Genomic DNA, 267,342 nt, shown 5'->3' with positions numbered 1-267,342 from the left:
GACTGGAAAGTACCATACCCCCTCAATACAGTTTCTCTGTACTCCACCAGATCACCTCTGCACAGTAAACTTTTAGATACTTGGAAAATGAGACGTTTTGTCCCTTTGAACCACTCTGAGAGAAGATCAGAAGCTAATCTAGACTATTCTAAAATGTGTATTCATTTGCCCTCTGCAACTAGCATCAGGCACATGAAGTCATTTAGCTGAGAGAGGTATTCGCTTAGTATTAGAATGGTTCAGGAATGTATTGTGGTTGAAATAAGTCATAAATTCCTTGTGATTGAATATATTCAAGACTGATGTACTATGGATTCCTCAGTGGACTGCACTGATGATAACAATGATTTTGAATGTAGAAACTATAACTTTCTGCAGCTATGCAGCTGCCTTTACAAATATTTCCATTTATTTTCCTCATCTAAGATTTACATAAAGTATCCAAAAATCCAAATAGAATCCTTGAGTAGGTATTCCACTACTGAAGTTCTTTGACTAAATCTGTATATTGGATAGTCTTCTCTGAAGATAGCAACCTTCAAATGTCTGTATAGTACTTAAAGTGCCCTTAATTTAGTAGCTGGACTGAATTATCATGAATATCAAAAGGTTTCCAGAAATACAGTCATTAAATATTTTTTCTTTTCCCAGCCTTAAAAAGCAACTCCTGGATTTATTAGCATAAGTTTTCTCTTTAATTGGGTGTTAATGATGGTGCTTTTTCAAAAAATTTCATGGCCAGTACCTTGGGGCAAATAAACATGTAAATAGCTCTAGTAAGCTTAAGGGCTGAAATCTCAGGTTAACAGATCATTATAGAGAGGATATATATTTACTACTATAAGTATTCCCTTAAAATTATCATTGGTGTTTTATATTTCAAAATGACTCATAACATGACCAAAGACCTTAATATATGCCCAACCATTAAAGAAAAAGTTATTTTCTTACAGCTGAAGTCAACCTTTAAGTAACTATTTATTGAATTTCAGTGATGCTCATTGTTTTTTTTCTTTACAGTGAACTCAAAACTGTTGAGTCAAAAGACTCATCCAGCAGCAGCCTCTCAAACAACTGGAATGTGAAGAAACAGGATCTCAGAGGAACATTTTTAATACACATTTTGTTTTTCCATATGTTTAATTAAAGACCATTTGCTCACTATAGTCATAACTGATGTTTACTGGTATCTTGAGCCCTATAACTTACATTGCATGCCACTTTGTACCCAAAGATTCCAGGGAGGTGATCAAGCTCCTGTCCTTCTTCGTGACTTAAATGCATCAAGGCTAAGGCTCTTCCTTTTACCTTTTCCTTCTGGGAAAGAAGGAGGGTATGGAGGAGTGAGGAGTGAGGGCTGTCACTGAGGACATTTAGTGTGCAAGGTTTGTCAGTGATGGAGCACCATAAACACTGGTCCTACCCTCCCTCAGTCTAATAGTAACACAAGCCATTATTCTTTAGGAAACCCATAACAGCCTGCTGTCACTGTCCTCCAGTGTGCAAAAACACTGTCTTACACCAGAGACTATCTCTGTTCTTGTTCTCAGAACATAATGACTTCTGCTTTGAGATTATGGGAGAAGAACAAATCAAAATGTTATTAATGTGTTTTATGCACTGACCTTAACAGCAGTGACTTTAGTTGGGAAAACATTACTTTTTAGTACACACTCTTTACAAAAAAAATGCTTCATTCCGTGTAGCAGATGAAAACCTTCCTCCAGTCAAACAAGGAAAAAAGAAGCAGCAAGTGAGCTACAATTCAGCTCAAGTCCAAATTTTCTAGGTCAAATTTCTCTTTATAAGAGATTTTTAAATACAAAATAACTGCCACTCTTGTGAACTTGAAACTCCCCATTCTGCAGGAACTCTGACATTTTGATCTAGACAATAAAGTGATTACCCTATGAAACATGAACAGGGGAAAAAGTAAATTAGAAAAAGTTAATACTGATCAAGTTCATCTTCAAATTTTGTATCTGTTTAGGGCATTTTATTGTCTGCTTAAAATACATTTTCCTCAGTAAATGAAAAACTAAGGATGATTTTACTTTTATTTGTCATCAAAAACTTCACTGAAAGGAATAAGTTCAAAGGAAACATCTAAGAGAGGTGACTGTTGTCTCTCAACACATCGTGAGGTGTTCAGCACTAGGGGAGTACTCAGCATAAACATGGACTTAAATTAAGGCAGCCTTCAACAGAAGAAAACAAGAGTGACACTTTCTCTGCACTGTGGAGTCTTGGCATTTCCAAGGTTGCTGGGGAACATTTCCAGTAGTATTGAATTACAAATAAAGTGTGCAAATTTATACTCACTCCAATGCAACTTTTTTCTTTTTATTTACTCCATAAGCCATGTAAGTATAAAATATAATTCTTGCAGGTCACCCTCCTAACATTATCATGCAACTACTAACAGTGTTACCTCCCAGTGGTGGAAATTTTCTCATTATAAAGATTTTCTACAGAAAAAAAAAAGAAATCACAACTTCTAATGATTTTAATAAGTAAATTCATGTTGTGGGTTTTTTCAGTGTTTAAACAAAGCAATATATCATTGTGACTGAAAAAAACCCCATACTTCAAACCAATTGCCCTCTATCTTTGAATGAGGTGCAATGACAACATCTTGCCAGACTGAGACCTGAACCTTTTTCTTTACAAGCAAAATGTTTGCTCACTAGCATCTTTGTTCTTTTAGCTATAGGAATGCATCATCTTCTTTAGCAATACCCTCTGGTCAGCTGGCTTTCTGCACTAGGCATTCCACTCCAGACAGATGTGGGGAATATTAATCATGCCAGTGTTTTACCTCCTGCTGCCCTGACCTTCACTGGGGAAAGTGAAGATATCAGACACAGAATATCTGAAAGAGCAGATTAATTTGGGATGACTCCTCTTCATTTTGGGCCAGATCCTAAGCCAGAATCAATCCAAAGACTGCTGAAGCCAACAGAATTGTATTATTGAAACCAGCTGAATATCTTTTGCCATAGCAGACTCTGCACTCTCAGGAGAAATTTTCATTTCAGTTGATTCTAAGATGTTTGAAATATTAAAAATACTAAAGTAAATATATCTATATTATTTAGATTCTTTTTGAGTCAAACTAAAACTGTTATGATTGCCACCTTACAAGTTTGTCTTTAAATAATAATTAATTTGATTCTTGCAGGATATTTCTCAGATAATTTTGTAAGCTACCTTCTTCCTATAATTGCTGGATTTTTTCATCACTTTACTAGTAAATATTGTGAATGTGTGAAAATATCCAGTCTTGACTTCTTATTTTCAATGAAGGTTCTAACTACATCAAAAAGCACAAAAATATTTCTCTAATACTTAACAACATAAAAAACTTACACAGTAAATTAAAAAGAAAACAGGAAAAAAAAACCCTACAAGAATCCCCCATAAACCCCCTGAATATTGAAAACAAACTAATAATGCTCTTGGATGTTGTTCATCATATTTCAGCTTTTGAGACTGGCAATGCAGCTGTTAGTCCCAGTTCACAAATGAGGAAACTGAAGCAGGATTTTGGATTGATCAGGGTGAGCTGTTTTTGAAAATGAGCCAAGTATTAGGGTTCAGAGGCAGGAGGGACCACTAAAGTTCCCAAAAGCCACAGGTAAAAGCTCAAATTATATTCATCTATCTTTTAGACTGTATCATCATATAATGAGCTAATGCCTCAGAGAAAACTAATCAGCTCTTGTCCTTTCAGGGTGATTGTAGTGACAGGCTCTGTTTTGAAAAGCCAGAGACCCTACCTCCAAACCAGAATGCAGTTCTCCAGGCCATGTAACCCGGTGGAAAATCTCAGTAACAGTTGATTAGCCAAATCTGTGTGAAAGTAATATAATTTATGGCAGTGTAAATAATATAACAAATCCTCACAGATTATTTAACTAAAGATGATACTGGAAGTTGACAAGAAGCCTTTCTGACAGGAGGAAAAAAAAATTAATTGGAAAGTGTATTAATGACCTCTATTTTTGACAAGGAATAAACCTGCATGAGACCTATCTTGTCAATAATTCATTACTTCCTCCAAAAGCAGCCACGGCTGGGGCAGGAGCAGAACAAGCTGCCCCACTAATGAGCCTGAGCTCCTGTTTGAAGGAATAGCAGTGCCAGAGACAGGAGGTCGATAAAGCTCTGACATACAGGAGTGTTGCATGACTGACCAACTGTAGTCACTTCTTAAGACTGAGGAGCACCTGCCCTCTGGGGCGAACTCATGCATTGACATGAGATACCACCCGCCATCCCACAGTCTCCAGTGTGCCGGGAGCTCATGGCCCAGGATCAGCACCCACACTGCTTGGGAGGAAAAGGAATGACAGCTTCCATCCTCCCTGTCTGACGAGATCTCGTCACCGGATTCTGACTCAGCCATGGTCCCGAAAGCGAGCTGCTTTGCATATAGTGAACAGATCACATTTACACTGCCCAGGTTTTGCAGATTGTGAGAAGCCAGAATCCTCAGCCTGAGTAAGGCAACTCTTCCTGCAGGGATGGTTCATCTCTACAGGATGAGGAAAATTGCAGAAAAGTTTGGAAACCAGAAGCACCACAAACCCTCAAGGTCCACATGATGCCATGGCTGACACCATGGTGGGCTAGCAGCTCCTTGGCAAAAGTGCCATCACAGTGGCACAAGCACAGGTTCCCAGTGGGCTCAGCTCCTGCCCCAACTCCAGGTTGCAGCAGGGGGACACACACAGGCAGTGTGTCCCTTTCTTTACAGGCACACCATTTCACACCATTTCACACTATTTCAGTGACTGTTCAACACCCATCCAGCAAATGAGTCAGGCACCAGACAGGCTTTTGGATGCAGCTTATAACAATGATGATTTCACCATTTTTTATTGGTTTGACTTTCGGAAAACCAAGGCAATAAGATTCAAAAGGAAAAAATGTCTTCTACTAAATTTTTTTCCTCCTTCCTTGTCTAGAGAAACCTCACACAGCTTAACAGGGGCAACCAAAGTCCTGTATGGAAGAACTGCCAAGGGCACTTTGTTTTACTTTGATGGCAGTGCACAGTTGGGTGCAGTTGGATGCTCATACTACGCCCCTGCTCCAAAGTGACAAAGAACAAATGCTTTCCATGCTGTTGTTCTACAAACCTCAGTTTACAATACAATGAGTTTTTTGACAGTAATTAATTTTAGAAAACACTTTTTTAATAAAAATATTTTTTTATAATAGTTTTCCTGTGATAACCTACAAATTGAAACAGCCAATTATGAAATTCAAGCCCTCTGAAGTGATTTCTCTTTTAATTTGTTTTTAAAGCATCATTTATCTTGCACATCTTAGTGTATGCAATAAATAAAAGGATAATATTGATCATTGCATGTGTTTACTGCAGAGAAATAGTCTCATTTTAATTATTATGTAAATAATACAACTTTAAATGTAGGAATACAAGCCAGAAGTGCTTGCAAGGTTATAAGAAATGGTAAAAGAAGAGAAGAAACTCTGCTCGTATATAGCAATATAATGTTTCTTCAAGCAGTTTGGACTGAAAAAGAGCTCCTGCTGGGGCTTCTTAAGAATAAAAGCAATTAACACAAGTAACTCTTGACTGTTTACATTCTCAAGACCTTATCTCTTTCTCATTAAAAACAACTGAAAAACTCCCCATTACATCACAAGACTTAGACAAGACCTCTAATTTTTCTGTCACCTTTCCACACTGCTGTGTAGTTGTGTTCTACTGGAATTAAAATGAGAAATTACATGGGTAGGTTTTCTTAGATTACCTTTTTTATGAACTTTTTTACACGATTTTGAGGTTCAGGTCTACTTTCCTACTAGCATTTCTGAATCAGACCTTTCTTTAATAAGCATGAGATAGTAAGGGAAAATTATTGTAGCCTATTCTAAATTCATTTCACAATCAACTCTGTCAGTGGAAGACGCTATAATTCAGAAATAATACATTCTGGTAAGCTCTATTTTTTTTTCCCAGAAATACTAGCTGAAATGTGCAAAATACAATTTTTCTTACACATTCATAACAAAAAATACTGCAGGTGAGGAATATAGGTAAGATAGATTTATTAAAATACTTTGTCTAATACTTTGTCTCATAAACCCTTAATATCTCCAAAATTAATTTCTATTGGAATAGTAATAAATACAATTGTACAAAGTGGAAACTATCCAGATTGCCATAAACACACATCAATGATAAATATCAAAGTGTTGATTTGTGGGGAAAAAGCATTGAAGATTCACTTTTGTTTAAAGTTTCTCTGTCAAATCTTGAAAATAGCAGGAAATTCGTGAAATAAAAAAAAGGTATCTACAGAAATTTGAAATGGGATATCAAAAAGTGGTACAGCTTCAGGAAGTGCAGTCTCATTCCTCTGAGTAAGACTAATGTAGATCAAAACATGAAAAAAAAGGAGAAACCAGGAAAGCAATTACATGAGAATGGGTCAGGCTGATGGCAATTTCCTGTCACCATGTGATAGCATCCACTTCTGCCAGTCTGCCTAGACCTCCATTGTCTGGACAAAGCAGAGACTAGAGCTGCCCAGACGAGTTCTTGTCTCTTTGCATGAAGGACCGGCGCAGGATCAGATGAAGGCTTAGGCTAATACTGTTCTCCGTGGTTACCTTAGCTTTTGTCCCCTTTTCTGAAGGATATGGAAGAGAAAGCTGGATTTCCTCTATACTTTTAAAAAGATTGTTTCAAAACTAGCTGCCTGAATTAAAGTAAATAACACTGGAAACTGGTTAGACCAAAGGAACCTGGACTACTGGAGCTGCCAATTTTGAGGGTCCTGGGGCCCATCAGAAAGTGCCTCGGGGTCGCTCAGACTGTAGCCCCAGACATGAGCACAGCTCACCAGGCTTTAAACCTGTTCCCAAAGTTGGAAACAGCCGGACTATCAACAGAATAATTTGTGGAGGCACACTCAGTCCAAGATTGCCATCTTGTGGACTGCAACTGCAAAAGAAAATTTTTTAAATCTAGACTTGCCATCCTGTTATCAGTGATGACAAATTTATTGCATTCAAAAAAAAAATTATTACTTTTTAAAGACTTATCAACAAATCTTTAAGATCAAAGGATGTTAAGAGCTTCTGAAACAATCAAAGAAATTGTAGTTTACAAAAAAAATCAACAATATCTCATAATAAATATTTTACAACTGCAATGTTTTACCATTACAGGGAAGAGTTTTTCTGAGCAAGAATTCTCAATAATTTAACCCCCATTATCCATACAGGCTGAAGGATGAAGGGCTTGAGAGCTGCTTTGCTGAGAATGACTTGGGGGTGCTGGTGGATGAGAGGCTGGACGTGAGCCGGAAATGTGCACTTGCAGTTCAGAAAGTCAGCTGTATCCTGGGCTGCATCAAAAGCAGCGTGGGCAGCAGGTTGAGGGAGGTGATTCTGCCCCTCTACTCTGCTCTGGTGAGACCCCCCCTGGTGTGTTGTATCCAGCTCTGGGGTCCCCAGCGCAGGAAAGACATGGACTTGTTGGAGTAAGTCCAGAGGAGGGGCACTAAGATGGTTAAAGGGCTGGAGCACCTCTACTATGAAGACAGACTGAGAGAGCTGGGTTTGCTCAGCCTGGAGAAGAAAAGGCTCTGTGGAGACCTTATGGTAGCCTTCCAGTACCTAAAGGGGGCTTATAAGAAAGATGGGCCCAAACCTTTTAGAAGGGCCTGTTGCGATAGGACAAGGGGTAATGTTTTAAACTAAAAGAGTGTAGATTTAGATGAGCTATAGGGAACAATTTTTTTCAGTGAAGAAACACTGGAACAGGTTGCCCAGAGGGATCATAGGTGCTCTGTCCTTGGAAACATTCAAGATCAGGTTGGATGGACATTTGAGTAAACTGATCCAGTTGAAGATGTCCCTGGTCATTGATGGGGGGTTGGACTAGGTGACCTTTAGTGGTCCCTTCCAACCCTTCTATAATTCTATTCTAAGATTCTATTATTAATACTTTAAAAATTCAGACAAACATTTTAGAGACAGAGACTTGGTAAAGAAATCTCCTCTTTCAACAGACTTTAGCTAGCAAATACAGAAAAACTGGTCACCTATCAAGTTGCACAGGTAACTGATTTCTTAAAAGAGGCTAATGGGCATAAAGTATTATATTTAATCAATATTTTGATCTAAAATATTTGAATATACCTGCATCTTACTTAAATATACTTTATAATGTTGATTAAAAAAATACAAAAACAAACAGTCTGTGCTCAAGGAAAGATGTGTGTAATAAAGAAAGATTTTAAACCCAATTATCTGGATCAGACAGCATATATCCAATATATGTATATGATGCAGCATTGTATGTATGATTTACTTAGTTTTACCATTGCCATACTTTTGAAACTGACTGCTTTGTATGCAGACTGCCCTCCTGGACTCTGATTGCTGGCCTTGGAAATCTCAGACAGTCCGATGCTCCCTCCAGCAGGGCACATCTGGAGAACGCACGTTCATTATGGGGAATGCTAAGCCCTGCTCCCTGCTCTGTCATCTGCTATCAAGGAGACTATTTCATCCAAAGATAAAAGCTAAGAGCATTGCTTTATGTTTTCCAAGACCCTGCAGTATGTGCAGCTCTTTCTTTTTACTGTTAGTATGTAGCTTACAATGACACCTCAAAATGCCAGATTCATTTGAGAACACAATAAGCCTGTGTTGAAAGGGCCCCTTGATCAATAGTAGCAATATATTGGGGATACGTGATATAGAGAGTGTTAAACTGGGACATTATTGAACACATATTACTTTCATTTTAACATTTTGTATTTTATTTCAGAGATACAAATGAGACACATTAACAACTTTGAAATCTAATCACATAGTAGCAATCTAGTAACAATCAATTACTATCAACCTGATTAGCATTTCATTTACAGGTTCATTTTCTTAAATGGAAGCTCTCTTTGAATATTTTATACTGTATTGCAGTCATTTTAAACTGTGCATTAAATATATAATATCAGCTAGTTAACTGCAAGAGTTCTGGTGCAATTTTCTGTAATATTTTACATAATGATCACTCATTCACAGTTAACTTTGTCTCTGCTCAATTTAGTCTGCTATTTGTTTGGTGTGGTACACAGAGGAGATTCCAAATTAACACACACAGTTTGTATCACAGAAGTTGAAAAAAAAGCAAATTTATTCAACTATTTGTGTCCATAATAATCAGATGAATTTTAACAGTGAACTTTCATTTTGGCTTTCCAAGTTGAAGTTATTCTTACCTGCTTTTCAAAAGCTATAAAATTGAATGAATAGAAATGTTGCTCCTCTTTTGAAAAAAGAATCATTAATATCTTGAATGGGTCATGTATGAAAGGTTGTTACATTTGAAAATGTCCAAGATAATTCCTCAATGAACATCAGTGCACATCTGAAAAGCTCAGGTCTATAATACAGCGAACATGGTACTCTCTAGAGCAAAGTACATGGTAGAATATTTCAGTCCTTTAAAACAAGAAAGGCAAACAAATAGGCTGGCTCCCTTCTACCAGGCACTAAGGCATGGATTTAGCTTAAAAAAGGTACTCCCATGCTAACTTATTCACAACTCAAAAGAATAATAATCAGAGATGTCCACTCAGCTGTTATTAGGGCTGTAAACACAGAAGAAGAAATATGCCATAAGCAGAGATAAGACCAAACACAGAATCCATCTCTTTCTGGTGTTTGCTGTAGCAGTAATCTTTGTCAGTCTTATTGCTTTTGTTCAAATTTTGCAACTTTTCACTACTGTCAGCTTTCTCATACAAAAGCACAGGAGTAGAAGCAGATGTTGTGTCACAACAATAACAAATATACATATCCTCATGTGATGTATTTTGATATGTTTACATTACCACTTTTCTGTTAAATCATAGTTTTGAAGAAAACATCAAATTTGACATCAAACATTGTCAAAAGGAAAAGAAATTGTACTTACAGACAATAACTTCATATTGGTAGCTCATCTACTCTCAGTGTCCCTGGATATATCAGCTGACAAAATCCAAAATTCTGCTAGTGACTTCTTGCACTAAAGAGGCAATTATTTAATCTGCTCCAATCCTAATTACTATGTAGCACAATGTTTCTTCCAACATGAACCATTAAGTGAGGCCTATTTTTAAAGAGATATTTAATGCAAAACTGCTGCATGTAGACCACAGTTTCTGCTGGAAAGAACATAAAGGAATAAAACCAATGAGCTCCTGAGATACAGTTACTTGTAGCTTGTACTTTATATTACCACCCAGAGAGACACAGGGACACAAAAAATTCCACACTAAGTGAAAATTCCACTTCTGCCTGATGCTGCAAAGAGAAGTATGTAAGGAATCCTGCTGTGGACCACACTTAATAATTCCTCAATGAAATGGATAGGAAAGTGAGGGCAGAATTACTGTTTGCACATGTGAATATTAATATGCAAATGTCAAAAATTTAAACTGTTACCAGAAAACAGCTCAGGTGGGGTTTACTCCTTTGGGAAATATCAGTGGAAATGTTTCAGATGTGTATCTTGGTTGCCAACAGCATACACCTGTACTATTTCACCTTTCAAGCAAGAGCTAAACTTCTCCACACTGAAATCAATATGTTAGGGCTGTGCACATCAACAGGTACAGCTTTCTAGGGCTAACACACTTTATTTATGCTAAGTTTTGTTGGTTTGGGGTTTTTTTGTTTGTCTGTTTGTTTGTTTGTTTGTTTAATTATTTCAGCACAGAATAGAGGCTAGTACTCACTGGGAGTAATTTTCATCTATCAAAACAATAGAGATTTCTTTGGATCTTCCGTGTGCACATATTAATCGTCTTCTGGTTTGTATGTTTGCTGCAGGCACAGTCTGAAATTCACTTTAAAATACCCATTGATGAAAAAAAGTCACAGCTGTTTCTCAGAGATCTGCTTTTCTGGAAAGTCAAACAGTCTGTTTCACTTAGTTTAGCAGATCCTCTGTATTTACAAGGACACTGAACCATCATTGTGCAGAAGCTGATGGAGTAAAATTTCTTTGCAAACAAGTTTTAACTTTTAGCAGTTTCAGAATAGGCTTAAAAAGACATTTCCATACCAGAATACAAGACTTAAAGACCCAAAGGCTCTGATGTATCCACTCTTGCCTATGAAAGAATGCATTTTTAGTCTCTCTGAATATTAAGCCTAGATATGTTTTACCTATGGTCTCTACCTGTGCAAACAGATAATCCTGGTGGTAATAGAGTGATAATTTTAAGCAATGCCACAGTATGAGCCTTGCCATTATTACCCACAGGTCTATCTCATTATGGGAATTTTCTGTGACCCAAAGATGAAAATATATTAATTCTGCATGACTATATATAATCTTTGTAATTTGTTGCTAGACATTTTTATGATTCATTTGCTGGATTCTTCTGGTAGAACAAGATTCTGGACTTCTCTCAGTTGCTAGTCACTTCATGGAGAAATAAAGCTAAAGTTGTGGGTGTTATTTTCCATGATTCTTTTTGGGCCAATAATATGAGCGAGCTGACCAGAGCCCTGAGGCAAGTGATTTCTGTCAGCTCCATTCCCACAGAACTAACCACCACAGGCAGCCTTGGGCTGCTTCCCCAGACCCTGTTCCTGATGAAGGGAGCAGGTGAAGGATGAGAAACAGCTACAGTGACCACAAAAGACTGCATGACATAGCACTCTGTGTTGCAACCAAGGCATGTGTGCTGCTGCCAGAGCAATATGGCTGAGACAAGAGGGAATCACTGTCCCTGGGTCAGTGCTGCTGCAGAAGAGAAGTGTCCTCTGTGTTCTACTCAGGATGCATAGATACCCCCATCACACACTGTTCTCAAACGGCAGTGACTTTGGAGGAACAGCAGTGCCCCAGATGCCTAAAAAAAAAAACCAAAAAAACCCCTGGAGACACGGTGTAATGCAATATAATTAAATCCAGGTTCTGTCTTCAGTACATTTGTATTTTTTTCATAAAAAAAAATTAATTTCAAAGTCCCAAGTAAACCATCTTTGAAAGGTGGATAGTGGTTCTGCACCTGAAGAACCCACAATTTCATCTTAGAATCACGTAAATATTTTAAACTAGCATATTTAGGATCTTGGAGAAGAGCTGACCATCTGTCAGAAATAAGGAGAAATCCCTCCAGATCTTGTTTTGGACAGGAGGCTGTGTTAACCACCTGTCTGTACATATGTCTTTAGGGACATTTGGGACCAGCTCAGTGTGACCTCTCTGTTCATTTAGATTTATTTTAACAGGCAATATGTTGTGTTAAAACAAAACTGTCCCTGTGGCATCACCCATCAAACAGAATATATGCAGCATAAAGAGCAGGCCTTCATGGGGGAAAACACACAATTCTTTTCAAAGTTGTCAATATCCTTGAGTTTTTATTCAAATCATAGCTGGAATTTTCTCTGGGTAAAAGTTGGGTACAATTATAAAGGGCATGTTCATTAGAAGGATTAAAATAGGATTTGGATGTGAAGTTAAATCAAGACTGACATTGGAAGGAAACCACAAATTATTATATTCTGCTCATTTCTGGTAGAAAACAGAGGAATCTCCTGGTTTTAAGATATGGATGTCAAGATATAAGAAACTTCCTATGAAGAAAGAGGTTTGGTAGGGTTTTGGTGACATCTAAACTACATTTGTAGGAAATTTTGGCTCTCCTTTCTGTAAGCCTCCAAAATGTTTCCAGGCACATTTTTTATCAGGTTGATAATAAGAATTACAATGTCAAGATAGAATAAAAAGATTTACACTTCAACCACACATGGCTTTCCTGTTCAGAGTACTTTTATGAGAGTTCAGCTGATAGCAAACCCATAATAATGAAATAATTTCCTATTAAAATTGTAATAAAGTGTGCTACACAATGTCATTGTAGCATAAAGATGTTCTTAAACTACTCTATTAATTTCAGTATTAACTCTAATACCGATCTGATAGTGTTATTTTAAATGTCAGTACTATTAAGTATTTCACAACTAAGATACTAAGAAATGTGATGAGACTCATAATAAATATTTATATAAATATTATAAATATGAGCAGCATCAGGAACATGTAAATATTGTTCAAATTAAAACATTTGTGTTTCATAGGTCACAAGAAATGCCTTGAGTATGAATAAGTGCAGTTTCAATGGAGTAATTTACCTTTGATCTTTTTTTTTTTTAAACACAAAAACCCCAGTAAAAGTAAGAAAATTACTTCTTTGTGTAACTTGCTACTGCTTACTGATGTGTTGGTGATTATTCCATCTCATAAATGGTTTGTATTTTGTTTTACAACAAAAATGTTTGTGGTTACTTAGTATGTAGAAAAGGCAACCTCGGGAATCAGAAAAAGTAAGAAGATAGCTCTAGCTGGTCAGATTGTGGACAGTGGGAAGCACTCTGGAAATAGCTTAAACAAAAGAAATTTGGAAAACATAAATAAAAAAATCTTACTAAATAGCATCCCCAAACTATGCTAATTCTGTAACAGAAGTGATTCAGTAGTACATTTCAGCAGTACATTTCAGGTGTAGGAGCTCAGAGTAGTAGACTAATCCTTCTATAGCTAGACCTCTATGCTAATACTTCTGTAGATACCTGAATGGGACTTCTGTTGCAGGGAAATAACAGTTAGGAAGGAAAACAATATTTTTCAAATAAATAAATTCATTTATTTCAGAAGAAGATTTAAATCTTTAATCTGAGATAAAAATTGCCTTTTGGTTATTTACTCCAAGATTCTGTAAATGTAAGAGAAATGAAAGCAATTAAAATATCCACATGACATGTCTGATTCAAACCCAAGCTTTTAATTTAAATTCCTTTCAAATCAATAGATTTAATTGCTTAGCTGAGGTGATCTTCACTCTGGAAAGCCTCAGAAAGTCTGCAAGGAAACCTGTCCATTCTCAACATGCTTTAAACTTCCTGGTGCACAATATATTGCATAAAATAAGGACTGAAAGACATAAACAAAAAGTCTTTGCCAGGTGAGTACAGGGTCTGTCTGGGTCAACTTTGCTGTCTTATTCCAAATCAAAGCCACACAGATAAGCTTAAACCATCATGGTTAATTATTTTGCCTGTGGTGAAAAAGGTCTTTCTCACAACTGCTGAAATGACTCCACTTTAAATAAGCAATTAAATATTTATCAGGCAAGGAATCCAGACATTTTATATCAGTTTTGTTCCTTGGCCTGTAGAGTGAGTCTTGGTGGAAACAGTTTAAAATCTGGCAGGGTTGAGCAGCTCCACCAGAAAACAAAACCACAACTATCTGCTTGCACTGTAGCCATGAAGACAGCAGTGAAAACATTTGCATTAGACACAGCACAGCTGCATTCAGATTCCTTGGCAAACTCGAGCACAGCACAGAGTTCATCTCACACATCTGTCCTGGATTGTTACTGCCAGCCTACTGGGATCATGAGAATTGCTTCCTTGATAGGTGGGGGGACAGACCCTGAGTGGATGCCAGGTGCCCACCAAAGCTGCTCTGTCACTCCCCTCCTCAGCTGGACAGAGGAGAGAAAATGTAACAAAAGGCTCCTGGGTCAAGATAAAGACAGGGAGAGATCACTCAGAAGTTACCATCAAGGGCAAAACAGACTCAACACAGGGAAATTAGTTTCATTTATTGCCAGTCGGATCTGAGTAGGACAAGAAGAAATAAAATATTAAAACACCTTTCCACCCTCCCTTCTTTCCAGGCTCAGCTTCACTCCCGATTTCTCTACCTTCTCCCCACCAGCAGCACAGGGGGATGGGAAATGGGGTCTGTGGTCAGTTCATCAGATGTCTCTGCTGCTCCTTCCAGGGAGGACTCCACACACTTTTCCCATGCTCCTGTATGGTGTCTCTCTCATGGCAGACATTCCTCCACGAACTGCTCCAGCCTGCATCCCCCATGAGGTCACAGACCTGCTCCAAGCTGGGCTCTTCTCCCCATAAGTCCATAGGTACTTCCAGGAGCCTGCTCCAGTGTGGGCTTCCCACAGGGTCACAGAATCCTTTGGGTGCATCCACCTGCTCTGGCTGCAGGTGGATCTCTGCTTCCCCATGGTCCTCCATAGGCTGCAGTGGCACACCCTGCCCTCACTGTAGTTTTCACCACAGTCTGCAGGGGAATCTCAGCTCCTGGAGCATTTCCTCCCTATCCTTCTTCACTGACCTTGATGTCTGCAGAGCTGTTTCTGTCACATATTCTCACTTGTCTTTCCAGCTGCTGTTGTGCAGAAGTTTTTCCTCCCCTTCTTAAACCTGTTATCCCAGAGGCTCTACCACCATCACTGGTGGACTCAGCCTTGGCCAGCAGTGGGCCCGTCTTGGAGCCGGATGGCACTGGCTTCACTAGACATGGGGGAAGCTTCTGGAATCCTCTTGCAGAAGCCACCTCTGTAGCCCCTTTGCTACCAAAACCTTGCCAGTCAAATCCAATGCAATGGGTTAAATAAAAGGTCGATCTTGGGCCTCAGAATATTAATTTACAAAACCAGTGTCAAAGTTTCTCTATTTCATTCAAGCTTGGGGTTCAGCAAGTGACCTTTTTTGATAAAACAAAATTTTTAAAATGAAAACATTTGTTTAATACTTAATGCCCTAGACTTATCCTTGGTGAGCAAATCTTTCTTGGAGCACAAGTCAGGATTTAATTATGTCCCACCCAAGAGATTCCCATGATCTTCTAAACAGTTAACTTAATTTTTCAGTAATGATATATGAATTTTAGCCTAAGCCTTAATCTGGGCAAAATTCAGCCCATTAAGGGGAAAGTATTTAACTAAGGTTGTACTCATTTAGTGAAAAGGAGTTATATCTGTGAAAGATACATAATAAATTTATAATTTTAGTTTTCACAATAAGCTGATCTTAATGAGAAAAGTTTTCCACAAGAAAAATTATGCCTAATATAGTTCTCCTATGTCTTTGTAGTATATTTGTACTAAATGAGCAGCCCATCCATCAGAATGAAGTACTCAAATCCCTTAAAGACCATTGTGCTAATTCTGTGTTATCATTTGATTAAAACTCAGTGCCTCCACTTTTCCAAAATAAGGATTTTTTTTCTCTTTTGACTACTATAACATATATTTTGGGAATAATACTTAACAACCTGTCACTTTTTTGCCCAGAGATCTAGCAGTATGAAATTAATTTACATAGAATGTTAAAACATTCATATTTCTATCAGCACATAAATAAATGAAAATAGTTTCAAAATTAAGAAGTAGAGACTGGTAAAACCCCATAACTTTACACACAGTACAGATGAAATTTAAACTCTTTAACTATAAACACTAATTTTTTGTTTTGGCAGTCCCCAAATGCATTCCCAGGATGTGCAACATGTGAATATTTAAACCTGTCATGGCATACCTGTATAGACTGCATAGTGGGAACAGCTAGTACCAGTTGTCAATATAGCAGTAAACAGATTAAAATCTCTTAGGTAGAGTCAAGATTCACAGGTAGATAAGAGACAGATAAATAGTAGTATCAACGTGGAACTTTTGATATAACTATTAAGCTGGTTTTGGTAACAATTTTAATTTTCATTGAAGCATATTCCTTTCAACAAGGTTATTTTTTATAGAGATTTCTATTTACAGAATGGATGGCTGGATGGGGTAACAGGAGCCCAAATACAGCGTTCACAGGATGAAATGGGACACAGAGGATTCACAGGTACCTGTGCCAAGTTCAATGTGGGGCCTTAAATGTGAGTCTCCCATAGTCCATGAGAGTGCTCTACCTACAGCACTATTGACTATTCTGACAGGAGGTTAGAGGATTTAAAATAAAAAATAAAATTTTATCATAACAAGACCATTGATTCTGATGTAAAATAAAAGCAAATTGAAAAAACTTGTAACTTTTTAAATTGGGTCTGCCTGGAATGGAGTTAACTTTCTTCACAGCAGCTCATATTGTGCCATGTTCTGGATTTGTGACTAAAACAGCGTTGATCACACACCAGTGTTATGGCTACTGCTGAGCAATGCTTGCACAGCACCAAGTCCTCGTGGTTTTCACACTCTGTCCCTTCAAGTGAATAGGCTGGGGCTGGGCAGAAGGCTGGGAGGGAACACAGCCATGACTGCCAACCTGAACTGCCCAAAGGCATATTCCATATTCACTCATTAAACTGTTTTTATCTCCACCCTCAACTTTTCCCACTTTGGCTCTTCCTCTGCCCTCCCGCACCCTACAAGGAGTGACTGAGCAGCTGTGCAGATGCTTTGCCATTGGCCTGGGTCAACATATTCTTTTACTAACAAAAGTCACTGAGTGGCTGAGCTAGTGATTGAGTTCCAAATCTCTCAGCTGTTTAAAAAAGAAGACATAATTTTTTCACTGAGGCAGAAATGTGTTCAGTTTGATTCCTAGCTGTGTCCCAGGCTTCCTATGTGGCCCTGGACAAGTCACTGACCTTCTGCTGTCCTTGGAAAAGTCACTGAATTTCCACTAATGGGAGTTTTCTATTTTTATTGAAACTAACTTAATGGCAGCTGCAGCAGCACTAAGCCATGTATTGCTTTTGTCTTGCTCACAAACAGCTTTCCCTCATTTGCATTCAAATTATTCAAGTAAGAGGTTGTCTAAACTTACAACCATACAGCCCGTGGCTTTATTTTATAGTAGATCCCACAAAGATCAGGAAAGATAGTGGTAATTTGATTATGTGTGCTTGAGTGGACTAACATCTACTGCAAAGGGTTCCCATGTTCTCTTGCTGCAAATTCGACAGCTTAGCAGGTTCAGGTTCAGCTTTGAAACTGGTTTTTTCACTTTCAAGGCTGTTTGCTCTTTAGCTGGTAATTGTACACATATAGCTGACTTTTGAATACAAGAGCTAATATGAAATTCAGACTGTCCCTAGTCTGAAGACTTACCCTTTTAGAAAGACAGGTAATGAAACAGACTTGTGTAGTTCATTAGCTACACTAACCTGACTGAATACATCACTGTCAACTCTAGTAACCTTGGACACACAAGACAGTGTCACAGTAACTAAGATTAATGAAAATACTGAATGCTAAATATAAAATAAGACCAGAGTTTTCAGAGCCAAAACTTTTTATTGCTGAGGTGTTAAAATGCTAATGGTTTATTTTTATGCAAGTAGTTTATGTGAAGCATGGGAGATTTGATAGACACTTTGAGCAATTGCAGTAATAAGTCAGCAGCATGAGCAGGGTCTCTGGCATACAAGGCTCTGGAGGAGCTGTCATGTGACTATCTGCTGTTGCTATTGTCTTTGACCTTAATTTTTTTTAATTCTCACTCTAAACTGAGAATTCTGCTCTTATTTTCTATGCAGTCTCCTCTCCCTTGCCTAGAAATTAGGACTTTTAAAATAACTATTTTACTGTTGTCAAATTCTGTTCTCTTTGCCTTTTTCTTATTTTTTTTAGTTGACAGACATAGTCGCTGATAACTCAAATAATTCAGTAACAACTCTTAACTGCTAACAGTTCTTACTGCTTATTTTGATGAGTGTTTTTCACTCCATTCCAGAAGGTTTTCCAACAATCAGAAAAAAATTACAATATTGGACTACACATTTTATTTACCTAAAATATCATTATTTTTAACAAACTAGAGCTTTCATGCCTCTTAAATATGGTTTATATAAACATCACAATGCAAAATACTATAAAGTAAATAATATACAAAATGTGAGAGTAAGTAAACAAAAAGGAGATCAAAAAACCACAGCGTGTTTGCTTTTGTCAACCATTCATTCTGATGGTTTTATTTCTGGCTTTATTTTAACATATGAATTTAGGGGAGAGGAAGGAAAATAATTCATATTAGAATTAGACAGGAAAGTTAGCTAAAAAGTCAAAACCAAGTCATATTTACCTGTTATGGGGCAGGTTAACAATTAAGAAGTGACAACATAACATTGAACAGACTTCCTGGGCCATCAAGGGCAATGACCCGTTATTTCATAGCTCCTGTCACAAAATTATTAAGCTTTTTTGTTTTGTTTTTAATGCCATTGCCTCTACCCTACTGTTTCAATGGTCACATGTCAAATCCATCGCAGAAAGATTTGCTTGCTTGGTTTGCCCATCGTTCATGTGCTGCATAAATCATGGAGGGGAAACACTGATGCACTGAGCACCTGGAGAGGGATTGTCCAAACCCCAGGACATCTGCTCTCATCTGTGTAACATCTTGTGATGTTTTCTGTTTTTATGCTTCCTAACAAGTGTTATTTTGCTGTTAAAAGGCTTATTTTCAGTCAAAGCGGAACAGCTGAGGAGGAACAGAGTTTTATGGTAGCACTAAAAATCAGAATTATTATAAAAGAAAAACTTGTAAATAAAGCCGTCCCTTTTTTTCAAGTGATCTTGTTTCTACAACATAAAATGATATTATCTTAATTAAGATAATTATTAATCTAAATATTACAATAATATTATAATTATTGTAAGTATTCCTAAGTATTGCCTTAATTCATTTATAATTATTTAAAATTAATATATTAGTAGTACTTATAAAATATATAGTACTTATAAAAGCGCTAAACAGAAAACCTTAAGGAGCAACACTTTAGGAACACCATCTTAATCTTTTATTATTTTTTAAAAACGAATCCTAAGAAAAGAAGACGACTGGTTTTCTCACAATAAAATTTAAACCAATTTACAGTGTTACAAAACCTTTGTGAACTCTGCACACTGAAAAATTAGACGATCTTCAGGAAAAAGGCTAACAGTATCCAAAGTATTGCCAGCAAGTCAAAGGAGGGGATCATGCCCCTTAACTCAGCACTGGTGAGGCCATACCTGGAGTGCTGTGTCCAGTGCTGGGCTCCTCAGGGCCACAGAGATGTGGACATACTGGAGAGAGTCCAACAAAGGGTGATAACAATGATAAAGGGACTGAAGCAACTCTCCCATGAGGAAAGTCTGAGACTTAAAGTTCAACCTGGAGAAAAGAAGGCTCATGGGAATCTTATCATGAATATGATAAGACGGATACCCGAAGGGAAGATGTGAAGAAGGCAGAGCCAGGATCTTGTCAGTGGTGCCCAGTGACAGAACTAGAGGCAATGGCCACAAACTGAACTGCAGGAGGCTCCGTCTAAACATCAGGAAATGCCTTTTCACTGTGAGGGTGACTGAACACTGGCACGGGCTGCCCAGGAGCAAAAGCTGTCTGGATGTGATCCTGGGCAACTGGCCCTGGGTCCTGCTGAAGCCAGGGGTTTGGACAAGGTATCTCCAGAGGTCCCTGGTCACCTCAGCCATTCTGTGATGATTTTAACAGTTCAACACAATCCTCCACTTCTCATACCTAAACCCCTCAGTCAACAGCCTCAGCTCCCAGAAACAGGACTAATCTGTGCACAGTAATATGCAATATCTGGGAAATCTTTCACTGTCAGATTACACTGTCCAAAGATCACAAGTGCAATATTTTCAGTGTATCTACTTACTATTAGATGCCTCAAATCTACCCTTCCTTACTTTACACTGCTCACTTACCACAACCAGGGAAGTAAACTGAATAACAATCATGGACATGATTTGTAAATCTAATGGTCAGCAGAAGAACGTAAAAAAGTCTTCGTAATGGTGGTATGCAAAATGAAAGGAGGTAAAGGTTCAACAGTGCTGTCAACAAACTAAAGTTATGAAATATAACTATATGCTTAGAAGATTTTGAGAAACTTATGATCCAGATGAATTTGCCAGCTGAGTAAGATCTTAAGATTCTCTTGGATGAAAGTATTACTCTTTTGTCCAAAACAACCACCAAGGTATGTGGGTAAAACATATTGTGTACAGGAAGCCACACACCGGGTTGTTTGATCTCACTTAGTACAAAAGACTACAAAAGTTTCATTATCCATGAAAGACTGACTAAGACTGCCATTTATTTACATACAGTTCAACATTTTTATGGCAGTTGAAGTATTAAATAACTAATTACATTCAAGATAAATTAAGGAATTTTAAGAGATCTTATAGAATAAAGTAAGTCAGTTTAAAGATCTTGGAATAAAAAGGGAACAACAGTAACTCAATAAAACATAAGAAGTTGTGAGTTTCTACAATACAAGTCAAAATCTGTATGTACATTTCTTCTTCCAGCCAGACACTACAAAAGTTCTTTTTTTCTACATTGATGAAAGCCCCTTTCAGAGTAACATTTTCCATTTTAAAGTTAGGGCTAATGTAATCAACAGTGCAACCAAGCCCCACAGTTTTCTCAGCTGGGAAAACATGTTGACAAATACTGGGTTAGACATTTTCAGAGAAAATAAACATCTGTGGAGAAAAGCAGACAATTATGCAGCAAATTAGATTAGCTTGGTTCAAAATATTTGATGAAGTTGATCTGAAAAACTGGCCTTCATGCTTCATCAGAATCTTACCAGCATCTTTTGTATATTCTCCCCATAATCATCATCTGGCCAAGTGCAGAGAAGTAACTTAAGTTTTCCTCTAAAATACATCAATTAAGGACTACTCAGTTGTACCATCATGAACATGGAGGCTATAGAAAAGACATAAAATTTAGATTGCTAGTTAAGTTTATGTACAACCTGACTGTAGTTTTACTTTCTTTCTGTTTATCTTGTAATTTTTATTTTTCACAGATGACTTTTTCCACTGAAAGGAAACAAAAGACACTTTTAATACAGATCTTTACTGTGCCCGTCTCTGAGCTATTACTTTTCTACCTAAAATCCTGCCACTATTGCTTCTCTCACCATGTCCTTGCACTGGCTTCATCTTAAACAAGACTGGTGGACAATTTTCTACCCCTTTTTAAATGACAACACAACTTTAGCACTTTAGTTCTTTAGAAAGCCCAAAGTCCTGCACGAGTTCATGGTAAAAACTGCTCATGTTTTTCCTATCGCTCCCTATAGATTATTGACAAAAATTACTAACATTCCTGCAGTTCTCCATCTACTTGAGCACAAGCATCAAGCTCCTATGGCCCTAAAACAAAATTACATAGGCAGATATTATCAACTTAGTTTTATCAAGGACTAGAAGTCTGAAAAAATGAACTGTCACGATCTCAAAACCACTCTGTGACAAACGAAGACAAAAAGTCAATCAGAACAACTCCAATCTTTCATCATCTTTTCATCATCTATTAGCAACTTTGTTTTCCCATTAAAATTACCGGCATAGATTTTCCTTTGTCTTCCTTGTATTTTCCATGTATTTAGATAAGTTTTTTCATTTTTTTCCCTTTTTTTTTTTTAAGGACATGAAGATTCCCATCCTCCTAGAGCTGAGTATGGAGGAGTGAAGGACATGTACCTGACCACAGATGAGGAAGACGTGTGAGCTCTCCTAACTTAGACCAAAACCAATCTGTTACTTGAGACTGTTGCCAGGGAAGCTGAAGAGAGAACACAGTTAGATCTCCCTAGGATTCACAAAGAGAAGCCCTTCACAGAGGAAAATGGCTCCAGACAGCTTAGGCAAGATCAAAAATGGGCGAAAATGCAGCTCAATAGGGGAGATGAGAAAAGTAGCTACCACTATTTAAAACACTGCATAAAGAGGAGCAACGAAAGACTGGACATGGAAACTACTCACATTACCCCAGACCTCTTTGTACACCCAGACATTAGCCCAGTAAGCTGACATCTCCCTGGTTTGCTGACAGTGCTGACTTGCTACAGTGAAGACACCAAAACAGATGATCAGAAAATGAGCTGAGCTTGGAGGAATGGTTGAAACAATGAACAGAGGCAGCAGAGCACCAGTGTGATGTGATATTTGATATTATGGGGATTCATTAAAAAAATTTAAAGAATATTTAAAATTATTTTTTTAAAACATCCTTATGCTGTCCACTCTCTCCATGTAATATAAGCAGAAAATGGGGTGACAGCAATCACTGCAGTGTTAGTTTTTAACACTATGGAAACAATTGAAAAAGATCTTGAATAACTTTAAGTACAGTTGCTGAGATCTTGTATTTTCCTTCCTGACTGGAAGAGATTTGATAGCAGTTTCTGTGCACAGACAATAAAAGCAAGACGAATAAGTAGTAGATAAAAATCAATTAACAGCCCCTTCCCATCCCAAATATCAACTCCCAAAAGTTCAAAAAGAGTTTATCAATTTCATGCTATTCCAAAATATTTTTCAAACTTTCATTAGCTTGAATTTACTTTTCCTACCTCATAAGTTTTAGAGGAAATAAAACTTTCCAGAACTGATAAAATAGGTAAGTTGTAACAACTGAATGTTATACAAAAATGGAAACAAGCTAACTAAAAGGTGCTAAGCAGGATGCAGACAGTAAATGATTTCTCTGTTTACATTTCCCTTCTATATTTGTGTTACAAATATACAGAGGGTGAGGAAGTGCTTTTCTTACATAGAAAACCACCTTTACCCACACGATCACAAATCTGAGATAGGTTTATTTAATTCCCTTGCACATATCCTCAAGACAACCCTCCCTTCCTCAGGCTGCTGAGCAATGGTCTCATGCTGAACCTTCACCTCCAAACTTGAGTATTTTCATTAATTGCTGTCTTTGACTTGCAGTGTGCTAGCAGGAACAAGTAGCTTTAAGTTGTTTTCTAACACTACAGAATGCAGCCATAGCAGTGCACTCGTGCAAAGAAAATCAATAAAGTGTAAAAAGGTAGTCTGTCACTTTCAATTAGACACGAGAGCCAGAAAATCCAGAGCTGTCCTCTGTACTTGCTCTATAGTTAAAAATAAGCATTTCCAAACCAGCCCACTTGTAGCAAGAACCAAGAAAGCTACTTTTGATGGACTACAAATACTAGAAGCAAAAAAGACTGTTTACAAGCAATAAGTTTTAATAGCAGCATTTTGAAAAGGAAAAACTGAATATTTATTTTCTGAGTGTTGATGGTCTGTGTGCATTGCTCCCTCTAGTGTAAAAGATAGAAAACCACAACAAACATTCCCCCAAAAATCACTGAGCTTGGTAACAACCTTTTTTTAAAAAACATGATTCTCTATCCACATTTTCCGCCTAAATATTTATAACATACTTCCTCACATTTTGATACAAGAAAAAACATTTACACATAGTTTCAACTGCTGATGCTCACAGTTCTATCAACAGGAAATGATTGTACCAGAACAGAGTAGTGAATGTGCAAACTTACACCCTCTATCTACTACTGTAATGTTCCCCAAGAAATTGGTAAGATAGAACGTGGTATTCTTTTTTTTCTCTCCACTAGAATACTGTTTTCCACTCTATGTTAGTTATTAATAATGTCATAGAAGAACCTGGTCTAAAATGTAGTGAAGTACATTCTGCTATGTGCATATTCGTCTCACTACTGTATCTGATTAGGCCCTAGAATTTGGAAATAAAGCAGCTCTGGAGCTCAGACTTCTTCTCCTAAGTAGATATGAAATGCCTTAAAACCAAACAAGTCACACTGAAGACAGACAAGTGTGAGAAATTATTTTAGTCTACTTTAAATCATTTTAACCCAATCTCAGGAGCCACTGGATGATACTCGGCATCAAAAGAGAGTATGGGAACAGCCACAGCCACTACTACAACCTTCTCTCAGACAGTACCTGGGAAGAACTCCTGGGACAGCTTCCATCAGATACAAAAGAGAAACAAACTCGCCTTTAATGCCAGTTTCATCAAAAGAAGATGTTTGTTAGGATGTTAGTAAAGTTTTCTAGCTGAAAATTCTCCCAAGTCCGTACAGACATCTGTAAGATGAAGGCAGCATATTTTCCTTCTCCAAGAACTGATGGGTCTGTCTCTGAAGAGATGTAAAATGAAACTTGGAAGTCTGGGTAAAATTCAAACTAAATCTTTCACTGAAGGTGTGATTAAAAAAAATTGTTCCAAAATAATGTTCTGTTTATACAGAAGAGGAGCTCTTTTTTCCCCCCTCCAATGTTACTAGTATCAGAAGCAACTGAGAATGTAGGAAGCCTTCTAACTAATCATTTTGCAACTGTATGTATACTTCTTTTGTACTGGGACTTCATATTTTACAGATTTCAACACTTATCATACAAGTACCAAACAATCATCTTTCAACTTCTATTGTAATGTAATTTCAGCTTTCCAAGGTCTAAGACAGAAAAAAAAAAACATTTCTGTGTGCCAAAATGAGACTGTGAATCATTACCCAGTTTTACACACACTAAATTTGAGTATATTCTGTGGAACCAGCTTGAAATAAAATCTGGTGCAGGGCATTTTGTTTGAAGACCCTTAACAGGCAGTCCTAACAGATGACAAACGAATCTACTGCCTCAGTGTGGCCCAAATTAAGCTCCAATCCCTTTAAAAAGCACAGTTGTACAACAGATCGTTGAAGCCATGACACAGAAGTTCCATTTAAGGCAAACAACCAAATTTTCATTTTATTTTTCTACCTGACATTGCTGTTGTGGCTACCAGAGCAGTGCAGCTCAATGATGGTCCTTCCATGATACCTGTCATCACTGTTCTCCCTAAAGCTGTGTTTCCTGTCAAGACTGAGAAAACAAAACTATTTGCTTGATCATTTATGAAATTTATCCAACTCATCTCTAATTATCAGAGTCCATCATAGGCAACTGGTCTCAGTTAACTACAATACCTACCATGCAAAGGGCTCAGTACGGACGATACTGCCACAATAGAACAATCGGCTTCTTGACCTAGTGTGTCTGTAACAGCTCAGGCATGGAGTAAGAAAGTGGGCACTACAGCAAAATCTCAGGGGCTAAATTCAGGACAAAATTTACAGTTGAGAAAGAAATTTTATTTCAAGCTTCTACAGGGGTATTACAAACAATAGAGAATAAAAACATTAAAAACTATTTAAAAAGTAATTGTCCCTTTAAAATAAAGATTCAAGCAGGTTTAACAATGAAGTATGCTATTCAATGAAGTTTTAAAAAAAAGATTTAAAAAGTATTGGTTTTGCTGTATTTGCTAATCCTTTATAAAAAAGCTGGGCATAAATACTTCGTGCATTCATATGCATTATTTGGTGTTTCATATTATATAACTTGGTACAGTATTTACGATATCACTGCAAAAGAGTTCAAACACAGTGCATTTATAAATAATGGAGCCATTATAAATCACATTGCAAACATACCTTGCCATTTTCATTGTTACAAATTCAGTATCTCAGTGAAGGTAGGAATAAAGTAGCTACAACAATCAATATCTTGACTTTATTTTTTTTTCTTTTTAATATAAAAATGCAGTTCTGGAAACCCACCCTCCATCTTCCCCCTGCCCAAACATAATGCTTTACTTCTTAAAAATAAAAATAAAGTACTAATTCTATATACATCACATGTACCATACAAAAATGTATCCAAAGTTTCTATTGCTACCAAAGTGTTCTAAATTAAAAGTTACATAAATCCCCTCATTGGAAACAAAAGATTACAAGTTACCAAAAAACCAAATTACACACAAACCATCAAGTTATTTTTTACAATTTCCAATACATTTTTCTCCCAAAGCAAGTTGTCTTCTCATGTGCCTGTATAAAAATGCATATCAATATATTTGTCAATTTTATTTTTCATTATAAAGCAAATTAATACATTTTCTACAATAAATAAACACAGGGAGGCACACATATCAACAAAATTAAATCAACAGGAGATAAATGGGATATGGTTTTGAAAGAAATAATGTGCTTGCAGGCTTTAAGCCAGGTTTGTTTAAAACAAAAACAATCTTAAGTTATTTTGGGTAACAATGGAGTGTTTTTGGTGATTTGCAAGTGATGTACATAGTATAATTTTTATTGATGTCTTTCTCACAAAGTACCCTCCAAAATAATGTAACTTCCTTTCTTAAAATACATATTTGTAATTGTAAATTTACATCAATCTTAAATATGTGGTACTTTGTGCAAAGAGCTACAATTTACACAAACATTCAGAAGTCTTTTTCAGAAGCTACAGACCAAGGAAGAAATGATACAAGCAGCACCATACTGTATATGATTTAGGCAAACATATATTTGATGCCATTTTGATATTAGGCTTTAAGATCCACTAAACACCTTAAGCTGGAAGATGGTGCTTAGGTAACTTAACCTCAGAAAGAAGAAAAAAAAAAGTAAAAAGCATGGAAACAGAAACCAACTCCCTCCCCAGCAAAATTATAAAAGGAATTAAAAGAGCTACTTCTAAAATCAGAATAAGTTAAGTGTTGAATATACATTTATGTACAATTATGAACACTATGAACAAGACATTTTAACAGGTTTAGTGGAAAATCCTCCAATCTACAACACAATAAAATAATTCATCAATATGGCAATGGTGATTTAGAAGAATTGCTCAACTATTTCAAGTTTGCAGAACTCAGCCACTGAATCAACAATTAAGGGGTTGTATCTTCAATACATTCTTTTAGACAAAGAGGTTCATTAGTAGAGTTCAAGTCTGTGTGGTATTTTTCATGCCTTGCTAGAATCTCTGCTAGTCAATATCACTGAAGTCACTGACTGGTTCTCCATGGACCCGACTCAGGTGATTCATAGCACGATCAAAAGCAATTCTTACTGCTTTTCGTATGCTTGAATTACGTCCCTCCATCATTTTTAACTTGTCTATGGTCTCATCTATCCCAAGGGGAACCATTTTGGATTTGGGAAGCCACTGCCTGTAAGAAAGGGTAAAATAAATGTTACATATAGAATAAAATCAAGAAATTTGTCCAGAAATGTCAGAGCTACTATTCCATGTTGCTCACACAGAAGATCAGCTTTACTATATTAAACAAAATGATAAAATACCTTTTAAGATAGTACTTACTTGCCTTAAATATTTAAAGAACATGAAATATTAAGAAAGTCTCTTCCACAAAACAGAGAATACATTCCAATTCAATGGTTTGTATTTAATGATTAAGTATCAACCGGAAAAGATTAGCCTGAAATACTGATGCAGATTAAGAATAGGCAGCAGCAACTAACAATGGACATAGCTCAAGATTCACCTGATACAGTATTGTTTCCCCTCATTCTTTCATCTCCATTATTACAAGGAATTTTCAGCTGATGAATTTTTGCCTTACAATTAAGACATCTCAATTTGGTCTTTATGGGAAGACGAACTGGCAGAAATTTCTGCTTACCATGCTTTTACCCTGCAATATGAAATCCCACTGACTCCATATTCAGGGTACTTTTCTGCTTTAAGCTCCATAAATAACTTCAAATTTTTGGCATAGAGGAATGATAATGGAAAAAGCTCTGCACCCCATTCTTCTAGTTAAGAAAAAAGCACTCTAAATATTTACTTAAAAGGTATAAATTAAATTTACTTCACGTCATAACTGCTTATCGTAATCCTATTAAGTTACAGACATTAAGGAAAATAAAAATTAGGTAAATTAATGAATATTTATTAAAGTATGCTACTGTAGTCCTACAAATGGCAAAAGCCCTCCTTCTGCTTAAACTCATCAGTTTGGGAGACCACGTGGAGCCGAACCAATTGAAAATCAGTCAAGTCTGATATAAAACACTTTATTCTAAAATTTTCTTTTAAATGAGTAAAATTGGCTATTGAAATATTTTTTTTTTCTTAAAACACTCTAAACTACAGCCCTATTGTACTGAGCACAGACACTGAAACAAAATGTGAAGAGTCAGTACAAGGACACAGAACAGTCTGATAACAGCATTAAAAGCAGCAGTCTAACCATTATCAGTTTTAATTCAGATCAGAGGAAGTTTTAAGAAGGTATTTTTAAGAGAAAGCTTGCCAAATCCTCAAGATACAAGCAGTGAAGAAGAAGAAACAAATACAACTATTTGAAAATCCACAAGTTATAGACATTTGTATCACAGACTGAAGGTGACATACACCCTGCAAATGAATGAGAATCACAGGCAGGAATTCAAGACTAGAAGGGACACAAGAGAATTAGAGTTATGAGTGCCAAAATAATCAGCCTAAAAGAACCATTACCAAAAATGTTGGTGAGGTGAGGGTGGAGGGGACGAGAAGAAAGGGACTGGAAAAAGTACTGAGCCTTTTCCTGTCCATCTATGCAGAGTATATTAGAGATAACTTTGTGCAATATCTGCAAGATTTAGGACTACCTGCATATGGTGATAAATCAGAAGGGTTTAAGTCACAGAGGACTCCCCAGATCAGGAAGTGATGACAGCAATTATTAAGGAAGTGGCTAGGAAGAACATGCATACAATTGTGATACCATGAAGAGAAAAAAACAAGAAACAAGAACACTGAGTATATTTAAATGCAGATGTTCTCTATAAAAAAAAGGCAGAAGAATGCAGGATCTCATGGAATTCTGTGCAACTGAACAATAATGATCATGAAGAAGTACCAATTAGTTAAGAAAATAGCTGAAGAACAGAGAGATTATGGCAAAGGATCTAAGGGGACAGAAGTGTAAACATCAGTTAAAAATTTTAGGCAAGAAGTTATTTAGGCGTACTGGCACAGAGAGATTCAGGAGAATGGCAGCATCACTAGACATTACATATAATCAGCTAAAGAGGAAACTGGTATCTGAAAGTAAGGAAATTCAAGAGAAAATCTGAGACACAAAAAGATTTACAGCTAGCTTGACCTGTATGGAAACCTCAAGAGGAGAGGGATTATGAAGAACACAGAAAAGAAATATACAGTTTGATGAAAAGTAGATGAGAAGCTTCCATGTCTAGTAAAAAAAACAAAAACCACCAATCCTAATAAATTAAAATACACCAAAAAACCTAGTTGCCTTCCCTCAACTCCCCCTCCAAGAAAAACAGCCCACCAAACCCAAAGACTACCCGGAAGGGGAAGAGAATGTTTTATTGTGTGAATTATCCCCCTTCAGGCTCTACACAGCATATTGCTGATACTGAAATAAATGGAAAAATTTAGAAAGGGCTAAGAACTTCAAATGAAAGTGTTAATAAAGGACTTAACTAAACGGAGGTTAAAAATTCAAAGAAAACACACTTGAGCAGATGGGGGGGAAAGTCTTGTAATTTGGAAAGCAATGATGTAGCAAGATATAGATAAATGTTAGACTATTACCTTTAAAAAAACTGTTTAGCCAAAGAAGCAATTTTGTCAATAAACAAAATTAGCTTGTAAATAAAAAACAAAAGACTGTTTACTGACTTATATTATTTTCTTCCAAACTGACCAAAAAAAGATATCTTTCAGTGATGATATGCCTTGGTCCAAAAATAGACTCAAATATGAAACTTTAACATTAGTTTATACTTCCACAGGAATGATTTCCATGGAAAGACAATTTTTCAGTTTTCTTCTAGACTAAAGGTACAGGTTCTTAAAACTTTAAGTCACTGCATCAAACAATGTATTTCAATAACATACCAACTTCTTTTGTTGTCAAAAAATAGTACTAAGAATAGTTTTTCATCTGATTTGGTCTGCATTTGTTCTCCAATTTTCAGTACATCCAGAGGTGGCACTGGTATAGTAACACCGTTGTGATGGCCAGCAACACGAGGCATCTTAGGGTCAATAATCTATAAGAGAGAAAAAAGGACAGTTCATAATATTTAAAACTACATAATTTATTTTAAGAAGATATTACAAATAAAGTTAATGAGAAAAGAATCATAAACTAAACAACCACTGTACGTAAACTGACTTTGTGTTACACAACTTTTTGACATAAGCTGAATAGGCATAGTAGAGGCATAGTAGTAGATTTAACTGAAAACAGTGAAAAAAGCATTTTTTAACCTGTATCAGTTCTTCTTGAAGTCCCATTTGAATTTCACTTAATACAACTTTGAGAGTGACAAGTAGGTTTCAGAATGAGGAAGCTGAATCAAGATTTCTAAAAGGCATAACTGGCCTCAAATTTTGGTGTCTGAATTTCATACATCTTAAAGGAACAACCTATCTTAAGGTTTAAGTATTTCTGCAAAATACAAGCTCCATACTCAAATTCTGGAGCAAAAAATTAAAAAAAAAACAAAACAAAAAACTAACAAAAAATGAGATACCACATTCAATTTCCAATTTAATGACTTAAGTCTTCAGCAAAACATGCAGTTGTAGCCAAATTCTTTGTTGAGAAAGGTTGAGGGAGGGGGGAATATGCTGCTACCATTAAACTAATCATGCTGATGAAAAAACTCCTCTGTAGGTAGATCATAGCAATATGAAGTGTTCAGGTTCCACCAAAAAAGCATTATGTTACTCCATGCCTATTCCACTCATCTCCTACTCAACAAACTCCACACAGGCACAAATCACAATCCACAGTAAACTGATCATAGGAACTACATGAATAGAAAGTTAACACTGTGGGGAGCTCATAGAACCATAACTTTCTTCTCTTGACTGAGGTTTAATTCTTCAATGAACTCATCCCACTCTCAGAAACACCAGTACTGACATAAAGGAGTAGGCAGAAAAGGAGCCCTTTCGTCTTGATCAGCTCCAATCTAGTGCTAACACCACTCAAGAGACAATCAAATAATCAAATTTTTAGCATCTGACCCAAGAGTGTTTGAGTCACCCACTGAGGGCATTTTAACTCAAAGTGCTCTGAATGTCACCTCCAGAGGTTTTAACCTTACTCTGGCATGATTACATTACAGCACATACACATAAGAACAGTCATGACTCTCCAGTCTACTATATAAATCAAGTCAAAGTGTATGAACTATTTCTATAACCCCAAATGCCTGAAGCCAAGCACTTAATCTTAACAACATTTTCTCTGAAAGCTTTGATGTAAGTAGAGCTGTGTCTATTTCTCCTGTAATAACTTGAGCACAACAGCTTCAAGTTTCTGGTACATCATTCACAACCGGCTTCAATCAGTCAAATTTATTCCAACTCTACCAAGTGTTTTGTTTCTTTACTGAACTGCAGGATCAAGAGTATTTTTATACTCATTTTGCAGCAGAAAATATCTTATAATTCCAGCACTAACAAGATGTCTGTCAAATGATTATTCAATTGATCCTTTAAATAATAATGTACAATGCAGAAAAAAAAGACTACTGAGAGAGGTGTGCTGGTTTAAACTCAGATGGAGGTAATTTTCTTCACAGGAGGTAGCATGGGGCTATCTTTTGGATTTGTGCTGAACACAGGGTTGATAATACAGAGATGGTTTTGTTATTGCTGAGTAGGGCTTACACAGAGCTAAGACCTCTTCTGCTTCTCACACCACTCCACCTGTGAGGAGGTCGGGGGTGCACAAGGACAGCCAGGACAGCTCAGATCAACTGACCCAAAGGATATTCCATACCATATGGCATCATGCTCAGTATGTAAAGAGGGGGGAAGAAGGAGGAAGGTGGGGACATTCTAGAGTGATGGTGTTTGTCTTCCCAAGTAACCCTTCCATGTGATGGAGCCTTGCTTTCCTGGGGATAGTTGAACACCTGCCTGCACATGGGAAGTGGTGAATGAATTCCTTGTTTTGCTTTGCTTTTGTGTGTGGCTTTTGCTTTACCTGTTAAAGTGTCTTTATCTCAATCCATGAGCTTTCCCACTTTCACTCTTCCAACTCTGTTCCCACTCCCACCAAGGGAGTGAACGAGTGGGGGGCACTCACTGTTCAGTGTGAGGCTGAGCTGCCAGCTGGGGTTAAACCACGACACATAAGTATTGCACATCTCCAAGGATGGGCAGGGTAGCAGAGATTATTGACTTAAAATCTGATACTGCAGTAACTTTACAAACTCAATGCATGGTAAAGCAGGCAGAATAAGCCACGTCCATTCAACCTGAGTGCGAAATTACCAATTACCTTAAGTTCATGCACTGTGTTTTCAGACCAGAAACAGTATCAACAGCATACTTATGAAAGCTGTGTACTTACCAGAGCTGGGTAAGAGGGATATCCACTGCATTTGGCCCATACTACTTTTAGAGGCTCAAGAACAGATGTTGCAGCATCAGTTGAAATCCACATACTGCTATGCCCAACTTCTAAGAACAAATAAATATACAGTTAAAATGTTCCAGGATGAAACTTTAGACAAATCTTCTGCAGTTCTTGGTTTCCTCAAACAGCTCATGATCATTGGAATCCAAATACCAATATCACCTTTCACACACATATCATTTAAAAAGCAGGTAGTGTTCATAACAGCTCTTTACATGATACTAGTACTTTAATCCCAGCCCACAGATAAAGAGCAATGGTTTAGACACCTCTAGAAACAGCATATCTTAAAACATCTTAGTTCTTAGAAAGCATTTGCCAAATTCTAATAATCTCTTCCCTTTGAAAAAGCTCAAAAGAAAACATAAAATTACAGTACTCCGAATAACCAGTTTCTTTTAAAACTATGATGACAACGCTGTCAGAGAGGCGATGCAAATTGTGTGGTTTGTTTCGAAAGTGCTGGATATCCACAGAGAAATCAGCACCTGATAACTTGCAAGGCTTGTCTGGTACACCTATCTGTTTTTATGCCTAAATTCTAACCTGCATTTTAATTTCTATTTATTTTTCACAAGCCCTCTTGGTCTCTCTACCCTACCCTTTCCTACAGTAAAGTTCAAAAACATCAACAGGGTTCCAGGAAGCAGCTGCACTAGTGGTTTATTTCTTCTCATGAAGCAGCATAATAGACAATTGAGTTTATGTTACTGCACACTTCTACCAGAATCCTCCATTTTCTTCTCTGTTGCTCACCACCAGATTGAAGCCTTTCAGCTTTAGGCCTTTCAGTTGACCAAAACCACAACTGGATACAGTCAAGAGACTGGGCAGAAGCCAGTGAGTTGTACCCCCAAGATGGAATTGGGGGTGGGTGGTCATCAAAGGGTAGAAGGTTATCAAAGCTCATATGCTGTAAGATGAGGTGGCACTTCTGGTATGGGGAAATGTGGTACCAAAATACAGTTCAGAGGTTGCAGTTGCACTTCCTCTTAGCAGTAAGGCAATACTTGACAGAAGTAGCTCTTTACTTGCCAAAATATAATTTACTCCTCAATTCTTCTCAATCTGCTCTTATTTAAAATGGGTATTGCTTATTTATAATGAAAGATGGCATGCAGATACACGTTCTATTTCAACATTACAAAAAAGAACTGGGGGAAAAGAGTGGTTTAAGACTTGGTAAGAGCAAGAAAAAAAGTGTTTAAAGCCATCACATAAAAAAATTTGTTCAACCATTCTCTGCAATAAGTTGCTATTTCTCTGCTCTGTTAGTAACAGTTTGTAAAGTATTCACATGCCAGTTAGAAAAGGCCATGAGGGTATAGATTAATGCATCCTTCACTCAGACTATTTTGAAAAATATATATGTAGAACTGTATCTGGTACATAAAACCAGTACAAGGTCTCTTCTTCAGGGCAGCTAACAAGAGAGAAACCTACACTATTCTCAGCTGCAAAGAAAATGGTATTTTAATGTTGAGTAGGTCATACACAATCTGACAGGGTGAATGCAGCCAGACTCAGAGACTTCTCAGGTGTATACACAGTTTCTGAAGTGATATCACTGCCACTTTCAGAATGCCTAATGTACTTAAGTAGTGAAAATAAGACTGCTAGAATCTGTCAAATAAATGGACAAAATCATAGTTATACAACACTATTAAGAATACAATTATTTATAGTTACCAGCTGCAATTCTTGCTGCTTTGGCATAGTTTCCATTTTCAATGCATGATATCAATTCACTTCGGTCTTCCAGTGTGTGTCTCCGTATCAAGGCAGGTTTACCTTTACCACACTTCGGTAGGCTGAAACTACAAAAGTATTAATATTAAGCCCATTACTTGATAATTAACATTGTTCACTATGAATTGAAACTTTGAAAAAGAATTTAAATTTCATCAGTACAGAATAAAATTAGAGCAGCAAGTTCTAAAAAAATGCTATGTAACAAATACAAACAACAATGTAAAAGCCAAACCCCTGATTATTTTCATGCATAGAATTGCCTGGCTATCATCAAAAGACAAACAGTATGCAACTGCACCTCAACTGCTGTACAGGTTGAGAGACATGCACAAATGACAGAAGCTGCTCTATCTTCCAGTGTTACACTGCATACTGGACAAATGAAAACATGTTCCCCATGCTCCAACAGTTCTACTACATAGGAAACATAACTATTCTCTCTTTAATTTTTCACTACAAATTCAAGTCTTTTCAATTGTGAAAGGTCTATACACACAAAATGGTAAATTTGTTCTCTGCACGCTGGAATTTTAAGAAATCATGGAATCTGAACAATAACCTGAATTCAACAAAAGAATACCAGCAATGCTGAAAGGTGGCTCAAACCTGACACAACTGAGAAAATTTTCCAAAAGATTTTTTCAAAAATTTATGCAATCCACTCTACGCACTCCAATATGGGTCACAAGTAATATAGAAAACTGACATATTCAGTCTCAAATTTGTATTTCAGATTTATAGTTTTACCTTGAGTTACACAAGAGACTGTTACTAGATGAAATACTAGATTCTGATGCACAGCGGCGACGAGGTTCAACTTTTCTTCCTGGAGTATCATCTAATGCTCTCTCTTTACTTTCATCTCCAAAGCCATTTGACAGACCTACAACATAACACAAAAAATAAACTGCATCAAACTGGAAACCCCACCATTCTCATTAACAATTTTTTGTAGTCACACAATGTATCATTATTGTTCTGTACTTCAAGTATTCTGGTGTGATGAAAAAGAACATGAATATTAACAAAATATTCAATTTCAAGGCACAGTATTATAAATAGGGGGTTCCTGTTGTCCAGATTTTAAGGACAGAATGAACATTTAGCTAATGTAAAAAAAACCCAAAAAACAAAGTAAAGATTATGACATGGGAAATGCCAAATGGAGTATCAAATCAATCTTTATATTTAATGTTTTCAACCCTTTAGATAGTCAGGCTGCCGAAGTTGAGTAGAAAAAATTCCAAGAAAATAAATTGTTACAAACCAGGCAGCTTTGCCAGGGTACGACAAAACTCATTTGAATAAGATGCTATAATCACTACGCCAAGAAATACTGAAAATCCTTTTCAAATACTGGAAGTAAAGACTGGTATGGATTTCCTCATCATGCTGTCTTGTTTTTCCTGGAAGTCTTTCCAATTTAGTAAATTCAGACTGACATGACAATTTCTGTTTTCTGTGACCAATAACCAATAATATACATGTCACTGTTCTTAACTAGCCTTCCCCTGGTACAAGTTTATATACATCCAAGGATATTATATTTTAATTCCATAATTGCAATGAAAATATTCAAAAGGCTTTTATATTACAAGCTACTGATTTGATGGGCTGCTGCCAATCCTGCTATGGGTTTGCTCATTCACAAACAGTATAGTCCTTATTAAGCCATTTTTGTACTTGATTAAAGAGCCAAATGAAGAATTTTTTAAGATAGCATTCTGAAGACTTTCCAGGATGTGTGAGGGTGTCTGTGTGGGTGTAAACATTGGAACTAAAAAGGAAAGAATCCAACAGAGACTCTAGAGTATCATCAGAAATGCACTGGTTAAAGGCAATGGTACTAGCCTGCAGTCAGCTACTGTAAACTGTAGGCTACTAAGAAAAACTTTAACAAATTTAATTCTGAGCACACCTCCCACAATGCAAGAAAGAGCTACCGGTGCCAGCCATCCTACTACTGCCAAAGTCTTGAACATCATCATGATCTTTGCACATTCAGAAGTAGTCAAATAAGGTTATGCACCTTCATGTGCCCCTTCACAGTGCATTCTATATAAAACAATTATGGCAGAATTGCCTCTATTAAGTTTAGTTCTTCCAGTCTGTTTGCTACAAAGACCTTTGCAAAGAAGGGTGACAACTAAGAAACTTGAGGTTAGCAAGTTACTTTGTACAATCCAGTCATTTATCGAGGCATTTCCATACAGTGACTTAAGGGATTTTCCCCTCCACCCCAGGAGACCTTCCATTTGGATTATCAACACAATTTTACATTTTTAAGAGAAAAAGGAGAATTTACTCATGTTCTGAGAGATTTTCAGGTAAGCATTCTCTTTTATTGTCACTTAGTTGACACTGTAAACATTCATTTAAGTGTTTGTTTTGTAACTCCCATATTTGCCTTTGATTTCTTACAGAAAAAAAATGATAAAAGTAGTATTGTCCTGAGTGTCAAGCACCAAACTACATAACTAATTTTGTTTTCACTCTCAGCAACTTGGTAAAAATAGTTGGAGATTAAGGAGGAGTTCAGTCCTAGACTATGTGGAGACTTGTCAAAAGAGTATGCTTTATGAGAAAGCTTAAATTTCCCTATACACTATCACAGTACACTTCACATGGCATCTGAAATGAAAAGCTGAATAAAGATTCTGCAAAGGAGATCTCTTAAGTCTCTGCAAATAACTATTTTTTATTCTTCAATATCCTGTCAGATTTATTTTTCAAGTAAGGTGTATAAACTGTTTTGTTTTCATCCTGCCACAAGCAGGAGACACATTACTCAAGTTATCATTCAGGCATCTAGCTAATATAAATCAGCTGTCAGCAGAAACAAGTCAGATCCCAGACTGAATTTTAAATTTAAAGACAGATCAAGTAATGACTGCTACCAGAACCAGGGCACAGCTCAGGTTCCCAACGAACTGTGAAAGTGGAAGGTGTTTCAGTTATTAAACTGTTCTTATCTCAACCCGCATGTTTTACTTTTTTCTGATTCTCTTCCACATCCCATTGAGGGAGGTAGGAGAGGGGAAGTGAGTGAGTGTGTGGGTGGTACTTTGTTGCCAGCTGGGGTTAAACTATGACACGTGGGGAAAAAAAAAACCAAATTTTTCTGACAAATAAGGAATATTAAAGTGCACAAGAATTCAGAACTTCGCAGACATATTTCTCTCTTGCTTGTGGAAGTATGAAAAGCAAAGTACATACAGGTTATCAGAAGGAGTAATCTTCCTGAGTATCAAGCCCCAAATGATAGGAACTTAACAACCTGTAAGACTCAAGTTTATACAATTCACGTTTCAGATATTATAGGGAATAGTCATTATTTTAAGAAAGGAAGACCTAAGTGCTTACTTGAAACAAACACATACATATCTAGTCACAGATGCAGCAGTTCCCAAGTGACCTTGTAATCCAGGCAATAAAATCTAAGTGCTTCATGGTAGTAGCACTGATGTGCAAAAAAAAAAATAATCAGATATTCTACATTTATATTCTACAGCTTGGAATTTGGTTTCTTTTAGATCACTACAAAACTCTTTTCTCTCATGAATCACAAAACACAAAATGTCCTGTAGCTGCTAGAAAAAGTGAGATTAAAGAAGATTTCCATTTGCTTTAAGGAGTTTGCATTTTATTGAATCAGTAGATATTACTAAGAAGGTCAAATAAAGAAAATCAGTGGGAGAAGTAACTCATCTTGCTTGCAACTTTCCAAAAGCTCATGACTTTGTTAGATCAAATGAGCTTTCTCTATAGTCGTGGAGTGAAACCATGTCAGGTACTGAATTCTTACACATACTCCCTCACCAGCATCCCTGATTGACAACAACTCCCTCCCATAAGAAGTCCTAAAGATCAAACTAAAAACCTTACATTAGTGGATAATTACTTTTCCTTTTCCTCTCTGTTCTTAAGTTTCTCCAAAACAGCAGTCCACTCTCAGAGGCAGAATTCAACTTTTTTCAATTTAAATAAACCCGGGAATTCACAAATAACAAAGCCCAATATCAATCTTAAATGCAGGGTTACTGCCATTTCCAATCTTGAGCTCAACTTCAATTTACATGGAAAATTTACTTCCTTGTCAGTCATGGCATATAAAACATTTCAAAAATAAAGAAATGCTAACTATGAAGAAAAAAAAGTAAGGCAAAGATGATCAGCTTGATAATTTTCCATAGGTCTCTAACTGTGCTGAAAACTGTACTTATCAGGTAAAGTTTTAACTTTTTCTCAACAGTAGCAGTTTGTTCTTAAACTGCAATTAAAACTTTCACTGACTACCTACATCAAGCAAATTAGAATCTTGTTGCCTACACCAAATCAGTGGAAGCAGGAAAAGGTAATTCCCAAAAGACAGCAGAAGTTTGGAAAAAAAGAGAGAACAAAATTCAGGGTAGTCCAAAGAACAGCACAGCATTCTCCATGAATGTACAGAAGGCTGCCACAGAATACAGAATTGTCCATTTCAGACTATAATCACACCTTATGGTTCTGCTGAAGTAAAAATAAAGAAGCCAAACTTGTACAAAACTATCCTAAAGTAATTAAAACTCTACTATGCTTGATGAAAACCAAGCATATCCAAATGTAAGATGAAGTGCTGTCCTAAAACTAGAGCTGAACAGCTGAGATTCAACCACGAAAAACATTGGGAGCATTCAAAAAAATGGCTGTACACAGTGCGGCAGCACTTATATAACACTATTTAGGTTCATTTTACCAAGTAAGGACTAATCAAGCCCTGACTTGTGCACTTACCCAGAACCAGTGATGTTAGTCTTCATTAAATATATATACATTAAAGGAAAACGTATTTTATTAAAATAAACTTTTTTTTTGTATGTTTCACTTCTCCAAGGAAGACAAGACTGTTTTTTTGGGGGAAGGGAAGAGGATGGAGACGTAGCATTCTTAACTAATCTGTTGTCCCAGAACATGTTCTGGGAATAAGAACGCTGGGACTGGTAAAACTCTGCGACCAATCTGTGTCACATATACTACAACACGTACAACTTTGTAACTTACGGAAATGGGGCAATATATTGAATGAAGAGCATAGTTTCATATATGCCAAAGACTTCCTCCAAGAGTGTTCATTTCTACTTTTTTTTTTTTTGTTTTAAGGATGGGTGGTGTCTCCAACATGATCCAAAATAATTACTTCAAATGTAATTGTCTTTCTGCGTTCCAAAATGATCATTTAATTGAATTCCATTCCATGTTGAGGATAATAGAAAATAATTAGGATCCAAAGAGATAAATACCCAGCATGATATTAGTTAATATGAGAACCTGGAAGACAGTGAAAAAGCCATTAAGTCTCTCTGAAAGGAAACAGAGCTTTCAAACAAATAAGCCATCCTTACAGCACCGTCCAGAGACAGTGAGAATGACACAAGTGTCCCATGTATTCTAACACTAATACTCAGCTAAGGTTTCAAAAGAGACAACCTAAATAAAAAGTTTCACTTCGATTCAGGCCTCTTTCTTGAAAAAGAAAATACTGAAAGTCATTGAAAGCACAGAATACAACCTCCACATGCATGATATGCATCAAGAACACGGTTTAGAAATGTATCTAAAAACACCTCCAGTAAAAGTAAGAAAGGGGATGCCACGGATTTAAGGGGATTTATATATGCACAGACAAGATAAAAGAATACTTTAAGGTAATAAATATTACTGTATTCTTAAAAATGCAAACCTTGAAAATGGGCATAATGCAGCAATAGGAAGGCATCCATAAAGTTTTAAAAAGTGAACCTTAGAGTAACCCTATAAATGTCTACTTCAAACAGTAAATCTGGAGTGCTGTAAGAATATTAGACACAATTCTTTTCAGAATACACAGATGAATGTCTGAACACGTCAAAGTTTACAGTATTTAAAACAGTCTTCAGTATGCAGGCAAAATAGGAGCCAGTTACACAGACTATGAAGTTTGGTGTGAAGAGTCTCCTTGGAAATAAAGCTTTTCAAACTTGCTTAAAATTTGGTCTTGGCTAAAGACAGCAAAGACAGCTCAATGTGAGCCCATGATGTGGCAACTGCACACTATACAGCAGCAGCTTTCAAGATCCTAACCAGAAAACTTTCACCTTTGAAGGTTTAAGTAACGCATAATGAACACAGCTGGTGGCTCAGTGAATGCACAGTTTGATGGGTTCCAAAAGAATGCTTAAGAATTCATCCTGTAACTACTAATTTTCTTCAAATCTGGGAATAAGAAGTGTCTCTGGCTAATCAGATGAGACTGCTACAACAGCGGAATCTGATTTGCACAACAGAAAGGAAAACTAATAAACATTTAAAAACTACAGCTTCCATAAGATAAGGACTGTTATGTTTCTCTGCACTACAATAGGATCACTGTACTGTAGGATGATTGTTCAAGACATTTTAAAATATGCAAGTGGGAGGCAACAGTAGTGGAGGAGTTTGAAAACATTCCAGAAAACTCTGAAAGGAAAAAAGAGCATACAAGCAGAAATGTTTCTCAAAAAAAGTTTTACAACTTCTTCCAAGACAGCATCAGCTGATCCAATGGTACAGATGATAACAGCAGCAGTATAGCAGAAAACGCCGTTAAACTTCCCCCCCCAAAACCTGAAGAATTTAAAACTAACTTTACAAACTGAATTCTTTAGTCAGCTTTGGCTTATATAATTTATGACACATAAAACACACACAGATGATTGCAAAAAATACAAGCTTCAAGTGCCTGAATCGCCCATAGATCAATGGAATGTCATTCAGGAACCTAGAAATTACTACAGAAAGTCAGTAATATTTAGGATCAAGGACTACTTAAGAACATTTAAGATCAGAATCTTTTTTCCAAACATTTTTTGCTGATTTATGCATAAACACAAAACGGTAAAGATCCTTTAGAAAAAAACAAACTTTCTTACATATTTTCTATTTGAAGATTTCTACTTCCTCTCTACAAAGTCCTGATATAAAAGAAAGAAAACTTAAGAGGTTTCTTGAAGACTTAAATCAATAAAGGTTATTTGAATTCTCAACTTGCAGAATGAAAAAACATCATAATTATTTATCAATATATTGCATGAAAAACCTAGTGCCTAGCAGTCTTTCAGCCCAGCCCAGCAGGACCTACAATGGGAAGTTGTTCCATTTCCTAAATGGAGCTATTCCTAAATGGAACTAACTTTCACAAATTACTATCGACACAGATTTTACACAGAGCTTTTACCAAAACATTTTTTTTCTTCTCTGAAAGTAAGGGTTTCTCTGTAATTGTGAGAATACAACTTTTAGGTATTGTATCCAACGAAAAGGAAACAGATGGACAGAGAACTTCAGAGCTCTCATATGTAAGTAGGTCCAGCCATCCTACTCTATTAAAACCAAACCCAATAATTTACCATTTATTTGCCTTTTACAGCTATTCAGAAAAACTGGTTCTTAATTTGGGCCTTATTCTAGGACAGGGGACAGAAAATGAAACTGAAGTTGCTACCTGAAAGAAAGATCAAGGCAGAAATGTTTACCAGAGATCTGCCACTCCTGAGATGACATACAGGACACACAGTAAACTGCAAGTCTTTGAATGACTTCATTAAGTTACACAGCTGCATTCCTGGTCCTAATTTTCCAGGCCTTTTGTACCTTGAGAGGTATTTCATGAAGGGAGACTAAAACTTCACATGATTCAATATAAAACATACAGTTTACAGCCTCCTTCCATGATAGCTTGCAGTGTACTTGAGGAAGTGCATGATCTGAATCCTTTCAGAGACTGCAAACATCATACTAAAAAAATTATGCCAGCCTAGCAAAAATTATCAGTGCTTGCAATCCTAAGATTCTTGTCTTCCTGGTTTCCATGAAAGGAGCTGCAAAGACCAAATGAGATGTTTCACTGCTCATTCAGTCAACCTGACAGTGCTTGAAGCACCATCAAGTGAAGATAATCAAGAGCTATTAAATACCACCCCAGCTTTGCTATTTTTAGGAAACGCTGAACAAAAGAGTTAAAATAAGGCTGACTTGCATGTTCACATCTTTGTTTCCAATCAGATGAATCTATCATTGCTTTTTTCCCTCAGACCAAAAGTACTTTTATCTTCTACAAAGAATTTCTTCACAGAACTCAGGAGTACTTAGCCCTGCTTATCAGTTGTAGGTTAGTTCTCAGTGTTAGTTCTCAGCATCTGCTTTTGTTGCCATTTTTTTCCAAGGACATGCTGTTGTGAAGTAATTTCTGAGTGACAACAGTATTATTACAGCTTTGGAGGGAAGGGAAAAAGGAAAAGTCAAAGAAGAAAACAGAAAAAAAAAAAAGGAAGGAAGAGAGAGAGGAAAATGAAAGTGAGGGAGCATTACCACGATAGACTTATAGCCTGTCAAAGTGATGGCATGGCCAATGAAAACTTGAACCAACTTTGCTTCAAGTATTATTATTCTTGAGTAATACATGTTTCTCTGTATGGGATATCTTCTTAATGTGTACACCTCATCTATACACACCAAAGAAACTAAGTCTGGGTACTAGACTGGAAAACACAAAGAGAGCTATCAATTAAAAATGTCCCAAAATATTGGACTGCATGTATGACACAGTGAAAGAACACATCCTACCATAATTACTCTTTATGGAAGACATCCATCTGTGCATGCAACTACATAATCTATTCTCATTGAGTGGAAAAATGGGGAAAGGAAAAAAACCCCACAAACTACAAATCCATGCACAAACCTTCTCCAAGAGGCACTAATTTGCAGTCAATTATACTGTGAAACTGTCTCACTCTCTCCGCTCATTAAGTGACTGATACTTCTGACTGACAGGTTCAGTGCATGAAGTTTTGTTGGAGTCACTGGATTACTTTTTACTATCATCCATCTCTTAACTCAGACCTGTAGGTGAATATTGTCGGGGTTGGGCTAGACAACCATTAAAGGCCCCTTCCAAGCCAAACTATTCTATGATCCCATGATGTTCCAAACAGGTCAGTTGATTGGATCAACTCTGGTACCTTATGTGCTTGTTACAGGGGACTTCATGATATGTAAGCCTGTCAATTTGAAGGTAGGTCATCTATACTCAGTCTCAACACCATGGCAAGGATCTTAAATAAATTAAGAACACATATATAAAAAGCATAGGGTGGATCTCAAAATTCACTGTTTTTTTTTTAATATCTTCAATAAATTCCACAGTTCTGTTTACCATCTGCACCACACAGAAAAATAGTCTTAAATGTCACTGATGAAGCACATAGGGGACTATGACATTTAATTTTTTAGAAAGCCAAACCTGGGCCAAGAAATTAGTTAAATATTAAAAGAAAAATTAAAAACCAGAATAGAGTAAAAGGCTCCACAGCAGCAAGAAAACAGAAGTGCATCCTGAAACATTTCTTTATTATTAGAGAAGACTCGGTTATTTCATCTTAGAAAACACAGCAATTGTAAGTTGGGTACTAATAATTAATATCTTACAAAATAACCCAAAAGACAGTACTTTCAAAGAAATTAACATGTTGAAGACCCAAGAAAAAATTCAAAAATACTAGTGTATAATATACGTTATGTATGCACATACTTCACAAGCCTAGAAAAAAGCACAAACTCTCCATTTATCCAGGTGTTCATCAACCCCACCATTCTTAACTATGTTGCTCAAAATTGCCTCCATCTTAATAATATATATCAAGAAACAATACAGGGACTTTTAAAGGTAAGGAAGCTAATACTATGATTCTTTAGATGAAATAAACCAAACTTCTTAAATGTCATTGCAAGTGCTGATTGGTATAAAATAGTTTCCTTCCCCCTCTTTCTGCCTTATGAACTTATTTTATTCTACCTGTACTACAAAAAACTCCTATATTTCAAAACATTCCCAGAAACTAAATCAGCAAAAATTTTAGTAGAGCTGCCAGAACTCCTGCCTAAATTTTGAGTGGGCCAAAAACAAAATTAAGAAATTCAGCAGGGTTCTTTTTTTTTTCCAATTTCTCTCCTTCATTTGATTTATTTTCTTAGCAAATGGTCATAGGTTTCTCAGTGGCCTATCAACTCATTAAAAACCCCACCAAACAAACTTATCCTGACAACTCAGCAGTCAGGCTGCCACAGTCCCCATGTCTCTACACTCACAAATTTAACAAGTCAAGGGGTATTTCCTTTTAGGCCTTCACAATCTCCAATATTCTGTTTGCTTGTATATAGACCTGAAAATGTTTTATGTTTTTCAATTTCCAGAAGGTAGGCAGCTGAAGTTCTTGGACATTGCTAAGTGCTCAAATAACTAAATTTCAAATAAAAAATGAAACAATCTCTATGCATCTAAAGAAAACAACTAGTTTTAATTCAAAGTATCAAGACTGTGGATCTGTCAATAGATTTAGTCAAATTACTGTATTTTACTCATAGATATATATACACACACACTGTCATTCCTGTCTATGTTAACCAGAAGAGCAATTATGCCAATTTGGGTTTCTTTTCACTGACGAACCTCTAGTTGAGTTTGTCATCTATTCAGAGGACATAAATTTCTTAGATATGCATGTTTACTTTTATTTCCTCCATTTAGAGACTGGTAATTTAATGCTGCACAAATGAAGCCTGACTTTCAGTCAAATTAGCCTGTGTTCCAGAGAGCAAAAGCTTTATTAAATAACAAGTATTGAAGAATTCAAAAAATAACCTGTGTTCCATTTCACCCCAGACAACCTCTATCCTTATCATCGCAAATGAAATTAGGTAATAGTGGTCATCACTAAAACATTGAATTCTACCAAATGCGAATGGAATTCATATACAGGTTACTTGCAGACCATTCTTATGTGCCACCATTTTGTGGCAGTTGAGCAGAAACAAAGTCAGTCCAACATTTACTAATAGATTTAATAAGATATAATTATGTTTGTTGTACATTAATAACTGAAAGGAATGTATTAAGAAATGATAAAAATGTATTAAAACCTGTGCTTTTTCCTGTGTGAAGTATTCTAAATCAGTGATCCATATTATAAATATTTGTTTACATCTATTTCAGTATGTTGAGAAAACCCATGTAGCTGGAAGCAAGAATACTAAGTAAATTATATGTTTCACTGAAATTTTCTTTTACTGCTATTTGGCCAAGAAATAACAAAAACTCCATGTATTGCACTATAATAACCACTATTTGAAATCCTAATTCTATGATAAGTTAAAATTATTGCTTTAGCATAGTATATTTTAAATACTTGGTTTTCAATTAAAATAGACAATACCAACACAGTAATTGTGCATTACTAAAGCTACTATGAAAGCTTAAAGGTGACTGATAACAACAAAATACATGTACATTTCACATGAACCTAATCTAGCTTTTTGCAATGTTTAAAAGGTTTTTTAAAACAAAAACATGTTCCATTTGCTATCTTACCTATACACAACTGATAGAGGCACATGTTTTAATGGTCAGTAAAATCTACTTTCTATCCATTAATCAGTGTCATTTTTCCTCAGATGAAATAATTGCATCAACTATTCTCCTGACAAAAAGGATTAATCTTTGTAACAAAAGAGCAAGGTAAGAATACAATGAATATTTTGAAAAGGTCACTGAAATTGTCCCAGTTAAGATTTTACATGCCCGACCTTCAAGAATCATACATCAATCTCTGATGTGACCAAAATTTCCTAAGTAAAAATAACCTATCTTCCTGTTGAAATTGCTAGATACCATATGAAGCAAACCCAAGATACATCAAGTATGCATGGGAAATTTTTAAGCACATCTCTCCACTATGTAGCTGTCAGTTTCCACATAATAACTACCAAGACAGATGTGCTCTGTGATAATGCCCTAGTAGAGCACTAGGAAATTTAAATTTAAGATTACATTACACTATTGCTTCATATATTTTAGAAGTTCATATATAAAAGGAGGTCAGAGTATTAAAGTGAACTGCTTTCAGTCCTCTTTGAAGCTAAAGTCATACTGTTCAACAGTCCTCTATTTCTGAAAAAAGCTAGCATATCAATAATTATTTTGTGTATGAAAGACAAAAACATATGGGATACCACAAAGTAGTGTCAGTGGATCCTGTATATGTCTTTCTTGAAACTAACTGGCAAAAATACCAACCCCAAATGTAATTCAAGAGAGCATAATAAAAGCAGTCTACGAGAATAATGAAACAACAAAGTGAGATTTTACTAAATTAAATAAGCTTTAGAGTCTTCCTTTGAACCTCTTCATATAAGAATACAGGAGTGACATGTAAGGGGGAAATATGGAGGAGACTGAGTACAGTGAGGGACAGAAACTCCAAGGCGTCCTTACATAACACCAAAAAAACCCCACATTGGTTATTAACAGGTAAGAAAGGAAAATAAATGTGACAGCGCAGCTCTCCACCACTTAAAAATTTCAATGCTTTGCATATTAAGCAAAGTCTATTTTTAAGACTTTTTCTATATCCAGTAGAATTGAAGATATTTAACATTCATACCATTCAAAGAAAACTATGCACTAATAATTCATTTTCAACTACAGGAATTGCTCATGAAGTTAACTCACAAGAACGCACACAACAACGCTGAAGCGTGCTTTTTTCTACCATTGGATGGTTTTGGAGGGAAAGGCTCATGACTGCTGGATTTTACTGAATAAAAACATTTTTACCTGCAGCATTACATTAAATTTTGTAAAAAATAGCCAAATAGAAAAAATATATTACAGTATACATCATCTAAAGTATTTTTATCATAACACAGAGATCTGCACGAATCAACACCAGTTGCATACACAAAACAACACAACTGGTTTTAACTCTTGGAAAGCATTTGAGGTTTGTGCTGGGTTCCTGCTGAATTGTAACTCAAGGCAGTTGCCAACTGCAAATTGCTTAAATTATTGTGGAGACACAAATTTGAAAATAACAGAAGGATTAAAGTTTCCAATATGAAAGCAAAATGTTTGGCTGCAAACAGGAAAACGAATCACAGGAATAAGATCAGATAAGCTGACACATCTGTATGAACTGTATGCTTAAAAACCAGGATACTATTAAAGAATAACTAGAATATTTTCAGGTGAATATTAATTGGCTAAACTGTTTCAATTCACATACATAGTCTCTTCTTGAACAAGTACAAATCTTAACTCTAAATACCCTGAGTATTAGTTCTACACAGATTTAATCCTGTATGTATCTTCACTAGCTTCAGGAAGAGACTACATATTTTTGTTTTAAAATAAGAATAAAAAAGCCTTTTAATCTTTGGATTTCATTCCTGTAACTGGGTTGTTTGTTTTGAAGATAATCAAAACTATATTTGACCCACATACATCTAAATCCAGAGAGAGAAAAGGAACAAAATATATTCAGAAATCCAGTTTTGGTTTTGTTGTTGTTTTTCTTAAAAAATAAAAAAAACAAACTTTTTTTTTCTTCAAAGAAACAATTCACAGTGTTCAACATGAAAATTTCAAGAAATTAGTATTAATGTGTGATCTAGCACAAAATGATTCATTGTGTGTGTGATAAAATGCAATCTGTATACAGGTACATAATGAAATTATCCCAATTACAGACTGGCAAATTAGAATATTTGGAAACCAAAGCTTTTTATATTACAAAATAAGTTAATCTTTATTAATACCATCACACTACCTTCACTTTGTTCCTACTGCAGAACTAAAGTACCAGATCAAATCTGCATACTCTTTCCAAGCTGTTATGAAAAGGAATGGAAGGTGGGGCTTTCCAAAGAGACAAAACAAACAAAACCCCCAAAAATATAAATGAAAGACACTTCCCCCCACCAAATCTTACTTAACATTTTCTCATGCTCACTCGATCATTCAGAAAAACAACCAAGAAGCACCACCCCACATCCTAAAAAATCCCACAGTTCAAACAAACAAACAAAAAAAAATTACCTAAAAACCAACCCAAACCCCCTTTTTAAACACACATACACACACACACATACAAACTCAACAGCTTTTGGAGCACATCTTCACAATGAATGTTCAAATTAAATTCCTATCTCTTTCAATCAAAGATACAAAAAAACCACATGCTGTTTTCATACCTGCATATGGGTTACAAACCAGGACAATGAAACAGAGTATTTATTTCAAAGGTAATATAAAAGTTGTAGCGATGTCTATGGATGACATTACGGAAATATACTTCAGTAATTTCCTTATGCTGCTTTTCTTCCTCAAAGCTCTTATACAAACTTTTCAATTAACTAGAACTATATTTTGCTAAGAAAAGGTGTAACTGTCTTGTGCTGTTCTGTACTAACATATCAAGATAATGTTCTCTTTAAAATGTTCTTTAGAAAAGTCCCATTAAGAGCATAATCTTACACTTCGATTCTTCAACTTAAAATTAAGTGTACAAACTAAAGAAAAAGCCACAAGAAGTGTCATTATACCTTGGGATTTTAACACTTCCCTAAAACACATGGATATACAAAGCACCTCACACACAGTCATCAGATTTGTAATGTGAAAATATGCTTACAGTAACAATACAGTGAAATGAAGTCACACATAGAACATGTATTTTTCATGGTCCTGCTTGTAAGAGTTCTAGTTTTGGCACTACGTGTGAATTCCATGTAATTTAAAAGGGAATTTGCAGAAAATCAGCTGATTCATTTTTCCTACTGGTTTCAACAAAAGGAAATAAATAAAAAATTCACCCACCTATACGTGTAATCTTGAAAACTGCATCATGAAACCGAAGAACCAAAACTTGGTTCAGTAAAGTGTAATTGTATAGGGCCAACGCAAAAATGAATCTGTAATTTTCTGAACTCAACTATGAGGAAAACCTATTCTAAGTGCTAAAATATGAAGATTTACAATCACATGTATGTAAAGAAAATAACAGGTATGTCAACTTTCCAGATGCATCCATTCAAATAAGTTTCGTAAACATTTACCTGTATCCAAGCGCTTTACAGGGGACTCATCATCAACCTCAGAATCTCCACATGCACTCCTTGATCTTTTCCTTGGGTGCAGAAGTGTCTCCAACCTTGGAAGGACTACAGACAAAAAGGTTTTGGTCCCTAGCTGTGGAGAAGTTGGCTGGGTTTCAGTGTTCTTTGCAGACTTTTGGGGGCTTATACTTTTCGATTTGCAGAAGAGAATGGATGTACGTCTGTTTACATCAGTTGATGACTCAGCTACAGCAGAAACAGTCGACTCATTGAGATTACTGTCAAGTAAGTGTTCTGGAGTGTGTCCATTTATTTCTTTCTGAATGGAAGTGCTATATAATTCATTATCAAATTTTACTCTTTTGTAAAGCTTACTCTGCTCTGGATTGAGTTCTACTGGTTTGAGGGTTGGTGGTTCTGAATTAGTCTCCAAGTTTGAAGGAAGAGGTAATGCATCTGATGGTTCAAGTTTAGGGGGAGATTTATCTCCTGAAAAAATTATAAATAGAGTGTGATTTTTGAAAACTTGTAGTTATAAAGTCTATTATAAAACTCACTATAAATGTGCAGCCCACCAAATAAATTGTTGTCTGGAAACAAAGCATAACATTTTAAAACCAAAACTTGTCTAGCAACAATCTGTCCTAGTTAGTAGTTCCTACTTTTATACTGGGAACGTAACAGGGGTAGAAAAGTAGGTGTTTATAGTTGGTGTTAACAATTTATACCTGGATAAATACTTTTTACTTCTCATGCAGTTGTGTTAGTTTCATTAACTAAAAACTACAAAATCTATCTTTTTATTAGAAAGTTGGGGTGGTGGATGATTATCTGTTAAATGCAATTATACTGCCATTCAAGTAAAATTTTTGATAATTTTATCTATTTCACCTTATCAATATTCACCTTACCTGCCTAAGAAAAATTTTACCACATAAACAGTGAAAAAAAAAAAGTATTTTTAACCTGATGTACTCCAGTGAGCTAAAATGTGTTATAAAATCTACTGAAAGGCAAGATTTGTAAAGCTGTTTTTGCAGGTGCAGTTAGAAGTTTTAAGTACCAAAACCAAAAAGAAATAATAGAGGAGGGGAGAAAAAAAAGACCCCCAAAATCTTACGGCTTGATTAGCCACTAGTTTACAAATACAAACTTGACAATATAGATTTGATAGGAGAAATCAGAAAAGCCACCCTCTACCGTTTTCTCTCCAGCACCCCCCAGCCACCTTTTATTTTAACGTGATTGTGTCCCAGTCAGTTCCACTGGGAAAAGACAATGGAGACATAACTGTGAGTGAATAGAAGTAGTTTCAGGTTTTCATCCCAAGTATTGGGAAAGAAAATAAACATTCTACTATTGCAACATGCCTGAATACAAACAGAACAATGTCCTAACCCATAATTATCAACTCAAAAAGATGTTAAAACCTTTCTAGCTTCCAAAGAATCTTTCAAAACATAAGAAAGGAAATACTTATTCTAGAGTAACTGTATGAGACCAACATACTATTTATGCTATCACATAAAATACTTAAAACTTAATTAATATTTCTATTACCTGAAAAAAGGTATAATACCCCCAAGTATTTAAGTCCTCTATTTGCAGGGGATATGGCTATATTGCTTCGGTTTTGGCCCAGCTATGTTTACTTGGAAATCAATGAATTCTAAGTGCAGGAAAACCTCAACCCTGTTAAGGTTTAATCAACAATAGCATAGTTCATACTAAAAATACATATTTCTAAAATGCAGCGTGACTGTGCTCATGTAATTTGATGGCACACAAGTATCAGAACTGGTAACTAGTATCAGGAAGACAGTGGAATAAAATGTACAGTCAGACAAGCACGTTTAAAGTACCATCAATTAAAAAAGCCTGTAGTTTAGAATGTCCAAGGTGACTGTTCTTTGTGAACAAATTCTGATTTTCTTAAAATTAACTAGAAAATATTCACAAAAAGATTTAAGAACATAAAACCCCTTGAGAAGTCTTTAGCCAATAAAACCTAAATTTCATGGGATTATTCTGGTACCATCATTTTTCACATGATCGGAGACTGAAAACAGAATTGCAAGGGGGGTAATTCACAGCACTTCCAAAGTCAGCTCCTGTACAGATCCTGGGCACAGTATTCTTCTACATTTCTCACATCTTTTTTTGGTAATTTGTTTTCTTTATTCCTCTAAGTACCTTCTATTTGAGAACTGAAATTTGAACTAATTAATATTATTCTTCGCTAGATCAGAACTATAAAAACAATGCAAATCAACCCTAGATCATGCTTTGCATTATGTTTTGTTTAAAAAGCATACTGTAAATACAAGAAAACTGCTACTGTTCACTTTGGACTATTTTTTGGTAAGCTGAAGTGAAAGGCTGTGACATAAAAATGTTAAGTTACAAGCAAAAAAAGTTAGTGTATTCATTAGCTGCCAAAACTACATTCCTAAAGAACTGTATTTAGTACCATCATCACTTGATTAAAAAAACCACCAAATTTTAAAAAAAATAAAAGAGATCATTAAACATTCTGAGAATACTCAAAGCCTCAGAACAAGATAATATGCCAATTCATGGAAGTTTTTTCTATCATTGTTCAAATCTCAAGCAAGTTATATGTTTGGAAAGTGGTCTCTTAGCTATACTAAGAATTAAACACTACACTGCTGTTTGAATGGCAGTTAAGGACAGTCATTTTATTGACTTAACCTTTTAAAAATTTTGATAGCATCAAGCTGCAACAGACAGAGACTATTTATTACCATGCTTCCACTTTCCCTTGAGCTCTTTCCTCCTCCTATTCAATGCACTTATTCAAAATGAAACACATCTCTAACTCTCCCAAAGAAGTTTCATTTTTCAGAGATGACCATGAAACAAACTCAACAGAACTTTTTTTTTGAGAGATAGATTTTCTTGCATCATTTAAAAATGAGGAATAAAGATCTCAGAAATTCATTTGAAAGCTAAAAATGTGAATTATGATGTTCAATTGAAATATGAAGTTAGGTCTTTCTAGTACATTGCTATCATTGAAATCAATGGCAATCAGCCAAGAGTAAATACAGTTCTGAGACAAATGTTTTGAGGAGGAAGAGAACCAAAAGGGGAAGAGCTGGGTAGATATGACTGACTCGATTCTACAACATGAAAAGTATTAAGTCCTATCAATAGTTAGCTTTATTTAAATAAATAAATCCCAAATCTACCCACCCTCCTCCCCAGAGTCTGGAGTAGAGAATAAAAAAGGCTACAAGAGACAGTACAACAGAGTTTTCATTACTATTGACCTAGGCTCACATGATCCCCAATATATATTTTGACATTTAAATGTATTTCCAAAAGTACAAAGACATTTTCCATTCAGGCATTTCCAACTGCGTTTTGTATGACACTGTTTGCACCTTCATTTCTTAACACCCATATTTTTAAAAGCCTTGCTGTAGTGAAAAACAATGGAGGTAAGTTTTTTTTTAAGAAGATCATTCTATTCTTAAAATATTTGTTGGGATTAGGTGGCCATTTGCATATTTAAAATGCATATTTTTAATTTAAAATAAGTATTTAAAATTTAAAATTAATATTCATTTATTAAACCCTTTAATTCACATTATTAAAGCATCTGACTGAAGAGGCTCAGAACAGCACTCGTTTAAATCTGGTTTACAATCTTACCTTCTTCTTCTCCATCCTGTTCTAATGCTGCACTTTCTTCTTCAAAACTTCCAATACCTGATTCTATTTGAGGAGCTTGGTTGTGTTGCTGACTGAGTTTGTTGCGAATAATGCTGATTTCTTTCTTTAACAGCTTTGCTCTTTTGCTCCTTGACCCACTGGATTTCATTGCACAGGTCAGATCAAGTTTTTCTAGCAACTCTCTCAGCTGTTCTTCCAAGGACATATGTGCTCTGTTTGCAGGATTCAGTAACCTATCCACTGAAGTCAAGACATGCACAATTGCAAATGTATTAGTATTTCTCAGAATAATAATACCAACAGGAGGGGAAAAAAAGTAAAATTCACATGCCAAAATAAAAAGATATTGTCAAAAAGCTACTTATAGTTAGAAATGTTGAAATTAATTTCTACTACATATTTACTAGTCTTCTTAATCACCATTTTGCTCAAAAAACCTAAGTAACAGTGCAAAGAATTAAAAGGTCAGAAGAAAGACATAATCCTTCCCACCCTAAAAGGGGAGTTCTTTCTTGTAAATGAGAAGGACAAAATTATGGTTATAAAAGAAATGTGTTAAATATTCTCCATCACTGCCAAAACCTCAGAAAACTGACGTGTATGTCAAAAGAATAAATTTTAAATCCTACTATTACAAACGTGCTCTGTTTTTTAATTGAGTAGGTTATTTAGGAACGTGCTGAAGTTTATGAGCACTTTTCATGGCTTAAAAGCATATACAATCATGTGAAAGAGAGCATTCAGCTTAAAAATCTTTTCCATGTAAGTTGTTAAATTAGGCTCTAACACTGCCAAAATCAGAATCTAGGTAACACTGATTTCTAATGACAGATCTAGTAGAGTAGAAACACTAGAATCTTTCAAGCACTGTTTTTAATAAGGAAGTGGGGAATCTAGTCAGCAAACAGCAACAAACCTAAACACGTGTATGGAATGTACACACCACGTGTAATGAAAAAATTCAACTTTTAAAAATAATCGAAAAACATCTTACCATCTTCCCAAGAGAAAGGCTGGGGTGTCTCAAGTTTAGGCCGTTCAGGTAAGTGCATTCCAGTTTCATTATTGTAACCGATTCCTTCAGCATCTCGCCTAGCTTGCCTGAGAACTACACCTCCTTGATCTCTTAACCGCACTGCAGCTCTATAAAATATTGTATCTTTTGCATTGTATTTCATACAGTTATCTATGATAAGATTGAAGTCGTCTTCAAACTCACTGAGGTTTTTATAGCCTTGAGCATCTAACCGTTTTCTCATGGTAGAGAAATCCATAGGATGTTTAATATGATCCAAATAGTCTGGAACCTTTGAACAAATATTTAAAACACAAATGGGTAAAATTTTCTTATTACAGCCAAAGTAATATTAGTTAACTGATACACATTTTAAACATATTTTGCAACACTTCAATGTAAAAAATTCAAAATGTAGCTCAGAATTGCACATTGTGATATTGCAAATATTTGCATGCCAACAGATGTTTACATATTACAAGATTCCGCACCTTGGGCAACAAGTTTGAGCTTTACTAAGAGATGCTGAAACTGTATGTTTTTAGAATCCTGTGGGTTTATGCACCTCTTCTCCCAGGTAACTAGTGACAGGTCAAGGGGAAATGGCCTCCAGTTGTGCCAGGGGCAGTTGTGGTTGGATATCAGGAAAAATTTCTTCACTGAAAGAGTGGTTAAGCATTGGAACAGGCTCCTCAGGGAAGTGGTGGAGTCACCATCCCTGGAAGTGTTCAAAACAACTGGATGTGGCACTTCACAATATGGTATAGTTTGCATGGTGGTATTAGCTCAAAGGTTGGACTTGATGATCTTGGAGGTCTTTTCCGATCTTAATGATTCTATGATTCTATACAGCATCTGCACACACATCCATTTAATTTATATAGACATATCTACATGTTTTGTACACACATCTACATGTACATATATACATACTCTGTCTAGTTTCACCTGCAAATAAGAACATAGTATCAACATTTCAGTTTTTGATACCCTTAAGAGTTTGCTTCATCAAAATCATCTTATTGCAAAATAGCAACATGTATCGATCATTCCATACAAATATTTCCCAGATACTATTTTGGTATATAAACAATAAAAGGCTTTCATAGCAGTGAACCATAACTCACACAGTAAATTATCAAAATAAAGATTAAAAGGTAACACTGCTTCCAACCCTGCATGCAACGACTCGTTTCTTGGACTTAAGTGCCACCAACCCATATGTAAACATCAGGAAACACAGCTGCAAACACACCTCTTTAAGGTTCACTGGCTGAGCAAATATTCGAGCAGAATCCTTTTCCTGCAGCTGATCCAGAACTGATCGCAGAAGTACAGTGAATGGAGTAAGCCTAAGTTCCATAGCAACCTGCTCAATCTTGACCTAAAGAAGTAACAATTATCCAGTTGAGCATTTTTCATTAATATACTGTATTAAAATTGTTTTGTAGCATAACATATAATACCTCAGATATGAAATAAAATATACATTTAAGTAAATGAGTTCAATATTACTTTCAGTATCATCAGTTGGCATTGTTTGATTTCATTTTTTCCCTTATAAAATCATCAGCTGAAAACCTCTCATTCCTTCAGCTTCCCAGAACTCAAATTTGTATTTTATATATAAGAATTTTGTTCCACTTCTAAATGCATTTCTTTTCCTTGAAAAGATGTTACATAAGAATAACTTCGCAGTTCTCCAACAATGTGAAAATAGAAAGAATTTAATGGTAATATGTTTAAAATTAAATTTTAGTTGTACTGCTATGTTTTAAGTTTAAATAATCTGACGAGCATTTATATGCTACATAAGAGCAAAACAAAGAGTAATTGGAAAGACAGTATTCTGTGTAAATTCCAAGAAAATAATTTAAAAAAACAGAATCAACATCTTCAAATATTTGAACATCCTTCAGAATTTCCAGTGTTTTTACAATATTTCAACTTCTCTGCAGTTTAATTTTGAGGCCATTTAAAGTTACCAGCATTGAATGGTGTTTTTATAAATAAGGACCATCAAAAACCCCCAAGTGCAAACATTTTGCTTTCACAGTTTCCATATAAAATCTTATCTTTTGGCATTATCATTTCCTCTAATCTCTTCTCCTAGTAATGTTAACTCTAGAATACTGTAGGTCTTAAGATGCAGCTTCTTTTTTTGGTGACAGAAGAATAAAAGTGCAACTCCATATAAGCACGTGTACTGGGAAAGCCTGAAGAGATCAAATTTTCTACACTTCTTCAGAAACCAATTGTCTTTCCAAGTCTAACAGAATGGTTTGTTAAATAACTTCTCTACACCAATGCACACAGCATGATCAACAAACAGGAGGAGCTGAAGGCCACTGTGCTGCTAAAGAGCTACAACCTCGTTGCCATTACTGAAACTTGGTGGGACACATCCCATGACTAGAGTGTGACTGTTGATGGCTACAGGCTGTTAAGAAGGGACAAGACAGGAAGACAGGGCAGAGGGGTTGTCCTTTACATCAACAGATGAACAGATTGTGAAGAGCTGTCTGTGAAGAAAAGCAACAAGCAGGTTGAAAGCGCAGACACCGAGGTGACAGAGGAAACCCTGTGCTTGTCCTTTATTTCAGATCGAGGGGAACCTATTGACAAAGGTTTCTTGTTCCAGCTACAGGAGGCATCGTGCTCAAAGGTTCTTGTTCTGATGGGGACTTCAATCACCCTGACATCTGTTGGGGCAACTCCAGGTACCAATACCAGCTGAGGGGTGAACACATCGAGTGCAGCCCTATCGAGAAGGACTTGAGGGTACTGGTGAAATGAAAACCTCAACATGAGCTGGCAGTGTGCACTTGCAGCCCAGAAAGCCAATTGTATCCTGGGCTGAATCAAAAGAATTGTGGCCAGCAGGCTGAGGGAGGTGATTCTGCCCCTCTACTCTGCCCTCCTGGAGTATTTAATCCAGCTCTGGGGTCCCCAGCATAAGAATAGCAGGAAACTGTTGGAGAGAGTCCAGAGGAGAGCCACAGATATGAACAGAGGACTGTAGCTCTCCTTTGAAGAAAAGCTGAGAGAAGTGGGATTGTTCAGCCTGGAGAAGAGAAAGCTCTGGGGAGACCTTACTCCAGTCTCTCAGTACTTCAAGGGAGTTTATAAGAAAGATGAGGACAAACTGATTAGTAGGGCCTGTAGTGACAAGACAAGGGGTAACAATTTTAAACTAAAAGAGGGTAGATTCAGACTAAATATAAAGAGTAATTCTACGAAGCACTGGAACAGGTGGGCCAGAAAGGTGGTAGATGCCTTATTGCTGGGAAAATCAAAGGTTAGGTTGCATGGGGCTTTGAGTAACCTGATCTAATTGAAGATGTCCCTGTTCATTAAAGAGAGGTTGGACTAGATGATCTTAAAGGTCCCTTCCAACCCAAGCCATTCTATGACTCTATGAAAATTTTATATATTTTAAACAGTTTGAGTGCACACATGCACATACGTTCCTTGATCCTACATGAAGATTAAAAGACAGCAGTCCTTCTACTGAAAACTACATGTGAAAATATTGAAATTATTTCCTTCAGAAAAGTTTCACCAAATTAAAAGATGCTCCATTTACCTGTTCTCTTTTTAATTTTTCACGCTTACGTATAAGTTCTATCAACAAACGTGCTCTTTCAAGATCATGGCGCAGCCTCTGCCAGTACTTCAATTTTTCTTTTAAGGCTTGCATTTCTTCGTCATCTTCTCTCTAAAAAAGGAATCAAAAAAGTTTACATGAAATGAAAAATGCGCACCTCTTTTTATAAGATAGTTTTATGCAACTACAGGATGTATGCACATAAAGGGAGAAACTACTGTCTTATAGTTATGGCACTTGATCATAAGCTTCATACTGCAACAAAAGAAAACCTCTGGTCAGGGTATCTTCTAAAGTTTCTCAGGGGTCTATCTGAAAACAAAATCTATAAACTGGAAAGCATTCCTATGGTGACAGCTATTTACATGAGAAGGAGCAATACAGCAAACAGCAACCCACAAAGATAACAAGCTGCAAAATACAATATGGCATTTTCGCATCAAAATTCAAACCAGGAAAACAACATAAGTTTCATCAGAAACTCCAGGCTGGAAGAAACAAATTATTCTTGTGGTCAACACAGTCCACCTCCCCCACATTCAGCAGAATTAGGACACACTTGTAACAGAACGAAATCATTATGGCTTCGGAACAGAGGAGATGAAAAGCTGTTTATCAGATAATATGGTAACTTCAAATGGTACTGCAGATAAATAATGCAGTAATAGAACCTTTCAGAGAATGGATGACAATTTAATTTACACATTTTTAAAAGTAAGTAACGTTTAAACACTTGCAGTATTTAATTTGATTTGTACATACAAATCCCTGAGCATTTCTTGTTAGTCTTTACTATTTTTCATAAGGAAAAGGGAGGATATTGGAAAACTCTCAGAGAATTCAAATGGTATTGATAATTCTCCAGATATGAGGACGTAAAGAAACAGAAGTCCTGATATCAGTACCAAGTACACAAAAGAAACATCTGCTTTGGGAAATTATTATTATTACATTTTAAAAATGAGTATTTAATAAAAGAGTCTCTGAAAGACATCAAAAACCTTGTATGCTTGTTGGTAACTTGTATAATGCAACACACTTGATAAGTAATCTTTGTGGGGAAAATTTAAAAGCTAAAATGAAAACAGTAAATTCCATAAGTTATAAAAAAGTAGAAGACAGAGGAATAAAGAAAAGTGACTAAACAGATGAACAATAAATAATATTACAAATTATTACACTAAAAGCAATAACCTCCTTAAGGAAAGACAATTTAGAAGTACCATAGGTCCTCTAAAGAAACCTTGTGCAATTTTTCAGACCGAAGGCTCAAAAAACAGAATTGCAAAAAATGGCAGCTTAAAACCATTATCTAATATATTTAGCAACATTCTGATTCTATCATCTGCATCATATTTTATTGCTTTATATACTTTGTAAAAGTAAAGACAAGTACACATGAAAGCTACAAAATTAGTTTTATTCAAATCTCTGACTTCACTGAAGTTGAAAATCCTTAACTATCAACTATCTCTGCATTAGAATATAGCAATCTGAAAACAACTGTTTGTTCCTCTTTTCAGTAAGAAAAAAAACTAAACCCAAAAAAAACAACAAAAAAATCCCACAACACACAAAAAAACCCCAACCTAAAAATACGAGTTAGAAACTTCTAGTTCCCTTTCCCAATGACTATTACAACTGAAAGTTATCATTTCTTTCAAGGACTTAAATCTTGATGTAGACATAATAATTTAACTGGTTGGGGTCAGAATAGTTCAAAGTAAACTCTGACAGAAAAAAAAAATTAATATGCACATTTTCAATTCCTTAAAGTTCTCAGAGACTCATTGAAAAAGCAAGTTCTACACTGCCACTAATTGCTGTTCTCTTCCATCCCTTCGTGTCCCAGTACAGATCCCACATGTGGAAAAGCAACTAAACTCCTAACTGACATAGTTATACTATTTTTTCAGTTCTACCATTTTACAGGACCAAAATGAAGTTGTGGTGATGGCCAGAAGTGGACGGCTTGTCTTCCCTTTGCTTGCAAACATTCAGAGTCGCTCTTTTTCCCTATATAACTACACAATTTATGGAACTGGGCAACTGAGCCTGCTGAAAGCTCAGTCCAGAAAACCGTACTAGTTTTAGAGTGGGTCAAGAAATTTAAATACAGCAAGAAAAAAACGTTACAGCAGGTCTTAGGGTAGTTCATTTGACACAAGTATTTGGCTAAACCTCAAGGTACAGCTGCACTCAAAAAAAAAAAAAAAATTCTTGTACTTGAATCAGTTGTTTGATCAACTTCATTCCATAAAATAGACACATCCACCTAAATCTGAAGATGTGACATAAAGTATCAAGAGTACTCTGTTTGCCTTTTTTTAGTGCACACATTCATTCCTCTCCTGAATGCCATTCTGGCTTGGGGATTAATAGCAAGCCTCCAATTTTTTGACATTTCTATGCAAAGTTATGTTGGCAGACTGTTTATAATAGCTAAGATCACCCTCCTTTGCCCTAAGCTATTTATTATCTGACATACAACATACACCTTAATTAAATTAAAAGATCCAGGTAAGTTGAAAAGAGCACTGGTTTTCAACACCCAGCCAGTAAAAACTTAAGATAGAAATAGTTTCTCTCAAAACTTTTAGCTTTCTGACACGGAAAGTTTCCAATAACTTTCTGGTAAAGAGTTCATCTTCTTCCAAGTCTTTCTTCCCATAACTGTCCTGAAAGCCAGGAAGTTTCATCTGGCTAATGACACAAGAAAAATTTATAAAGAAACTCTCGTTCAGAGAAGGATTCTTAATCAGGAACTGTACTGATAGGACAAGGAATACTGAGTTCAAACTGAAAGAAGAGAAATTTAAGTCAGATATTAAGAAGAAATTCTTTAATGTGGGGGTAGGGAGGCACTGGAACAGGTTGCCCAGAAAGCCTGTGGATATCCCACCCCTGGCAGTTTTCAAGGCCAGTTTGGATGGGGCATTGAGCAACCTTCTAGAGAAAGGTTTCCTTGCCCATGGCAGGGGAGTTGGAGTTAGGATCTTTAGGGTCCTTCCCAACCTATTCTTTGATTCTATGATTTTCTGATGGACTTAGTTCTTGCTGAACATAGTATTATCTAGCAAAGCTAATACTTAAACATTTATTAATACTGAGGGAAAAGGGAAACACTTTTAAGTCTACACACAGAACACGCATCAAGTGAGAAATGATCTCACCAGGAATATGCTACGAGTCTCCCTGCATACTATCAGGAGTACTGTAGCAACACATCCCTCCTTATTCTGGATGTCAATACACCAGAACAGCCTCACTCCTTACAGAGACTGTAACTTAATATAAGCCAAAGAAAAATAGAATTACAGTGATGAAACTGGACCTTGAGCAATACAATTAGTTCTATTAAGACCCTCTGCTGGCACTTGTATGCCAATCAGTCAAAAACATCTAATTGGTTGCAACTTGTGTTTTTACTGAAATCTTCAGTGCAGGTATGGTCTTAACTCACCAGCACCTTCTACTTTATTTCTCCTAATTTCACCTTTCAACCAACCTCATTACAGCAGCAACAGGTTTCTACACTTAAATTTCATGCCTTATTTTTATTTGAGCATTTTTTCAGTACAAAAAAAAAGCTAAAACAGTGAGGACATAAATTTATTAGGAGTATTCCAATACATTTCCTGAATTTCTAGGTGGAGAGAGAAGTGACAGTATAAAACATTCTCTCAGAAAATGTGCAGTTCCTGCACATGGTGAGGCAGTGTATATACACCAAGACCTTCTCTCCTGGTTTAGAACTCTTAGTTGATATAAACATCACCTTCAAAAGCATATCAGAGCACTGAGCTCTGGAACACATTTATTTGGAAGTAAATATAAATCACAAAAGCCTCTCCCTTCGTCAAATTTGTTCTAGTAAACAAAGAGAAGGGATCAAACCCCCATTCCACCAGGCCTCTTGAAACCATTTTCAGGGTTTTGGTTCCTCATAAAATTTCTTTTCAGTTTAAATAACAATTAAAAAAAATCTGCTCTGCATCTATATTACATCAGTGTTTATGTTTCTTTAATTGACTGAAAATCTATTTAGGTTTCTTGATATTCTGACCTCTCACATAAAATAAAAATAATTTTCCCATCTGGATTGAAATAAACAAAACAATCATCTCTATCTCAAAAATTCTGAGGTGCTCTCACAACTGTTTATTAAGGTCTTGATTATAATTTGGTTTATACTTAGGAGTAACAAAGATGATTAATGCACTAAATGTTTTGCAGTTATGACTGCTTTAATAAATACATATTGAAGGTGCTATGGAGAAGACACAATGTCATACACAGGACACTTGCTACTCACTGAAAAGCACTACCTACACATTTTTCATCAACAGAATCATTTGACATTTAGCTCAGCTTGAAACTTTCTTCTTCCTTTTCAAAAGAATAGCCTCAGACGTGCCCCAATTTTTAACAGACCAACAGAAATGGTTTCTAATTTATTTAGAAAATATTTTCATTATTTCCTTACTTAAGAATCATTCTAAATTTAGAAAAGAAAATAAAGAAATAGTGTTTGCCCCGAAGTGTAAACAGGCAATGGAATTTTAAACAGGTCCTATGTAAGGTCTATTTTAGTTTAATCAAACATCAACTACAATAATCGTTTTATTGTGGTAGTGACTATTTAAATATTTAGAAATGTTGCAGACAGCTGCATGTCATCTCAGTATAAAACGTACTTAACAAAGACCAACTAGCATGTCTTATTTTTTCAGACAATAACAATGGTCTAGTTCTATACTGCCACAACAGCCCTACATTTCTGTGCTTGACTTTACTACTTTTAGGAACTCGAGTTCATTTAAAAAGAAGTTTATTTTCTGAATAAATGAATTTCAACTATTATTAGGTAACTGCCAGGTTCCACTCTTCAGAACAGTACTTTCTCGTGCAGAAGTAAAAGACTAATCAAAGATTAAAAGTAGAATATAAAATTATTTTACAGAAATTACAACCCAAAAAATAGTATCAAAATGGAGCAATACAGAAGCAATGAAAAAAGATAAACAAGTAGTCAACTTATATTCAAAGTTAATTCCACCTAAAAGGAATACAGTTAAATAGAATTTGAGAATCCCAGCTATGAGGAAAGGCTGAGAGAGCCCTGACTGTTTAGCCTGGAGGAGAAAAGGCTCAGGGGGGTAGAAATCTCACCAATGCACAAAAATACCTGTAGGGAAGATGGAGCCAGGTTCCTTTCAGTGATGCCCAGTGACAGTACAAGAGGCAATGGGTACAAAGTGAGAATGGACATCAGAAACACTGCTTAAACATTGTGGTTTTTTTTTTTAAACTGTGAAGGTGACCAAGCACTGGCACAGGCTGTCCAGGGAGATTGTGGAGTTTCCACCCTTAAGAGATATTCAAAAGCCAGGAGCACGTGGTGCTGGGCAACCTGTTCTAAGTGGCCCTGCTTAGAAGGAGGTTGTACCAGACGACTTCCAGAGGTCCTTTTTAACCTCATTTGTTCTAGGAATTATTAATTAGCTTTTCACATGAAAAGCTAAAAAAAATACATACACACAAACGTGACTGATCAAATAATCAAATAATCAGGAAGCAGTGTTGACCGTGGTATTTTTATGACATCAATAATGACTTAATCAGCAAATAGAAATACAATTCTAACAAAAATAACAGTTCAGCTTTAAAGGGAGGGAAATCTCAATTTAATACAAGCAAATTATTATAAAATTAATTTTTAAGTTTTAGAGGCTATTCTACAAGAACAACACTCAGAGAATGGAAAGAACGCAGCCAACTACATATTCCGTTCAGTTACAAAAAGGTAACTGGGATGCTCCATAACATGATGCATCAGCATTTCAAGGTCTACACACACGGACCTATATACACAATTCAGGAGTCTTAATTACTTTTTAAGCTACCCTGAGACTTGAAACCAAAACAATAGAATATTTGGAGTCACTGCTTTGATGTTTTTCAGCACTTGACTGGTAAGTGTGTACAAGTTTATAACCAATCCAGACATATTGTAGCTAGGATGGGTCTTATTGGAACAATGTATCAGCATACATTTATGCTTGTCTACAATCTCACAATTGTGTCAAAGGTGAAACTAAAAGTTGAAATATGTCTTTGAAATTCATCAGCAACTTGCCCTTTGTTCTCTTATTACTGAATACAGTGGGCAATAAGGATCTGAATTTGAAAACTGTAAACTAGCTGTCTAACCCTTTACCTGTTTTTTTCAAGTGTCAAACATGACATATGCATTGCACCTTTTGATGAATTTAATATAACTTTTTTTCTTATCTAACTCATAGCACATTGAGTAATGAGTTACAGAAAACCACAACACTAGTGAAAACATAATGATATTATGACAGTTGTGATGACAGTATTTTTGTGAAACATTTAAGCAAAACAAAAGAAAAATCCACACGATTTTTTTTAATATGTCACAAATTAAAAAGTATTAGATAATTCCCAACTGCCAATATAGGTAATATCACTTCAGAATAAGGTAAATAATTTGCTCAGTCCTGAGTAAGAGAAAGTTTTTACTTCCTAGTAATTTTTTACTCATAAGTAAAAAGTATGTCACGTACCTGTTGTGTGTTTCTTTGTGACTGTAAACTGGACTGCAGCCTTCTCAACAGTGGAACACCATTCCTAGACAGTCTTTTAAGCAACCAGTAACTGTGCACTCGTTCAACAAAATGCTTCTTTCGCTGAATGGCCACCTGATTCATAATCTTATTTAATCTAAAACATGGAAAAACTGATATTGTATTTTTCACAGCAAAGCATAAAACATATTTGTCTATACATCAAGTATAGAAGTTAAACATCAAATATATAAAAACTGTAAAACCAGAAGTAATCACAATGTTACTAATTTCTTTCAATAACATCCCTTCCAGCACAATTATTTCTGAGCAGTAAACCACAATCAAATACATCTGCTTGACACCGTAGTTTTTACCAAATATATTAGGGTACTTTATAAAGCCAATGGGAATCAATTTTTTCATGATCATTATTTGAAGATCAATCCCAGATTAGGGCTGAGAATAAAACTTTATATACATTTCAGAATAATTTTCCTATTGAAAATAAAATCAGAAATAAAGCTCTAAATCACTATAAAAGTCTTCAGATCATTTGTTGCCATCTACACAAAGAATTAGTAGTTTATTTTAAAGACATATGTCTTCAAACTGTTTACATAAAAACATGCAGCAAAAGGCTTGTATTACTCATCTATTAATATCAATTTTTTGACAAATAAACAGAACAGAAAATGTAAAACACAAGAACAGTTATTATTTTACCCCACACATACAATGAAAACAGCACACAGAAAAGACACAAGTGAGGACGATAGTTAAGCAAACTATCAAGATCAATCAATATTTTCTCCAAGTTTCTTTTTAACAAATGCAAATACTGTTTGCATATACTCATTTACAAATACTCTAGGAGAGTGCTATATGAACATCACACACAACAATACTGACTCTTATTTTTCAAATAATGACATGTTAGAATGTCCAAGTATCACACATGACACTGGCCTCTCAAAATAAACATTAAAAAAAAAAGTTTATCTGAAACAGATCTTCACCCCTCTGTGCCTACAGTATCTTAAAATCACAGCCAAAAAAAATTAAAAAATGTTAGTGGTTATGTATGATAATTCAGGTATTTGTTACCAATGGTAGCCCTTGCAAAATTAACAGGAGACGCCCCAAGGCACCAATCATCTTTACTGTTAGAGAGATTGTTCATTCATTTGGGGGCAAGGGTGAGTTGGAGAGAGAGCTGATGTAAAACAGTTACAGAAAAGATAATAACAATAAAATCTGTTAATTCTTCACTCAGTATATTACTACCCACAGCAAAACTCTACAATCAGTAGTAGAGGAATTATCAGGTATCACATACTAGTATTTTGCTGCTTTTTCCCTTTTAATATTAGGAATAAAACAGTTTTGCAGGTAAGGATGAAAGTAAAGTAGTCAAATACCTAAACAAAATGTCAAGTTGTAAGTAAACCTTGGGTAAAATGATTTTTAAGAATGTCTGGGAAACTTAAATATTTTTCAGACAAACAGACAAGTGAGTCTACCCTGAGTTCACCAGAAGTCATCCATCCCTGGTGGGTTTTTGTGAGCTGTGCAGAAGATAAGGTGCAATAGGTCTACTCAGTGCTACACTAACTGTGGCTACAGAGCTTTCAGTCATCACTGGGTAAAAGCAGAACGAACAGAGGTTTTCCTCAGAATGCAATGTCATTGCGTCTTTCGGTTCCTCTGTGACATTGTTTTTTCAATTAATAACTATGCCAGTTAGGCAGTCTTAAAATTAATTTTAGTTTAAAGCTTAGAAAGCCTGCAGATGGACTTCAGACTGTCTTGTAAGTCTTTCACTGGAGGGCAGATACAGGCTCCAAAAAGATTTACTCAATGCAGAACAGATGTGACCATATTAAACTTCAAACGACCTAATTACAATTAATTACGGAATGCAATCAAAATCAAGTAATTACTTTCACATCTCTTGGAAACAGTAAAACCTACTGAACCAAGTCAAAAAAAGCACAGCCAAATACAAACTGATTTGGAAAGATCAGAGAATCATAACATGAAGAAAAGTGCCTTGGCTTCATGCCCATCTGATGTGGCAAGACTAAGCAAACATCTTTCACTACAGCTTTAAGTACATTTGCCCATTCACATAATGAACTGATCTATTCATAGATAAGTATAATAGTAAAGTGCTAAAATAAGCATAAGAAAGATGTTCACAGCAGATACTCTCCCAATTTGAAAATTACAAATAAACAGAAGGTAATTCGGAGTGCAGAAACTACTTAAGAAGGTGTTAGAAACTACTCCTCTCTGCCTTCCCTCCAAATAAAACCAAATAATGGCTGTTCTTATTCCATTTAGACACCACACACAGATAGTGGAAACATACTTCTCAAAATAGAGGTCTGAGACACTTCACATGGCAGGTATCTACAGACCCTCTACACTATGAACTTACTGACGTAATGAGGAAGTTACATCTGCTGTTAGACCCTAACAATCAGTAACTGTATCACAGTTTTTCAATCATATTTTTGCTTAATTTGGTACTTCCAAGTAGACTTTAACTGTCCCAAAGGCTTTAAATTATGACACACAATACAGCTGTTTAGGCGAAATGAAACACCACTGCTGTAGAACCCTAGAAGCAGCACACCCTGGGTACTGAGTTGGAAGCTCCTACCCCTAACAGAGTTTGCTGCACATTTCGCTTCCTTTTTTTTTTTTTCCCTGTAACAAATTACTGAAGAGCAGGTAAGGGAGAGCTGTTTGAAGACTTTATCATTTTGCAATCCAGGATGTGGCTTGCACAGGACAGGATTAATTGCTACACTATGCTGACAAATCCCCCATGCAGAGGCAAGGTTTATAGAACTTAAGGCACCTCTGAAAACTACACAAAACACCTCAGCAAAGTAATTTTTTTTCTAAGGTATCCATCTGCCCTTGAACCTTTCCCCAGTATGAGCACATCAGCAGAGAACAGCTTTCTGTATTGTTTTAATTTCTAATGGCAAGTCAAGTATACCAAAAGTACTGGGAGAAAAACATTGTAATTTTCCCTCACCTTACCAGTGATTTAAAATGAAGTACATTGATACAGAAATTATAAAATTCTTTAAAAGGTGCCTGTGTTCCCATGAAATTCAGTAACTGCTGCTCTATAACTGGTTTTCATAAAAGAAGTTTTAGGTTTCAAGCTGATGACCACTGCAGCCTTTCGATGTTTTGGCAGTAACAGTCATACCCACTCTTCTTTTCCTTTTTTTAGAGCTACATACCAAAACTACACAGGTGTCAACACATTTTTCAGAACTGTTTTATTCATGCCACAGCCAACTGAGAAAGCCAGTATTACTTCCCTTCCCCAGCCCTGCCTGTATCCGACTGTAAAACACTGGTGTGCACTACAAACGTGGTCTGGGGATATTGTACAATTCCCTGCTTGTCTTTAAACAGGGAAAGGTCTTTTTTCAACTGAACCTTTCAAATAATGCCTACAGTCTCCTGTTCACATGGAGACATTCAATGGATAATCTACCCTGTAAAGGGGTGATATACTTAATGCACTGGTCAATGCATTGAAAGAGCTGAATGTGTTACTCAGTTCTTGTTTCTTCACCTTTTATACAAATGCATAGAATAATTTTTGTCAGTGTAAGAGATGTGCTTTTCTCACATCACCAATCTCACAGCTTTATTCTTCAACTCATGACTACCTTCCTCTCCCAGTTTCAGTTATATGTCCCTGGGGCAACTATGGCAAAAGGTTTACAGGGAAAATGAAACCAGTATTTTGGTAACTAAAAATGTGGTAGTTTAACTTAAGAAAGCCAATGAAAGATAATCAGCCACCTTTCTATTAATCATCCCTAACCACTCCACAGACCATACATGTTTTTGGTTTGTTTTTTTTTTTTTTTTTATTTTTGGGGTTTTTTTTTAACCCCACAGTTACTGTGTTAGTATCAAAATACATGAAGATTTTTGCAACAAACGTGGGTAGAGCCCTTCCCAAATCTTTGTTCGCGAAGCCCAGCCATGATGATGACATGAAGATTTCTATAACATCTCTCCATTCTTTGGTTTTTGAAACATAAATTGGAGGGAACGTTTCCTTGAGCAACTATGTGATTTTGACAGCATTACTATAGTAATTCAAGCACAAGGAACTTAATAGGAAAATCTGTATAAATTGGACACCTACACTAAGATCAAATACCCATTAAAACCAATTTTTAAATGTGAACTAAACCTTATATTGTAATTACAGTACTTGTCTTGAGCCTCCAGTTCCATCTGTTTGTTATTTTTCATCTTCCTTTATCCAGCACAGTAGTATTAAACATACATGCAAGACACCAAAACTGTATAATACTCTTACATTTCATTCAATATCACGAAAATACCCACGTCTCTTGACCTACGGTAATACCTATAAACAATCCAATTATGTTCTACTTAACTGAGCAAATAAAATAACCCTATTTTCCCAAACAAAGATTGCAGATACATTTCCAAAACCCGGTAGAACAAATTGTAAAAAAAAAAAAACAAACTAAATTGAACAGATTTCAACAAAGTAAACTAAGTTTCCAGAACACTTGAATTTTCAAGCCTTGCTCAGCAAAGTTCCACAAATATCAAGACTCAGAGGAAGTAGGAAAGACACAAAAATTACCTATGAACAATAATAGTAATTCCAATGACACGTAGTAGAAAAACAGAATAACAAGCTATGGAAGCATTTATTTGGGAAACTGGAATTACTTCTGGAGCCTTACCAACTATTCCTCCAAGCTCCAGCTTCTGAAGATCAGAAAGCCTGCTTGGACAGATGAAACTCTCCCTACTCTTCCCATGGAAAATCTTTGGCAGTAGCTGCCAAACTCACCTTTTAATATACTATTTTTTTCTTTTAAACAGTGAAGACATACAGTTTTGTTATCCCATCTCTCAATAAAAAATAAAACTACATCAACTTAAAAATAAAAAAAACCCAAACAAACTGTTCTGATCAACTTTAAAGACAACACATATAAATGAATAACTATGTAAAAATCAGAATCCATTTGCATGTTTTTATTTCCTTTTGAAAAAGGATAACACTCCTTTTGTACTGAGTAGAAGTCAGCTATGTACCCAGAGTACATATCAACTCCTGAAAAGACATTTCATTTAAACTTCTGGGCAATGCAAGTCTGCGGAATTCCCACGTAAAAAATACACACTTTCCTAATTATAACTACTTTCCAGATTTTATTCCTTTTTGTCTGTATATTTTAAAACTCTAGCTATTGATTTTGCCTTTTTGTGCTAGGCTAAGTAAGAGTCCAACATTTTATCCACTGATACATCTTCTGAAGCCTGAAAGTCCCTCCAGGCTGCTATTCTTTATTCCACATTTACTAGTATTTAAATAGTATTTGACTTTGAGTGAGCATGTAGGAAGCACTTTCTCTTGCTTCACATGACTGTGAAATATTTATGTTTTTTTCTTGAGCAAACAGCTTTTAAAATTTTGTTTGGACAGGAAAAGTAGAACACTGAAGAGGGAAGAAAATGCTGTGTTATTTCAGTCAAATCTCTGTTAGTTATAACAGGCTACCTTATTTCTATTCTAATAATTACATTTGTGATGTTCCAAATCTTTGGATAAGGGAAAAAACCCAAAACAATAACAAACAAACAACAACAAAAATATCCAAACCAAAAACCATGCAAAAACCCCCAACCCCATCACACTGGAAAACCTCTTCTCAGAAAAATCACATGCATAATTTACTTCTGTCACTTCCTATACATCTATAATGACTTTTCCTTAAAATTACTCAGAATATTTCCCTTTCCTTCTTTTTTTTTGTAGCAATCATAACCAGAATGATTCTGAAATCTAATATCAAAATGCTAAATTCACATCAGATGTATTAACTAAAAATCACCTTCTGATCTGTAATAAAAGAAAACTCAGTATTTATCTATTAATTTTTGTGCACTCTGTAACTTGACCATTGAAAAAAAAAAACTGCCAGGAGACAGTTCTTCAGACGATACATTCTGAAAATTATGTTTTTGTATAGCACAAGACACAATTCCCTTTAACTGACACCAAAAAAAAAAAGTCTAATATAAGTTCACACAACTGGTGAAACTCAGAAGTTCTGAAAAATAAAATCACTCAAATCTTATCTTTGTAAATGCATTATCACATATATAATCATTGCAGACCAAACCTCTAGAATACTAATGATGTGCCTTACAGAACTAATGTATTAATCTGTTTTAAGTTTCTTTGCCCTGTACATGGAAAATAAAGAGAAGAACAAAAAAAATTATATGTACAGCATATTCCTATATCTATTTTATAAAAAGGCCATATTTAAATGAGACAGCATTGGATTTTTTTTTTTTGTGGGGGGGAGAGGAATCACCCCTCAGACATCAACCACGTGACTTTTAATATCAGATATATACTATTATTTTTACTCCAAATCAAGATCTACTTTTACAACTCACTAAATAAATCACACTTTTTCAAGTATATTAATTAATCCTTATTTAATAAGCCAACCAGAGTCAAGACAAACTAGCTTCAAAATAAATACAATGCCACTGAGGCAAAATTACTGAACACCACAGTAGCTCTTTTCTTGATTTAGGGAATATTATTTTTTTTTTAAGCAAAGAGATCAAGATGACATCAGCAGTAGTTTCTACATGTAAAACAAAAGTTTCAAAGTCAAACAATCTGACAAGAAAGATAAGTGGATTATAACTGCGAGCATCCCTTCCCACTTCATCCAGGTGATTCTATCACCTAAGTATTAGGTACACCTAAGTATTAGGTACAGTCACACATCATGCACCCCTGGAATTAAAATAAGTGTTTTCATATGGTTTTGTGAATGTATACATACATGTAAAGTCAAGGACAAACAGCTAACAGACATTAATCTGGATTTATTCAGCTTCCAATTTCTTTGCAGTGCTGGCTCTAGTAGTATTTTTCAATGGCTTTTTTATGTTGAATTTTAAGCAGAATTTCTTATTCTTTTCCTCTACTTGAAAACTTTCTGAATGTATAAAAAACCCCAAAACACAGTACCCAAAAAACATTTAAAAGATCCCCAAAAGAATCCACAAGCCACAAATATGATTATGAAGCATCATCGGTGAATGCAGACTAACAGTGTCCCAAAGACTTTGTAAATGTTCCTTTTGCCTTATATTGCCTTTCATCAGTTTCTGTTTATTTTTTTTTTTTTGGTCCCTACTTCATTTTAGAGACAGTCAAGATTCCTCTGTTGATGTAGTAAGATTACATTTAATTACTTGGTGAGAAAGTTCAGGATAGCTCAACTAGATAAATTATAAACCAAAAGAAAATACTGATTCTGCCTCGAAACACACAGTGACAGAAATCCAGTTTTACTACCAGGAGCAATATGCTTTCTAATAAAAGCAAAGGCCAACATAATCGATTAATGTGCACAACATAAATGTTGACTTGTAAAGACAGCTGAAAACATTTTTGTAAGAGTCTCAGTAATTTTTGCTCTCAGTTGTCTGCTACTACTTACCTATTTTCATAACAACCTTTTAATTATCTTCTAATATTATGATGCAACACACCAGATGCAACAACCTACAGTGTTCCTACTTCTTATGAAAGTAGGGCTTTTTTACTTGATTTTTGTTGTCTGTACAAGTATTGCATTTCAAATACTTTCTTAATTTCAAATATTTCATGTAGAAACAGAAACTAAAGATGAAAGTAAATGTTTATATACTTTAAAATATCAGCTCCCAATTAACAGCAATACTTGCATAGATCACACAGTATCTCAGTGTATGTTTTGAAAATATTAAAGATTAAATATTTTATAGCACATTCTATTTTCCCCCAGGTATACAGCTACAATATCATAGTTTCACAGCATTTTTAAAGAACATGGATATTGACACTGGCTTTGCAAACAGGTAAACACATTTTAAATGCCTTTTTTGACACATAAGATCAAGAGACTACAGAAAAACAATGCTATTTGTACTAAAAAATCAAGCACTCCAAAACAAGAAAAACCACATAGTTTTCCTAGGTAACACTGTAACCCTTTTGGTTTGTGTATCCATTCTGCTCGCTGAATAAGGTAACAGTTATAAAGAACACGGATGAGCAGCTACAGAAAGAAAAAAAGTCCACAAGAAAAGAGCAAAGAGTCAGTACAAGACAACTAAGAGAGACAAGAAGCTAGATTTAGATTGGCAAGTCAACCCTAAAAGTCAAATCTGGACCTGCAATCAAAATTAAATGTTTCTAGTATTCTTTTAGGAAAAAAAAAATCTATCAACTGGGCAAAATTCAACCATTACACACCACCTGTAGGAATACTACACTGCCAGAACAAATTTGCCACTTTGTTCAGCCAAACTAGCTAGTGGGAGGACACTTTTCTCACCACCATTTGCCAAGAAGTGCAGGTACTGTCTGTCCCTCTCATACAGAGGGACAGTTTGAGAAAGTCCTTCCTCACCCTCCTCCCCACATCGCACAGCTGTTCTGTCCTGTGGGAAACGTGACTTTTAGTCTAAGCTCATTTCTGCCTTTAAACAATCAAAAAAGCTGATGAATACAAGCAGTATTGTAATGTAAAAGATGTAAGCAACAACCTTCAACAGTTCTATATTTCAGCAAAAATTGAATGGAATTTCCTAGTAAAGAAGCAGCACTTTTCTAAAGTCAGAAGATCTGGTGTACATCCTACATATATACTAAAAGTGCTAAGCAAGTTACAAGTCAGTATTGACAGCACTGAAACCTGAAGCCACCTTAAGGCTCTAACATGACCTACTGCATGTTTGGAAGTAGACACTCAGGTATAGGCTTTCTAAAAAACCTAGGTAACAGGACAGAATAGAACCAGCATTAAAAATAAATAAACTTTAAAAAAAAAAGAAGAGATGGGAAGCAAGCATTCATCTCCTATCTTGGTTAGCAGCTTCCAATTGTACACTCTTAAATCAGTAGTCCACTGATGACTGGACGAAAGTCTGAGAGGCTATATAATTAGATTATAAATGGCCTACAGAGTGACACTATCTATGTAATTTAACAGCCAAAAGCTTAGAGTATGATATCTGTAAGAAATTCTGATCAAAATCATTCAAGGCAGTAGTATAGAAACCTGACCCAAAGGTAAACAGAAATTCACGAGCTACAAAAATTCTGTAGGAATTATGAAGTCTGTTGTTCTACATCAGTCTTTTTAACATATCCTGAACTTTAAGATAAGTGTTTTGGAAAACAGAATTATGAAAGACGATGTTATTACAATACCCAGCCTTTCATCTAACAGTCACTCACTGTCTGCGAAAGGAAACAGCACATGAACATTCTACCTTAAACTAAATATAAATGGGAAGATGGTTTTCCTCAAGCTTCACCAGGTGTGCTCAGGGGCTACATCTACCAAGTATTTGATCTTCACATTTGTATACTTTTTCAACTACCAACTCTGAAGTGCCAGCAATATGCCAAGGAGACGTAGCCTAGTTATTACTGATTAAGAAAGTAAATCAAACCAAACATCTCCACATGTCTCAATTTCAACAGATGCTGAAGACATTAATATTAAATTCTTCAGGAAAAAAGCACTAGTGAGTGTATAAATAAATATTTATTATAAAGAAATAAATTCTGAGTGTATACATTTCTTCTCTGGTAATATAAAGACCTTAATTGCTCTTTCTTGAAATCTTTGAAAAGACAAATCATGCTTCAGCTCCAAGGGAAAAAAAGCATATTAAAAAAGATTAGAGAACAGGGATCATTTAAGTGAAGACTGCTGTAAATTGATCCACGTAATTCTTTATTAGTTTATAGGTATGTATTCAACTCCTACAGAAACACTAGTGTTTCCTAAAGGGAAAAAGAAAATTTAAAAAGTAGAACAGTCAAAGAAAACTAGACAATTGAGATTTGGCTCTGCACCATAATCACTTTTCCTTTTAATATGCCCATTGCTGTTTTGCTTTTAATTCAGGTATCAGGTATCTAAAACTAAGCATGCTCACACTACAGTGAGTACTTAAGCAAGGGTCTCCCTCAGCTGAAGACAAGCGATTTATAATAAAGCTCAACTTTAAAATAGCTTTAAACTGTGCACAGTTTTTACACATCTGACATAAAAGTACAGGAACTAGACTTATTTTGAGAAATATGAAAATAACCATAGACAGAAGAAAGCTGAACCTCTCTGTAGTCTTGAAAAGAAATTTAGTCATTAAAAAGAAAAAAAAAAAAAGAAAAAAAATTCTTCGTATTTCTGTTCCTGGCATCTAATGACACCATTAAAAAAAAAATCAAACTAAGGTAAAATATTTTTAGTCTGGCTGTTTTAAAAGCTACCAATGGGAAGAACTGCCAGAGGCACAACTGAGAACATACACTCTAATCCTCAACTCTTAGCTCATGTTCTTCCTTATATTGTCTTAAAAAAAGCAAAACAAAACCACACTAAATTACCAATTGGGACTGTACGAATTAAAATGAAGCCAAATTCTTTTACACCAACACCCCCCTTCCACAGACAACAGTTCCTGTTCAAATAGCAGTATTAGTTGCCTACTATCAACTTCAGCTTTGCTGCAGTGCATCACTAAACAAATATATCATTTTACCAAGCAAATCATAACAGAGAACAGTGCAATGAATCTGATGTTTGTAAGCACCACGTGGGAGCTTTTTGTCAAAGTCAGTCAATAGCTTCTTACATTAACAAAACTTCTTACAGGAAGGAACTGCTGTCTCAAAACATGTACTTATTTAGATTAATTTAACCAGCTATAATTGTCCACCACCTGAGACTTGTGAGTCAGCTATTTAAAAGGCATAGTTTACTTGCATTATTTTAAAAGCCCTCATTGCCTTTGCATTCAGAGTCCTGTCACTCTGAATGCAAATGAGCCTCCACATGGAAGTGGTGCCTGTTTCAAGAAACTTTCCAAATGACTGTTCTTAAATTACTAAGAATTAAATTCAAGGGGTAAACAAATACATTGATGTTGTAAGTGCTAGGGAAAAAATCAAATACTCCAGAAAAACAAATTTGTTTTTTGTCCCAGTAGTCCAATTTTGCCTTTCTCAGTCCAAGTATATTATGCCTCAAACATTCAGAAAAGCCAAAACTGTATCTTTCTACCACAGAGACTTCTGTCATTGCTCAAATCCCAGATGCAAATTGTTTCCGCTGTTGAAATGCATTCATTCAGATTAACAGAAAGAATTCTGAAAAGAGATGCTACTGTTCTTTTAAATTAAGATACACATAACTGAAGTTTATGTTGAATTTTTCAACTCCTAAAATTAAGATATTAAAAACTTAGTTTCTACCCCAATTCTGTTATTACTTATGAACACATAACTTGCGACATCCCTGCTTTCTGGTGAGTCACATCACCAACCACATCAAATCTAGAGCCATCTGCCAGCTCCCTGATCACAACTGTTAAAATACAAAAACACAGCATGTTAAATGTAAGAAGCAATTTCAGTTCTGGTGATCATGGCTTATATTCACATTCAGATAAAAAAACTCCTGGAAGAACTGCAAAAGACACACTAATACTCCTTATGAAGTATAATTTTGCAAGCGAAGACACAATTAGTATTAAAACTGTCAAATGTATTAATTAATTTTTGTTGTAACATAAGCATTTCACTTACATGACAGATGTTTGATAACATCATTGAACATTTCAGGTTCTATGACTACATTAAGTAACTAACTTACCATCACGTACTTGCTAATTTTTCTTTAAAAAGTCTGCAAGTTAGCAAATTCATTCAAGACTTGATAAACACTACTGCATTTGCAAAAGGAAAAATACAAATTTCAGAAAAAAATCCTGAGAAGTTATTCTGCCCCACAGGAAAATACTTCCTTGAAGGTTTTTTGCCCCACTTACATATAGACCTTACAGGATAAGTTCAAACTTAATTTAGGTGAGATGAACAGGATTCAAAATGTAGAGACACACATGTAATTTTCATTTTGAGGCTCTTAAATTAGAAAAAGAAGTTCATATTCCAAAACTACAAGTAAAATTAACCTTGAACTTGGCTAGTCTTTTCAATATTTTTTAATATATTTTAACATCTGCTATTCTGTATTCAGGGGTTAATTCTCAAAAGTACAGTGAATGACAACTGAATACACAATATGACTTGCTCTGACAAAGAAAAAAAAAAAGGATTTCTGAGGACAAGACAGACCACTTGATCACTTACTAATTTAATTTCTCTGAGGAAGGGACTGCATTTTTAATGCAACTCCATCCAAGTACAACGTACATAATTAACATTAATCCTCTGAGAAAGGTCTTTAAGGAACGCATGTAAGAAATGTACAAAAACTTCAAGTCGGCATCTAAAAGCACTGGTTTAAAATCAAGCAGATACTTAAGTAAAGGCTTCTCGCTTGCATAGTTTGCTTACCTCTGGGGGGGGATATAAGGAGCAGATACTGTTGGCATAACTGTACAGGGTTCAACCACTGTTTTCTTGGCTTTTTTTGTCTTTTTTCTGACTTTTGATGTAGACCTAGCAGTTCTGACTGATCCCTCCTTTCTACAAACACCGTTTTTGATTTCAGCTTCTCCATAAATATTCAGAGGTCTCCGTGTGCAACCTGGTGGAGTATGTACATCACAATAGGCAGTCTTTTTCACAGAGAATGTTGTTCCACTGCCAGTTAGTTCTTTCACAGGTTCCATTTTCATATACAGACCGGCCTTTTGAGCACACGTCACATGGAATGCAGTATAGCAGTTTGCTTTGTGGCACTGGATGCAGGCACCAACACCTTTCTGTTTACAGAGGTAGCATGTTAACTTCCATCTGGCTGGGGGAATGTTCCTGACACCATCAATTGGCTCAATAAAAACTGTATTGGCAAATCCAACTTCTGGAATCCACAAAGCACACACCACGTGTCCCCAACGATCATCATCAGTCTTTTTAAAGGCACCTCCCTTGTTTGGGCACAGCACACAGTCTACAGGCCGAGAGCGGGACTGCAAACAGTGTCTGCAGAGCCACTGGCCCTCAGGTATATATGGCACCCCATAGCATTCCTGATGTACTGCTAAATTACACATATCACAAAACAGGATCACATTGCTGTTCTGACATTCACCATCCATGCATATACAACACACTGCATCTTCATCAATTAAAGACTGATGATCACCCTGTTTTTGGTTCTCACAATAGGACTCTTTTTCAAACCTATCCATAAGGAATTCAAACATATTTTGTGAAACAACTGACACTCCATCACTTTTCCGCTTATCATTTATCAATTCTAACCATGCATAATCTTCTTCATCCATGTCATACTCAACTTCATTATCAAGTTCTTCTGCTGACTTCTCAATGAATTTGTAATAAACTGGAGGTCTCCGAGGAGCCGAAGGGGGACTGTATTCAACAATCCGTACTTTTGGTTCTGGAAGAGGAGCTGTTGTAGCAGGTATACCATGCGAGCTCGGAAGAGCTTCATTTTTCTTTTTCACTTTGTTATTTTTATGCCGCTTGCTTCTTAGACAAACTGGTGGTCTTTCACTATTTTCTTTATTGCTGTTGCATTCACTCATTTCCTGGGCAGTAAGATCATCTTCTAATATAATCTCTAAAGGATCGAAGATACTGATCCTGTGCAGGCGACCTTCAATTTCTATTTCAACCATCCTTTGAGCTTGAGCATATGTCAAGGTCTCTCGTGTGGGGGAGTGTTTAATACTGCATGGGGAAGAAGAATGCCTGGCTGCCGATACTCGATGGCATCTTCCTTTTCTCCTCATTTGGTAATGTTTACCTAAAATTAGAGCAACAGTTAATATTATGAACTCCAAACAATCATATTAAAATACGCAGCAAGGAAAAAAACCTTCAGTTCTATAGCCCCCAATATATCTACTCAATTAAAAAGAAACAAAACCAAGACTGTCACTCTTACTCAACAGGACTGCTCACACTGCTTTGTACAAATTTAACCTAATGATCAATTGATCTTCTAAATAACAGCTTCTCTGAGTAAACACAGCTATACAAAATCCTTGCTGCAAAAATCCTACAAAAGTGCTATCTGCAAGATTGCTGCATGAGAACAAAGCATTTCAGAAGTGCCACGGATAAAAAAACCCGGCATTTGTTACCTTAGAAGAAAACCTTTAATACAGTATTTCCTAATACCTTAAGGGTGCCTGAAGTTAGAAGATTTCTTCAACAGGTATAGATTACTTCCTCCAGACCTCCCTTCAAAAGAACTAATGCAATTGTGAAAGAAAACCAAGTTTTTCCACTAATTTTTTTTCCAGTGCAATTTGGAACAGCCACGTTGTCTACTGTTATAATTACTACACCTATACTTAAAGCTAGAAAAATGCACATACTTCTGAATTTGGCAAGCATGCAGTTTGACAGCCCTCTACTTTTTTTAACTTTCTGCAATCGTTAGTGAGCCTATTATTCTTCAAAACATGACAAAAACATAATTGAACTTGCAGTGCCCAATGTGGTGCAGTACGGAGTGCAACTAGGAAATATTCCACCTGTAAAGCAAATTTGACTTAGAGCCAAAATGTGCTCCCTGCTTTTAAGTAGGCAGGTACACACATCCTTCTCCCTCAACAGATTCTTCAAGAGCTGTTCTCAGATCAACAGGACAGATAAAAGCCTCCCTCTCTTTAAATCCAGTCCCAAGCTCTTTAACACAGTTTTCAAGTTTATGACCTACTGCAAAAAGATCACATACCATACAAAAAGATATCTTCCCAGACAAGTATGAGTTTTGGTCACAAAATTTCTAAATTAAAAGCTTCCATACTTCTACCTTTTGACATCTTCACACTGTGTGGGGTTTTTCTCGTATGAGGGTTGAAAATATTATAATAATTATAAACTAGCAAATGTTTGCAAAAAATATGATAATTATAAACTTGACTGATAAGGTCAAGTATAAAATTCTATACCACTCCTTCCTTTTTCTCAATAAATCAATAATAAATAGCATCATTCAACCTCAGCTGCAGAAAAAAACCACAACCTTTAATCACTGCCTTAAAGTATTAATAGGGCCTCACTGTTTCAACTCTGAACTTTGAGTCAGTGCTGCATATTAGTTAAAATAACACAACTATTGTTAGCATGTATTGCCAAAATAGCAGAGAAATACAGAGATCAAAACACAACTATTGTTGAAGGCTAGTGTATCTATTTCAAGGAAGAAAATAGCAAGCAATGGAACAACAAGAACTACTCCAGGGCATCTGTCTTTTCCTTAGTCTATGATGCCAATCTTAAAGATTCACCTCCAAAGTACTGGCGGAACTCCTTTTATAGGAAGACTAAACAATTTAAGCAGCTAACCCTAAGACTAGTTCCTGAGAGGATCTATCTGCTCTCACAAACTGACCTTGCTTTCTCAATGTGAATTGGCAACAGTGTAGCTCATAGATCTGGCTTTTACACAAACAATTCTTAACTCTTACTTATTTTTATAGTATAAAACCAGACAACAGTCAGTGCTTAATCATGACAGATCTCTGATCTGCTCTATATAAACAAAAGATGAAGGTTCCACCTTTTCAAACAAGTTTGGAAGAAATATTTAATAATTAAATTCTGTAAAATAACATAGGATACAATCATACTGATTTCTTAACTGCGGAAAAAAGTTTAAACCACTAATGCTGCCATAGAAGGTCCAATGACTAAAAACAAAAACATACTGATAATTTAATGGACATTAAAAGTTAGTTCCCAGTTTCCATACAGATTTTATAATTCAGAGGTAATAAATATATACTCAAAGCTAATACAAAGGCTCTGATTTCTGTTTATTACTGTGAGCAAATAATGACAGATTCTTCATCTAAAACACACTGATGTGTCAATGTACAGCAACTTACTACAGATCAGAATGGATTCATTTTATATGACTTTGTTTTATATGTCTGTCTTTACTCACCAATCAAGGAAAACAGATAGGTTATATCATGTTTACCTCATATAATTGCATTTCAATTCTGTCTAGATGCGAAAGTCTGTTTTGATATTTTTAATGCCCCTTTCTACATCTTAACCGGTTGTGTATCTGTTCATAGCAGCTCCTGAGAATAGAGACTGTTTTAAAAACAATACCAAGGAAGAGACAAGAGGTGGCCTTCAGAAATCAAAAACATGTGTAACTTGTCCACGTTATTTATCTTAGCCCAGTACCACAGAAAAACACATTAATGCTCAGTTTCCAAGACCTCCAACCCACTCGGTTCCCAAGATTTTTAAGCATGGCTTCAAGCAGATACTAAGAACAGGAAGAAAATACTCAAAAATATAAGCATTCTTGCTTAAATATTTAGGACTGCTGTTGCAAAAGTCAAATAAACTGTATGAACCAGAATGATAAAAGATGATCGGGCTAGCAACTAAGCATCTTTCCTCAACAGTAAATACAGTCGATTAGGAAACAAATTCAACCTCAGCTAAACACAGAATGGATACCCTACAAATACAATGCAGTGCACATAGAATTGGAATTGGTAGTTCTCTGGACAAATTCCATGCAAATTTAGTGTGAATAACTTAAATGCCCCGGAAGCCAAAGTAGTGTTTTGTTTCTTCAAAATCCTTCTGTTTGCAAATGTTTGCAATACTCCAGATTAAGACTATATTTCTGTATAGCAAATTCACAAAATCACAGAATATGCTGAGTTGGAAGGGACACACAAGGATCATCCTCCTGGCCCTGCACAGGACCATCCCCAAGAGTCACACCATGTGCCTCTGCATATTGTCCAAACACTTCTTGGACTCTGTCAGGCTTGGTATTGTGACCACTTCTGGTTTGCTTCTCCTAGGTAATTATCAGGTATCTTTCTCCCTCCTGCCTGCTCCTGTAGATCGACAGAAATCACGACCATGGATTTAAGTTTGAAAAAGGGCAAACTAAGACAAGTTTCCATTCAACATTAACAAAGATACCACACTAACTGCAAACAATAATGTATCAATGCACTTGTGTAAGCACTTTTCTGCCTCTTATGACTCAAAGACTGCAGGATATAAACCAGGAAAGTTAATCACAGTCTTCCTCTCTTAGAATTACATCAGCTTCTTCGGAAGAAAGTCACTAGCAGACGTTCTCCCTCACCATCAACAAAAGTACATAAAGACAGCTATTTCGTGTGGTATGAGGCAAAAAAAAACCCCAAACCAAAAAAAAAAACTATGAAGGTGCAGGATAGCTAAACATGAAAAGCACGATAACATAAACTTTTTGATTACCAATCTCTATCCTAGTTACCTTCCTCCTCTTCAAATAAATTGCCTTTGGTCCCTGGATCCCCTGCTCAATGGAAAAGGAATTCCATTCTCAATGGGCACTTTCATGCAGACCATTAAAAAGAGAAAGACACAGGAATGCTCTTTAATCCCAGACAATGAGGGACGGTAAGCACACCGTGCTTACTCGCACTTGGGGCAGACACCACCCACCGCTCCAGCCGCACAGCGGGAGCGACCCCCGAGCGATACCCCCCGGGCGCGGCACAGAGCGAGGCTCAGGGAGCCCGGTGAGCCGGCCCGGGGACGGCCGAGAGACGCGGGGCCACCGGAGCCGCTCTCGCCCGGGCCGGCGGATGGAGCCCGCCGACGCCAGACCCCGCAGCCACCGGGGATCCCGCAGCCATCCCGGGATCCCGCAGCCATCCCGGGATCCCGCAGCCATCCCGGGATCCCGCAGCCCGCGCGCGGTGCCCACGCCCCCGGGCCCGCCTTCGCCGGTGCCGCGCCAACACTTCCTGCCCACGCCCAGGGAGCCTCCAGCGCTCCCTCCCCTCCGCGCCGATGGTTCCTGCCCGGCGCGGCGCTCCCCCCTCCCGGCCCCCGGCAGGATGGTTCCTGCCCGGGCCCATCATCTCCAGCCCTTCCCAACAGTCACTCCCTCCCCGCCGCGAAAATACTCGGCCCACAAATATGGCGGCTGACAAAACAGCTCCAGCGGCGCCCTCCTCCCTCCCTCCCCCAGCCCGCCGCGCTCCGCTCGCCTCCCCGCCCGCCCGCCCTTCCCTTTCCCACCCCGGGCTGCCGTGCCCATCCCGCCTCGCTCTTCCCCCCACGCCGCTCTCCCGTCCCGCCACGGAGGGACCCGCCGGCTCCCGGCCCCGCAGCCCCCCGCCCGCCAGCTCCGCCGTCCGCCCGGCCGCACTCACGCTCTGGGAGCCGCCGAGGCGCGGCTGACAGACCTCCCTCTCCGCCGCTGCGGCCGACGCTCGGCCGGGTTAATGGCGGAGGCCCCGCCGGTGCTGCCGCCTGGCCCCGCGTCCGGCAGCCGCGGGCGGGCGAGCGGGCGCTGCGAGGGCCGCGCTGCCCGCGGCGGACACCCGGCGCTGGGTGCGGGGCTGCTGCTGCCGCCGGGCGCGGCGCATTCGTGAGGCGCGGCGCGGGTCGCCGTCCGGCTGCGGGCTCGGCGCTCGGCTCCCGGGGCTGAGCGGCTCCCCTCCCCCCGCGGCACAAACAATGCGGCTTCACCACAGCGCTGCGCCGACGGGGGGGAGGAGGAGAGGCGGGCGGGGAGCGAGCGAGGGAGGGAGCGAGCGAGGGAGGGAAGGAACGCGAGGGCGCCAGGCACCGCCCAGCCCCGCCGCTGCCGCCGCCGCGGGGCGGGGCCTGAGCGCCGCCTCCCCCCTGCCCGGGGCCGGCACCGGCCGCGCTCGGGGCTCGGAGCGGGAACGAGCCGCCCCCGGGGCCGCCGCGCTCCCGCCCAGCGCTGGCCGGGCCGGGCCCGAGCCCGCCGCGCGCCCCCGGCGGATCGTCCGAACGCCCCAGCGCGGGGGGAACGAGGGAGGAGGAGGAGGACGGGGAACGAACGGGGGCGGGACGCGGCTCGTTACAAAACCGAGGCTTAAAACTTGAAGCGAGTGGTATTTATTATCGCTTTGGGGGAACTCCAAGCTCGAGCTTCCTTACATAGAAAATTTGTTTTAAAGTCAGCTCTTGCGTGGTCTTCAGGTCAGGCTGCTGCTTACAGATTAACTGATAATAGCCTTACATTTTGACAGAGCAAAAGCAGGTTATTTCTGGCTCCCCCTGCGAAGGACACCCTTTGTTAGGTATTATTTTTAGACAGCCATTACAGCTATATTCGAAAACTGGAGGATTTTACTGCAATACATTTCTGTGACGCAGCTGCACCCACATCCTTAAAAAACAACTTTTAGCTGGCCCAGCCTGAGATAAACATTTGCCTGTGCCTATCACAAGTCCTGAGTATAGTAAAAAGCAAGTGGTTGAGAGTAGGTGTGATTCTCTTTGCCCATCAGTAACCATCCACTAAGCGAAGTCGCTTCAAAACAATTTACCAATTAATTTTTGTTTTTTCTAGCCCTACTATGTTTGCTTGCCTCAAAAAGCAGTCGGTCCTACAATAAATTTATGACTACGATATCAGAAATAGATGCACCTGTCATTGTAGAAAGTGAATTAAGGTCCAGAGAGTTTAAGTAACTTTGCTAAGGAAACATTGTAGAATAGGCAAAGTACACTCCAACTCCTTTTTTCCTCATCAGGGACCATTCAGCATGTGGATCTCTGAACAAAACAGAAGCTATTAAAGCACCTAACACTTGTGCAGTGCACTCAGTGTAGGAATAGATCCTTAGGATCAGACAGGTACAGTACCTTCAATTTTAAATACAAGACAGTTTGTATGAACTATGGAGGCCATCTGTTCATTTGTGTACTTGCCTGTGAGGAACTACTCTCTGATTATATTGCTTAAGTGATCCTACCATCAGTCTCAGGGGTCTCACAACATGCTGATGTAAGTTAGTGTTGTTGCACTGGAATTCAACCTGTGATAGGAAGGTATTAAGAGGGAGCAGCATACTAAATCATATACATTAGTGTGCAGAGTATAAAAATTAATAGAAATTACGTTGTCAAGAAGCTAGTAATAATAAAATATTGTCTATAATAGAAAATACGTCAGTTTATCTTTTAAGTGATAATCCATGTGTATTTGCTGTGCAGTTGTACAAATGCTTTATAACTGGAGACAAGTTTTCTGCAGAGACCTTGATGGTGTCCATACTCTCAACGTGTCTGAAGCACAATAAGTCTGGCTCTTTTCCAGATTCTTTTTTCTGCCAGGTGGACTACAGCATTACATAGTCCCTGGACATCCTTTTGATAATGTGGTGTTCCTTACTGGCATTTGCACCATTTGACCATTTTTCTGTAATTTAAAGTCACGCTTCTAGATCCTCTTAATTACTCTCAGCAGGAAGGTGTATGCAGAGTTTTCGCTATGGATTGTCCAGGCTAGGACACAGAAGGCATGTTGTTCCTTGAGATGGTATTTCAGAGCAACAGCACAAAGATCCAGGCAGGCTTAACATGTAGTTCCATACTAGAAGCCTTAAACTTTCATATCACTTCTCATTGACATTATGACAGGCTACCAGAGCAGAATCTTCATCCCTTCCATGTTAAGTATTAGTACATTAGCCCATATATTTTAAAATACAACAATATGTAGTATTGTCTGGGGCATCTGACCAGTTCTCTGCACATGCCTCTATAACCTCAAAGATCTGTTACCTTTGCCTTTTCCATCTCACAAGTAAGACCTGGTTACTCAAAAGAATACAGTTCTACCAGGATACAATCCAATTTCAAGCAAAAATAACTGTCCATCTGATCCATAGTTTGGTGACAACAGATCCATAACCACCCTGGCACCAGTTCAACATTGTGCAAGGGGATTCAGTCCCAGTGCACCAGAATCTTGACGCCCCTACCTGGCAGCATCAAATTGTTAATCAAATTGCCACTGTTGACTCACCCTGCATGGGAAACTTCCACAGGAGGATCTTGTGCCTACCAGCTTTCACATCTGCTCGTTACTAAATTCTCAACAGAATCACTGCAAGAAGGATCATGTAAGCAAACACAACTGATTTTTATCTGCTTCAGCATCTTCCTCTTTCCTTCAAATTGCAAGAGACACATTTTTATGTTTCTAAAGTGTATCACCTACATAGTATCACTTTTGTTTTACAAATAATTAAAGGTCAACTCAGACTTGCTGCAGCACTAAATACTGTCGGGGCGCTGATCATCCCTGGATGCAACTCTGTATCCCTGTACTGGTCTCCACAGCTGGCTGGCGAAGGGACAAGCAAGAATCAGAATCCACTCCACACGTTCTTTAGAACCTGCAAGAATCTTTGCATTTCAATGCAGGTTTTGGACATGGCACGCATTGTGCGGGTCTGCTTCCCATCATGATGGCAAATCTGCCTAACCTTGCATGTGATGCCTCTGTATGATGCCTCAAGCCAATCTATCACTAATAAGTTTTCAAGTTTGGCTTCCCCACCGTACAATTTACACCTTCACACTTATCTATGCATGATTAATATTCCCCTTCATAGTTCTGTCTCATGAGATAGAACATTACCATGGTCCTTTCAGCCTGCACGAGAATGCTTTTAGACCTCACTTACCTCATCATAGTATGTGGCACCCGTACAATACTCATGGGCATGACTTTGCAAGTTCACAAAAGAAAGGTTGTTCCCAAACCTCACAGAAGCCAGAACAGCATTCACTGTGGAAAAGATGCTGTAACCCAATCAAAAGACATATTACAGCATTGTGCTGACAAAACCTCAGCTGTTTTTTTTTCAGTCTGTGAGGTGGTGCAGCATCCCTCCACATCTTCTGGGTGATCTTTTCAAACTATTGCATTTACAGAAAAATCCACCTATCACTGATCCATCTTCTAGTTATCACTGATACCTTTGTGGAAAGACTGACTTCTTTTTCATACTAGACTGAGTGGGATATAGTCAAAGTTCTATATGACTATTCCAGAATGAGGATGTAAAAAAATTGTTAGTCCTTTTAACTCCTACATGTTTAGTGAATATTGTTCCTTGTTCTCTAGTTAGGAAGAACTGTCTGGATATTCCTTTTCACTCTGATCTGGAAGTTCTGGCTGTACTATGACAAAACAGCGAGTAAAGATGGAATGATATTGGTATTCATCATGTTCACTAACTGCTAAGGAATCAAAGATGTTTTGTTTCTTATGGCCTCACTAACTCTTATTTCCTGCAGGTACCACCCTTCTCATTCTCAGAGTCAAAGTGGTTCTGTGTTTATAAAATTGGTGAGACCCTTTAGTCTGACCCTCTGGAACAATTTGTGTTGATTGAAACAAATGGTCTTTACCAATACACAAGTTTTAAACAGTCTGGAAGCTGTGTCAATGCCTTTTATGGTATTGATAAAGTTACAGAGCCCTTTTATCATCAGAGCACCAGAACTCAGGCTACATCACTGTGCTTGTGAAGAAATACCTCTGTAGCTGCATCTGCTAAGCAGTCCTATGGAATGTTATCTATAGATAAGACTTGAAGATCATTTGACAGAGTGGTCTTCAAGTGGTACAGCTGCTATGCAAAGGCACTTACCCCATTTCCATTTAAGCATTTGTTGGAACTACTGCTTGGAGTCACCTACTGCGAGAAGAGGTATGCAGACAGAAAGATAAGTCACATGATGAGATACACAATCAACAGGGAAACCTATTTCCTGCATTACTTATCCACTATCTAGCTTGAATCCTTTACCATCATGTACCTTTAAAATCTTGTAGTTAGAAGACGCTCTCTACCATGTGTGCTCATAACTGTCACATGATGGAAGGTGAGGCTTGAGCTCACCCCAATGGACACTGCAAAGATTTAAAAAACAAAACAAAACAAAACAAACCGAAACAAAGTTCACTATTGGGATACACATGAAAACATATGTAAACTATAATTCAACAATACAAAACAAAAAAATACCCAAATTACAAAACACCGCAGCACAAGCACGAGGCTTGCCCATCAACTCACCTGCAGGTCTTCTAAACAGCAAAACTACCATCTACTATTTTAGAGACTATTTTGTCAAGCACAAACCCTTGGAACAGTTATTTGCACTCTTATGTATATAATACTGCTGCTTATGGAAGAGTAGATAGAGCCATAAACAAGGGAATAGCATTCTCCTTCTCTTCCGTTATTGCCTTTTTGGCATTAATTATTCAATTCCTAGTGTTTACAGTTTGGCACCTTTATTATGTTCTGCATAGTAACTCCACCTGCAAAGGTCTTTGTGGAAAGCTATTCCTGCCACAGGATAACTGCCATCAGAACAACTGTTCATAAACAAGTCACCTATTTTCTGTTTAGCTCCCAGAAGTGCCTCTCTGCATGATCAGATGAAAACAATTGCCAGCACAAGGGAGCAGCAGTGAAGTAAATCCAGGATTTGGGAGTGCCCCTTCCCTAGTTATTAGCTGTCGTTAGTTCAGCTTACAAAAGCAGCTGCATGTTTAGAACTGGAGTGTCTGTCAATTCACACAGCATAACTAACTGAGCCAAGTTACGGGCAAAGACAGAACATCAGCAGTAATGGGTAGGAATCAAAAAGCAAAACAGTAATTGCTAAGCAAAAAGTTCTAAAAATATCATACTTGCATAGCAAAGAATTACAAAACAGTGTGGCCAAACAATCTACATTGGATTTTGACCTCTTTTTTGCAAGACAGGCTGAAGAAGTTAACACAACAAAAGAAGGACCTATTTGAACTGAACATTTTTGTCAAATGCAGCCACAGTGAAGGGAAAACAAAGTGGATTCCACACATTTATCTGATACACAATGATTTCTGAGAAATATAATTTATTTCTAATTTCTCCCTGTGGTTGTTCTCTTGATCAGGTTTAGATTTCAGAAGATATTTCATTTATCCTGAACTCAGGTAACTGCTTAAGGCAGCATAACCCATATAAACAATATTAACGCAAATACGTTGTTGCCTTCTCCCTTTCCTACTTCCTGATTATTTCCTCTACACTGGGAAGGATCCTCTACCCAGCATTCATCCAAGCAAAGACAAGTTGCTCACTGCCTTCATGAAGTTTAATAATACATAAAGTTTCTTTTATTTATTGAATCCCTTAGAGCAACTTCTCCATTCTCAATTTCTTTGCTGTCAGTATCAAAACTTGTCAGTGAGATGGAAGTATAAACTCCGAGGGAAGTTATTTTCCTAGTTAGGTCACTCACAAACACCTACCTCTAACAAACAACCTCCAATATTTACAGTGAGTTAACACTTCAGCCTTAGTATAATTAAGGTAAAATTCAATCAGCAATGAGACCCAAATCCAGTCTTAATTATTTTACTACCTCTTCCTCATTCCTTCTAGAGGACAAACCTGGTTTGCAGATGATTAAGATGGTATGCAATGGAGGAAGCTCGGCCGCCAGAATCCCTAGTCATTTATCACAGAAGAGATCCAAAAATAGATGGGCTCATTCAGAATTAAAACCTTGTCTCCTCATTTACATGGGGAAGGACTACAATGCAAAGTGACACCAAAATCTGGGGAGGAAAAATAAAGTGAAAAATAAGTCAGAAACAAGAATCAATACATGACCACCCACAAAAAAACCCAAACAACCAAGAGCAACAGACATGGCTCATAACTTCCTCTCTTTCCCTCAGAGAAACCCAACTTGTATGTATCATTAACAAGCAGTAATGAGCCCTATGCAACTTCTCTTTGTCTCAGACATACTACCACCTTGGCCAGTGCCTGATGCTGGATAATAAAGAGAACTTCCAAACTCATGCAGATATAAATCAGTTTTGATACATAATATGGCTTCATAATGTAGACAGAATCTCAACAGGCCCAATGAAAATCCTAGAATAGGAACTTCCAACTGAGCACTCCTGAAAGACATTCCAGCATCATCCTAATTCCACATAAAGGGTACGTATGAATAAATCCTGTGAAGGTGGTACTATATGCTCAGCTCCAAGTCAAAAGACACTGACATACATCTCTGATGTGCTATAAATTGAGGATGATAAAGAGATTAGACAGTTGTGTTTGTAACAAGTGAGGTAATCAAAATAAATGGTTTTAGCAGTGAATGCTTGTTCACAACTACTGTGTAATTGCTCATTCTTTATTTCCTGAGCACCCACCTTGACACCTTGGATCTGATCAGCAGAGCCAAGTGCCACTGATGTAAATGGGTATGTATGCTAAATATATAAGTACTTTCCTATGTTTAGTGTTCTTAGAAACTGTACTCTTGTGATACTAAATTGGACATCCAAATTTAGTACTTCTGACCTCTATTTTAAGGTTTTGATCATTAAGTTGACATTGCCTAGATAGGTTCCTGGAAGAGGCTGGAGTCTATGTAGGGAGGGAAAGAGATAATTTTATTAAATCTATTACCTCAGTGCATACAAAAGGCAGCAATTCTTTGTACTTGGTTTAAGAACTAGTATTTCTTGATATAGTTTGTCTTCATGACTTCGTATGGAAAATGCATCACTGATGCAGAAGTTACTAGAGAAGCCAAAGGTTTGAGTGATTCAGTAAGAAAAAGAAGCTTATCAGAGCAGGTTTAGAGACAAATATTCATTGCTCAGCTTTGCTAAAACAAGGTAACGGCATCAAAATGGTTGCTACTTACAATACTGGTATTATTGATATGGCATTAAAATATTTAATGTTTCCTTCCCTGAATCTCTAAGACCTATTTTCCAGAGAACCCAAACAGTTTATTTGGGAGCATGGTCTCCTACCTTTTTGCTATTCTACAAAACATAACGGGGAGCCAGGTACTCGCAGTTTGCAGGGACTGGAGTAACAAATTACTTTTTTATATTCATTTAGTATCAGATCACTTTTAATTCATGCCAGGGTCAGTTAAACATGCAAATGTTTATTCACAATATCTGAAACAGATAACAAGTTTGTAAAGGCGCAGATCAGGGAAAACAAAGAAAAAACATACTCTTCTGAAGTTAAATTATAGAAGTTTTGGTTTCTTCCTGTCAGGATGCCTTGCACAGATTTTCCTAATTATCCATCTTTCTAAATGACTATGTTCTTTCACATACTCACCCCTCTGACTAGACTGCAAGCTTTATGGAAAACCTTTATCTTTAGACTATTGCTACACCACTGCTGCTACATTTACCACAAGCTGGCAGTCTGGAGCCTTCTCTAGGAATCAGTTACTTACTCTTTCCTTGCCTGTCACCAGATCAGCATCCCCTCTTTGTTTTATTCCTCATATTACTTGGTTGTTTGTGAAAAGACTTTCTGGCCTCAGCTTTGCTCAGATTTTTAAGACCTAATTTCTTGAGTTTCCGGCGTGTTTTTGTAAAATGGAAAGAAGCTCCAGTTATTTCACTCAATCTGTTATATACATCTGCAGATTATATAGTGAATCACTGATTGGTTCTCAAGCCACATAAAAGATAATTTAAAGAAATAATCAATTTTCATTAATCTCATCTTTCCCTAACCATTAAGGAAATTTGCAGAATAGGATGTATGAAAAAATAAAGAGGTATGGAGAGGTGCATAAAGAAAGAGTAACATGCAGTGAGAAAGTACAAAATTCACTTCCAGTCTTTTTTTAAATTACTCTAAAATTTTCAACTACAATTTGCAAAACTCTTCAAAATCATATCTGTTAAAAAAGGACAGTTAACAGAACTAGATATTCTAATATTATCAGGCTTTCCATGATGTGATAAGTGTAACTATGTCATTCCAAGCAAAATTCAATATAACTGATGCAATTATGTAATTCTCTAAAAGATGCTTTATGAAGTGACATCTTTCTATTATTATTGCTGTTGTTGCTGCTATTGTTGTTAATATTGTTATTATTGTTTTCATTATTATGTGTTAAATAATTACCATAATATCCTGTCAACAGTCTGGTGACTCACATCTCTATCTCTCTATCTCTGTCTCTCACATCTCTATTACTCAGTCTAGTAGGCAGATCTGGCCAAGACCAAAATTAATTTTTAAGTAGTTGTATTCATATAAATGTACTTTGTAACAGTGGAAACTGAGCAAGTCCAAAGAGCTTCACTTCCTATTGCTTTAGCCTCAGTTGCTTGGCCTCAATCATCTATAGTAGCTGACATATATACTATATATACAGCATTGTGTATACTCACACACACACACACACACAGATACAGTTCAACTGTATCAATAAAAAGAAACTGTAAATTAAATAGTTGTAATAAGGAACAAAGAAGGACTGCTAGCACAGTGTAACGACTATTTTGCTGGGACTTAAAGTAGTATATGAATTAAAAAAGAACTTGATGTGATATTTCCAAGGGAAATATTAGACATAACAGATCATTTACTTCATATTAGCTGGTACCATCCATTTAGAAAACCTCACCAGTACTTAAGTACAGACATACAAGTACTATGGAAAAATGTTCAAAAGCTCCACTATTTCAAATCAACTGATTTCAAATGATTCAATACTAACTGATTTTCTTCATATGCTGCCATATATACAACCAAAATATTTTTACTAAATCTGTTAAAATTAAAAAAACCCACAACCAATTAACTGATAAGAACTCAGATCAAAAAACAAGTACTTCCTTAAGCACTATTTGTCTAAATATTGTCTTAATGTAAATTTTAACACTGTTTCCAAACCAGTACTGTTAATGTTTTCTCTTGTTTTCACTCCCAAGGATTAAAGTGAGTTATTATATATAATGACACCTAAGCCAAAGCAGCAGAAATCTATGACTGCCATTGGGAATTTGACAACAAATGTTAAATTCATAACAGACCACATCTTACTCAACTCTCCCTAGAAAAGACATACATCCAAAGAATCCAAGAAATCACCCTTCTTCGCCCTCACTCCACCTAAAAAGCCTGGATCACTCATCCCATTGACAACCTTGACTAACGTTTCTCAGTTGGAGAAGACAACCACCGACCTACAAGTGAACACCAAAACTGAAGGAGCTTTATCCAGAGCAAGGCCTTAAGCACGTAGCTGGTCACTGCTTCCCTGAACCACTGCAGTGCACTGCCACCACCCCTGAACGTTCTTCCCTGGGACGGCTGCGCGGGTGGGACTCAAGTGCCACGAGAAGGGCTGCTCCCGAGGCAGACCGAGCACAGCAAAACAGCGCCCAGAACCAAACACGCTGTGCACTAAACCGCGAACACACATCAAGGTGGGTCCCTTTAAATACAAACACGCGTAATGGAGGGTAACCTCATGACAAGGCGAGGGCTGCGCTCAGAGCAGCCTGCCCGTGCCTGCTCCAGCGTAGCGATGCCCAGCAAGGCCTCTCCGCACCCGGCCCACGGGGACTTCGGGGCGCCCGCCTGCGGCCTCCCGGGGAAGGCACAGCCAGCCAGGTAGAGGCCCCAGCGGCCCTCCCAGGCTTGAAGTACCGCAGGAACCACCCCGGCCCCAGCCCACCACCCTCAGAGCCGCCGCAGCCACTGCCTTCAACCGGCCCAGGACCGCGGCGGGCGGCAGCGCTGAAGGCGGCCGCTGCCACCGGCCCTGGGCGGCGCAGCCCAAGGCGGCCATTTTGCGGCCGCGGCGCGCTGACATGTCGCGCGCCGTGCGTGGCGCCGCCCCCCGCGCCTGCGCCGCGCGCCCCGCGGCGGCCGAGCCGGGGCAGCTGCCGAGCGCCGCGGCGGCGGCCGAGACAAAGCGCCGGGTAATGAATGGGACGGGCCCGCCCGGCCCTTCCTCTTAACTCCTTCGGGCCCGGCCGGGCGGCGGCAGCGGCCACTTTCGGCTTCCCCCGCGGCGGCCGCCCGGGGAGGTGAGTGGCAGCGCTCGGGCACCGGGAGGGCGCCGGGCGGGGCGGTCCGGTCCGGTCCGGTCCGGTTGCTGCTGCCCCGGTCCCGCCGCTCCCCCCGCGCCCGCCGCCGTGTTTGGCCACGGCGGCCTCGGTGCCTTGTGCGGCCGCGGGCCCGCACCCCGGGCCCGGCGCCGCGTCCCGGCCGGGAGCGCCCGCGGGACAGCGCCGCCAGGCCGGGCAGAGGGCGTGTGGCGGCGGGGCGGCGCAGGGAGCCGGGAACCAGGCCCGCGGTGCCGGTTCCATTGTCTGCGGGGCCCCGCGGGGGGCCCGGCCGGTCCGGCGGGCGGAGGTCGCCGGTGCCCAGGGACTTGAGGACCCGGCGCTGGCCGGGCCGCCCTAGGGGCTCCATCGCCCCCTGCCCCGGAGGGGTGCCCGCCCTGGCGCCGGCCGCGCCCCGAGCACGGAGCCCGCTCGGCTTTGTGTGCGGGCCGGGCCGGCGGGACCCGCCGGGGCTTCGCCCCCGGGCCCCCCTGGCGGGGCCGCGGGAGCTGAGCCCGCGGAAGGAGCGGGGACCATGTGGCCGCTGCCACCCCGATCCAAGATGGCCCGGCAGCCCGGAGCGGGGACCTCACCGCCCCCCGCACGGTGCGGACCGGCCCTGCCCGGGCACGGCAGGCCGCTCGGGCATAGGGTCTCTGGTCGGGCGCCGGAAAGCCTCGGAAATCCCAAAAAGTGTTTCCCCCCGAGAACACGGGACACGAGGTGGGCAGGCGCCCGCCAGGGCTTCGGCCGCCGCGTAAACACCGCGTCTGTGCGTGTGTGCGGGGAGGCTCCAGTCCTGTCCCTCTTGAGCAGAGTCGCTCAAGAGAGATGCCTGGGAAAAGTGCAGGATTTAGCTTTCGTGTACTGCTGCTCTCGTTTTCTATTTGGGGCGTGGTAATTTTGCTTAAAAATGTCTTCTGTAACTCCTGGACCAACTCAGAGACAGCTGCCTGTGTTAGACTGGCTGTGTTAGAATGTGTGCTGGATTCCAGAGGGTGTCCGATACACTTAAAGTTGTTTGCTGCACGTACAGCCTACTGAAAGTGTAAAAACACACTTATTATTGCAATAAAAGGTAAAAGGCCTTTTTTTTTTTTTTTTACATTAATGGTCATTCTACTTATCATTGCTAAGTTTAGTAGAGTTTGGCTTTGCAGTGTAGAGATCTTTCTCTCTGGCACTTACATGTTAGAAGCGGTCATGTCTTGTTTCTGGGGAGTATCTTTGAGAGATTTCAGTAATTTAGCCTGAGCTGTCATGCTACAACTGTAATGCCAAGTAGAGAAAGCCTTTCAAGCCCCCATAACATGAATGTACTTCTCAGACCTGCTTTAGGTGGTGTCGTCTGTAAGACCCACTCTGCATGTGCATGTGTTTTGCTTTTCAAGTGGGTGAGTGCAGCTCTTTTCTTCTAAAGGTTATTTCCAGTAATGCAGCGTTTCACTTAAAGCACAGATGTGCACTCTTGGGAGGATGTTCTTGGGGGAGTGAAGTCTGGAAGACTTCGTCAGCGATCCCCAAGATACCACACTGCTCCTAGGAAGCCTGTGTTTGTACAATACTGGGTAGGGGCATTCTAGTTATTATTTGCTATGGAGATGGGTTTTGCAGAGGAAAAAGTCTTGCGTCTTTTCACTGTACGTTAAAAGCAGCGTAAATTCTTTTGTGGACTATTAGAAACTTGAGTGCTGTTTGCTAGGTATGAGACCAACAGGCAAGGTGCTGACAGTTTTCATATAGTTGAATATCTATCTACTTTGGTACCTAGTGTGTTGCAAGTACCTTCCAACTTTCACAGGTGTTGAGGAATTTATTCCATAGAGCAGTCAAATGTAAGAATTGATTAAGAATAAGTAAAATGAAAGTAAAACAAAATATCTAAGCGTTTCAGAGAAAAGTTTTCTAAACTTATGTACTTTTGAATAACAATGACTCTTTTACTTCTGGTGGTGTACCACCCCCCTATCCTCGTGACTGCTCTGCCTACTTGGAAGCTCCTGATAAGCCCTGTCTGAAGGGGCTGAATGGTGAAGCGTCCCTTGATCGTACCAGCTGGGCCACGAGGCACTCCCTGATCTTACCAGGAGCTCTGGCATGGTAAAGGTGGGAAACAAAGGATAAGCAATTATCCTTTGTAGCCTTGGTAAACCATTTACCTGAATGGTAGCCCAAGTGGAACGGTACCATTGTTACTGCACTTTGGGTAAAAAAGCCCAGTACTTACTGGCTTGGTTTATGGCCAGGATGGAAACTTACTGATGACCAAAGTCAATCATCTTGCGACCCTATAAACAGCCCTCCTAAGTGAGGCCCTTTGTGTTTTACCGGACTCCAGTGGGCTGTGCCAGCACCTTCCTCTGGTGGGACACCTCTCAGAGCTCACAAACCCTCAAGTCTGATACTCAAAGGACTGTCTCCCCTTCCCCTCCATCACCATGTTCCTCAAGGTGCAGCCCTTGCCTATGGGGAAATGCAAAGGGCTTTGAAGTATTTCACTGAAATTGAGGGGACTTTTTAATAGGTACCTTTACGCACATAGAAATAGCTGTACACATTTTCTTACCTTTGTGTGTGTGAATTGATTATAGTAGGAATTTTACTCTTTCAAATCTGTAGTTAAATCATTGTTATAATTGCAATAAAATTTATCAAATTGCTTTGTAAATGTTAAAGTACTGAATGAATAAGTGCTGCTAAACCCTTTTTCGTACTTATCTTTGCAAGCATATCCTTTGCACTCTTACCCTCTTTTGCATTCCCAACTTTTGTTTAAATCATTCCAAATTACTTATTTGATCTTCCTTTGTGTGCTTTAGTCTGTGTAGTAAGTAGTAGAGTGAACCTTGCCATCAAACTCTGTAAAGTTGTGTTTTCATATATTGATATTAAACCCTGCTTTTGCCAGTACCTTTGACGGTGTTTCTTTAAGCAGCCAAACCACTCACTCTTGGCATCTATATAAAGCCAAATTGTGACAGGTACAGCATACACATTGATAATGTGAAAAGCAAAGTATAGAACAGCAAAAGGCTAGACAGGTAATGAGCTTAGCAGAATGTTTGCTGTCTTTGTTACCTTGTCTTCTACACCCTCTCTCTGATGTTTTCACCTATTAAGGCTCATTTTAAACAAAGACAGTAAATGTCCTGAGCAAGAATTGTGTTTGCAGAACAGCCAGTGTCAAAGGTGGTTAGTGCAGAGGGGTCTGCTTCAGAAGACATAACACATCACTAAGACTTAAACAGGGCCTTTGAAGATACAGAACTTTGCACTTTTTTTTGAAATTGTCCATCCACTGAAGTAGAATATCCACCTGTCAAATATTTTTAAAAACAAGGTATTACAAAAGGAAGTGTCCTTTGAACCTATTGGGTCTTTCTGTTTTCTTCTCCCTTTTTTCTTGGAATTTGTTCTCTTCTAGTTTTTAGAACCCTAAATGCACTAACTTCTTAGAAATTTTTTTTTTGCTCTGAGAAAGTTTGAGTTAAAGAATGCACATGTTTTATCTCCCAACAGCTTACTGCATTTTACCACCACTTACAGTGAAGACTGCATAGAGGAGATTTTGTAAATCCTGGTTTTTTGCAACTTGCTTATAATTTTATGAGTTCTTATCTTCAAAGTGAGCATATTGTGCTATAGGGTTGCCCCTAGTGTACAGTTAAAATAATCAGTTTTATTCAAATAGCATGATGATACATATATATTGGCTTAGGCTTATATAAGAAACAGTATTGTAGATAGTTTAGTGGGGAATATTGCAAAAATACAGAGCAGGATGTTTAACTCATCTTCACGACTGACATATTTTCCCTAAGTAGGGACAATCTAGGTATTTTAGTAGTATTGGCATAAATTAATGTAATTTACATAATATTATCTGTTGTAGTGTACACTTTGAAAACAGATTTCCCAAAGAGAGCGTTCTCATGTGGAAGTTGTGTATTGTTTTCTGCACATTTTTGACTGTTTATTTTGCAGTCGCTACTGGCAACTTCAGTATTGGTCAATTCACAACTATGGAATTGTTCGATTTCAGTCAATTAGTGAAAAAATTGAGTAGTTTCTATGGCCTAAAGGTAGTTTTCAAGTGAAATCCAGAGTTTAAAGCTCATATGTCAAGAGGCAAGAACAACTAAAGCTTTTATTGTGGGCTTTTTTGGTTTGGGTTTGTTGTTTGTTTTTTTTTCCACCAAAGTGAAGGAAATTCTCTCCTAAATTAGTGTGATACCTAGTTTAACCATGGTAGTATTGCTGTAGGTTTGTTTGGGTTTTTGTTTGGTTTTTTTTTGTGATGGGATGGTTCACAATATGATGGGCTGTTAAAGCAACAACAGGGAGACAGCTTGATTTATTTTCATTCAAGTGTGATAATTCAGAATAAATAGTGATTTTTTTTATATTGAAAGGTGAAGTATCAGTCTTTCCTATAATCTCTTTAAGACTGGTTTTCAGTGGATGTTGACATAAGAAATATTATATTACTATAATCTTTATATAAACTTGCAACCTGTGTGCTTTCTTTAACAATTACTGCACAGTTGTGTCCCTTCCATCTCTCACCTCTTTCCCTTTCTTTACTGTTTAAGGACAGGTAGGGTTGGACGATCCCTCTCTGAAGGTGTAGAGCGTTGCTAGTCCATTGTTACAGCTGCCTGAAAGTTTGTTTGATTCTATATTTTTTTTTGAGTCATGTCTGTTAGTTTGCCTTCACTAGTGTCATACAGATATATTTTTCCTTTGGTGTGTTAGAGTAATTTGTACCCTGAGTGCTCAGATTTTCTCTACATTCAATACAAAAGCTAATTCTGGGTTTCAGTAGTCAATAGCTTGAAAATTATGGCTGAAAATAGGCTTGGTTTAACAGCTGGACATATTTAGCAATACTTTTTTGCAATTTTTTACAAAATGTATGGGAAAATGGATTTAAATTAATCATTTATTTCTCTCATGTGACAATGATCAAAGAGTTTGTGCCAGTTTTGCCCCAAATATGTTCATTCAAATAGCTTGTCAATAATTATGCTGCTGACCTGTTGTTACAATTCTGTATACTGTTTTCTGAATCAGTGTTTGCCTCTAAAGAAAATAAGCTGAGATCCAGCTAAAATGACTTTTTTTTTGTTATTCTTCTCACTAAAATAAACAATCAAGCAATGATTTTAATTTAGTGAAATCTTTGGCCTGGCTTGAAACTATAGTCATCTTTAACAAATCAAAGAATGGGAAAATGGGAATGAAAGCAGTGAGGGGTTTTGGTGTTGTTTTTTAAAGACACCAGGGAGCATAAAGATGCATATTTCTACTTGTATCTTGCCTGTAGTCTGATGGCTCGGGCACTTGCAAGGAATGTGGGAGAGCCAGGTTCACTTCCCTGCTTTGCCTGAGGAACTTAATCCACATCTGGGGAGAGTTCCCAAACCGCTCCACTGAGCACCCTGTGTCGAGCGGGTGGGTCTCTATCTGCTTGCCTGACACCTTCTTCTCTGTATATATTATTTAAATGTTGCTGTAATAGGGATAGCTGAAGCGTCTCAACAGTCAAATTAACCACCAGCACAGCTCTGGAGATGTTTCTCTTGCTTAAGAGGCACTATAAGGGTATTTTTACTTAAAAATGTTAGTCAAAGAAGTTACATATAATTCATTTCATAATGCACAGTAAGCCATCTATCAGGACTCTCTGCCCTCTGAGAGATTTCTCCTTCCTAGGGGAAAAAAAACCTAAGTGTGGACATATATATATATATAATTAAACATCTCACAGTTTGATTAAGAGCAGTAATCACTGACTGGTGGGGAGAATGCTTTGCAGATTTAACTCCTGTTGATGCTTGACCCATATGAAGTTTAGAAAAGAGGACAAAGTGACATCCTGACTACTAAGCATTTCGGAGTCCAGCTCTTTCTGCATTTGGAATTGGAGTCAAAGCTTACTTTCTGGATTTTCTGAGATGACAAAAAGATTTCTTAGTTGGTTGTGTTGGGTTTTTTCAGTGTACTGGGGCAGTGTAAGAGCTGGGGCCTCTGCACAGTGGCACTCGTGTGTATGATGGTCAGTGGGACTGAAGTTGCAAAACTCTGGAAGTGTTTCCTGTGATAGACTGTTTCAGTCTGTTTTGTTGCTAAGTCAAAATGTGTGATCTAATGTGCTCCACTTGCAATTGCTCCTTTCTCATATATGGGGAATGATAATCTTGTGTTGATCCTATACTATTGCATGTTGATTAATACACACAGTAGGTGCAGTGTGTAAGCAATATGTTTAGCTCATGAAGAGGAGGTGTAACAAGCTGCCAGGTGAATCCTGTAGTGCATTGAAAGGTGTTGGCAAGCTCCTTTGAAGTCTTGCATGTAGTGTAGACTCCATTTCACTAAGCATAGGCATAAAAAAATGGAGCAGTGCCAAGAAAAGTATAAAAATTTGACTTTTAAATTTTTTTAGTAATCATGTGGGAGGCATTTTTTTTTTTTTTTTTTTTTGCTCTGGAACTCTAGAGGTGAAAATGTCTAATTTTGCTTTTTCAGTTATGTGGGCTAGGGATTTGAAAACAGGCAAGAGCCAGTCATGTAACTAACTCCTGGAGCTCTCACCTGAAGAGAAACTTGAAACATCCCATGACTTGCCACTGTGACAGCTAACGTGTTTAAAAAAAAAAACACTAAAAGTAATTACTTTCTTCTTTTCCTTAGATACAATCATCTCATCATTAACTTTGAGTAGCAAGTACTTAACCTCAAATGAAGCAGCCTGCGTGCATTGGAACAGATGTGTAAGTTTGTTTGTTTTGCTCAATAAACTAGTGGGCAGCTTGTTTATCTTGGGTCTTGTATCATTGTTTTTATTTATTTAGAGTAAGACAATGGATAAAAGGAGTGAATAATTGTATGCCTATGCATTGACTTGTGTGGAGCTTAATAATTTAGCAGGAGGTTTGTATGAGTGCCCAAGCCTTAAAAATTAAGTTTGGAAGCCTGGATATCTTTACAGTGTTACAGAAATGGTAACTGTTTTATGATTTATGAGGCACTTTTTACTCTGGTATCAGCTGGCATGTATACATCCTTACCCTGAAGTATACTGCTTAAAAATGGAGAGGAAACTTATATGCTACATTCATTCTATATTCAAATTACATACATCTTAATCAGATTTTCCTGTCTTCACTGATAAAGTTAGTTTTAATTTTTTTTCTAGGGTTTTTGTCTTAAAATATTAAAACTTTATGTATTCATTTTGAGCTGTTGTACACAGATTTTTTGGAAACCTGAGATTCCCGAATAGATGCGGTAGAAAAAAAAAAGTTCATATGCAGATCAGCATTTATACGTAGAATAACAATAAATGTTGTTATTGTATAGTGTTTCAGAGCTTTCTGTTTATTTCTTGTGTCCCATCCCTCCCTGCCCTGAATAAAATAGTTCAGTTTTTAGGCTTCCTATGTGATTGGTTAACATGCATGTTAACAACAGATGGACAAAATGTTTAAGACCAGGAAGATGTTGAGATAGGAAGTCTTGATGGGGTCATGGAATCAGAATGGTTTGGGTTGGAAGGGACCTCTAAAGGCCACCTAGTCCAACCCCTTGCAACAATCAGGAACATCTTCAACTAGACCACATTGCTCAGAGCCTCCAACCTGACTGTGAATGTTTCCAGAGATGGGGCATCTACCACCTCTCTGAAAAACCTGTTCCAGTGTTTCGCCGTCCTCACTGTAAAAAATTTAGTCCTTATATGTAGTTTGAATCTACCCTCTTTTAGTTTAAAACATTACCGCTTGTCCAGTCGCTACAGGCCCTGCTAAAAAGTTTGTCCCCGTCTTTCTTACAAACCCCCTTTACTGAAAGGCTGGTCTAAAGTCTCTGTGGAGCCTTCTCTTCCCCAAGCTGAACAACCCCAACTCTTGCAGCCTTGAACCATAAGACTCTGGCCTCTGTAGGAAGAGAAAATTAAAAGCATGATTCCGATTCATTCCTTGAAGCAAGGTTTTCCTAGGTGACACCTACAGAGTGCATGTCAGATTTTGTTACATACTAAATCTTCCTGTAGATTGTTCTACATCAGTCTAAGCAAACATGAACTGCTCGTGCTTTCCAAGTCTATAGCAAAGCCAAAGAACAGGAAAGAGTAGTTGTCGTTTGCATCAGCCTTTCAAGTCAGTTTTAGACCACTGTCAAGAAATCTTGATAAAATGTTGTTTTTGCAAGGATATCCAAAAGTTCACTCTCTATGTAGATAATGCTGAATTCTAATGTACTCGCCTTGAGGTCACCGAATGCTTTGCACCGTTTCTTTATGTGATGTCAAGCACTGCAGTGTTTTACACTTCTATTTAAAGTGCCTTTCTATTTTGACTCTCAAGGTTAAACACCTTCAGTGAAAGTATCCACTTTAGTACTACCTGTCTAATGAAAATGAGTATCTGGTCTTAGGACCTTCAAGAACTATTTCTTGAATTATATTCCCATATGAAATAATTGTTGACTGCAAGTAAGGTTGTTCTGATAGATAATGAAATCTGTAAGTTGTTAGTGTTAAAATAAATTAAATGCCAATATGAGCTCCAACAGGAAAGTTTATATGCTTCATCACCTCTTTTTTGTCATGTTCGTGTACTTCATTGAAATTCAGGTTGTAAGCTCTCGGGAACAGAGCTAAGATAAATTTTGTCAGGCTAAAAATGCATTTATAGACTGTATTTTGAGTTCCTTGCAACATTTTTTTTACACCATAATTTGTATGTGTTTATTTGGGGATATATGAGGAATATATCAAATCCATAATTTTGTAAGTGATCTCATACTGCTTCCTGCTGAGATATTTTTCCTTCATGGCTTGGTAGTTCAAAACTGACTTTGTTTTTCCTCTGTGTTTCAGTGTATCGATATGCAATATATGATGTATTCACCAGTACAGATTGTACATGCAGTGCAGTGCAGTTGTTGCACACCAGCTCTTGGTGTTGAGTAGTGCGTCCCAGAGAGTTGGCATTTTGCAAATGTTCTTTCTGTCCATGAAATCCCAATTTATGATTAAGGCAACACTCTCTTGAAAACAGGTACCCTAAGAATGAGTACTTACATAGGGCTGGGGTCTCCCGAGAACAAACATGGGAGTATTCTACTGTCCAGATGTTACCTTCTCTGTTAAAATTTTAAATTTTGGTAGGTCAGAAATGTTATAGGCCTAGATCCTTTAGCATACACTGTAAGAATTAGTTCTACAGTAACTTTTATGTGCAGTTTAGATAGATGAAGAAAATCTAGTTCCTGATTAAAGAGATCTAGTAGTGCTAGATGAAAAGGTAGGAGAGGAAAAAGCAGTGTGAAAATTGCTGCCTGTTTATATCTCACACCTGACTACTGGCTCCTATGTCTTTAGAGCTTTTCTTTAAGACTTGGGACTGCAAATCCCAATGCTAAAATGTGGCATATCTGATGGCAATCATATCAGATTTTCTATACTCTACTCTGTGTTTCCCCTTCTTTCTTCTGCATTAAAGGTGGGGACGTGATATGCAGGATATTCGAGCTTATCTACAGACAGGAGGGAAAAAAACAACCAAAAGGCAACAATGTAAAACTCATTACATGAGAGGTTGTCATTTGCTGTGACTTGCACTAATAGCTGTTGAAATAGTAGGAAGAGTGGGCCAGCTTTCAGGGACCCAAGCAGTGTGCAGACCATGCTGTCAGCAACATCTTTGCTTTTGATACTGGGAAACAAGGAATTGGGGTTCTGTTCTTTTCCTAATGATTCAAGTTGTCTTCTGTGGCTTTACTGTGCAGTGGGGAGGCTGTAATTCATTTATGACAGGAAATGTCATAAATGTCAGAAAAAATGATGGCCTTAAAGAACAGGAAGATTGCTTATCCCTCTCTTTTCTCTAAATGTTTTTATTTATCTACCTTTTATATATCTCTCAAAATATTAGGTTTATTAAAATAATTATGTATAATAATAGAAATCAAGCAAATGGGAACACCAAGGGTTATCCTTTTCTTCATCTGTTCTTGTACTAAAAGTGTTGTGGATCCTGGTCTGAATAGGATACCCATGTAATCTTATTCTCTAAAACTTAATTTAAAAACCAGGTTTCATTACATAAAAGCTCACGAACTGCACTAGTTAGAATAGGTACTACAAAAAGCTTTATTCTTAATTAAAATTCTTGTATTTTTCATTAGTGCCTTGAGCGAAACCCTATTTGCTCAAATTATAGCAGTGGGATGGTTCTTCTATAAGCCATTTCTTTTGGGAGAAGAAGCTATTCAAAGAAGGAGCTATTTGTTTGCCAGGGACAGGAGAGTCTCTTTGTACTTCCTCTTGTTGCTCAGTGTGGTGCTGGTGGAAACAATGTCAGCTTCCTTTGGCTTGGTTGTCCTGTCAGCTGGGTCTCGGCCAAGTCTCACCTTGCCTTAAAGAAGGCAAGGAGAATATATCCCTCAAAGAAGTTAAGAGGGAAAGGTACCCCTTTTCGTGGAGGCTGGGTGACAGGCTGGTTGGCACATGAACACAGAGTTGTGTACATTCATTTCTCTCTCTCCCCAGTTCTGTGAATTGAAATGTTTGTTTTGAGAGGGACAGTGTTGTGCTCGTTGGTTTTAAACCTGGAATATCAGGTGAAAATGTCGGATGCTACTGAGGAATGTACAATTTACTTAGAACATACAGAATGACAAAAAATACTTAAAGGAGGCATAAAAAGTTCATCCCTTTTGTGGGCACGATGGATTATGCCTGCATGTGATATGGCAGCTTGGTTTTAAAGTTACCTGTTTCTTTTTGTTGTAATCCTTGTGCTCTTTGGCAAGGTGGTGAAACTGAATGTTTCTGAACTATAAAAAATATTTTGGATAGTAAGACTGTAAATATTAATTCATTATATTTAATAAAATGATGATATTTTCTGTGCTTTAAGAAAAATATAGACATATTTCTTCAATTTATTACATGAGGAAGAAAGAGGATGCCCTCAATTGTAAAAGATTCTCCAAAGAAATCTGTTTCTTCTCCCTACCAGGTGTCTTCTGACTTGAAATAAGGTTTTGTGAAAAAAGAACAATTAAACTTAGCTGTAAAAATTCCCTATGAAGCATTTAAACTACTGTTTATACTCTTGAAAATATTTTTTGTCTTTCCAGGAACTATTAAGAGCATTTTCTTTCTAACCTGCCTTTAAGTGCACAGGCATTCCAGGATACAAACATTCAATGCAAGCACAGTACTATGTCATGATACAGATACACAAATATCATATATGTAAATCATGGAAAACCTCTCCATAGCACAGCTGAAACTATCTGAGGACTTGTAAGTAACTGGCATCAATATGAACACAGAATCAGGTTGATGAGTAGCTGTGAATGTGTTTTTAGAACAGACCTCTCCAGACTTGATTTGGTTAGTACAAAAATAGATATTAATATATGATAATGTTAGCAGTTCAACTGATAAAGGTCCGTTTTTTTAATTTATCTTAGAAAAATTATAGTTGAAACAGGTTAATATAATAATATATTCTGTAAAGGACTCAGTTTACATTCTGTGAGGGATTTTCACACTTACATAGATGTTTTCAGCAGGAGTTCCAAGAAGACGTACTGTGTACAAGACATGGTGTGCTTCTCCTAACTGCTTTTTCATTCCTCATCATCCTACCTATTCTGCTTTGTGACCCTGTTTTCTCTTTTACAGGTATCTCATTCCTTCCTGTTTGAAATTATCCTTAGAGTTCTTGAGGTTTCACTCTTACTGAATTTAAAGATAGACATTAAAAAAAAATAAAACCCACAAAAATATGTTTTTTAGTTTATTGCAAACTAGGAAGGTGGACTACTCCAGAGAAATCTCCTGTCCTAATACCCTCCCGCTTACTTTGTCAGCTGTGGGCTGCACAGGAGGAGGAAGAGTAGAGTAATGGGCTGTGCACAGAATTGATCACTTGGGGAAAAGAATTGTTAGATGAGCTTTGCTTTGCATTTTCTGATTCTTTTCTGAAAGCAGGCTGCTATTCTCTAGCAGTCTTTTGTCTTTCATTCTTTCCGAGCTTACCTGTTGTTACTGTGGGTTTTGTTGTGTGTTTTTTCCTTTTCTGTGATAATAGTGATGCATCTTTCCTAATCAGTTCTTATCTTCTTCATTTTACCCTTGTGTTGTGTTACCTCAGCCTTCGTTCATCATCCCTCAGCCCCAAATTATACAGCATGAGATACTAAAAGCAATTTTGATGTCCTGCACTAAAAATACTATAAGCTGGACAGTACATGCTTCAGCTGTGTAAAAAAAAAAACAAAAAAAAAAAACCACCCTACTACTTGTAATAAAAATTGCCCCATCTTATTAGCATATGATATTTATCAAAATTTGTAAATTATAATAGTATCACAAGAGTATAATTTGCTGTAGCTTTCTTTTGAAGTAACACTGAGCTGATTTGTTAGACTTGGGAAAATCCTGCTAAGTTGTAATGGAATTATTGCTTAAAACTTTGGCATTTTAACAAAGAACAGACAGATCTGACATTTGGTAGGTGTGAACAATAGCTTAGAAACAGATCTTGCAAGTATTGCGTACCAGATGACGAGAAAGAACACTTCAACATTTAAGAGGCATCCTAGGCAAATGTTGACATAATTTACTTATTGTGATAGATCTGGTTTTTATGAGTAATCTCTTAGTAGAGGCTGGGATGGAAATTACTGGCATGAGTACAACCTGCTTTTGTTTTTGCCTCCTTCATTATAGTGTACTGCTATAGGAAATTATCAAAGGACATGTGAAGGAATATAGCCCCACTTAAAATCTGATGGTATTTTTAGTGCACTAAGGAAAAAAATAGCAACAATTAAAGGCTTATCAGGTGGTTGTAGGTGTGAATAGTGCTACTATTTCTGGTGATACATAATATTATGTATGGTGGTAGTGCAACACAGTGATATTTATTTTTTTACATAAAACTTGGGAGTGACATTGTTTCAGCTGAGGTGATTGTTGCTTTTGCTTTGCATATTTATTTTACTTTTAAGATAAATGCTGTTTGAAATCACATGGAAAGGGGATTTCTGTGCTATGGGCTTTAGGGTGTTTAACAGTGCCGCTTAAACCCAGGTGGTGCAGGATGATGCTTCAAGTAGATATATGCTTAATAAATTGGCAAATAAATTACAAAGACTGATTTCTCCAGAAATAAGCTTGAGCTTTGACTCCCAACCCTATATCAGACACCTGCTTTACTGAGCAGTCAACCTGTATCATTGGGGTCTGATGAAACATTTGGAGACTGAGCATGTTTAGCAAATCCAGTTGGGCACTAAACAGGGATGTCAGAGTTAAATGTCAGCCAGATGTAAATAATAAGCATGCTAACATCCTTATTTAAATCACACCTTAAAACTAATTAATATGAAATGTATAATATTTAAAAAACATTATCTCAATACTTTTAAGAAGTTTTATGGTTGAGGATATACTAGTGTAAGAACTGAATTAAGAACTGGATCCTCTTTTAAAAAAGATATTACTTTAAAAAATTACATCTTCATTTCCACTTTGTTCCAAAGTATTTTTTAAATGATGTTGATCTGGAAATCATACCGTTTTTCTTCAGTTTTGCCACTGTCAGAAATTATTTTCAACCTTTCACACAACAGAGTAAGCCAGTACCATTGTGTGCAAAGGGAACCGGAATGCACACTTTCTTCCATACGTGATGCAGACGATTTAGGGTTTGAGATGGAAATATTGATATGAAGGTGGAGCTTTCAGTTCTTGAATCTTTCCTGATGTTTCAGTATTAGTAAAATGATTAGTAAACAGCATCCCATTGACTTTTTGGTGTTTAGAGCAGGAAGAGAAGAAAACAGATGTACAAAATAAAACATCTTTCAGGAGTAAGAGTTAAAGTTTGAGGAGTTTGAGTTTGTACAATGTTCAGTGTTTTCTGTATGCTGGCTAGATTTTAACTCAACACTGTCCCTTCAACAATAGTCTATGACTAAAACTTCCAATTCTGAGCTGTTACCTTCCTACATTATTATTAATTTAGAGGTAGTATGGAAAATAGAGAACATAGAGAAGAGTCTGCTAAACCAAAAAGTATAACTTGGCCCTAGCAGATCTCTTTTACTGCTTAAAATAGGCTGTGTTAACAGTAAAATTATTTGATGTTTTGGGGGAAAGGAGGCAAGAAAGAGGAGAATATCTATATTTAGTGGGTAGTCTTTTTAACTTTTCAGTCAATTTCAGCTAAATTTCTGCATTTGTAATTAGGGTCGAGTACGTGGAGTCTAATGATGATAGTTGTGACCATAATACTCGGCTCTCTACACCTTGTTTTTTCTCTGCCTGCAATGAGTGAGTTAGGCCCTGGCTTACACCAAGCCCTGAGTTTTTCAGCATGAAGGGGCATGAAATATCTTTATACTCAAATAAATCGGAGGTCTCTCTGTCATGTCCTGACAAGTAGCAGGAGCACACCTGGGAGCTCACAGAAGACTATTCATGTCAACAAGGAGCAATGTACAGTATTGGTGGTACAGTATTCTTTTGTGTCCAGATGGAGTGTTTGAGGTCGTGGACATGAGAGAGGGTATTTCTGTTTGGAGAGAAAACCTTTGTAGAACCACAAACCAAAAAAGTTATTGGTTATCATGAGATCTGCCTTTCAGGTGCCTGGAAAAGTAATGGAATAGTAAAGGTGGAATCTCTATTCTCTTTTCTCCCAGCAGTTCTCTACAAATTATACCTCCCATGAAGTCCAGAGCAACTTGTTTCTTCTTTTAAGCCTGACTGTGCTTTTTTCCTGATTACACTATTGCATCCCTTAGTTCATGCTTGTATGTCTGTGCCGATTCCTGTGAGCTTCAGTGAGACTTAAAAGTAGGACCCATCTTGTTCAAAGTGTGACTGACATGCTAATTTTGCAGTCTTTTCTCCATTTTAACTGCTCAGTATTTTGCAAACTTCTGTAGTTTTTTATGGGTGAGCTAGTACTGACATTTTATGTCATAGGACATTTCTTAAGGAAAAAAAGTCACTGTTCTTAGTTTTCCTTCTTCAAGGAATTTATAACTTGCAAAAGCAGCAAGGTTCATCTGGCTATACATTTATGGAAACATGTTCTTCTTATTTGTTAAAGGGTTTAGATGTGTGTTTTCTGGATTTTTGGAGGTTTCTTTATTTGGTTTTTGTGGTTTTATTTTGTTTTCATTAATATTCCATAATTAGCATAGTACTTGTCATTGCAGTTGAAGCAAATAATTTCTCAAAGTATCTGCTCCTTATTGCTTGTATTGCTTGCTTTTAATGTTTTTCTTTTTATTTGGAGTTCTTAATGATGCCTATACATTTCCAAAAATAAACAAGGGTAGCACTATCTATTCTAAAACTGTTATCTGTTTGTGCAAATTATTTTTAATGATCTTTTATGTACATCTTGTGCTCAAAATCTGTACTACTTTTGATTTTTTTTTTTTTTCAGACCAGCAAATGGTTTGGCTTTCACTGTCTCCACATTTTGCATCTTTCTTGAAAAAACTGCTCTTGTGTTTTGCTATTGTGGGTCTGTGTATTTACACTACATGCACTTCTATAATGTTTTTTGTTTTAAACTACTTTCTCTAGACCATTATTTGAACCAAATTTCTGTGATGTAATCAAGTTCATGATTATTGCATGATTACTCAACCTACAATCTAAAATTGTTTAAAGCTTACAGGCCACAATGTGCTTTACAAACAAATAATCTACTCCTGGTTCAGTGTTCTTGCATGCTTTTCATATTTCTCTGTGTGTTAATGTATGTCTCCGTGGTTCTGAGGCACTAGTGTTTCTCTTTTTACCTCCTTCCTTTAGCAGTGATTTCTTCAGGTCATGGCAGTCTGCTGTGGCAGTGGCATTCTCCTGATATTTCTTGTCAACCACCATACGCTTCCAGTAATCCCATTTTGAATGGAAAATCCTATAAAATGTTTCTGCAGGTTTCTTACCACGGCAGCCACTCAGGAGCTAATAGTCCAGAGTAGTGCATTTGAATAGATAATTGTACTCTAGTTCCCTTTATTTTCTTTGATTTTTTTTTTTTTTTGTTGCAAGGTGATTCTGTATCTCATTGTGGTGATTTCAAAGGCATAAATCACTTTAATTTTGAGCTCTCTGCCTGTAGCCTTTTGTACCTTTGAATACATTTTTCTTCTCCTTGAATGTCCTGTTTGTTTAGCAGTAGTCCTTCATTTTGAGTAGCTTGGGTCCAAGGGTAAACAAGCTATGTATAGGTGGTCATAACCAAATTCATACTTTGTTCAAGGTGACTATAAAATTTTAAAACACTCCATCCTTTTTTGTTTCTTATTAAAACAGACTCATACATATAGTTGGCGTGGGAGGAGATGAAAAACATTCTGTCTTTCTAACCCTGAGCATTCTGGAGACTGTATTCTAAAGAAAATTGGGTTGAACCCACAGGGGTGTTTGAAAGGAAGGAGTTTAACTTAATTTTAGAGTGTGATGTAGTAACATCATAACAGAGGGTCACAGAATGGTGGGGGGTGGAAGGGACCTCTGGAGATCATCTAGTCCTACCCCCCTTGCTAAAGCACATTCACCTACAGCAGGTTGTACAGGATCTTTGTCTAGGTAGGTTTTGAACATCTCAAGAGGAGACTCCACACCCTCTCTGGGCAGCTGCTTCCAGGGCTCTGTTACCCTCAAAGGAAGTTTTTCCTTGTATTAAGATGAACCCTCCTGTGTTTGTTTGGACCCATTAATCCTTGTGCTGTCACTTGGCACATTGGAAAGAGCCTGACTTGTTGCACCAGCAATCTTTCTTGTTTATCCTGTATCCTTGGATTTTGATTGGAGATTTTACTACTTGAATTGTTGATTCACATGTTTTTCTATCCCCTCTTTGTGCAATTAAACGTACATCTCCCTCTGTTCTGGTCCTAAAGAAATTTTTTGGTCTTAAAGAAACAAAGATAATTAAGGTCAGGAGCAGATAAAATTGCTTCCCACATCTTTTTTTTTGGTGGAGGAGATTATGAGCTTTAAAAACACCCAGCAACAGCAAGGAGAAATAGAGAAGAAAGTAGTCTACCACCACAGTTCCTGCTTCGCAGTCCAAATAGCTCCCTCACCTTTTCACTTGCTCAGCTTCAGCAAGTAAGACCATCAGGACCACAGCCATTGGTATTAAACTACGGCATCGGCTCAGTGGTGTTGTGTACTCAAAGCTAATTTAGGATAAGATGATTAGGGCCTAAGTGTTTGAATATGTAGTGATAATGGCTGATAACGATTAAGAACTTAACCGCTGCCAATGTGTGGTCTTAATGAATGTCAGTCTAGTTAAGTGTGGTTATAAAGGTTGCAACTGGTCTTTTTTATCAGGTTTCCAAATCTTCCCATCACAGCTACCTTAAGCTTCACTGTGTCAAGCAGTAACTGCTTATCAGGACAGAAGCAATTGAAGCATCTCTGTGGGTTTTTATGTTTAAAGCCTAGAATTGGTTTTGCATAGTTAAGAAATTACAGGAATCGAAGGCTACAGATTTGATTACCTGTTTTGAGGCAAAGAAATTGTGAACAGGTTTGTCAGAACCTGATGCCAGGGGATGTGTGCGTGTGTTTTGTGTGAATCTAGCTAGGAATTTGTAATGTGCTTACTGTAACTTGGCACTGCCATGCATAATTTATGTTCTGTAAGCCCTGCATCGAGTCACTTGCTTGTGAGCCTTTCTATTCTGTGATCCTAAGTCACAACAGCTTACTATGTTTTCCTGCTTTTCCTGTTTGCAATACAAGCTCCAAATTCACGGATTAAATCAAAGTAAAGATGAAAAAGAATCCTCTTAGATTGATTCCTATTAAAAATAGTTGACTATCTTACACTTTCTCTCGTCACAGATCCAAGTGCTTCTGTATTATCAGTATGTGCGTGATCACTAGCTTGTGTTTCATTCAATTTTATACTGAGTCATGTAAATTTAGTCTCTGGATGCCAGAATTGTTCTTAGATGTGATTTCACAAACCTATGGAATATCCTATGTAGTGTGTTACATTTCTTCTCAAGATCTAATGCTTTTTTTCTTCAAGTCTTTCCCTTCATTCAAACTGATGTTTTTCATCAGTTGTATCTTTTGGTATGTGAAAACAATTTTTTTTTTCTTGAGAAGGAGAGAGAAAGGCAGTGCACAAATACTAAAACTTGTACAGAAAGAAAACCAGAGTTGCTCCCTATGTCTTAGCACAATCTGACTGTTCCACCTCTCTTTTCTTAAAACAGCTGCAGTAAGATGATTACCCCTCCTTTTTCCTGCCCCTTCCTCTGCACTGGAAAAGAAAGAAAGTTATCACTCTGATATGCTTTCCATAAATCTGAAATCCACAGAAAATGAATGTTTCTGATTTGTAAACAGACCTCAGAGAAAATTAATTAAAATCGGTTACAAAGCTAATATAACACTGATCTTGATACAGGGAGGAAATGTCTGTGTGAATAGCATAGCCTTTTTAATGTGTTTTGTAGCTATGGCTATTTTCACCTTTTGTCTCCCGACATCATAGAATCATAGAATATGCTGAGCTGAAAGGGACACATCAGGGTCATCGAGTCCAACTCCTGGCCCATTGCAAGACACCCCATAAATCACCCCAATCCTTGTGTTTTACTAACAAATGAAAGTTGTGGGAAGTTTTTAAAATAACTGATTCAAATTTGTGTTTTGGCTTCAGCTGTGGAGAAAGAGTTCTAAAACATTCAGTTTGCACAAATTGGAGTACATCACCTATGTGGCCAAAAATTATCTTGAATGAAGGCACCAATAACTACATTAATGACACAGAAAAATAAATGCAAAAGAGTTTGTAAAAATTTAGAATTCTGATATAACAATAGTGAAAACAAGTGACTGACAAATGCAGACAACTTCATGTTTGTGAGGGACTAGTGGGGTGTTCTGGTTTTGTAGCCTGTTGTGGCCCTGTGGTTTACGTGCAGCTATGCTTCAGAAACCTACTCTTTGTACTGGAATTGGTGGGCAAAAGTCTTTGCTCACAAGTGAAAGGGTGTATCTTGGTGTGAAGGGGCTTTCTATTGTAACCTTTGGGTACACAAGGAACTTGAGCTGTCAGTGCTGCTCTAGGCACCAGCATGTGTGTCTTTGCTTCCGAGCGATGTTGTTGTGCTTTTGGAAGACCTCAGTGTCTGTACGGCATTTACGCAGACCTTACATTAAACATTTCAGTTTTTAATAGTGAAACTCTAAAAGTAGCTTGTTTCTATAGCATGTCTGGGAGTCTTATGGAGTAAATACAACCACGTGAAACTATGGTCAGAGGAAGAGAGATTAGTGTGACAATGCTGGACACCCTTAAACAGAGGTTTCTTGTTTGTTTTTTTTTTTTTAAATACTGCTGTCAATAATGAAGGGCTCACATGGACAGGAGTATAATATAACATCTGGCTTTAAGTACATATTTCTGTGCTAAGATGATTAAACGCCTGATTTTCTTCATATATATCTGCAGATACAGACACCTATGTAGTATATGTTTTTAGCATATATGTGCATGTGCAGTGGTTGAATTATGATGTCAGATGAGGCACAGGTATGTTCAAGCAAACACAAAAGCAATGCTTGGACTCTAGATTTTGTCAAAACTGAACCAGAACTTCATGGGTAGACACATATTCGCCTACAATAAATGTATTGAATAAATGTTGGGGCTTTTCCTTTTTCTTTTTTTAATAGTACACTGAATTGTTTTTATCTCAAAGGAGTAAAACATTTACGACAGAACATTTAGTGCCTGTTTTCAGTTCCTTTACTGCAGTCGCTTGAAGTAACTGAAGTGTTAATAAACTTTGTCTTCAATTTTTTTATTTCTAGATGGTGCAAAAGAATCACAGTTGCCCAATCAAGATCATCAGAATGGCTTCCTTCAACAAGAAAATAGAACATTCATTTTTTAGGATTATGTCTACAACATGAGGCATTTAACAGTAGCTGTCTTTGAGAACACTCATCTATGATGTGAAATGCCCTGATCCCGGGAAAAAAAAGAGATTCCATTAATTAAGTCTATAATTTTTAAATGCATTTTTATGACTAATTATATTTGCTTATACACAACTCAGATACAGGATTCATAAACCAGAGATTATTTTAACACATGCGCACATTTGTGTTTGTGCATTCAGTATACAAGATACATAATTTTAATCAAATTTTAAATAATCTTTTAAATTATCTATATTTATTAATAAATGAAGTCTTGGCAAGAAGAATTTGTCATCCATGGACATGAGTAAAGCAGAGTCCCCTGGAATGGATGATAATTTTGTATTGGGTAAAATCAATAACTTAAAAGTAGAGCAAGAGGAAGACAGTATTAACTGTACTCTAGAAAGAACGGATATAAAGACAGAACAAGATGATTTCAAACATGCAGACAGCAGCGATGAACAGGAAGACAAAGAAAAGAACTTCATTAACAACAACCCTGGCAAATATTTGTCCACAGAAAATGAAGATGATTATGGATCTCTTTTTTCTCAGTATAGTAATACGCTGTATGATGTAGCAATGGAAGCTGTGACACAAAGCCTCCTTTCTAGCAGAAACATAAGCTCTAGAAAAAAGTCACCTGCTTGGAACCATTTTTTTATATCTCCTAGAGACAGCACTAAAGCAATATGTATGTACTGTATGAAAGAATTTAGCAGGGGTAAAAACGAAAAGGACCTCAGTACAAGTTGTCTCATGAGACATGTGAGGAGAGCCCATCCCACTGTACTAATTCAAGAAAATGGAACTATGCCGGGTATATCCTCCTTTTCTTCGTCTACGTTATTGCTGCCACCTCAATCTGCAGATGTTGGAGATCTGAGTTCTATGTTATCCCCCATAAAATTGGTAAAGAAAATGGCTTCTAAAATACCATCTCCAGATCAAATAATTGAGGAATCTGTTTCTATTGTTTCTTCTGAAGAAATATCAGATCTCTCAGTTTCTGAAAAGTGCAGCAAAGAGGAAATCATGGTCAGCTCATCTCCACAGCTACCCAACAACCAGTATGACGACACTGTTGAGAATGTAGCAGAAAAAACAGTTGTAATTCCAAAGAGCGCATCAGGTTCTAGAAGGAGATCTGCTGTCTGGAAACACTTTTATTTGTCACCTCTAGATAATTCTAAAGCTGTTTGCATCCACTGCATGAACGAATTCAGTAGAGGGAAAAATGGGAAAGACCTGGGAACAAGTTGTTTAATAAGACACATGTGGAGAGCCCATCGTTCCATTGTCCTGCAAGAGAATGGGGGTGGTACCAGCATACCACCTCTCTACACCACACCTCCAACTCTATTGCCTTCTTTACTACCATCAGATAGCGATCTGAATTCTGTCTCATCTTCTCCTGGAAAACTAATGAAAGAACCAACTTCTGTTTCTTCTTCTCCGGACAGAATCTCCGAGGAGATCCATACCAATCTGACTTCTGGAGATGCTCTAGTAGAAGACTCAATGCTGTCATCTTCTGATGATATAGGTGAAGTCTCCTTTGTTTCATCTCCTGAAAAACAGTGTGAGGGATTAGGTCCACTAATATTTGAACCTACTGCTGTGTTTCAGCAAAACAAAAGGATTATGAAAAGGCTTAAATCAGAAGTTTGGCACCACTTTTCACTGTCACCTGCAGACAGTCTAAAAGCAGTATGTAGATACTGCAGTTGCATGATAAGCCGTGGTAAGAAAGGAGATGTTGGCACAAGCTGCTTAATGAGACATCTATACAGACGCCATCCCGATGTAATTGGAAACCAAAAGAGCTTTCTTGATGTGAGTTTGGCAAATTCTCCTTACGCCACTTTGGCTTCTGCAGAATGTTCATCCTCAAAGTTGACTGACTTACCTACAATGGTTACACATGATAATCAAATTATATTTCCTGTTAATAGTAAGAAGACCTCAAAACTGTGGAATCACTTTTCAATTTGTTCTGCAGATTCAACAAAAGTAATATGTACACACTGTGGACGTATAATAAGTAGGGGGAAAAAGCCAACAAACTTAGGCACAAGTTGCCTTCTAAGACATTTGCAGCGGTTTCATAACAATGTGTTGAAAACTGATGTTCCAGAGACAGTATTATCCTCATCTACGGATAATCACATGCCACTGCGCACAGAAATACTAGGATCTTCAAATTTTGATGAAACCAATGATAAGTTTTGTGACTCTCACCCAGTTGCCAAAAAAATCACAAGTCTTGTAGCTGAAATGATTGCACTTGACCTTCAGCCATATTCTTTTGTAGACAACATTGGCTTTAACAGGCTGCTTGAATATTTGCAACCTCAATATTCTTTACCTTCTCCATCTTACTTTTCTAGGACAGCAATTCCAGATATGTATGATAATGTAAAACAAATAATTATTTCACATCTTAAAGAAGCTGAAAGTGGAGTGATCCATTTTACGTCTGGAATATGGATGAGCAACCAAACACGAGAATATCTAACCCTGACTGCTCACTGGGTAACGTTTGAGTCTTCATTTCGACCACAGTGTGAGGATTACCATTGTTCAGCACTATTAAATGTATCGCAGATTGATTGCGACTACAATGGAATCAGTATTCAAAAACAGCTTGAGTACTGGTGGGAAACATGGATTACTTCCATTGGACTTCAGATTGGGATTACTGTTACTGATAATCAGAGTATAGAGAAAACTTTAAATGAAGGTGATCATTCAAGTGTACAATGTTTTAGTCACACGGTTAATGTAATTGTAAATGAGGCTATTAAAAGCCAGAGAATGGTTCAGAATTTGCTTAGTATTGCAAGAAAGATCTGTGAACGCGTCCATCGGTCAGCAAAAGCAAAAGAGAAGTTAGCTGAGTTGCAAAAAGAGTATGAATTGCCTCAGCATCAGCTAATACAAGATGTTCCATCCAAGTGGAATACATCATTTCATATGCTTGAACGTCTTATTGAACAGAAAAGAGCCATTGATGAAATGTCGATAGAGTGCAGCTTTCGGGAGCTAATAAGTTGTGATCAGTGGGAAGTCATGCAGTCGGTGTGTCATGCTCTCAAACCTTTCGAAGCTGCAAGCAGGGAGATGAGTACACACATGTCTACTCTAAGCCAAGTGATTCCAATGATTCATATACTTAACAGAAAAATAGAAATGCTATTTGAGGAAACTATGGGCATAGATACTATGCTGAAATCCTTGAAAGAAGCTATGGTGAGTAGATTGTCCTCCACGCTTCATGATCCAAGGTACATTTTTGCTACGCTTCTGGATCCCCGGTATAAAACATCCTTATTTACAGAAGAGGAGGCTGAACAATATAAACAAGACTTAATCAGGGAGCTGGAAATAATGAGTTCTACCTCAGATGATGATAAACCTGTTTCCAATGGATGTGATATAGGTTCACCATCTACAAATTCCTATGGGGAAGATAATCTTTGGTCACTCATGGGTGACATGAAGAAAACAAAAGACCTGAAAGAGAGAGCAAAGTTACCAGAGGAAATGGTGCTTTCTTACTTGGAGGAAGAAGTGCTTGAGCATAACTGTGATCCTCTAACTTACTGGAACTTTAAAAAGTCATCTTGGCCAGTACTGTCAAAATTGGCTGTCAGGTTCTTGGGTTGCCCACCAAGCATTGTTCCTTCAGAGAGATTGTTTAATACATCCAATGAAAGCAACAACTTTAGTCAGTCAAGGTTAACGATTGAACACTTTGAAAAGCTTATCTTTTTGAAAGTGAATCTTCCTTTAATATACTTCCAGTATTGAAACTAATGAACAAACTGCTAGATTAAATCTATTGTTGCTCACTGGATATTAACTATCTATAACTTGGATTTTTTAAATTGCTCCAGTAGGGGCCATGTATGACATCTAATCAGTGACTATAATTCCAAATTTTAGGATCATTTTTTTCAGCTTTCAATATGTCTACATGTGCCTTATTCATAGTACTTCAGGCCAGATATTGTATATATGTTTTTTAAAAGTTCACACTAGAGATAGCCTGTCTCGTCAAATTATACAAAATTATGTAGGTTTTAATCCATAATTGTAAATGAACTTTAAAAAAGCTCAGTCATTTGTTTTAATAGAATGGCAAAAAAAAAAAAAAAAAGATGTAAACAGTTCTATTCTGTAGTTTTTTATTCAATTATTATGTAAAAACCATAAACCAGGTACTGTATTTTAGTTGAACATTGCTTTAATTGCAAGAAAACAGGTTTTGTAGTTGTCAAGAGAAAGCTGTACGTGAAAGATGGGGTTCAAGCTGTCTTTTTATCATGCGGTGTTTTTAACTGCAAGCCCTAAAGTACTTACAGGATTAAGAAGAGTTATTGAGAAAGATGTGTTTACAGGAGACTGTTGACTTAATATCTGAAAATAAATCTTAAATTTAAGATGATATGGAATGTCAGTTATACAGCAATCGGTAATAAAACTCCCCATTCTGGATTCTCCTGTTCAGGTTTTACATTTTAACTACAGAAATATTCTGGGTATTTATAAAAGCTCTTTGGAAGTCTTATCAAAGTTTGTGAATTAATGCTTGTTATTTAATGCCATGTACAAAAAAGGCAAGAAACTTACCATGATGACCCTAATGTCATTCTGAAGCCTTTCCTAATCTTTAGTGCATCGAAACTATAAGGTCCCTTTTGTAAAAATTGAGCCCTTACTCCTAATGTAATTTCAATTGTGTAGAACAGCCTTTCTTAAAGCTCTTAGTACAGAAATAACTGATCTTCTGGTTTTCAGTAATAGCCTTATGGGTATGGTGCACTGCTTAGAACTTTATGTAGTAGGGTTGATTCTTAACTGTTGGTGTCCATCAGGCAAATGGGATATAGAGCCCTTAAAATTTCAAATAAGATGGAAAAAATAGCCAGCATTTTAATTTGAAAGGAATGTTCTCCATGGTTTAACTCTAGAAAGTTTCATCTTTTCATTTCAGTTTTCATTGAATACTTTTTGGGAAACAAGTCATTTGCCTATGACCTTTTAGAAAAGTTGTAGCTTTGTTAAAATACTGTACCTATGCCTAATCTAATTTTGCATTTACTATGTTTTAGTGTATTTATAAATGGTGAACTCAGTTTCTGAAATTAAACATTTTATTTGCAATTTTCCAGTGGTAGTCAACACTGCCTTTTATTTTTCAGATGAATTTAAGGCAACAATTAAATGAAATTTCATACAATTGTAATCGTAAATATACCACTGAACATGGTATGTGAAAAGATGGGTTTTCCATTTAGCTCTCTGGATTTGAGCCTGGATTCTGGTTCTTTTCATTTCAAAAAAGCTGTTTTAATCTCAGGAAAATCTGTTGAATTATTTCCCAGGTGGCTTTGATTTCCATGTGCTGTTTCTCTAAAACATTTTATGGTTTCAGGTATTTCAATTGTTATTCCATCAGTTACATTTATACCCGTACTATTTAAGTAAATTACTATATAGTGTCCTTGGGAAAAACTAATACTGCATTTTGCCTTCAGTATTTTAAAAGACAATTTTTACTTCTATCAACAGTCAGCATTTCTTTGTTTTTCTAGGGTTAAATGAGAATAGCACATGTTTTTTCTGCAGTAATAAAACTATTTGTTCTCGTTTATATATAGCTGGAAGTAGGTGAATTTGAATGGTTACTGGTTAATTATTATCTCAATTTTTTCCCTACATTTTAACTGTGAATATAACCTTGACCCTTGTAAAGGAGATATTTAATCTCTCCAAACCAGTGGAGAGGGAAGTAGAGCATGAAGAAAAAAATTTTTTCTTTTTAAACAAGTGATATAATTTTCACTCAAGGCTTGAATGTAAATAAAGCCTATGGCTTAAAGCATTGTGGAGTCACATCATACCAGGAGTGCTGATAGTGAACAAGCTTACCTGAAAACCACAGTTCTCTGGAAGCAAGCATTGTGGCTCCTCTGAAAGCAGTCTTTGCTGTAGCTCCTGTCTAATTCCCTGTGTGGAAAGTTGTAGTGATGGCATTTTGTAGCCCCAAATTTGCATCTTACTCATATGGATAATTAATTGTATAGTCATGCTTTTTGTCAAAACTTTTCCTGAGCACAAGAACTAGTCACTATTTTTAAAAGTAGACTTTTATCAGTTAGTCTACTTTATTTGTACCTGCAATTTTCTTTTTCTTTTTGTTTTTTTCTTTCCCTTGGTTTGGTTTGGTTTTTTGAAGGGCTTTGTTCTTAAGACTGCACTGTTTCAGTGTCAGCTTGGTTAAGAATCAATTATAGGCTTATGTTAGAATTTTTTGGAAGATAATACACAGGCACAAAATGCCTTAAAATTGAAATACTTAAAATAAAAATAGGAGAAACTGAGAACACAAGGTTGCTGGTTTTGGTTGTAAGCCCTGATCCTTCTGTAGGAGTTATGGGAGCATCTCCTTCTTCAGTTCAGGCACTGCTGCCTGTGAGAAAAATGACTTCAAGAGAAGGGCTGAAAGCTGTCATTGAAGCAGTGAGGTAAGTTACTGAGAGGGTGGGGTTTGTGTTGGGTTTACTTTATTTTTTTTATATAAATTCTCAGTGATTGCTAGGACTTTAATTTTTTTCCAACCTTTCTCATCTTTGTAATGGATAGGAACCCCTGCTATTTTTACATCACTTTCCTTCAGACTAATAAAGCATAAGCTGTAAACAGTGGGAGTTTTCACTGAGCTGAGTTTGTGCTGCACCAATCCCTGTGGCAGCAGACATTCCCTAATGCATAATGATATGGTGACCCTGAAACAGTGATACTTAAACTGATAGTTTCAGTACATTAGCAACTTCAGAAATAAATTTAGTAAGCAGACATTTTTTGGTCTTAGCATAGAAAGTAAATGTAGATGATACTAAAGATGATACTTGGTGGCATCATAAACATCTTACAGCTTTTGCTTCTTTTAAGAGTAGGCAGGTGTGACAACTATATAGCAAGAAATATTTTGTAGTAATAAAGGTAGGAAGGGCAAGCAGTAGAGATCTGCAACAGCCTTTTCAAGGACCTCAAGTCTTGTGAAGCGTATATAATGGAAAGTATCTATTGAGATCTGTTATGCTCCAGAAACCTGCGATAATGCTTCCTCCACATTTGCACCTTTATATTTGGCCTCTTTCCCTACCCATCAAGTCCAAGTGAAGGAAACATGTTTGCAGAATTTGGCAAGTGAGCATTTACTAGGAATACTCACAGCTTCTTGTTGCTCCCCAAAAGAAGCTTCTGAGTTTATAAAGAACTGAAATCTCAATCTAGAGCAGTTTCAATACCAGCATAAGGATGTAATTGATTAAATATAGATATAGAATTCAAACTTAAAGTAAATGTTTACTGCTGCTGAGATCTCTCCCTTAAAGTAGCTTTTTTTCCTGCCACTATTCAGAGCTGACCATATTAAATTTTCATTTAAGTATCTCCAAACATGGGAAAAATATATAGTATGCAGTTAACAAATAACACTTTCTAGTTACAGATTATTTAGATTTTATAAAGTAAGCATTTTATTCTTTTACAAATATATTCATCTTTTGCTTCATTCTTAGCAACAAGAAAAAGTGATTCTTTACCTTGGTTTTCTTTCAAAGCTGACCCAAAAGTGCTTTGATTCATAAAACGACTAGGCCAGCCACAAATAGTAACTACAGCCATGTCCCCAACTCAGGTATCAACTTGGGTTCTAAGGGCTGGACCAAGCCCTAAGCATTCCCAACTTTTTTTTTTTTTTTTAATTAAATCTATAATTAGATTTAATTATAAGCAATTCATTCTTCCAGCTTCTTAAATTGACAGTTTTAAAGGGAAAGGTGGACTCCATTTCAGGCAGCATTTTTACCTTATTCTTGGCACAAATTCACACAAATGAAGCCTTGGTACAGAACCAAGGGCAGCTGCAGCTGAAATAAAGCAGAATTGGTGAAAGCCTACCCATGACAATAAGACGTAGAATTTCAGAGGAAACACTGGGCACCCTTTATATCATAAACAAAGGTCTGAAATGAGCAGCCAAAAGTAGTTGTTGCTCATGTTTATCTCAAGGCCTGATCTAAAATAATTAGTTGCATACGAAATGGATCAATTATATTTAGAAATAATACATATTTAAACAGAAAATGAAGAACATATTCAGAGGTATTCTTCATCATTTAACTTAATGAATTTTTGCAAACACCCTTCTAATCTTAGGTATTACATGTTAAGCAAGTAGTGATACAGTTCATGTATCACTGTAACACAGCCTCTTTGCATTAGTCTTGGCATAGTTGAGACTAATTATGTAACCAGCTTGCTGAGATGTGGCTAAACAGTCTTGCTTACATTGGTGGTAAACTCAGCTTGTGGTTTTCTTCTTTTTTGGCAAAGTGAAGTCACTTGTACAAGAAAGAGTCTTTGAATACTAAGTTACAAGGAAAGCTTTTTTTGGGTTGATGGTAGAAGGGGAATATTTAAGAATAAGCACAGGTAGTCAAGAAAGGAAAGCAACACTAGACTTCTGTATAATTTCTGGAATTTCTGTATATGAAAAAGTGCTGTCAGATGCAAGAGAAATATTGCATTAAAATTGAGATACAGCAAACCAGTGCTAAGATCAGTTTTCAAGCTCCTTACCATTATTGGAAGAACTTAAAATATTCAGGAAGATAGGAATGGTCCTAGAACAACTGTAAGGGCAGGAGCAGCATAATCTCAATCTTGTTCTCTTGAATGTGGAACCTGTCTCACTAAAGGGACATGTGAAATGGCCAGGGAGTGCAATCAGTGTTTCAGAACATGTTGCACAAATCGATTACACTCAGGTTGTGTTCTGATGGATGGCAAAGGGAAGAACCTGAGACACGTTCTGTTTTTTCTCAGTGTTAGAAGATAAATGTATTTTATGTCGGATCCAATACAATCATTCTCCATGTCTCCTCACCCCAAATCCACTCATGAGAGAGAAGACCCATAGCAAGTACTTAGGGGAGGTATAAAGTGAATGCGATCTGCTATTTTTTCCCAGTTCTGAACACTTTATTAGAGACTGTGTGAACTGGAAATTGTTCCTTGATCTTTGGTTCTTTTGGTTCTTGATGCAAGAGTGATCAGTTTAACCTTGTTTTTAAGCAGCTTTTACTTTCATCATGGCAGAAATGTCCTGCATCGGCGAGTTCCACAACTTCTTTTCAATGTTAGTTAACTTTTACAACACAGGGTGTCTTAAATCTCAGGCTGTAAGACCGTGATTATTCACCATCTCTGCATGAAATGACATGGTGATGTGTTTTAGTCCAAATAATCTTTTTAAGACTTTTTACAGGAACAAGTATTGCTTGTAAGAAGTCAAACTTCAAAAGGAAGTGCATGATGCTACACACCATTTGACCTTTGGGAAGTTTAACTAAAGACATCCTAAAATAAATCTCAATCTATAGCAGCATTTCAGATTAACTGTACTATCTATCTTTTGCTTTATTCAGGTTAATTCAATCTTCGGTTATTTAAATACACTCACCTTATTCCCGCTTTTGATAAGAAAATCTGTACTTTATGGTGGGATTGTTTGTAATCAGTCCAGTCAAAAGGTATTTTTCTTTTAAGATCTTGAATAGTCATGAGAAATTTATTGCTCCAAAGTCCCTTCAGAAATTCCACCAACTGTTTAGAGTCTCTCTCCAACCCGCACCATTCATTCTGTAACTTTAAGTTTTCCCACTATGGCCCCCACATGCAGAAGAACTTGTAATACCCCACTTCACGTTTGTAGAAGGAGTGAGAGACTTTGTTAATGCCCTCTTATATCTAAGGAAACTTAGACTTTTTACTTCCGTGGAAGTACACTGAATATTACTATATAATAAAGAAAAAAATTAGCTCTATGGTTCTGGTGAAGCTAAAGGCAACCTAAGACCTGGAGATGAGAAGACTCATTTACGAGAGAGATGGCTTTTAGTTTCCAAGGATTGTTTTTTTTTTTATGGAAAGCAGCCTTTAGGGAAAAACTGCAGTAATCTTCAGCCCAGTTTGCCAGTTCCCCCTTCTTATTCTGAGTGTGGCCTACCATAATATTCATGGCTTGAGTTGGAAGCGGTTACCTATAGAATCATATATCCTGAGTTGGAAGTGACCCACAGGGATCACTGAGTCCCACTTCTGGCCCTGCACAGGACCCATCCCAAGAATCACACCATGTGCCTGAGAGTATAATCCAAACACTTCTTGAACTCTGTCAGGCTTGGTGCTGTGACCACTTCCCTGGGCTGAAGCACTGTTCCAGTGCTCAATCAGCATTTGGGTGAAGAACCTTTTCCTAATATCCAACCTAAACCTCCTGACACATGCTGTCACAGAGGTCATACAGCCATGAATACTACAATGCTGTATGCACTGCATGGGGCACAATCTAGCTCTTTGCCTACAAACCCAAAGTTGTCGATTTTCAAACTAAGCACTTTCAATAACCGTATATGTAGAACAAGATGCAACAGGACCCAAATAAACTTCAGACACTGTTCAAAACTTTTTGATTGCAATCCAATCCAGTATCTCCTTCCTGTCTTCTTCTATGTATTTTACCTTTCTCTACCCCAAACAAATAAACTAAATAGGCCAATTTGAGCTGATCCCTTCTACTTCCACCAGTGGTGAAGCTGTGAACAGTAGTACACATTAGCACCACAGCTGAACACCATCACTGGAATAAAAGTCTGTGGCAGGACCCAACCCAGTGTGTGTCCGACATTCAGCAAGATGAAACTCTTCAGATGTCTCATCTCCACACACACTGTGCCACTTCAGGCATTAGCTTGAGGTGCCTATGTTGCAAGCATAGCAGCCCTAGGCTTTCTCTGTAGTTAACAGAAGACAAGTTCCCGCAGAGGATTCTGACAACCAGAGACTTGGAAAGCTGGAATAACCATAGACCTAACTGCAGCAGTGCAGATGTTTGTATACAGCTGGACAGGATAAATTTTAGTTTCGGTTCTTGAGTTGTGTATTACAGTGTGGGGGAGTTACATAAAGTCAATGATTAGCCTTAACATAAAGGCCTACTTACATCCTTAGTCAAGAGTTTTCCTCTGTGTGGTTCTAAATTTCCAGCTATTTGCACATGTATTTCCATCTATCTCATGTGAATTGTTTGATGTTCAAACTGGTTCTGGAGGAAGCTGAGTTTTCTTTCAAAGACAAGTCAAATAGATAATACTTGAGTGATTTCAATTTCAGGAACAGGGAGAGACTGGACCAACAAGTTCTGCAGGTTGCCTTTGCCAGATCAGCTCAGGCTGAGGAAACCTGGGCAACAGCAATAGCCACCCACAGGGGAGCAGGCTCCACCCAGCCAGATCAATTCCTCTGATACATAATCTAGAGAATAAAAAGAAAACATGGTCCCGAAAGCTGAAATATACACATAGGTAAAGGTAGTTCTTGAATCAAGCACACTTTTAAGAGTAAAAAAAAAAACCCCAAAACCAACCAACCAACGAAGGAAACAAAAACCCACCAAAACCCCCACCAAACCACTTTATTCCGTAATTGTTTTTTACTCAAGTTTTCATTCAGCAAGGAACAGTTTTCTGCCCATGATAATTTCGGCAATTCTCTTATTTTACACTAATGGAGCTCTTGTAATATTACAACTGGCATAACCAGAACTCTTTTTTCCCTTGTTCCATTTAGCAACCTAGGCAGACATCCTTAACAAAAACATCTAATAAAGAAGACACTACAGAGCATGCAATCTTATTCTAGTTTACAGAATGAAGCACATGGCACATTAGAGTACTCCTTTCCAAAGGGATTACTTAGTGAAAAAAGGAAAACAGCACCTATATTAAAGTGTATTCAAGTGAATATTTTCAAAGGTAAATTTTGGGACTGCAAATTAAGATAATATCATTACAGCAGAAGAGGGGAAACCTTATTTTAAAAATGCTTTTTTCCTGTGAAATCAAAGTTGCTGCTTTTTCATGATCTGTTGGAAGATAATCATCCTTAATACTCAGATCTGTTATGAGACAGTGTTTGTCTAAAGGTCCAACTGCTTTTTAAGTGAATCTTTCACTTTAATTAGTTTGGTAGCCTACAGGGCATTATTAGGTATTATGATGAAGCTAACAATGAATATGGCTTTCATATGTTGATAACATCATTAGGTTTCACACAGGCACTCTGACAGCTGAGGGAGTTACAATCCTGCAGATACATTAAGTAATAAATCTTTGCACACACAGATTACAGATCAAATTATTGCCATAGCACAAACCTGTTCCATTATGTATTTTAAATAGGACAATTAGGACATACCTGTGCTGTGAAACAGACAGCTACCCAAACCAAGTAAACAGTTTTTACTTAATATCACTAAACTTGGAGGTAACTCTCTCAAACATATTTAACAATACAACTCAGTATTTAACAATACAACTTAGTATATACTGACTAAGAATGCACTGTAATATTTATGTAAGAAACAGACAGAGCTAAATACCAATTAGTACAAGGATTTTCTGTGCCGTTCCACAGAAGCTGAGCTGCAGTGCCGGAATGATGATTTGCTTCTGTCTTATACAGTTCAGTCATCAGCAAAATCACATCAAAAGACTTAAAATTCACAGTCAAGATGATAGAGGAAGTCTTTCCAACAGTACTAATTTTGGTTTCAAGTTTAAAGTAAAAGGAGGTAGTGCAGTAAGGTTCAACCCAATTTTACTGATGCCAGGTATATTTGCCAGTGGCCTGTGGGTTGTCTTGTAATGTGATATTTGAAGAGGGTTTGTTTCCATCAGTATATGCGTGTAAGAAAACATGAGCTGGTCTCCTGGTTTAACATCTTCCCTTTTGTCATACCTGTGAAGAATAAAGAGGCTTTTATTTATATTTCTCACTTTACCTATTAAACAACTCTATTATTGCAGGGGCATGTAGCATTCAAAATGACACAAAAAAGGAACTGTAACATTCTTAGTTATATTTCTTGATTAAATAATTAGTACTAGAGGAGGAAATAGTATTTTTGAAGAGTTCAGGGACTCAGTCATTCCATGCAAATCTTTCTGCTGCTATTGTGATATAAATCAGGATTCCTAGAAAATTTTTTACTAGTCCCCTATTCAAGTTCTGTTGAGAAAGGACACCAAAGCCTAAGACTGTAGGAAACTGGACTAATTTTTAAGGTTTACTTTACCAGAATTGCAGTTTGGATAAGTGTGGATTTTTTTTTTGTTTGTGGGATTTTTTAATAATTTAAAAAAAGTACATTATGAGGTACTTTAGCAGAACTGCTTTTCTTCTGGTAGTCATACATTAAAGTAGAAGCCTCAGAGAATAAGAGCGAGAAGACCTCCTTGAACTCTGTAGGAAAGAAAGAACAGCCTGACAATTAGAGTATTAACTTGGCCCTTGTTATTTCTGAGTTCAGCTCCCTGATCTACTACCTATTTGGGCAGGTCACTTTGGGTCAGCTTTTATAAACTTGTTAAAGTACCAAAATATATATAAATTATATATATAAAAGAAATATTTAAAAAGTAACTAGTGAGCTCTAAGACTATTTAACAGGTACACTTACAGTTATTTCGTAAAAAGACTTATGTTCAACCTAGCTATTGAGGGAGTTTACAGGATGAGAAAAGTAACTTAGCCATTTGGCAGGGATGTGAAAGATCTAGCTTCAGTCACTCTCCATCTGATCTAAGCCCAAAACTGAAGATGATTATCTGTCAGAGCTGTATGAACCTCTCTAATCTTCTAGAAATTCAGATACATCTCCCTCACTGTCTCATGAGGACACTGATCAAATTCACAATAGTTATTTATTCATTCACTGAGGAGAGTTCAGGTGCAATTTACAGCCCAAGGGTCAGGATACTCATACTGGACATGGCAGGCTGATCAAGTCTTCAATCCAACAACTTCAAAGGAGAAAAATGAGATGAGTCCACCCCAAAATACTCCACAGACCACTGTTAAACTCTGTAACGCAAGTGAAGAGCAGTGCCCCATTCTTCAGCCTTTCTGTTGCCCTGTTCTATGAACTGTTTTCTATCAGCATTTGTCACTCCTCTTCTTAGGCACCTGACTCCTCCTACACGTTTCACAAGCATCTTACTCAAGGCTGTGGCTTTCCTTGCAGCCATGGACACTGGGAAGCAGTGCGATCCCAACCCTACATACCCTTAAATGCACCTAGGATTAAATACAGCCTGCACCTTTGGCAACATGTCTTTGCAGGTCTGGGACTCTCATCTGTCTGAATTCTCTGAAAAAAAAATCTCAATTGATATTTTTACAATGCTCCCTGAGATAACATTCACTAAGATTTAAGATATTTAAAGGAATAACTTCACAGCAAACTAGAGGTTTTGTGGGGATTGTTAACTAAAATTTTGGCAATTCAGAAAAGATCCCAGGCTGACAGAATCCAGGAGTCAATAAATACACCATGTAATGCAGAATTAGATTTTGCACAGGGAATAGGTGCTTTCTTCTTCTAAAACAATTGCATGCTGATCTCACCTGCTATTTCCAAAAATATCACAATATCCCTTTAGATTGGTACACACATCCAAACGAGCAGAAGGAAAGGCATACTTTGTAACAACTTTACCACCTACTAATTTTGCATTTTCTTCATCAGCAAATAAGGGCCTTTCATCTGTCTGCAAGCATTTCTGAATTTTATTATTTTTAAATACTTTAAGCTTACACAGCGTATTTATTCCTGGTTCAAAGAGACTGCACTAATTGAAGGGAAGATTGTAACACCTGTCCTGTGTAAGAACCTGCATCAAGCTTCTTTCAATCAACCCTTGAAGAAAAATAATGGATCACTTGCATTTTTCTTGAGGCAAACAGATCTAATCTAAGCATGCCACTGAAAGCTGTTAACTTTAAGGCACTTTTATTTATGGATTGCAGTTATCCTGATGAATCATCAGCCTTCACAGCCACCCCATCCACAAATCTGTTTTTGCCTGACATACACTGTCTATGAAGATGGTAAATTAGTTTTCAACCATCTGAACGGCTGTCACTTCCCTGGATAAAGAGAAAATGGACAGTTGGTGCCACTAAACTTTGCAGTACTGTGCTGTTACACAGTGTGATAGTCTTGTGTATGATGCTCAGTTGTGGATTGTGCCTAATTTTTTTAATGTGAAACTTCATGATGAATCAGCCCTTCCTTGAGGCTTTGTTTTGCTGAGTAGAGATAAAAGTGAGAGAGACAAACTGCTCTGGAGCTAAAACACTATGAAACATCTATCAGTGACAGGGATATTATTCATTTACCTTCCAATCTCACTACACTATGCCTTACAAGCCCAAAACAACACAAAACTCACAACCTCAAAAAGCTCATTGATATGAAGCACTATTTATAGAGTAGTGTTGTATTCAGAGTAGTGTGTATATTTAAGTATAGTCAATAAAACAAAGATTGGAACATTTTAGCTATCATGCATCTTCTACCCCTTGTACTCAGTTTAATGATTTGTGGCTTGAGACTTTCTCTGGATCGAACATACAAAAAACCAAGTTGAAATAAAAACTAGATGGGTAACTGTGGAGGCTTTAAACTGTCTGTACCATCATGAGAGAGCTTGAAAATAAAATAAGGCACAGCAAGGTTGATGATTTTTGTAATTCTCCCAGAAGCATACTTATCCCTTCTTCTGCATTATTTCCAAAGTACTTTTATCTCTAAACATACCAATAATTAAATTATGTTCATCTGATCCTGAATACTGTAACTGGGGAAAAAGAACTTGTTAAAACAAAATTTGCTTATATTGCTTTTGTTTTGGGCAGTATGAAGGGAGGCTTTGTATCACTTTCTAGTGAGTCATTTTCATTAAGACGACATTAAATTAGAAACCTACATTCCAGCAGAAGACGTAGGCCTAAGAATCAGAAAGGTGCCTATTTTTTTGGTTTGTATCCTGAAAAGCAAATGATGCCATCCCACAATGTCTCCTACTATCCATTCCAATATTCTGATTTTTAAAACTGTCTATCACTGCTGGTCATAGTAACAAAGCACTCAACAGCCTTCTCTCAGTTAGTGAATGTGTCCACAACAGCAGCTTCAATGTGAAGGATGTTCCACACAGACTTTCAACATTAATATGTACATGACCCTCACATCACCACACATCATTCAAAGACAAACAAAATGAGAAGATACCCCCACAATTATATAAAATCATCAAGTTCAACCATCAACTTAGCACCACCACCATGTTCACCATTAAACCATGTCCCCAGGTGCCATATTCACTTCCAGGGATGGTGACTCCACCACTTTCCTGAACAGCCTGTTCCAATGCTTGATAACCCTTTCCATGAAGAAATTTTTCCTAGTATCTCATTTAAACCTCCCCTGGACAACTTGAGGCCATTTCTTCTTGCCCTTTGAAAGATTCTATGCTATTTAGGCAAATCAGAACCAATCAAAACAAAAAACAATACTGTTCTGTATTTCTGAAATGGTAGCACTGCAGACACCAAAATTCTCTGAAGATTCACATTGGTTTTGACCTGGCTTAATAAATGTGCTGTACCAGAAACGGTGTTTGTAATGTTTGTCTCTGCACATATATAAAAAAGGAAAAAGCAGTCTCCTTTCTTCAGATCAAAATACTTCATAACATACCTCCAATCAGAATTGATTTCTAGAAACCGAGAAACTCCCGTTTGTGCTGCAGCCACATCAATATGAACAGAGACGTCTACATAAATAAAGAAAACAGAATACAGTTTCAACATTCTTCTAAGAGCACTCTGATTAATAATAAATTAAAAAAAGTAACAAGAAAGATGCACGTAACTAGTATGAAGAAGTAGTATCCAATACATGAAAAGATATACTAGCAAAAAAACCCTAAAATTAAAATTAGGTGAACATACCTCAAGACAGCTTTACATACCTGCTGTTGAAGGTACCAACTCATGCAACTTCTGAATTGCCACTCCTCCAGGATAATTGAAATGTGAAACATATAAAGATGTTCCTGAATAAGCAGCATTAATTAGAAGATGCATGATAACAAAGAAAGATCCAAGTTTGTAGAGCCAGGATCTCCGGTAGTTATTCAGGCTGTTGAGGAAGGAAAAAACAAAAGTAAACTTATTTTCTTTCACGGTGATCATTGACTACCATGACAGAACTGTTATGGAAAATCCATTGCTAGATAATAAAGATTAATGCAAATTTTATTAATCATGTATGGCATGCATTTATTATCAATTTCTAAAAGATTTAACTTCTAATGACATTTAAATTAGAATATTCTCATTAATATAGCTAAAACAAGCTCATTAATAAAGCTAAGTATTTCTGTGTTTAAAACCATTAGCTATGATTGTACTGTCTGTCAAAGAAGTTCAGAGTATAACTTCAATTTGTTTACTCAATATACCCAACTATATTTAACTCCATGCTTCACGAGCCTCACCTGTATATTAAACTATCTCCTGAGGTAACTTATGTTAGCAGCACAGGAGTACACTGGAATGTGTCTTTTTTCTGGTGAATAAAATAAACTGAATTGTAATAACATAACAGTAAAATCAGAGCTCTATTCTCAACTCTGCTCCAGACTTGCCAAATGGTCCTGTCAAAGCATTTAACTTTTTTCTGTTTCCACTTCTCTCTATGGTTCGGTACATTGACATAGATCTCAACCTCCTTTCTACAGCATATGAACATCTCAAGGTGATCCAAAGTACAAGATGGGAAAAAGTGCATAAAAACAGTAATGATAATTTGTCTTTTCTTTTGCATTTTCAGAGGAAAAAAACCCAAACCAAACAAACAGAATTTTGAACTTACATTCGTGAGCACATTTTAGCAGCCACTATGTTGAAGACAGGGAAAGTATATATGATAAAACGCAGCTCTTTGTGTGGGAGAAACGAATACAAGAAAATAAAGCCCAGTGCTGGCAAAAGTAAAATCCGAGTTCTCTTTTCTGTTACACCTAAAGGTACAAATACAATGCTGCATCCCAAAGCACGAGGCAGGGCTGAATAGAAATACCACAAGAAGGGAGAGGTCTTCAAGATGAAAAGGAGAGTTAAGGATGTTTTCACTCTTAACAAGCGAAGTAACTATTCTTTACAGTAGTACATGCAAATTTTGCAAATAAGCAGTATACTTTTTGTACACGCATTTTTCCAGGCCTTTGGTTTCCTGCCTTATCTTTAGAGAACTAAAAGCAGTTGCTTAACATCATTCACATCACCCAACAGAGGCACATCAAATGGCACTAGTGATAGGCAACATGAAAACCCAGGGGGAAGAAACCTGGTTTTACATAGGGAGAACACAAAGAGGCAAGGAGGAACAGTCAGAAGAGGAAAGTTACAATTTGCAGAAAGATCTAAGGGACAGACATTGTGTCATATATTTCAAATAATGAAATATTAGATCAGAAGTAGAATTTAGCACCCTCACTGAGTCTCAGGAATAAGTTACATCAAGTCTTTGCTTTGGCTGGTAGTATTATTTTTCCCCAAATGTTTCAAAGGATACTCCCCAGTTGGAACTTTTGTTTAAAACTGTGTTATACCAGAGCACTTTCCCCTCAGGCCACACAAGTTGCCTCCAAAATAGAGAATCCACAGCAACTGTTAGTCCTAAAAGAATTAAAGAAATACAAATCTGCATGAATTAAAAACTAGGAAAAAAGCAAACTAACATATCCAAATAGCACATTTACTGATGAGATCAATATAAACTGAAATGTGGATTGTAAGCCTCACCCAAAACCACAGAGAAGGTTGAATATGTCTGTCTTGCAGAAGAAATGCACAGAAGGGAGGCATTTCTTAATAGAAGTCTTAAAAGAAACATGTTACATATTAATTTAATTGGGATTCACCCTACTCCAACCCCAAGTGTGAAAAGCAGGGGTTTAGCTGAAGCTTGTTTTAAAACAAATGCTTAGAGCATTAAATGTCATGAATGGTAAGAAGCCCAAGTTAACTTCAAATAGTACTAAACAATTTTTTATTGTAAAAATGTTAGGTTACAAAAAGCAATCTCTAGAAGTTTGCTACTATTTATTTGGTGGGAGGCAGGAGGAGGATAAGGGATGAAAGGCAAAAAGGGAGAGCAGCAAAACCATCAGCCCCATCTCTTCTACTCCACACCTTCACTGGTATTTAAAGATTTTGCTCAGATAGGAAATGGCAGTGTCAGTGACTAATTCCCATTGGACTTCCAAACTCTTCCGTCATGAGGTGCCTCCAAATCCACATGGCATGGTCGTTCAGTGTTTGTATTGTCCATGCTGTGTAAAGGACAGCACACTGCCAGAGATCATCACATATCTGACAACAGCACTTTTAATTAGATAGGCTGGCAGAGAAGCTCAGAGTATGTGCATATGCATGGCTCTTCCATGGATGGGTAGAGACAAGGGGATTTTTCAACCTCTCTAGCATGGAGATCACTTAAGCTGTTAAATTAATGTAATAAAGGAACAGAGTTGAACTGTAACTCTCCCCACAACCCTCTTGCTTGGTATCTCTGTCACACCGTTGCATTTTATCCTGGGATTTAGCTTATCACCGTGGCAATAGATACTACAACTGATAACATGCACAAGTAGCTACAGCCAGATACTAATTATACTGAAGTCAACTTGCACATCTAAGCCTCTTTAAGATCAGGACATTATACTGTAAGCATGTAAAGGTAGAGGTCACAGTATCTTTCTCTGCTCCTTGCACATCTATTTCCTCACAGGGAAACTTTCAAGGAAATAAAAAGTCTTATCATATGACTAGCAAATGGAATCAAACTAAAAAAAATACAAACAATACCGAAACAAACAACAACAAAAAAAGCAATCAAACAAAAACAACCAACCAAAACCTCCAAAACAAACCACCAAACCAACTAAAAAACGACGAAAAAAAATAAAAAAAAAAAAGAAAAAAAAGAAAAAAAAAAGAAAAAAAAAAAGAAAAAAAACCCTTACAGGACATTTACCAGAGAAATCAGTCAAAACTCCAGACTTCTCTTAAATTTAATGTCATTTGCTTTTTTCCAAGCAAACACTTACCCAGCCAAAAAATTCCAGCAGGAACAGCATGGGAAAGGACCTTGAAAATGGAGATTCTTTTAGTTAATAAAGTCACCAGGAGCATGAGGCCTAGGAATATGCAGAGCTCTGATCTGAAGACTATAATCGCCAAAGCTGAGAACCAAATGAATGGCCTTTGCTTTTGCTGTATCCAAAATGTCAATGCCAGGAGCACTGCAAAAAAAAAAAAACAAACCACACATTGCCCGACATGCTGAATTATTCTTTTTCTAAAGGACAACACTATTCTCAATGCTATCTTCTTCCTCTAACTTCCCACCAATCCTCTCTTGGTCTTCATACCATTTCTAGTCCAGAAATTTTTCCTCTGCTAGAGAAAGGTAATTTGGAACAATGCACAGCTTTACACTTTTGGTGCTTAATTAGGAAAAGTATAACCACAGAAAGAACACATGGGAACTCTTTCTAGACAGTGTATTTAATAGCTTTTGAGGGGGGGATAAGAAAAACAAACCTTAAGGGAGTACTAAAAGCCTTTCAAAGTATGATTCATAATTAGTATTGCTTGATATCAGCTGAGCAGTTCATTTATTCTCTTGGCTAAGTATATTCTATTTTCATGATAACAGCAACAGATTTCAAATACGACTATGAGACTACAGACTATTGCTCAGGGAGAAAGAACCACAATTCATTTCAGTGATTAGCTGGAGACACACCATGTCTCTACACACTAAGTTCATAGGTTTTTTTGAACTGCAGGTGTACCTAATGCCTTTTCAATAGCTCTATGCTTTATGCATTAGATATGGGTACTCAAACCTCTACCTAACCAAAGCCATCTGACAAAACCCACATACACTCAGATTCAATAAAACTCGATTCAACAGTCATTGTAAGCACATGATTAAAATAAAAAGGAAGAAATCTCAACTAAAGTTTTCTAGTCCTGCTATCACACAATTTAATCAAGCACATGCATTATTTATTCTGACCGTACTTTTTCCGTGCTTTAACTATGATGCATTTGAAATAAGTTTTATATTTTAAAATTATTCCCATGAAATACCTACCAAAAGGAAGTGCAAACACATTAGGGAGGGTTCGTGTACAGTAAAACATCAAATGAAACTGAGTGACAGTGATGAGACAGAAAATTGATGCTGTAGTTGCTCCAAACTGTTTTCTAACTTCTTTCTGCAGCTTCCATAACGTGTAAATCACACTGAGCCCCAAGCTTCCTCGGACTATTAGAAGAATAAAAATGGGAATTAAAGAGTAGTATCAGACAGACCAGTGATGAACAGCCATGTTATATAATGTAATGCAAAAAAGTTCTTAAGAATAATACTGAAGATATCACAATATAACCATCTTCAAAGAAACAAAAACCCAAACAAAACTTCATTAGTTTATCTATTCTAATCCACCTTTAACTGGTCTGGTCCTTCTGCACAAAGGTCAATGCTTCTATGACCAAGTTAAATGATATTTTCTGAAGCATACAAGAAACATGCTTCAGAACACACAGGAGTGTATTCTCTGAAGATAACTAAGGCACTTGCTTTTTCTACAGTATCTGACATCTTTTAGCACAGACTTTCCATGTGCTGTTAGTTATCCCCAAAGAGGAAGTGGAACGGCCATGCTGGCCCCAAGTACCTACAGTTTGCAAAATCCCTCATTGAGGAAAAGAATGTCACATTTTAACAATTTATCCAAACATTGAATGTAACAACAATGCCACCCATTAGTGCAGGAGTAAAAACATCTCTATTCTGAGGATCTGAAGTTCTCATACCTATCAGCTGGGAGTAAAACTTGGACATTTTTAGCACAGAAAGTACATATATAGCTGGGCTGGAAAGGGCAGCAATAAAAATTGGTCCAAGGAACGTTCTTGGGACAACTCCAGGAAATTCATGATGGTCATACTGCAAAAAGGAAAATTGATGTAAGATAAGCAAATCAGAAACAAAGGAAAATAAATCATATTCACACTGCATTTATCCTACTCATAGTGCAGGGAATTGCCATCTTTAACAGTGTCCAGAAATGAAGACATACTTTTCAATTTACCTTATCCAAGTCCAGTTGGTGGTACACCACATCATGGATAGCTTGTAGGTTAAAGCTTTCCTCCACTTTTGTGAAAGGACACACAGTTAAATGAACAAAAGCCACAACAATAAGCAGCAGCAGCAATGGGAATGACTGCCCACTTGAGTTCCTCTTCTGAGCCATCTTGGGCTTGAAATTCACAAATATTCTATAATTGACAAGAAAATAAAAAGAAAACACATTAATAACATTGCAGGAAGTGTAGAACCAAAGAAAGAGATTGATAATGCAAGGACAATGTACTAAAGTAGTGGAAAAGTTTAAACAAAGTGTCACTTCAATTATGTCTGCACTTTGTGGGAGAGACAACTTTGTTATTTATTCTCATTTTAATCACACACTGGATTTACACATAATCTTAAGAACGTGCTCTCTTGTTTGTCCAGGACTCCAAAATCAGTGGGAGAGGAACCATGAGGATGAGGAATTTCTCAGAACAGAGTACTTTGATCTTCTGAGTTTGCCGGTAGCAAGGTCTGGACTCGGCAAGCGAAGGACGAATCCCCTCTGGCACTTACACCCTGTGTCACTATGGCATCAGACAGTCTGAACCCCATCCTTCACACTTCTACCCAGAAATGAAGGCCACCTCTCCCTGGTGCTTTATTTCACAACACTGCTGAGCCATTCTTCTGGTAGTATTTACATTGTATTTTATCATTATGACAAAATCATCTGTCCAGGTGATACCAGAGCAGATCTATTTCATGTTCTTTTAATTTAAGCTTCCCTCTTAAAGTTTATAATTTAATAAAAGACAAGAGATTTTGGTTATTGTTACTCTTGCTCTGTTCTCACAGAAACAAAACTACAAAAATAGCACTTTTAAGGTACAATTGGGGTTTTGGTTAGAGATGTTTTCTCCTATGTTTTGGTCTAAATATGTCCATCAAACAGATGTAAGATAGCTGGCAGATTTCCTAGGATCACTTAGCAACTGCTTCCTAGAGTTACCTTTCTTCTGAACTGATGTTTGTGCTGATCATTAGTAAAAATAAATACGAGTATGTTCATGTTCTTTATATTTACAATTAACACCAATAACGCCTAAAATTTGTGTTCTTCCTGCATGTATCTGCATATTATTTTACATATCTCACTGACTGCATCTCTTTTTCTTCGATAGCCTCTGCTACAGACTGTTATTGAAGCTCTAAGCCTGGGCTTAAAGACAGGGAGCTCTGCATTACATCCTTACGATTTTTGCTTTGTTCTGCATTTTTAAAAGCCTATACAACATAACATCTCAGAAAGTGGGAATAAGTCTTTTTAACCTGTGCATAATATTACTTCCTTAAAAAAATGGCTAAATATGGGTTACACAACAACAGAATCCTTTTTCCACAGCAGTAGTAAAGAAGGTACAGGACTGACATAAGGAGCACCTCCAGAAGTCTCTGGCAGGAATTAAGCCTCTGCACAGTGCCATTAATCTTGCACAGACTCTAGAAGGCAATCTTGGTCAATTCTTCCAATAAATGCATTAGAGGCATCTAATGTTTCTGGCCAAACTTACCAAGGACAAAAATGGACACTGCAGGGTCAATCCACCACTGCACAAAGCAACATGGGCATTTGAGTAGCTTATGTGTCAGGCAGAGCAGCACATAGACATTCACCAGCAAAGCAGGTATTCCTCACTCCTAATTCACAGCTTCTTAATATTTCAGATATTTTAGGACCCAAAAAAATCTTTGTAAAATGACGCATGTGCCAAAAAGCTCTATTTTTTCCTTCTTAACTACCTCAGTGTCATAAGAGCTTTTACCTTCCCCTATAAATACTACATTCATTATCCTCTGACTACTCTACAGTATAGCCTGCTCCTGGTATCCTTAGCTGATAACCACATGAATAATCAGTCCTCAACTTCCTAAATCAGAATGAAAGTGAAGCTATATATCCCACACGCAGTTTATCATAAAGCTTTTTTTATCTTGTTGACTCCAATCCTTTTGTATGCTTGAAGAAAGTAAGCATGCCAGCACACTCGTACATCTTGAAGATAATTACATGCATTATAAATACTGAGATTCCCTGAAGGAAAATACGCTTGATGATAGAAAAACCAAAGCACAAAGACAACAGCCAGGTTTCTGAGATAAAGCCTAATAAATTCAGTTGTCTTGTCAAGACTCAAGATAACTTGCTCTGCTGAAAATTGATGCTGACAAGCCTCAAAATTCAAGTGGAATTTATCTAGACAGGTAGATAGTGAATTTGATGATCAAAATAAATTTTCAATATAAAGGCAAAATACATGCAATTATTTTTATTTTTTTAAATGCCAAAACCACAGAAACAGATTTCACTTATTTAAAGTATTTTAATAATGAACTTTAGAGGAACAATTGTAAGCAAATACATATAGTTTTCTCCACTGTTAACATTCTGACAACTTCAGAAGAATCCTCCTCAGGTCTCTAAAATGTACCCACACTGACTTCCCCCAGATGCCTACATCATAACCGAATCACAGAAGGGCAGCAATTCTTCAACACAAAGAATTCATCTCTCCATGGGATTAAACTGGGTGAAAAAAAAATGGCTTTTTTACTGAAAAAAAAAAAAAGGCTGAAGTACTTTAATCAACAATGGTTCATTGTTGTTCTATACTTTTTCAGTGGAAGTGCCATTAGTTCAAATGGACTTTTTACTCTTCCTATGAAAAATCTACCATATTTAGCTCATTTATGTTTTTCAAACATTCTTCGCTATAAATATGATGATATGGTAGCCAAACTGCACGTTAAATCTGTCTACAGAGACTCATTTCACTCCCTCACACAGAGGCATCTAAGCAGAACCACAAAGCGCATCCCACCATAAGGTCCTCCCTCTTTGGCTTGATCTAGTTTTGGCAAAGCCTATATTGTATCATCTTAAATTTTCATGTTTTTCTTTCCTGTGCTTTAATAACTTTTACAATTTTGCTCTGAAGTTAACTTCTCAATGAGGTCAGATTTAAACTTTGTAGTTGCTGGGATTGCTTTTTCATCTTTTCTTAGAAAAAACTGAACAGTTACTATTCTTTTATATACTTACTCATAAGTTTGGGGATTGGCTAAAAAAAAATAAAAGAATTAAGAAAAAAAGAGAAGAGAAAGTTGAGGCAAGAAACGAAGTGTGGGACAGCACCCGACACGAAGGTGCGATGAAGCTGTGGAGCAAATGTCACTCACTGTTCGGACCGGGGAAGAAACACACAGAACGCTCGGGACTGAAAAATACGCAAACCCAACCCAAGGACCCTCCCCGCGCCCCCACCGCCATCGGGGCGCCCCGGGCTCCTCAGGGGACACCCCACACACCGCCCGCTCAGTTCGGGGTGCGAGGGGCTTCCGGGGGAGTCCCGGACGACACCAAACACCACCCGCTACTCCTGCAGCACCGGCGCCGCCCCCCAGGCCGCCCCGGCTCTCCGCGGCAGGGGCAGGGGCAGGGGCAGGCACCGCGCACACCCCTCAGGAGGCGGCTGCCCCACGCTGCCCGGCCCCTCTCCCTCCCGCGCCCGGGAGGCGGAGAGCTGGGGCGGCCGCCTGGCAGCGCCCGGCGGGGCTCCCGGGAACGCCCTGTGTGCCGGCTGCAGCCGGGCTGTGGCAATGACAGCCCCGCTCCCGTTTGGTCGGTCGGTCATTCCCTCCCTCCTTCCCGCCTTCCCTCCCTCCTTCCCTCCCGCAGCCCCGGGCAGTGCCCGCAGCCCGACCCAGCCCGGCCCAGCCCGCACTCACCGCGCGCGCGCCCGCGTGGCCGCCCCGCGCAGGGCGCCGGCAGCGCGCGAGCAGCCGGGCCCGCCCCGCGAGCACGTGACCCGCTCCCCGGCCGGCCATGTTAGGTGAGGGCAGGGCACGCCCCGGCAGCGAAAGATCTCCGAGGCGGCGGCTGCCGAATACAAATGGCGGGCGGGTTCGAAGCCCCTGAGGATTCCGCGCCTGCCCGTTCTCACGATGGCGGCGGCGGCGCCTGAGGCCCAGTGCCCACCGCTCCCTCAGACGGCTCGGCCGCGCCCCCCGCTCGGCTCGCCTGGCACGCGGGGCGCTCCCATTGGCCCGGAGCGTGGCGGGCGCTGATTGGACCACGTTCCTCTGCTCCCGCCAGCTCCACCAACGAGCGCACGCGGCCGGGGGGCGCGTGCGGCTGACGCGGAAATCTGAATGGGGCTCGCGCGGCGGCGCTGAGGGGGCTCGGCTGGGGCCGCCCCGCTGCGCGTCCCGGGCTACCGAGCCCTCGCCATGGGGCCCGGCTCCTCTGCTCACCCGGGCCCTGCGCCGCGCCCGGCCCGCGCCGCCTTGGCCGTGCTGCTCTGCGCCGCCCTGCTGCTGCTGCTGCTGCTGCCGCCGCCCGCCCGCGGCGCCGGCGAGCGGCGGCGCCTGGCGTGCTCCACCTGCCGGGGCATCGTGGACAGGTTCAACCAGGTGGGCGGCGGGGCCGAGCGGGGGTGGTCGGGCGGCCCCGCCGTGGGACAGGGGGCCTGCGGAGGCCCCACCCCGAAGGGCAGCGCCGGTCCCTGCCCGGGCCGGCTCTGCGCCGAGGGCCGCGCTCCGGGAGCGCCTCCGCCGGGGCCGCGTCCCTGGCAGTGCCTGTGCGAGTGGCGGGGCCGCGGCGGGTCCTGCTCCGGCAGCTGTCGCGGTGCTGAAGCGGGCGGGTGGCAGAGCTCCTTCAGCTCTGCAGCCCAAAGTGTTTTGGTGTTGGCCGTGCTCAGGTGGAGCGTGTCCGGCTTTGCGGGGATTGCTGATGGAAAACACCATCACCAACCTGTTGTCACCTGCAGCAGCCCTGCCTGTGACAGAGGGCATTCGGCGTGGGCAACGAAGGGCTGCTGCGCCTTGTGACAGGTGCTTGATGCTGTCGGTACGCGCATATCGGGTGCTGCGGGCTCGATGGGTCACTTCAGCTGCGGAGATTTTTTGTGCGAGTTGTGATTTGGTGGCACTGGCTGTGGCTGGGGACAGTTGTGTGATCGCCCTGTTGTACCGCTGGGCGTTCAAGTTACAACACGGCGCAGACTGGGCTAAGCGTTATCAAAGCTGGATGAAGTAGCGGTCCTGTTCAGCTGATTATAATAAAGTTTCTGAGAACTTAAAGGAGAAGGGTATAAAGTTTCATACTTGTATGGGGTTTTTTGTAAATCAAGACTGTATCAAGGCCTTGTTTATGCATTAGGAAAATTAAATCATGTTACATTGTAACATACACTTTCTCACTTCTCATCTTGTCCTTGGCTGTTTCTTTCACTTAGCAATTTGATCAGCAGCTTCAGAGCTTTGCTGAAGTTTCTACATGGTGCTTTTCACAATTTTTATGTAAGCACTTATTATTGTCCTTAATTTTTGTTAAAAACAAACCTTACGTAGTTTTTGGTGCTTTTTATTTGTAGGGTTTAGCAGATACAGCTAAAAAGAACTTTGGTGGTGGAAACACTGCTTGGGAAGAGAAGACGCTGTCAAAGTATGAGTCCAGGTAAGCTGTCTTAGTACTTCTCATTCAGCTACGTTTTGTGTCCACTGTATGAAATGTCACTGTACAAGTGTTTGTCTGGAACTTAAATACTGAACTAAAGTTTTGCTTGACCAAGCCTTAAATTCTTCATTACTAAACTGTTACATTACATTGTAATGTAAAGATTACAGTAAAGACTGAAACCTCTTATTAATGCCTTTATTTGTCTTGTTTCTAAAAACAACAAAAGTTAATTCTGCCACTGGTCATAGTAGTTTTTTTCTATTTACTCATTAAAGTCCTAAAAAAGTAACCCTAAATAATGGTCACTAGTTTATTGATAATCATAAAAGGTGCAGAGTACTGCAGTACTTGTTTTAGAATTAAAGCAGTATCTCCACCCTAGAGTTGTCACTATTTCAGTGCCAAACAGAAAACAGCTTACTATACTCTTATATATATATGTATATTTATATCTATGTTTGATTACAGAGCAAAGTAATCTGATGTCTTTCTCCTAAATTTCAAATTCATTTTTTATCTTAGTTGGAGCATTGAGATGTTACTGTGAGCTTCATGGGCTTCTATCAAATATTAACAATACATGAAATTTATTGTTGAACATAAGGGAAGAGTACTGCACTCCAGTTTTCTGGGAAGCTAAAAATCTATCAAAGCTACAATCTGCAGGCATAATAAATGCAAGTAAGCCACGAGAGCCTCGTGGTCATTCTTCTGTTTTCTTTTTTGATTGAAGTAATGTTCTTTATTTTGGTATTTACTGTGTTTTGGAACTAAATCAGAACACACCATAAACAGATGAAATTTTCTAGGCTGAAGTCTGACTGCTCTGTCATGGCTTGAATTGTGTTGAATGTTTAATTTAAACTTAGGGCTTTCCTTCTCTGTTTGTAGTGAAATTCGTCTTGTAGAAATCATAGAGAATCTGTGCGATAGTAGTAACTTTGAATGCAACAACATGGTAGAAGAACATGAAGAACATATAGAGAAATGGTGGTTCAAATTGTAAGTATAATTTTTTTGGTAGAGATCTCTGTGTGAATAAGCTATCTAAGAGGATTAACTACTAACATAATCTTGTGCCTGAACAATAGCAATATGGGTAATTCTTCGTTATTCATCAAGAGTTGGCGTTGGGTACAGCTGGGTTCAAGTGACTTTTGGTATCATGTACTGCTGCACTGTGTTCTTTTTGATTTTCAATTCCAGCAGTGTTGCACCAAAACATCCAGTCTCACTTCTCATACAGTGTGTACTCATTTGCCAGTGGGGTGTCAAGGCAAACTAACTTTGGAAAACTGTGAGATTTAGTCCCTTATTTGTTTCCCTTTGTCATAAAACTGCAACTCTTTGGTTCTTGTGGAGTTTTTGTTTATTTGCTTTTTTTCCCCTGAAACTGTTTTGTTCTTCTGGCAATCAAAAGAATAGTTGATGCTAATCAGTGTAGAAGTCGAATCTCTTGAAAGTGGTAGAGTTGCAGCTAACTTTTCTATCTGCCTTTTAAGCTAACCAGTGATTTCTGTTGCAACAGAAATCTGTTATAAGCTTTTCATATACCAGTCTAAAATATAATTAGTGCAAGGATGGCAGTGTAGCATTTAGATCTTTAATATCTGTTTTTTTATTTCCGTAATCATGTTTCTTCTAAGTATTTTTTCACTAATTTAGACTGTCAGCATTCCCAATTAGCTAAAATTCAGCAGGGTGAACTGCCATTATAACGTTTCGTAACTGGATAAGGCTTTTTAATAATCCACTTTCTTCCTAAAGAATACTTTATCCTTTTACCTAACTATACAGGATTGTGTATACGTTAACATGTCACTTGAAGGGAATAGAATAGAATAGCAGAGCACAGAATAGAATATTTCAGTTGGAAGGAACCTTCAGTGATCAACTAGTCCAACTGCCTGACACTTCAGGGCTGACCAAAAGTTAAAGCATATTATGAAGGACATTGTCCAAACATCTCTAAACACTGACAGACTTGGAGCATTGACCTCCTCTCTAGGAAGCCTCTTCCAGTGTTTGAGCATTTTCTTGGTAAGAAATGCTTCCTAATGTCCAGTCTAAACCTCCCCTGGTGCAACTGTGAACAATTCACGTGTGTCCTGTCACTAGGTACAAGAGATGAGAGATCAGGACCTCCTTCTCCACTTCCCCTCAGTAAGATGCAGAGAGCAATGAGCCTTCCAGAAACGTAAGCTATGCAACCCAAAGTCTTGAATTTGGCTTAAATTTGCAGAACTGAAAGAAACTGGTCTTATACTAGAAAACTTGACAAAGTAGACTTCCTAAAATAAACAAAACCATTCATAAAATTGGGGTTTGGTAAGTTTCTGTATTTAATAGGCCTTTTGAGTGTAATTTATTATTTTATTTTGCTCTTTAACCTGCAGATGTTTCTGTGGTAGTTTCCAAAAGACAATTTCTTTGTCCATAAATGCCTTAGGTCTTTTTTTCACAAGTTGTTATTTAAAGGGTGGTCGGTCACTGGAACACGTTCCTCACAGCACCAAGCCTGTCAGAGTTCAGGAATCATCTGGAGGACACTCTGTCATATGATTTAGTGTTAGGAAGTCCTGCAAGGAACAGGGAGTTGAACTTGATGACCCTTATGTGTCCCTTCTGAGATATTCTATGGTATTCAGTAAATTTACTTTTCAGGGTCTGAGCCTTAGAGTTGATATGGATAGATGTAATAGCTTACAAAGAGAAGCTGTACATGCCTTGGGAGTTGCTGAATACTCTTGTTAGACTACAGAATATCTATATCTTTTCTTAAAAAGTTTTTGAGACTTCAGCATCAACAATACTGAGATGTATGAATTGTCATTCAGAACCCTAGTAGTCCTCATAATTGCTTGCCAAATTATATCTAATGATTTCACTGTTAACTGGGGGAGTATGCTAGTTCTCAAGTAGCACATAACTAACTTCTTAATATTAAAAAAAGAATCCTTCTAAAATAATATTTGATTAATGCTAAAAAAGAGGAGAAGTTTTAACCCTGTCATCAAGTTGCCAATACTTTGAGCAAATGTTAGTATCTGTCCTGGGTTATCTTCTGTATAGTTGAGATAAAGGCACAGCATTTATCTTTAAGAGAAGACATAAATAATACACTGTAAAGTGTATATAAACCTTCCCTAAAAGTAAGGTGTTAATAAGTTGTGTATGTATGAAGATGAATTGATTTTATTTGTTGCTCCTATTTCACATTTTTCTTAAATATAAACTATAAAACTTGGGTAGAGTTTGTTAATTGTGTTGTAGCTTAACAGGTAAATGTTCAAGTTGAAGGACTTCTTCTAGAAATTGGTTCTTGAAATAGGATCATCTTCAGAAGAAGTAGGTTTCTAATCTGTCATGTGGAATAGATTTCTCTCCTTTGTTGTGCTGGGTCAGTTGTGCGAGTTGGCCTTTAAAGAATCTTTGTTCTTTTTGTTTATAAATTAATGTCTTTCATATACAGAAAGAAGAAGTATCCTGATTTGTTTAAGTGGTTTTGCATTGAAACAATAGAAGTTTGCTGTCCTGCTGGAACTTATGGACCTGATTGCCTTGGTAATTTTTCTTCTGAAAAATTCAGTAGCAGATATTTTCTTTTTACCTATTTGCTTTAATCTTTCCTGACGTGGATAAATACATGAAGTATGATATTTTGCATGAGACACTGGCTGCTGTGTAGCGTACCTACCTGCTACCTGATAATTAAGTGGCTCCCTTGTGAATATCCTGCCTGAATAAAAGTCTTCTGGGCATGAAGTAATGTACAAAGCTGTCAAGGGTACCAAGATGTGCAGAATCCATCTCATCTGATGCTTACATCCACACCTGACCCATCCTTAAAGACTCTCTGTGGCATCAAGTCTGTTGTTTAGGTGGCTTTTCAGAAGCTTCATAGACAAGAATCCTTTTTCAGTTTCAAGAGTAAAACAGCCAAGACACTGTTGGGGAATTAAATTAAGAAATTTGCATCTGAGGATCAGTTAAAAAGGCAATGAGAGAAATGGGGTAAAAGTAGGTGGGAAATGAAAATGAGGTCTTTGCAAAAGTGATAAAAGAGATATTTTGGCCTCTGAAGCTTGGATAATTCATAAATCTCTAAAACCTTGCATGGCGTTAAGAGATTAACTTTGGCCTCTTATGTATTGTTAAAAATTAAGTGCCCATTCCCTATATTGATCTAAATGATTTCTGGTGGGTTTTTACCATTGAGATATCAGGCTTCTCAGAGATCCAGAAAAAGGAAAGATTCCAACTTTATCCAAGAAGCTAGGAAAATAAAAGTTCTAAGCTGTGGTCTTTGCCCAAAATTAAATTGATAACTGAACTTTCCTGGAGACGGGTTTGAGTTTCTCTTATACTTAAGTATATTACTGAACATTCCCTTGTTGCAAACCTTTTGGTTATTCTCAAGGGTAGAAAAGACTTTGGAAATTATATCTTTGTTTAGTGTGACTCTTTTTTATTAATTTTCACTTTTTACTCTGTATGAAGAGAGAGTGACTTCAGGTGCTTGTGTCTGAGAATAGGATGTTATTTCCTTTAACATCTCATTTAAAAGTATTTTTGATCCTTTTTAGCTTGTCGTGGTGGATCAGAAAGACCTTGCCATGGAAATGGCCACTGTGATGGTGATGGTACCCGAGGTGGAGATGGCTCATGTAGCTGTAACAAGGAGTACACAGGAGAATTTTGTTTGGACTGTTCCAGTGGTTACTTCAGTACCTTGAGAAATGAGACGCATTCTGTTTGTACAGGTAATGGAGCCTTAACACATACTTATATCTTTGTGTTACTTCTTCAGTTTTTGTAAAGAAAACTAGAAACAGTTTAAACTAACAAATGTAGAAACAAAACATAGTTTGGTCACTCAGCTTTAAGCATAAATGACATGTCAGTCACTTTGGTGGAATTCTAAGGTTTTGCTAAGTTACAATTCCAGGCTGCCCTTGAGGTTTGTTTTGTTTTCTGCTTTAATTTAAGAAGTGGAATTCATATGTAGCTTTGTCCCTCTCCTTCCCACATACTGCTAAAGTCTTGAGCTGAAATTATTGCATGCTGGTCTGCTTAGAAAGCTAGGTTTTCCTCAGGTCTCAAATAAACTTAACTGGAATAAATGGGCATGGAAACAGCTGATCTGTACTGTAGACTACTTAGATTCCAGTTAGGTATGTCTAAGATTAATTTTGAAACAAAGTCAGGTCACAGGAGTAAACTTTTGCAATTGGTCAGATTTTGAACTGTTTTTACACCACTGGATGAGATTCTGCAACAACCTACATCTTGATCCTGGGGTCTGATAAGATTGTTTTTCAACACTCTATATTGTGTTTTTCTTTTTTTAATCTGGCTGTGTAGTAATTCTTCTGTATGACTTGTTTTATATTATGATATATAACATGCATATGTTATATATGGTGTGTTTATATATGTGTGTAATATATATATAAAGTGCATATGCAGCTGAATTTCTAGTTTATTTCCTTCTGAAGCTCTTCAGAGTGATATCACTTCACACGTTGCTCTCATAGCTGGTTGCAAATGAAGTAGTGTGAGGATTTGTTAGGTAGAACTGCAAAGTCTGATATTTAAACTGGTGTCCCATCCCTGAGGGGCTGAGCAAAGTTTACTTACTTGATCTCCTCTTCCCAAATATTTTGGAAATTGGACCTGCCACTTCTAGTCACTAGAGTGGTGCTCTTCTCAGTGTGAAGATGACTGTAATTGCCAGGTTTGGCTTCCAGGAGCTTTTGGGGGCATTTGAGGCTTTTGCAGTTGTTTTGGTAGGATAGAGCTGCATGTTTATAAATTAAATCTTGACTTTATGGAGATGCCATCTTGTGAATGGGAGTTTCAAGCTCTTAAAATATAATAGCTTTCAGTGAATTCTAAATAAATTTGTTTGAGAGTTTGTGTGCCAAATTTTGTCTTGGAATCTCTCAACAAAGCTCAAGTTGTAATTTCTCTACTCTCAGCCTGCCACACTGCCTGTAAAACTTGTACTGGTCCAAGTAACAAGGACTGCCAAGACTGTAAAGAAGGCTGGATTAAAGATGAAGATGGAGCTTGTGTGGGTGAGTAATGCTTGGCAGACTTCAAACAGGTTTTGTAACAATGGCTGGTGATATTAGATGACATCACTTTGAGTTTTACTGTATTTTATAGAAGAGCTCTGTCAGTTTAGATTTCTACAAGTTTTGTAGTCTCTCTCTTCCTAACTTGTTTCATGTTGCAGGAAAGCAGTATTTCCTCACCGTTGATTGCTGGTGATTTTGGTTGTCTTTATCATACTATTCACTGTAGATCTTTTTAGTTTGGTGGAATACACTTTCTTTTCAGACATGGTTTTTCCTGATGTTTAAATGCTAAACAGTGCCCTGCACTTGACTTAAGCTATTTTGTCAACTACTGGAAGATTCCTGTAAACTTACCTGCATACTTTGTAGTAATTGCACAATTGCCTTGACATTTATTGTCATAAATGCTCAACCCTAATGGAGTTCAAACATTTCACTAAAAGCTATGCATGCTAACTTTTCCTATTATCAGAGAAAAATACCAGGAGGCATCAAGCTCAGTGCTTCCATTAATCTCTTACCTGTTTCTGCCTTAGCATTTAATTTGGTTTGTGAGGAGATAAGAATGAAACACTTCAGGAAAAAAGCAAATACTAAAAATGTTCCCAATGCAGGAGTGCACTAGGGGAGAGTAACACATTCTGTTTAACTGGTTGAATTTGACCCATTAAAGATCCTTAGCATAATGCCTGGAAACAGTATCTTAGAAATTATATGAACACTGCTTCCTCTTCAGAGTGTCAGTGAGATCTGGGCTTGGAATTACAGCTCCTGCAATGCCTGCTTAGGCAACTATTGAAACATTCCAAGAGCGTTTTTATGATGCTTTAGTATTGTCTCCATACAGCTCTTTTATTCCAAATTATCATTGCCACTAATCAAGTATAACTCAATTGAGTAATCACTAGGAATGATAGGATCAGTAGCAGCAACAGGATGAGAGTGACAGCAAGGGGACTGAAATAGCCTTTCTTTGTCTGATTTTTTTTAATTAAATATTGTTGTGCCCTTTCCTCGAAATCACAAGACTAGCACATTTTAATTTTCCAGCAGAAGGTTTCACTTGGCCGGTCCTAACCGTAACCTGGTTTGCTCCAGTTTGCTTTGTATAGTAAACTAAGAGGTGTATATGTGTGTATTTTTATAAGTTTTCTAGTGCTTAAAATAGCTTGGTAATATAGGAGTAGGGGAGAGAACAGCATTCCAGAACAGTAGTGTGTCTGCTTGTTTGTTATGATATTTGCATAAAAAGCATAAAGCATGACTTGAAAATGACTGACTTGAAAATTGCAAGGATTGCAGGTATTATGGAAGTTTATTTAATTTGAGCTCTTGAATTTCTAATACATCAGTGTCATCACAAAACATCTTCTAAGGATCAGTTTTGATTTTTTTTTAATGTAGTTTTAAGCTGAACAAAACAGTGTATGTTACTGTGCAACTTCTGTGTCTAACATGTTGCATATCTGATCCCAAACTCTTAGGTAACTTGTCACTTTTTATCTTTCAGATTTAGATGAGTGTGCTACTTCTCCTTGCAAAGATCACCAGTATTGTTTGAACACAGATGGATCTTTCTCATGCAAAGGTTTCTTTTTAATCTGCTGTTGTATTTTACTGATTAGAATCCTAATCTAATGCTAGAGGTAATGCTAGAAAAGGCATGATGCCAGGCATTTGGTACAGTGTAGTCTGGTTCTGACTGGGCATGGGGAGGATGAGGCTTTAGACCTGTTGTATGATGAAAGCAAGAGATTTCTGGTTATTCCTACTCTGCTCTTGTGAGACCTCCTTGAGTACTGCATCCAGCTCTGGGGCCTCCAACATAAGTAAGGCATGGACCTGCTTGAGTGGGTCCAGAGGATGTGACCATGGAGACTTTGATGAAGGAACTGGAGCACCTCTCCTATGAAGACAGACTGAGAGAGCTGGGATTGTTCAGCCTGGAGAAGAGAAGGCTCCAGGGAGACCTCATAGCAGCCTTTTAGTACCTAAAGGGGCCTACAATAAAGGTGGAGAGGGACTTTTTACAAAGGCATGTAATGGACAGAAGAAGGGGGAATGGCTTCAAACTGAATGAGAGTAGGTTTAGATTAGATACTAGGAAGAAATTCTTTGCTGTGAGGGTAGTGGGGAAGCGAACCAGAGAAGCTGTGAATGCTCCATCCCTGGAAGTGTTCAAGGACAGGTTGGATGAATCTCTGAGTAACCTGGTCTAGTGAAAGGTGTCTCTTCCCATGACAGCAGGGTTAGAACTAGATGATCTTTTAAGGTCAACTTCCAGCCCAAACCATTCTATGATTCCTTGTGTGGGTAAGCTGTCTGGCTTTAAGGGTGGTATTTTAAACCTCAGACACATAATTTTTCTAATTCATAAAATATTTTGCCCTTAGGATGTGATGCCAGCTGTGTAGGTTGCACGGGAGAAGGTTCTGACAAATGTAAGACCTGTGCATCTGGATATGTGAAGGAAGATGAAAAGTGCACAGGTTGGTGGATTTAGCAGTACATGGTAGACCACTGGTTAGCTCACTCTTGGTTAGCCATGCTGAGGAGCAGATAAGTATGTTCATGTTTGTGTGCTTCTATTTCCAAGCCTGTCAGAATGAACCTAGTCGTTCTGGTGTTGGCTGCAAAGACATTCGTAATAACTTTCTGTATATTACTGAGCTAATATGCTTGACAAGGCTTAAAATGAACCACTTGTACAAGGGAACAAAGTATTATATAGCATGTTTGGGAAACAGCCATGTGAGTATCTTTTCAGTCATCTACCATGTCATCAGGTGTGTGCATCTCTATTCATTTTGTGACAGAAAGGCTGGAACACAGTGTGGATTCTGCTGCCTTTCTGTTAATCTGTTAATGTCCAAGTTCAAATGATATTAATTCATAGTGAATTATAACGTGACATTAGACTTTCTCTGTGGGGAAGAGCAGAACATATGCATAATCTTAAGTAGCTATTAACTATGATGATGTAGTATTTACAGGTTCTGTTCCCTTTAGCTATACTTTGATGGCATAAATAGAAAATGACTGTGGGGGAAATGTTCAGAAGATTAAGAGGAATTGCTTAATTGTGACGAATGTAATTGCTTAGTACATTTCCCCACACAGAGACCTGCAAAACAAAAAAAACCCCAGTACTGTCTGAATTACTTTGAAACACAGTCTAAAGCATGAAGAATAGGATTATTTTAACAGAAGTTAAATCTGTTGCAGCAGATTTAACACTGCTCCTCAGTGTTTTTTGTATTTGAATAGAATTTTGTTTTATATGACTGAACATGATTAAGTTTTATAACAAAACAGCAGTGAACTCTTTCTTTCCCTATTCTATCTCTAGATATAGATGAATGTAACCTTCCTGAAAAGGTCTGCATGAAAGAGAATCAGGACTGTGTTAATACATCAGGTAGTTACAAGTGTGTATGTTCAAAAGGGTTTGAAGATAAGGATGGCACATGTGTTCAGACTGTAAAACCAGGCAAGTAGCTTTTCATGACAATTTTTTTAAAAATATGCCACATTGACAACGTGGAGTTCTATTTGAGTCTAAGGGTCTAGTTGCTTATAACCTCCTCTGTATAATTTCTCACCATCCTACAGCTGTGGTCTCTCAATAGGGAACTGTTTAGCTTGACATAAACTATACCTTCAGTCAAGAAATTCAATTTTTTTCTAGGATCTATTGACACATTACAGACAGTGTTACATTCATAAATGTTTCATTACTCCATCTAGGCCACTGGAATTATTTTGCAATAACTGTTGTAGAAGAATAGATGAGAGACACTGAATTTCATACCTTTATTTTCTTTTTATTTCTTAGCTTGTTTGGTTATTTTGTCCCCTCATTCCATCCCCAAGACTGCTTATTGCTCTTGTACTAATAAGTTGTACTAATAAGTTGTAAAGATCTGTGTTGTGTTGCTACTCAAGGCCACTTGGTTCATGCCTTATACTCAAGGCCACTTAGTTCATGCCTTATACTTTCAGTACTCACTGTTATTAGTCCTTTAAAATCAGTTATGTGCTTCTCCAGTGCAGATATTCAGGATATCAGTTACTGTGTTTTCAACGTGGCCTGATATTTTATAAGACTAAATTAAAATGAAAAGTTGACTTTTGGCTTAGTTTTTTTTTCTTAGTTTTTATACTTTTCCCAATATAATAAAATCACTCTGCTTTTTTAAAAGCTGTTTTAATATCTGAATGGAGCAGTTTGTACTATAGAAAACAGCTCTGAGTAAGACTTGCCTTATTTTTTCAAATACCAGAACTACTTCTGATGGGTCATGTGGAAAGGAGAAAATTCACTGTGAAAAGCTGAAAACAAAAGATTAGAATAGAAATATCTGTGCTGATTTTTTTCCCTTTCTCTAACAGTATAATACTGGTTTATTTGAAATATTTTGTTTGCATCTGGTAAAAAAAAAAAGAAAGTAAGCTTAGACTAGGAGGATGGTGCAAGTAGCTCTTCTGTATGGCTTGAAATTGCTTCTCTGGTCTTGATAAACAAGTTTTGGGTTTCTCTTAAAAAAAATCCCAATGTCAAAAATCATATGGTATAATTAATAGTAGATTTATATTCTAATTGTGATATTTATCTTCACAGGAGAGGAAGTAGAGAGTGAAAAAACTGAGCCTTCACATACTGGACATGATGACTTATGATCTTCATTCAGAACCAAAAGACATTCCTATCTAAATTTTTAAATTATTGGACTAAGCCTCTCCTAGCTGACATACTGTGGAAATGGTATTAAATATGCAGGTTGCCATTAAGATTTTTTTTAAATGGTGATAACCTGCTCTTTAAGCTGCATTTCTTTATTCTTAAATCCCACTTTTTATATAATTCTTCAAGAACAACACTTAGATGGGTTAGTATAAAATTTGAATGAACATAACATTGTACCCAGCAAATGTAAACAATTTACAGGCTTCTTGTTCTAGAGCCTACTGAAAACTGTTATCTTTTGGAAGAATTGAGTTGCACTTCATAATTCAAGGAAAATTTAGACTTAAGTTTGATGTTTCTAATAATGAGAAATATTTCTGTAACTGAAATACAGCTGTCAAAGGGAATCTCTTTGCAGGGGAAGCACTGTTCCCTTAAACAAAATAGAATGCCTAATATTGCATTCAATAAAAATTTATTTTGTTGGAATGTGCCTTAAAATTTTTAAGGTGTTAATACCGTACTGTGTTGTCATGTATGTTTTTCTTTTAAATCAGTGAAAAAAAGGAAAACCAACCCCAAACAAAACCAAACAACCCTCACAAAAACAAAACCCCAGAAACTTGTAAACTGTATTTCTCAGTTCAGCACTGAATTCCAGCACTCAGTTGGAATGTATATGGAAAAAAAAAAGAAAAAGAAAACCCCAACAACATCCCCCTCTCATACACACTCCTCTAAAGGAAGAATTATGTCAAACTTTGCTTTTCAAAGGCAGGTAGGCAAGTCTTTCTGCCAGAAGTTGCCTTAACTATGTAAACTAGTTTATGCAGTGATGAAAAGCAGGTTTGGCTAACACCTGCACTCAGTGGCTCACAGTTGCTATGTGAATACTCTCTAAAATTGATGAATAGATGACTTTCACTACAGTCTACTGCTATGTAGACTGTATGGTCTTTTGCAAACCAAGCATACTACAATCAGTTTATCATCTTGTCTCTTGTGCCATTTCAGTGGGAAAGCTTATAAGAATAGCATAAACACAGTTTGCTATGTGTTGTCTCTAAGGTTAAAGACAAGTATAAAAGCTAAAATGGGTATATTCTGTAGGACTCTCACAGCTGTAAATAAGGTAAGGACCATCCAGGTTCAATGTTTAAAGATCTGGTGGAAGTGAGTAAAGCTTAGAATACACTGTGGTGGTGGATACAGGGAGTACAAAGAGGGCTTGTAGAATACAGCTAAAAAGAGCATAGCTTAGGTTTGGCCATGAAGACATTATAAACAGTACCCTGAGGTAAAGGGAAATGAAAAGGCTATAATTAGGATTGACCTGTTGAGCAGTGAAGGCCAGACACCTCTATTCTTCTGAAGACTTCTTTGTTTAGACTAAGTCACAGTTCAGTTTGTGAACACTGCATGTAGGATTTGTATGTGCAATAGATACTTATGTGAATATTTTACAGAAAAGGATTCTGTTGAATTCTTGCATTAAAACCTGTCTAAGCTGATATTGTGTGTGGTAGTCTAAATACCTGGTCATATTAAAGTATCTGTTACAGCTTTCTGTAAGTCAGTTGCCTTCAGCTGTTTTATCTAGATATTTCTTAACTTGCTAGTCTGAGAATGAAATCTTCTCAGCTGTAATTGCCAGACCTGGGCCCATGGGCCACATATGTTGCAAGTTATAGGGTAGGTGTTGTATCTAATAAGTGCTAAATTAAAAGGAGGAAAAAGCAGGCAGCTTGGAGAACACAGGGAATACAGATCAAGGATCTTTAGGGTTTTTTCATACAGGTGTAGCCAGTTACAATAGTATTAGCCTTTAAGGATCTTGCAGGAGTGTAACTTGTCTTTGTTAGTCATTCACATTTAATTCTCAGGTGTTGCAGGTGATTGTAGGAATGGTTCTTGATAGTAACATGGAATGTCAGTTCTGTTTAGAACCTACCATTAACTCATACTCCAGGGAATTGTGTCTCGAATCTAAACTCTTCTGTTAATGACTCAAGCCTAAAGTAATGCTTCCTAAGTTCCTTTCAAGTTATTTGGGGCTCAAGTTATTTGGGGATACTTGATGAGATTCTTAACTACATTGTGGAAGTTTTTGCTTCCCACTCCCCAAAGCTTTGGACAAAAAGCCCTAAGTGAATTGTCCTAGTTAAGCTCACCTCTGAGATGAAGTGATAGAAACCACAAACTTATGTGTTTTTTCTCTCTGGTGATAGAGAGGAGAAACTCTTCTTAGCCTGACCTGCAAAAGTAATGAGAGTAGTCTGATATAACCAAACTGTTGTGGTGAACAATGTTTTCAGCTTTCCATTATTGGAGTAGAACCGTCAGAGTGTAGTTCCCTACAAAACATACGTATGTGCTACCTGGGTATTAGAAGTCAATGATAGTCTTTCCTCAATCCTCCCCTGCCCACCAATTATAGACACTTGTTGCCCTGCATTAAGTTATTTTGGGGTCCAAAAAGGTGAATTCAAATAGTTAGAGCTTTCTCTGAAGGAATATTGACCAAGTTACATATGTGATAAATATTTAATACTATGCTACTACCTTAAGCCCTCTCAATGCTGAGGTTCTAAAGAGTTAGTTCTCTTGTTTTATTCTGTATCCTTCTTTCACTACTTCAGACTGTAATTACTGCTCTGTTTTAGAGGTTGGAACAAAAACTGTTTTGACTGAACTTACTCTCCCCCCCCCCCTTTACCTTGAATAAAGTGGGGATTGGACTTGGTTGTCTTTGTAATCAGAATGGAAGGGTAGGAGAAACAGGATTTAAACTGATTAGCAGAAACTGACAATGAGGGTTAAGTGCTTTGTGTTAATCAAACCAGTCCAGGCTATCAATGCATTCTACTGTATGTATTAACAGCTTAGTGCTAAAAAAATGAGCTCTTCCCATTAAATTTTTCATTGCGTTTGTAAGGACATTATGGTTATGTTCTACAAGATGTTGTACTTGAGGTTACCTGAAATTATAGGTCTCATGTCAAACTATATAACTATGTTGGTAAATACTTCAGAAATCATCTAAGATACCCAGCAAACAAGATTTGTTCCTTAGTGAAGTGCTAGTTGGGTACTTTTGTCATAAATACCAAGGTGAACCTTGAACTACTAGATTCACACCTATTGTTTATTTTGTAAACTTCATACTGCGTGGTATCAAAGTGAAAGTGGCATCCCTTTTGCTAGATTGTTTTGCTACTACTTTGGGGCTTCTTGACCTAAGACTAAGTGCTTTTTGCAATGGGAAATACACTGTTCAGTACTATCTTGCCCTTTAAGGGCAAGGTTCTCTGGTATGTGATAACTGGAATCCACAGAAAGTCCAGGAACACTTTCCAGTAGCAAGCAAATCTGGAGACCTGCATGTTTCAATTAAAGCTCTAAACAAGGCCAGGAAAGCAGTCTGAAATATGTAGCATGTATACCACAATCTTCCTGCAGTGTCTAAACTTAGAAATCAAAGTATGTGCTGAAATGTTTTCATCTGAACATTGGGACATAAATAGTGAATTTTTTCTTTGATGTGAATTGCCAGCATGTCTGTAATAGAACTGAGTTCTCTGCAAAGTATAATACCATCTATTCATAAATAGGGTAAATGAATTCTGTCTTGCAGAATACTTAATAATTTAGGTAATTCAGATGCTAGCTGAGTTCCTGATACCCCTGCCTTCCCTGTGTCTGTCAGACTGCCATGGGTTTTTTTCTAAGGTTATATTTTTTCTATTCTGAAAGGAATCTTCTGAGGTTATTCAAAACAACTGTCTGTGCTTTTTTTTATTTTCTTCCTTGGATCAAAATGGAATTCTCATCCTTTTTAGCAACTTCGCACCTTGTCTAATTTCATGCTTTCATTTGCTGCAGACATGACTATAGCAACCCTCGATACTCTTCAAATCCCTTGCCGATTTTTCTCCAAGTGAGCTTTGGCTTTCTTGACTCTATTCCTTCATGCTGAGAGAGTGGCTCTGTATTCCTGTAGGATCACTTGCCACTCTTTCCACCTTGTGCGTTCGTTTTTATGTCTTGAGTTTAGTCAGGAGCTCATTGTTCATTCTTGTCAGCTTCCTGCTACCTTTCCTTGATTTCCCACACATCATGATTGGAGAAGGTGACCACTGAAAATCAACCAACTCCCCTGGACCCTTCTGTCTAGGACTGTCTGCCTTAGCTTTCCTCCCATGCTGATCCCTGAACTGGCCAAGGCCTGCTCTTCTAATGTAAAGGATTATGATCCTGCTATTGCTTTGAAGGCAAAATAGTCTTTGGTTACACTACTTGGTCTGCTGATGAGGTAAAAATGTTGTCTCTCTACTTAATGAATTTTTTTATTGAATTCAACCCTTTTAATTTAGCCTTGGTCAGTAAGGTGACTGTAGGCTCCTTGGGACTGAGGGTCATCTTTTTGATTTGCTTTTATTAAGAGTCGTGGCCTAATCCTCACATGTCCCTGAGTTCGCATCACAGCATTCGATATGTAGGATTCACATCTACCAGTGAATCCACCAGTGCAGAAACTGCATGAGTAGTATCTGGAAAGTTGTGCAGCTAGGAGAAACACACTTCTCTTGCTAAATTCTTCTGTATTCACAGTGCACAGTAAGTCCAAGAGGGAAGAAAAAAAAAAAAACAACAAAAAGAAAACAGTTGGATTTCATACTAACTGTAAGATGAATGTTAAACTTGTTAATGTTCAGACAATTATCTATTATTTAAATACATCTTGGGGCTGCTATGTCAGTATTTCTAAGCGTATTTGAGAAATTATGGATGCTGTGGTGGTGGTGGTTCTTTTTTTGCAAATCTGTGATGTCCACGTAGTGTATCATTTTTGGTAGATTATGTATACAATAACTTTATAAATCTTTCTGTACTTGCTGTTCTCTTTTTGATAGATACCATACCTGGACTAAGCAAATTTATCTTCTTGAGGAAAAAAGAAAAGGCACCTTAAATAAAACCAGTTCTGCTTCACATTGATTTTTTCAGTGTCTTCTAGGAGTGTGGTCCAGATCCTTTTATTCTTGCCCATTCTGTGTACCTGTAATAAGTTCTGATGAAAAACCAAACAGTTTTTCTTTAATATTTCTTACTTAAAAAAAAAAGTTTTCTCTTTTTATTTTTAATGACGAGGAGGAAGAAGGAATGCAAACTTTAAGAAATAAGGTGTCCTACTTATTGGGGGCTTTTATTCGGTTTTGTTTTTTTTTTCTTCCTAGATAAAAATGGCTACCCAAAAACAGGGATGCGTGAATAAATTAAACAGTATTCTAACGGGTGAGACCTTGTACATCATCTTATTCTTCTCTTGCCAGTGTGGAATTATCCTCTCTGTGCTACTTGGAAATGCAGTATCTAATTACAAATTTGCTGAGGTAATATCTTTTCCATAATTCCCTATTATTTTATCTATCATTATATATGATCAGGTACTCATTTGACAGTAATTCTTTTTAAAGACTAGAACAATAAACAAGAACTCTCCCACATGCAGCTGTGATCATACCACATTTGTTTGAGGTAATGCAGAGAAAAAAATGTGGTCCCGTGTAAGATCTTTGCTTTGAAAAGGTGGAAGAGGAACAAGTTCAGAGACCCGAGACTCATCCTTGACCTTTAACATAAAAATTATTTTTCAGTTCACTTTCAAGTTTTTTGGTTTCTGGAATAAGCAGTGTCACATTATCAAACACTGAAGCTAAGAAAGCCAGAAACTACCATTTAGAAAAGTGTAACAACAGCTGACATTTTCATATGAAAAGCAGTTATGTAAAGAAAATGTCTAACCATAACTCTTGGCAGCAGTGAAATGTAGTTTCAGAGCTAAGATCAACTTGCTCTTGGGAAATTCAGAATTTTTGCTGTGTGACTGTATCCATCAGTGATTTTGTAACTTACTTTAAGAAAGTCATTATCATTTATTTATCAAGTAATAGCAAGGTTAGCTGTAGCTGCTCAGCACTGGCAAATAGAAAGATCACACATCACTGGGAGTGGAAAAGAGGGAATGTGGGAAGTCACCAGGTGCATGGAGCAGACACCAGAAAGGGGTGGTGGGGAAGCCACCAACAATGGTCTCTTGGAGCTCTTTAATAATTTTGTCCAAGACCCTGTACTGAAGCAGCAGTTTCTCAGGTTAGGGAATAAAGAATTGTCTCTACTCCATTTTTACTTGTACTCATCTATACATCTAAATGCTTGTGTTTTAAGGAAATACTTTCATACGTATATATAAATAGAGAGAGACCTTTGTGCCATAGTATAGATAAAGACCTTTCAATTGAAGGACTTCATAACTTTGGGGGTTTTTTCATTATACATCATAATATATTCGGTGATTAAAATAAATTCTTCCTACTTGATGTCAACTTTTGCAACAAGAAATTTGATTGCATTGTGAGCTGTACGAACTGGATAAACTCTTCCCATGAGCTTGCAAGGGAGAAAAGATGATTCATTAAGACACAAGCTGTTCTGTCTTTTAGGACATGATTCTGTTATCAATTCCTTGCACACTGTTCATGTTCAAAACAAACGGAGTGTCCCCAGAATAAGTTTTGGTTTATGTTAAAGCTCTTGCACAGATGGTGTTTGACAGACTATTTGACAAGACAGGCATCCTAATGGGATGACAGCTCTGGAATTCCAGTTGTTTGAGAAAAAGAGCTCTGTGGCCCGGGTGGTGTGGTGTTGCTTCAGGCATTCCCTTTGTAGGTGATAAATGTTACAGCACAGCTGTTTGCCCCATGCAGAGATGCACAGCTGTGCTACTCTGGGAAAGGAGTTTATCTCTGTGATGCTGTTTCAGTATGTTATGCTGCAGACTTTCACAACCTTTGTATTAAGCCAGCAGAGGGTACTCTTAAGCTTTCAAGAGTAAGTTGTTACATTGGATGCTTCATGAGGTTACTGCTTCAAAGAGAGTTATGGTACTGAGGGAAGGGGCTGGAAATGTGAGCTCTTAATTGTATGAGCCTCATTGCACTTAAGTAAAAGTGTTGAATAGGTCATATACTTTATGAATAAACCTACACTGCTTTCTTTCCAAAAGCACAAACCAAGATCTTCTCAGTATAATATAATCTTAGAAATGGAGAAATTCAGGTTTGAAGGTACTTCAGGATGTTTCTCATCCAACCACCTGCTGAAGCAGGGTCGCTGTGAGATCTGAGTACCTGCCTTACCCACTCCTGAACACCAGTAAGGATGGAAACTGCACATCGTCTTTTGTCAGCTATCTTCACACTCAAATTGTTCTGTGTGTTCAGGCTGAACCATCTTGTTCAAACTTACACCTGTTTTCTCTTGCCATACATTGCTGTGAATCCTTGATCTACTGGCTCTGCTCCCGCTAATGCATTCCAGGAGGCTTCTGGCCCTCTCTTCTGTGAGGGTGCTTCTGTCTTACATTCATCTCGCTGCCCACCAGACCCCCAGGGCTTTTTCCACAGAGTTACTCTCCAACTATCAGTCCTCAGCCAGTATCACTGCAAGGGGCTCTTCCTTCCAAAGTGCAGCAATTTGGGTTTGTTCTCTCTGAGTTCCATAAGTCTCTGTCAGGCCATTCCTCCACCTTGGCTAGATCCAAATTTTCTATTAATTCTTATATTTACACTCCCTTTTTATTCAAAACAACAGTTCTGCTACCTTTAATAGAACAAATTTAATAGAGTGAATACTCTATTATACATATATAAATCCTAAAACTTTGTAGACTTGTGGATTACGGACTTGTACACAAAGTTACTACAAATAATGCTACAAAATTAGATCATAGATTCTAACCTTTTCAGTAAATAATAGAGGAACAGAGTTTTATCTTTTCTTTGGAAAATAATACTTTGAGAAGAAAAATACATAGCTTACATATCTCTCGTGCAATGTAACAGTCAAGTACAAAGTACAAATGCACATTTCACAATTCTTGACAGGTTGATGTAAACCTCATTAGAAGTATGACTTATTTTTAAAGGCTCAAATCTTTTTCTAAAAACTGTATATATTTATGTCATTATTCATAGGTACAAATAGAGATTATTTAAAGCACAACTTTCTCCTTCACTATTTTTCAGTCTTTCCCTCAGCCAGTCAGCTGTATCACCAGTTTTTCCTCCTGCCTACAAATGTATATTTTCTGCAGATCACAAGCAGAGCAATGAGGTGACCAGAAACACCTGGAACCTCTTCAGAATTCTTGACGCCACATCTGGAGCTCCCAGGATTGTTAAAGCACTGAGACCAATGGAACCACTTCTATCATCAATTTACAATCTGCACTTAGCCCCTAGTTGGTGAAAAAAATAAAGTAGTCTGTCACACTGCACTGGAAAAGATGCTGATCCCTGTTCTACATCTCACACTTCCATGGGAAACATGCACGGTTGTTGAATTTGGCCATATCAGAGCATGTGTTTTAAATCCTGTGAACTTATGTGCCAACATCAATTTAAAAACCTGCCAGTTTTCATAGAATTTTATAAACAAGAATATGTAGTACTTCTGAAGAGTTACCTGCTATTACTCTGAAAATAGTCTGATATTTACCAGGGAAATCATCACCAGGAGAGGTATGTGCTCCCTACTGGCTTGCATTCTGTATTGTAATAATATTTGGACTTCCCTCAATGTGAAGTAAGAACACAGTGTTTACATGAGTTAGAAGCACAGTACTGAAAAGACGCAACTATATGAGTTAATGTTCTTTGAATAGGAGATGAATAAACCTCCATGGAAAATTTGTTTATTTCTGAACTTAAAAATGGTTCCAGGAAATACTCATCTCATGACAAAAAGTTTCACTGTTCTCTGGAGTGGACAGGGATTTTATCATGGGATTGTGGTCTTCTGAATTTGCCAGTGGAAGAATGGACAGGCAATAAATTTGTTCTGAGTACTTGTGTTTACAAATACAAAGAAAGAGAAAAAGAGGTCAAAATTCTGCAAACTAAGCTTGGCAACTGTATTTAAGGTTCCAGGAAAGCCATAAAACCCTTATGATTCGTAGTAGCAGGTTGAAGGAGGAGATGATGGGTATTTGTTAAAATAAGAATTTGTGGGAAACAGTCACTGGTGAGTTTTGTCATCGCAAATGTTGCTGCTTCTAATCCTGCAGTCCTCTATGAATAAGCAGAAGATTTTTACAAAAGTATCCAAATTGCAGGTAAGCTTCATCTCTACAATTTTTTTTAAAAAACAATAGGACTGTAGGAAAAAATAGATGTGATGACATGTGGAGTGAAACATAGAATCTTCTGAAAACAAGAATAATCCTGAATATGTGGTGAAGGCAATGCCAGTGAAATGGAACAAGCAGGCCCTTACCACAGAAGTCCTTTCAGTAGCACACTGACATTTTACCTTGGTTCTTCCACAGGAAGAGCTGTGGAAAATGTCTTCAAAGCTTTTTGAGTTACAGCTGTCAGCAAGAAGGGATAACTGATGAATGGGGATGTGTGTAACGGCAGCACACCAAGGCATGGCATCAGTCAGTTGCATGCTGCAAGATTATAACAAAGATTGCTTGGAGTTTGTCCAGGGCCACCTTTGAGGTACTTTTTTGAAAGTGTAGGATGTTCAGATAACGTGTCCATAAACAAATCCATGATGAAAGACAGTCTGGTGGAGCATAGGCAGGGATGTGACTTCTAAGTTCTAGATCTAGCCTTACTGTAAACTGCCTGTGTGATTTTTGGATCATTTGCTCCATTGAGCTTTATCCTTTGGGCTGGCCTGTGCTTGACAGGCTGGCTTGGATGGTGTTATCCCTGTATGACATAGGAAAGAATCTCTCTTAACATAGGAAAGCACCTCTCTTAACATAGCATCTCTCTTAACATGCCTCTGATTGAATTTGGAGGCCAGACTCAGGAATAAAAAGCACTGACCTTAACCAGGAAATTTAGTGATCTTAGTGACCACACATAGTCACTGCTATTCAAAGCCTCCTTCTGGTTTCCTGATTTGCTCTGGAGAACCTGACAGGCCTGTGGCAGCCTGGGCTCTGGATGAACCCAGTGACATCTGGTGAACCTCTAGTGAACAGAGGAATCTAGTGAACCTCTAGTGAACACAGGGATGATAGTGATTTTGTTCTTTCTAGTGCTTCTGTAAAATTCATATCACCACAGAAGTGGGAAAACCACTCAAATACCCCATTGTGAAACGTCTAAAATGATGAAATAACTACAGGCTTTGGACTGTGGAGCATATCTCATAGTAGTTCAAACAAACCTGATAATTATTGTAAATTTTGCAAGGAGACAGGCAGATGCATTTTTGTCAAGAACGCAAGCAAAATACAGGCAGTGAGAAGAAGTTGCTTTTGATTATACAAGGTTTGATCATATATTCATAACTGGAATTTACACAGCCTGTTGTTCAGGAACTCAGCACTGCTGTATTCCCACAGTAATAACAAAATAGATGTACAGAGAAAATTACAAAGTGCAACATGGCAAATGCATATTGTCCCCGATCTCTTCTCTTTCCATTTCCATTTCCGGTTCCATTCCCATTCCCATTCCCATTTCCATTCTCTTCCATTTCCCAAAAATGGAAATTTTTAATTTTTCCCTTTTTTTTTTTTACCTAAAAAGTACCAATTCTAATAAAAACAAAGCTTGTTAGGGGATGGTATTAACAGCAGGATAAAAAGTTCTTTCTTCTTTGCAAAGCCAACTTTTCTTATGAGGATGTGTCAAGACACACTAAACTTCATGAAACTTCTTTAACCTTTCAATCTTTCATAGCAAGTGATGTAACTTCTGGTGACAAGTGATGAATGATTTTGTATAATACTTGTTTCTGCTAACAGGAGTCACATATTTTCCAGCATAAAAGCTCTTAGGCACAGTGACTACCGTTTGAAGTAGAAACTGATTTTCAGAATCTATAGTTGTGGTGGAAATCAATGAAACTAGAGAAATGAAATGCTGCAAATACAGCTTAAATTGTTTTACTTAAATGACCTTCTCCAGCTTCAAAGTTAAATACAGACGTTTAGCTAAATAGTAAAGTTGTGTATGCAGACAGGCAGGAGAGAAGTTGAAGAATGCTTTCCAACACAGAATGGATTTTGGAGATGACTGATGATACTGATTAAGTGAAGCAGAGGATAATTTTTTCTGGCTAGCTTCTTTTTCTGCCTCTCCCTTCCTCACTTGCCACATTTCTTCTCACTCCCTCCTTTCTTTTATCTGCAGCCTGCCTCTTTCCTCAGACCAGAGCTGTTCAAAGGCCTTTGCTTGCTGCTTACTTTTTTTCCACACTAGGTCTCATCTTACCTCACTTCTGTTGCCATCTAAAGAGACTTATTGGATGCTTTTCCTTGCCAGTAGAAAAGAGGATGATCCACAGGAATTCAACACCATCAAAGGGATAGAAGTAGTCAGCACGTAACTAGCCCGAATCGTGCCAATTCTGTCATTTTGGGGTATCACTGCAAATCAGGTGTGACCATTGCTGTGGTCAGTGGGAGATTTGTCCACAGTTTTTAACTGGACCATGGCTGAGACCTTAGAGCACTGAAAATGAATGACTAAAACCAGAAACCTTTCTGCCAGTGTTCTAAAGGAGTCTGTTGCAAGGAAAATACCCTAGTCATTGGGGACTCCTCAGTATTGGAGTGAATGAGCTGTCAGAAAGGAACAAAAGCTCAGAAGAGAAGAAAGAGAAATAGATTTTTTTCTGAATACTTGAATTAGTGTATTAGAGAATAGAATAACAGAGAAAACTTTATTTATTATGGTTCTCTCACAAAGGGAAATCTCAAACCCCAAAGAAATGCAAGAATAAGAGTTAAACATAGGAATAAATATCAGTTAATGAATAGCAAATGGTATCTTCATATAGCAGATAAGAAGAAAAAGCAAAGTATTTTCATAAGCCAAACTCTCACATGGGAAGTTCTTGCAAATAAGGATTGAGTGTGACTGGCAGCAGTAATTTGGATGATAGTGGTAGCTGCATCTCTGCGCCTGCAGGTGCTGAGTGCCTCTTAAAAAGTCTCCACCAAAGGGCTGGTATGGGGTGGCTGAAAATCTCTTGGTACAGTGCCAGTCCATGTTAGGTGCTTCACACAGATATTACAAGCTGTTTATTATGGTTGCAGACTTTCTCTACAAGAGTTAAGCAGTTCTGAGCAGGGCTGGCAATGTGTTTATATACTTTAACCAAAGCCTGGTTGTCTGCTGAGTAAAACTGCAAATAAAAATATTTATGAAACAGTTGCCCAAGTAAAACGTAGATAATATTACTGAAGACAAAGGCATCAGTGAAAAAAAATGCTGCTATTTAATGATGATTTCTTGGTTTTGATATGTCAGGGAACTTAATGCAAAGTCAGACTATTACATCCCCAGTGAAGCTGAGAAAACAGAGTAAGTATCACTCAGCAAACAAGGTCAGTCCCTCCTGTTTTAGAAATTTATAGTCTTTTGTCCTGCAGGGAGGCTTAATTTGGCTTAGAATTAGCAGACATGTCATTGTAATGGGTATGCAATGATGGAAATCAAGTCTGGCTGTGCAGTACTGCACCATTTGAATGCAGGTTATCACACGGTAAGGATACAAATGAGGCTTGGATGCAAAAGCACTAAGACTTCAGAATCAGGGTATATTTTTCAAGACAGATCTGCAATGCAGTTTCACCAAGGAAAAGATCAGAAAAATGTGTCCTTTTTTAATTGGAAATAGTTCTGACAGTCTGAATACCCCTTAGTCAACAGGCAGGCATATTTTATAACACCTAATCTATCACACTGATAAGAATTCATGCTTGCAGAAGTTTTATGGGACATAGCAATGATAATTAATCCCAAATCCCATCAGTTGTATAGTAGTTTTAGTGTTATGCTATGTTACTAATAAATAGCATGCCATTTCTCCAAAGTGAAGCTCCTCGTGCAGGAAGTATATTTTCAATATAAGATGTATGTCTACCAATTCAGTAAATTGTATATCTCAACCTAATTTTCCATTGTTATTAATTAAATAATTTTCTCTTCAATTATCAATGGTAATAATTTTCTGTGAGAGTCTGCTTTCTGGACCAATTTTATAGTTTATCCAAAAATGACAAAAACCAAAGTAATTATAGGGGACAGTTTATGATAAGACATTAAAATGCCTTAGGTACCAATCAGGATCAGACCTGCACGTTGCAATCAAATTATCTGGTATTTTTAATAACACTTGCTTAGTATCTTCCAAGTCTTCCAAAAGAAAACATGAATTTTCTTTGCTCAACTTTGTGTAAACAAAATTTGTGGTGTCCAGCAGTGATAGCTTTTAGGGCTAGTTAGGAATTATCTGCTCCTCTACCAAGTCTCTCCAAAAAGACTTTTCAAGTGTTGTTGTCACATGTCGTTTGATAGTGACCCATCGGCACGCTTGCCGTGGGCTCCCTTCAGAGCAGGAGCATAGGGACCTCAAGTCAGCTTTGTCTGTGCACACAGCAGCTGAATTTGAGAAATCTTCATCTGTATGTTTGTGGACCTCATTCAAAACCAAAACATTTGTATTCAGAAGCTCTAGGCAGTTCTATTGTCTAGGTTACACTTAGCTCCAGGATAAGTGTGTGTTGATTTACCCATCAGAGCAGCCAGGGATTCCCTTGGCATAGAAACAACCAAAGTGGATTAATACAGCATAGCAGCAGGAGAAATTTGTTGCTTAATTAGAAACATAACTCTTAGGAGTAGGTCTCACCCTTCTAAGTGGGAAGTAGGCTATGTGCTGCTAAAAAACTCCTGTAGGAGCCACTTTGACCTCTAGTTGAGCTGAAGGTGATGGGAGAAGTACATTGCTATTTCCCATGTGCTCCCCACTCTGGAAAGTCTGCCTACTCCTTGACTCATGGCAAGCTGAATCTTTCCTCAAGAGGCTCCTGATGAGTCAATCAAACCCCAAAAATGGCTCCTACCCACTGCCCTCATGAGCATCTTCAGTCATGAATAGACCTCCATATTACAGAGCTGTTTTATAGAGTAGTTTTAGGAATAGTTTAAGTAATAAAACCCATGTGTGAAGTGTTAAAGACTCATTGCTTATACCCAACCAGAGCAGGAAATTACTTTATTCTGAGGATATACTCCTTTTCTAGACTTACAGCTAGGCAAAACTATAGTATGATGTGCTTGCTCAGTGAGACAAGAAGTTGGTGGAATAACAGGAGAAAAGCAGATTCTTAATTCTCTTAGACTTCAGAGTAATTAACTTACACTGTAAAAATGCTGTGTTCTTGTCACCCAGTACTTGCTGAGTGTTCATTAAAAAAAGAAAGAAAAAAAAAAGAAGAAAAGCATCCAAAACCAATTATATTCTTGCAGAATACAGCAATTCATCAACTATAACCCACAAAAGTAACTGAAACCACCTGTTTCCACTTCCTCCCTAAAAAAAGAGAATTCCACAATGTATGAAGCACAGAGCATTGAATGCAGTAGGTCCTGCAGATGAATCTCAGCAAACACTATTGCACAGAATGTGTTTAGCAGGAAATGGTGTATCCCCCTCTTTTTCACTTTAAATTCAAGCATTTCTGTTCACTATCTTTTGTATAGCTTTAGCCTGCTTGCCTACTGCAACCTGGAGTCAGATTATCTGCACCGTAGAATTTTGTTAGGTTTTCGAATTCTTTCCAGGCTTTATATTAATAGAGTTGTGTTTAGTTTGGAATATAATTATGAAAATGGTCACAAGTTCTCACCAAAGAGCACAAAATACATCTTATTCTCACTCCAGCTGAGGAGATAATGGCCATTAAAAAACTTCCCTTTCTTGTGGTTTCCTGCTTAAGTACAAACTCAATACTGTTGTTAAACAGTGCTTTACCCTGTGAGTGCCCCGTCAGTTCATGTTGACTTCATCTGTATACTCACTGAGTAATTTGTGCCTCTGGTCAGCAGATGATGCATTCATTCTGTGTGGTCTCCTCTGTTGCTGACCCATACTGAGGTTTTTTGGAACTTTACTCTCCTTGCACCCTTTAAAACACTATAAAGAACATTTTTAGGTGTTTAATAGGTAGTTGTCATTATAACTGCTGCCTTTAGCAAGATGATTCAATTGCTTCTCTTCATAAATGTGAGATTCTGATGTTTCACAATATACATAGTCTTTGTCTTATATACATTAGGTGTCTCTATTAGGGTGCTCATAGAACTGCAACTGACTTTTGCCCTGATATCAAGATATCTTGCTCCAAATATCAAGACCTCATTACTTCAACTGTTTATATTTTGTTATTTTAATTAACTTAATGGAATTAAATAAGTAAAAGAAAAACATATAAAACCTTTTGATTGGAATCGGCCAGATCCATACCTGGCAAAACTTCAGCAACGTTGCATCAATGTATGAGATGAGACCTTCAGATGCTGGGAAAATTACCTCTGAGAAGACTGTATGCTACATACATTATGTATATAGTGGTTTGCTGTACAATAGCTGCTATTTCATTATTAAAAAATCGCAATTAACAATTCAGATAACATTAAGTATATTATTAAAATATTTTACACATTTGCACTTGATCTTTCCCTTTGACACCCTTTGATTGACATTATATTGTCAACACTGTAGCATGCAAGTTAAATAAGTATTAATGTTACAGAATCTGCTTTTAATAGCTGCTTGAAAACACATTTAACCACCCTGTTTCATTACTGTGTCACTGTCCTGAAGTAGAGGTGCAGGAGCTTGTTGTACTAGATGATGGAATGAATTTGTAATTTGATTCCCCAGAGATGCTTTCCCTTCAATCCTCCTGTAACATTCAGGTGACTCCACAGTGAACATAGCCAACACAGCTACACAGGGTATGTTTGTTTGGTGTCTCTTTGCAGTTCTGTTCAGGTTTCCCTGGGGGGACAAAGCAGTTGTGAAATGACATATACTTGAACTAGGAGCACATGGCATCTGTAAAACTCCCATCCTTAATGTCTTGGCAGTGAATCATTTGGGAATTAGAGATGAAAGCAACAGATGTTATGCATTCAAGCACCTGGATAAAGAAATGAAACTACCTATTATTAAGCAAAATGGTGAAACTAGCATTTGTTTCTGATGTCCCATTCTGTTCAGATAAGGTATTGTTTGTTTTTAAATGGAAATATGGCTTGGCATAACATGACAAAACCATAAAGGCCCTTGTGGCCATGTTACATCTGGGTCAGATGTATTTGATGTTCTAACTTTGATCTCCTGTCTAATCAGTGTGTTTTCAGCTTAGATCTGGAATCCACGTCTCTTGTAAACATGAACAATTCCCAGACCTTTTGATCTGCAAAATGACTCATTCTTCCACAACTCTACTCCAGGACAGCAGAGAGAAGTGATTCCTGTTCCTAGGGATTTCTTTGGCATGTTCCTCTGAGGGATATAAAACTCTCTCTTAATAAAACTAAAGAGGCTAAACAAGGTCTTTTACTAGATCTCTTAGAGCTTTTTCTTTGACATTCTTCCTCTGGCTTTCCTTGGGACTTAAAAACTTCAATAAACTTTGCTATGATGACTGAATTTGTTCACTGCATTACCTGGGACTGTAAAGTAAGAAAGAAAATAAAGGATAGTATAGACATTGATGGATTGTGAACGAAGCAAAGTAACTGTGGACAAAGAACATGCAAGTGCAAGATAAGGTTGGACAGAGAGAGAACAGAGATGGCAGAGCCAAAAAGGACTTGGTAACAGATGTAGCTCTGAGATGGGCTAGACAAGGACATACGAAGAAGGGATTGAGGTGCCCAGGACCTGGGTGTTGCAACTGACTGAGGAGTTTGGAGAAGAAATTAGAAATCTGAACTCCTGGGATCAAGACCTGTGAGTAGGGAGAAATGACAGGAGATGAGTGAGAGGGGAGCCAGGCTTTGTGACCAGGCCAGTGCAAGGGTAGCTTAACTCCTCACTGGCCAGGCTTCTATGAGGGGGAGTGGGACCAGCTCAGGGGAGAAAATAGGAACAAACTTTGAAGGCAGGGATGTGGAAAGGACAAGACTGAGGCCTCCCAGGGCAGGAAGCCCTAGCAAAACTGAGTGAGAAGTCGTGACCACTAAAACTCTCTTCCCCATATAACCACTCTCCTGACTTTCACCATTCATCCACACTTACTGCTTTTTGTGGTACAAACTGGCAAAATATCTAATTTCCTTCAGACTTCATGAAAATCTCTCACTCTCTTCTATAAATTTAAGGGGTTAGGTTTTATATTAAAACCCCTCACACTGGTCTTATTAAAAGTGTGAGGGTTTATTTCAGTTCCAAAAGAGATTTTTTTTCTTTGAAAACTTACAGCCATTTTGGAAAAACATTTTTTCTCACCTGTCTCTATCCCATTCAACTTGTGAGTACTCAATAAGATATACAACTTGCTAAAAATAAGATGAAATCATGTAAAGAAAGAAAATGCCAATGCTTTTGCAGGAGTTTGAATTATAATAATCCTTCTTTGCCCACGATTTCTATTTCTGAGTGCCTCTTCTTTTATGCTTCTTTTGTATGACACACTCAGAATATGGGTAGTAGCTGTGGGCTATTTTTGGTATGTAATACTATACACGCAAGAAATGGATCACATTTACAAATGGGAGGATACTGCAAAAGATGTCTTATTAGGTGCTATTAAAAGTATGTAACTCACAATGTGAAATGCAGCAGACTCCTAAGATAGAAAGGCACAAAACCTATTTGCGTTGTAAGCAAACAGAAACAGAAAACAGTGATGAATTTTTCAAATTGATGGGTGCCGTCCACCGTCTAAAGTGCTTATTTTGACACAAAGTCACTACACAGGCACAAATCTAATTTTTTACTTTTATTTCCCAGGTAAATTTCTTTCTGTTTCTTGTCTTTTCTCAACTAGAGGAAAAGCCAGTGTGTATGTGTCCTTATTTCTTTTAAGTGTCTTTATCTGAAAAGCATTTACTGACAACTGTGTCAGAAAACTTGCTGTGATGTGTCATCCTCAAGCATTTCAGTGGCTGCGTATCTGGGACCTGTGGCATCCAGGGGATTGATAGAAATCTGGCATGGCTTTCATATCATGCACAAATGCATGCTTAAAATACGTCATGTGGGCCACATCGAGGCACCCCCATTGCCCTTTCCCTTAATGAAGGTGGCACTTGCTCATTGGATCATTTTTCAATTTTGGCTAGAAAACTGCTGGGGATTACTGGGAGGCCCAGGGTGTTTTCCATTGGAGAAACCTACATCCCGTTATTGGGCAGCTTTTTGACTTTCCTTCTCCAAGTGAAAGAGATCTGGGAATGTGATGTTTATCTGTTCTGAACTCTTTCTGGCTCGTGTCTGTTTACAAACAGCAAGCCAGAAAAGCTATCTAGTAGGCTACTGATTTAAAAAACAACACAGAGTAAACATAGGCTACTGATTTAAAAAACAACACAGAGTAAACAGCACTAAGTGGATATGTAGATGTAAGTATATGCATATGTATGAATGTATGAAACACTGTGTGACGGATTCTAAAAAAACATCCTTCAGGCCAAAATCGTCTACATTCATAACTGAAGATTTCTTGCCAGATTTACTGTAGGTGCCTATCTTTACCTGTTGCTATACAGAATTTCACTGTGTCGCATTTACCTGTGTGGACTCGGCCTTTGGTCTTTGTAAACTGCTGGTGAGGTCTCTAAGGAATCCGACAGCCACTAGAGGGAACTGCGGCTCTGTGCAGCGTGCCGGAGAAGCGGAATTTAGGGGCTCACGAGCATGGGCTTTTTGTTGCTAATACGTGTTTGTTTAATGTTTCGTTGCCAGGTCTGGCCTGTGTCTGTGATAAGTCCGGCAGAGCCAGGAGCAGGTGGTGCTTGGAGCTTTCCCTTTCACCCAGTTGGACAATGGAGGACAGGGACAGGGTTTCTGGCAGTGGCTCCGGGAGCTGGATGGGGAGGAAGGCTGCCGCCTTCTCGCCAACAGCTGATCGTACAGCGGGAGGGCGAGGGTGGCCCCCAGACCTCCAGCCCCTTTGGACGTTTGATTCTAGAGAACTACAAGTGCTCGAGTAGTGTTCACTGGGAAACCTGCAAAGGACATGAAGTCTGGCCAGGCAAATGTTTGATCCGTGAACATCCCCAACCCCCATTTCCATAATGTCAAGACAGAAGCATATGCACACTTGGCTACACAAATAGGCATTCAATGATACTTCTTTAAATGTTAAAGAAACTACTATTTAGGTTTTTTGTGGAAAAGGAGGAAGCCTAAAATATGCATGCACTATCTGGATATGTCTGGGATATAGCATTCCCTCATACAGTTATGATATTTATTCAGAAACAGTCAGCGAATAAAGTAAGCCTGGACTCTGGATAGAGCTGAGGCACCTGGTTCATGTCCACCATTGTTTTCATGTCCTGTAAGTTTATTACAGAGACATGTGACAGCTTATAAGAGTAAACCCATGTTGATGAAATAAATCCTTTGCTTCCCTGGGGCCAAGAGAAGGCCTCTGAGCTCAGAGACGTACTAGTAACAATATTAATACCTTTTTTGTTTCTTTTCAGGGTAAATAATATTATCTTCTCCTTTTGTGGGATTCCCTATTACAGCTGATTACTGTGCCAAGTCCCTGGCACGTGGTCCAAAAATGTCAGAAGCCTTCTTACATTCCCAATTTCTCCCAGCTTGCTTTACCGCACTTTCTTGATATATTGTTTCCTAAAACTTCCCTAAGGTCTAAAAATGCCTTGAAATGTTTTGGGGATGGTCCAGCTTAAAGGTCAGTGGAGTCAATTAGGAATGTTTCACTGATTTCAGTCAATTTGGGTAAACCTTTCATCCTGCTCTAAAACTTGTCATCTTTGTCTTTTTCAAGCATTTATGAGATGGACGAGCTGGTGGCTTTAATGTATATAGCTGCCTGAGCACGGGCCATTTGACTCTCAAAATCCCAGCTGAGCAGCAAAGCGAAAGACTAGGCTCCAAGAACACCTGCTCTCAGATTATGCTGGAGATTTGTCTGTTTGTAAAAATCAACCTGAAGACTTCTTCCTCTGAGCTCCAGCTGAGTTTGATCCATGTGATGGATGAGGTGTCTGACTGTGAAGCTTTCAAAGGGTCTGGCATAACTATTGGACTTTATAGTGTACAGTGGTACCAGGTTGGAGATTCCCAGCTGGCAACTGGCTGATATGTAGGAGCCTCTCAGCTGGGTAAGGACCCATAAGCAAGGGCTCTAATTCTCGCTGGTTTGTGCATTTCTACTCTGAGTTATATTTAGAGAAACAAAGGCACTGGAGAAATCTGCAAGATTATTAAGTAGCTTCTCAGAAACCAGATAATATAAGAAAATCATCTGGAAATCTCTCACCTTAACAAAAAACCAAACCAAACCAAAACAAAAGGCAGGGAGTTGCTGGTCAAAACTGCAGAGTCATTACAGACAGCGGTGCGTCCAGGACGGGAAAAGTGAGAACAGCCTAGAAACAGCTCTTTTAAAAGCAATAGGAGAGGGAATCCCCTGAGCTCCAATTTATATAAGGAAATGTCAGGAGGCAGGAAGCAAGCACTGTGGTTCAACCACAGTGAGAAATAGGGCTTTTGTGGCTTTCTGTGGTCATCCAGGGTGAGGATGTTTTAAGCAGTGATGGTGATGAAAGTGAATCACCCCAGGTAGAAGGGGGATGAAAACTCCACAGTCCTGAACTCCTGAATCCATCTGGAAATATGCTACTTCTTGCACTTTCAAGGAGTTCCAGATATTGCCATTTTCTCTTTCCTGACATTGCTTCAGAGGCATCATCAGGTGTCATGGTGGCTCTAACCTTATAACAACCACACTACAAAACAACTTCTGAGTAAGCAGGATATGGTAGAAAAGTTTCAACCCCTGGCTTTGAACAGGTGAATAAGTGCTTTATAGCCCATGTTATGCACATCCTACCCCATCCTACTCATGTCCACGCTAAGCAACATATACCATTTACCTTTTTTCATTTTATTTATCTATGTGAGTTTTTATTGGGTTGTTTTCTCTACTGCTTGGTTATATGTTTGTCTTGGACTGTGAATAATTTTTGTGGTTGGTTTCTTGCTTGTTTGGCCTAATCAATCTCATTCATTTAAAAAAAAATTAAATTAATATAAGAAAGAATTAAGGTGACTGCACAGCAGGTTGTTTTTCATATCCTCATTTTCACTTGCTGTTTGACTTTGGTCTGCTGTGAAAGGCCAGCCGCCAGTGTTTGTATCCGCACACACAGATACAATGAACCCTTTCATAGTCAGGCTTTACAAGTAAATGGAGAGTGCTCGTGTTCATACTGTTAGTTTGGGTTTGTTCATACAGGCTTTTCAATGCTGCCTGTAAGCTGCTTCATGACCTCAGATGTCACACAACATCCCTCTCTCATATGATAGTTAAGTACCAAGCTCCTAACACATCTCCGCGTGAAGTGGATTTCAGAGCCTTTGGAAAAGATGTTTTTGCTGAAAAATTCCATAGAAATATGCTCTAGTAAGTGTTCCCTTTAGTTTAGATAAGAGTATGAAAAGCTTCACTTAACAGTATCACAGAGATCATGTAGCAGTGAAAAATATAGGAGTCCGTGAACTTGTTTACAGCAGGATTTTTAGCAGGTTGAAAGTCTAAAAGTATATAAAAAAATCAGTGCATGTAAGTACTCCTCTATATACATTTTATAGTGCAAGAATTCAAGAAAGATCAAATTCAACACAAATTTTATTCCTTAGATATTTCATGAGCAATATTACAGCCAAATCATATCACTGTGGAAAGACAAGGCCTCTCTTGCTTACCATGTCTCTCCAAATTACCTGCAGTGAATTGTGCAGGCAGACATGTATAAACAATGCCCAACTTAATAATTTCCTAGGTACATTGCAAAATCCAAATTTTGTATCTGCTAGTCACAAACGGCTGGGCTGGGGAGAGAGCAATTACCTAGATAGAGGTTAGTTGAGGACATAAATGTCAGGCATGCTGTCATACTAGTAAAATGTGTATGGAATAGAATGATTTAAATTTGCATATTTGGCGATGTTTATTTTCTCGTTCCCTAGAGCATCAAGGATAGACGTATCATATCAGCCAAATCTCATAAAATTGGCTCCTGCCTTGCACTGGCATGCTGAAAAACATGTATTTTAAATCCTACCAGCAGTCTCCCTTCTGCTCTGTAAGTAAATGCCAGCTGCCACCGGTCAGCCTGATCTTGCACACTTGCAGAGCGGTCGCTGAGTAGGAGGAAGGCCGGCAGCTGGGGTAAGCACGTGCCTAGCCCGGAGCCAAGATAACGTTGCTGTGAATTTTTTAAAGAGTAGTGGCTGATCTGACTAAAGCTATTTGGAGACTTGGTCATGCATCTTCTATTCATATTCAAGATACGTATGGGGTGCGTATGCTCAATGCTTGTGAATCTAAGGGCTGTGGTCTCATACTCTGCCTGGCCATTTGGAAATAGGAGATCATGGGTAGTAAAAATCATACATGTAATGAGTATAAAGTGATAAGAAAATGTGGAAGAAACATATTAATTACGCAAACAAATATAGTAGTTCATCCTACACCTGTTGCTCAAAATGTTAGCTGTTTAAATCTAAGCTGTTGTAGTTCAAGTTTGTTTCGTTCTAGAGTAGATTCATGTGCATCTGGATTCAGTTATCTAAATGTAGGTCCTGTGTAATTTTAAATGCTTGTGAGCATCCCACCTGCTGCTCAAAAAGCATCAAGTATTTTGCAAATTCAGTGTCATATACAAGCCCTCTGCTACCTCCAATGGCTTGGAGTACTTAAATTCTTTAAAGTAGAACAAGACATTTACATGTATTCCTTGAATACTTTAAATGCTTTCAACACCAAACCCAGTTGTCTTAATCCAAAGATAAATACCACTCCTAAAAATTTTAATTAAAGAAAAAACAGATTTCAAAACTTCAGCTTTGTAAATGTCCATCAATATGCTTGTACTAATAACTATTGATATCACAGTGGGTTAGTAACGATGAAAGCTTTGGACAGGAGTAACAGGCTTGAACTAAGATGGAAGACAGTAAATCTCATTATTATTCTTTGAAAAGTTAGATTTTTGCTTCTTTGAATGGCTCAGGGAAAAAAGAGCCTCACAACTCTTCAAATTTCAGAAGTAAAATATATTGCTTTACGTATAACGATGAATGAAACAACACTGTATTCTCACACATAATAAACTGTCATAGGTTACTGAATCCAGTCTGGAAGCTGGAGATGTTACTGGGGTCCTTTCTGGAACCTGTTTTCTTTATGTAATACAACATTTCATCCTGCAAAGATGAAAGATCTGCAGGGTCTCCTTGAGCCTTAAGTTTTTTCTGAAATATGGCAATTTGTAATTGATAGCAAAATGAAGGTTGAGATTTCCCCCTGGGAATGAGAACATCTGTTGCTACAATCTCATGGATAATGGCCTCTCCCATGAAGGAGTAAAGCCTTGCCTGCATGAGAAGTTCTCTCCTACACAGCCATGTCAGTAAGGCAAGCTAATGCAGATGCAGTCTATTCTGAAGGGGATCTTTTATTCTTTTAAGGGGAAGTTTACACTTTTGCTCAGGTCAGTGAAGCCCTTCTGTGTCTCTTCTCCATTGATGTGGCATTTGACTACAAATAAAGCTTAGTATGGTTTGGAAACTTGGGGATTTCACTCTACACTTGCTTCTCTGGGTCATTCATGAAGACATTAAATAAAACTAGTTCCAGCATCTGGAATACTTGGAAATACTCCAGTATTTTCTCCACTCTGTGACACTTAAGCCCTATTTTTTGCTCTCTGTCTTTTAACAGCTCTCAAACTCTTAAACACTGCTTCCTCCAGAACAGTGACATCTTGGTGACCTTTGATGCAGAAGAGTTTTAGTAAGTTTTTCTGTGTTGCTTGTTGTACTATTACATATTTGTTTCATCTGACCTTAATTAACATAGTCAGATTTCCATGGCAGACACTATCTCTTGATATTGTATGAAAGGCATGTAGCACAGACTAACACTCCCCAAGCAGTCGCAATACCCTTTTTCATAGTACTGTCAGATGATCAGCTCTCACTAAAAGATTTTCAAATGCTGTGCTGCAGAACTTTAATACAGCACAGAACTACCCAGGCACAGGTCTCTGGGGGACAGACATGGACTTGGTTTCCGTCAGAAAGTACAAAGGAGAAAAGCACCTCAGGGCCTTCTGTTTCCCAAATGTGCTCGTGAACACGGATGCTGGAGTTCATCTCATTACTTTATGACGGCTATGGCGATTTCCAGCTGGAGCTAAATGTGATTTAAGAAATTTAATCTGTTAATAAGCATGCTGCTACTTCTCACCATCATATCACCACTGAATGTCATAGTGTCTGTTCTGGACATTGTGTGAAACTGCACATGAAATATGCTTCATGGTGTCAATTATGCCATGAATTTTGCTTCATTTACCCTGAGATTGGTTCAGTTGATTAAAGTCTGGTACTTATAATGCCAACGTTGTGGGTTCAATCTCTGTATGGGCCATTCACTTAGATGGACTTGATGATCCTTGTGGGTCACTTCCAACTCACAATATTTTGCAATCTTCTATGATTTGAACATTAATAACTCAAATCCTTTCACATGAGAAGAGTCTTCTGCCTTTATCACTCATCCTTTTACTATCTTTGGTTTTATCAGGGTATTGTCAGTAACTAATATGGTTTCTATACAGCAGCTGATTTCTGGGGTTGGTCCCCATTTGTGTACAAAAGCAGTCACCCAGCCTCAGTGGAGCAGACCTGTCACCTGGATGCAGCCACACTTTAACAAAGCTCATTATCAGCTCATTCAACCAGATGCACAGATGGAAGAGTATTTCACATTAGTTTTTAGCTTATTTGAGAATGCCTCATAGTTTGATGTTACCATTTTAATTTAGGCCATTTATTCTATAGCAACTGATATTATTGCTTATATGGAGTTAAACCTTTAACAAAAAAACATGTTTCTAGCTACAAAGTATAGAGTATATATTTTTATTTTGTGTGGTATGTTTTGTAGGAGGCAGTCTGTCTCTTTCTCTCAAATGTTCCTGATTTATTGTCATGGTAAAACTACACCTCTAATTTTGTAAAATGGAGAGAAAAATGTAATATTTTCCTTGACAGAACTTTGGGATGGATGGAGCAATTTACTGAAGCATCTTCAAAAATATTTCACCTTGGGACAGAAAGTAGAAAAGAAAGCTTTAGTCTATAACTAAATGCGGGGAGGTTAACCCCTATATAACTGTGTACCTGTACAGGAAAAGTAATAAGAAAGCAGTATTTTGTAACAAATCAACAGTGTGTTTTATAGTTTCTAACAATGCATCTAGGTAGCTGCATGCCCCTGTTGTCCAAATGTCTGCCAGCTTCACAATATTCAATGTTTTTTCTCCTACCATCCCTGCTAAGGAGTGAATGCCTCTGAGGAGAGCATGCAGACAGGGAACCAAGAGTAAGTTCAAAGTATTGCATTACAAAGATCACCACATTGAACTTGAACTTCTGAACTTGTTCCTGAGTTTGTTCCAGCACACAAGCTGCTGTAGCTCAGGCCTCTGTGCTGTGCTCCTTCACCCTCCCTGCTGTGGGGAAAGGAAGCATTCAGGAGAGAATAAATCTGTCTGACACCATAAGCAGTCCCACAGACAGGTATAGCTATGCAGATGCATAGCTCTGCTCATGCAGGCATTGGTTCTGGCTAATGGTAAGCAATGCCAGTTTGTCCACACAAACTACAAGGACTGCAGAACTTGAGCCAGGTTGCCCAGTGTCCCTGAGTGCCTCCAGGTGACAGTGCTGTGCTCTGCATAACCACCCTTCCTGCACTTCCAGAGGTGGTCAAAGCTCTGTGACTTGTGCCTTGAGGCACTGGCTGTCGTAGCTAGTGGCTTTCTGGTATCTGTCTTAGATCTATCACACAGTATTGAGTTCAGCACAGAAAAAAATCAGTATTTTCCAAACCACAGCAAAAGAGGACAGTACTGCAAGACTACAGATGTTAATCAAAAAGAGGGAGATCTGGTTTAATATTCCTCTTATCCTGATGATATTCAGATTGTCTTTACCAGGATACTGCACTCTTTGAGAGTCTACAGACAAGCCTGCGGTGATGATCATCTACTCTACAGGCAAAATGTGAAACTGGTGGGAGCATAGAAAGCAAAAACATGTCTAAATATGTGGGCTACTATTTATAGGTACATCCTTGGTGAGGAGAAAACCTTGTTTCTGCTTCCTGCTTCCACATTTGTTTGTGTGCTTGATCCAATGACCTACAATGAGGTAAATTCAACACAACATGGCAAGGGTCTTGTATTGTATGAGGCAGTCATGGCAAAGTGCAGAATGGAGTGATGTTAATTGATAGTCACCATGATTGCTAGTTGTTTCTCTCTGTCAGTGCTGGAGTTTGGTGCTAAATTATTGCCAGTAGTCCCTTCCCCCAGGGAAAGGAGGGTGGACTGTTAAGACATATGAATGGAACGAGGTCAATAGGTTAGAAAATGAAAGCAGGTGCTGAGAATGCCGGAAGATGGAACTATTGATGCTGCTGGTGATGGCACTGGACAAATAGGAATTTAGAGCCAGGAAGGAGCTGTGTCATGCAGTGTGTTTGCAGAGAAAGTGGGCTGTGCCAACATGAGGAACAGAACAGTAGGGAACTGTTTCTTTAAGTGAAAAATGAGAACAGTGACCTTTGTAGATGTTTGAAGAGACACCTAATCTTTCTTTTATTTAGTGTATACAGCATTTTAATTGAGAGCTGCATGTTTCCTAGTCTGAGTCATATAATGGTAGTGCTTCTGCTCTCTCCCCTCCATTGTGAGTCATGCAAAAAGGGAATGACCTGGCCATAAGGCTGCTACCCTGGCTCTGGAGCCTTCCAGTGGTTTTTTTGCCTTCAGGACCTCACCACCAAGGCTGTTGCCACAGCTTCTATTTGCCTCTGCACCTCCCAGCCGTTCTGAAATCGTCCAAGAAGCTTTGGCCTGTGCCCAGGCAGTGCATGGAGCTGGCACTACTGGGGTAGTAGCAGAGGTAGGTGGGCATCACACAAGGGATTTTCAACCTGTGGAGCTGAGTACATCATAGGGCTGCATGAACTGGAAGGAATTTTCATTTCCAGATAGAAGGATATTCCTTGGGCCTGTCCACATTTTAGCACTTATAGAAGTCCTTCAAAACAGATTATAATCTTGGAAAGACTTGAAGAGGTTTCAGCAATCAAGACAGGTGATGTTTAAGATTAATTGTTTCCCTACCAAACCATGCTCATGGTGCTAGTTTTCTAATCCATGGGATATGTCAGGAAAGTGGAGTCTGTAAAATCAGTCAGTGAATCAAATGGTTAGTGTCCTCTGGGAGGCAAACAATCCAAAAACACCCTGGCAAATATTATAAATGAATGGTCTTCCCTTGGTCCAGGAGATAGATAGTATAGGATATGCTGGAGTTTCTCTTTATATTGAGTAATATTACTTGCTAAAATAGGAGACTTTTATTAAAGAATTTTGGCAGTATCTTGAGTTTTAGTCAGCTGTCATTTATTATCGATGATCATAGTAGGACAAGTTTTTATTGGCATTCTAGACACTTTTAGAGGACATTAGAAAGATATTTAAGTTGGGTAAGAGATACAGTACCAAATGAGGGTAGGATTTGAAATCTAGGTATTAAGAGAAGGGATGTGTATGATGACTAGATGCTCCTATCTACAAACTGCCAGTGATTGGTTAAACAAAATTTAAGCCAGTTTTCTCCTGGTTGGGGGGCACCAAAGCCTTACTTTTTGTGGCCACTGAAGCCTGAACAAGACACATGATAATGGGTCATCCTGCCAGTCATTCAAAACCATGCTAAATAAAAAAAATGCAAAGCTAAAATGTAATGAAGGATGAGGAATTGACATCAGCCATCGTTCATGTAAAGAATAAACAGAGTAGTTAGTTTAGGAAACTTACCTGAGCAATATTGTCTTTTACCATCACACTTGAAATTAGTTACAATACCTCAGTTAAAATGTCAGATCAACCACCCTGAATTGCTAAGTTATAGAATAGACTTGACTGGTATTTTTTGTCTCAGGTATACTGTGGAACCAAAGCAATTAGTTTTACAGAATCACAGAATCACAGAATGGGTAAGGTTGGAAGGGGACTTCTGGTTCAACCTGCCTGCTCAAGCAGGGTCATCCTAGAGCACATGGTACAGGATTGTGTCCAGACAGTTCTTGAATTTCTCCAGTGAGGGAGACTCCAGTAGATTCAGCAGGGAGCGGTGAGTAACTGAAGCAGTAAGTCTGACATAACAAAGTCAGCATCTAATTTCTTTATCTTGAGCTTTAACCTGCCACCACTAAGGCAAGACAAAATTTTGTGATAGTACACTCTCAGGAGAGCCCTAAGCTACGTTTGAGTGATATATTTGTCTACAGCCCCACTAGATGCAGATGTTGACTTGGTCATAGAAACAGTAATAGTGCTATGAATACTGCTCTGAGCCTGAACTAACTCTGCCTCTAGCCTCAGTTTGGGGCTACACAGCCAGCACTACACTACTTGTGCTCACTTGCCTTTGAGGATCATCTACACAACAGCTGTGTGCTGTGTCCTGATATACTTCCAGCATATCTGACCTCAGATCCTGCTGCTGCAAGTCTGCACAGCTCCACTTACCTCTAGGTTAGGGGCCAAAGGATGGACAAGAAAGAGAGATTTGCTGGGCTTTGTTTTGTTTTGCTGCCTATGTCTTTTGAAGGTTTTATAAACAATGCAGCCTTGGCTTATGGTGAGCAGTGGTGAAGGACACCTCCACAGCTCACTGGCTGTATGTTTATACATGACCTTTCTGTGTAGTGCTAGCACATGAACATGCTAGCTGTTCTCCCTTGCTTTACAATTTGGTTAGTCAGAGATTTTTAAAAATAGATCCTCTTCATAACCACAGTGCATCAGAGGAGAGTCACTGCTTTCCTTCTTTCGACTTAGAATGAATCACAGAGTTAATCATGGACACTTAGGGAGCTGTATTTCCAAATATCAGGCAGCTATTTAAAACCTGAGATCAGCTGTCGTTATGTCCTGATGGAGGTTGGATGGCTCTGAAATGTTGACAAATGCACTATTTGAAAATAAAAGCAAGTTATAACACACCAGACTGCAAGCATCTGTACTGTGAAGGCTGGATGCAAAGCTTAGAAAAGAACGCAGGGTGGAATTGCACGCTGACAGTTCTCAGGCATTTTTATTCAAATGTTTCATTTAGGATGATTTAAGACCTCCATGAGCAATGTGAGCAATGCTGACAAAATAAATAGATAAATGCAGATGGTCTATGACCATGCCACTGTCATGGGAGAATGATGAACAAATACCCACATATCATGCTCTAATGGGGTCCTAGCTTGTCCACCGCCTTGGTGTGACAGGCTCTGTGGATTTCTGAAGTTGTATCAAAGCCAGGCACCCACACCTGATGGTATGCAGCCGTGACATCCCTAAACACTTGCAAATGTGCCTATGTTCACACATGCAGACATGTATGTTCCCATGCCTCTATGATTAATCCTATGGCCTGATGGGTGAGACACTCAGCATGCATCTAAGACATTTCTTCTGGTCTCTCCTCAGAGTTTGTAAATACTTACCAACACTGAAGTCATTAAGAGAGTCCCATAGCTTTACATCTAGGGAGAAATATCCTGCATGTGGGGCATTTAAATATCAAGCATGGACTTGAACCTGCTTATGGATGTCCTAGATGACTATTATCTCTTGGCTTAAACAAGACCGCCATCACAGTGCTGGGTTGAAACTCTCCCAGTTTCATATTATGAAACTCATCTCTCCCATTTCCCCCTCAACTGACAGTAATAAGCAATTAAACACAACCTGCAATATTCCCTGCCGTCAAACAAGCTGCTGCCATAGGAGGCTATGCAGCACAGGTGTAAAGGGAAAGACATGCACAGATCAGTAATCATAAAGGATGGAACTTCCAGGTTTGTATTTCTTAAATGTTTTCTTCCTTACCATTATAATATCCTTTAAGTTGGTATTAATGTAAACTACAGCTTCTGGACTAAACTAAGTAGTTGTCTTTTAGGTTGCAAGCCCTTGCCGTGCTCAGCCCTTCTGAAATAGGTGAGAAGTTTAGAACTTCTGAAATAGGCTTTATTTGAGCCTATTAATTCACCTGGTCTTACAGATGAGTTAAAAACTGCAAGTACATTTTTAGTTAGGAAAAAGCCAAGCCTAATTTTTGACGCTCTTTGTTGTGATCAAAATAAGGTGTGGCATGTTATTCTAGATTTTTAGCCTATCAACTTTGGCCTCTTCCTATGTGCTCCCTGTGCTCCAAAACCTAAAAGCAGATGGAAACTTGCTAGGTCAGTGATCACGTCTTCCATTTAGAGTGTAGTACAGTGGGACCTATGAGACCCACATTACTAAGTATAACTGTAATAATAGTTGACATTCCAGGAAATCAGCAGAAATCAACCAGATTTACTTTTCCAGACATTTCCCTCCTCTCTCAGTTTTTGCTTTTGAAGTGCTCGAGTTAATCCCCGACATAATGCAAAAATAATCTTGGGTTGATAAGAGAAACATTTCTGGATTTATGAGAAAGTTGTGCAGTAATTTATGAGGAATCTTTTAGTAAAGGCCTCACCATACTTCTGCTCTTTGACACTGTGAGCATAGAAACTGTTTGTTTTCTCTACAGTAATCAGGGATACATGACTGTAATCATTTCAGTCAATACAGCTATGACAGAAAAAGACAACATTTTTCAGTCTCAGTCCCAGTGTGAAAATAGAGAGTTTCTCAATTTGTAAACTCATTTAGATAATCCGAGACTCACTCCCTTTTGTAAAAACTTATCAATCTCTCCCAGTGCCTAAAACTAATATACATCCAGTCAAATACAATTCTTTAAGGATATGGAAATGTCATGGATTTTAAATAAGCACGTTCAAAACATTTCAGTTAAATTACTGTAATCTGTGTGCACAGCCCTAAATCACAGAGGTAATCTAGATGACTTTCACGGGAATTTTGCTTCATCTTTTATCTTTCCACCAAGCCAGCAGAAACCAGAGTTTCATTGTGAGGTCACTCAACAAAAATAAGACTGGTAATCAAGAGGAACAAATCTTAATTTGCATGAATGCAAACATGTTTCCTGAAATAAAGCAAACGTAGCATAAAACTTCGCTAACCTGTTGGTCCCACATCAGGAGGTTACAGCACTCAGCCTTCTCACAGAAGTAAGAGTCTTTCCGGTGGCTTTTCATGCAGCTCTTTCTTCAAGAACCAGTCCAACACGAGGCAAAGAGAGATGGCATTGACACCTAGCCATGGGCAAACCCCGAAGTATCTGGAACCCCAGTTCATGCATGAAAACTCAGACAGTGATTGCCCATGTTGATTTGTGTGCTGTAGCGGTACAGCTGAGTTAACTAACTTGGGCACCTCTGGCTTTACAAAAGTAGTCTGTTGTGTTGGAGAGGTGTCAGAGACTGAAATGGTTAATGATTTATGCGTTCTAGGAGACTTTTTGCAGGCTTTTGACTTGCATGATACCTCTGATGAGCAGTCGGGCCCCTCCCTCCCTCCAGTGCTGAAGGTGTGAAGTCCTGAAAAGGCAAGAGCTGAGTTTGCAGGCTTTTTACTATTGATACATCTGATGAGCAATCAGGCCCCTCCCTCCCTCCAGTGCTGAAGGTGTGAAGTCCTGAAAAGATAAGAGCTGAGCTTGCAGGCTTTTGACTATTGATACACCTGATGAGCAATCAGGCCCCTCCCTCCCTCTGCTAATCTTGAAAGGCGGGAACCAGGCGAGACACAAAAGACACAGCACAGGCCTAGAAGATGCCTCAGGTGGACTAAGCCCTAAAAAGGCAAGAAGTTGCCTCAGAGGGGCTAAGCCCTAAAAGGCAAGAAGATGCCTCAGGTGGCCAATCGGGCCCATCTCTAAGCCCTAAAAGGCAAACAACTCCTCATGCCAGGGAGGTGCAAGAGCATGCTGAGGGTATATAAACTGACTGGTGACTTTGAGAATTCAGGTTCTCCTTCTCCCCCACTGCCTGCGAATCAAGACCATCGCTCTCAAGCATCACTGGAAACTATCGCTCTCAAGCATCGCTGGATCCAGTGGGCAGTGACTATATACATCTGTCCACTCTCAGCTTTTCTTTCCCCTACTCTCCCTTGCTCTTATCCTGCCTTTCTCTCCCCTATGCATTTTTCTCCTCCCCAGAAAGGTTATGACAGCACCCAAAAATGTTAACTTACCTATTGATTCAAAATTATTAAAATAAATCTTATCAATATATGTTTTCATACACCGATTACTTAGTGTCGTTTCGCTTTAATCCACCCCAAAGGAATTTTTGATAAAACCTGGGTTACCTCCCCCCCCCTGCTTTTCCTGGGGTGGGTCGTAACAAGAGGGTTGGCAGGTCACTGATTTCAGGATACCTGATCCCAGTGTAAGTTACAGCAGGATTCCTCAATGAGTACCTGTTGAAGAAAAGTTTCCATAAGAAATTAGAAAAAAACAGATCTACCAAGGCATGTTACCTCCCATTTGACACCTCTCAGCCTGGAGGAGACTGAGGGGAGACCTCATTGCAGTTACAACTTCCTTGTGAGGGAAAGAGGTGAGATACACACTGATACCTGTGGTGACCAGTGACAGGACTCAAGGGAATGGCCTGAAGTTGTGTCAGAGGAGGTTTAGGTTGGATATTAGAAAAAGTGCATCACTGAGAGGGTGGAAGGGCGCTGGAAGATGTCCCACAGAGAAGTGGTCACAGCACCAAGCCTGACAGAGTTCAAGAAGCATTTTAATGATACTCTCAGGCACATGGTGTGACTCTTGGGGATTGTCCTGTGCAGGGCTAAGGGTTGGACTGGATGATCCTTGTGGGTCCCTTCCAACTCAGCATACTCTTTGATTCTGTGAAAACATCATCTGTCAAAGGTCAGGCAGCAGAGACAGGACTAATCCAATTGTGGGAAGGTATATAGCAGTGGAGGACCTTCTGCAACCTTTTATGACCACTTTCTCCTGAAGATGACTCACATGTGCCGCACTAAAAAAGTTATATATATTTTAGGTGTCAAAATCAATGGAGAGACAAAAAGCTATTCTTGGTGGAAGTTCTCCTACTGACTTCTATGGTGTTATGTGAGAATAGCCTGACTCCTGGGATAAAAGAGTCTGCTATTTATATTTGAACTTGTATTTGAAGTCACTACTGTACATACAAGAAATACAAAGAATAACAGTAAGGTTAGCAATAGAAATAATTTCAGTATCGTACCATATAAAGAGCCTTGGACACTGATAAGAGTTTGACTTCCCCTATTGTAAACAGAATCACTGACGACCTTCAGAGTATTTTGACCCAAGTGCTTAAGAGACAAGCTCTGATTTGGATCTAGTTTCTTGGATTTTTGGATCTAGGTGACATTATATCCAGCTGTGTATTCCCACCTCCCTCCTTGTTTAAAGGAAAAGCAAGGGTGCAGGCTGCAACAATTATCCCTTTACCTGGCTACAGAAGCAGAAACCTTTGGGATAAGGGAAGAGTAGAAGACTTTATGTTATAAACAGCCTAGCTCAACTCAGGGCCTTTGAACACTTCTTTTAGAGTCTTAAATTTAGAAATTTAAACATTTGAGAAGGGTAAATTGATAAAATGTAATGGCCTATAATGTGTGAGAGTACAGACTAGGTAATCTAGACTTTGCTATAGAACAAGAGAAGTTACAAAATCTGTATATATTCATTATTGCTATCATTCTAGTGAATGGTTTAGATTTGTTCTGGGCACTGCTTCTGGTTTCCAAAAAGTGCATGTGTCTTTGGTAGGGAAGTGACATGGTAGGGTTTGTCTTGTATGCATTTGGAGGGTGGGATCTCTTTCGTGCTTATAAAGTACAACTGGGATGCAGAATTTTTATATATTTCATGAATTCATCAATCAGAGATTGATAAGGAAACAGCCAAAATAAAATATGAATTTTTTCCCCAAGGATCTGCTAGAGTTTGTGCTTTTTTTAAGTTATTATTATTATTATTATTATTTATTTATTTATTTATTTATTTATTTATTTATTTGGATGAGATCACAGAATCACAGAGTATGCTGAGTTAGAAGGGACCCACAAGGATCATCCAGTCCAACCCTTAGCCCTGCACAGGACCATCCCCAAGAATCACATCATGTGCCTGAGAGTATCATTAAAATGCTTCTTGAACTCTGTCAGGCTTGGTGCTGTGACCACTTCTCTGTGGGACATCTTCCAGTGCCCTTCCACCCTCTCAGTGAAGCACATTTTTCTAATATCCAACCTAAACCTCCTCTGACACAACTTCAGGCCATTCCCTCGTGTCCCGTCATTGGTCATCATAGAGAAGAGATCAGTGTCTGCCCCTCCTCTTCCTCTCACAAGGAAGTTGTAACTGCAATGAGGTCTCCCCCCAGTCTCCTCCAGATTGAACAGACCACGTGATCTCAGCTGCTCCTCATACAGCTTCTACTTAAGGCCCTTCACCATCTTCTTTGCCCTTCTTTGGACACTCCTAATAACTCAATATCTTTCCTATATTGTGGTGCCCAAAACTGCACACAACATTCAAGATGAGGCTGCACCAGTGCAGAGCACAGCAGGACAATGCTCTCCCTCAGTCAGCTGGTGATGTTTTGCCTGATGCCCCCCCAGGACATGGCTGGCCCTCCTGGCTGCCAGAGCACTGCTGATTCATTACTGGTTAGAAATAAATACTAACAATAGCCAAATACTTAATTGATAGAATCTAAAGCAAGACAATCTAGAACAAGGGACATAGAAACAGTTTGGACCCGCAGAAGCTAAAGACTGATGGGCTAGTTGCTTCCACAAAGCCCAGTGACAATGACCTGGAGGAATTCCGTCACTGGGGCTGTCTCCTGAAACCTGCCTGAGCTGTATCCTCCAAGCAGCATCACTTTCACCTCCACAAAGGTGCTCTTGGAGCTTATTCTTCTCCCTCAGTGGGGGAGGAAATCCATAATGTGTGCTGCATGCAGCAGACTGGGCTACTGTGAATAGAGCAGAATGAAGCACAGCCCCACAGAAGAAAGGGAATGAAACACTGACCTGCCTGCCAGTGTCTGCTCTCTTGCATGAACCAGGCCAACTTTTGTAGGCTGAGCCCTAGATAAGGACAGATAAACCTAGGGAGAACTGAATTGACTCTACTGCATCTCCCAGAGAGTCTCTGCAATGCACCTCGCAGTGTGGCCTCGAGGTGCCTGAGCAGGTGCCCTGCAGAGACAGATGAAGTTCATGAATTAGTAACTATCGTTCCCTGTCACACAAAGCCACTCCTGGGCAGGAGCTGCCTCCATGGCATGGACCCTGCCACTGCAGTGCCAGGTCGGTGGGCATGGCATCCGTTCCTGTTCATCCTGGGTGCTGCCCATCCGGTATGCACGGGTCTGCACAGGGACCCTGCCTCACCTGGCACAGTACTGGCATTTTCTACTCAGCAGATTAAGGTCATCTGAAGTTAACTCGGAGAATGCTGAGTTCTCTGACTTAAAATTAAACGGACAAAAATGTGATGAGTGGCATTCCACAAAGCCATTAATGAAACTCTCTCCTGTGCTCTTGCAACTGCGCATTGAGGCTGATATTTAACCAAAGGGGATTTAAACACTCACTCAGAGGGTGTACATTTCTTGGTTGACCCTAAAATGGAAGCACTAGTGTGGTTTCACACAAGTTGTTAGTTATATCACATCTTAAATATGGCATATGTTCAGAAGTGGTGAATGAAGTCAAATAAACCACAGGAAAAAAAAAATCTTAATATAATTACGGACAGACTGCAAAAAATTCCATCACACAAATAAAACATATATGCTAAGTGAAAATATATTGACAGGTTTAATGATTTATGACCTAGTATTTTTTATATATCCTGTAACATCAAAACTACTGCACATATTTAAAAATAAAAGAAGAAACAATTTATAAAAATATTACTGATTAAATGACATTAAACAACGCCTCTTTAGTGCTAGAGATCTCTCTTTGATAGTTTGTCACTCTGGAATTCATCCCTGTCTGTTTTTATTTTTAAAGGTATCCTTATATTTAGCCTTGCAAAAATACAGACTTCAATGGAAATATAGACACATAGGAGTGCTTTAGAAAGGTTGTTTTGTTTAATAAGATTTAGCTAATATACTTTAGATAATCTTAACATTTTTTATTTTTCTGTTTGATTTATTATTTTCATTCTTCTCAACATTTAAATAAACCTTTGTTTTATTTATCCCTATTACCCAAACATTCCCTTGATGAAACTGAATTTTTGCTGTGTACAAGCTGCTGGGGACAAAATCACAGGTCTTATGAAATCGATGTTTACCCCAAATGTAAATTAAAATCGTTATTTCAGAAACTCTTGGGAGACTCTTTTGTCTTGCAAGGAACTGAAATTATTTAAATTGTGATAGTGATTGCCAGCCTCCATGCTACTCAAAATCAGTTTAATGTTTTTCTGATATCAATGTCTACTATTAAACATATAGAGTCTATCACTTCTTCCAGTGTGAAGCCAAAGTAAAGCAAACCAGATCCATTTATCCTTTCACTGCTGTTTTGAACTTTTGGCTTGCTGTGCTGAAGAAAAAAGGTACAGATTTCTTTTAAACATGAAGTTTAATGTGATCTTTGATCTTTGCACTTCAAAAAGGTTTTTTTTTACCTAGAATGGTCTTCTACAGATGAGTTATAAATCCCTGAAAACAGAAATTCATAATGGAAAAGCTACCATTAATTATGGTAGCATAAATGTGGTGCTGCTTCTATAATTAGTCACTGCTAAAAAATAAAAGCAAGAAAAGAAGATGTTCTGGCATAAAGTCTATCCTCATGGTGCTCAATGTCAAATGTTCAATATTTAGTCATCTCTGTTTTTAAAAAGTGATTGCTATAGTGCATTCCTTTGCTTTTTCTGTTTTGTTTCTTTTGAGAACTTTAATGCGTTGGTATATAAAAGACTACATTTCCACTGAGAAATAGAGCTGGAAAACAGCAAAGATTTCATATATAAAAAAGCTTTATTACGTGAAAAAAATGTCTGGGATGTTTACTTAGAAAAGCCATTAACTGGTATACTTTTTTTTTTTTGAGCTTGCATTCTTTGTCAGCAGTTTAGATTCAAAGACTCTAAATTTAAAATTTTCTATCGATCTCCTGTAGGTCTTTGGCTTCCTTCTAATTGCTTCTGGACTTATGCCAGCTCTTTGGGCTTTAAATGAATTTGTAGGAGTGGAGTCACTTAAACATAATTTAAATGATCTCATATGGTAAACTTAGTAGGCTTTTAATAGATTGTGTGTTTCTGCTTGGTGATACTGAGAACATATATTGTAGTATATTAGTATGTATCTATTCGGCACAAGGAAAAAAGCATAAATCATGGAACAGTACAAATTTCATGATAACAATCTTCCAGAAATATCCAAAGAAAACTCTAAAGGAAAAATTGTCTGGTTATACAGCATGCTGTGCTGAAAGGTTTTCTGGACTTCAAAAGGCATACAAAAAGCATAACAAATAAAAAATGCTTATGAAATGGAAATAGATAACTTTGGTGCTACAAACTACTATCGTAAAGCTGACACTGCAATCCAAAAATTTTGACCTTGGCTGCAGTATCTGTGAACCACTGAATTTTAACTGTACATGGAATTATGTATTTTATCCTTTGCAGGGTTCAGAATTTGACAGAAGGATCCTTTGATATGACCAAAGATAAACCAACACAGTCCCACTGAGGTATCTGGATGTAACACAGACAAAAAGACTTCATTTTTTTTACTTGTTTTGAGTTCTTCGAGACTCCTCTCTGTGAAGTCTTCTGTGCTGTTCTCTTTCTGCATAATTGTGTCATAATCATCTTTTCTATTTCCAACTCTGTTTTAAAACACATTTTTCCTAACAGACTACTGAACATTAAACCTTCTGTGGAAGGATGTGATTGTAGGAATCTTCAGAGAGAGCAGCTCTTCTCTTTACTGGTCCTGGGTGATATGGGATCCGGCAGTACTGCAAAACCTGTTCATCTTATTCCAAGCATTGTTTGACACAGAAAAAGTGTAAAGTCCACGTCAGAATTTAAGTGTTTTCATCATAATCATCTCATTTATGCTACATTTTGATTGGTCCCCATTTTCCCTTCCCTATGTCATAACACACAGACCAACCAAAAATAACAGTGTGAAAAATGCTGTTACTAGTGGCCCTGGTCACTAACCAACATAAGCAAAACAAGGTGCTTTCCTATCATTGCATACAGAGGAGCAAAATCCTAACGTCTGCTGCAGAATTCCTTTGTTCTCCCCCTGGTACAGGAGATCTGAGTGATATCTGTCTTCTTGGGATTCTGCCTTGGTGTTGCCTCTGGCAGTGTGCACTGTGCTGGCAGCACAACCAAATTATAAGTATCTTAACATCCAGTGCTTTCATATTTTAGATTTTTTTTCGGGTTGGAAGTAGGCCTTGCTGAGGTACTTGGATATTTTCCTCACTAAAGAAAATAGGTACCCATAACTCTGAGCAATTGATGCACAACAATGCTTCATTGAAGACAGGGAAGTTTATAGGCTTCAAATAAGTTAAACATTGAGCTGATGACTGCAGAGAAGCCAAATAAAAATGAGTTTCTTTGTCTTTGCTAGTATCCAACCTTTAGTTAACTAATTCAAAATGACAACACACCTTTTGCTTTTTTTCCCCCTTTTTCCCCCTTTTCTCCTTTTTTTTCCTTAGTGAAGGCAAGACCTTGCATCTGACATACCAAAGCAAAAGAATATTTAATTCAGGATCCAGATTTTGCAATTTGTGTCCATCTGTGATAAGAACAGAGTGTGAACTCATAGAAATGCTTGTGTGAATTTTTAATAAATTGTCACTAGTCCATTTTGATACAAACTAGAAAACTGTACATGAATGCAGCAAGGAACTGCCATAGAGAAAAAGGTGCTTCCCTAGCAGTGAGTCCGGCCCAGCCCAGCCCAGTTTAGTGCTCTCTAGCAAGGTGCAGAATAACAATTCCCCACAGCAACATCTCTATCTCAGAGCTGATGAAATGTTAACAATGGGACATGGCCAGAAGCACTGAAGTTTCTTAAGGACAGACCACAGAAGAGCAAACACTGAGAGAAGCATTTATATTTAATCTGGTAACCTGATTAAAACTAGTTACCTTATTTTTCAGCATCAAAGGTCCTATGCTAACATCTTTTAGTTGTGGTTTGTTTTCTTTTTTGGAAACAATTTGCACCAGCTTGTCTGTTTTTTTCCAAGGAAATGAAAAAAGAAAAGTTCATTTCAGGTCAAAGTAGTTTTTATTTCATTATTTGATCATTTTTTGGCAAGCCATTATTTGATCATTTTTTGCAACCAAACCATACAAACAGATATTCACATAGCTCTGGTCTGTAGTTCTGGTGATGGGAGTTTTTCAAGATGTACTTGGGAATCTGGACCATTTATTAGGAACGGAAGTATATTTGAGATTTCTTAATTCTTTCTTATTTATTTAGCCTTATATGCAGTTTTCAGGATTGCAAGGAAGGAAAAAAATTAATCTCTTTTTGATTTGAACACACAAATTTGAACTTAACACGCAATGTGAAGAATGAAAATTCCTTTTCTGGGTAGAATTTGATCACTCCTTTAGTAAATTTTGTGGACACATGGTAATAATCTATATTATGTTAAGATATGCAAACAGTTTTCTATGGAAACTGGAAAAAACTGCAAACTAAATCCCAGATGGAGTTCTTATTAAGGAAACATTCTTTTAAAAATCCTATTTCTTCATCTGCTTGTAATATCTTTGAAGTATTTCTCTGTATAATTGTAATGATGATTTCTTTGTGTCATATTCTTTTTTATTACATAATTCTACTCCTTTCTCAAAAATTCAAATGTTTACCTCAATCAGCAAGGACTTAATCCAATTTCCCCCTGCTATGATCTGAGTCGGGGAATGAGCTACAGTTATGGCATCCTGGCAAAAGCTCTGTGAAAGGAGCTCCATGTGTGGCTTGAAACTCCCTTCTTCCTCAAAACCTCTGCAGAGAGAAGTTCTGTGCCAGGGATCCTCTCTTATCCTTGTGGTCTGACTCATTCTGACTCAGTGAGCTTGAGAAAACAGTCAGCATTACTCCTTTCTGGGAAAGTGCAAAGAAGGAGCAATTCTTCTCCAAAGAAATGCAAATAAGTCAGCTGCAAGCATCTGGGGAAAAGCAGTTAGAGGAATGAGAAATTATTTCTTGTCATCCAAGTATTCCACTGCAGTGTAATTTTGATCATTATCTCAGTTTTCTTTCCTGACCGAGGAAATGAAGTTCATAGGTTGTGAATCCAAGCTCAGCACACAAGTTGGGTAAATAATAGGTTACATTTAGTTAAATTTGTTTTTCAAGCTGTTGTTTGGAGGTGCTTATCCAGTCATTTCAGTTTAAGAACCCGAGAAATTTCATCAACTTCAGTACATTGTTAAAGTGCATTGGCTTAAGCCTTCAGGGATTTACTGGGAGGAATATAAACAGTTTCTCAAAGAACACTCTTACCTCTTACCTTACTTGCTTGCATGTTCTTGAGAAGATGATACAAAAGCTAGAGGTTCACCCTGGTGATATAAAAAAAAAATCCAAATCAATCTTTACTAGAAACTGCTTATGCTAGATGTCAGCTTGATGTGGTGATAAAATACCTACACCTGCCCTGAAAGCAATGATGGAAGGAGGGTGTCTGCTCCTGAGAAGCCCTTGGCTTTTCCAGGGTGCACACTGACAGTGCTAACTGTTCATTGGGGATTGGCATTTGGAAGCGAAAATACTACAGTTTTCCTGGTATAAAAACAGTATTTCACACAAATGTTGTAAGTCCTGTACTAGCCAGATGGTGTCAGTCTTGTATTGAAGCTTTATAATTACTCCCTCATGGTGCTTAACGGAATATAATAAATTCTGCTGCTCACATTTTTTTTTCACCTATACTTGCCTAACGACAACACACACACACACAAATAAAGAGAGAGAGAGAGAAAGAGAAATGAGTGACTTGCCAAAATCTGCTATGATCAGGTCACACAGACTGTCCTTGAATTGCAGTGAACTTTTCCAGACCAGAGAGCAAAATCTACATTTCCCTAAAATCCAGGAGCTCTTCTCTGAAAAATTGCCTGATCTCTCTGTCTTGATTTTTTTGTCAGAATGACCGACTCCTGAATAAATGTTTCTTATCAGCAAATGACATAGAAAAAAAAAGTGCTTGCAAGACTTTAAATGGACATGACCCACCCAGATTTGGAAAAAATAATAGCAGTAAATGACAGACCATTTTAAGGCAGGCACCACTACCAACAAAAACAAAGTAAATCACAATATGTAGATCCACAATATGTCACTAAAACAGTAATTATTATATAATCCATTAGTTAATGTAAACATTATGAGCTTTTGGAAGAGCTATAAAACCAAGTTCTTGGCCACTCTTAACCTTCAGAAGTACTTTGGCACTTTGGCCAGGAGCTAGGGTGTTAACACGAGGGCTTTGCCCAAATTCCATGTGAGTAACTATATTTTGCCTAGCTGACATTTGCATGTAATTTAGTTAGATATATTATTATTCTTTTCCTGTCTTAGACTGTAATACAGAGCTGCTGTATTAAGAGCTGCTGCCGCCCAGTTAGAAGTTTTGATAATCCGGGGACCGGTGAAGGGATTCCTGTTACTACCAGAACAGGGATTTCTGTGGTGGTCGGTGTTTTGGGAGTTTAGAGCGAAAGCACTATATAAACAAATGTCCATAACCAAAGCTCTGTTTCAGATATCACAGATACCCAGGAAGTCTTGGCATTCCCTAGTGATGCTGAAATCCTGATACTTCTGGCAATAGTAAGGGAATTGGTTAGCATCCCTGCTGAGCCCTGAATGAATTAAACAAGAAAACTGGTAAGAGTGCTTAAGAAATTGATGTTGTGTGTCTTTTTCTTAGTTGAATTTAAACTATTTATTTTCAAAACTCTTTAACAATCTTTCAAAAGTCTGTACAGTGCTTCAAATTTGAGCACCTCCTGTTTCCAGAAGCAGACTTTACAGGGTCACTTGGCCATTCTCCTATGGAATTGGGTAGAGGCTTGTGTTGTGACTGCGTTGTTTTTTTCAGACAGCATGTTTTGAATGGTGTCTTTAGGAAATTTGCCCCATTTTCTCTGGAAAGTTACTCCCTCACTGGATCCTCCAGAACAGGAATGTGTTTTTGTCTGTCTTTCATGTGCATCTTCAATATTTTGACTAGGACAGTTTCATGGAAAGTCAATCACATTGTCAGACAAAGCTCCTTTGAGCATGGTAATGCAGAACTTTTGCAGGGCAGTCTGGTCTGCACTGCAGTGGTAAGACAGAGGAGGAGCTGCCCATGGCCGATAGCAGAGGGTAAGCCCAAGTCAGTGCAGTTACTGCTGAGTCCTGCAATCTTTCCTGCTTTTCCAGCCTTCTGAAGGGCCACGAGTATAGCAATGAAAGGATCATGGCTGCAGTGAGAGCTGGGGGCACTCGCCTGTGACTGCCCACAGTGTATATTAGTCCAGTCTGTAGCATTCTATGTGTTTGACTGGCCCATCGAGGACTCTCTCAAACAGTACCTTGGCTTGTTTCTGTGGATAGAGTGATCCTGGAACTGTTCTCCCTCTGTGGCATCAGGGATGGGACCACTCTACTGTGGGGGGGCGGAGAGCTAAGCTGGGTGGACATGACTGCTCCAGAGCTGGTTATGTCTAAATTTTGGAAAGAGAATTGGAGATGAAACTGTGCTGTGAACATCAGCTTCTTGTAGTTGTATCCTGTGGTTCAGGACTGGACTTGGTTCTATTCCTCATAAGCTGTTTCAGCCCTCGGAAACCAAGGCAAGTGGGGTAAAGGAAAACACTGCAAAATTTTTTCTGGCCCATGGATACCCTGTTCTGCCTGACATAGCTAGCCATACAGCATCTAATTTGTGCAGGAAAGCTAAGATCTGTCAGCTCTGTCTAACAGTCAGGGGTTTTGGGACCTTTTTGTGACTCAGCAGACCATGGAGTTGTATAATCCTCTGACGACTGTGGTCTCACAGCTTGAGTTCACCAACACAGAAGACCCTTCTGAAACCCTGCAGTTGTTTTCCTTCTCCTGCTGTAAATAACCTCTTCACTAGTCTGGATTTAATTTGCTCATTTTGTGGCTCTGGAAAAATGGTGACACCTCTCTCTTCACATCCTGATATCAGTGGGGAATTCCAGTCACTCACCATTCACAGGCAGCATCACTGTGTGCCCTGTGGGAGCCAGGGATAAAGCTGTTGGTTTCCAGTTCTCCCTTTTCTATCTTGCCTCTGTGAAGTAGGTTGTTCTTTTCAAGTAGCAACGACTTCCATTCCTCCCATTTTTCTATCCTTGAAAACTGTACCAGTCTTAGTATTCTGTTATTTGGTCTTCTGTCTCACTAAAAATATAATGAAACAAGTAGTGAAAGCTGGTACTGTGTTGTATATAGAAAAAAAAGTGATACTTTATGAATTTTATGATGCAAAGTGTCACTTCCAGTGGGTAGCTCTCAGTTCATCATGCTTGTTGCCATGAAGAATCTGGGGAAACACTGGCTCTCACACAAATGAGTTTTATGTGTTTTTTATGTGTTATAAAGCCAAAAGCACAACTTGTTTCCTAGTGGAAATAAATACAAAGAAAACCTATTATGCAGAATGGAAAGTGGATGATTCTGATTTTCCCTTTTGCTCTATTAGAGTTTGATTATTTTCTTTTTTGATTCCTTCTCTCATGAGTGTTACTCTAAGAGTTATAATCTAGTAGTACCCTATTTGTGTTTTTGGTTACTGTGTAAGAGTCCTAAGAAACCTTTGTCTTTCTGGATTACTTTGTTCATTGAGTTCCTAAGCCTAAAAAAGGGTCTTTCCAACTCATTTGTACTCTTGAAACCATGGTGAACTTAAACAAAGGGGTATATTCTGTTTCTGCTTTACTGAGATGCAGCTCCACAGGACCTCTGTTCACTTTCACAGAGTTTATCTGGTTTCACACAAGTGTAAATCAGACCAGAATTTGGCCACTAAGAATGCAGCTGATGTAGACATTGGCTTAGAATGGCTGGCATTAGTGATTTCAGTGTATTTGGAGATTCAGCCAGCTCTCTTCCAATTTCATTTCCTTTTAGTACTTTTTCTATATCCCCTGGTGGCAATATGGGTTGAAATGATGAGTTGCCTTACCTAGCAATGCAGGATATAGAGTGGCAGAAAATGTTGAAACAGATACAGTGTGGGCTAGCACTGACCGTAAAGTCCCATCCACACCCTGTGAGCTCCTGAATCAGTGGATACATACGATATTTTCCAATGTAAAAGGCCTTTTACACCCTTGTTATTGCCAATGGTCTAGATAAAGGAAATTAGCAAATTGAAACAAAGGGCCCTTCCCAGAATAAGCTCTTCCTTATCACAAGACATGCCACACTTAGCCCTTGTTAGATCCCAGTTCACTTTTGGCTTTCACAAGTCAGAATGAGCTTATCTGTGATTTTTTCAGGTTTACTCAAGCTCTCAGCTTGATAGTGACGTACAACTAATACTTGGGTGGTGCCATGATCCAGAAGATTTGTGAAGTAAATGACAGAGAGAGAGAAAAAACCTTTAATTATATGAAGTTAATTTTGGAGTTTTGCTTTCCACAACTATTGCTATAAAATCTGCAGGCAGCACTGTTCGGAGCCCTCTCTGCTCTTCTGGCAACACAGAGGATCCCAGAAGCTGCCATCAGCACCTAATGGGATTTTTTGAAGCTGCATGTTGTCATTTGGCTACATCATCTTGTGGACAGAGGAAGATTTGTCTATCTGATCTGGGGCAGTTTCTGTAGGAAACACGGTGGGGTGCACTGGGCATTCAGCATGGGTTAAACTGTCCTGAGATGCATCCAAATCACACTGGGGATGGAGTCAGTACAGAACAACCCCTCCAACAAGCAAGTTGGAAGAAGTTTCCTCTCCTTTTGCTACTGCGTGGCTGGTGTGAGTACTTGTTGGAGATAGCAAGGAAAGAGCCTCATGTCTTCTGTTATTTCATTTGGAAGTACTTCCAAGAAAATATAATTTTTCAATCTAATGACCTTGAATGACCATGGTTTAGTTTATTTTTCAGTTTGCAAAGTAAGAAATCTAACTGAAATTAATGGTTTCTTTGGAAAAAAAGATCCCTGGTGTCTTTTTCTTTTTTTTTAATAAATTCACTTGTTACAGTGTAATTTTGAGAGCCTTGAAATTTCCAGGTGAACCTCCAGGAAGACTGGACCTTTACAAAGATATAGTGAAGGTGTTTTTATTCCAAAACAATGGACATATATTTATTCAGAATTTCTTTTATTATTTTTAGAAGACAAGGTAGTGGACATGAATTTTGCTTGGTGCTTACACAAAAATCATCTGTGCTTTTTTGAAGTATTTCCTTGTGGTAGTGATATTTTAAAGTTGGTTTGTTTTCTTTTTAAGTTGCTTCTTGGTATCTCCCCTAATGGATGTGTTTTCCCACCATCTAGGAATGGTTGAATAGTGAAAACATAAACCAATAGGCTCACTATCTTATTTTTATGGGATCTGAAAAGGATAGAAAAAGTAGTATCCTCTCCACCAAGTAATTGCACTGCCACTTGCCACTTAGTCTTGCTGGTGAAGTCAGCACAGGAAAATTTTGCAGAAGAGGCCTCCATTCCCATTCACAAGGTGGGACATGTATGCAATCACACAGTAATCCTGGGGTTGTTTGCTTGTTGACCAAGAAATCTTCTTTTGGCCTGTCCTGTCTCAGTATTTCCAGTGGCCCACCAGGCACAAATTCTTTAACACAGTGTATACAGAAGGTAACTTCTGGCATACTCTCTGGGCGCTTTAGAGCATGTAAGCTGGTGTATCCACTGGTCCCATCCCAAGGGACCTGCATCATAAAGGGTTTATCCCAGGCAAAGTAAGTTATCCACCCTCTTTGATATTTGCCCTCTCATGCTGACCTCAGAGTGCTCACTCTTTCTATACATATCTCAGAAAAGTGTTTCATGTAGCCTGCACCAAAATGAATGATGTGGTTCTTCAAAAACCCCATCGCAAGAACACATGGATATTTCATTTTCAGTGTAGCACCTTCCTGACAAACATATCAGTATCCCTTACTAGCTGGGTGAAAGGGAAAGAATGACATGAAGAGAATCCCACCAACTCCTGTCCATAAGTACACAAACCCAGAATTTAGAGTCTGTCACTCCAGTCCATGAGGTGATAGTCATTGATATTTTGTGTAAGATCAGCTGTGGGAGAGGGACTAGTTAGGATGAAATTTTTCAAATTTCCAGGAAAAGACAAATCTCAATGGACTTGCTCATGACAAATTGCTGGGCTATAGAGCTGTGAGAATCCAGTCAGATTGCAGAGAGCAGTGTCAAACCATTTCTGGCTAAAGAGAGATGCACTGCTACTGCAGATCTCCTGATTAAAAAAAAATAATCTCAAATTACCTGCCCATTGGTTTATCATCCATGTCTGGAGTCACAGCTCTACCTTTCAGTTGCATGGATGAAAGAGTGGATCACATGCCTCCTGGAGAAGCAGTGTAAAATTAAATGGAATAATGCAAAGTGTGTGGAAGGGTGGGAGAGTATAATTTTTTGAAACAAATGAACAGTAATTCTACATTAGTGAGGAAAGATGTTTGCTCTGGTAACTGGTCTGGCCTGTGGGAATGCTGAGTTCCCCATGATCCCTGTGAGCATCCTAACTCTTTATCTCCCTAAAGAACACCCACAAATTCATTAGTCCAGATAACCAAAAGGAACTAAAACACCTCACTCACAGTTAAGTGCTTGGCCTCCTGACTAGGTACCTTAACTCACTGTTAGGCATTTGACTGCTGTGGAGAGAGTTCCAAGCCCGCTAATACACTGCTACTCAGCACTAACTACGGGGTATGCTGAGGAGGGGGGTATGTCTAAATCTAGATTCTTATCCACCTTCTCTAGAAATACACACAAAATTGGTCTGGAGATGCATATCTTTCAACACATGGATAGGAGAGGAAGCACGGTAACAATTTTTGTATCACTCCATTAAGACCAGGGAGCTGCAGACTTTAGTAATTACACTGTACAACTATAGTTGGCTAGTTTGTGATGGTTTGAATTTCTACTTCTCCATTGGAAGGTGTTTCTGTAACTTATTGCCTGCAGTATCAGAAGCTGCTTTTCACTGAACCCAGTGCTGCATTTGTATTATATGTTTGGTGTGAGAAAGCTTAATGTTGGGTAGGGGTTTGTGACATCTGTCTCTAGACTGGAAGCATCTGTACTGTTTATATAACTGTTTGGTTAATGTGACACGTTTTTCATACTCATTGGTAAAGTTTAATAATAGCATGCTGCAGCAAGGGGCACAGAAAATCTGATGACTGAAGTTCTTACATCGGCAAATTTTAGCTTTTAAAAAGAATTGTCTTTTCTGGGCTCTGACATATTAAAATTTCTCTCCTTTTCAAAGCAAGGGTGATATTATTACCTAGGAAAATTGCAGTGTGGGAGAAAAAACTATGAAACGGAAAAATGAGATTCAATAGCATCTCTAGGAAAGCTTTCTGTGAATTCCTGTGTTGGGATTAGCCAAGGAAGCCAGCAAGCAAGTATATTTTCAGCACAGAGGTATATGTTCAACATAGTCCCCATGATTCTCATATTAACAATCATGGGATCATTACAACTAGAAAGGTGAAAGAAATCAGTGTGCTACTCTTTACATTGATAATGAAACTTTTGCTTTCAAACCAAATACTCTGTGCTAACAGATGTATATATCTCCTTCATATACCAGAAGGCAGCCACAATAACATTTACAGAACAGTGATGCTTTTAAAGCATCTGTGAACAAGGGTAAAAAACCTGAGTACATGTAAGAGCAAGCAGTTGAATAAAGGATTAAAAAAAAGAAAAATGAAAGAACACAGACATAAGGATGCAGAAAGATTTTTTGGTGTAAATTTAGTGTAAGTTTCAGTGTAAATCACTGTGACTATAATGGAGGTTGACAAACATTCAAAATTATGAACCAGAATATTTAAGACACCATTTGTAATTCTTTCCATTAGTACCAAGATGATACTAAAGTGATATTGCTCTGAAATGAAGGTTGGATTGACTGGTAAACTTAGATATTTCTGAAAGGAATATTATTTAACTGGTAACTTGCTAAAAGCATTCTGCTTCTTAGTTCTCTGTTGTCAATCACAACTGAAACAGTTCACATTTTGAAATATACAAACCAAAACTTATTTTAAATTATTCAAACAATAGTTTTGTCATTTGAGTTAATGTAACGAAAATTGATTTTGAATTTTTGGCAGAAGCCCAGAAAGAATTACTTGAGTTTTACACATACATTTTCAAGATGTTATCTGACATTCATAAATACCAGTGGAAGTTTAACTCTTTTGTAGGAAATTATGTTACATTGTATTCATGTAGTATTTTAAAATATGCCAAAGGCTGTTGGAGTGGATTTTAGGATTTTTTAACAATTCTGTCAATCTCAATAAAACAAAATAAAATAAAGGATGGAACCATATTGAAGGCTGTTTTAAATTACAAAAAAAATTGTTGGCAACTTGGTGCAGAAGACTGTAGAAAAGCATGAGCAATACTTTTCAATAGTTACTGAGTTTGCAGTTTCAGTAGACACTGAGGATTCTGATTCAGATCCAAACTTCATGATGCAAAATTGGCTTTGCCATAAATTCAGATATACCAAGGTCTAAGAAGATTTAGTGCTAAATCCAATTATCAGAATGAAGACCCATCTTTAAGTTTGAAAAACCTCCTAATGTCTGTTTGGCATCTCACAGTGCTGTCATTAAAAAAGTGACTTCATAAATTACACTAATATAAAAGGTAAACTTTATGAGCTAGTGTAAAATCAGTGTAATGTCAAGAGAATTGGGTGCTTTTTTACATGAAGGTTTAAATAATTCATTTTCTTCTTCCATTTTTGACATCTCAGCCCAGCTCAGGCAAAAGTGTAGGCTGAGAAGACAGATACACTAGGTAGGCAGCCAATTAAAACAGACTGTCATAAAAGAGCAGGATGATTTTCAGGACAGGCATCGTTATTTTGTGAGCACCAATATAACTTCCTAAATGTCTCACAGATGCAGTCTGGAAGAAATTGCACCCCCCTCCCAGTAAAAATATCTTAGCTACCTCAAAGAAGAGACCATCTGGAGGCTTACTCACTTTGGGGGATGCTGAGTTAATTGAGTGAAAGTCCAAATAACTCTTTAGGAGAGACATGCTGAGGAATAGCAGTAGATTTTAAAGTGGTTTAAAGTAATGTAACTCCAAATGAGTTTGCTTCAATACTGCTAATTCTGAATGAGTTGTATTAGCACCATACTTGGGAGGCCTAGGCAGAGATCAGGGCTTGTTTTGAATTACTGCTAAGGAGTTTGCTGAGCACTGTTAAATGCGTTTACACTAGAAATTCAGACAAAATCCAGTAAAATTTCAATAATAAAATCAACACAGTTTGGTGTAATTTGTCCTTGCAACTCTATTTTCAGACTAGTTTAAGGTAGCTTAGCAAAAGTTTAAGCTTGTTCTCAAGTTAAACCAGTTTAAGACAATAGCAGTCACAAAGCCTGGTATGATCTCTAAATTAAGACATGACTCCCATTAAAATCGGCCAAAATTTCCCAACTAAATATTCTGTGATTCTGTGAATCACAAATACACCGCAAACACAACACAGACTTAGAGCTGACCAACTGGAAAGCAGCTTGGCAGAAAAAGACTTGGGTATCCTTGTAGGTAACAGCTGATAATGTGAATCTGTGTTTCCTTGGAGCAGTGCAGGACCTGGGCTGCAGCAGGCTGAGTGGTGCCAGCAGGTTGAGGGATAATTTGAGTGAAGAGGCCATAGCAAAAGGAATGTACTCATTCTCCTGTTCAAACAAGTGATTCTGTCTGCCTGGAAGAGCGTCTAAGCTGTGGTTGAAAGGTGCAGCACAAGCATTCACTCAAGATACTTGGAAGTAATATAGGATCAGCAACTCTTTGGTTCCAAGCTTTCTTGGCTACCTTCCTCCTGGATTGCTGGTTGCTGTCGGGAACTGCTCTGCCTCTTTAGACCTGTCTACATGTCCAGAGCTGCCAGTTGTCTCTTAAGTTTTGCAAGTTTTTGTCGTTCAAAGTGGTGATACTGTGTTGACAGGGCTCTGAGATCTTTCAATTAAGAAATCTTGTGGCATTTAGACAATCTACAGATCACCCTTTAGGTTGCTGTCTCCATTCTGGAATCTCATCAACCCTGGGCATTGTAGATCCCTTGTGTTTGAAGTCTCTGTGCCAAGAACTGACTGGGTAGAAGATAGAAGACTGTCTTGAGAAGAAAGTCTTCCTGCTGTCTCCAAGTGGAGGATCTATAGCTTGGCACTTTCTTCTGTTTGTCCCCTTCTAATGCTACCTTGTCTTTTTAAGCAATATGAAAGGAGTAAGTTTCGCCATGTCACTTACCTATTACTCTTTTCTAGCCTGAGACTCCTCTTTGATTCTTTCTTTGCACAGCAATTCTTCTTTCATTGGTTTTACCCTGGATAAGTTGAATTGATCCTGCCCCAGTGACTGGAAAGTTTTACATCTCAGACTTTAGCCTTATCCTTTAAGCCCTCCGTTTCCCATTGTTGTAGTGGAAATACTTATCTATATCTATTTACCCTTTGACTGTAGTGGGTCGGGGATTGTTAAAAATTGGGCAGACTGAGCCCTTTCCAATTTGTGTGACATTCATGCCAAAGTAGATGGGATTTAGGAACCTGAATATATCTGAGGATCTATATCTATCTATGTCTTATTGTTTCTGAGTGATATCCACAACTGGTTTAAGAAAACAGCCTTAAAACTATATTGTGGTGCCAAACTGGTGTGTTTTGTTTGGTTGGTTGGTTTGGTTTTTGTTTGTTTGTTTGTTTGTTTGTTTTTGGGGGGGTTAGTTTGTTTGTTTGTTGTGTGTGTTTTTTTGTTTTTAGGAATCAGTTTCCTCCTGCAGATTATAACCTAGCAGTTAGCATAAGAATAGAATTTAAGACAGAAGTTCAGTTCTCTTTGCTGTCTGAGAACATTGAAACCAAGGGCAAGCATCAGCTCCTAATGGTTGCTGGGAGAGGGACTCTGCTCTTTCTCACATGAAGGTTGTAGCAAAGAAAATAAAAAATATTTTCCCCACTGACAGAAAACTGACTCTGTAGAATGGATAGAGCAGTTAGAGCTTCCAAATAGAGGGAGAGAGTGCAAGAGTGGCCCTAAGAGCTGAAATCCTTCTATTACTGCATTGTTTTCTACAGCAGTCTGAATGCAAAGCCAATGTTGCTTTAGACTTTCAGGTTTTGCAGCCTTCCAGTCTTTGCAGGATTGACAGACTTGTTTCTTAACTTGTTTGGCCCATTCAAAAGGGAAAACCGCTCAGTTCCAGAGACATATAACCTATAGTACCTTTGCTTCTCCCTTCCCTATTCTTCAGAAAACTGATTTTTTAACACTTGAATACCTTCAAGCAAGAACTGTGATGTATCCTGTGTCCATGCACTGCCTAGTACATAGAGAGTACGTTGGGAAACAAACAGAGAAAATCTCAGAGAAAATCAAAACACAACTTACCTGAGGTCTACAGGTGCACTCTCCTTTCACCCCACCTAGCTTCCTCTGTGAACTAGAAAGTCCTGCTGTGTCCATGTGATCTGCTGAATTGATGTATTCCTAGTCTATTGTCCAGACTGAAGGACCATTTGGAGCACAGTAAGCACTCCTTCCAAAGAAAGCCTGGGTGCACAGTGGGAGATTACACAGCAAGGTACCTCCTGACCTGAAAACCAGAAACAAGGAAACACTATCCTTCTACCTAAACTCAAAATTTTATTTTAGTGATGGCCTAGTGAAGCCAAAGAGCTGTGACACCATTCACAGACAGCCAAAGAGCTGTGACTCCTTTCAGGAGTTTTGAATGGCTGCAATTTAGAAGACAGGTATTTTTATTCTTTAGGCTCACAGAGAATTAGTAAAACCTATAACACTGGCCAATCATTTATAGAATGGGAAGGAAAGAAGAAGAAAAGAAGCCATCAAAAACCCCAAACAATTCCAAATGGTAGAGCAAGAACAGCTAGAAATGGTAAGAGACATAAGGAACTTAAAAGAGGCAGGTTGGAATGAGGGAATGAGAGCAGTGAGAGTGAGAACACATCAGAGACAAAAACTGAAGATGGGTGGGAATGGAGGAAGAGGGAAAGAGGAAGGAGATTCTCAGAGAGAAAGAGAAAGACCAGAAGAAGTAGGAGATGGAATGTGACAAAGAGGGATAGTAAGGGAGCAGGTAAATCAAAGGAGAAGAGGAAAATGGAGGAGGAAGGTGACCAAAGGGAAAGAAAGAAAGAAATGTGTGCTGGAGTCAAAACAGAGAAAGGAAAGAATCTGGAAGCAAGAGGATTTGTGGAGAAATGGAAGTAATCACATAAAACATACAGGTGTAAAATGAGAAAATAAACAATGGAAGCATGAAGAGAGGAAGAAGAAAAAGAAGGATAACATCAAGTAGGACCTCTACATCAATTGATAGACTTCTACACCTCAGAATTAAGGTAGATGAACCTCACCATAATATGTGAAAAGAACTTTTGTGTATTTTTAAGGTTAGGGGTTATAATACAAGTATTTTGTAGAAAATACAAATTGTCATGATTTTTACAAATGTTGGGCTGTGTTACATATTGCTTGTAAAAAATGCCAAAGCAGAACAAATTGCATCAAGATGTTGTGCAGAAATTAGAAAAAGTAAACAAAAATCTGATACTTTATAACACAGGCAGGAAAGAGTAGTCTTATATACACAAGGACTTACAAATCTGTGGGAGCTATTGTGACTGATGGCCAGCCCTCACTTCATACATTAGTCAGCATAAAGAGTGATGTCACAGAAGGATTAGGTCTAATCCTGGACAAGAAAGCCTTGTGATGATTCAACAAGGAGCAGAAAAGAGGAAGATAAATGAGCTTAAAGTCAGGCTTTATGAGTTTGGATGGAATCAGCATTTTGTGTGTGTGGTCATGCTTTGCACGTAGCAGCAACACACTCAGTAGCGATGATACCTGTCTACAGCTTTCCTATTCCTGCCTCCTATTTCAGCATGCTGCTGGCCCAGTTTCTGGCTGCCACTACAAATACAAAATAGGGGGCCATTTTCCAGAATCAATACAAGTATAATTTTAATTAACAGCAGAACTCTTGGCACCCCATAAGCCTCACAGTGCATCGGTCAGTGCAAATAACCAATAGATAGATCAGGGCAGACCTTTGGTTGTCATGTAGTAAAATAGGTGGCTGCTAGATAATCCAGCTTTAATTTTTCATTTTTGTTGGTAGTCTTTGAATATTCTATCTGGCAAAGCACAGGCATGATATGAAGTGACCAAATTTGCTCACCTGCTAAATGGATGGTGTTGATCACCCACTGGTTCCTCTGACCCTAGAGCTCTGCTCAACCCAGATGAATGGCAATGAGAGGAAAGGTCTTTCTGAATAGGACTGCAATTTATGTAGAAGCTATTGATGAGTCATGGAACATCTTTGCAACAAGCCCTTTAGTCAGACTCTCACTTACATGGAATTAGCTAGGCAGCAAGGATCTCAGGGCACCTCTGGGTCAGCGTTGCCTGCATCAGAAGAAAAAGGTGAGTATTTGAGTGTTGTCTGAACTGGTCACTGCAAAGAGGGCCTATTCTCATGGCTAGTGCTATTGATATCTTTCTTGTATTGAAATGAAAGCAAACCATTTGCAGATATTTATAGAACATTCAGTTTAACTTTCATTACAAAGGCACCAGAATCCTGTTTGGGGAGGTAACTCCCAGCTGGAGAGTTTTTTCTTGTGTCATCATGAGTTTCTTGCTTTTGGGTGGAGGCAGCATCAATATTCATCAGGAATTAGTACATTACATCTCATAACATCTCACAATCCATCCCATAAAGCCTTCTGAGGTCATTGAACCACTGTCTTCTATCCAAGTATGAAAGACAAATGCAGAAAACACTTCAACATCATGTGTTTCTGAGAATGATCTGCAAGAGATTAAAAAACAAAACAAGGTCAGATCTGCAAAAGAACTCAGGATTGAGGAAGTTCTGGAGAAACTTGGGTGTAGCTGAATATAATTATGATCCCCAAGTTCCCTACTCAGCTGCAGCTAACGCAATATAGATACCTAAACTCACCAGGGGCCTCTTTGTTTGATGTTTAACATTACTATTATGAGAACTCAGTTGTCTGTAGCCCATCTCAAATTGCTCAAATATGAGAAGTTCAGCAGCTGGTTCAACACTTGATCAGATTTCAGAAACAGAAATTTTCCCCTAAGTCTCTCTTTAAGTTGAAATATATTCTCAGAACATTCATGGCAAACATGCAGAACAGTGTGCTTCTTGAAAGACACAGTTATGAATATTTTTTAAAGGAACCAGAATTTTTAAATTTCTTCATAATACGATGTGATAGCTATTCTTACACTTGGAAAAATTGTGACGTTTTGTCTGTAGACCTTCCTTAGTCAGTAAGAGAAAGCTCAGAGTCAAATCTTTTATTTCTTGATTGAGCATCAGAAGTCTTCAGGTGCAGGTTTTTCTGATTTTGTCACATCTTCTTAGATTGACTTTGAAATATGTTGCAGGAAAAAAGAAGACTAGTAAGATAAAAAAGAGGGCACAATAGAAGGCTCAGTCCTGAAAATTACGGGGTGTGATAAACATCACAAGGAGGATAAAGATTTCTTGATTCTCATTACCCTTTCCAGGAATGTTTGTTCACTTTATCCAGTGACTACTTAATGTGAAAACAGGAGGAGAAATGGGTTGAAATTCCCACTGGCTTAAGAGGAAAAAGGAGACTTAATGCTCATATTTCTTGGATAAACACCTTTGTGTTGGGTTTGCCTGGCAAGTTTTTGGTAGAAGGGTGGTTGCCTGCAGAAGAAGTTGCCTCTGTGAGAAGCTGCAAGAAGTTTCCCTCATGTCTGATAGACCCAATGCCAGTCAGCTCCGAGTGTGCCCAAGATCTCCAAAGAATTTCTCTAAAGACAACCTAAGGAAAGAAAGGGCTCTGCTGGAGACAAGGGTTAATGAGAAGATAGTACTGTCTCTTGGCAGTCAACAGCGGGGTAATAAATGGATAATAAATGAACAGCACCACTCATGAGGTGGGATCTGGGCTGGGAATACTGAGCTCAGGGTGTGGAGCACATGGGCTGCAGGAGGGGAAATAGGAATTGGGAACAGAAGGGGAATTTAAGGTCTGGGGGAATGCTTGCTAAAGGGTTTAGAAAAGAATGGTGACGGAGGGATAGGAGGGTTGGGGTTCAAAAAGGGTTAGGAAGGCCTTATTTCTCTAGTTTGTACATTTGGGGATTTCAAGGACTGGCTCTGGAGGAACAGTGGGATTTGGTTAGTGAAAGATATGGGAAAATAATTGTCAGAGATGAAGTAAATCTAAGCAAGGAGAGACGATGAGGAAGATGAGTGGCTTTGGTATGGGAGGAAGGTGCTTTGGAACAGCAGACACCTTGGAAAGGAACAATGTGGGAGGGGACCCTCAACACAGAAGGTGTTTGGAGGAGTTTTTAGGCAGAAAGAACTGGAAGATTTGAGACCTGGAACAGAAGGGGCTGAGGACAGTATGGTGTGAGGGGGAGGTTAGGGTTACCAATCTGGGGAATGTTATTTTTTGGGACCCGATGCTAGAGAAGAGGCATACCCAGAGAGAACTGTCTCCCTGCCCTTGTACAAAGAACAGCCCTTCCCTTATTCTCTGTTTGCAGAAATTAAAATAACACTGTTTGGACTGAATAACCCAGAGATTACCCTTAAAGTCAGGAATGACATGAATTCTGAGTGCTCTGTGATATTATCGTGCCATATGAAAATTCTTTACAGGACAGCCAATTTGAGACTGAAACTTCGTGTTTCTGAACTTGTTTGACACAGCAAACATGCTTAATAAATCCCAGTTTTAAACCAGACACTCTTCCACACAATGACATGCATCAATTTAATCTTAGCTGTTTCCTTAAATATCTCTCTGTGGGAACTTGGTCCTAAATCCTTCAGTGAGATCCAGGTCCTTCCATAGATGGCCTGATAATCCTGCTCTCTGTATATTGTGAGTACTGAATTTGCATAAATTCAGGTCAGCACACACTGGTGCTCTACTTCAGCTTTAGTCAGCTTTTCTTTCTGGATAGGGCAACACTGAGCTCTCTTGGAATCCTGTCTGTAATACACAGTTGTTTACAAACCACTTGATACAGAAGTCACGGCACATATTTGTGTTGGCTGATAATCCGCTGTCAATGATGGATGACGGTCAGGTGTCGTTTATGATTCTTTTGGATTTGTGGCTGCCTCCAGTACTGTTGTCCATGAACTGACCTGCACTCTGGCAGTCTGGAAGCAAGGACAAATGGGATGAATAATGGAGTTCAGAGTTATGAGCAGCTTTGAGCTCTGAAGCCTGCTGGCAGTGGGTTGAAGCAGGGATCATTATTAACATCTCTTCTGAGTTAAAAATACACACGTGATTCTTCCTTTCACAGCATTTTCATTAATATATATTAACATTTTGATAATGCAGCTTTAGTATTTGTCTAAGTTTCTGCTTGCTGGTCACATAAATTTTAAAAAATGTTGTAAGCTTACACAAAATATTTTCAACAAATATTTTCTCCCAGTCTTTTGCCTTTAGCTCATACTTCCTCCAACTGCCTCAAAAAATAGATGAAAAAAGGCTCCGTGCAGCAAGCTCAGCAATGTCACCCACCTCCCCCCTCAACAAGCAGCCAAACAATCTAGTCTTTGTTGGATCTGGGGGTATGAGGTAGGTTTTATAATCAAATATGAAGGCAATTCTCCTAGATAGATGTCTCTTGTCCTTGTTGGGTCCATTGCCAGTATCTCTGCTGTTCTCAGTGAGATGTTGTAGCATACTAATTTCCCCCATTGCTCAGAATTTGGGTTATACACAGCTCCAGGGGTCTCTTACATTGTACATATTCCTATTTAAATGACTAGGGAGGAGAGAAGGAATGCCTACACTTTTCTGCTTCTACTTCTCTATTCTCTGTGGGGCAGTTAAAGTTCCCTCTAAGTTGCAGACCAAAAATCAGCAGTCTGAAGTCTACCTGGAAACAGCTGACAACCCCTCAGACATGAGTTCAAGCACTGCCTGTGTGTACAGCTCCTCTTGAGAAATCTGTGTGAGCCATCAGACAGAGCAACCGGGTGATACCAGCATCGAGAGACACCAAGAGAATTTTGCATCCCAAGGTGGGAAAAGCATAGATAACACAGTCTGAAGGGAACTAACTTCTTGATCCAATTCCTATGGCAAAGCATTTTATGCCATGTCAGCTCAACCATGGGAGGAGTCCATGTTTAAACAACTTGTCAGGTGCAAATATGAGATAAATAGATACAGGCTTCTCTACCTTGTATTTGCTGGCCTCCTAGATACAATTAGTCAGAAAGGTAGGTAATTAGGTGGAGAGATAATGATTAATAACAAATTCAGATTAGGGTACCACAGACATTCTGGGTAAGCATTATGAGCACTTTTCTTTTAAAGATTCAGTTATATGTCATCATAGCTCTATGGTTAGACGTGGCCTATGAAATTCTACATTAGAAAGATGCAGTTAAATCCATGCCCTCTATCAAGAGAAAGAAGACATTCTCTCATGGTTTCCATATATTATATTAATTTCTCTAGTTCTTTGCTCAAGAGGGGAAAAAAAATTACACAATCCTTACATCTGTCCACTTGCTGCTTCTTTTTTTGGCTCCTCTTTCACTAGAAAGACAAGTGTTGGGAAGCAGATGGATTTCCCTGAGGGCCCTGAACTAGTGCCATGCCACAGCCAACAGCTTCAGCCACTTGGAAGAAGTGCAATGTTGTGTCTTCCAAAAACTGTTCCCAGGACTTCATAATATTTGATTATTAGACCAGAGCTGTTTACTGTAGGGTGGCAGCTACACTCTGTCCAGACTTGTTGCTTTATTATGCACTAGCTCAATCTGTTTGTGCAACAGTTTGCATGTGGTGATAAAACCAGTAAAACATTGGTGATAGTGTAGTGTTATTTAGTAAACTTTGAAAGTCTCTGTTTTGCTCTTTCCAGAGTACCAAGCATAGATGGATTTCAACTCCTTTGTAGTTTTACAAGAAAAAAATTACTACATGTAATTGATTACTGTTAGATTGGTCCATGATCTGACCTCAAATCTGCCTAATAATCTTACAATACTCCACCCCAGCCTTTGTTCGTCGCCATCCCCAGCCACCTTCTCCATCAGCTGTTAGTCACACCTCTGTGTTTTTTCTCTAAGACATCTACTCAAGGCACCAGAGGCAGGTGCAGGAGACAGGCAGAGCTGCTTATGATTGTTTTAACAATCACAATGCTGTTGTTTTCCAGTTGTAAAGTATTTCCAAAATTTGTTTTCCTTAGTGAAATGAAAATAACAAAAAGAGTAAATCTGTTTGTGTAACTTTTTGTGTAAATTTTACTCATAATTTTCATTGTAAGGGTTCAGTTGACTGGATTCCTTTGGTTTACTTTTGATTTTCATTATTCTATAATCCTCTGTGGCTTGAGACAACAGGGATTGAGTTTCATTTACGTAGACAAATTATACAAGGAACATTACCACAGCAACTAAGATCCGGATTTATAAGACAAAACACAGCTCCCTCCTCTATTCAAAAAGGATTTACAGGTATTTTGCTAATCATACATCCACATTTCCAAATGAAATGCTACCTATATTATTAATAGTGCTGTCACCTTGACTGATGCAAATTCAACTGGCTATTTAATGTCAGTTGAAGTGTTGGCTTTTCAATATCAAAAAAGTTTCTGGTTCTCATCTTCTTATGCCCTGAACCACAATACTGCCCTAGAACTGATTACATTACATTTAATATTTCCTGAAAACCCCTCAGTATGGCAGGATCTGTATGACTGTCCCTTTGATTTTCTTCTCGGAGTAAGAGCAAAGTAGTGCTGTTTCCCCAAAAAATGATTTTTCCAATAAGGGTTATAAGGATGTTGTTATAGGATGTTTTTATCATCACTTTCCTGTTTTTTTTGTGTCTGAAGTATGATATTTCATATTAGAACATAGCCATGCAAGAAAATAATTCCCTCCAAAACACAAACGCAAGACTAGGACATCAAATCTCTGCTCTGTTTCAGTTTTTCTGTCCTGCAGTCAATCCATACAGTCTCCATTTTAGCTCCTGGACTGCAAAACAGGCATAATACCACCCACTTTTGCAGACATTTGTCAGGCTATGAAACATTCAAGTACTCTTCCCTAGTGTTACTGTGGCAAGGGTAGGAGTGATATCAGTTCTTGTGCTGGGAGCTTGCATAGATATTCCTATCACAGTAGAAAAATTAGCCCACACTGTCTTGATTAAGATGAGTGCAGAGCCAGGAGGTGTTGGACAGTTTGGGTGGTGTTTCTTATTTAAGCAGTTGTTGCAATATCCTCCAGGGACTAGCTGGTGAGCAGACTGCTGTAGCAGTAGAAGTAATATGTCCTGAAGCTTGAAAGTTCCTAGGGAACTTAAAAAATACTCTTGTCTCAGAAGTATTAAAAAAATTCTGAAATAAAGATTACATTTCGACTTCATTTACATGCAAACACTCCCCTTGGCCCTGTCTATTTCTGACCCCTGAAAGACAATCAAAGTCATAAAGACCCTGCCTTATTTACTGGAATGTGAAATTCTAACAACTAACTGGAATGAACCTCTCAAATCCAAAACTTTCTTCTGCTTTGAGGCATTTCCCATTAAAAAAGCAGGAAGAAAGATTACAAAAGGACACTCCTCTCCGAAGTTTGGGAAAAAAAAAATGCTCCAGTTGCAATTACATGCAGTTGCACAGGCTTACTAATGGCCAGAGAAGTCAAAGTCACTTTCTGGTATCAGGATTGTAACACAGATTGATGAAACCTGGGCGAACATTACTGTGTTGCCTTTGAAAATAGAGGCTGGACTTGTCTTCAAAATGCATGAACAGGGAAAATACCTTGTTAAGAGTAAAGTTTTTTAGAAGAGACTCAGACTGATTTTTTTTTTCACTTCTTTTTTCTCTTTGAACTTTTACAATCCCTTCTTGGTCTTCCTATGTAACAAAAAGAACTGAAGCAACATAGAAACAGCGATACAGAGCCTAGTAAATTCAATTGAAATTCAGTTTGGTTTCGTCAGCTAAAGACAATGACTGTAAGAAAAGACTAAGGTGACCATCAAGGTTAAGAGTATAATAATATAATGCAAAATATTTTTGTTTGCTTGCCCATTAGTCGTTAACTAGCACATATGTTTGCTGATAATTTAGACAATGGTCATGTGAATCCACTTAAAAACACTGCACTTGAGGTAGAGAACCTCCTAGTCTCCTACAACGTGATATTTCCAAGAATAGATGAATATCTGTGTTAATTTACTATCCTCAGTCCACCTGGATTAGGCCAGTTGCTGATTAAACACACACTGAGGACTAATCAATAAAGAGCCATATCTCTGATTTATTTGGTTCTGTTTCTGACTACATAAAGTAATACTCTTAATGAAATATGGTTCTCTTGCCTTTTCAGAGTAAAATCTTATTTTTCAAATGATTGCTTATTAAAACCATGATGAAATAGCAACAAGAAGTTGCTCTTGTTTACTCATTTCAAACGGTGCAATAGCAGCTTGCTTATGCTCTTCTTTACTGGTTTAAGGTTTCATTTAGAGATTCTCACATGTGACCCAGAAGTCACGCTTTGATCTCTGTCAATAGCAAATGGTATCATTTCCTAAAGATAGAGTTTACACTTATTTTGTAATGTTAAATAGGTCAACACAGTACCCCAATGTCGCAAGACAAAATTGCTGAATTGTCTAGGAATGAATGGCTTCAGCTGACAGAAGAGGAGGCAAAACAGGACCAGCACTGGGCATTTGTGTGCTGTCAGTCTGCTTTGGCCCTGCCTTACAGATGAGTATTTTATTTTCTTACAATGCAATCAAACATGCCTGTTCTCTAGCTCTGAACACCTTCTGCTCTTAGCTGTCTTAGCTGGTTTTTAAAAATTGCAAGTAACCACTTCCTCACTACACCATATCTCTAAGTATTCCCTCATTGATAAGTATCTCAGTTTCCTCTTCATAGTCCTTTGCAAATGCTAGTTGAAACAAGTGAATCCTTCACTGGCCTTAAGCTATCTGCTGTAAAGAATGCCAAGGTGTCCCAGTGTCTCCCAGATAATGTCTGCCACAGAGGGCTGAAATGTCAGTGAATTTGAGTATGGAAGCAGAAATTCACTCTTCCTTTCCAGGATTAATTTTATTTTGTGTTGACAGACTTTATACCCTTGCTAATCCCTTCCTTCTGCTGTTCCTGCAGTTTGGGATGGCCCAAGCTGTTCTCAGTTAAAAATAAAAATTATAAGGCTGCTGTCAATATCTTTCTATACTTCTCACTGCTCTTCCCTCCTGCCCAGCACATGCTGTAGACATGAACAGTTTCTACAGATGGCTTCATCTGTGTAAGTGTATGGCTGTACCAAGCTTTCTTGTACCCTCCAGATCTATTAGCGTATCAGAACTCCTTGCTGGCTTGTGTGTTCACCAAAGAAAAATCAACTCTCTGTAGAGACAGGAGAGAAAGGGAGAGACAGAAATTGTTTCCCGCTTTAACTACTGCCAATATTTTTTTCCTGGTGACTCTCACCTGTAAAATGATGACAGAAGAGTTCTCAGGAAACTTAGAGAAGGTGTTTTCACCTTTAGTGTCTCTCAGCTGATAGGTAACCTAGCTTTAGCAAGAAGGACGTGGAGCAGTTTAGGTCTCTCAGCTGTGCTTACCGGCACTAGAAGCCCACTCTGTTATCTGGGGAGGGTGCTCCTGAAAGATGTCATGGTCAGCAAGTCATGAAAGGCACACAGGTTAAATAGAGAGGGCAGGGTATGCTATGAGGAGGACAGAGAGACAGAAGCAAGATCCTTAGGCTGATCAAACAGCTGCGAGAGAGGCTGACTTCTCAGCAGCTGAGGATGCTAATTAAATGCTGATTTTCATTTTAAAACACAGTTTAGGATATGCTGCCATGAGGTTTTGATTGGTACCTCACTTTACAAGGTGGAGTTGAATCTTGTGGTGTCCTGGTACCTCTTCCAGTCCTTCTTGGAGTGGGCCACTGTTCTGGAATTACTTTTCAATTCACAAAATATTGGACACAATGCAAATCTTCTAGTGCATATGTCTTGATGCCTCTTTATGAGTTGTTATATTTTCATCCTAGCCATCATCAGTTATCTTCATATAAAGGCCAATTAAATAAATCAAAGGTGAATGATAGAAGAGCAAGATAATGGCAAGAGTTAGCAGAGGAGAGGGGTTAATAAACACTGAATGCTTTACAACAAAACTCCAAAATGATGGATGAGGTACCAACAGATTTTTGATACACAAAACCACAGTGACTGTGTTTTACACACTGTTATGGTATAACAGAGTGTTACTGTGTTATTAGAGAACATGGGCAGCTGTTTGGTCACCAGACCAAAACACATCTGGGCATTCATAGGTCCAGAAATTTGTACTCTGATTTGAATGTCATAATTGATTTTAGGTTTTTCTGTGGCTGTCTGGTACTTGTGAGTAAGCCTTACAAAACTTAATCGCTGGCAATCAGTCAAAATGGAGTTGGGATCTCAGGCCTTCATCAGCAGGGGCAAATCCTACACCTACTCCTTTCCAACTAATAAATTAAAAATCTTCTTTGATATTCCTTGAATTTTCTTACTATACTTTTATTGACAGGATGTAGTTCATTTCATAATCATCAATGCTGGCAAATCAGGCCCCCAAAACTACTAGAAACGTAGAGATGTACATAAGTTGAAAAAAAAAATTGGGAAATTATATTCTCTTAAATTAGTCTTAATAATAGGAAATCAAAGGGGTATCCTACCCATTAAAAAAATAAAAATAAAATAGTATTTTCATTGGAGTTTTGGTCAACAAATAAACATAAAATTGACATATTTACTTGTACTGAACTGATCATACTCTCTCAATCTGCTTACAAGTTTAGATGTAAATAAAAGGGGCCCACGTTGTCATGTATTTATATTGAAAAAATAGTTTTACATTGAAATCAGAAAAAAAGCCTGCAAAACACTGAGAAGAGTTTGGTAAGGTGACGAGTGTGTTCTTCAACTGGAGCATTTCTAAGGAATGACAGTCAAGGCCCCAGGTACCTACAGTGCTGAAATTGAACACTGTGTTTGTAACAGCAAATGTACTATAACACAATCTCTTTCCTGAGAACGTAATTAGTATTTTTCCAATTATGAAAATTCATGATATCATTCTTATTTTGTGAAGTCTTTTATCTAAATGTATATACTTTTCCCTTTAATTTGTGTCAGTTACAACTCTGAGAGTTCTATTTATCTCCAAATTAATCCAACAGGTGTCTGAAAGTTGAAGACATTTAATTTCTGACAAGTTTAAAGAATGTCTATCTTTGAATAATTTTCCTAAGAAATAGTCTCTGGGAAATGAACCTCCATCAAGTACAGAAAAATAATCTGCTTGCCCTTTGTGATGTGGACAACACATTTAACTCCTTGTATCTGAAAGATGTTCCCACCTTAAACAATGATTTACTTGTTTCTAAGTCACTGCTTGAAGTATGTTATTGGATATAGATGTAAAAAAAGGAAAAAGAATATGAAATGGAAGCTGTTACTGTCTTTTATTGACTACTTTTCAAACAGTTTCACTATCTTGATGTTCTACCTCTTCTCTTTTGCTTATTGACCTTGTAAATATCTGATGCAAATACTTATTTATTGTGGTAGATTTTGTTTATATCATGTGGACTGTCACATGCTTTTATAGACCAGCACTTTGGATAAGATAAAAAAATCTATGAGACTTTTAAAGAGTTATTTAATAAGCCACAGGCAGATCTTTCATGGCTACATTGAGATGTTTTCTTCCAGTCAGATAATATTCTTTGTACTTAATATGCTCTACTATTTGTCTATGGACAGTTGTTCAACCATAAAAGGAGAGAGACCAAAAAGTCATCTCAAAATTATCTTCCTTTATGACTTGAATACTAAGGGAATCAGACTACAAGTGTGTACAAGCTCGCTCTCCTGCTGAACGAACTGTTGTCCTGGGTACCGATTACTTCTATCAGACAGAAAATAAACCCTTTTATGAGTGATTTTGAAAGCATCTTGTCTTGTTAGGATCTGCAGAAAAGTCAATGCGCTTTCACTCAAAGATACATCAGAACTGTCAAGGGTTCTAAGGTATCAATATTGATTCCTGTATAAAGTTTTGGTTCTACTGAGACCAACAGAAAAATCCCATTGATCTCAGAGAGGCCGAGATTTCATTGCTTATCTTTCCTTAATATTAACAGGAGTAAATTGCAGACAGTCTCATTAAAATAACATGATATTACATTACATAGAAGTATTCTCTTACCACACATAATAAATAATGGGAATAGAAGGGCAATGGAAAAGGCAGAAGTTATGTGAATGTGAACAAGGATAGGAGCTGAGATTGAAAATATTAAGAGGTTATTAGCCCTTCCCGCCATTAGAGATATTAATGATCCTGAGCTTTAGTTCTCAAAGAATCCATTTTCTATCCTTGCATTCTGTTCCAGAATTAAGTTCAAATTTCAGTGGGAAATATAAAAGGGATCAAGACTTATCTATATAACAATTTATAAGGCCTTTACTCGCCAGCAGCAGTTTCCTATTTTGCTCTCAGATATTCACACAACATCTGAGTGCCTTGCAAATGTTAATGAATTTATGCTATAACCTCCTTGAGAGTTAGAGGAGAAAAATTATCTCTATTTTACAGCTGGAGAATGGAGACAGAAAGACACTGTGATGTGCCTGAAGTCTCTCCCTGGATTTTTCAAACTCTGTATTTAAACCCCAAGACTTCCTTAGCCTCTAATTATCTTTGCTTTGGGGATTCTAACTTATTTAAATTCTGCTCTCTTGAACACTTTTCTCCAGGCGAAATCCATGCAAAAAATGATTCTTAACCTCAACAAATATCTGGAAAACCCCTTGTCCAGAAGAAAGCTACAATTTTTGCTGGCTACTGTAGCTTGTGAGGCAACAAAAAGAGAGAAAAAAACAGACTCTGAATGATCGCTAAAAAATTTCTTCAAAAACATGATAAATGCATAGAGACTGATATTTAACAGATTTCCTTTTCTTAATTTTTCCTGGGATAAAGGTACCAGAAGCTCTTCAAACTGAACTTAAGTTACCTTATTTTTTACACTACTAAAGTTATTAGCATTTTGCCACTTTTTTTCTGAAGCTCTCTCCTTCTTAATTAACCCTGAGTTTCATATGGGCTACTTTTATGTAGAGCTTTCATTGTATGAGAACTGGATTGCATTGTCATGATGCCTTTTGCTCTGCATTGAATCTACACACTTCATAAATCTATCTTGATTTAAAGACTTAAGAAGAAGGCAACTGGCTGTTTTGTCTACATTCTATTTTGTAAGAAGGACAGGAACAGCCAGAGCCAGGTTTGCTGTGTTACTGCAAGGAGTTAATGTCTGGTAAGCTCCATTATGCAGTGTTCCATGTGGCTCTTGTACAACTTCTTCCAGCTCCAGGCTGTTTCGCTAAGGGTTATCCAAGTGTGCTGTACTTACACATAACTATAATTTAGTAACTATTTCATTTGCTTTGTAATTAATTATATCAAGCTGAGTTTCTTTAAACTAGAGATGTAATCTTTCCCTAACATCTACTTTGCATAAACCCAGCAGAATTCAGTTATCCCTTTGTACAGTGTTTATGCAAAGGCAGTTTACATAAACAGAACACACATATGAGAAAACTTGAATACTGGGACCTTTATAATACAGAAACCTATATCCCGAGAGAACCAGCACACCTTAACCCTGGATACACTGAGAGCCAATGCAGTCATAAAGTGTTCTGTAGGCTTTGCAAGGTGAGAGATGGACTAAAACGAAGCAAGAGGAATGAAGTTATTGGAAAGTTTCTTGATTCAGGAGGGAGATCAATGCACACTGTGGACTTCTTTCCACCCTTCTTGGCTTGGAGAACCACACAGAGTGGAAACTTTGGAAAGAAGGCTGAGAGAAAAAGAACATGGAGCAGAAGTCTTCTTCCCATAAAATTGCTGTTGTAAAGAATATCTGGCTTCGATTTTCCTTTCACCTATACCCATTTCACATTGTAAAAGTACTGCTGACTTACTGAACCTATTACTGACTTTCTCAGGAATAAGAAAATTTAGACTTGGGTTCATTATATTTTAGTATGAAGCAGTTTGTCAGTGACAAGGCTGAAGGACAGAGTTTAGGACTTCTAGAACTTCTCCTGTGGTTTTCCTAACTTATTTAATATAAAGAGTCTTGGACATTTAGAAAGTGGAAAATTCCAGACACCACCACTGTTGACTGATGCTATGCAATATCTGACTTTAAGCAACTTGACATGTCTTCAAAATAGGTCCTGCTTTGAGAAGGTGTTTGGAGCAAACGACTTCCAGATGTTCTTTCTAAACTGAATTGTTCAGTGATCCTATGTTCCTGCTCACTGTAAAGCTATAACTATGAAGAGTTGTGTCTGTGGCTTTCTACATGGCTATGTTTCCCTGTGCTTTCAATTCCAGAACTAATTATAGAACCAGTTTCCAGGTAAGGCTGTGCACTTGTTAAGTTCTACACCTGAGTTAATGCACCCTGAGCAACATGGTACTGACACTGTGACTTTGTTTTGCTTCCAGCATCTCTCACTTTACCACAAATCCATTAAGTCTCATACAAAGCATAATCATAGAATCATAGAATATCCTGAGTTGGAAGGAACCCACAAGGATCACCAGCCCAACTCCTGTTAATAAATTAATAAACAAAACTGCATCTGTAGTTACTTAGTCTGGAGGTCACTGGTTCTCTGCATATTGTTTGCTTATGGAATCCCAGTTCTGGAAAAGTATTTCAAGTCTGCTTCTTCTTCATGAAGCCAAGTAAAGTTCTAGACAAATTATTAGTTCAGTCAGGTTGTGATATGAAAACTACAATACTAATACCAGACCCAAGACAGTCAAAGAAGCAGCACAGCTGTGTTTTCATGGAGCTGAATCAACCAATGCCCACTGTACAGTTAATCTGCCCAAGCAGGTGACTGTACATCACAAAGAAGTGGAAATTTCATGTGCATGATGCTCACTGACATTTGCAGGATTTGCAACTCCACTGGCAGTCGCTGAATGAAAATGAAGCAATTTGGTTTAATAACACAGATGTCAAAATATTAAAATATTCAGGACAATTATATTGGGAACCATCATCATCAATTTTTTTTTCTTATTATGGAATTGTTTGAACAGTATATTTCCCACTGTTGAGAAGGATGACAAACAGAAGAACTGAGCTGAAGCTAAATCATTCATAAATCCATTTTTCAGCAAGGTGAGGTGTCATTAATTCAGACACTGGAACAAGTAATATCATTAAATATTGTGACACATTTCATCCAGTTCCTCTACTAAATGATTTTCGTAATGCTTTGTTTGTAAAAGAAATTAGTATCAATCAGTCAAACATGGACATGCACCATTATAATTATGTATTTTGCCAATATCATAAAAAGAGCATGTTAGGTGCCTTAGCTAGTATGTATCCAAAGTGCGTCAGAAATATTTTGTCTCACATAAGGATAACGTGGCCTGTTTCTTTCACATATTACTCAGAAGGCTCATTACCCTAAAAGAGATGAAGAAGTCTGGGTAGAATAGGTTGAGAGGAGGACAGGTAACCCGGGAGAGGCAGATGGCACAATTCCACCAGGGGCTGGACTTGGGTGCAACCACTTCCCGATTTTCCTATGAGGCAGTGAGGTTCCTCATCATCATGACATTGCCTGGAAGTTGACACTGATCTGAAGTTATTTTGATCTGGTGCTAATGAAGATTTGCAGAGCTACAATTCAAGCGATCATTGCTTTAAGCACATATACAATCCTATCACATTCTTGAACTTGATGGAGTGTAGAATTAGGGAGTAAATAATTCAAAATATAAGAGGAAAGCAAAAATACTACAGAATTCTTTACATAAAATGTGATGTCCCTTTCCAGAAATAATTTTAGTGTCATATTTCTATGACTTAGATCAACATTTTAGATGTAGATAAGTATTAATAATGTTATTACTAAACCTGAAGAGACAAGTTTTTCTTTGAATGTAGACAGCCCAGATGTTTCTAATGGATGTTGTGTTTTATTACATTATTATTGTTTAAGAACTGTGTGAACATATCTATTTATTCATTTATCTACTTGTTGGTCTATTAATTGCTCTACTTAATTTTCCCATTACTGTTTGAGAAGTCATGGGAACTGTCCTAAACCAAATAAACCCTTTAACTGAGCAGTCTTTCACATGCTTTTGTGAGCATTTATGAGATCTATCTAGGTGCAAATGGAACTTTTTCTGTAACCACTGGGATATTTAGGCTATGATTTACCAGTAAAGCACAGATTTGATTCAGCCTACAATTATCCATACAATTTAACTGTTTATACTAGGAGGAAATCAGCCCCATGGAAGAGTTTTGTCATAATTACACTACCTAGAATAATACCCAGGAGCCATTTGTCGGATAGCATGGGCCAAAGACCATTCCCTTCAGGGATGACGCCACACTGTTTAGGGGGTAAGGGATCCTGGCTGTATGCCACGAGCTGGACTGCTCTGTTTTCACTCATCCTGGCAACAATAGCTCCCAGTGCATGCCTGGGCAGTGCTCTGACTCACAGCCATACTGTTGAAGCAGAAGGTCAGATTGAAAAACAAGAATTAAATAGTAAGGTTTACTCAGCCACACCTGAGTGTGAGTCAGGGAGGAGATATCACCAATAAAAAAGAGCAAATGGGCTTGATCACAATCAATTTCAGATGCTTCTGAATCACTTGGGCACTCTCCTGTACCAGCTCAAGGACTGCAATACTTATGATGGGCATGGGATGGGATTGCAAGAGAAAATGATCCTTGTTCCAGGCATGATAGTTCACTCTCCTTTCATGGACAATTCCCAGAAGCTAGAAAGAGAGCTAGGAAAAGTCCTTAGCTTCTGGAAGTGTTGGTAGCTCTTGATCTGATCTTCTGATCCTGATCTCCGATATCATAAAATCACAGAATGGTTAGGGTTGAAAGAGACCTTAAAAATCCTCCAGTTCCAACTCCCTTCCTTGGGCAAGAACACCTTCCACTAGACCAGGTACTCAGAGCCCCATTTGGCCTGGTCTTGACACTACCAGGGATGGGGAGTCCACAGCCTCTCTGGGCAACCTGGTCCAGTGCCTCAGCACCTTATAGTAAAGAATTTCTTTCTAATATCTAATCTAAACCTATCCTCCTTCAGTTTAAGGCCATTCTCCCTTGTCCTGTCACTACATGCCCTTGTGAAAAAGTCCTCCAGCCTTCTCGTAAGCCCCTTTAGGTTCTGGAAAGAGGTAGTCCCATGATAAGGTGAGCCACTGAAGTGGATGAGGATCTACCTGCATTTTAGTAAAGCCTTTGACACTGTTTCCCAAAGAATTCTTCTGGAGAAAATGGCTGCTCATGACTTGGAGAGGTGCACTCTTTTCTGGCTAAAAAGTAGTGTGGCCAGCAGGACCAGGGCAGTGACTGTGCCCCTGTACTCAACAGTGGTGAGGCCACACCTCTGACCCTGTGTTCAGCTTTGGGCCCCTCACTGCAAGAAAGACATTGAGGTGCTGGATTGTGTCCAGAGAATGGCAGTGGATCTGGTGAGGGGACTGGAGCACAAGTCTGATGAGGAACAGCTGAGGGAGCCAGTGTTGTCCAGCCTGGAGGAAAGGAGGCTCAGGTGGGACCTTATCACTCTCTACAACTACCTGAAAGGAGGTTGTGGAGAGGTAGGTCTTGAATTTTTCTGGCAGATAATAAGTGAAAGGATGAGAGAAAATGGCCTCAAGTTGCACCAGTGTAGTTTTAAATTGGATATTAGGAAAAATTTCATCACCGAAAGGGTGGTCAAGCACTGGAATAGGCTGCCCAGGGAAGTGTTGGTAATACCACCCCTGGAGGTGTTTAAAAGATGTATAGATCTTTTAAACACTCGGGGACATGGTTTAGTGGTGGACTAGAGAGAACTGGGTTAATGGCTGGGACTCAGTAATGCTAGAAGTCTTTTCCGACCTAAACCATCCTATGATAATTCTGCTCTGGGTGGAATTTCCAAGGTGACAACTCTCTGGAAGCTCCTTTTAGTTCCCAGGGGAAGAAAACATCTACCACTTCCCTGCTTCAACGAAGGGCTAACAGCAATTTTGCAAAGTATTTTGTCTCCATTCTGCCAAAACCAGAATTTTAAGTTAAGGGGCTCTTTTTGTTACCATATGTAAATCTAAAAAGAGTCCCTAACAATAAATGTAAGTTGTTCATGTTAATACAGGATCTGCACACAACAAAAGAGAGACAGAAGTAGAAGAAAAGAAGAAGCAAAGCAAAAAGGACCTTGATTCCACTCACTGCAAAAATTAAGAACAAGAAAATTGTCCTCACTTCACTCATATGAGAAAGCAAAGTGCTCTCCCACACACACCCTCTTGCAGTCTTTCTTTCTCTTTTCCTGATACTGTCAGAGACTTCTGTCTGTAGTCAGTCATCCTTGCTTTAAGTTTCTTCAAACTGTAATTGGGCAGTCTTCCAAATTCTGAGGGACCTCTTTGCCAGAGGAGCTCCTGGGGGCACAGCCTCTATTTTTTGAAATTGAGGACTGATAAATTAACAGATATGATTCTTCGTTCATAGCAAAAGTCTTGTTTTACCAGCAACTATTTTTAAGCAAACTATATTTACCAGCAACTATATTTAAGGAACCTTATTATAAAATATGTATAGTTGTACCTTTATGTTCCTGTATATTATTTTCTGTCAAAAAAGACTCCAGGTTTAAGAACAATGTCATGATCTCATGTGTGTGGGGTGTGTGTGTGTGTGACACTGGGAATTTGAACCTTATCCTGCTCACCTGCTACCCACCTTCTTAAAGATTATAAACATAAGCACCATTTGAACTGATTTCCCCAAATCAGTTTAATTTTTCACTCTCTCTATGTATGTGTTTCTTAGTCACATGTAAAAGCCCCACACATACCAGCCTGAAAGAATGGGTCAAGGCCTGTTTTGTTGACAAGCAGAGCTGGCCTCGGTCACTCCACTTCTGCTGGCAGCCTGCATTTCTTGCACCATGTCAGCCAGCTGGGCAGCCCTCAGAAGTCCTTTGACTTATGACCAGGTGTAGAGATGAGAAGAGGCAGGGTTGAGAAGATTAAGCAGAGCAGTGGAGCTGCCTACAAGTACTACCAGCTGTCCTTTGGATAGCAGTGGTGCTTGTATCTAAAGTGTGTTTGGTTCTGTAGCCCACTCCCCAAGCTTAGTTTCCCCCCCACAGCAGAGCGAGGACTCCAGGGATGTGCTGTGATTATCAGAAGTAGTGTTATCCCAAAGTGGTCATGGCCAAATTCAACCACCTGCTTCAGTGAGCTGACCATGGACAGGGCTAACCTTCACCGACTGTACCCCATGCTCTTGTAAGGGTTGGAAAACTGCTGTTTTGAGCTTTTCTTCTCTTATGGTGGGGTATCACGGTTACTGGGTAATGTCAGATGTCTATGGTATCATGACCTTCTCTCCTGGGCCAAGTTTTGGCCTCTGGGTTGACAAATCATGACTGGGTTTTGTACTCTTTTATTACAGTAAGGTTGCATCATCTCACCTCTACTGGCTTCTTGCAGTATGATAGGGAAAAGTTCAGCAAGAGCTGCCACTATCTCTCCGGCCTAGGTTTGAACCTTGTTTTAAATACAAATATCTCTACCTTTTCAGCATAGTCAGGAAAGATAGGGTCATCTTTATACCTGATATCTCAAGCAAAGCAGTGGGTAAATATCAAAGATGTTAAGGCAAAGCAAACACATCCCTTTTATGTTTGTGGGTAGCACTAATGACACAGGGTGAAATTTATCCTCTTATCAAAGGTCAACACAAACCTAGGCACTACTTCAAAGGTGCATTGATCCTATAACTGGCTCCTGTCACTGAGCTGGATTTCACCAAACTCGAAAACTTACGAGAACAGATAGATTTTATACATCTGTGTAAAAAAATAATAGAATATGTTCACATACAGACACACTTAGAAATCCACAGCAGCTATCTTGATTTTGCTGGGACAATGTAAGGTTTTTTTATCTTGTGTTCACGTATTTTGGACAATATTTGCTAAACCATCTGTCCCTTCCTCCCACTTAATCAGTCAAAACATCCATATTCTTTGCAACTACACAATATTTGCTCAAGCTTTGTATTTACCAAGAAGAAGCTGACAGTTCGGTGACTGAGTGTTTAGTACTGCAGATACTGCTTGATTTGGAGGAAAGCAAGAGTGAAGGCACTGTCAAAGCTATTCTTTTAGGTCTTAGTGAATGATAACAAGAAGTATTCAGTGTTTCCTACCGTCTTCAGCTCCAGGATACCCAAAAGATCTTGCAGACAGGGAAAATATGAAAGGCAAGGGAGAGGGTGGTAAAGGCAATATATTAGCAAGTGAAACACTGCTGTCTTTTTTTTAGTGGTTATGTGCATAAATGCGTCACTTCAGAGCAGGCATGGGATTTTTGTGTATGTTGCAAGTGTGGTCATGCTGTGTGTGAACATATTAATCGTAAATACTTTAGTAGAAGATATGGCATCTGCAGTAGTTTTTTTTTCCTTTCCCTTTCTTTTGTATTTTCTTTCTGTGGTTGTATTTGAGCAGGGTGTGCCAATATTTGCTGTCTGAGGAATAGCATCAGAACGTCTAGTATTCCCGCCTACTAGCAAAAATAATCAAAACAATTCAGCTAATTCACCATACCTTCTTGTGCATTAGTCACTGGTCCCTGTGTGCTCTAATTATGGACTGCCTTAACATCATAACTGCAGGGCACAAAGCAAAGACTTTACAAAAGTTGTTCTGGTATTTCTTTTTTTCTTGCTAGGCTAATGGAAAAGATGTTTTAAATACAGATCTGTGCTTGAAGTCCTGTTCTTGGAATGTGACTGTGGCAGTTAATATGATTACAGTAGTATCAGCTGAGATGGATTAGGAGGTACTTTGCTCAGGAGAGATAAACCTACCTGGTAGTGTGCTCTTCCTTTAGTTCTGAGAAAATCAGATTTTTTTTTGATTCATAGGAGTAAGACATAAAGAGTCTTTTCACAGCTGAGCTGTATTTTTTAACCTGAGTTGCTCTAAATATATAACCAAGGGCAGCTAAATCCCATGTGCTATGGCTCACTGTACAAGTTATAATTTATTAAACTGTTATGTTCACAAGATTATGTCAGAATTCCTTTGTGCAGTCATATACATGATTGCTTTGGGGGCTCCAGTAGGTCAAATTCTGACAGTGTCAAGCATAATTATCTTCTGAATATATTCACACCTGCTGTGAAAGCCAATGTTTGTTTGGTTTTGCCTTATTTAAGACTGTATTCATTAGTTTACAACCTTTAATAGGGTTTTCTAAGCTTCAACTGAATGACTAAAATTTGTAAGAAAGACAGATCCACTGAAGATTGTATTATGACATAAAATACATTGAAGAAAAATTTTGTATTTCCATAAAAAATTCAAGTCATAATGTTTATTTTTGCACATTGATGTAGCTATCTGTATGTGTTGGGGCCCATGGTAGTAAACACACTGTAGTGCACATTAGCTTGTTCTTGTGAATTAGTGACTTTATATATATATAATAAATTCATAATCCCCCACTTTACAATGGATTTGGAGCTTATAAAATGTTACAGCTACTGAAGTTCTCCTCCAGTAGACTGGAGTGGTTGGTCCCAGTATAACAGGTACTATTTTTGTAGAAGGTTTGCACAGTGAAAATGTGAAATATTAATAACATAACTGAAGAATTAATACTAGAATGAGTGAGACAGATGGAAACACTGTGTTTATAAGCAGAAGACCGGGGCACACAGCCAAACACAGCTGAGTTGTGGTAACGTAACAATTTGTCACTCGTCCATTGAGTCAACATACCTGATCTTGTGTCTGTCTCAGCTTTAGGGAAAAATATATTAATGTAAAGCTCTTTGACTATTTTCTTGTCTACCAATTGAAATACTCTCTCCCAAATTTTAAAAATTCGTTCTCTGTTATCACAGTAAGCTTGTGTTAATAAGTACACAGAATCACAGAATCAATTGTTAGGGTTGAAAGGGACCTCTGGAGATCTAGTCCAACCCCTCTGCCAAGGCAGGGTCACCTAGAGCAGGTTACACAGGAATGTATCCAGGTGGGTTTTGAGTATCTCCAGAGAGGAAGACTTCACGGTCTCCCTAGGCAGATTGTTTCAGTGCTCTGTCACCCTCAACATAAAGAAATTCTTCCTCATGTTGAAGTGAAACTTCTTGCGTTTTAGTTTATGGCTATTTCTCATCCTGTCACTGGGCACCACTGAAAAGAGTTTGGCACCATTCTCTTGGCACCTGCCTTTGAGATATTTATATGCATTAATGCGATTCTTTCTCAGTCCTTTCATCTCTAGGCTAAACAAGCCCAGCTCCCACAGTCTCTGCTCATAAGGGAGATGCTCCAGGCCCCTAATCATCTTTGTGGCTCTCCACTGGACCTTCTCCAGTAGCTTCTTGTCTTTGTTGTATTGACTAGCCCAGAACTGGACACAGCACTTCAGATGTGGCTTCACTAGGGCCAAGTAGAGGAGGAGGATCACCTCCCTCGATCTGTGGGCCGCACCCTTCCCAATGCACCCCAGAATACCATTGGCCCTCCTGGCCGCAAGGTCACACTGCTGACTCATGGTCACCTTGTCATCCACCAAGACTCTCAGGTCCTTCTCAGCAGAGCTGCTCTCTGGCAGGTCAGCCCCCAGTCTGGTACTTGGGGTTATTCCTCCCCACGTGCAGGACCCTACACTCGCCCTTGTTGAACCTCATTAGGTTTCTCTCTACCCAGCTCTCCAGGTATTAAGGCAGCACAGCCTTCAGGTGTATCAGCTACTCCCCCCAGTTCCATATCATCAGCAAACTTGTTGAGGGTGCATTCTATCCCTTCATCCAGGTCATTGATAAACAAGTTGAATAAGACTGGAGCTGCCCCTCCGAGCTCTGTCATTTAGCCAGTTCTTGATCCATCTCATTGGCTATTCATCTAACCCACATTTCCTGAGCTTGCCTATGAGGGTTTTTTGGGAGGCACTGTCAAAAGCCTTGCTGAAGTTGAGGTAAGATAATATGCACTGCTCTCCCCTTGTAGACCCATCCTGCCATGTCATCATAGAAGGCTATCAGACTTGTCAAGTAAGATTTCCCCTTGGTGAATCCATACTGCCAACTTCTGATGATCTTTTGTTCTACATTCTTGGTGACAAACTAAATGAATTTTCACTTGCTACCTGTGTAGTAGCTTCATTCTGGAAACTGCTGCTCTTTGTTCCTTTCACTGATAGGAAAGAACTACTTTGAGGGAAGGTATCTTTTGAGCTCATGCTCAAGTTGATACTGCACAAATTGTTATTTGTGAAAAACCAGAGCAACCTCCTAATTTGTTTTGAGCCAAACCTGTTACATCAGTTCTGCTGAGTGTTCTTCTCATTGTTAATTCTTTTACAAAAATATGATTTTAAAAATAAAATATATTTCTCAAAACAAAATTGACAGCTAATGACCAGACTAAAAAAAAATGAAGTTTATATAAATTTTAATAAAATTAAAGAAAAAAAAGAAAATAAAACAAATATAAAAAATGCATAGTAATTTTCAGTAGAATAAAACTAGCACAATATGAAACACTGAAATGGCACTGGTATATGAAGACAAGTCAGCTACAAAAGTCAGATAAACCACAGACTCATTTCTGACTCCCACCTAACTACTGACATTCCCTAAGAAATCAACAGGGAAAAAGTCATTAAGAACCCTTTCCCTGTCAGAAAAGAATAGTGATATTTGGGAAATAGAAGTAGATGTCTATGAAAGATCAGCAGAATTAGGGAATGTGGGGACTGAGCCACGCAAGGATAAGGCCAGTGAGAAATGAAGGATCAGATTCTGCTGAGGGTAGGAATGAGTACAGTGGGCTGTGGAGGGAGGATGGATGGCAGCCCTCTGAGATGGTGGAACATGGTTTCTGGGAGACCTGGTGGAAGCAGGGAGGAGCTGGATTTACTAAACCATGAAAATCTTCCTGTAGTGCAACCCCACATAAATGTATGAGGTATGTTTAGCATGTGTCAGAAATACTACTGATGATAGCTAGATGCTTGGAAAATAGATATCCATATGGCTTAATAAAAGAGTTCAGAAAATATTTGCCTTCAGAGTTGGGGTAAAAAGTAGAATGAACAATCCTCCCTCCCTCCTCCAGCTTCCAACATTACATGTAATTTTTTATTTGCTTCAACAGAAAGAGATTTCTTTAAAATTTTTTTTTAAAAAGTGTTTGCAGAGAGTTTTGGCTTGTTAGTTGTCTGCCTGCCCAGAAAGTACTGCTCACTTTCCTCTTCCTTTCATAAGTGAAAATATTAGTCTTCAGCTGGGGTTACTAGCAGCTAAATGTGAAGGATTTTTGTCCTTCTGCTCCTCTCTGCTGATGCTCATTCAGGGAGTTTTGTTAGCTTTGCAGCTTTCCCCAAAGGCTGAAATGCAGGGGGATATAGCATGGGTAGCTCTACCTCTCCCATCAGTAACAGAACAGAAAAATGAAATAGCCACTAGAAAATTCAATTTCATGGAACAGACATTTTCTATTTTAATGAAAATAACCTTGATGAAAAAATTGCTGGCTAGATCACCACTCAAGTCTTCTCTAAATATGTCAGTTATTTCATTTTAGTTATTTACCTCTCATAGAACTACTGAATCATATAGGTTGGAAAAGCCCTTTAAGATCATTGAGTCCTACCATTAAGCTATCACTGCCACAACAGGATGGAAGCTAATCCTCTGCAAAGTTTAGCTTTTACATTAAATTTATGAATTTTAATATTACATTGCCCCTTAACTCACTAACATAATGATGTTTCAAGAGCAGCAAATTATGGTAAAGGTAATGTAGTAGTAAGGTTTTATGACATTTGACAGTTTATCTTGGTTACATCAGAAAGGGACAAGATGCCCGTTTTCTCCTTCTGAGTAATTACTTTTTGCATTGTATCTGACGCTTCACTCATTAAGCTCTGAGCTTCCTGAGTTGACAGATCAAGAAGCTTTTGTGTTTTGTTTGGAATTTAAATAAGCTAGATATTCAGATGGTATATAGACATCTACTCACACATGTATGTATGTGTGATTGTGTGGCTGTACTTGTATACAAAAGAACCACAAATCTTTCCACAGAGTTTCCAGTTGATGAAATTCTTGGCAAATATTTGACCTTTTCCATTTTTCAAAGCATTACATCTACAATTGCTGGAGTTAAGGTTTTAGAATAATTTATTTTTAAACCCTGCTTGCATACATCCATACTTACAATTTCACTCATAATAATGGTATTATAGCACTATTCAGATATGCACCAGACATTTTCCTGGAAAAAAAAATATAGGAAAAGACATTAGAAGCTCATCTAAAAAAGAGTTTATTGGTTAGACTTCAGGTATAAGGTGACCACTTGATCATCAATATTGTCCATTTAATGTCAATATTGGAGATGACCATCAGAGTATGTGAAATAACTTTTCTCTCTATTCAGTGTTCATATTATACATAAATCTTCTCCAAAAGACATTTCTAAGGTTAGCATAAGAAATTTTCCCCAAAAATGTTAAATGTCATGTCTTATATTTTTCTCTCTGTATCCTCTCTTCTCTCTATGTCTCTCTAATTTTTACTGAGCTTACCAATTCAATATTAACAGGGAAGATTTTCAAGTCAAAAATTTTAGTCTGTTCTATTCACTGTTTCGTTGGTTTTTTTAAAAGAAAATGTTCTTAAGGACAAAATTCGGTAACAGATATTACTGAAGTCAGAAGAGAAAACAGGCTGTAATGGAGATGGGAAGAGAATCAAGAAAACAATTACCAACTAAGAAAGACCATTGCATAGAAGGATAGTAGATGTTCACTCCCCTTTTGGAGGATGGAAAGTCAGAAGAGAAAAACATGAGCACGAATAGGCCCGTAGGAACCAATAAAGTAATTTGTGGTTAAAAAGAGGCTTTGGCTCACAGCTGAAGTATCCAAAGGCTAAATTTAGTAATAGAGCAGAGGCATGACTACAAGCATAGTGCCAGAGATGTGCTGCAACAAGAACAACTGAGAGTCAGAAATGCTGGATAAGTGTTTTATTTGAATTCTTCTGTTTTGTCCTGGAGTGACAGAGCTTTCCTTGCTTTGAGCAAAAAAATAACCAGAATGAATCATGTACCAAATCAACCTCATGAGAGAAATGGGAAACCAAGAGACAGACAACTTGATACTAAAATAATATAGTCTTGTTCCTCCACCAGGCTTTCACTGTAGAATCCTCTTTGTCCTCATAACAGACTAGCTTCCTTAGTTCTGTACTTCTGAGGAAGCAGTAGTGCTATTCTAGCCTTTAATTCAATGTCACTTAATGTATGTAGTACAAATTTGGGGAGCAACAGATCAATATTGTCAGTGCCTTGTCTTCTCTGTTAGAAAATAGTTTTAGTAGGAAGGTGATGATGCAAAAAGGACCATATTCATCAAATCACACACACATATGACTTAGATAAGAGAAGAATTTTTTTTTCTTAAAAAACCAAGCACATTTGGTTATATACTGTGGCTGGACAAATACACTTATCATCCTATGTTTTTGAAGATAGCAAGAAAGATTTATGATCTATTTCTGTAAATCTATGTCAGACTGCTATAAATTTAGAAGTAATTTGCTTTGATAACTGACTGGAAAATTAATATCATTCCTAACAAGAAGGAGCATGTTTATAACATAAATGTGCTGTGATAAAATGCCCTAAGAACTAAATATCCTGGAAAGAATTTTAATTCTTATAAAGATAAGTGATTGAAGGAATGCTAATTCTCTCTTTACTAGGAATGATGGAGAATGACTATGCACTACAGCTACATACCAAATGTCTTGAAGAGAGTGATAATATTTTTACAGGAAAGTTTATGAACATTTTTTTTTCAGATGTGTTAGTATATTTTGTTAAGTAAAGACACATAAGGAAAATTAATATTACATTGTAAAACATGGACTCACAATTTTATAAAGAACTGCTATGAATAAAACACTGGGACATGTCTAGCAATGTTGGAGTCATTGCAATCAGATGTTAGGCAGGCAAGGAACTCAGCAAGAAGAAAAGGATGTCAGTAATTTGGTGGTCAGTAAGTATTTCCAGAATTACAAATGGGAATATTTCTGTCTACAATAATTATTTTTAAAAAGAAATAAAATTAAAGCATTTCTGAGGGATATAAACCAGTTGCACACTAATGATGTAGGAAGAAACATTCTCTGCATTTCATATAATTCCGTAAGTTTGTAACAAGTAACTGGGTGAATGAAGGGTGGAACAAAAGAGCTACTCAGAAATGCTATCTCTTTATTTTTTTTTGCCTTGCGTTAAAGAAGAGGTCAAAACAGAGGAGCTGTTAAACTGATAACAATGAAAAAATAAAAATAGTCACAGCTGAAAATAGGAAAAGACTGTGGGGTTAGATGACATTGCCAGATATGCAACCCCCAGATGATAATCCTATCAGTTGTGATAAAATGGTCATTTTCAGAGATGGTAATTTTTGTAGCATTAGACATAATATTTCCTAGTTTTCAAATAGTATCACTGTTTTGATATAAAATTTAATTTGATGTGAAAATGAATAGTTCAAGTATGATTGTGCAGGAGATAGAAAGATGATTTCAGTAAATTTAGAATTTCTTTTCAGGGATGATCTTGTTTTGTTTGAATGACAGATTTACAGTTTCAAATGCTGATTTTATTTTCCCAATCAGTGTTATTCCTGTAATATACATCATTAGGCGTAATGATGTATATTTTATAAGAAGTTTTCCTTTTTTGGGGGGAATTCCCTAGAAATATGACCCTTATTTTTACAGAAATACAGGACTCCCCCTGCCCTGAATTCTATTACGTACACTACTGATGTATACTATGGATCTGATATAAACTTCTGGATATTTAATTATGATACAATCATCTAAATAAATCCATCAATATCTTTATAAACTATGTTTTTCCCTAATTATAATTGTTTTCTTGGCCATTGAGGAAACATAAAATCTTTGTGAAAGTTTTGTCTTCCGTGTAATGAAATTTGTTCTGTGAATTCATTTTCCTGAAAAACTAGAAAAGGGACATGTACTACTTCACTCATCCCACACAAAATTATGGCATTATTCACATCTCTCAGACGGGAGCTCTTTGGTCTGACAGTCTGTCCTGAGGAATTCTCAGGGAATTCTGAGATCACACAGTCTCTGAGCTGTGACACCTCTGAAGACTACAGATATTCTACCTGCTAACCTGGCCACAGTGTCATAGGACAGAGCTGGGACAGCGAAGACCCCATATGTGACATTAGCCCTGCCCTTCTAGCTCTTGTGTAGCAAGTAGGAACTGTGGATGGGAAACTTGTGCCAAAATTAATTCCAGTGTTTCTTTGGTGTAAGCCTCTGAATGTGCTGTTTCTATGGGGGGCTGAAGGGTGGAGCTGCCTGATGTGAGATTTCAGAAGGCAAAACAGATATATAATTGAAAAATTTAGAATATTACTATCCAACCAGTCCATGACTTCCCATCCTCAGGGACCCAGCAACAAGTGGGAGGGAACTGGAGACGACTCTTTATATCCAGTGACATCAGAGAAGAAGTAGTTACTATAAGAAGAAAAACCGTCTATTTGGCAAAATGACCCCAACTCCAAGTCTAGCAGATTAAGTCAAAAGGCTCTCCCTCTTTGCTGAGGGCAATCAAATACCTTCTGTGCTGAGGTTCCAGAATTTTCAAGAGCAGATGGTGCCTTTCTGTGTGAAATCTTTAATGATGTGTTCTAATGAAGCTGGTGTTTACCCTCTTTTGGGACATAGGGGCCTTCTTCAAGTTGCAGGTATGCTCTGTGCTCTTTCATCCAGTGGAGTTCAGTGCATGAAAAGAAATAAAAGAACTATTACTTTGCTTGAAGGGAAATTCACTGCAGCAAGGGTGCCAAATATCTATGTATATGTTAATCAACTCCAAATGTATCTGCACAAAGAAAATTGTTTAAATTAACTGCATAATTCAAAATACCCACCCAACCCTCTTTAAGATTTCCTTCCTTTGCAACCATTTACTATAGGAATGTGTTATTTTATCCCAAAGTGCTCAATAATCACAACTGCCACTCTACTCTTTACAGCAAGAGGTCCTTGTGAAGCCCTTGACAGGTCAGCTTCCCACATTCCTGCTTGTAGACCTTCAGAAAGTAAGTGGGACGTGGGTGACAATCTTTTCCAATGCTCTCTATGGACACAATTTCTACAAAATCTTATAAGAAAGCTGTAACCCAGGCAAGAACAGACCAGAGCTCTTCTGTATGGCAATATCTACAGGAGCCACAAAAATGAACTCATCCTCCTGAAGAATCCTTTCAGCTTTCTGGAAGAAATGTGCCAGGGAAACCTTCAGTAACCAGCTGAAGGTCATCATGCCCTTAGACATCCTCCTCCCTTGCACTGTTTCACCTGTGCAGCAAAGGGACAGAGACTCCTGAATTCACCATACCATGTCAAGAAGGATTGTATCAATTATAGGTGCAAGACGACTGAAGTAAGATAATTTTTTGTAAAGGATTGTAATTGTAATTTTGGCCTTTTTTAGCTGTCAGATTTTTGACTTCACAACAAGGGGAGTAGTTCTATTTTAATCTTATTAGATCATCTGTGTTTCTCATACAGGTTGACAGTAATTCTATTTGTGAGTGTATGTGGAAAAGTTATCAAATGTTATGTCATCAAGCTCTGAGCATCCATGATTAGCCTTAACTCTGAGTAACTACTGCAGCTGTCAGGAGGAAGAGTTCAGTGAGGGCAAAGATATTTGGTCCCTGTACTGCCTGTGTAAAAATCTGGAGAAGCCTGCTTTGGGGTCTCTGCTTATTGGAGATGGTGGGAAAACTTTGTTCATGTGGTTCCTTCACACCTGAGAATGATACCCTGAGGCCATGCACCATATCTGAGGGAGAATGTCTGCAAGGAAAGGAAGGTGGTGTAGGTCTCCCTGCCTGTTTTTTTCATAAGGGAGGTTTCCTACTCAGAGCTGGTGTAGCAGGTGTTTCTGGTTAATTCATTGTCCGAGTGTTGGTGTTCAGTTGTTATTTTGGCATGCTGCCATTGATTTGCTAACAGATGGGAATGACACCACACATGTACCTGGGACATAGAGAAATGGAATATCATGAGAAATACTAGAGGTATTTATCTTCCAGAGCTTTCTTCTTCCTCAATTTCAAAGGTCTTCTCTAAACAATGAAGACATGGGAACATGGAGCTGAAAGTCAAAATAAAATTCTTTTTGCCTGTAAGAAATACTTGGCAAAGCACTGTTCCTTCACTAAAACCAGATAAACCTGAATATATGTAGTTTTAGTTGCAGAAGTCTTTTTTAGTTGTTCAATAAATTAAGGTTTTTATAATAATGTATTCATCATTTTTTTCTGGCATCTTTTACTGTTTTCGGTGAACACCACAATGGAGAACCAGACTTTGTCTATGACATGGTACATGATTTATACTCCATGGTATGGGGTATGAAAGACTCCTCTCCTCATGAAGAAGGACAGTTCCAACTTGGTCGATTGGAAATATGAAACATATGGATGAATTTCTGGTTTAGATTTAAAATTACTACCTCTTTCTCAGAAGTTTTTTCTGGCTGCATATGTATCTGAGCATAGTTTCACATGCTAGAAAATACATGAGGAATTTTATGCTTGCATCAACTCCCATCAGGATTTTGCCTATGCATAGGTAATCAAATTAATCATATTTGTTGGACTGGGATTAGAAATGTAACAATCCATGGAGTGAAGACAGGAAGTTTAAAATATATCTCAAGCTTTTCTGCATGTTTTCATTCATTAGTGCAGTACTCCGGGGAAACCATGGGTTCACCTCAGCAAACTTCCTTGGAATCCTGAATCTGGAGAATTATATTTAAACTGCAAAATTCCTAGGACTGGTTATATTTGTGAGCATTTCCTTTTAAAGCAAGAAGCATACAGATGAGCCATCCAAAGTATATAGTTTGCAAAAGACATGTTACAGTCATCTTTCAAGTGTTGTAAGTAGTAGATTTCTACTACTTACACATCACATGAAACATGGAAGTAACTATAAGGCTAATAGAAAAAAAAAGAAAACCCATGCTGAAAAATTATTAACTTGCTTCTAAAAAGAGCTACTATACCTGTTTAATATGGGGGAGAGCTATCAAGTTTGTAATCTCCATGAGATAGCTAATACCGACTCAAAAGGCAATGAAACACGTAAGTTGTTTCACCTAGAGTCACTGCGTCTCTTTCCACTGACTCATTGCTGCAGAGAAATGTACCTATTCCATTCCCTCAGCTGGCCTTAAAAATATTTTGAACAGCTTGTCAGATTAAAATGGTGCAAGTAGGCAATTTGCACTGAGGTAAACCCCTTCTGTTAGACTATTTATGAGGAAATTATGAGAAGTTTTTCCTGGTTCTGTTTCAGATAGTAAGAAAAAGAATGGTGAAAGAAAAAAAAAAATCAACCCAAACCACCGAAAGGTACTAATGCTGATACCAGATTTCAAAACTATGTCTTAAAAATTATGCATAAAAATTTATTAAAAAGAAGAACATAGGTTATTTCTTTACTTTCTGGATCAGTGTTATTTTTCAATATAAGTTTATGATTTACTGTCAAAGTACTGATTTCCTCCATAAGACTTTTTCTCCAGCAAAATTTTGCATAGAAACTTTTAACAGCTCTATATTGTGTGATTGCAGTCACAATATTTTCTTTAATTGATATAGTGAGACATGGTATCAACAGGGAAAAAAACCCAAAACCTCTTTGCTAATTCAATCATACTGGATCCCATGAAGAATAATTACTAACAATGAAAAAAAATATTAACTAGTCAAATAAACACAGTGGTCAGGACTGACCACTTTTTTTTTGTCTGTTTGTAACTAGATGATCTGTAGATGTGAGAGTTTCAAGGTGATCCCCTTGAAAGTGAAGGCTTGCAGAGCAGAGCTCACCCTTTCTCATTTGACTGAGGTCCCAGACCTCAAGTTGGCTTGAAATCTCACAGCACTGCTGGCTGGAGCAAGCCCTGGGAAATATTGCATTGAATGGGGACTGAACAACTGTAGGACGTGGTATGACAAATATGAAGTGACCATTTCCATAGGGGGTAGCAAACCTGTGTCTGCTTGAGGGAAGACCAACACAGGGAAAGAGGCAAACAGCCACCTGTTCCTTATACGGGAAAGCAGGACTGGGCTGTCTGGGGGCAGTGGAAAGGGGAAGACCCAACGGAAGGAGAAGTGCAGAGGTAGCCTCCCTAGGGCCAGTGTGGCCCACCAGCTGGGTGCCCATGGTGTTCTTGGGTGCACCAGCTCCCACAGGTTCATTTGGGGAGTGCAACACTGTGTCCCCCTGTTGCCTCAGAAGGACTTGCTGGAGCACCTCCTTTCATCTCTCTGCCACTGAGATTAGCACACAGACTGAATGCAGGCTCTGGGACCTGGGATCATACCCTTCCACCCTCCCACTCTTTGTCCATGACATTAATCACATCTTTTCAATAACTAGTAGCAGCTTGCATACTCTGGGCTGGGTGCCACTCTGTGAACAGGTGGAGGAATTCAACATGGGAGGACATTTTATCTATCACTTTTCCTTGAGAATCAAGCTTTATCAGCAAAGATATAAATTCCTATTAGAAAAACAAAACAAAACACAAACCCAAACAAAAACCCCAAACCAAACCAATAAAACTCCCCTACTCCCCCCAAAACCAACCCAACCCCCCCAAAACCCCCACCAAAATCAAAGAAAAACCACCAACTGAACCACATGAGGTGACAACTTCATCCCCAGAGTTTACCAGAGTGCTCAGGAGCACTGGATTCCCACACTTGTCCTTCCTCTCATGTTTCTCTCAGGAGTGATGAAGTTTCTCTCAGCACTGACCCAAATTGAAGGTAAAACTTGTCTGCTGTGGCCTCCTCCACTTCATGAAGTGGGTAATGCTTCAGGGAATAAAAACCTAGATGTACCAGTTCATGTTAGTAAAGTCTCAGGAGCTGAGAAGTTCCATTAATTATGAAAAATCCTTGGCTCTGGTTTTATGTCCTCCATCATGTTTGTACATCTAATACAACAGGATATAAGGCTAGCTGGGGATCACAGGTATGGTGATACCACACCATGCAATGTAATCACAAACCTCTTGGAAATTTGTTTTTGAAAAGACTGCTTTCAGAATCATCACTAATAGCAGAAAAAACCAATATAGCAATTTGAAACCCACCGTTAGGAGGAAGCAGCAGATGTTTAGCTCTCTGCAAATTTCTGAAGGCTTTCTCAATAACGAGCAGGAATCAGTTAAGCAGAATGAAGGAGAGCAGAAACATGAGTAACTGCATGGAGTTAAGGAAGGGCAACTGTTAACTATCTGGATAACCTCTGTGACAGCAAAATCTACAAGTCTGTGGAGAATTTTCCCAAAGGAAATGGTGAAAGCCTCTCTGATTGACATGCATAGACTAGATTAAACAGAATACTTAGTGTATAATAGACAAAAATCATGATTTTATGCAGAGAGATAGAATATTCTAACAGTTTTCTTCAGCTGTGATTTAGAGTACAGAAGCAATGGAAAATGGAAAGATTTTTTCCTCTCACTATTTACTATTTTCTGGTTTTCTTTTCCTTTGGACAATCAACTAAAAAATCAGAGTATTCAAATACAATCTCTAAGCCAAATAGTAATTTATGCTATACTGTCTGGTTATTGCACCTTCTCATGAACTCCAGAAAGAACCATAAACTGTCTCCTGCCCCTCATATACTGCATTCTGAATATTAGTGTAGAGAGTAGTGTACCTTAATTATGACTTGTGTTTTAACGTGGTGATATAGCAAAGTCAAGACCTTGATCAGTTTACAGGTAAGATTTATATTCTATTCTGTCATATGGGAGTCATAACTAGGATATTTATCTGAGAATACTTTTTATCTCAAATTTCAGGTTACTCCACATGAAAATACTGTGTACAAGTAGGTACTACTTGCCTGCAAAATATTTTGCAGCGTTATGCAGTGGTTCAATATGTTTTTGTTGAAGGTTACCTCCATAATGTGAAATTGCAGGTTTAATATTTTGCTTCTTTTTAGGCATATGACTAAGGTCTCAGATGGGATATTTTCAGGAGACAGTGTAGGAGAGAAGTTAATTAAAATGAGCAATATTTTGTCAGTTGTAAGAGTCTACAATTATGTAGAACCTTTTTCTATTTTTAAGCTACTCTCAGACATACTGATTTTTGTTTATCGTCTGAAGAACAAGATGATCTGACACTTCCTGCACTTTCAGACTTTCTGGAACTCATGTGCTGGTGTCATTCTTCAGTAAAATTTGGAGAATCTGATTTAAACATACTTTCTACAGTGATATTCTAAAATGGAAAACTACAGATTGCAAAACCTTGATCTTTCTGTCAGGATTGTTCACTGTAGTCCAAGTCACATTACACCTGTTTTCACCTCTGGTAAATATACTTGTCTCCTTACTGACCTGACATTACTATAGGAGAAGGCAAAAAAAAATTATTTTCCCCCTATTATATGCACCATTTTAAATATGGTTCTACCCCTTCCTTAATTCCACTCTGATGCAAAGATCTTACAGCTTTCAGACATATGCTTGGGGGGAAAATGAGTCCAATTTCAATAATGGTAAGAGCTCTATAAAAATCACTAAAGCAATCATATTAAGCTCAAGCTGCTGCTTTCTCATAGTAATGGTCTGGAAGTAAAACAAAACCAAACAAACCTAGACACAATCGTTTCTTTGGTACTGTCTACTGTAGCTGCCTATTTCTATCCAGCAGACCAGCCATGTATTTTATGAAGCCAGTTCTTGCAGGATCTTTTTTTTAAATAAAATCAAACAAAAAGAAAATGTTATGTAGAAGGAGTGAGTACCAGCATAACACCACATTCTTCATAATATAATTTATTAACAAGTAAATTTCTTCTTCTCTCAGCCTTTCCTCATATATAAGGTGCTCCACCACCACTGGCTGTTCTGTTTAGCCAGTGTTCAATCCACCTCACTGCCTGCTCATCCAGTCTGTACGTGATCAGGTTCTCCAGGAAGATCCTGTGGGAGGCAGAGCTGAAAGCCTTACCATAGTCCATGTAGGCCACAGCCACTGCTGTAGTGGAGGTAGGTAATGTGCACTGCTGAGGGAAGCCCCACCTATCCAGTCAGTCAGTTCATTACAGAGCATTTTCAGGTTGGTCCTTCATATGCCTAGAATTGTTTTCTAGGATTAGCTGCTCCATCATCTTCCCAGGGATCAAGGGGAGGGTGACTGGCCTGGACAAAGTCAGGTACTCAGAGAACACAGCGAGTATCACAATAATAAAATCAAGAGTTAATAAGCAGTTGGTGAGACAAGATGCAAATTTTCAGAACAGAAGCATAATACAGAAAAACTAGGCAAAAGAACAGCTACTGGAAAAAATCAATGTAGGTTATGTCAAGCTGAGCCAAAATTCAGACAACTACTGAAATCCTTATGTTCAGAAGGAAGGAGGAACCACAGAAACAGGAAGTAATTCTCCACTGCAGCTACTGGGCATACACATTTAAGTAAGATGCATCAAAATTCAAGCTTATGTGTCCTTAAACTTTGTTCTGCTGCTGCTGCTAAACTAAGTATGTTCTTTCATTGCTGCTGGTGGTGTGAAACAAGTGTGGGCTGCAGTGGCAGGAAATTCAAAAATGCTCCAAAATGAGAAGACTGGGGAATTAAAAGAAAGTTACAAATTTAAATAAAACAAATCCTAGATTGTTGGTTCTGTAAGTCAATTGTATGGATATGAAATTTATGAGAATATGTTTTTGAATTCTGTTGGGAAAAATACATTGTGATATCTTCTGGAGGGTTGGTTTAGTTGCATTTGAGTATGCTGATGCTCCATTTGGTTAAGGACAATTTATTTGAATGACAGGAGTGATGTGCTATCTGAACAAGCTAAAGTGTCGTAATGCTGAGGTCACTAAAAATTGCATGACATTTGATACAGAAGTGGGATGAGATTGTACATTAAAAGGTTATATTCTGGTTGCTTAACTGCCTTAAAACAGCTGAAGAATGGATGAATATGTGTTTTATGTTTAGCTTTTTACAAGACTAAATCAGCTGTTAAACTATGTGATTTTTCAGTAAAAATATGGTTAATTACATAAAAATTTGAAATAAATCACTGCACTCTAAATTTATTCCATGAAAATGCTGGTTTCTGATTCTATCAGACAAAAAAGTTGCACGCAGTCACAGTACATACAAACTTACTTTGTGCAACATGGTGCAAAACAGATCTCAGAGAAAGCTGACCTTAATGCACCCTTAGGCATGGTTACAAAGGCCACTTAAATGAGCATTTCTAGCAAAAATCACAAGCAGCAGATTTAGGACAAAAATTGCCATGTGATAACTCCTAATTCTCCAGGCATGAACTGGCCAATAACATTTGTTTTGCTGTCATTTTCTTTCTACAATCAGGCAAACTTCTAGCTTTGTACTCGGTCTTGTTTTGAAATTAAATGCGGATTCGACACAACAATGTACATATAAACCTCAGAAAAGAAATTAACTAGAACCAGATGTGGAGCAAGATGCCATACATGGAGAAACCAGCTTAAACAACCACCTTACTGTAGTGACTTGAGTCAACTCAGTTTATGGCAAACAGAAAGGAGCTTTTTTTAGTTGCTATAAACTGGTGCACACACTTCAGCACGTGAAACCAACACCCCCTTAAAAGGCACAGTGATTGGTTGTAGGATTTAAAGCTTTATAATTTTGTATCCCTGGTGACCAACTCTGGATGATACAAAAGCAAAAACCTGGACAATATTCTGGCTTCACATGACAAGAATTGTGTTTTTGTTTTTCTTTAATCTGAATCTGAAAGATTATGCCTTTGTTGTGTACATTCCAAATCAAAGTCTCTGATGCTGCTAGGGAAAAAAAACAACTGAGAGATGCTGACAACTTCAAAGCTACGCTTCAGCCTGAAATTTTATCTACTATTACTACATGCAAGTAAATTAGCTGAAAGAGATTTCAAGAGGAAAATATTTTTCCAGTTGCTTTTACTTTTTTTTTTTTTTTTTTTTTTTTTTTAAGGAAGTAGGAAGTACCTGGGTTTCTGAGAACGGGTTGACTCCAGCTCTGTTTCTGCCTAATTTTTGGCTGAATGTGCTTTACACAATCCATCAGCTATTGTGTTTAGGGGAGAAAGCAGGAAAGACCTAAAGAAAGCCTGAAATCCAGGCTGGGTAGGGCAGATGGTGGAATGGTTTAACAGAATTGGAGGCCATAAAGAACTACAGTTGTTTGCCTGATGCACCTTGCACACTCAACTGAGGATGGATTCCGTGTGAAAGACAGTACTGTCCCCCAGGTCATAGGTGTTTAGCCATGAGACTTCTGGAATAGGCTCCCAGCATAGGCTCCATCACACATGTGGTGTCAGATGTGTCTGGTGATTTCTTATATCACTCACAGGACTATGTTTCTGCTGCTCCCATGTACCCTTTCTGTTACATCCTTGCAAATCTAAACTATGGAAATTGGTTCCCGACTGAAATAGGTGATGAGTTTGTTCTGGAGAGTTCCATAAGGCTGCAAAACCAGACACTTATTCTGTTTGATTTACAGCCTTTGTGGCATTTTCCCTCTCCAGCTTTTCCTGTGCAGTCTGTAAGGCCAGTTGATGATAATTCACAAAGCAGCAAAATCACAATACCTCTAGGTATTTGAGGAAACCTAATTTCTCCAGGATTTTTTAGGGTCAGGTATGTTACAGGCATTTTTATACTATGTAGCTTCAGAAATAATGAGAAGGTAGTGCAGTTTTTACTTTCTCTTTGGCTCGGAAAAAGATGGACTCATAGTTTCCCATAATCAGATATTTCCAAACCAAACTTTGATGACCATCCTGCCCAAATGTTTGAATTCACATTCTTTAAAGATTTTCTGAAAAAAAAATAATGAAATCTATAAAAATACTTAAAATGATCACAACATGGTGGGACCACTGTTTTCCATAATGAACAGGTTGAATTAAAACACATTTTACCTGTTTGCAGGATTTCAGGCACATGATTTAGACTATTCTGTTACAGTGATTTGCCTCCCCAGTTATAGACCTCCCCTTCAAATGTTATATATTCTAGGTGGGCCAGAAAAGGCTGGATTTTGCTAGAAAAAGTTCTACTCATCAATGAATTCACACTGACTGTGTTCTAAGACTTCTCAGTTAGCCTGTGGTTTTAATCTCTCAAACATACACCTGGCTAGCGCCATGTACTGCAAATGTTTAAGTCAAATGTCCAGGTAACAATTCCATTAACACAGAAAAATCCAAGATTATAACAAGAATACAGTTACATTTTCTACCTAGATTTAAAATGTTTCCAGAATATATTACCAGATTTCTGTATCAGGCAGACCTGCAAATAAATATATTAACTGTTCATGCTTATATTTATAACCTTAAATTCTTTTCTAAGTCTCCTATTGACTGTTTCATAATTCCATGTAGAACCAATTTACAGCTAATAAATGACACCTATTCTTTTTAAGTATTGGAAGAACATTATTGATTTCTGAGTCTGTTTTAGTTTTCTTGAATTTGTTTAAATCAGTTTGCAGTGCTTCTCAGTCACTTTGTTAATATTTGGTTGAAGTACGAACACAATGTTCCAAATATCCTTAAATGTTTGTCCACACCCTATTATTTTTCAAAGGACAAACTTCCTATTCACTGAGATGGTGCTTTTATTATCTCTTGTTTTCAGAAGTAGTAGAATTTTTTCCCCACTGGCCAAGTGAACTTTGAAATATCCACCACATAAAAGTTATTCATAACAGCTTTTTCTTTTCCTACATGTTATGGGTAAGTATTTGTTGAAACATTCATACTGCTCTTTTGTGGGATTTAGGCAGTCTGTTCGACACTGCAGTTGATCTGTTACCCCGCAGGAGCTGACACTTGAAGCTTCAGTCTGGGTTCTTGGCCTGTCTTTACAACTCTGCAACACTTTCTTCACAAGCTGTGCTGCTTCCAAAGAGGGATCTAGAGTAAAATCCAATATGGCAGATATTAGCTTAAAAGACATTTGGGCCGCAGTAAACAACATGTAAAAATAATCAAGAAAAAATTAGCATGGCAGTTAGGAATGGAGATCAGATCATGTGGCTTCAGCTTTTTTTATTGACCCTAGGACTCTCTTTCTTTTACAGTATTTGCAGAAGAAACAGGAAGAGGATGAAAAAAAGACCTGTTGGACAATAAAGTGCAATTCTTTCTGATCTCATTCACAGCATAGTAGTAGCATTTAATATCCACAGACATACATCATGATCTATACCAAATTTTGAGATTTTTAGTAATTTATTCAGTGTCTGAAGAAAATTCACAAATCTATAACCCTAAAATTGAAAGTCGTGTGAAGTAGAAACTGTTTACAGAGTGTACTTCTCACTTTGAATTAATTTATTCTGTATTTTGCTTGAATAATCCTTGACACTCCTGATTTTGAGGATTACTGGCAGCAATGCCCTAAGAATGACAAGAAAAAGGTACCTCTGTTCTTGTAGATCTCAGTATCACCTACTTACCCACGTGTACAATTATCATAGTTATTTTTAATCTGTAATCTAGGTACTTCTGAGTGGCTGATTAAGAAACTGTATTTAACTCATCAATTTTAAAGGACATATCTAACAGGAAAAAACTGCTTACGTATCAAACAGCAACAGTCAGAAAAAAAGTAGTTTGCTTAGTAGGGCAATACTCTCTTATATTATTTTCTCTTTTTTCCAAAATCAGCACTCATCACCTACCATCTGTGCTTGCTTTCTGCATGGATCTTCTTGATTTGATTGACATTCTTCCCAGTGGCAGAACTTTCAGTGCATGTTAAGTTACACAAGAGAACCAATTTAAGCATCTCTTGTGTATAAATTAGCTAGAGAGTCTTAGAGATATACTGCTTATCTGATGGCATAATTGAGCCCAAAGCTCTATCATTGATCTTTCACAACTTGGCTGTCAAAAATAAAAAAATTAAAAGAAAGTTGAGGGAGGGAAATCTCTTCATCAGAATTATAACTTTCTCAGTTTCTCATGGAATTGTATTTCTTTTGTAGAGAAATTAGGAGAAATTGAAATACAACAGTAAATCTCATGGTGAGTTTCTGACAGAAAAGATGGGCCATTGAAGCAAATGATAGGAAACTCTGTATTTGAAAGGGATGGTGTGTTACCCATACTCATCAAATTTAATTAATATTTTTTTTCCAAAGTTTTGGTATTATAAACTCACATTTGTGGCAAAACTGACTCTTACTCCAAGCTGTTAGCTAAACAGTTAGCAAGACACTTCCAAGTGTGTTCTATAGGCAAAAGAACCAAAACATTCCCAGTTTTGAAACAAGATTTGAAATACAGCCACATTAACTCTTGACTGTGTAACAAGAAGATCAGTTCAGCAATATACCTAAAAAAAAGAAATTGGTAATCATATTCTTTCTCCACATCCACATTTTTGTTGTCCACAATGCAGAGTCACCACCCAAAAGATAGGCTAGATATCAAGCATATGACACTTTTCTGGTAAAAAAAAAAGTGATGAGACAATGGTGCTACTGCTTTGTAAATGTGCCTCCTCTTCCATGGTAGTAAGGGGCACTCTGCATTTCTGTGAGGTTTGAACTCATCATGGGACTGACTGCTGTGCGACCACTCCAGTCTCATTACGATTAACATTAAAAAGTACACACATGCACACACAGAAAAACACACACACACATAAGAGGGCACTGAAACCTTACAAATAAAATAAATTTGTCACTGCAAAATAGAGCAGAAAATGTGATGGTAGAAAAATTCAGACAAAGGTATGAGATAGATTGGTATTATTTACTAGCACTATGTACATCAGAATGATATTTACCAGCAAACTTCCAGCATTTAATTCTTTTTTCCCCACACACCTATCTTCTACGTCTGAATTTTCCCAGCACCCTATGAAAAAACGTTTGGATTCTAGAGGTGGATGACTAAGGAGTTACAAATAATATATAGGACGTAACTTGAGGTAATAACCTTTACAGATCACTGTAGAATTTATATTTAATGAATTATGGTGATATCGCCCTTATGCATGTCATATTTAAAGTAAATCTAATATCCAATTTTATCTTCTTTCAGTGCATTCTCTCTCTGTTTCATCAGGAAAAAAGTCTCTAAGGGCTGTATATTCTGTCTGTGCCTGGGATAGATGGACACCAAACTCTGCTGTCTGGGTGCACTTACCGTATCCATTGGAATATGGGAATTTATTCAGGCCGTGTCACCTGTGTAGCAGATGAACTCTGTTGCATGGTGTGGCAGTAGGATAAAATGAAAGGGAACACCTGTTCCCAGCAGCACACCCTATTCCTCCTGATTAATTCTCCCCAAATTATCTTTTATTGGTGAATTTATGATTTACTGATATTGTGCTTAATTCCTCATGGAAAAGGACTGATGTTTTTCAGTCTTTTTACAGAACAGTTCCCCATTTTAGAAGTGTTATTAACTATGTTTGTTACTTATTATGGTGACTCCAAAACATCTGAGCTGCTTATTTTGAACTAAATTAATTTTAGGTAGTAGAAAATTTTGCCAACCAGTGTTTGAATAATCCTGACATGATAGAATGAATAATTTTTTTCTGTTCTATTTGATCACCTTGGCAGCCAGCTCCCTCAAAGTGTTCCTCAAAATACGTAATAATATAATTTTTTGATATTTTTACCTGGTCTAGTGTAAGATGTCCCTATTCATGGCAGGAAGGTTGGAACCAGATGATCTTTAAGGTTCCTTCCAACTCAAACTTTCTATGATCACTTTGGTTTTACATGCCTTGTGTTCACCATACATTGCAGAGCAGTGCAGAATTCCTTTCTACAGATCTAGGCTGGGTTTTCATCTAGGTCCCTTCTCACTTCACGGCCTGTAACAAAACAGATCTGATTTCACATTAACAAATCAAACAGCATAAGTGTAATATTACTAAAAAAAGATACATGTGGTGTTTCTGAGCAGCACGGCTGAGACAGCTTACGCAGCATCAATGTTGAGATTAGGTTTGGTCAGAGGATGGAATTTCAGCAAGTGATGTATTTCCAGAGGACAGCAAAACAGCCTGAGTGCTGGCTATGTGCTGTGCTGGCAGCCAAACCTCAAAACCTCCATTGACTCACATTGGTCTTAGGAGATGCAGTTTTTGGTAGTTAAGGGCTGGTGATGGGAAATAAAGGCGTCTGTCTACTCTGGAGGCAGCAAGACGCATATTCAATCATGTCCTGACAGCTGTCTGTCTGTTCTGCCTCGTCTTTTCCTCCCACAGTCAGAACCTGTGGCTGTCAAAGTGGCAGAACACTAATTTCTCAAGATGCTAAGCCTGGAATTGGCCCTGTACCTATCCTGTAGACAATTTATAAATGATCTGTAAATCTGTTGGCATTATTAGTTACAAGCACATAAAGATCTATTTCATAGAAGAATCTTTTGATAGAAGTTCCCATCTTCCCTTCAATCTCTTTGTCAGGCATTCCTCAAATGAGCTCTTTTCTCTGCATCTCTCTGGCTTTGCCTCTCTCTCTCAGTCTGAGGTGCTACTGAAGACAGCAGTAAAATCCTGTGTTGGCATTCAGAAGACTGAGCATAGCCAGCTTTATAGTGTGTCCTTGTACAATTTTGGAAGAAAAAGGATTGTTCAGAAACCTTCATATTCCATCATTCTTTAAAGAGGGCTGATAGCTGCACCCATTCCAAGTCCACTCTTGAACAGATTTGGATGTGAGAAAGAATGAAAAGAGTCTGCAGCAGAACCAGGCAGATATGGAGTGGGATGGGAGAATGTGCTGCACCCATTCATATAACAAGTATGTTATATGAGTTTCCAAGAGGCCTGGGCAGAGTTCATCACTGCTTCTCCTGGAAAAACTAGCTTTTGTACAGCCCTTTGCACCAGAGATCCTGGACAGACTTTCACAAGCAGGCAATCCCAGATTAGACTATTTCATGTGCATGATGCTGCTAGCCAACATATTTTTTTATCATAGCTGAATTGTGAGAAAGAAATTGAATATCTGAAAGGATCCTGCTCATGAGAAAGCTCAGCTAAAGCTCATGTCCTCAGTGGATATAAATAAATTTTACACCCTTTTTAAAATCTTGATGTAATCTTGTTTACACAAAAGTAGTTCTGCTGGAGTTTGCTGTGTGACAATTTGATGGAGTCAAAATCAAACTCATGTAATTTGGATATTTGGGCACAGTTATATCTCACCTACAGCTGGGTACAGTATGGGATGTTAAAATTAGAAGCAGAGTCACCTAGGCTCCCTCAACAACTGGTGGGGAGAGAGGCACACAAGGAAAATATTTGTTCCCTTATATCACCTGGCTTTCCATTGACTCATCCATTAAACCAGGTAAGGTGAATCCAGGCTAATTTACAAAGCAATTAGCGACCAACAAATAGATATATCGTAAAGTAGACATCTAGGTAGCTGATCATAAAGGATATAGGTCTGAGCACAGAAATCATGATCCACCATAAGTTCTTTTGGACAGGGACTTTTGTATCTCATATTCATAGAGGAAATTTTTATCAAAGACACCAGCTTCTCTGGATTTCAATTTAACCTTTCTGCTTGAAAATAATATCTTCTTATTATGAAACATATTTAAGAAATTGGGAAAAACCTGTAAAGTGAGCTGGATGGAGAGGTAAATCTGAAACTTGTATGCTCTCTTGGGCTCACAGAACATGGATCTTCTTGAGCTAGTTGTAAACCTAGTTATGATCTTTTCTACGGGATGTTTTTCTACCCTCATCTTTATCTTGAAGAAAGGAACATTTTTGTTTGTACACCATTAGCTAAGAAAGAAACCCCTGGGCATGGGCATTCTTGCTTCTTCCCAGCAACTTTAACTGTAAATTACCAAAGAATTTCCACACTGTAATGTGATAAATAGAGATCAGTGCCTTGGGACTCTGGAGATGTGGGATCTGCTTTTGCAGACTCTGACAGATATGTTTTCTTGGGAGGTCACTTTGTCTTGCTGTGCTCCACTGCTTTCAGCTGTAACAAGGCTCAGTTTCCTGAGCAGATTATTATGAGGTCAATGGAAGTAGAAGTCCTGTACCACAGCAGATTTGTATTTGTCACTCTTTGGCAACAGAATTGCACTTATTATGCAAATTAATTTTAAAAAGAGAGACGTTTTCCTTACAGGTTTGAAAAGTAATCTACATGACTCTCACTAAATGGTCTGTGTCCTCTTTTTTTTGTAAACAGAGGAAGACTAACATTATGTGTTTACCTGATAAAAAACATGCTGTTCCCAGCAACTACCAAGGACCTGCTCCCACAGCAGCAGCATTATTGTGAATGACCTCACTCATTTACAATCCCGATCCTTTTCTGACAACAAATCCCATCTGCATGTGTTTGTTTTCTAAAGAACTGTATTAGTCCAAAGTGAGGTGTTTGGATTGAAGCAGCTCACCGATATTCACCGGTGTTATATTTACAGGACTGAAATCGTAGTACTTGATGACTCTATTGTTTGTTAGCTGGAGAGTGAGTTCATTACCATCAGGATCCCAAATGTTTACAATTAGTTGCTACTAGAAACTACTTTGATTCTTTACTGGAAACCACAATCACATAGACAACCGTTAAGTCAGTGGCCCAGGGAGACTGGACTTGCTGCTTCTCCCTTGTGATCCCCCTGTTCAGTCTGCTGCAGGCTGTGGGAGTGAAGGGGCAGGACTGTTTACTACTTTAGTCCTTAATTTTTGCCCTCATCATGCAAAGGAGGTTAAGAAGTACTGATCGTTGCCAGAACTGAGGGATTTTTTTCTCCTGTTATGAGTTACTTTAGAGGGGACACTGGGGATTAATTCAGTCTGGTTTGCTCCTGTGTGGGAGTAAGACTTTCATCCATATATGTTTTCTACCTCTGGACAGCTTTTGCCCCTGTCACTTATAGAGAACATAGGAATGCACATGGAATCACTTGTGTATGTTACTACCTATAATTTATCTTTAAGGTACTAATACTGTCATAAATTACTGTAAAGCTGGTGGTCTGAAGCCATGAAAGAGGATGAGCTTACTCTTAATATCTGACACTGAAGTAGGATAAAAGTAGCCCAGAACGCCTGGAGAGGTACAGAGGCTCCTGCCAAGCAGGTGAATGCTCTGCCTGCATGTGCTTTTGAAAAAAGGGAATTACTTATGGGCCAGGCCTCTCTTGCATGTCAGTTATGTAACAGTTTATAAATTTCGTTTAAAAATAAGCGATGAAACTTTACTGTTGAAGTGAAAATAATGTTGGCATTCATGTTTAAAAGTGAACAGGCAAACATGCCCAGGTTAGGGGAGTCTCTGGGTGTGCTGCAGATGTTTTCTGGGAAAGGATAGAAAAAAATTAAAAGAAGACGAAACTGAGGAAGATAATGACATTTGCCTAGGAGAGTGTGTCTCTTGTAGGTACAGGGCTTACTAAGGACCTTTAATTCTACTCTGAAAACATCTGAGACCTTAGAAATGTAGGTGGGAGATGCTGGGTGGTAGATGGCGGGTGTCTAACAGTTCAGGATCTGAGCAATGACCTACAGATGAGAACACCACCAGTCCAGAGCAGAGCAGCTGTGATGCAGCCACTGTACCAGGTGGATCACTGAATTTGGGTCACTTCATTTAAAATCATCCATGGAACCCAGTAAAATGACCTATATCACAGGGAATCCTGGTAGTCTGAACAATGAATGAGGGGAAGACAGCATTTAGCTACCTTGGCCATTGGGAGGGGGCTGAGAAACCAGGATAGAAAATGGTAATATTGCATGCTGTCATTTAGTTGTTTCCTGGAGCCACTGTGTTGCCATGTTTTCCTTTTGTTCCCAATAAACTGTGTTGGTTTAAATCACCTTGGTCTCACTTTTTAAACACGTGGAACTGTCAATTGCTGAATTACGGGTATAAGACAGTTACTGGAGTGTCTAACTAGGAGTGCACAACAGCACTGTTTGAATACTTGTAGAAACCCCTTCCTTTTCTTTTGTTCAGGAGAGTTTGGCACTGTGGACCTGAACCTCTCCTCCACTGAATGACGTTTTTCTCCCCAACTTTCCATACAAATTTTGGGATGACAGAAAGTATCAAAAAAAAAAAAGAAAGAAAGAAGTGAAAAAAATAGGAGGTTACCTAGAAGGTAGAAATAGCACAAAGTGTTAATTGTGTTTTGGATTAAATACTATTTTGCCAATTCAAATTTCCTTTTGATTTTTCTAAGTAACATCATCACCCCAATTACCAAAGGAATTGCTTTGCAACCACTTTATGGACGATGCAAGAACCATATGCACCCTCCCCTTGGTCATGCCTATAAAGTCTGCTGTGTTGGTTCTGAACAGCAGTGGAACTTGTTCTGCAAAATAATGGTTTTACAGCCTATTAGGGGTGGTCTGGCTGGCATCTGCTTCTTGCACTAAGTTCTCTACTTCCCCCCAAACTGGGAGAGGTATAACATATTTCCCTTCACTAATAAAGATTGCTTCAAGGAGTCTATGCATACAACCAAAAAAAGAAGTTGGTTTTCAAACAATAGTCTGGAAAAACTTTTTCTAGAACTTTTTGTAATACAAACCAACTAGTAGGAAAAATATTGTTATCTTTACCTTGCAATTTTTCTGTTGTAGGCAATTCTAACATGCATGAGCACATATTCATAGCTCTCCATCCATACTGTGACCTGTATCAGTCATTTGATTTCCAGATTGAACTGTATGTTGTATTTGAGATGTAATTTATAGGCCACACAAATCCCTATTTAAAACTTGAACAGGTAACAGGAATTATATTTTGACATTGTAAGTGAAATAAACATATTTTCTCTCCCATTCTATCTTTGATCCTGAAAGTAAGCGTATCCATAAGAAGAACCTGCAGGGTATACTGTTTAAAAATGTGGAGCTCATTTACTCTCTCTCATGGAAAAGTATGCTGGGGTAAAGATAGTACGTTCAGATAGATTTCCAATATTTTCACACAGAGTGGGTTGCCATATTTTCATGGGAAATGAGTTTGTGCACTTCCCACCCTGGAACAAACCTTATGATCCAGCCATCTGGAGTGAGCTGAGACCTGACACTCCTCACTGGTTTTCTTAGAACACTGGTTTAGTTGTAAGCCCGTTAATAAGGACATAAGAATTAAAGAAAGAAATAGTGGGAGTTAAACTCAGTCTGCTTGTGTGAATGCTTTTTTTCTTGTGTCTAGTTTTTGACTACTTATTTGTCATTATTAAAGCTCATAATTGCTGGCCTTCTGTTTCTGCCTCACAGTTTGTTGCTTTGTCCTATTTGCTTGGATTTGACATATTTTTCCTATTCCTTTTTCAACTTTTATCTGTCTAATCTCCTCCAAGTCTCACATCTCAGCTGAGTCCTCCTTTCCCACTGAGACACAGTGTAAGCAAAGCATCTTGAACTTTAAAAAGGCTCCATTGCCTAAATACTTGTTTACTTCTGAATCCTCCCTCTCCTTTCTCATGTGCTATTGGTTAACTCTGAGGATTGCTGATGCCAATGCCACACTGAGTCATCCAGCAGAGGATAAGAGAAGTGAAGGTCTGCTCAGGTTATGTGAGGTCAGTGCTACTATTCTTGCTCTTGAGGTCCACTGCCCATGCTGCTGCACGTTCCTATTCAGATGTGCCATTCAAAACCCGAACCTGACAGTGTCTAGCTCTTGCCCCAGACTGGACATGGGCTCAGTTGGGATGGGATACAGCAACTGGTAACGGTGAGAAAAAACAGAGGTGGCATCATGGAATCACAACATCACACAGAATCACAGAATCATTTAGACTGGAAAAGACCTCTACGATCACAGAGTCCAACCTTTGACCAATCACCACCCTGTCAACTAGACCAGAGCACTGAGTGCCCTGGTCAGTCATTTTTTGAACACCTGCAGGGATGGTGACTCCATCACCCCCCTGGGCAGCCCATTCCAATGCTTGACAAGTCTTTTCATGAAGAAATTCTTCCTCATGTCCAACATGAGCCTCCCCTAATGCAGCTTGAGGCCATTTCCCCTTATCCTATTGCTTGATCCTTGGGAAAAGAGGCCAACTCCCACCTGGCTACAACCTCCTTTCAGATAGTTACTGAGAGCAATAAAGTCTCCCCAGAGCCTCCTTTTCTCCAGACTAAACAACCCCAGCTCCCCCAGCCACTCCTCATATAATTCAAGCTCTAGACCCTTCACCAGCTTCGTAGCCCTTTGCTGGACTTGTTCCAGCACCTCCTGGATTGAGGCACCCAAAAAGTACTCAAAGTGTGGCCTCACCAGTGCCAAGTACAGAGGGCCAATCACTTCCTTGGTCTTTCTGGCCACACTATTTTTGGTAAAAGCCAGGATGCCATTGGCCTTCTTGGCCACCTGGGCATACTGCTGGCTCATGTTCAGCTGGCTACGACTAGCACCTCCTTTTCCAGATCCTTTTCCTCTGGGCCACTTTCCAGCCACTCTTTCCTCAGTCTGTAGTGTTGCATGAGGTTGTTGTGATCAAAGTGCAGAATTTGGCACTTTGTCTTGTTGAATCTCATACTGCTGGCTTTGACCTGTTGATCCAACCTGTCCAAATCCCTCTGCAAAGCCCTCCTACCCACCAAAATTAGTGTCATCTGCAAACTTACTGAGAGTGCACTCGATGGATGGAGATCAATGTGCCTGTACCTACAGAAAACACCCACATGTCACAGTTATAGGCTGTGAACCTCTTCCACTCTTTAGAGGGGATAATTCATATGCTTTCCTAAGGTAATGTACAACATAGAAATGGAGTACACTTGTCTGCCCTTCCAGTTTTTTTAGCTTTCTATTTCAGTTAAGGCCTTCGAGGGAAATAATTTTGCTCTTGTCATTCTTGGATTGTAGCTCTTGTAGAACAAGACCTTCTTCATGTACTCGTGTAAGGCATAATGTGGTGGGGTTCTCTAGCCCTGGCTAGACTACTATAGATTCTATTACAATGCTCCCCCTCCTAACATCTTCAAAAGCTTGCCAGTTTTGGGGACTAGGTTGGAAGCTGCTAAAGCTGGTGCTTCAAGGCATCTGGGAGACATTGATGTGGGGGAAGAAGAATGTGTATTGACTTGATAAGTTTTCTAAGCAGGTTTTTCTGCCTCTTGATTCAGTGGTTGGAATAATGCCCACTCTGGAAATTAAGGATAAAACTCAAGTTTTTCTAAATGTTTTTTGGTAGCTGGCACACACTTTAGAAAGAGTTTTTACCTTAATTAAATCAACCATTTAACCCTCTTCCTTAATTATGTGCTTTGGAGAATTTAGGAGAAAAATTATCCTAAGCAGAATGTTAAAATGAACGTCAGACAAATGCTTCCCCAAACAGGAAACCACGTGAGCATCCTGGTGTACACCTACTCCCTCCCATTCAGAACAACACAGAGACTATGCACTGTCTGCTGCAAAAACACCGAGGACATTTTGTTCAGCTGCCTGGGATTTGAGCACAATGATACTTTCTAAAGCAGAAGTATTCATCTGGGACATCTCTGCACATAAGAGCAGGCATTCATTTAGGCCACTGTAGTTACAGTTGCAAAACAGTTTCCACTGTTACCTCCCTCTTTCTCGTGCTCACAGCTTTCCAAAGCAAGAGAAATTTGGACTGATTTTTGCCATGATGAGTGCTTTCTGGACCAGAGTTTTTCTTACGAAAGACAACAAAATTGGACAAGTCATTTTCACAAAGCCAAGAAAATACATTTCTTTTCCATGATGAAACAATGTAAACATAGTTCTTGCTTTTCTAGTCAATACATTATTAAATCTATGAAGCAAAAATCACAGGATGTCAGAAAACAATAATTTCAATAATCACATTGGATGTGCAACTTTTTATTTTTCTATTCTGGTTATGAGTATCATTTTGATATTTGTCTGGAGGCTTTTTTCTTTTCCCCTTAAGTCTCCAGAATGCTTAGTATACTTAGAAGTTATTCCTTTATCACTAAAGACTAATCTCAGAAGAAACTGAATATGTGTGTCAGTGGCTCTGCAGTCCTGATTAGGCCAGTTTATTTTATTGCTTACTATTCTTGTATGACACTACCATCCTCTGGGATTGCAATGGGGTGACCTTGAATGGTGGTCAGACACCCACTCATCTTCTCTCTTATTTGCCTCTATAATGGGACAAGAGGAGAAAATAGGAAGAAAATCTCATGGGTCAAGGTAAGAACAGGAAGAGCAGTTTCCAACTATCATCATGGGCAAAATGAAGTCAAACTGGGGAAAATTAATTTAATGTATTCCCAATTAAAATGGATTTGGATAGTCAGAAATAGAACCAAAGCAAAACAACTTCCTCCCAGCTCCCCATGTTTTCCCATGCTTTATTTCTTCATTGTTGTCTTCTCTTAAAGGAGAAGAAGCTAAGTTACTTCTTGTATCATCTCTTCTCGTGTCTTGTCAACTGTAAAAAATCCAAGAGAGAGAGGGTTCTTAATTCATTATTATCTATTCAGCATAATGTTCTCTAGTCTCACTTGGGTTTCCATCAGCCGTGTTTACCAAATCAGATCCTTTGTAGAGTATTCTGTGTTGACAAATATGCTTATTCTCATAAATATAGGTTTATTTCAAATTGAAAAACAGAAAAGAATGTCATCGTTACACTATAGAAGACAGAAAATCAGATGCTGAGTTTTAGCTACAGTCAAGACTAATACTGAAGTTAAGATAAGCATCTTATATACGATATGTGAGTGAATATTTCATATTCTAATGCTTAAGACAGTCACTAAGAACAGTCATACTAATATTTTCTAATTCTGAATTATTTTCAAATACGTTTTTCATTTTTCTTTAAAATTATTCCTCAGAATTTTGTGTATGTTTACCTTTAATTATTTTTTTAATTTACTTGAATTTTTCTCATTCATTAATATTTTTTAATTAGAAGGGTTTTTTTTATTCCTTTACAAAATGTTTCAAGATGTAAAATTTATTTCCCATTTCAGCCAAAATTTTCCTTATTTTGCTATAGAGTTGAATCTAATTTCAATGTCTCAGCATTTGCTTTTTCTGACAATATGACTAAAAAGCTTTCAGGTATACAAAAACTTTTAGAAAGAAGTATAATGTTTGATGGGTAAATAAATGGAAATGTGATTGAGGATTTTCTCAGCTCCATTTAAATACTGTGGTAACAAACATTGTGTAGGAAATCTAGTGATTATTCCCTTGAATAAACAGAAACACCTGTTCTTATAAACAAAGAAAACCAAGCTATTTTTAGCAGTTGCATTTATTGATTTTTTTACTACTGGACTGTGCCACTTCCTAGAATTTGAGTCTTACAATCATATTCTATACTTGTCTTTTTCTAAGGGTTTCCATTCATTCATGATCAAGTTTCATGTAAACTCTGTCTAGGACTGTTTTTTTGATGTTTCAGGTGTGCTTTCCAAAGATACAATAAAGACACAGAAGAGGAGTAATTAAAGAAAAAAACAACCAACCAACCAAAGAAAACCCCACAAACTCACAACTAACAAATGCCAAACACCAACAGTTACTTGGGAGAATATTTATTTCTGAATTGTACCCACGACAGGTATTATGCCAAAATTCACCATCTTATTTAGTCAAAGTTAAAGTGACATATGTGAGAGAAGTGAAAGTTGTAATATGTAGCATATTTTGTGTGTCTTAGCCTCCTATCTTGATAAGGAATAGATTATTAAAAATGCCCCTTTTTAAAAGACATTTTTTCCCTAGTTTTTTTCTGTGACCGCTAAAAAAACTGCATATTTTTCTTTTCTAGACTGAAGGACATTCTATACTTTAAACTTTGCGTTTTGGTAAAGCAACCTGACAGAAAAAGTAGCAAGGAGCCCTCTGTCCTAAGACTAACACTCCATATTTGCAGTGATTTTTTTTTTTTGGAAGGTTTTAAGCTTCTCTTTTCCCCTTGTGCTGAAGCGAAGACTTGCCTGGCAGCACCACTATTGTCTGAGGGGAGAAGGGACAGTAGCTGTGAAGCAAACCTGAGATGTACAGAGTGGAGGAACATGGTCCGTAGGCCCATGAAAATATGCCATAGTCACAGAAAAATGCAAGTTGGCAAGGACTTCTGGAAGTTGTCTGGTGTAACTCTGAAATACAAAAGGGCTAATGTCAAAACTAGACCAGACTGTGTGGGGCACTGTCCCACCAGTTCCTTCAACTTCTCATTGTAGACCATGCTCTGTCCCTATAATTGTCTCGGTAAACCTCTACTGTGCTCTTTTCAGTTTGTCCACACCTCTCTTCTACTAATAGGATGCTTTTAAGAAGGTATCAAGTAAGATGCCACATACACAGCATACATAATCCTCTGTATTCTAAAAACATATATGTAGCTTTTTGCTTTTCAGTTGTTGTTCATGCGGTACTCTCTCAGATGTAAGCAATTCTGGCTTCAGGTAATCATTATGTAAAATTACCTTTCCCATTTTATATGAGCAGATATAAGTGTTCACTTTATGCCCTGTATTTTGTGCCCTTTAGTTGTATAATTTGACATTCACATAGATACAAATGCTAAATTTTCAGACAAGCTCTTGGTGGGAAGGTAGGTCAGGAAGACAAAATATATCCCCCAATATGTGGAAAACAGACAGTTTCAGTGTGATCATGCAGCAGAGGCTGCTATTCTTGTACATGGATTAATATTCACAGTGTCTGCATAAAATGTACTTGGGTGGTTTCATCTTAAAATTTTGGTATTCCTGCTTCTGTGAATCCTCAATAAATTCCTCTCTTACTCTGTTGTGGTGGTTTTGGCTGCAATAGAATTAATTTTCTTTGTAGTAGCTAGTATCAGGTTGTGTTTTGGATTTGTGCTGAAAACAGTTGATGACACAGGGGTGTTTTTACTATTGCTTAGCAATGCTTACATAGTCAAGGCCTTTTCTGCTTCTCACATTGCCCCAGCAGTGAGTATTGTCCCACCAGACTGGGGGTGCACAAGAATTTGGGAGGGGACACAGCCAAGACAGCTGACCTCAAATGACTAAGGGATATTCTGTAACATGTGGCATTAGGCTCAGTACATAAAGCTGAGGAAAGACGAAGGAAGGGGGAGGACATTCAGAGTGATGGTGTTTATCTTCCCAAGTCACTGTTATGCATGATGGAGCCCTGCTTTCCTGGGGATAGGTGAACACTTTCTTGCCCATGGGAAGTGGTGATTAAATTCCTTGTTTTGCTTTACCTGTTAAGCTGTCTTTATCTCAACCCACAAGTTCTCTCACATTTTATTCTTCTGATTCTCTCTCCCATCCCACACAGGGGAAATGAGCAAGCAGCTGTGAGGTGTTTCATTGCTGGCTGGGGTTAAAGCATGACACGTGTATAGCCAATGACTTAGTTTCTCTAGCACAGATGGGATAACACCATTTCTCATCTCTGATTCCTCTGGGACACTCACAGAGTCTCTGTTTTAGGTTTTTGAACTGATTTGAATTCTTTCTCTGCTATACAATTCCCAAATCAGCTTTTTGACAAATCTTTCTTTTACAGCAATAGATGAGAAATATCCAGGAAGACGTACTAAAGAACCTGAAAGATACTGAATTCCAGGCAAACCACGGCAGTAACAGTGTGTTTCCACCGTGTTGTATTCAGGCTCAAACCTCAGCCGTCGGTCGAAGGGCAGTGATTTAATCCACCGGGCTGTCAGAGGGTGGCAATGTAAGAACACAAAATAAGCCCAGGGCCAATTAGCGGTAGCTGCTCCAGGCCGGGAACAACCGCCTTTCCCGACACAGCCACAGTCATCCCTTTGTTTGCCACCATCCTACTCGGGTTCCTGCGAACAGGGCGGAAAACCAGCCAGGGTGGTCCCAAGGAAACACCGCGCTTCATATGGGGCTGCCTCGTATACAGAAACCCTTCCAGAAAAGCAAACACGCTCCTCTTAGTTACAGTTCAGCCGTGCCTTGTGCCAGTCTGAATTCTTTCCAGAAATGCCCGAGGAAATGGAACAGGCAGCCGTGATGCGCTGCTGGAGCCACTCGGCTGCCATCCTGCTTTGCATCCCTGAAAGCCCGCCACCTCTGCGTTAGGAGCTCCTTCATGGCTCTGCCGACAGGTGCAGGACTTGCAAAGTGGATGTCCATCACTACAAAACAAGACAGAAACTGTGCAAGAGTGTTAGTGATTCCTTTTGATGTCACCTTATCTTCCTTTTTCTTGTAACTAAACACCTCTCTCTCCTTTACCTGCCTGTGTAGTATATGTGTTCACGGTGCTCCCAGCCTCCAGATGTTCCCAGGCAGCAGCTTCCTCCTGACCCCCACGGTGACAGGTTAGGTACCTTCTCGCTTCTTTGCAACCAAACACCCCCATGGTGTGCCGTGTGACCACTCAGGTGACAGGCGCTGAAATACTCTGCTTTGTACTAATTTGGCTGGAAGGATTAAAGTACATCTTACTTTACCATGATAACCAATACCTAGGAGAATGAGTGCTTTCTGCAGTCTCTGTATGCAGATGTACAAGGTATTAACAGTACACAGTAGGACAGTCAAAACTGCCATTTCCCCCAGTAAATAATTGTTAGATTTGCCTTTCAAAGTAAAAATGGTCTTTCCTTGTCCTGACTCCTGCTGGTAGTGTTTGTGCCGGTAGATGGTGCTGAGGTACTGGGGTGGTTGAGGGGAGCATCCGCAGGGAGCACCTGCAGTGATGGAATAGGTTTTCTGTCAGATCCCTGTGCCCTGGTGCAGGGCAGAGGGAGGATGCTCTTTCACAGACTGAAGCAAGAAAAATGTTCACTTGTATTTTTCGAGTACATGTAATTTTGTAAAAGACGTTTCCTTCACACCTGATAGCATTACGACTGTTATTCTTCTCCCACTAAATCTGGGATTAAGGCGGAAGTTCAGTGCCTGCTGAGTTGAGTCATTATTCATTTTAACATCTCTTTTGGTAGTTAAGAAACATTTTATTGTCAAACTCCTGCACGATCTTCTTCAGAACAAGTGCTGTCCTCTCTGCAGTACAGAAGAGCTGAACTTATAAGAGGAATAGGTCTGTTCCCATTTTAACCATAGCCCTATAGCTTTTGGTCTGGAGTTGTATATGTTGGATAAAAAAGATACAAACATAAAGGGAATTTGTCAGAAAATCTTTCAATAAATTTATATATTAAAATGTATTCCTTCCTCAGTCATTTTACTGTCGTCATTCCGCGTGCCACATCTAATTTGTAGGGTGAGATCTCTTGGAACAGTGACTCATCTTTTCCTTGTAAAGCACTATGCACGCAAAACTGTATTAATAAAAGAATAATAAAGGGATCTGCTCATCTCTTAGTGGCTGGGGCAAAGATAACTGATTCTGTGTCAGATGTCAATAAGGATTCAGTATGGTTTGTCTTATCTTGGATAAGACTGGGGACTGATAATAAAGGAGTGTAAAGTACAGAGGCTCATGGATGCAAGGTCTAAGCAATTAGGTCTTAAAATAGAAATCAAGGGTCAGAACCTCAAAGAAAATGCACCATCAATGCAAAGAGTTTGCATTATATCCAGCTGAGATTCTCAATACGACTGGTAAGCAATCATGTTCCAAACCATGGTAGATCTCATGAGATAGTGCAATAGTGCTATTCCACAGGAAAAGGGGAGCACAGAAAATCAGTCATTTGTCAAAGAAATAATTTCACTTCCTAATGTAGAAATTAATTTCTTTTCTACAGAGTGATCATTTCACATAAATCGTTAACCTTGGATAATATGTGGGAAGTTTGCAACTCTTATTTCCTGAACCTTCTGCTGATTATCTGAGACAAGAAGTAACAAATTTATTGAGGAGGGTGTGGGAAAGACACAGTCTGGTGCTTCTAAACAATAAAACAGAATTTGAATACTGAACTGTAAGCTGCTTAAACCACAGTCTCTGCTTACTATCGCATATACACTACAACAGTGCTATTGACATAGCATGCCAGTACTTAATGTTTGAAAAAATAAATACAGAATGCTTTTAAATAATCAATATGAACAGATTCCAGACAAATTAGTTTACACATTTTAATGCTTGAGCAATGTAATCCATAGCAGATCCCCATAACTACAGATATAGATATAGAAACACAGTAAAAGACAATGCATGGAGTTTGCTTATATTCATTCTCAGATCTATCATATTAACCTAATTATCCCCTTTAGTTTAGGTCGACCTTGACAAACTTCGCCATTTCTTCAGTTAATATCAGATATTTAGAGCTTAAGCAAAATAGAAAATGACAGGAGAGTGGACAAGCTGTTTATATCCTCTAAAGAAATAATTATCAGATTATTCATGGCACTGTAAAAAGTAGAAATGATAAGCAGCCCAGCCATTGTAATGTGATTAGTTAATGTTAGTTAAGCATTGTGAAGACAGAAAGAACTCTACAAAGGTTAAGCATTATTATTATCACTGTTAATTTAGAGTGATGGAAGGCACAGAGAAACCTCTTAGCATGTGCTGTGTAAAACTTGCAGAAACTGAAATTTAGAACTGAGAGATTTACAGATGGGATAAAGAGCGTTACCAGCTGGTGAGCTCTTTCTGCTTGTTCCTTGCTGAGGTCTGAGTAGCTGGTGATTTGAAAAGATACCTCACAGACATGGTAGAGACAAAGAGGAGTAGGAGGGACTGATGTGGGTCAAGCTGTGTGCCACACTGACTTCCTCCAGCTGCTCTGTGGCCGTCTAGTCGCGTACAAGGAGCAGTAACCCTGACAGCTGCAGGTTGCCACTTGCAGCATTCCTTGATCCTGGTAGGCCTTTGAACATAATCCATATGGGCATAACCATCCTGGAAACTAACTTTCTTTGGCTGCAGCCTTGTATTTCTGAGCATCTCTGCATTTATGTCATGGACTGTTGCCCTAGGTAAGATTTCTTGCATGTATTGCATAAAACAAAGGTGCTTCCCTAAGATGGTTTGTTCCACCAATATTTTGTTATGTAGAACTAGTTGAAAATAAGCATTTTTAATCCTAAAGAAAATTCTGGTGTTCTAAAAGCATTACTGTTCCAGCCTGGAAACTGAAAAATCCACAAACTGTTGCTATACTAAGTACTATCTTTAATACTACTACTACTAATGACTTTGCAATATTATATGTTTTTCTGTTCAGATTGAAAAATATTATTGAAATAAATAAATTTATTTGATTATATGACTATAGGAAAAATACATATTTTTATAAAAATGCATTCTGTCAAATATTTCATCTTGCTCTTCCATGCTAAGGGTCTCTCTTACAAACAGCACTGGACAAATGTCCAGTCTTTCAGAAAAAAACTAGTAAGAGATCAAGGCTGGTGAATGAAGACACAGGAATCAGAGTTAATCTTAAAATATAAGTTCAAAATCAGATGACAGTGCTGCCTGATTAGGGCCTCAGTTTGTATTCAACTGGTAAACTTTTGTATTTTCATGTTTCTGGGAAGTATTTTCAAAGAACATGAAGATACATAGTCTAGCTGTGCTGGGATACTAGCTTCAGCCTTCAGACTTATTGAAAATATCTGTGCTAAACTGGGCATCAATACTATTTTGCAGATTCACTAACTAGAGCACTTCACCACCCCAAAGTCTTATGAATATGGCATACTGGGCAGGACAAGTAAAGATATAAAGTCACAGAGGGAGGAGAAAACACTAAAAACAGGAGTGCTGGAAAGCTGATTTACAGTGTGATATTTGGAGCCTGTTCCAACTACTGATGAGTCTTACCACTGACTTCAGACTTTTCAGTTTATGGAGAGCTGAAATTCAGAATAATAGTAATAAAATGACTCTTAAAAGAGCTCTGAGAGAAAATCTGAAGTGATTCAGAGGATGAATCATTTATATTGATAGAAAAACATTAGCAGGAGCTAAACATGACAGATACAGTGTGTACAGAGACAGCCAAGTCAAGTCTAAAATAGAGTTTTGAGCATGCATTTATGATTTAGTCATCTGGACAACAGGCTATGGGCTTTGAGAAACCAATATTAAATGAAGAGCATTGCATTATCTCCAATGCAAATATTCCCAAAGGTACAAAATGTTTGTCTCCCTAAAATTAATTGCTGTCAATTTTGGGGTGTGATTCAGACTAATATTTAAAAGATTATATCTGTCATTATTTTCCAGCTAATTTGTATTATGGAAACTGGATTTGATTTAACTTGAGCTTCCTCTGTGTTACAGAATTTGGCACCCATACTTCTGCTGATTCATCACTTGTGATGACAAAATTGAGTTGCAAGAGCACCACAGGTCAAAGCATCTGTATCAGCACTGCATGCCCTCACTATTTGCATTATTGTTGGTAAAAGACCACATAGGTTTTTTGTAACCTTTTGATGCAATGAGCTATGGGATGTGGAGGTAATACATCACAAGAAATGCAGTTCACACCACAGATGCAGTGGGTGGAGTTTTTAATTTTTCCATGTAGCACAGATAAGGAATTTAGAGCATAAAACATGGGGAAAATTGTGGGAAATGGACAATCTCCTTCCCAGTGTGTCATTCTGACTGTTCCCTTATGTCTGCCACATTCATGGGTCTGAGTTCCTCCAGTCTCTGGTAGTACCTGTGTCAAAGGTCAAGACACTAGCTTGGATTTCAAAGGGCCACTAAGCAAAACAATATCCATTCTGGCAGTGAACCATGCCATCAATTTTAAGTCATGCCTTGGGCCTGCAGAAATGATGAAAATTATGGAGGAGGAGTTGCCTGGCAAGGCGGAGAAAAGTTGCTGCAACAAAGATCTAAGACTTGAGGGCATTTCGGAAGTTATTTACCACCTGAACATTATTAACTGATTTGGCTCATCCAAGGAAACTTGCATATATTTGTGGATCTAAGGCAAATAACAGGAGTTGCAAAATCTTCGTGTATGAAAGGCAACATTTCCAAGTACAGACAAAAAGATAAGGAGAACACTGACAGAGAGCCACCAGAAAAATTCCCCTTGCAGACTCTGTGACTTTGGTTGAAGAAGTGGTAGGGAGGAAGCAGGAGACCAGCAGGTTCCTAAGCTACAGTGGGACACTGTGAGGTGGCACAATCATCCACCACCTTTGGAAACTCAAAACAGAACTATAATCAGAGTTTACTGTGATGTTGGGGGGTGAAGGGGTGCATTTCCAGTAAAGTATCAAGAACACATTATTCCTGAAGCTGGACACAGGGACCGTGGTATGCTGGGATGTCAAGGTTAACTTTCTTGCCTATTTAGATAGACATGACCATTTTGGTAATTCTACTGGAAGCCACTTATTTCTTAATGTGTTCAAAAGTACCATGGATCTTGAGAGTCTCGACAAACAAAACAATTAAATAGAATGAAACAGATCAAAGTGGGTTATTAAAACACAGTCTCCAACCTGTTAAGATATAGACTGACTACTCATTGACCATATGTTACCTTTCATTTCCAGCAGCATCCATCTATTCCAGGATGCAAACAGATCTGTGCATCATCTCTTTCACTGAATGCTTTGCAGGGCCACCCTCACTGGGGACAAGCGAGACAACTTCTTGATAGAAAGACAAGTGAGAGTATATCTTTCTGATTTACCTTGTGTTTTTTATTAATATTATTAAGTTGCTATTGAAAATGAGGCAAAGACCAGTCTGCTTATGAGAGGAACTTGCTAGTGAACATTTTCCATGCCACTGCCATGACATGTTAAATAAGCGTGCTTCCTCATGACAGCATAGTAGGGAGCTTGGGACCCAAAAACAGAAAGACTACATGTATATCAATAAAATGATAAATTCTGGTGGTGTTCTTAGACTCTGCAGACAACATGGCTCAAAGCTATGACAGTAAACAGAATATATAACAATATATAACATGGACAATAAACTTCCCCATCCAAACCAATTGCTGGAAAGGCCACTCTGATGTCAGGGCAGCCTACTGTTTGGTAGAAGTCCCATCCCATAATGGCAGCATAGCAAGAGGCAGAGGAGCAAGTTCCAATGCTTGGGAATATTCTTTTAAGCTGTTTACTCTACTGGAGAGATACAATCAAAGAGTACAACAATCTCTGAAGGTTGTTTCCTCAGCTATTTCCTTAGTGTAGCTGTGACAGGATGATTTGGGGTCCAAACACTTTTTCTTCATATCTTTTTTGTTTTGGAAGATTTTTTTTCCTGAATCCTTTTCTCTTTTATGGTCTTTCCTTCACTTTGTTGTACTGTACTCTCAGTAAAAAGAATCCCTCTGCTACAAAAGACAGCTTCTCTGCTCTTTGGTTTGTGGATTTTCCTTTTTTTTGTGTGTGTACTTCCCCAGAGACACACAGGTTTTCCATTGGGTATTCTCTTTAGTTCAAGCACTGTTCATCCACTTGCTAATGACATTTTAGTTTGTGCTGTAACTTTTTCAAAAGGGTGGGGAGAGGTGTTGGAAAATCTTCTGATAGCTAGCAATGTATTGAAGTGTTTAATGACAGAGCAATTTCATAACAAGGATTGGGATTATTTACATTACCTAACAGACAAATTTCCCAAAACGCCAGCTTACACTCAGTTGCCTAAAGAACAGTTCTTTACTCTCTGTTCATCAAAACATTCTTCCATTGTTTAATTTGAAAATTTTAGCTACCTCGTTTTAAATGAATATATTCAAGTGGCATTTCATCTGGGAAATATTGAGCCAGTAGCTCTTGGGTTTGCATGGCCAGGTTTTGGGGGGCTACATGAGTGGCTTCTGTTAGAAAATGCTAGAAACTTCCCTTATGTCCAATGGAGCCAATGTCCACCAGCTCTAAGAAAGACCTGTCACTACCCAAAACCAAGCCCTTTCACTGCTGGGGAGGAGGTAGAGAAATTTGGAATGAAGTTGAGCTCGGGAAGAAGGGTGGCATGGGGAAAGGTGTTTTATGATTTAGTTTTCTTTCTTGCTATCTGATTCTGGTTTGATTGGTAAAAAATTAAGCTAATTTCCCCAAACCAAGTCTGTTGAGATCACTTGTGAATGATCTCTCCCCATCCTGATTTCAAGTCATGAGCCTTTCATTGTATTTTCTCTCCTCTGTCCAGCTGAGGAGGTGAGTGTCACGGTGGCTTTGGTGGCACCTGCTGTGCAGTCAAAGTCAACCTCTGGCCCCATAACACCAAGAATACTGGTAGAATTGCTTTTACTAATTAACAGAGAGCTTCCTGGAGCATGAAAGATTTATCTCTTACATAGAATCATAGAATCAACTGGGTTGGAAAAGACCTCCGAGATCATCAAGTCCAACCCCCTGATATGAAACAAGAAATTTCCTGTGTAAATTGATTTCCCACAAATGAGGATCTTAATGCTGATACATAACTCTGATGGGTAATCAGAAAAATAAACATTTTTATTTTGTACAGACATGGTGTTATATCATTTGAGTAATAGTCATAATGGATAGGCATGTGTAGTTTCGCAGGAAAATGTGATAAAAACTCTCAAATGTCACATTAAATTATCATAAATATAAATTATATAATTAAATCCTGGGTCTTCATCTTCTGTGAAAAAATATGAGTGGTCCTGGTTAGAAATACAAGCAAAATAAGGAATTTGTGTTCTTGGGTATTTTTTTGCCACTAATATTAAGTAAATTCCATGCTGCTTTTCAGCTCTCTTTCCATTTCCTTTATCTCAAGAATGCCTTTTCAGCAGCCAGATCCAGCTCTGATGCTTTGTGAGTTCTCTGAGCTAGAACCACTGCTGTGCATCATTATAGGTGCAGTGGGCTACCACTGTGAGGTCTGTAGACTCTGAAGCAAAGCGTATGTGGAACTCCTTGTACTGCTTACACACATCATATGTTTGACTAACCCATACTGTTGAATAAGTTTTCTTTAAACACAGCAGTATGGATTAGGTCCTGTGGGGTTTCTTATGCCTTGAATGCTTTTTTTTTTGAAATCACTGGTTTATATTCAGTTTAAAAACATGCAGTGGAAAACAAAAGTCACAGTCTCTTTTCCACGTAGCATTTTAGGAGGCCTTTTTCACTTTATATAAGGAAAACAGTCTTACTGATTATTTCCAGGAGGAAGATGAATAATCATCTTATTTCCAGCCCCATCTCTATTCCTTCTGTGCAAAGCATGATATAGAGTAAATAACAAAGGGTAATAGATTAAGACATGTTTTTACCTGTCTCTGGCAGAAGGGTAAATGATTAATGCAAAATATTTTTAAATTACACTGAGTGTCCTGCAAGAGTAAACCTAGTATCTGACAGTTTTTTTTTGTTTATTAAAAAAATCAACGCAGTTTAAAAAAACCTCAGAAGGACAGACTCTCAACATGCAGTTAGTAGATTTATGCTCATGTAGTAAGAGCAAGAATCTGTTTCAATTGTAAATCTAATTGAATTCACAAGGCACATCATGTTGCATGTTTTTTGACTAGAAAGTTGAGGCACAGGTAAAATAAATATATATTACACAAATATTTTATAGGCTTGAAGATTAAATCTATAGAAGGCAAAGTAACTGAAAAGCCTTACTGGTAAGATGATAGACCACAATGCTCAACATCTTCAATTTTTCATTATTAATAAATTTTACTTTGTCTTGTGCATTTCTATATTTCTTAATTTCAAAATATCTCCCAAATAATCCATATTTAAAACCTTTTATAACAATAATAGTAGTAATACCACCAAAATTAAGGTTGAGGTAACACAGGAAAAATGTTGTCAAACACGGCAGTTATTAAGATGCTTCACAGATTCATGTCATCTTCAGATTATTTTC

At 38.2% G+C, this 267,342-nt stretch overlaps 4 protein-coding genes across 14 annotated transcripts; 2 read left to right on the top strand and 2 right to left on the bottom strand.

Moving 5' to 3' along the window:
- Nucleotides 1-25,758: 25,758 nt before the first annotated feature.
- BRD1 (bromodomain containing 1) lies at nt 25,759-83,158 on the bottom strand. 5 transcript variants are annotated; one of them, XM_051795935.1, is made up of 13 exons: nt 82,769-83,158; nt 76,992-78,372; nt 64,511-64,667; nt 57,900-58,031; nt 55,569-55,697; nt 54,293-54,605; nt 53,278-53,538; nt 49,600-50,088; nt 35,401-35,536; nt 34,591-34,718; nt 32,836-32,945; nt 30,360-30,514; nt 25,759-27,654 (listed from the first exon to the last, which is right to left on the bottom strand). In XM_051795935.1, the coding sequence occupies exons 2-13, from the start codon at nt 78,356-78,358 to the stop codon at nt 27,471-27,473; spliced, it is 3,561 nt and encodes a 1,186-aa protein (XP_051651895.1). In that variant the 5' UTR covers nt 78,359-78,372; nt 82,769-83,158; the 3' UTR covers nt 25,759-27,470. The 5 variants fall into 5 exon arrangements, with proteins under 5 accessions (XP_051651895.1, XP_051651896.1, XP_051651894.1 ...); XM_051795936.1 differs by having other exon boundaries at nt 49,600-49,704; nt 82,769-83,054; XM_051795934.1 differs by having other exon boundaries at nt 82,802-82,942.
- A 9,412-nt stretch (nt 83,159-92,570) lies between these two features.
- On the top strand, nt 92,571-118,475 carry ZBED4 (zinc finger BED-type containing 4). Of its 4 annotated transcripts, none has more exons than XM_051795942.1 (3): nt 92,571-92,667; nt 99,988-100,067; nt 113,189-118,475. In XM_051795942.1, the coding sequence occupies exon 3, from the start codon at nt 113,597-113,599 to the stop codon at nt 117,113-117,115; it is 3,519 nt and encodes a 1,172-aa protein (XP_051651902.1). In that variant the 5' UTR covers nt 92,571-92,667; nt 99,988-100,067; nt 113,189-113,596; the 3' UTR covers nt 117,116-118,475. The 4 variants fall into 4 exon arrangements, with proteins under 4 accessions (XP_051651902.1, XP_051651900.1, XP_051651903.1 ...); XM_051795940.1 differs by lacking the exon at nt 92,571-92,667 and adding an exon at nt 93,102-93,273; XM_051795941.1 differs by lacking the exon at nt 92,571-92,667 and adding an exon at nt 93,123-93,165.
- A 6,898-nt stretch (nt 118,476-125,373) lies between these two features.
- On the bottom strand, nt 125,374-139,458 carry ALG12 (ALG12 alpha-1,6-mannosyltransferase). Of its 3 annotated transcripts, none has more exons than XM_051795946.1 (10): nt 139,437-139,458; nt 135,463-135,652; nt 135,185-135,317; nt 134,457-134,630; nt 133,402-133,596; nt 131,865-131,968; nt 131,163-131,386; nt 130,258-130,427; nt 129,984-130,059; nt 125,374-126,178 (listed from the first exon to the last, which is right to left on the bottom strand). In XM_051795946.1, exons 2-10 carry the CDS (start codon nt 135,625-135,627, stop codon nt 125,947-125,949), a joined length of 1,473 nt encoding a protein of 490 aa, XP_051651906.1. In that variant the 5' UTR covers nt 135,628-135,652; nt 139,437-139,458; the 3' UTR covers nt 125,374-125,946. The 3 variants fall into 3 exon arrangements, with proteins under 3 accessions (XP_051651906.1, XP_051651904.1, XP_051651905.1); XM_051795944.1 differs by lacking the exon at nt 139,437-139,458 and adding an exon at nt 139,236-139,385; XM_051795945.1 differs by lacking the exon at nt 139,437-139,458 and adding an exon at nt 138,550-138,850.
- A 174-nt stretch (nt 139,459-139,632) lies between these two features.
- On the top strand, nt 139,633-152,260 carry CRELD2 (cysteine rich with EGF like domains 2). 2 transcript variants are annotated; one of them, XM_051795949.1, is made up of 10 exons: nt 139,635-139,919; nt 140,882-140,964; nt 141,859-141,969; nt 144,440-144,531; nt 145,554-145,730; nt 146,949-147,047; nt 148,561-148,638; nt 149,444-149,539; nt 150,400-150,540; nt 151,672-152,260. In XM_051795949.1, exons 1-10 carry the CDS (start codon nt 139,737-139,739, stop codon nt 151,728-151,730), a joined length of 1,119 nt encoding a protein of 372 aa, XP_051651909.1. In that variant the 5' UTR covers nt 139,635-139,736; the 3' UTR covers nt 151,731-152,260. The 2 variants fall into 2 exon arrangements, with proteins under 2 accessions (XP_051651910.1, XP_051651909.1); XM_051795950.1 differs by lacking the exon at nt 150,400-150,540 and having other exon boundaries at nt 139,633-139,919.
- The last annotated feature ends 115,082 nt before the right edge of the window (nt 152,261-267,342 follow it).

Source organism: Manacus candei, unplaced genomic scaffold, assembly GCF_025592945.1.
Source record: "Manacus candei isolate 608988 ecotype Guabito, Panama unplaced genomic scaffold, ASM2559294v1 h1tg000043l, whole genome shotgun sequence".
Lineage (NCBI taxonomy): Eukaryota > Metazoa > Chordata > Aves > Passeriformes > Pipridae > Manacus > Manacus candei.
Note: the sequence above shows the minus strand (reverse complement) of the source record. Positions and strands in the feature narration are given on the sequence as shown.

Coding starts and splice junctions, on each gene's coding strand:
- BRD1 (XM_051795935.1), bottom strand. CDS start 78,358: ATGAGGAGAAAAGGAAGATGCCATCGAGTATCGGCAGCCAGGCATTCT. Junction 32,946..34,590: donor AGCAGCAAGAATTGCAGCTG/GTAACTATAAAT, acceptor ATTTGTTCTTAG/AAGTTGGGCATAGCAGTATG. Junction 27,655..30,359: donor TTTGACAACAAAAGAAGTTG/GTATGTTATTGA, acceptor CCTTTCTTACAG/GCAGTGGCTTCCCAAATCCA.
- ZBED4 (XM_051795942.1), top strand. CDS start 113,597: ATGGACATGAGTAAAGCAGAGTCCCCTGGAATGGATGATAATTTTGTA.
- ALG12 (XM_051795946.1), bottom strand. CDS start 135,627: ATGGCTCAGAAGAGGAACTCAAGTGGGCAGTCATTCCCATTGCTGCTG. Junction 130,428..131,162: donor GCTAAAATGTGCTCACGAAT/GTAAGTTCAAAA, acceptor CTTCCTCAACAG/CCTGAATAACTACCGGAGAT. Junction 130,060..130,257: donor GTTGGTACCTTCAACAGCAG/GTATGTAAAGCT, acceptor TTATTTATGTAG/ACGTCTCTGTTCATATTGAT.
- CRELD2 (XM_051795949.1), top strand. CDS start 139,737: ATGGGGCCCGGCTCCTCTGCTCACCCGGGCCCTGCGCCGCGCCCGGCC. Junction 140,965..141,858: donor CTGTCAAAGTATGAGTCCAG/GTAAGCTGTCTT, acceptor CTCTGTTTGTAG/TGAAATTCGTCTTGTAGAAA. Junction 144,532..145,553: donor TTATGGACCTGATTGCCTTG/GTAATTTTTCTT, acceptor GATCCTTTTTAG/CTTGTCGTGGTGGATCAGAA.